Genomic DNA, 288,358 nt, shown 5'->3' with positions numbered 1-288,358 from the left:
GGGGTAAAAGCAATTGGTTTCAAACAGATCTATAAGAGGAAGAAGGGCCCCGATGGCAGGATTGAGACCTACAAAGCTCGTTTGGTGGCAAAAGGGTATACTCAGAAAGAATGTATCGACTATGAGGAAACCTTTTCGCCCGTGGCCATGCTTAAATCCATTAGGATCTTGCTAGCTGTAGCAGCATACCATGACTACGAGATTTGGAAAATGGATGTCAAAACCGTGTTCCTAAATGGAGATCTTAGTGAAGATATCTACAAGCAGCAGCCGCAAGGCTTCATTGCTGCGGGTCAGAAACACATGTTATGTAAAGTTAATAGATCCATATATGGACTTAAGTAGGCTTCTAGGAGTTGGAACATCCGTTTGGACTCTGCCGTCAAATCGTTTGACTTTGAGCAGAATCTGGATGAGCCCTGTGTTTACAGGAAGCCCAGTGGGGATAAGGTCACCTTTTTGGTGTTATATGTGGACGATATCCTACTCATTGGGAATGATGTAGGAATGTTGACTTTGGTTAAGGTGTGGCTTTCGCAGCAGTTCTCCATAAAAGATCTTAGAGATGCTTCCTATATACTGGGACTTCGACTCTATAGAGATAGATCGAAGCGGATAATTGGATTATCCCAGGCTGCTTACATTAACAAAATTGTCAAAAGGTACAACATGGAGAACTCCAAGAAAGGAAACGTTCCTTTCAAGCATGGAGTCACTCTCTCCAAGATGTCTCCCAAGACTTCTAAGGAGATTGAGGGCACGAAAGACGTTCCCTATTCCTCAGTCGTAGGGAGAATCATGTATACCATGTTGTGCACTCGTCCTGACAATGCTCAGGCGGTGAGTGTCGTAAGCAGGTCCCAGGCCAACCCAGGGCAGGAGCATTGGACAGCTGTGAAGAACATACTCAAATAACTTCGGAGCACAAAAGAGTTTTGTCTAGTATTCATTGGTAGTTCTCTGCAAATTTTGGGGTATACTGATGCCGATTACCAGTTGGATCCAGATGATAGAAAGTCTACATCTGGGTATGTTTTCACAATAGGATCGCGTGCTATCTGACAACAATGGAGCGATCGCCCAGGCTAAGGAGCCTCAGGCCCACTCGAATTCAAAACACATCGGGAGGAAGTACCATGTAGATCGTTGGTAGAGGGGACGTCTTGATTCAGAAGGTAGCATCAGCGGATAATGTGGCAGACCCATTAACTAATCCACTCACATAGAATGTGTTTGAGAAACACGTGGAAAGTATGGGACTCCAGCTTGTACCAGATTGGACCTAAGTGCAAGTGGGAGCTATTGGACAGTTTTTGTATGCCCTTAGCTTCAATCAGCTTTGATGTACTTTTGATATTTAATGTAAATAAATGAAGTACATGTTTGATTCATGTTGTGTGGTATACTTCTGTGTAAGATCCTAAAATTGGACACTTAATGAGACTTGTGTTGGTTTTAAATGTTCATAGCCGTTGAATAAGTTTGGGGAGATTTATCCTGCCAAGGCTGACACTGGTGTGCTGCCAACTATTGGGGTGGCTTGTCTCAACCGTCAGGGTGAGACCCATGGCACACGCAGTGTAAGATTACTTGAACCCTTGAACCGGACCAGATTTTCAGTATTGCCATGGACTTTGGAGATTGATGGGCAAAACTAGAAAGTTACACCTAACCCCTAGACTCGATTATGGTACTGTACTAGGTGTCGGATTGGGTTGTCTTTGATATGCCAATTAGTGAGATCCTTAGCGGGGGTCAAAACCTGGGTATGTTGGGACAGTTTGAGAATTCATCTGAGTGGGTGATCATAGTGACGGGATCAGTCCCTTTGTTGGACAAAGGTAATGATCGGGGATGCACTCTCTCTGATGGAAACCAAACTGCCGGCAGTTGATTTCAATCGTTGGAATTTTGTTTTGCAAAATTTATATATATGATATATATCTAAGTATGGTTTCAAAATATTTGCAAATGGTTTTAATTCCCGGGATCCATTTAAGTAGAGAGTGCAACACTGTTCCTTGCAGCAGAGGGAGAGGTCCTCTCTTGTCGGGCAGTGCTTGATCATTATGGGTTGAGAGGTTAAGTGTAAGTTCATTTGGGATGATACCTGATGGGCTAATCATGCACCTGCCCACAGTCCCTGGGTTTTTATAAGATGGCTTGGCCCTGGGACCACTTAGTGTAAGTGTTGGGCCCATAGGGTCCATGTGATGGGCTCAGGGGGTTCACTGGGCTCTCCAATGAATTCGGCTAGGCCTTGTAACAAAGGCTGGGTCAAACCCATGTGGCTAGTGTGTAGATCAATGCTTGGGTCCCACGCCATACAAAGAAGTCCAACTGGGCAGCAGTTTGGAAGACTTTTGAGCACTTGATTCTTATTGGGCCTAAAGCCCATTTCGAACTGGGCTGATTTGATCAGTCATTAACAGGGGGCGGATCTGATATTTGGATGAGCCCAAAAGCTTATCTAATCTACAGATAAGATTAAGAAGAGTCCTAATCCAAATACAAATTTGGATAAGGGCAACTCCTGATATGATCAGGAGATCAGTCTTAATCATTAAGCAACTAGAGGAAACCCTATTCGAATAACAAGAATTCAAACCCTAGGGGATTTTACACAGGACACACCCTGCAGTTTTGAGATAGGATCTCAGAAACCCTGGAGAAGAAAAGCAGTTTGCCACCTTCTTCTCTAGCTTCCTCCTATTGCATAGTGATTAAGAATGATCTCCTGATCATATCAGGAGTTGCCCTTATCCAAATCTAGAGAAGAAAAGCAGTTTGCCACCTTCTTCTCTAGCTTCCTCCTATTGCATAGTGATTAAGAATGATCTCCTGATCATATCAGGAGTTGCCCTTATCCAAATCTGTATTTGGATTAGGACTCTTCTTAATCTTACCTGCAGATTAGATAAGCTTTTGGGCTCATCCTAATCTCAGATCCGCCCCCTGTTAATGACTGATCAAATCAGCCCAATTCGAAATGGGCTTTAGGCCCAATAAGAATCAAGTGCTCAAAAGTCTTCCAAACTGCTGCCCAGTTGGGCTTCTTTATATGGCGTGGGACCCAAGCATTGATCTACACACCAGCCACATGGACTGTTCGCACCACCTGCAAAATAGAGATTAATCACTAGGGTTGCAATTTCATAAACTGCAAAACGCAGAATGCGATGCCTCCATCTGCAAATCTCCGGTGCCGCCGCCTTCTTCAATCAAGAAAATAAAATAAAACAGAAATAATATTTCTATTAATTAATTACATCCTTGATTGAATCCTATACATTCAGTCTAGAAAAATAAAAATAAAAAATATTTTACAGACCGAATTGAATAGAAATTACAAAAGGAGAATGCGCAAACAATCTGCGCCAAATCTACACTTCAATCTCGAGGTACGAACAGTCCATTAAATCAAGAACCATTCTAAATAAATTTCAAATTTAAACAAAATTAATTTCAGATCAATCGTCCTCAACAAGAAACAATTTCTTGAAATAAAACAACAAACTACGCAATACCCGGATAGAACAACTTCTACCAAATTGCGCAGGTACAGATCTGAATTCTTGGTTCAAGATTCAAACCTGTGGCTCTGATACCACTGAAAGGGATGGTAGAATCCATCGTATGGACGTCAAAATGGTTGCGGAATGGGTGGGCGAATTTCATGAAATTCATTGCAGATGTGTACTAAGTTAAGAACTCATTGCAGACATTCGTATAGCATTGGTTTAGCAACTTTTGTGCTCTCATGCTCTAGGTGACCATCATACACCTACAGGTGGGGTTACCCGCTTCTCAAGGCGGAAGGAATTGTTACACATGGTTGGGATCTCAGGACACCTATTAATGTGGCATGTTGATACACCTAACATACATGGCGCAGCTGCCCAGTTGGGCTTTAGGCCCAATAAGAATCAAGTGCTCAAAAGTCTTCCAAATTGCTGCCCAGTTGGGCTTCTTTGTATGGCGTGGGACCCAAGCATTGATCTACACACCCGCCACATGGGTTCGGCCCAGCCTTTGTTACAAGGCCTGGCCGAATTCACTGGAGAGCCCAGTGAACCCCCTGAGCCCATCACATGGACCCTATGGGCCCAACACTTTGGCCAAACCGTCTTATAAAAACCCAGGGACTGTGGGCAGGTGCAATATTAGCCCATCAGGTATCATCCCAAATGGCCTTAGACTTAACCTCTCAGCCTATAATGATCAAGCACTGCCCGACAATAGAGGACCTCTCCCTCGGCTGCAAGGAACAGTGTTGCACTCTCTACTTACATGGATCCCGAGAATTAAAACCATTTGCAAATATATTGCAACCATACTTAGATATATATCATATATATAAATTTTGCAAAACAAAATTCCAATGATTGAAATCAACTGCCGGCAGTTTGGTTTCCATCAGAGAGTGCATCCCCAATCATTACCTTTGTCCGACAAAGGTGCTGATCCCGTCACTATGATCACTCACTTAGATGAATTCTCAGACTGTCCCAACATACCCAGGTTTTGACTCCCGCTAAGGATCTCAGTGATTCGCATATCAAACACAGCCCAACACCTAGTGCAGTACCATAATCGGGTCTAGGGGTCAGGTGTAACTTTCCAGTTTTGCCCATCAATCTCCAAGGTCCAGGGCAATACTGGAAATCTAGTCCGGTTCAAGGGTTGATGTAATCCTACACTACGTGTGCCTTAGGTCTCACCCTGGCGGCTAAGACAAGCCACCCCAACAGTTGGCAGCACACCAGTGTCAGCCTTGGCAGGATAAATCTCCCCAGACTTATCCAACGGCTGTGAACATTTAAAACACTCATTAAGTGTCCAGTTTTAGGATCTTACACAAAAGTATACCACACAACATGAATCAAACATGTACTTCATTTATTTACATTAAATATCAAAAGTACATCAAAACTGATTGAAGCTAAGGGCATACAAAACCTGTCCAACATTTGGAACCTGCATAGATAAGCGATGAACTCATGACCCAAAATGAGTTGCGATGAGTTCAAGACCCGCACGAATTTGTTATGAGCTTAAATCCATCACATAACTGCAATGAGCTCGCAGGTCAGAAATGAGTAAAAGAAGCATGTGCATCACTAATAACACACGTGACAAGACGTCTAATAGGATTAGAAAGGACACAAGAGATAAACAATGACGTCACCTGCGTCATGTCAGTCTAAGAGGTTCGCGAAAGAAAGTAGCACGTGTATTATGAGAATCCTCAAACAAAAGGAAAGCTCGTCATTGAGATATCTCATAAGACACATGGCGGAATCCTAGTGGTGTTCCTTAACAACTGACACTAGACCTGTTCATGGGCTGGGTGGCCCGACGGGCCGGCCCGGCCCCCAGACGGGCTTGAACATGTTTATAGGCCCGCGGTCTTAAACTCGGGCCAAAAAGCCCGGCCCACAATAAATTCGAGCCGGGCTCATGTTTTGTCAAAATAGCCCGGCCCGACCTAAAATGAGACTAAAAATGGGTTATGTGATTATGTCCATTTGAATAAATTTTTTGATTTAAGAATGTAAAACTGTGTTTTAAAACGTAAAAGAAAAGGAAAAAAACCATCTTGTAGGCCCATTGTTCATTTAAATAGGAAAAAAACCATATAAATTTTTAATTCTAATTTGAATAGGGAAAATTGTAATTTTTTTTATTAGGTCGGGCTTCGAGCTCGAGCTCGGGTTTCGGGCTTTTTATCTGGGCCGAGCTCGTGCCCAAGTTATAGGCCTGTTGGTCGGGCCGGGCTCGGGCTCGGGCCTAGCGTATTTCCATTAATGATGAGTAAAAGCCCAGCCCGGCCCATGAACAGGAACCAAGATTCCCTTCCCTAATGAGAATCAAACACTTTTTACTCCTTCCTTTCAGGACCTTGGGATCTCTCCCTATAAATAGGGGTCTAAATTATAATGAAATCATCATTTTTTCACTTCATTCGCCCTAGCCTTTAATCTACCTCTTGTTCTCAGCTTTCCTTTGTCTTTCAAGGAGACCTTGCATGTAGATTTACCTCCCTACTCGCACTACCTATATAAAGATAACATTTACTTAGGATCTGTTTGGTTTGAGAGAATAGAACCCTAGAATTGGAATCGAAATGGGTCATTGCGTTTCTGAATGTTTGGTAGATCAGAATGGGAATGAGTAGGTGGAATGTCATTCCCGACCCCCTCCCCCGGAATGGGATTCACATTCCGTAGTTGATGGATGCTCAACGCTATTTTTGGGATAATCATATATTACATAATAGAGACTGTTGCTTATGTCATCAATGCATCAATGCCAAAATTGTTGCTTATGTCAATGTGGTTTGGTTTTTTTTTTTTGGTCCCCAAAAAAGTCTCTAACTCAAAATATATTTAAAAAAACATTTAATGTGCTTGCTCACCATCTAGAGGTGTAAATCGGGTCGTGTCGCCCGCGGCCCGGCATGACATCTACAGGCCGTGCCAAGCCCGACACAATCATGCGGGTTGTGCTAGGTCTGGGGTTTTAGGTCCACAGTTTGGCACGACACGGCATGACTGAGTGGGTCATGCCACCTGTGGCCTGCGGGCCAACATGGCCCAGCCCAGCATAGCTCGGGCACGACCCAACACGTCCCATATATATTATTTATATTATATATATTTATATAATATTATATAAATTATAATTATATAATAATATATAGTATATAATATATTAATAAAATAAATAATTATTTTAATTTTATTATACTAATTTATTTAATTATTGTATATAGAAGAAATTGTATACACAAAATTCATATAAAATTAAAATTTAAGTTTTTTGTCATTTTTTTTAAAATAAATATCTTTGGCCTGATGCACAACCCGACTTAGCCCACGGGCCCGCATGGGTCTAGGCTGTGGGTCAGGCCAGGCTGACCCCCAAATTTTTCACCGGAAAGGGCGGCATGGCCCGTGACGGCTCGGGGGCCAGCACGACACAACCTAGCATGACCCACTTTACACCTCTATCACCACCTAATGTGTTACACATTGTATTTGACACACAAACCGATTCCAACCTCTTAATGAACCAAATAGCAACAATCGGAATCCGATTCCAATTCCTGTCTGAACCAAACATATAGGAGAAATAGACCATTTCGATTCCGATTCCAAGAGATTCTCATTCTGATTCCAATCATAAACCAAACAGACCCTTAATTCATTCCTTGCATTTACCACAGTCAATCACCTCGAACAACTCAAATTTATTCTCTTTCACTCTACTAGCTTAACCATCGGAATCACCAACCCGAGTTATCACCCCGGGCCCTCTGTTGTTTATTTTATTAAAGACATCAATCGTGCCCATGGTGTGCAGCTGACGACCCTTATCTTCTTTGATGACTTTATGTCATCAATATTTATTTACTATATTGTTTGGTAATATTTAAAGTTTTACCGCCATTAAGATAAAATAGAACTTTTTTTAAGACTCTTGAAAAATACACATTATAAGAAAACGTTGGACATGTCTTTTATGTGTCCCACCTTTGAGAAAAATGTAAGAATTATGTACAAACTGATTTATTAGCATTTTTATTTTTATTTTTAAAAAGTTTTTAATTCAAGAAAATGTAGAAATTGGCGATTTGATGGGAACATTTAAATGACTTGGAAAGGCAAATATACTCCATGAGTGGCGAAGACAAATAAATTCTTTTTTCTTTAAGGTTGTGTTTCGTTTGATAAAAAATAGGAGTGAAATAGAAAGTAGAAGAAAAGTTCTTTGAAAAATTTGGGAAAATTATTAGTAGTAACTATCTCTCAATTTTTCTCTTATTTTCTATCAAACCAAACACAACCTAAAGATACGACGAAACCCATTCAAAGAGATATAGTTTGACATATTCTTCTTGATTCCCATGTTTTTAAGGTGGGAAAACAGTGCTGCATAAGCTCATTAATTGTTTAAGCCCCTCATCTGAAAGTGATTATTTTTAAGCACTTATTGGGAAAAGTTCTTGGATGTTTTTTCAAATGCTTTTTGAAAAAGCTTTATTGCATTTCTAACCTATCTTGGCCTATGATGTAATTTTTCAAATACTCGTACTCATACTACCCCATTTGAAAAAAGCACTTATTCACCAAATATTCATAAGCACTTATTTGGATAAACACTTAATAATAAGCACTCCCAAATGGGGGCTAAGAGTTCAGTTCATCTTTTTCCATTTTCTTTTAACAGTTTTCTTTATACCAAATGATTCTCAACAAAAAGTTTATGCAATTGTCCTAGTGAGACGAGCCGGGGTGGGTGCGTTTATGCTCGGCTTGTCTTTTTTTTTTTTTTTTTGTTCTTGTAAGATGTCTTTTTTTATTCTTTATGGGTGCCAGCATGCATGCTCTAGATGATCTACAAACATTTGTCAATCATACAACAAAGCAAATTAATTTGTATGTTTATCATCGCTGTTCTACGAATGAATGCTGTGTTCACAACTTAATGAAGGTGATGAAGAGAGGAAACTATTGGTGAGGTCATATAAAGGAAACTAGGAGAAAATGTTATAAAAGTCAACAAAAAAGGGACGATGTAAATTAAAAACAGTGAGCAGTGACGATGACTCGAAGAGGTTTTCCAACTACCAATCGAACACCGCCTGAATTGGCGGTACTCGCTGTTCCCTTCTTCTATCTGTCGTCCTCTTGTAATGAGGGTCCTGTAGTCCATTCATAAGGTGCATTAGACGGCGAACTCATTTGGCCATGTGTTTAATCTCACAATCGACATCAGTATGGCTGGTATATTCTTATCTGTAATTCACTTTTGTTATGACAATGTCTTTGTTTGAAAGGATGAAAGATCCATCATATGAATGGTCGAATCCTGCAGGAAGGTTGAGTGAAATTTCAAAAAATTTCTCTCTCCCATGTGAGAATCGCATTCCCTATTTTAGAAAACTGCATTTTCAAAAATCAATCTTGAAACTAAACCGGACCAAATCTGAAACCAAAAGGGAATAGAGGGATATACCTGATATGAAGTAATAGTAAACCCCCAATGAAGGTGTTCACGCCCAAAAAGAAAACCAAAGACTCCTTCCACCGAAGATGACACGGTGCGAGGTGAAGTAGAATCAGCAGGACAGTTCTTCAGCAAGAACCAAATTCTTCAACAAGAATATGATGGAGGGTTGGTAAGCACAACTTCAAATTGCCTTTTCTAGCAAAAGGCAATATCAAGAATCGTTCTTGATCACTCCCACTGGTGGAGATCAAACTGGGATGGGTGGCAAGAGCAAGAACAAGAGCAGAAGGCAGAAACAATCGAACTATATATTGTCATCTCTCTTAAATCAGTAGACTATCTATGGATTTGTTGTATCTCTGTAGGTTCAACCAGCTCTCCTATTTATAACCTTAAAAAGAGGTTTTCCTAATCCCATTAGGAGTTTCCTAATCCAAGTCTTATATTTGGATCTAAACTCTCTTTAAGAGATAAAGATAATCCCTTATCTTATCTACAGATAAAGATCAGGCTTCCTAATCAAATTAGGAGTTTCCTGATCCAAATCTTTATTTTGATCTGGACTCTTTAAGTGGATAGGGATAATCCCTTATCCTATCTATTGATCCAGTTCGAATTGGGCTTTAGGCCCATTAAGTCTATGTGCTTACTAGTCCTCTTAATTTGCTGCCTAGTTGGCTATCCTTGTATAGTGTGGGACCCAAACATTGATCTATACATCAGCCACATTGGTTCAGCCCAGCCTCTGTTACAAAGCCTGGCCGAATTCACTGTAAGAAACAGTGAACCCCTAAGTCCATCACCATGGGCTCTTAATGGGCCCAACATTTACACTAAAAGGTTATTGGGTCAAACACCTTATAAAAACCCAAGGACTGTGGGCAAATGCAAGATTAGCCCATCAGGTATTACCCTCAATGGTCTTACACTTAACCTCTCAGCCCATAATGATCAAACATTGCCCGACAAGAGAGGACCTCTCCCTCGGCTGCAAGGTACAATGCTACACTATCTACTCACATGGATCACGGGATTTAAAACATTTTGCAAACATTTTGAAACCATAATGTATTATATGTATATTTCTATATAAATATATTTTGCAAAACAAATTTCAACGGTTGAAATCAACTGCCGGCAGTTTTGGTTTCCATTAGAGAGAGTGCATCACCGATCATTCACTTTGTTCAACAAAGGGGCTAATCCTGTCACTATAATCACCCACTCAGATGAATTCTCGGTCTGTCCCAATATACCTAGGTTTTGACCCCCTCTAAGGATCTCACTGATTAGCATATCAAAGACAGCCCAATCCGACACCTAGTGTAGTATCATAATCGAGTCTAGGGGTCAGGTGTAACATTCCAGTTTTGCCCATCTATCTCCAAGGTACAAGGCAATACTGAAATTTTGGTCCGGTTTAGGGTTTCCAGAAAACCCACACTACATGTACCTCAGGTCTCACCCTGGCAACTGAGATAGGCCACCCCAACCAACTTGGCGGCACATCAGTGTCAGCCTTGGCAGGATAGTTCTCCCCAGATCTATCCAACAGTTGTGAAGATTCTAAACTAACACGAGTCTCATATGTGTCCAATTTAAGGGTATTACATAGAAACACACCATGATAACATGAATCAAATATGTACTTTATTCATTTACATTAAATGTCACAATGTATATCATTCTGATGGGAGTTAAGGGCATACACTGTCTAACAGCTCCCACTTGCACTTAGGTCCAATCGGGTATAAGCCAGAGTCCTATGCTTTCCATGTGTTTCTCAAACAGTTTCTGTGTTACTGTCTTAGTCAATAGGTCTACTACATTTTCCACTGATGCTACCTTCTGAATCAGGACGTCCCCTCTTCCAACTATCTCCCGCAGTATATGGTACTTCCTCTCGATGTGCTTCGACTTCGAGTGGGCTCGTGGCTCCTTAGCCTAAGCAATGGCTCTAATATTGTCACACAACAATGGAATGGGTGATGTGCTGGATGGAACTATTCCTAATTCCTGAATGAACTTCTTCATCCATACGGCTTTTTTGCGAGCTTCACTTGCAATAATGTATTCGACTTCGGTGGTGGAATCCATCATGAACCCCTGTTTGTTGTTTTTCCAACAAACAACACACGATTCTTTTGTGAAGATATAACTAGATGTAGACTTTCTATCATCTGGATCTGATTGGAAATCGACATCAATATACCCTTGGATTTGTAGTGAACTACCATTGAATACCAGACAAAACTCGTTTGTCCTTCGAAGGTATTTTAGTATGTTTTTCATAGCGGTCCAATGCTCCTACCCTGGGTTAGATTGGTATCTGCTTACCACACTCACTGCTTGAGAAATGTCAGGACAAGTGCACAATATGGCATACATGATGCTCCCTACGGCTGAGGCATAGGGAACCTGTTTCATGCCCTCAATCTCTTCAGGAGTCTTGGGAGACATACCTCTAAAGATAGTGACTCCATGCCTGAAAGGAATGTTTCTTGTCTTGGAGTTCTCCATCCTGTATCTCTTGACTATTTTGTCAATATAGGCAGACTGGGATAATTCTGTTATCCTCTTCGATCTATCTCTATAGAATCAAAGACCCAAAATGTAGGAGGATTCTCCAAGATCTTTCATGGAGAATTGTTGTGAAAGCCATACTTTCACCGTAGTTAACATTCCTACATCATTCCCAATGAGTAGAATGTTATCTACATACAGAACCAAAAGAGTAACTTTATCCCCACTGGTTTTCCTATAAACACAGGGCTCATCCGGATTTTTCTCAAAGTCAAACTGTTTGATGGTAGAGTCAAACCGGATGTTCCAACTCCTAAAAGCTTGCTTAAGTCCATATATAGATCGATTGAGTTTACATACCATGTGTTCCTGACCTATAGCTATGAAACATTGTGGTTGCTACATATAGATATCTTCAGTAAGATCTCCATTCAGAAACACGGTTTTGACATCCATTTGTCAAATCTCATAGTCATGGTATGCTGCTACATCTAGCAGGATCCTAATGGATTTAAGCATGGTCACAGGCGAAAAAGTTTCCCCATAATCGATTCCCTCTTTCTAGGTGTACCCTTTCGCCACAAGATGAGCCTTATAGGTCTCAACTTTACCATCGGGGCCCTTCTTCCTCTTATAGATCCATTTGCAACCAATTGCCTTTACCCCAGGAGGCGGATCTACTAGAGTCCAGACTACATTGGTCTCCATTGAGTTCATCTTTACTCTAATGGCATCTATACATTTCAAGGAATCTATGTCCAACATAGCTTCCATATAAGTCACGGGATCCTCCTCATTGGTTGTGGCTTCCACCAAGTAACCTTCTTGGTCATAGCCGTAACGTACTAGAGGCTTGGAATACTGGGTAGATCTCTTTGGTTGGTTAATAACTGGAGCTTGTGGGACATCTCCCACTACCCCTAAACTCTCCTCATCAAGAACAACTTCTTGATGATGATTGCTCAAGATGTAATCATCTTCCAAGAAATGGGCATTTCAACTACAGAACACCTTTTGTTCTCTTGGGTCATAGAACAAATACCCTACAGATTCTTTTGGGTAACATACAAATAGGCAACAGTTGGTCTTGGATTCCAATTTGTCAGCACTCATTCTTTTAACATGTGCCAGACAACCCCAAATCTTCAAGTGTCTCACACTTGGTTTCTTACTAGTCCAAAGCTCATAGGGAGTCTTCGGAACGGATTTGGTTAGAACCCAGTTCAGCACATATATTGCAGTCTCTAATATGTAACACCAAAAGGATGTGGGTAGTTCTGAGTGTACGAGAAGTTATCGGACCATATCCAATAAAGTCCGGTTCCTCCTTTCGGACACACCATTTAATTGTGGTGTAGCAAGATGAGCTAGTTGTGATACTATCTCATTGTTCTTTAAGTAGTCCATGAATTCGTTAGAGAGATACTCGCCACCTCGATCTGATCGGAGGGTCTTAATTTCTCTCCCTAACTGTTTCTTGACTTTTCAAAAGATTTAGACTTATGTCTCATTAGGTACACGTAACCATACCAAGAGTGATCATCGGTAAAGGTTATGAAATAAACATGCTGGTTGCGTGTCCTAACATTCATGGGACCACATACATCAGTATGTATAAGGTCATGTGTGCCTGTTGATCTTTCAGGCTTACCGTTAAATGGTCGTTTTGTCATCTTACCCTGGAGGCAAGGTTTACAAGTTGGGAGATCTTCTACAGTTAAAAAATCCAAAGGACCATCCTTTACCAACCTTGTGATGCGATCTATGTTAATGTGGCCAAGTCGGTAATGTCACAGGCACGTGGGATTAACTGTATCACGGGTTCTTTTCTTAGGGTTATTATCTAATGTAGTTTCGGTTATATTTATTTCAAGAGAATGATGGAGAACATAGAGACTATTCTCAAGTTCTCCGTATGCGAGGAATTTGTTATTTCTTTTGATAGTAATCATATTACTAAAGAGAATAGAATATCCATCAGCACACAGTTTTGAAACAGAAATCAAATTTCTTCTCAAATTGGGTACATAAAGACAATCTTTTAATGTAATTGATCCTTCTTTGAAATACAATTCTACAGTTCCTATGGCTGTAGCTGCAACACTTGCAGAAGTCCCCAAGTAAAGAATCACCTCTCCGTCACTCAGTCTTCTGCTTGTCCTGAACCCTTGCAATGTATTACATGCATGAGTAGAAGCCCTAGAGTCAATACACCAGGAAGCAGAAGTCACCAACGTATTGGTTTCTTTGACAAAGGATTCGAAATTACCTTGTTTCTTGGTCTCCAGGTACTGAGGACAGTTCCTCTTCCAGTGGTCGGCCTACTTGCAGAAGTGACAAGCATTTGATACTTTGTCCTTCCTCTGCCTTTTGGGCTTGCTAATTTTCTTCTGAGGCTTCTTCTTCACCCTCCTCTTCTTCTTGTCCGATTTTCCACCCTCAACAAGCATGGCAATGGGCTCATCCTTCTTTATCAGTTCCCCGGCCCTCTGCAACATATTGCTGAGTTCCTGGGTGCTTAGCTTGTTAGAGTTTAGGATGACATCAACCTTGGTGACATGATCTAGCCCAGATCCAAGAGCTTCCAATTCATTAATGTATCCCATCATCTTAAGACAATGGTCATGAACTAGTTGGTTCTTGGACATTTGTGCGGCCATGAACTGTTCCAAGACCTTTTGACGAGTAGAACGATTCTGCTCCTCATACATTGTCCTTAGACTATCCAAGATATCCTTGGACAATCGAATTGTCGCTGTATCTGATTATCTAAGGAGGCTATGATATAGCACCGGGCGAGAGAATTTTTTTCCTTCCAATCTTGATAGTCCCTCCTACGGGCCTCAGAAGCCCTATCATCCGGACGTTCCGGAGCAGGGTTCTTAGTTACCTTATCCAATTTCTTGGATGTTAGAACCAGCATAAGGTTACCAGTCAACGTAATTTGGGCCCTTAAGCTTGTTGTCGTCCAACAGTTTAGTGAATTGACCGTTTGCCATTTCTGATAAAGGGCAAAGCAAATATTAGTCCACAATCTTATTTGATTCATGTTATCTACATAGATATGGCTTTTAATCCTTGTTCCATTTCCATTTATTCATCTCTGAGATTTTCCTCCTATCTCAGTGACGGAGATTGTGAATTATGTCTCTGGAAATGTGGGAAATCACATAGGGTGCATGAAGCAAACTGTTTCAATTGCATAACCCCACCATCTTTTGCGAATGATCATATCCACTCATCTTATGAGCTTTCCCTTTGGCCTATGTCGGATAAGGTTCATTGCCATTTTAGGTTAAACATTTCTGTCCAGTGAGTACTCACCCATCATATTTGTGAACGCCAATGTACCGTGAGAGATTCTTCCATTTTAGGATAGGCTCCTCCCACATCAGTCTATGACGCCCCTATCATCTTATGAAACAATCCAATAGATCTAATAGCAAATGGATAGCCCAATTTTATGGTGCATTTCCTCATTACTGAAGGACCCATTTTCATGTTAATGATGGAAGGCCTTTAGAGAGTTCATCACATGAATCTCCGTATCACATGCACTCATATTTTAGTGGAGGGAACAAAAAGATTATGCCCTAATTTAATTTAGGTCAAACCAAAGTGGCTCCCATTGGCTTTTATAGAGCCAGATTTAGATGGGTTTTAAACGGCTAGGGTTCCGCACGATTCCTTTTGGGAAGGAAGCTGGGGTAGAGCCCACCATGAATGGAGATCATCCAATGATCTTAAGGACACCATGGCAATGATGTGCATTCAACCATGGTGTACGTAAGAGCCACTTATCAAATCAACATGGGCTAAGTACTTATGGCCCATAAGCGTAGCACATCACACATCCATACATCACATGCATGAAATCCATAATTGTTCCAATCAATTAAATAACTGTAAAACCCATAATTAAAGCCCATATATTTTCATAATATTACTAATTAATATTATCTAGGTATATGGGCTGAACTGCAAAGAGCAGTTCGGCCCAAATAGCTTTTATGCTGAATTGGGCTAAAGTAGTTTTAACAGATTAAAACTGGGTTTTACATATGTGGGTTGAATTGGATCTTGTAATTAATCATCAACTCCTGGACCCATATATGAAATTTTAGGGCTGAGAACAGCCCCCATCGAACCAAGTCCAACCAGTTTGGTCCAATCTGGTTCGATTGAGTCTAGGGTTTGATGTTTAATTCAAGATTTAATTCAAGAATGATGATCTGAAATTAAATAACTAATACAAGACAATCAAGAATCAGTAGGAGGGTTGTTCGTAGGGCTGCTACCCTACAAAACAAAATTAGATCGTAGTATACAGTTTCCAAAACTACAAATCGCATATGGCCGAACCCATATCTGCGAAAATTTCTCCTCTACGCAATCTGCTTCATCTTCGAATGAAATAAAATAGAAAACCTATTTTCTATTAATATTACATCAGAATTGAATTCCTATACATTCGGTCTAAAAATTAAAAAAAAAATTAATTACAGACAAAGAATGAATAGAACAGCAGGTGCGCAAATTTCTTGTGGCATTAAAGAATTTGATCTCTACCATACGAACAACCCAAAAATCAAGAAAAATATATAGAACAATTCCAAATATCAATAATATTAATAAAGATTTAATTTCAGATCAATTGCCCAAAAACTGGGAACAAATTTCCCAAAAAACGTTAACTGCACAAATCGGGTAGAACGCCTTCTTGCAATTTGCGCAGATCCAGATCTGGTTTAATTCGATTCAAGATTTGGACCTGGTTCTAATACCACTAAAGGGGTGAGAGATCCATCATATGGATGGGCGAACCCTGCAGGAAGGTTGGGCGAAATTTCAAAAAATTTCTCTCTCTCCCATGTGGGAATCACATTCCCTATTTTAGAAAACTGCATTTTCAATGATCAATCTTGAAACCTAACTGGACCAGATCTAAAACCAAAAGGGAGTAGAGGGATATACCTAATACGAAGTAATAGTAAACCCCAAAAGAAGGTGTTCACGCCCAAGGAGAAAACAAAAGACTGCTTCCACCTCATATGACATGGTGCGAGCTGAAGTAGAATCAGTACAACGATTCTTCAGCAAGAACCAAATTCTTCAACAAGAATATGATAGAGGGATGGTGAGCGCGACTTCATATTGCCTTTTCCAACAAAAGGCAATATCAAGAACCATTCTTGATCACTCCCACTGGTGGAGATCGAACTGGGATGGGCGGCAAGAGCAGAAGACAAAAACAATCAAACTGTATATTGTCTTCTCTCTTAAATCAGTAGACTATTTGTTGGATTTATTGTATCTCTGTAAGTTCGCCCTGCTCTCATATTTATAGCCTTAAAGAGAGGTTTTCCTAATCTCATTATGAGTTTCCTAATCCAAATCTTATATTTGGATCTGGACTATCTTTAAGAGATAAAGATAACCTCTTATCTTATCTACAGATAAAGATCAGGCTTCCTAATCAAATTAGGAGTTTCCTGATCCAAATCTTTATTTTGATCTGGACTCTTTAAGTGGATAGGGATAATCCCTTATCCTATCTACTGATCCAGTTCGAATTGGGCTTTAGGCCCATTAAGTCTATGTGCTTACTAGTCCTCTTAAATTGTTGCCTAGTTGGCTATCCTTGTATTGTGTGGGACTCAAACATTGATCTACACATCAGCCACATTGGTTCAGCCCAGCCTCTGTTACAAGGCTTGGCCGAATTCACTATAGGAAACAGTGAACCCCTGAGTCCATCACCATGGGCTCTTAATGGGCCCAACATTTACACTAAAAGGTTATTGGGTCAAACACCTTATAAAAACCCAAGGACTGTGGGCAAATGCAAGATTAGCCCATCAGGTATTACCGTCAATGGTCTTACACTTAACCTCTCAGTCCATAATGATCAAACATTGCCCGACAAGAGAGGACCTCTCCCTCGGCTGCAAGGTACAATGCTACACTATCTACTCACATGGATCACGGGATTTAAAACATTTTGCAAACATTTTGAAACCATAATGTATTATATGTATATTTCTATATAAATATATTTTGTAAAACAAATTTCAACGGTTGAAATCAACTACCGACAGTTTTGGTTTCCATCAAAGAGAGTGCATCCCCCCGATCAGTCACTTTGTCTGACAAAGGGGCTGATCCTATCACTATGATCACCCACTCAGATGGGATAATCCCTTATCCTATTTGCTGATCCAAATCTTAGAATTGCCCTTATTTAATTAATCTTATTAAGCCAATTCGAAATGAGCTTTAGGCCCATTAAGTCTATGTACTCACTAGCCCTCTTAATTTGCTGCCCAGTTGGCTATCCTTGTATAGTGTGAGACTCAAACATTGATTTACACATCAGCCACATGGGTTTAGCCCAACCTTTGTTACAAGGCATGGCCGAATTCACTATAGGAGACAATGAACCCCTGAGTCCATCACCATGGGCTCTTAATGGGCCCAACATTTATACTAAATGGTCATTGGGTCAATCCACCTTATAAAAACCCAAGGACTATGGCCAAATGCAAGATTAGCCCATCAAGTATTACCCTCAATGGTCTTACACTTAACCTCTCAACCATAATGATCAAACACTGCCTAACAAGAGAGGACCTCTTCCTTGGCTACAAGGTACAGTGCTGCACCCTCTACTCACATGGATCCCAGGAATTAAAACATTTTGCAAACATTTTGAAACCATAATATATATATGCATATCTCTATATAAATATATTTTGCAAAACAAATTTCAACGGTTGAAATCAACTACCGGCAGTTTTCGTTTCCATCAAAGAGAGTGCATCCCCCCGATCAGTCACTTTGTCTGACAAAGGGGCTGATCCTATCACTATGATCACCCACTCAGATGAATTCTCGGACTGTCCCAGCATACCCAGGTTTTGACCCCCTCTAAGGATCTCACTGATTAGCATATCAAAGATAGCCCAATCCGACACCTAGTGTAGTATCATAATCGAGTCTAGGGGTCAGGTGTAACATTCCAGTTTTGCCCTAAAGGGATTAGAGATCCATCATATGGATGGCTAAACCCTACAGGTAAGTTGGGCGAAATTTCAAAAATTTCCTTTCCCCTCATCTGGGAATCACATTCCCTGTTTTAAAAAATCTGCATTTTCAAGGATCAATCTTGAACCATAAACCAAACTAGATCTGAAACCAGAAGCAGGAGAGGGATATACCTGATACGGAAAAATAGTATCTCCCAATAGAGGTGTTTACGCCCAAGGAAGGAACCAAAAACTGCTCCCATTGAAGATGGCGCAGTGTAGGATGGAGCAGAATCAGCAATGTTCGTCCAACGAACTGAATCCTTCACAAGAATTCGCTGGAGGCTATGAGAACAACTTCAGATCAGCCTTTCTCCAAAGGCTGATATCAAGATCCAATCTTGATCGTTCCTGCTTGAAAGAGGAGATCGAACTGGCAGTTATGGCGACGGCTGGAAGGAGGCTGCAAGGAGAAAATAGCTCAGTCTTACTGGGTGCTAAGTTTTCTCCCTGAATTTGAATGTGATGATCTTCTAAAAGCTATCACCCCCTTCTCCTTTTATAACCTTAAAGGGATCAGCTCCTAATCCCATTAGGAGTTGCAGATCCAAATCATATTTGGATCTGAATTCCCTTTAAGAGATAAGGATAGACCCTTATCTTATCTGCAGATTAGATCAGCCCTCTCCTAATCTTATCAGGAGGTTTCCATATCTGAATCTGTATTCATATTTGGACTCTCTGAGTGGATAGGGTAAGACCCTATCCTATTTGCTAATCTAATCTCAGATTCGCCCCTTTATTTAACTGATCAAATCAGCCCAATTCGAAATGGGCTTTAGGCCCAATAAGAGTATGTGCTCACTTAGTCTTTCAAATTGTTGCCTAGTTGGGCTTTCTTGTATGGCGTGGGACCCAAGCATTGATCTACACATCAGCTACAAGGGTTCGGCCCAGCCGTTGTTACAAGGCCTAGCTGAATTCACTAGAAATCTCAGTGAACCCCTTGAGCCCATCACATGGACTCTATGGGCCCAACACTTACACTAAGTGGTCCCTGGGCCAAGCCACCTTGTAACACCTAGGGACTATGGGTAGTTGCAAGATTAGCCCATCAAGTATTACCCTCAATGGTCTTACACTTAACCTCTCAGCCCATAATGACCATACACTGCCCGACAAGAGAGGACCTCTCCCTCGACTGCAAGGAACAGTGCTACACTCTCTGCTCACATGGATCCCGAGAATTAAAACTCTTTTGCAAATGTTTTGAAACCATAATATATATATTTATATCTGTATATAAAATATATTTTGCAAAACAAATTTCAACGATTGAAATCGGTTGCCGGCAGTCTTGGTTTCCATCGGAGATAGTGCATCCCCAATCATTACCTTTGTCTGACAAAGGGGTTGATCCTGTCACTATGATCACCCACTCAAATGAATTCTCAGACTATCCCAACATACCCAGGTTTTGACCCCCTCTAAGGATCTCACTAATTGGCATATCAAAGGCAGCCCAATCCGATACCTAGTGTAGTATCATAATCGAGTCTAGGGGTCAGGTGTAACTTTCCAGTTTTGCCCACTAATCTCCAAGGTCCAAGGCAATACTGGAAATCTGGTCCGGTTCAAGGTTTCAAATAAACCTACACTGCATGTGCTTTGGGTCTCACCCTGGTAGCTGAGACAGGCCACCCCAACACTTGGCGGCACATCAGTGTCAGCCTTAGTAGGATAAATCTCCCCAGACTTATCCAATGACTGTGATCATTCTAAACTCACACGAGTCTCATTAAGTGTCCAGTTTAAGGGTATTACATAGAAACACACCACTATAACATGAATCAAATATGTACTTTATTCATTTACAATAAATCTCATAATGTACATCAATCTGATTGGAGTTAAGGGCATACACTGTCTAACATGCCCATCTATCTCCAAGGTCCAGGGCAATACTGGAATTTTGGTCCGGTTCAGGGTTTCAAGAAAACCTACACTGCATGTACCTCAGGTCTCACCCTCGCAATTGAGATAGGCCACCCCAACCAACTTGGCGGCACATCAGTGTCAGCCTTAGCAGGATAAATCTCCCCAGATTTATCCAATGGCTATGAAGATTCTAAATTAACACGAGTCTCATATGTGTCCAGTTTAAGGGTATTTCACAGAAACACATCGTGATAACATGAATCAAATATGTACTTTATTCATTTACATTAAATGTCATAATGTACATCATTCTGCTGGTGTATTCTTATTTGTAATTCACTTTTTCTATGACAATGTCTTTATCTATGGCTAAAACCGAGAATCATGGCCTGAGATAGTATTGCTGTTAGTTCTCTAAATAAGTTAGATTAAATCTTATTTGAATCCAAATTTGATCGGGTAATGGTCAGATTCAAATACCTCCCTTGATCCTAATAAATCGGATCGGAAAAGTCGATCTATTTAGTTAATGGGTCGAATTCAAATATATCTCGATCTGATTTACCACAAACTGATCTGATATGTTAGCTATGAAATATTATATATTTTATATTAATTAAATAATATAATATATTCTTTATATTATATCATCAATTTTTTTTATTACAATTCAAATTCGAATTCAAATCATACTCAAGAATCTTATTGATTCTTATTGGATTTAGATCAATCAGATTACTTAATGGGTCGAATCAGATATACCCTTTACCAAATCCGATCCAATCCATTTGTAGCCTTAATTGATGTGTCTCTACCAAGACGTAATTTCATCTAATTCAAGTTTGGGCCATATCAATTCATCAAAGGCTTTGATTTTTTAATACTCCACTTCTATTGAGAAAATCGGATGTCCACCTTAACATTCTATGTTGTCTATAGTGTTCATATAAAAAAGGGAAAATTATAGTCAGAGTCAGATGTACATTTAAAATTAGGTTGTAGGTTGGTCCAGAAACCAACAAAACTCTAACAACCAGCTCTACACTTCAAATTATAAAAACCCCCACCATGTCATCAGAGACTTATGTGGCTCTATTGCCAATATGGGATTCTTAATCTATGTTGGACAAAGCAAAAAGCTTATACCATAAATAGGTTTTTAATTTTTCTCCCACTCCCTTTGTCTCTTGATCTCTCTCTAATTCTCTCACTCTCGCAATCATCTCTTGATCTCCCACTCCCTCTGTCTCTCCCACTCTCTCAGCTTTAATCTATAGCCAAATCAAGACTTTCTATTTATCTCCCGTTCTCTTTGTTAATCCCTTTCTCTCTCTCTCTCTCTCTCTCTCTCTCACATTCTATCATTCTCCCTCAATCTCTCTCTCATTCTCTTTCTCAGTCGATATCTCCTTCTCCTACATTCTCTCTCTCAGTCGATATCCCCTTTCTCCTTTATTCTCTATCGTTCTCTCTCAATCTTTCTCCGCTTCCTTTCTAATCGCATTCTTTTTTTATTTTTTTTTGTACAAACTTATATGATATTAATTAGACCATATAAAAGAGCATAAGACCAACTTGATATAGTTCTAAAATCATTACAATCAATTTACAAATTTCTACCAAGTTGGGGCAAATTTTATAACGAAGAGCTTGGTATAGTGGTTTTAGAACCATACCAAGTTGGTCTCATATTCTTTTATACGGTTCGGTTAATACCGTATAAGTGTGTAAGAAAATAAAAAAAAGTGAAGAGAGGGAGCGGGAGAGAGATTAAGGAAGAATGATAGAGATTGGGGGAGAAGGAGAGATTGACTTAGAAGAGAATGAGGGAGGAGAGATCAATCAAGAAAGAGAATAAGAGAGATTGAAGGAGAACGATAGGTAGAGAAACATAGAAAGAGAATGAGGGACATTGATAGAGAGAACGTAAATATAGAAACTGAAAATCATTTTTTATTTATTTTCAAATGGCATTGTCGTTGAGCAGAGAGAAAATGGGAGAGAAATTGAAAACCCTTTTTTCTATTTAAAAATCACCTAGTATTAAAGGGCAATTTTGGTATAAACTTTTTGTTGTGTCCAACATGGATTAAGAGTCCCATGTTGGCAACAACCACATAAGCTTCTAATGACATGGCAGGGTTTTTATAATTTGAAATGTAGAGTCGCTTGTTAGAGCTTTGTTAGTTTCTAAACCAACCTGTAGCCTAAATTTAAACGTACAGTTGACTCTGACTATAAAAAAACCTATGTTGTTCATAGGCTATCTCAATGTGAAACAGCAATTCATAAATTCAAAATATCACACAAATTACTATTTGATTTTATTATTATCATTGTCGTACGTGTTTGTGTTGCACCAGTGGGGGTGGAGGGTACACAAGGGAGTGTTGTAATTAAGATTATGTTGTACTCATGTATGGAGTTGGAACCTGATCACAACAAAAATTGTTCCAACTTACTTCCAACATGATGTATGTTGCCATATCTTACCATAAGACTGGGACCCTCCATGTTTGAGATGTGTAGATATAGATCATGTTGAAATGGGTTGGAATGGTTTTTTATGGGAAGCAGATCTAGTCTCTTGTGTATGGACTAATGTAGCACATATTGCCCATTTGGGAGGGTTGAAGTGCAGTGGCTTCTGGCTTTTAGAGGTGGGTTCTATGCGCACAACATATAAGTAGGGGTGGATTCAAGCTGAGTCGAGCCGAATATCTTGCTATTCAAGCTTAGCTTGCCAAAATACTCTAAGGCTCAAGCTCAATCTGAGCTCGAGTACAAGCTCAATTTCCTATAAAAATAAAAATTATACATATAAAATTTATTTTTTATTTTACATGTAAAATTAAGAATTATAAAAACTATTATACATAAAAAATAAAAATATTATATGTATAATATTTTATTATATATACTATTTTATTTTTTATGTATTTGTATTATATATATTAATTTATATATATACAATATTTTTATTTATTATTTTTATATATATTATGTTTTGTTTATTAAATGTATGTATATATGTATGTATTAAAAGCTCAATTCATGTCCGCCCCCAACATATAAGTTATATTTGGCGAAAATCTAGAGAACTCAAAATCAACTGCCATTTAGTCATTTGATGGGTTGTTTGCTTCATCTTCTTTGAATATCTTATTTGAAACACTTCAAAGTAGTTGAACTAGATTACCTGAAAATTTCAGCTCAACCCAACTAAAAAGGCCCAAAGGGGAGCCCTATGGCAGTAAGGACTCTATCAATCATATACAATCCAAAATTTTCCAATTGTATTGGTGGTTTCTACAATTATTTATTCAAAATTGTAATTTTTTAGTATAGATTTTATTATCTAAGAGGGTTGTTATTTTAATAGTTGCATTAATTTCAACTTTCAAGCTATTGGGGAATCAAAATTTTAGAATTTCAAATGACATTAAAAAAAAAGAGTGAGATACATCCCCAAAGCATTTTTGTGTTTTTTTCCAATGTTTTAAAAACCAATCCAAAGGCTAAACCTTTTTTGCCTTTGGATCGTGGGGAACCGGTTTGACTGTCTAGGTCGAACAAGTTAGATCATACCACATTAGTTATAAGTATGAACACATATTTTATCAATATATAATGTATAAGTACATGTAATATATGTATTGTTTTATATTTAATTTATATTTTTAATCTTTTATTTGTACAAAATTCTAAAAATTGCACTTTAAGGCAAAAAAAAAGGTTTTGTGGTGAAAATAGCGGGTCAAGGCACCTTTGGTCCCTCGAGACACATACATCCCGAATAGTTATCTAAAATAAAAATCGTCCCAATTGGAAATTCGAGTGCCAAGTTATGACTTCTAAAAGTTTGCGCATATATTTAGTGTGCAACCCGTAACCTGATAACTAGGTCAAACAGGTCAACAATTCAACCACCCATGTCAGACAATTTTGACCAAGTCAATATATTTCAACCCAATCCCAAGTTTTAGCCAAACAAGACTTGGAATTGTTTAGGTTATGGTTGAGTTGGCCTCAGGTGCCACATCTCACCTCCGTGGCCACCTTATCACTTCGGCCACGTCGGCACCACGTCATAGGATAAGCATGACCATGATAGGAGAGTGCCATACGGATAAGGAGGACAACTCCGTTGGGAATCAAGTCTTATCTTGAAGACCTCGGCAGACAACCTCGTCTTGACAACCCTGAAAGCCTCATCCGACCAGGACACAGATCTTCGGCTATAAAAAGGTAACTCCTGCTCAAGGTAAGGGACTTTTCGACTTCCGACATCCATACTGTTACTCTGCTCAGACCAGCACTGTTCTCTCAACTGCCCGACCCGATCACCCGTTCTCTTCATTAACTTGAGCGTCGGAGTACCTACCTGAGGAATAACTCCTCGGGCCTCTGACCACTTTCTTGGTTTTAGATCTTGGAGTATGGCTTTGTCCTTCCACCTTGGCTCCATCTAGTTGGAATGACTATCTGACTGTGACCTCGGTTCAAGAAACACCTCGGATCGAATAGCATCAGATTGGCACCGTTTATGGGAAACCCACAAAAAGCCTTTCCAAATCCTTTTTCCACACAATCAAGAAAGATGCCAAGGAATGCATCCGATTGCTCTACAGGCCGAACCCCATCTCGGGGATCCTGCTCTCACCTTAGCCCTCCATGTCGTGAGCCTCAGCAACAACCTCAGCCGTAGACCACAATTGACCCTGCATAGTTTCAGACGATGCAATAGAAGGTCGACCAGATCCTGGCAATGATGTAGACGCTGGGATCCTCGGCACAACCTCCTCAGGTCGTCCCTCCTCCTACCCCAACACTTACTACAACTGATCCGCACCTTGAGGACCCCAAAATGCACTGACCAAACAAGGATAAGGCGCAGTCTGATCAAGAAAAGCAACAAGCATCGACAAGATCGGGCTCCTCAGCCCAGTCCCATGAACATGATGATCGCAATTGAACACATCAATCTGCCCAAATTCCGATAAAAGAAAGGCTCGACAAAAGAACTCAGCACTCGCTGATCTCCATCGCCGAATCTAGTTCAGTCAAGGATTGCCCAACACTACCCAAGAAAGAAAGGACCATGCATCTAGTACCAGACAACAAGGACACAGAGATCAGAAAACTCAGGCAGCGTCTAACCGAGTTGGAACAGAGCCATGCTGAAAGAAGTGTGGCCCCTCCCAAGGTCTAACCAGTAGAGCTCAGTAGCCAGTCCATTAGGGAGCCAACCTTCACACAAGATATTGTGGATGAACTCCCCCTATACGGCTGGCGAGCCCCACAATTTGAAAGGTGTGATGGATCCACAGACCCCAATGACCACGTCAAAGCCTTCAAAGCCCAGATGATGCTGCATGGCTCAGCCGAAGGCCAGATGTGCAAAGCGTTTGTGGCTCTCAAAGGAGTAGTTTTGACATGGTACTCTTCCCTTCCCCTGCTCTAGCTCCTCCTAGGAGCAACTAGAGAGCCAGTTCCTGGCATAGTTCACAGCCAGCCAAAAACACTGGAAGATTTCACAAGCCTCATGCAAGTGTGGTAGAGAAAGGGAGAATCCCTTAGAGAGTACTTGGCCAGATTCAATTTTGAAGTCCTACAAGTCCGGTTATTGAACCAGTTTGTGGCCGTCACAGCTATCCAGCATGGCCCGAGCCAAGGGGTGCATGCCAGGTTGGCCCGAGTTAACGATTTACACTATTTTGGGCTTGGGTTTCAGGTTGGGCCAATTGAAATTTTGACAAAATCCCAACCCTAACCCGGAAAAGTTACACTCCTACGCTGCGCCCTCTCCATTCAACTTCTCGATCTCGAAGAATCCTCCTCAGACAATAGTCGCACTAAAGGCCCACACCCAAAAGTACATCAAGGAGGAAGAAGCACAAGAATAGTTGAAAGATGAGTAAGAACGCCATGACAGGAAGAGAAGAGATCCTGGCGAATGCAAGATAGAGAGGGCAGACCGAGACAACAAGAGATAGGACCGCCGACTAGACTGAGGACTTCGCCTCTGACCTACAGAAATTCCACGTTGTTGAATGCACCACAATTTGAAATTTTGGTGAAAATTCATGACCGCGACTACGTCAGATGGCCCAAGAAGATGAAGCCCTAGAACAACAAGAGAAATCTGGATAAGTAGTGTGAGTTCCATCGGGACCACAGCTACGAGATAAACAACTGTCACGATCTAAAGCACCACCTCAAGGACTTGATCAGGCGGGATACCTTAGGGGATTCATCAACATCAAGGAGGACAAGATGAAGGAGGAACCACACCCTAGACCCCCAAGCCGAGCTCCCCTAGCTAGAGTCATCGTTGTGATCTCGAGAGGGATGGCCTCCGGAGTGGAGAGCAACTCAGGCCGAAAAGCATATATGTGGTTGCTCGAAATTGACGACATGGAGCAGAAAAGAAGACAAGAGGATTTGATCACTTTCACCGACGACGACCTCATGGGGGTCAAGACCCCGCATGATGACGCCCTAGTGACCACAGCTGAGATCACAAACTTCAAAGTCTGGCACATCCTAGTAGACACAAGATGCTTAGCCGACATCCTCTTCGAAGAAGCTCTTGAATAGCTCGACATTGGCAAAGACTGCCTCACTCCAGTTAACACCCCCCTTAAGGGTTTCTTCAGAGATTCTCTCATGCCTAAAGGGAAGATCACATTGCCCCTACTGATCGGAGATGGTGACATAACAACCACGGCGATGGTGGACTTCATTGTCGTTCGGTGCCTGTCGTCCTACAATGCCATCCTCAGTCGGCCAACCTTGAATGCTCTACAAATATCTATCTCCACATTCCACCTCACCTTGAAATTCCCTACCTCATTGGTGGGTCCTTGTAACACTAGCAAGTGCACTAGCCGCTCAAGTAATAAAGAGATGAGTAGAGTATCATTTCCAGCCAGCTCTTATCTAAACCAGCCAGTGCACTAGCCGCTCAAGTAATAAAGAGATGAGGATTTAGGTAGCAACTACTAATACTAAACCAGCCAGCTCTTATCTGATTAATCAAATTCTAAATCTTATTCAAATCTGAAAATCTAGCAAACAAACTATCTACTAGGAGTTGGCTCAAACACCTTACATTCAAGTTGAGAGAATAGGCTAAAATTACAAATTCATGATTCAACAATCAGCCCTCTTAGATCATTCAAATAGGGTATGATTCAGCCTTGGTTGGGTGATGCCCCAAGGCAATGAATAGCCTATTTCAAGTGCATATTCATCCTATGCATGAATGATGATTCTTATATCTCTATCAAGAATCTAATCATCCATGCATGCATTAGATCAAACAATTCAAGGGCATCAATTCATATTGAATTGATAACCGACTGAATTGTGCAAGTTATCTCTAACATAGCATTCAATTCAGTTCTTGAGTAGCACATCAGAATTTCTAGATTCTCTCTCAAGCACTCTAGAAATTTCAAGAGGTTAGAACAGATCGGCCAAGCTGAATAATGAACGTCTGAATTCCTTCTCAAGCAATTTAGACATTACAAATCTCATATCTGGATTTGTAAGAGAGCAATTCGGCCCATCAGTTCTACAATCAATTCTCTTAATCAAGAAACATCAAAGCTAGATCTAATCCATTTGAATGATTCAAGAAAACTTAATTAAATAATCTTACAACATTCAATCTCCATTACAACAAGAAAGAAAGAAAGGAAGAGAAACTACATGATCTCTCAATCAAGTTTCCTCTCCTTCGAAATCACCTTCTTCTCTCTTTGATACTTGGATCTCCTCAGCTCCTTCTTCTTCTTGCGCCTAGCTCTCTCTTCTCCACTTCTTGAATTTTGAACCCAAGGGACTACAGAGTCTTGAACTTAGGCAATTGAACACCTTCCCCCTTCAAGAAACCTCCTTAAATAGGCTTTCAAGGAGTCTAGAGGCCTCTCTTGAAGCTTCTAAATTGGTTTCCCTTCTCTCCTCTTGAACCTTCTAGAGTGCTGCCCCCCTTTCTTCTCTTGAAGCCTCTAGAAGTTGCCGCCCCTAGCTCCCTTTGGGCTGCATTTTGGGCTGCAACTTAGCTGAATTTTGAGTTGTTTTGGGCTGCAATCTCGGCTGATCTTGAACTAAAATGGGCCTCTTCTTTGCTGGGCCAAATTTAGCTTTCTTGCTAGGCTCTCTCTTTGGGTTCTCCCAAAGAGTGTAGCATGGGCTACATGGGCCGAGTGTTCCTCTATTGCTTTCTTGGCTAGGCTGGGCTAAATTAATTTATTTTTGGCTCTTTTTTTCTTGTTTTATGCCTTTTTTTCTTGAATTGGTTTCCCTGAAATATTTCCTGAAATTAAACTAAAAATGGGGTGAAACTCAAACAAACCATCATAAAATCATGCATGAAACTTCATAAGTTGTAGGTAAACCATGTACTCATCACTCATACAGAGTGGGAATAGCATGTGGGGACCAGAGGGCCACATAGAAGTTACTTGATGTCCTACCGAAGAAAGCGTTGAGCTGCCGAGACGCTAACCAGTAAGAGCATAGACCTGCAAGACGAGCTGAAGACTCAACGTGGCCAGCCTGTCAAAGACCTCATTCAGGTCCCGCTCTTCAAAGAAGACCCCGAGAAGATCGTCCAAGTCGGATCCCTCTTAGGAGATTAGCTTCGTGTAGACCTTGTACAAATGTTGAAGGACCATGTCGATGTGTTTACTTGGTAAGCGGCAGACATGTTGAGGGTCAACCCCAAGGTCATCACCAACCGCTTGAACGCTGACCCACGCTACCGACCTATTAGGAAGAAGAAGAGAAGCTTCACCACAGAACGGTGGTAAGTGATAAACGAAGAGGTCTAGAAGCTACTCGGCATCGGCTTTATCCAAGAAGTGAAGTACCCAGATTAGCCGGCGAACGTTGTGATGGTGAAGGTGGCCAATGGGAAGTGGAGGATCTGGGTCGACTTCACTGACCTGAACAAATCCTATCCCAAAGGCAACTTCCCCCTACCAAGGATCGACCTACTCGTCGATGCAATATGGGGGCACAAACTCCTAAGCTTCATGGATGCGTTCTTAGGTTACAACCAAATTCAAATGCATCCAGACGACTACAAGAAGACCACCATCATCACTGACCGTGGACTCTACTACTACAAGGCAATGCCCTTCAGCCTCAAGAACACTGGCGCTACCTATTAGCGGCTGGTGAACAAGGTGTTCAAAGACCAGCTCGGCCGCAACATTGAAGCGTATGTAGACAACATGCTGGTGAAGAGCAAGAAGGTCGAGCACCACCTAGCCAACCTCAAGGAAGTCTTCGGCCACCTCAGGAAATATAGAATGTAGCTGAACCCGACAAAATGTGCTTTCGGGGTTGGCTCTAGCAAATTCTTGTGATTTATGGTCATGCAAAGAGGAATTGAAGCCAATCTAGAGAAGATCCAGGCCATCCTTAACATGTAGTCACCCTAGACCTACAAAGAAGTGCAGCGCCTCACCGAACGAGTAGCTTCCCTCAGCATATTCATGTCAAAGTCCGCGGACCGATGCCTGCCCTTCTTAAAGGCCCTGAAGAAGGTAAAGGACTTCTAGTGGACTGAGGAGTGTGAGCGGTCCTTCTAGAAGCTGAAGAGGTATCTGAGTTTGCCACCTTTCCTCACAAAGCCAAGCCCTAGGGACAAGTTGTTGCTCTATCTCCTGGCTGGAGACAAGATGGTCAGCTCGATACTAGTCAAGGAGGAAGACTGGGTATAAAAGTCGATATACTACACCAACAAGGTCCTCAATGGCACAAAAACCTAGTACTTAAATCTAGAGAAGGTAGTCCTGGCCCTAGTCATCTCGACAAGAAAGCTCCGGCCATACTTCCAAGCCCACATCGTTCGTGTACTTACAGACCAGCCTCTCAAATAAGTCTTGTGATAGCTAAAAATATATAACTCTAGCAAGTGCACTAGTTATCAAGTAGTATAATAATATCGTTCCCACGAGGATTTAACAAAATAAGTATTAGAATCACAGTCTTCCCTAATTATTTGGACAGTCGAAATTTAGATTTAAGGAAACAAGAACTACTGAAAATAAAAACTGGAACAAAGAGAAAATGGAAACAAAGGTGATTACTAATCGAATATGCAATGATGAAATCGCTAGGACTTTTGGTCCACCTAACCAATGTAATGAATATTGATGGGTCCAATTATCCAAGACTAATTGTTATTCCCATAAGCTGAGATTTTCACAAATTTATTTAATATTCTCTCTCGAGATATACTAAACCTATGCCCATCAGGTAACCCTTCGATCTCTCGAGTAGAGCTCTCAAGATGGAAGTGCATTAAGTCCAAGAAAACCATTAAATTCAGATGAATCATGTATATATATATATATATATATATATATATATATCTATATACCATTCAATTCACACTATGAATTATTCTGTCAATTATGTGAATTCCTCTCTCAATTCATTCACATAACCCAAATCAATTAAGAGGTGGCCAAGCTCTTAATTGCATTAAGCACAATAATTCATAGACTATATGGAAATCACCATCTTGGATAAATCAAGAAGATAAAAATATATTCATTAACATGGTTAGGCTTTCCACAGCCCTAGCAAGAAACAAATCAGTTCATAATGGAAGAATTAAAACAAACAAAGGGAAGAAAGAACTCTTGAGTTCGCCCATGGTGTTGAGATCTCCTCTTCTTGAAGTTTCTTGAATTCTTGAACCTTTCTTGAACCCTTCTTGACTGATTGCTCCTTGCTCCTTGATTCAAATCAGAAGTTGAATGATTCAGTGATCAAGTGATACCTAAAGCTGGTCCGCCCCCTCCTTTATATAGAATAAAGGGGAGGGGGTGGTCTCCTACTTTCTCTTGAAGTTGATCTTTACAAGAAATAGAAAGTCCTATCCTAATTCTAATCCTATATTTTTATGTCTTGAACTCAATCCCTTTTTCATTCTAAGATTACATCAAGAATTTAGATCTAGAAGGATTCTTCGTAGTTTCTTGTTCTTGGATTCGTAATAGACCTCCTCTATGAATTGGGCTTCAGCCAGGCTTTTCAGCGAGTTGGGCTTCAGCTGCGGATTGGGCCTTCCTATGAATTTTCCGCGACTTCGGGCCCGGAATTGACTTCGATGCAGGTCGAATCTGCGAAAGCCCAAAACATGAAAGTTGTGGCTTTTTTCTCTTATCTTTCCAGTGGATCTTGAATCAACCCATTCAGAGTTCGGAGATGCGAGTTAGACCCAAATCACTGAATGATGTCGAAACTGTGAAAAATCATCCGATTTGTTTTTCTTTGCTCTTGATGCCTTCTTTCATACCCTGGACCAAAATACAAGAGATATGAGTCCAATTAGATGTTAATTTAGTATAAAAGACAAAATAATTGGGGATAAAAATATGATAAATTCTACTCTCATCATCTTGCAGAGATCGGAAGCATTCGGCCGCCTAGTTAAATGGAGCGTGGAGCTGAGCGAATTCAGCATCGACTAGTTCCTAGCCCAATGCACCCTCTCAATGCAAGACCCACTTGCCGCACCGCATATATGGACTCTCCATCTGGACGGTTCATCCAACAAGCAAGGTAGCGTATGCCCTCAGATTTGAGTTCAAGTCCTCCAATAACGAAGCTAAGTTTGAAGCTCTGCTCGCAGGACTTCGACTTGCCTTAGACCTCGATGCCTGGCGAGTTGAGGCCTTCAGCGATTCCCAACACGTGGTCAACCAGATCCATGAACAGTTTGAGACGAAGACTTCGACCATGGCGAGCTCCCTACAAAGGGTGCAAGAGATCATTCAACAACTCGAGCACTTCACAATCAAGCAGATTCCCTAAGCTGAGAACATACAAGCGGATGCACTCTCAAGGACCGCTAGCTCACTACAAACCGACCTCAACCAAACAGTCTAGATCGACACTTTTTCCCAGCCTAGCATCGTGCCAACCACCCTCCTTATCCTCCTAGTTCCGCATGGCCTGCCCTAGATGGATCCCATAGTACAGTACCTTTAGGACAACACACTACAAAAAAACCAAGCCGGGGCTAAAAGACTTGTACACGGGTGGGCCCGATACTACCTCATCCAGGGACAACTCTATCGCCGGTCATACACTCTTTCCTACCTAAGGTGTCTCCCCCCTCTGAGGCTGATTATGTACTCAGGGAGATACACGAAGGCATCTGTGGAGATCACCCCAACGCTCAAACTTTGGCTCACAAGGCACTCTGGCAAGGCTACTTTTGGCCGACCATGAAGCAGGATGTAGCCCAACTCGTGAGAAAGTGCAACTACTATCACAGGCACTCCAACCTCCATCACCAGAGACTGAAGATCTCAGCTACCCTAGACCTTGGCCAGGATAAGGCCGAGGCTTACAAGTAAGTTCAACAAAACAAAAGAAGAAAGATAATGGGACACACAGCTCATAACAAAAATTGTGTTTCATTAATAACAAAAATAATTACAAGTATTAAGGGTCGGCATACCGAGCCATGTAGATCATCATTAACAACAAAAGAAAAGAGTAAAAGGAAACAACATCAACAGGATGGGACAAGACAAAAGCAGCAGTAGTAGTGGCAGGCATACTTCACTCCTCGGCCTCCTCAGGCACCTCGGCAGCAGCAATGCCGCCCTCAGTAGGGGTAGTGGGATCGATCGTACGAGCCTAAACCCTACATGACCTCAGTGACGTAAGGGATCTGACGCACGACCTTGTCGCTGTAGAAGAAGAACCCCTCCTCCCAAGAGCACGAGGCATGGTTGTCCAGCACTTTTCGGTAGTCCTCCGAGCCCTTGATATTGTTTGCCACCCAAGAAAGATCTATAATAATATATAACTCATAATAAACTATAGTCATTTCTAACACTTATTTTTCTGAATTTTGTACCAAAAGAACAAAAAAAAAGCGTTAACAAACAAATACAAATGAAGCATAGGATTAATATATGTAGTGAAAGTTGAGTTAAGACCTAAAACCGAGAAATTCTACGAGATTTTAAGGGATGGGAAGAAGGTTTGGTTGGGCCCAACCCAACCTGAAATTGACTTCGGGTTAGGTTGGGTTACGTTAGGGTTAAAGGAATTTAGTTAGGGTCAGGGTTAGGGTTGGGTTGGTTGGGTTGATGGTTAGGTTGGGTTAGGGTTAGGGTTGGGCTAGGGTTGGCCTCAACCCGACCTAACCAAGCCCGACTTGCAGCTCTAGCTCCACTCCACAATGTCGTGCTTCAGCTAGGCATTCTTGGCCTCTAGCGCGGCCAACTGTGCACTCGTGGTCTTGAGCTTGGCTAACCAAGCCTTTGAGCATTCTACTTCGGCCTGCCCTGTCTCACAGAGGCGCCGCATCACTCGAAGGTGCTCGACCATGGCAATCGCTGAGCAAGCACTCTTTAAGAAAAAACCAACTATCAGCATAGTAGCAATGACCGCCCAACCCAAGAGAGACCAGAAGAAGCAAGAAGACATACCAATGCATCCTGGCGCAAGAGTGCGCTATCCATGGAACTACTGGTAGACTCAAAAAGATCACGTCGAATGGCTGGCGTTAGCAAGCCCCGAAGCAGCTGTTCCGAGATGCCCTCTGCCTTAAGCTCGTCCCCAGGCCGGACCTCCCACCGTGGCACATAGATATCAGGACTGCCGCCCTCCAGCACCTTATCCCACTGGGGAGGGGAGTGGGTGACCCGAGCACCCTCCTCTGGGTCAACTACCACCACCTCTTTGTCATTCGGCCTCGGCCTCTTCTATTGCCAACGAGTGCGCTCTACGGACCTCGGCTGCGCCTTTTCGCCGCTGCCCTCATTCAGCGGGACATCTCCTCCCAACTCACAATTTCAGCACCTGCACAAGACAAGAAGCGAGTTAGTACCAGGTCAAACAGTTCAGAAAAGAAAAGAGATCAATAAAGCCAATGTAACAAACAAACAGGCCACCTCACTCATCAAACTAGCATGGACCAACATCAAGAAGGACGTGTAACACATCACGTCAACATCCTTGATCGCTCTTATCAATGCCCTCTCTTCTTCGTTGAGCTTGGTCTCGCTAGATGCCTTCACTTTCGTCCTCATCTTTTGGAGCTCGGTCAGTAGTGGCGAGCCTCCGGGACAATGCATGAAGAAGAGTTTCTCCTTTCAATGCTTCACCGAAGACAGAGCCCTGACCAAAATCTTAATGAGTTGCCATGCTGAGAAATAATAGTATCCCTACTGGTGGTGCTTCAGTTGGAGAAAATAGGTAACCATCCCTAGGGTGATCTCAAGGTCATGGACAAAGCAGTAAGAAAGGAGGCCGACTAAGAACCTAAAGGAGTTAGACATCAATTGAACAGGCAGTACCTGGTACCACCTGAAAACCTCGACAAACCCCTCGTTCAAAGGAAACCTCAACCCAGCTAGCAGGCAATGCTAATACATACAAAGCTTACCTGACTGAGCATCTATGGGCCTCTCACCGGCTCTCGGGCACCAAAGATCGTGAAAGGGATGGTAGGATCCATCGTACGGATGCCAAAATTGTTGCGGAATGGGTGGAAAAATTTTAAAAATTTCCTACCTTCCTTCCGACTGAGAATCGTATTACCTGATTTTAGAATCAAATCCAAGGATCCTACTTGAACCAAACCAGACCAAATTTGAACCAAAAGAGAAGGGAGTGATAATACCTGATCCAGAGAAATAATATCTCCCAAAGTTGGTGTTCACGCCCAAAGAAGACACCAAGATCTGCTCTTGTTGAAGATGACACAACAACTGTGGAACAGAACCAGCAGAGTGTGTCCTATGCACTGAATCCTTCACAAGAATCCTTTGGAATCATTGAGCACCAAACTGAATCAGCCTTTCAGCAAAGACTGATATCAACAAATCTTTCTTGATCTTTCCCTCTCAGAGAAACCGAACTGGTGGTGGTTGGCGGCGGCTGATGGAGAAGAGAACTAGAGAAGAAAGTGGCGAACTGCTTTTTCTTCTCTAGGGTTTTTGAGATCCTATCTCCAGAATGCAGGTGTGTTCTCTACAAATACCCTTGGGCTCGAATTCTTGTAATTTGAATTAGGGTTTCCTCCACTTGCTTAATGATTAAGAAAACCTCCTAATCATATCGGGAGTTGCCCTTATCCAAATCTGTATTTGGATTAGGACTCTTCTTAATCTTATCTATAGATTAGATAAGCTTTTGGGCTCATCCTAATCTCAGATCCGCCCCCTTTTAGTGACTGATCAAATCAACCCAGATCGAAATGGTCTTTAGGTTCATTAAGTAATAACTGCTCAATAGTCTTCCAAACTGCTGCCCAGTTGGGCTTCTTTGTATGGCGTGGGACCCAAGCATTGATCTACACACTAGCCACATGGGTTCAGCCCAGCCTCTGTTACAAGGCCTATCTGAATTCACTGGAAAGCCTAGTGAACCCCTTGAGCCCATCATATGGACCCTATGGGCGCAACACTTACACTAAGTGGTCCCTAGACCAAGCCATCTTATAAAAACCCAGGGACTGTGGGCAGATGCAACATTAGCTTATCAGGTATTATCCTAAATGGCCTTACACTTGACCTTTCAACCCATAATGATCAAGCACTGCCCAATAAGAGAGGACCTCTCCCTCGGCTGCAAGGAACAGTGTTGCACTGTTCCCGAGAATTAAAACCATTTGCACACATTTTGAAACCACATATATCTATATATCATATATATAAATTTTGCAAAACGAAATTCCAATGATTGAAATCAACTGTAGGCAGTTTCGTTTCCATCAGAGAGAGTGCATCCCCGATCATTACCTTTGTCTGACAAAGGGGCTGATCCCGTCACTATGATCACCCACTCAGAAGAATTCTCAAACTATCCCAACATACCCAGGTTTTGACCCCCGCTAAGGATTTCACTGATTGACATATCAAAGACAGCCCAATCTGACACCTAGTGCAGTACCATAATCGGGTCTAGGGGTCAGGTGTAACTTTCTAGTTTTGCCCATCAATCTCCAAGGTCCAAGGCAATACTGGAAATCTGGTCCGGTTCAAGGGTTCAATTAATCCCACACTGCGTGTGCCTTGGGTCTCACCCTGGCAGCTGAGACAAGCCACCCCAACAGTTGGCAGCACACCGGTGTCAGCCTTGGCAGGACAACTCTCCCCAGACTTATCCAATGGCTGTGAACATTTAAAACCAACACAAGTCTCATTAAGTGTCTAGTTTTAGGGTCTTACACAGAAGTATACCACACAACATGAATCGAACATGAACTTTATTTATTTACATTAAATATCAAAAGTACATCAAAACTGATTGAAGCTAAGGGCATACAAAAACTATCCAACAGCTCCCACTTGCACTTAGGTCCAATCTGGTACAAGCCGGAGTCTCATACTTTCCACATGTTTCTGAAACACCTTCTATGTGAGTGGCTTAGTTAATGGGTCTGCCACATTATCCGCTAACGCTACCTTCTGAATCAGGGCGTCCCCTCTACCAACGATCCCCCACAGTACATGGTACTTCCTCTCGATGTGCTTTGACTTCAAGTGGGCCCAAGGCTCCTTAGCCTGGGCAATCGCCCCAATGTTTTCACACAACAACGGGATGGGTGATGTACTGGACGGAACCACTCCTAATTCGTGAATGAACTTCTTCATCCACACGGCTTCCTTGGCAGCTTCACTTGCGGCAATGTACTCGGCTTCGGTTGTGGAGTCTGTCGTGGACCCCTGTTTGCTGCTTTTCCAACAAATAGCACACGATCCTATCGTGAAAACATACCCAGATGTAGACTTTCTATCATCTGGATCCGACTGGAAATCAGCATCAGTATACCCCAGAATTTGTAGTGAACTACCATCGAATACCAGACAAAACTCTTTTGTCCTTCGAAGGTATTTGAGTATGTTCTTCACAGCAGTCCAATGCTCCTGCCCTAGGTTGGCCTGGAACCTGCTTACAACACTCACCGCCTGAGCAATATCAGGGCGAGTGCACAACATGGCATACATTATGCTCCCTACGACTGAGGCATAGGGAACGTTTCTCATGCCCTCAATCTCCGCAGAAGTCTTGGGAGACATCTTCTTGGAGAGAGTGACTCCATGCCTGAAAGGAATGTTTCCTTTCTTGGAGTTCTCCATGCTGTACCTTTTGACAATTTTGTCAATGTAAGCAAGCAGCCTGGGATAATCCAATTATCCACTTTGACCTATCTCTATAGAGTTGAAGACCTAGTATATAGGAAGTTTCTCCAAGATTTTTCATAGAGAACTGCTACAAAAGCCATACCTTGACCGAAGTTAACATTCCTACATCATTCCCAATGAGTAGGATATCGTCCACATACAATACCAAGAAGATGACCTTATCCCCACTGGATTTCCTATAAACACTAGGCTGATCCGGATTCTGCTCAAAGTCAAATGATTTGACAGCAGAGTCAAAACGGATGTTCCAACTCCTAGAAGCCTGCTTAAGTCCATATATGGATCTATTAAGTTTACATACCATGTGTTCTGTTAGACAGTTTTGTATGCCCTTAGCTTCAATCATTTTGATGTACTTTTGTTATTTAGTGGAAATAAATAAAGTGCATGTTTGATTCATGTTGTTTGGTTTAATTCTGTGTAAAACCCTAAAACTGGACATTTGTAGAGACTCATGTTAGTTTTAAATGTTCACAGCCGTTGGATAAGTCTGGGGAGATTTATCCTGTCAAGGCTGATACTGGTGTGCCACCAAGTGTTGGGATGGCCTGTCTCAGCCATCAGGGTAAGACCCGAGGCACATACAGCATGGGATTACTTGAATCCTTGAACCGGACCAGATTTCCAGTCTTGCCCTGGACCTTGGAGATAGATGGGCAAAACTGGAAAGTTACACCTGACCCCTAGACTCGATTATGACACTTCACTAGGTGCTGGATCAGGCTGCCTTTGATATGCCAATCAGTGAGATCCTTAGTGGGGATCAAAACCTGGGTATGTTGGGGCAGTTTGAGAATTCATCTGAGTGGGTGGTCATAGTGACAGAATCAGCCACTTTGTCGGACAAAGGGTAATGATCGGGAATGCACTCTCTCTGATGGAAACCAAACTGCCGGCAGTTGATTTCAATCGTTGGAATTTTGTTTTTGCAAAATTAATATATTTACATATATATGTACAGTTTCAAAATGTTTGCAAATGGTTTTAATTCCCGGGATCCATGTGAGAGGAGAGTGCGGCACTGTTCCTTGCAGCCGAGGGAGAGGTCCTCTCTTGTCGGGCAGTGCTTGATCATTAAGGGCTGAGAGGTTAAGTGTAAGACCATTTAGGATAATACCTGATGGGCTAATCTTGCACCTGCCCACAGTCCCTGGGTTTTTATAAGATGGCTTGGCCCAGGGACCACTTAATGTAAGTGTTGGGCCCAGAGGGTTCATACGATGGACTCAAGGGGTTTATTGAGATTTTCAGTGAATTTGGCTGGGCCTTGTATTAAAGGCTGGGCCGAACCCATGTGGCTGGTGTGTAGATCAATGCTTGGGTCCCACGCCATACAAAGAAGCCCAACTGGGCAGCAGATTGGAAACTAATTAAACACTGAATACTTAATGGGCCAAAAAGCCCATTTCGAAGTGGGCTGATATGATCACCCATCAATGGGGCGAATTTGAGATTGAAGTTAGCAAAAAGGATTGGGCTCTTAGCCTTATCCACTCTTAGAGACCAAATTCAAATCAGATTTGAATCTGGTAACCTCCTGATAAGATCAGGAGTAAGCTAACTCTATCTGGGAAAGGGATTAAGATTATCCCCTATCCAAATACTGATTTGGATTGGGATAACTCCTAATTAGGAGATTTCTTAATCAAGAAGAAAAGAGAGGAGATTTTCGAATGAACCAAGAGAGGGAAATCAGATTTCGATCCAAGAGGTTCTGGTAAGCAAGAAAGGTTCCTGCGAATTGAGATTAGATCTCATTCTCTCCAGAAAAGAAAACAGTTCAGCCTTTTCGTTTCTGGAAATCTCCTCCTGCCGCCGCCATCTGCATTGTTGCAAGATTTGATCTTTGCAGAAAAGAAAGTCAAGAAACCAGTTCTTGACATCAGTCTTGCAAGAAAGACTGAAAGAATTCAGTGTTTAGTACATCCAGGGGATTCTTGTGAAGGATCCAGTGTGTAGGACGCACCCTGCTGGTTCTGTTCCATCCACAGCTGTGTCATCTTCAGCAGGGACAGATCTTGGAGCATTCTTTGGGCGTGAACACCAACTTTGGGAGATACTGCTTCTCCGGATCAGGTATAATCCTCCCATTTATCTTTTGGTACAGATCTGGTTTGATTAGGGTTCAAGTAGATCCTTGAATATTGTATTCTAAATTCAGGGAATATGATTCCCAGTTGGGAGAAGGTAGGAAATTTTTGAAATTCGCCCCACCCATTCCGCAACCTTTATGGCGTCCATTAGATGGATCCTACCATTCTTTCATGTTCCTGACCAGCAGCAATGAAGCCTTGCAGCTACTGCACGTAGATATCTTCACTAAGATCTCCATTCAGGAACGCGGTTTTGACATCCATTTGCCAAATCTCGTAGTCATGGTATGTCGCTACAACTAGCAGGATCCTAATGGATTTAAGCATGGCCACAAGCGAAAAGGTTTCCTCATAATCGATGACTTCTTTCTGAGTATACCCTTTTGCCACCAAATGAGCTTTGTATGTCTCAATCTTGCCATCGGGGCCCTTCTTCCTCTTATAGATCCATTTGCAACCAATTGCTTTTACCCCGGAGGGTGGATCTACTAGAGTCCAAAATTCATTGGCCTCCATCGAGTCCACCTCAGCTCTCATGGCTTCCACCCACTTCTGGGAATCTATGTCCAACATAGCTTCCGCATAAGTCACGGGATCCTCCTCACTAGTCAAGGCTTCCACCAGGTAACTATCCTGGTCATAACCATAACGGACTGGTGGCCTAGATACCCGGGTGGATCTTCTAGGTTGGTCACTACCTGGAACCTACGGGACATCTCCCACTTGTCCTGAGCTCTCCTCATCAAGAACTATTTCCTGACGATGAGTGTCCATGATATAATCCGTCTCTAAGAACAAGGCATTTCGACTGCAGAATACTTTCTGATCACTTGGGTCATAGAAATGATAACCCACTAAAACCTTCGGGTAGCTTACAAATAGGCAACGACTAATCTTGGATTCCAACTTGTCTGCACTCATTCTGTTGACGTGCGCAGGACAACCCCAAATCTTCAAGTGTCTGACACTTGGTTTCTTTCCGGTCCATAGTTCATATGGAGTTTTTGGAACCGATTTGGTTGGAACCCGATTCAGTATGTAAATTGCGGTCTCTAACGCATATCCCCAAAATGATGTAGGTAATTCCGAAAGTGTGAGAAGTGACTGGACCATGTCTAACAATGTCCTATTCCTCCTCTCTGAAACATCGTTAAGCTGGGGTGTTGCAGGAGGAGCTAATTGTGAGATAATCCCATTGGCCTTTAAGTAGTCCATGAATTCATCAGAGAGATACTCGCCACCTTGATCTGATCGAAGGGCCTTAATTTCTCTCCCTAATTGTTTCTCGACCTCTTGTCTGAACTATTTGACCTTTTCAAATGATTCAGATTTATGCTTCATTAGGTACACGTAACCATATCATGAGAAATCATCGGTAAAGGTGATGAAATAAACGTGTTGGTTGCTGGTCCTAACACTCAGGGGACCACATACATCACTATGTATAAGGTCAAGTGTGTCTGTACATCTTTCAGGCTTACCGTTAAATGGCTGCTTTGTCATCTTGCCTCTAAGGCAAGGCTCACAAGTGGGATGGTTTTCTACGGTTAGAAAACCCAAAGGACCATCCTTTACCAATCTTGTGATTCGGTGAATACCGATGTGGCCAAGTTGGTAATGCCACAGGCACGTGGGACTAACTATGTCACGAGTCCTTTTTTGGGGGATTTCAACTGACGTAGTTTCGGTTAAGTTAGTTTCTATAGAAGGATGTAGAACATAGAGACCGTTCTCCAATTCCCCGTATAAGATGAATTTGTTGTTCCTTTTGATAGTAATCACATTACTAAAAGAGATAGTATATCCATCCACACACAATTTAGAAACAGAAATCAAATTTCTTCTTAGATTTTGTACATAAAGACAGTCTTTCAGTATAAGAATCCCTTCTCTAAAACTTAATTCTACGGTTCCTATCGTCGTAGCTGCAATACTTGCAGAAGTCCCCAAGTAAAGTGTCACCTCTTCTTCACTCAGCCTTCTGCTTACTTTGAACCCCTGCAGTGAGTTACACGCATGAGTTGAAACCCTGGAGTCAATACACCAAGACATAGAAGTTACTAATAAATTTGTTTCCATGACACAAGTTTCGAAAGTACCTTTCTTAGATTCCAGGTAGGCAAGATAGTTCCCCTTCCAGTGGTTGGCCTGCTTACAGAAGTGACAAGCATCGGATGCTTTGTCTTTCTTTTGTTTCTTAGATTTGGTGGCCTTCTTCTGGGGCTTTCTCTTTGCCTTCCTCTTCTTGCCAGATTTGCCAGCTTCAACAAGCATGGCTATCAGCTCATCCTTCCTTATTAATTCCTCAGCTCTTTGCAACATGTTGTTGAGCTCTTGGACGCTGGCATTCAGCTTGTTGATATTATAATTCATAATGAACAGATTGAAGGACGGAGGCAAGGAGTTTAGAATGGCATCTATCTATGTGACCAGATCTAGCCCGGACCCAAGGGCCTCCAGCTCGCTAATGTAACCCATCATCCGGAGACAATGGTCATGAACTTGCTGCCCCTTGGCCATCTGTGCGGTCATGAACTGCTTCAGGACCTTTTGTCGTGTAGAACGGTTCTGCTCTTCATACATAGTCTTCAGACTATCCAATATGTCCTTAGCGAGTTCGATCTGATCAAACTGCCTCTGTATTGGATTATCCAAAGAGGCTATGATATAGTAGCGGGCTAAGGAGCTTTTCTCCTCCCATTCTTGGAATTCCCTCCTGCGAGCTTCTGAAGCCCTGTCTCCTAGACGATCCAGTGTAGGATTCTTTGCCACCTTATCTAGTTTTTCTGAAGTCAGGACCAGCATAAGGTTTCTGTACCAGTCAGCTTAATTGGGTCCCTTAAGCTTGTTATCGTCAAGCAACTTAGCAAATTGTTCGTTTGCCATTTTCTGGTAAAACAGCAAAACGTTAGTCCACAACCTTAGTTTGATTCATGTTATCTACATAGATATGGCTTTTAATCTATGTTCCATTTCCATTTGTTCATCTCTAAGATTTCCCTTCTATCTCAGTGACGGAGATGGCGATATGTCTCTGGAAATGTGGGAAATCACATAGGGTGCGTGGAGCCAACTGTTTCAGTTGCATAACCCCACCACCTTTCTGTGACGGATCATATCCACTCATCATATGAGTTTCCCTTTGGCCTCTGTCAGACAAGGTTCAGAGCCATTTTTAGGAAAACATTTCTGTCTAGTGAGTGCTCACCCATCATATTCAGGTTACGCCAAGGTATCGTGAGAGAGTTCCCATTTTTTGGTGAAGCCCCTCCCACATCGGTCTAGGATGCCCCTATCATCTTATGAAACACTCTAACAGACCCAACAGCAAATGGATAGCCCAATTTTATGGTGTGTTTCCTCATTACTGAAGGACCCATCATCATGCTAATGATGGAAGGCCTTTAGAGAGTCCATCATACGGATCTCCCCATCATAGGCACTCATATTACTGGAGGGAACAAAATTACGCCCTAGTTCTAATTTAGGTCAAACCAAAGTGGCTCCCACTGACTTTCATAAAGTCAGATTTCTAGTGGGCCTAAATCGGCTAGGGGTTTCACACGCGACCCTTTTTAGGGTTGTGGGGCCCACCATTCAAGGAAGGGGTCATCCGATGACCTTAGGGGACACCATGGTAATGAAGTGCATTCAGCCATGGTGTGCGCAAGAGCCACTAACGTAACATCATGGGCCAAGTGCTTATGGCCCATGGTCGCAGCACATCAAACACCCACACAAAACATGGTATGGAAGAATTGATCCAATCAATCACTAGCTGTAAAGCCCATTAATCAGCCCAACAAAAACACAATATTAACAATTAATATCATCTAGGTATATGGGTTGAATAGCAGTTAGCATTTCGGCCCATGTAGCTTTTCTCACAAAAGTAGGCTTTTGCAGTTTTAACTATTTAAAACTGGCTTTACAGGTTGGACCGAATTAATCCCTGCAATTGAACATCAGATTTGGGCTTGAAAGTGTGAGAAATCTGGACTGAAAACAGTCCCCTTTCGAACCCTAGATTCGGTCCAAACAGATTTGGTCCAATCTGGTCTGAGATGGTTCGAAACTAATTTTCAATTCCAGAATTAATTCAGGAAAGATCTGAAATTAATATTTCTAATTTTAGACAATCATAAATCAGTCATGGACTATTCGCACCACCTACAAAACAGAGAGTCACTAGGGTTGTAGTTTCATAAACTGCAAAACACAGAATGCGATCCCTCCATCTGCAAATCTCCAGCGCCACCACCTTCTTCAATCAAGAAAATAAAATAAAATAGAAATCCTATTTCTATTAATTAATTACATCCTTGATTGAATCCTATACATTCGGTCTGGAACAAATAAAAAAAAAATATTTTACAGACCGAATTGAACAGAAATTACGCAAAAAGAATGTGTAGACAATCTGCGCCAAATCTGCACTTGGATCTCCAGGTATGAACAGTTCATTAAATCAAGAAATAAATAAAGAACAATTCTAAATAAATTTCAGATTTAACAAAAATTAATTTCAGATCAGTTGCCCTCAACAAGAAACAGTTTCTTGAAGTAAAACAGCAAACTACACAATACCCGGATATAACAGCTTCTACCGAATTGTGCAGGTTCAGATATGATCTTTTGGTTCAAGATTTGAACATGTAGCTCAATACAACGAAAAGGGACGGTAGGATCCATCGTATGGATGCCAAAACTGTTGTGGAATGGGTGGGAAAATTTCAAAAATTTCCTACCTTCCTTCCAACTGGGAATCGTATTCCCTGGTTTTAGAATCAAATTCAAGAATCCTACTTGAACCAAACTAGACCAAATTTGAACCAAAAGAGAAGGGAGTGATTATACCTGATCCAGAGAAATAATATCTCCCAAAGTTGGTGTTCATGCCCAAAGAAGACACCAAGATCTGCTCCTGTTGAAGATGACACAACAACTGTGGAACAGAACCAGCAGAGTGTGTCCTATGCACTGAATCCTTCACAAGAATCCTTTGGAATCATTAAGCACCGAACTGAATCAGCCTTTCAGCAAAGACTGATATCAACAAATCTTTCTTGATCTTTCCCTCTCAGAGAAATCGAACTGGTGGTGGTTGGCGGCGGCTGATGGAGAAGAGAACTAGAGAAGAAAGTGGCGAACTGATTTTTCTTCTCTAGGGTTTCTGAGATCCTATCTCCAGAATGCAAGTGTGTTCTCTACAAATTCCCTTGGGTTCGAATTCTTGTAATTCGAATTAGGGTTTCCTCCACTTGCTTAATGATTAAGAAAACCTCCTAATCATCAGGAGCTGCCCTTATCCAAATCTGTATTTGGATTAGGACTCTTCTTAATCTTATCTACAGATTAGATAAGCTTTTGGGCTCATCCTAATCTCAGACCCACCCCCTTTTAGTGACTGATCAGATCAGCCCAGTTCGAAATGGGTTTTAGGCCCATTAAGTAATAAGTGCTCAATAGTCTTCCAAACTGCTGACCAGTTGGGCTTCTTTGTATGGCGTGGGACCCAAGCATTGATCTACACACCAGCCACATGGGTTCGGCCCAGCCTCTATTACAAGGCCTATCCGAATTCACTGGAAAGCCTAGTGAACCCCTTGAGCCCATCATATGGACCCTGTGGGCGCAACACTTACACTAAGTGGTCCCTAGGCCAAGCCATCTTATAAAAACCCAGGGACTGTGGGCAGATGCAAGATTAGCCCATCAGGTATTATCCTAAATGGCCTTACACTTAACCTCTCAGCCCATAATGATCAAGCACTGCCCGACAAGAGAGGACCTCTCCCTCGGCTGCAAGGAACAGTGCTGCACTCTCTACTCATATGGATCCCAAGAATTAAAACCATTTGCAAACATTTTGAAACCATATATATCTATATATCATATATATAAATTTTGCAAAACGAAATTCTAACGATTGAAATCAACTGCCGGCGGTTTGGTTTCCATCAGAGAGAGTGCATCCCCGATCATTACCTTTGTCTAACAAAGGGGCTGATCCTGTCACTATGATCACTCACTCAAATGAATTCTCAAACACTCCCAACAGACCCAGGTTTTGATCCCCGCTAAGGATCTCACTGATTGGCATATCAAAGACAGCCCAATCTGATACCAAGTGTAGTACCATAATTGGGTCTAGGGGTCAGGTGTAACTTTCCAGTTTTGCCCATCAATCTCCAAGGTCCAGGGCAATATTGGAAATCTGGTCTGGTTAAAGGGTTCAATTAATCCCACACTACGTGTGCCTTGGGTCTCACCCTGGCGGCTGAGACAAGCCACCCCAACAGTTGGCAGCACACCAGTGTTAGCCTTGGCAGGACAAATCTCCCCAGACTTATCCAACGGATGTGAACATTTAAAACCAACACATGTCTCATTAAGTGTCCAGTTTTAGGGTCTTACATAGAAGTATACCACACAACATGAATCAAACATGTACTTTATTTATTTACAATAAATATGAAAAGTACATCAAAACTGATTGTAGCTGAGGGCATACAAAAACTGTCCAACAGATCGTACTCCTCAGGAATGTCGTACAGTGCTTTGATTCGAGCTACACCCCCGGGTGTCAAACAGCACGGAGTAGTCCCAAATCGACAACCAACCCGCGGAGGAAGTTCAACCTCCCTAGTTGACAGATAGGGTCGAAGACCTCAAACTCCTCAGCCTCGGCCCCCTAGCCACTAGCCTCGCGGGTATTGAGCGCAACCACCTCGACAAGAGACCCCGGCTCAGACCCATTACAAGAAAGGGAAGTAGAAGAAGATGAAGCAAAAGAACAGGAAGAACAGGAAGAATCAGAGGACGAGGAAGATATCTTACCGAACTTCGAAGGTTAGACCGCAGAACTAAAGCAAACACCGAGCCGAAGACTACCTCTTGCTGAGCTCCACAAACACTTCTTTCGCAAATGGAAAAGTAATGCTCTTCACCCCCCCCCCCTTTTATAAGTCTCTCGGTGATTCAGATTAATGGTGAAGATCAAACACTGCTCTCTGATAGCTTGGGAAGACAAAACGACGCCACACGCATGTCGCCTTGGGAAGGTGAAACAACTCTTCCATCAGCATAACACGAGCGTTAAGTTGGCCAGTTCACCCAAAAAACTGGTCCAATCAAGCCCCTCTACTCAAACAGTGCGCTCAACCAACTTCAGATTCAAGTTCCTTAGCCGAGAACTGAAGAGCTCTTCCACGTCACACCACGTGTCACCTCCATGGCTGCCTTATCACTTCAGCCACGTCGGCACCACGTCATCGGATAAGCATGACCAAAACATGAGAGCGTCGTATGGATAGAGAGGACAGCTCCACTGGGGATTAGGCCTTGGTAGACAACCTCATCCAATTAGGACATGGATCTTCGGCTATAAGGGACTTTTCGACTTTCGGCATCCATACTGTTACTCTACTTGGACCAGCACTGTTCTATCAACTGCTCGGCCCGACCACCTTCTCTCTTCACTAACTTGAACGTCGGAGTACCTACCCACGGAATAACTCCTAGGGCCTCTGACCACTTTTTTGGTTTCAAATCTTGGAGTACGGCTTCGTCCTTCCACCTCGGCTCTGCCTAGTTGGTAGAACTATCTAACTGCAACCTCGATTCAAGAAACACCTCGGATCGAGAAGCATTAGAAACCATGGCCGATGACAATTCAACCCAGACAATTCTTTCTAGATGAAATAGTTCGGTAATTATTTTCATCTCTTAATTCTCCTATTTCTTTTATATATAAACTTTGTTATTTTCCCCTTCTAATTTCCTTTGAGGTAAATGAAAGAAAATAAAGTATGCATTGTACAAGTTAACTCATATTAGCTGAAGGCAATGTTTCTGCAGTGGGCTGTGAAACCAATGACAACATCCTTCACCAATGATAAAATACATGGAGTCCACAGTGACAGATTTAATGGTTGTGGTCCTATATATTAAAAGAAGCTGGTGTTATGTCTGTATTAAGTTTCTAAATTAGAGCTCAAGTTCATACTTTCTTTCATTTTTCTACAGAGAAAGTCTAACACGTAATTTGTTCCCAAGTTAATTAAAATTTATATGACCGTTGATATCCTCTTCTGGATGCAATATCCCGTGGTAGAGCGGTGCACTTACCAATTAAGCATGAGAAATATTCTACTTTCGTTGGGACAAAGACAAGCTGCATGTGTTTCTTTATTTGAAGAACCAGTACATAAGATCGCTCGAGGACCCAAACTAGACCTGTATTTGACGTTTGTGTTTACAGCATGTATTTGAAGTTTGAACAGTTGAGAAAAATGATCAACGTGGTTCCTGAACTGATCCTGAATGAGAGCAAGAGATGAGGATCTCAAACTGTTGCTAAAAACTACTGGGACTTCTAGAAGTGATAACTTGAACAGGCTCAGCCGCGAAGTTTGAAGTTTGAACTAAGAGATAAAACTTGCTAAAAAATAAAAACTTATTCAGAGACGTCACTAAAATCTTAAACAGTTTTCATCTTCATCGTCTCCATTATAATTAATTAAATTTCAACATATCTTACGAGGGGGCGTGTTAATTAGAAAATAAAATCATATTCATCAGGTCGCGGTTCATTGAAAATTGAAAGGAATGAGCTGGCCGGTTTTGAAAGACCGAGAAAGACAAACCTTGATTTTGATCCTGAATAACCAATGACGTCAGACATATTTCAATCAAGTCTACAATGCCAACGGTCTACCTTACCCAGTTACCCATTTCCCCTTCTTTGGTTGGTCATGCAACCCGCTTCAGTCAAATGACGCTTTCGCTAGTTGTTGCCTGTATCACGAGTCCTTGCAAATATATCTATTATCTATACTATTTTATAAAACACCAATGGCTTTAAGAATATTACTGAAATTTTTTAAGGACAAAACTTATTCTTCTATATTTAAATTTATTGATAAAAAACGAGAGAAAATAGGGTAATCAGTTATTGATATTAAATGAGTTGAAAATAGGTAATTTTAAAATATTCAATCATTCAATTTCCTCTCATTAAATCCAACATTTAAGTTATTAACTTGCACATGTTCACTGAATCATATATTTAAGTAATTTTTGTTTTTTCTCATCATTAAGTTCAATTAATTAAATCCACACTTAATAAACTAATAATTCTAATAACATAAAAAAGAAAACTACCTACAAAAAATAGTGTTTTCATCTAGGTGGTGGTAAGAAATTAAACCATTTTGAGTCAAATGGGTCAATCCAGGTTGCCATGATTAAATAATAAAATGAAAAAATAGATTAAATGAAAACATTTAGAAATTAAAAAAATTGGGAATAGTTTCAACATACATATTAAATAAGAAATGTTTTTATTAATGATGGAAATGGAATGTAAAGTTTAAAACCAATTAGAAATAAAAATATTTTCCAATTCTCTCTCATTAAATCCTATATTTAAGATATTTTTTCTCATCATTAAATTCTTGTAATTAAATCCACAATATTAATTTTAATAGTATAAAAAATATTTTGAAAAGTAATTAGAAAACAAAAGCATTTTTCCCTTTCGGTGGTGGGCAAGCAATTCGACCATTTGGGGTCAAATGAATTAATAAATAATGCCATAATTAAATAATAAAAAATTAAAATAAATATGAAATGTAAGAAGTATTTTTATTAACGATGAAAATAGAATGTCAAATTTAAAATCTACCTAGAAATGAAATGATGTCATAATCAAATAATAAAATTTTTAAAAATAGAAAAATACAAAGAATCACAAAAATAAAAATAGGGAAAATTTTGGGTGCATATCTAATCTTATATATTTACAAAAAATAAAATATTGGATACATCTGCAATATTATGCATTCATTATATTGAACAAATATAAGTATTATACACAAGAAATAATTTTATTGATGATAAAAATGTAATACAAAATTTAATGTCTACCTAGAAATCAAACTATTTTTCTTTTTAGGTGGTGGTCAGTGGTTGGGGTCAAAAGATATCCTAGACAAACAAAAATTAAGTATAATAAGTAAAAATTATTTATATAATGTACATGAAATATATAGTTTAAAGGGAAAATAATAGTCAAAGCCAATTGTACATTTAAAATTAGGTTTTAAGATGACCCAAAAACCAACAAAACTCTGACAACCGGCTCTGCATTTCAAATTATCAAAACCCACACCATGTCATCAAAGGCATACATGGTTGTTGCCAACATGGAACTCTTAATCCATGCTGAACATAGCAAAAATCCTATACCAAAAATAGGTTTTCAGTTTTTCTCCCACTCCCTTTGTCTCTCGATTTTCGTCCCTTCTCTCTCACTCTCACAGTCATGTCTTGGTCTGTCACTTATTTTGTCTCTCCCACTCTGGTCTGTAGCCAAATCAAAACCTCTACTTTTCTCTCTCTCTCTCTCTCTCTCTCTCTCTCTCTCTCTCAATCTTTCTCATTCTTCTCCCTCACTCTTCCTCCTGATCAATATCTCCTTCTCCCTCAATCTCTATTGTTCTCCCTTAGTCTTTCTCCCGTTTCCTCTCTCATTCTTTTCTTTTTATTTTTCTTACAAACTTATATAATATTAATTAGACCATATAAAAGAACTAAAGGGACCAACCACTTGTACAATTAAGTTATAAATTTTTATCAAGTTGGTGTAAATTTTGCGGCCAAGAGTTTCTTGTGAATTTTTATCAAAATGGTGTAATGATACCAATTTGATAAAATATGGTATTAATCGTCCCTTTTTTATTTTTCTTGCACACTTATACCACTTGTACAATCAAGCTATTTTCTTATCTAGATGGTGGGTCAATAATCCAACTTTTTAAAGAAACCCATGATGTCATAATTGAATAATAAATATTTAAAAAAAGATAGAGGACCGAAAATGAAAATTGTAGTGATATAGTGGACCAAACATGATGTTTCTTGTTTATGTGGTCCCATAAGTTTAGTCTTATTTCTTAATTCTTGTCTTTATACTTACTTACTTGTACTATTATAGGTAGCAGGGCATTTTTGTCCTTTTACCTAATGTTATGTTGAACATATAAATAATACTGCCTTGGGCAGCAGTAATTGATTTTGCCCATCACTCTCTTGCTCTTCCTTTTTCTCTTCTTCCCTCTTCTTCTTCTTTGATTTCTGTTTTTATTTTGAACCCAGAAGTTCTGCTAACAATAGTAACTTCAAGTTGGTATCAGAGCAGGTTTAGGTCTACTTGTGAATCTCATGTAGGCTCTTCCCAGCCGGCTACATGAGAGTTTGATAGGGTTGGAGTTCTAGTTCTGTCCATGGCCTGATTCTTGGAGATTAGTGGAGTTCGAAGCCTTGCCCAGGATGTTTCTGTTCTTGGAGTTTTCCTAGCAGTCAGAAGAATCAGAGAAAATTTCTTGAGGTGAGATTTAGGGTTTAAATCTCAAGTTGAAGGTGCCGCCCAGAAATTTCTTGGTAGTTTTATTTCTCCTTAACCCTCCAAACGATTGTTACTGAAGGGTGTTCTTTTCGGAAATGTTTGAGAGGTGTGACTACCTTTTAGAGTTTACTGGACTGATTAGGGTTCTGAAGTTTCTCTTTTTTGAAACCTCTGAAAGGTGTGGCAATTTTTTTTGGGAGTTCACTAGACTAATTAGGGTTTCTATTTACTTTGAGTAGCTTACAGACTGATCAGGACTTCTGATTTCTCTTAGCAGTGTACGGACTGATTAGGGTTTTCTAATATCTCTGAGCAGTGTGCTCATTTTTTTGAAGTTTTTCGTGGACCGAATAGTTGTTGTTCTTCTATTCTGTCTATGTTTTGTCTCAGAAGGAGAGCCGAGTGTGGTTTTGTTCTTCTTTGTGTTGGTTTCAGCATGGAGTTCTTTGGGGGTGAATAGAAACCTACTGGAGAGGGTGCTGAAAGGGATGTTAGTATGACTAAAAACAACCCTTTCTAAGTTACCACAATCAGATTTGATGGTTCTAACTATTTGGAGTGGTCTCAATCTGCCAAGATAGCAATTGGAGGAAGAGGAAAGTTAGGCTTGTTAGACAGTGTATGCCCTTAGCTCCAATCAGTATGATGTACATTATGACATTTATTGTGAATGAATAAAGTACATGTTTGATTCATGTTATTGTGGTGTGTTTCTGTGTAACACCCTTAAACTGGACACATATGAGACTCGAGTTAGCTTAGAATCTTCACTGTCGTTGGATAGATCTGGGGAGATTTATCCTGCCAAGGCTGACACTAATGTGCCACCAAGTTGATTCGGGAGGTTTGTCTCAACTGCCAGGGTGAGACTTGAGGTACATACAACCAAATTCCAGTGTTAACCTGGACCTTTGAGACAGATCAGCAAAACTGGAATGTTACACTTGACCCCTAGACTCGATTATGGAACTGCACTAGGTGTCAGATTAGGTTGTCTTTGATATGTCAATTAGTGAGATCCTTAGTGGGGGTCAAAACCTATGTATGTTAGGACAATCCGAGAATTCATTTGAGTGAGTGATCATAGTGATAGGATCAACCCCATTGTCATACAAAGTGAATAATCGAGGAAATGCACTCTCGCTGATGGAAACTTAAACTTTTGGAAGTGGATTTCAAATGTATTTGAAATTTGGTTTTGCAAAATATACTTATATATTATGTTTTTACAAATTGTTTGCAAGAGGTTTTAATTCCTAGGATCCATGTGAGTAGAGAGTGCAGCACTATACCTTTCAGTCGAGGGAAAGGTCCTCTCTTGTCGGTCAGTGCTTTTGATCATTATGGGTTGAGAGGTTAAGTGTAAGACTATTGAGGGTTGTACTTGATGGCCCAATCTTGCATCTGCCCACAGTCCTTGGGCCTTCATAAGATGGCTGGACCCAATGACCATTTAGTGTAAATGTGGGGCCCGTTAAGAGCCCATGGTGATGGACTCAGGGGTTCACTATATTCAGTAGTGAATTTGGTCAAGTCTTGTAACAGAGGCTAGGCTAAACCCATGTGGCTGATGTGTAGATCAATGATAGGGTCCCATGCCATACAAATAGAGCCAAACTAGCTAGCATTAAAAGGAAGTGAGCCTAAATGCTTAATGGGCCTAAAGCCCATTTTGATCTAGGTTAATTGGATTAATTAAATAGGGGCAAATCTGGGTATGGATCAGCAGATAAGGATAAGAGGATAAATCTTATCCACTTAAAGAGTCCAGACCCAAATTTGATTAGGAAAGGCTGATCTTGACTTGCAAATGTGATAAGGGATTATCCTTATCACTTAAAGAGTTCAAATCCAAATAAAGATTTGGATCAAGAAACTCCTAATTAAATTAGGAGATCATCTCTTTGAGGCTATAAATAAAGAGCAGGGTGGATCTGAAGAATATACAACACAGAAGATAAATCAGTTTGACTATTTTTGCCTTCAGTTCCTTCTCTTCCTGCTCTTTCCACCCTACCCTATTCGATCTCCATTTCTACGAACTGATCAAGATTTGATCTTGATATTGTTTCTTGCTAGAAGGAAGAATTCTGAAACTATGCTCACTACCCCATTCGATTCTTGCAGAAGAATCAAAGGTTCTTGGTGAAGAACTACCTGTTGATCTTGCCTCATCCTAAGTTGTGTCATCTTTAGTGGAGAGAGGATTTGGTACACTATTTGGGCGTGAACACCAGCATTGGGAGGAGCTTTTTCCATGAATTCCATATCACATATACTTTTCTCTAATTTTGATTTCATATTTGATCCGGTTTGGTTACAATAATGAACCTTGAAAATGTAGTTTTCTAAATTGGGAATACGATTCTCGGATGGGAGAAAAGAAATTTTTGAAATTTTGCCCAATCTTCCTATAGGGTTCAGCCATCCATATGATGGATCTCCCATCCCCTTCAGTGGTATCAGAGTCAGGTTCAACTCTTGAACCAAATTAGATCAAATCTGGATCTTCGCAAATGGGCAGAAGGCATTCTACCCGATTTGCGTAGTTAGTGTTTTTTCTGGAAACTAGTTCCCAGATTTATGGGCGTATGATTTGAAAAATAAATCTTTATTATTCTATTATATTTAAGGAAATATTCTATGAATGTTTCTTGAATATTTGGGCTTCATGTGTGATGGAGATCGAATCTTTCATGGTACCAAGATTTGTGCACCCTGCTATTTATTTTCTATTCGATTTGGTCTGTAAATAATTTTTTTTAGACAAATTGTATAGGAATTCAATGTGATGTAATAATAGAAAAGTTAGGTTTTTCTATTTTATTTTCATCTGGAGATTGTTGGAGTGCGCGACAAAGGAGAAGAAGATTTTGCAAAATGAAGTTCTGTGATCTACGATTTTGCAGATATCGATTATGCAATCTGTTATTAATTTTTCTTTGCAGGTTTGCAGGATGTCCAAGAAAATCATAGTGCAACCCTCTGATTTTGTTTTCTTGATAATTTGATTATCTATATTTAATTTATTTTTCAGATCATTATTCTTGAATTAAATCTTGAACTGGACACCAAAACTTGGGCCAATTTGTACCAAATTTGGTCCAAACTGGTTGGACCGAATTCTTGGCTCGATGGGGTTGGTTTATCTTACCCAAATTTGATTTTGGCCAGAGGATTGATGGCCCACTTCAAGTTTTAATTCGGCCCACCTCTGTAAAACCCAGTTTTAATATATTAAAACTGCATCAGCCCTAATTCAGCTATATGGACCGAACTGCTCTTTGCAATTCAGCCCATATTCCTAGATAATGTTATTTGATAATATTATGGGCTCTATTGGGCTGATACTGATTTAACCTAATTAATTTAGGGTTTTATAGATATTTTAATTGATTGAATCAATTTGTTTAATGCATATGATGTATGGATGTGTGATGTGCTATGTACATGGGCCATAAGCACTTGGCCCATGATTATTCGATAGTGGCTCTTTTGCACACCATGGCTGAATGCACATCATTGCCATTGTATCCATAAGATGATTGGATGATCTCCCTGCTTGATGGGCCCCATATCAACTTCCTTCCAAAGAGGAATCATGCGGAACCCTAGCCGTTTAGGACCCATTTAAATCTGACTTTGAGAAAGTCAATAGGAGCCACTTTGGTTTGACCTAAATTAGAACTATGGCATAATTATTCGTTCCCCCCAGAGAAATATAAGTGCATGTGATAAGGAGATTCATATGATGAACTCTCTAAAGGCCTTCCATCATTAGCAAGAAGATGGGTCCTTTAGTAATAAGGAGATGCACCATAAAATTGGGTTATACATTTATTGTTGGATTTGTTAGATTGTTTCATAAGATGATAAGGGCACCATAGACCGATGTGGGAGGGGCTTATCCTAAAATGGATGACTCTCTCACGGTACCTTGGTGTTTATGAATATGATGGGTAAGCACTTACTGGACAGAAATGTTTAACCTAAAATGGCAATGAACCTTGTTTGACAGAAGTCAAAGGAAAAGCTCATAAGATGAGTGGATATGATCCTTCACAGAAGGTGGTGGATTATGCAGCTGAAACAATTAGTTTCATGTATTGTATGCGATTTCCAACATTTCCAGAGACATATTTCGCAATCTTCGCCATTGAAATAGGTGGGAAATCTCATAGATGAACAAATGGAAATTGAGCATAGATTAAAAGCCATTTCTATGTAGGTAACATGAATCAAATCAGGTTGTGGACTAATATTTGCTTTGCCTTTTATCAGAAATGGCAAACCGACAAATCGCAAAACTGTTAGACGATAATAAGCTTAAGGGCTCAAATTACGCTGACTGGTTTCATAACCTTATGCTGGTTCTAACGTCCGAGAAATTGGATAAAGTTGCCAAGAACCCTGCTCCGAATCCTCCAGGTGATAGGGCTTCTGAGGCCCACAGGAGGGAATATCAAGAATGGGAGGAGAAAAACTCTCTTGCCCGGTGCTACATCATACCCTCAGACAATCAGATACAACGACAGTTTGATCAGATCGAAGTGTTCAAAGATATCTTGGATAGTCTAAGGACCATGTATGAAGAGTAGAATGGTTCTACTGGTCAAAAGGTCTTAAAGCAATTTATGACCACTCAAATGTCCAAGAACCATCTAGTTCATGACCATTGTCTTAAGATGATGGGATACATTAATGAACTGGAGGCTCTTGGATCTGGGCTAGATCTTGTCACCAAAGTTGATGCCATCATGAACTCTTTGCCTCCTTCCTAAGATCAGTTCATCATGAACTATAATATGAACAAGCTAAATGTTAGCCTTCAGGAACTCAGCAATATGTTGCAAAGTGCCGAAAAACTGATAAAGAAAAATGAGTTCATGGCCATGCTTATTAAAGGTGGAAAATCGGGTAAGAAGAAGAGGAAGGCAAAGAAGAAACCTCAGAAGAAAACTAGCAAGCCTAAAAAGCAGAAGAGGGACAAGGCATCAGATGCCTATCACTTCTCTACAAGCAGATTGGCCACTGGGAGATGAATTGCCCTTAGTACCTGGAGACCAAGAAACAAGGAAATTTCGAATCATTTGTCATAGAGACCAATAAGTTGGTCATTTCTACTTCCTGGTGTATTGACTCCGGGGCTTCTACTCATGCATGTAATACATTGCAGGGGTTTAGGACAAGCAAAAGACTGAGTGACGGAGAAGTGATTCTTTACTTGGGGAGTTCTGCAAGTGTTGCAGCTACAACCATAGGAAATATAGAATTGTGATTCAGAGAAGGAATTATTACATTAAAAGATTGTTTTTATGTACCAAATTTGAGAAGAAATTTGATTTCTGTTTTAAAATTGTGTCGATGGTTATTCTGTTGTTTTTAGTAATGTGATTACTATCAAAAGGAATAACAAATTGTTCGCATATGAATAACTTGAGAATGGTCTCTATGTTCTCCATCCTTCTTTGGAAACAAACATAACTGAAATTATGTCAGATAATATCCCCAAGAAAAGAACTTGTGATATAGTTAATCCCACGTGTTTGTGGCATTACCGACTTAGCCACATTAACATAAATCGTATCACAAGGTTGGTAAATGATGGTTATTTGGATTTTGTAACTGTAGAAGATTTTCCAAACTGTGAACCTTGCCTTTAGGGTAAAATGACGAAACAACCGTTTACCGGTAAGATTGAAAGATCAACAGGCACGCTTGACCTTATACATATTGATGTATGTGGTCCCATGAATGTTAGGATACGTAACCAGCATGTTTATTTCATAACATTTACCGATAATCACTTAATATATGGTTACGTGTACCTAATGAGAAACAAGTCTGAATCCTTTGAAAAGTTCAAAGAGTTCAGACAAGATGTCGATAAACAGTTAGAAAGACACATTAAGGCCTTTTGATTAGATCAAGGAAGCGAGTATCTCTCTGACAAATTCAAGAACTACTAAAAGGAAAATGGGATAGTATCACAACTAGCTCATCCTGCTACACTATAGTTAAACGGTGTATCGAAGAGGAGGAACTAGACATTATTGGATATAGTCTGATCACTTCTCATCCACTTGGAATTACCTACATTCTTTTGGGGATATGCATTAGAGACTACGATATACATGTTGAATCGGGTTCCAACCAAATCCGTTCTGAAGACTCCCAATGAGCTTTGGACAGGTAAGAAACTAAGTGTGAGACACTTAAAGATTTGGGATTTTCCAGCACATGTTAAAAGAACAAGTGCCGACAAATTAGAATCTAAGATCAATCGTTGCCTATTTGTAGGTTACCCCAAAGGCTCTGTAATGTATTTATTTATGACCCAGGAGAGCAAAAAGTGTTTTGTAGTCGAAATGCTCATTTCTTGGAGGAAAATTACATCCTTAACAATCATCGTTAGGAAGTTGTTCTTAATGAGGAGAGCTCAAGGGTAGTGGGAGATGTCTCACAAGCTTTAGATAATAACCATCCTAAGAGATCTGCCCAAGTATCCAGGCTTCCAATTCGTTATGGCTATAACCAATAAAGTTACTTGGTGGAAGCCACGACAAGTAAGGAGGATCCCGTGACTTATACGGAAGCTATGTTGGACATAGATTCCTTAAAGTGGATATATGTCATGAGAGCTGACTCAATAGAAGCCAATGGAGTCTGGACTCTAATAGATCCACCCCTTGGGGTAAAAGCAATTGGTTGCAAATGGATCTATAAGAGGAAGAAGGGCCCCGATGGTAAGGTTAAGACCTATAAGGCTCGTCTTGTGGCAAAAGGGTACACCCAGAAAGAGTGAATCAATTATGAGGAAACTTTTGTTCCCGTGGCCATGCTTAAATCCATTAGGATCCTACTAGATGTAGCAGCATACCATGACTACGAGATTTGGCAAATGGATGTCAAAACCGTGTTTCTAAATGAAGATCTTACTAAAGATATCTATATGCAGTAACCGCAAGGTTTCATAGCTGCAGGTCAGGAACACACGGTATGCAAACTTAATCAATCCATATATGGACTTAAGTAAGCTTCTAGGAGCTTGAACATGTGGTTTGAATCTACCATCAAACAGTTTGATTTTGAGCAGAATCCAGATGAACCCTGTGTTTACAGGAAAACTAGTGAGGATAAGGTTACGTTCTTGGTTCTGTATGTAGACGACATTCTACTCATTGGGAATGATGTAGGAATGTTAACTACGGTGAAAGTATGGCTTTTACAGCAATTGTTCATGAAAGATCTTGGAGAAGCCTCTTATATCTTGGGACTTCGACTATATAGAGATAGATCAAAAAGGATAATAGGATTATCCTGGTCTACTTACATTGACAAAATAGTCAAGAGATACAGTATGGAGAACTCCAAGAAAGGAAATGTTCCTTTTAGGCATAGAGTCACTCTCTCCAAGCGTATGTCACCCAAGACACCTGAGGAGATTGAGGGCATGAAGGAAGCTCCCTATGCCACTGCCGTAGGGAGCATCATGTATGTCATGCTGTGCACTCGGCTAAACATTGCTCAGGCTATGAGTGTGGTAAGTAGATACCAATCTAACCCAGGACAAGAGCGTTGGAATGCTGGGAAAAACATACTAAAGTACCTTCAAAGGACAAAAGAGTTTTGTCTGCTATTCAATGGCAGTTCACTATAGATCATTGGGTATACTGATGTCGATTTCTAGTCAGACCCAGATGATAGAATGTCCAAATCTGGATACATCTTTATGATGGGGTCTTGCACAGTTAGCTAGAAAAGTAGCAAACTAGGGTCCACTATAGATTCCACAACCGAGGCCGAGTACATTATCGCAAGTGAAGCTACCAAGGAAGCCACCTAGATGAAAATTTTCATTCAAGAATTAGGAGTTGTCCCATCCATCACATCACCCATTTCACAGTTGTGTGACAACACTAGAGCCATTGCTCAAGCTAAAGAGCCACAAGCCCACTCGAAGTCAAAGCACATTAAGAGGAAGTATCACGTACTGTGGGAGATAGTTGGATGAGGGGACGCCTAGATTCAAAAGGTAGCGTCAGCGGAGAATGTGGTAGACCCATTGACTAAGCTACTGACACAGAAAGTGTTTGAGAAACACGTAGAAAGTATGAGACTCCGGCTTATACCCGATTGGACCTAAGTGCAAGTGGGAGCTATTAGACAGTATATGCGCTTAGCTCCAATCAGTATGATGTACATTATGACATTTACTGTAAGTGAACAAAGTACATGTTTGATTCATGTTATTTTGTTGTGTTTCTATGTAATACCCTCAAACTGGACACATATAAGACTTGTGTTAGTTTAGAATCTTCACAGCCGTTGGATAGACCTAGGGAGATTTATCCTGCCAAGGCTGACACTGATGTGCCACCAAGTTGGTTGGGGTGGCTTGTCTCAACTGCCAGGGTGATACCTGAGGTACATACAGTGTGGGTTTTCTTGAAACCCTAAACCAGACCAAGTTCCATTGTTGCCCTGGACCATAAGATTAGATGGGCAAAACTGGAATGTTACACCTCATCCCTAGACTCGATTATAGAACTGCACTAGGTCTTAGATTAGGTTCTCTTTGATATGCCAATCAGTGAGATCCTTAGTGGGGGTCAAAACCTGGGTATGTTGGGACAATCCGAGAATTCATCTGAGTGGGTAATCACAGTGACAGGATAAACCCCTTCATCAGACAAAGTGAATGATCAGGGAAATGCACTATCTCTGATGGAAACCTAAACTGTCAGCAGTGGATTTCAAATTGGTTTGAAATTTGGTTTTGCAAAATATATTTATATAGAGATATACTCATATATTATGTTTTCACAATTTTTTTGCAAAAGGTTTTAATTCCTAGGATCCATGTGAGTAGAGAGTGCAGCATTGTACCTTGCAGCCGAGGGAGAGGTCATCACTGATGGGTAATGTTTTTCATCATTATGGCTGAGAGGTTAAGTGTAAGACTATTGAGGGTTGTACCTGATGACCTAATCTTGCATCTGCCCACAGTCCTTGGGCCTTCATAAGATGTTGAACCCAAGGACCATTTAATGTAAATGTTGAACCCGCGAGCCCATGGTGATGAACTTAGGGGTTCACTGTATTCAATAGTGAATTCGGCAAGGCCTTGTAATAGAGGCTAGGCTAAACCCATGTGTCTGATGTGTAGATCAATGATAGGGTACCATGCCATACAAAGAGAGCCAACTTAGCCAACATTAAAAAGAAGTGAGCCTGAAAGCTTAATGGGTCTAAAGACCATTCCGAACTAGGTTAATTGGATTAATTAAATAGGGGTGAATCTAGGTATGGATCAGCAAATAAGGATAAGAGGATAAATCTTATCCACTTAAAGAGTCCAGATCCAAATAGAGATTTGGATCAGGGAACTCCTAATTTGATCAAGAATGGCTGATCTTGACCTGTAGATATGATAAGGGATTATCCTTATCACTTAAAGAGTTTAGGTCCAAATAAAGATTTGGATTAAGAAACTCCTAATCAGATTAGGAGATCATCTCTTTGAGGCTATAAATAAAGAGTAGGGTGGATCTGAAAAATATACAACACAAAAGAAAACTCAGTTTGACTGTTTCTGCCTTCAATTTCTTCTCTTTCTACTCTTGCCGCCCTACCCTTTTCAATCTTCATTTCTTGGAATTGACCAAGATTTGATCTTGATATTGTTTCTTGTTAGAAGAAACAATTTTGAATCTATGCTCTCTACCCTATTCAATTCTTGCTGAAGAATCAAAGGTTCTTGGTGAAGAACTACCTACTGATCCTGCCTCATCCTAAGTTGTGTCACATTTTGTGAAAGAAGGATTTGGTACACTCTTTGGGCATGAACACCTGCATTGGGAGGAGATTTTTGCGTGGATTCTGTATCATGTATACCTCTCCCTAATCTTGGTTTCATATTTGGTTTGGTTTGGTTACAAGAACGAACCTTGAAAATGCAATTTTCTAAATTGGGAATACGATTCCCGGATGGGAGAAAAGAAATTTTTGAAATTTTGCCCAACTTTCTTGTAGGGTTCGGCCATCCATATGATGGATCTTCCATCCCCTTCAAGGCTTTGTGACTGGAGATACTAAGGAACCAGCCAAGGATGACTCTTCCCATTCCAAATGGGTTCAAGAAAATTATCTTGTGATGGCATGGCTGTGCAATTCCCCATATTAGTAGAAATTATCTTTGGGCAAAGACTGCCAAGGATATTTGGGACAGTATGAAAGAAACTTACTCCCAGCCACTTGATGTGGCTACGGCTTTTGAGTTAAAAATGGAAGTTAACAATCTAAAGCAAGGGGAGAAACCCATATCAATTTATTACTCCACTCTGAAATCCCTACGGCATGAGATAGATCACCTTGAAACAATTGAGTGGAAGAGTAATAAAGATGCAGCAACCTATAACAAGTTGGTTGAAAGGAATAGAATTTTTGAATTTCTTGTGAGTCTGGATTCTGATTTTGACATTGTTAGGCAGCAGCTTTTCACTAGGGAAAATGTTACCTTTTCTCAAGCCTTAATCTCTGGTATATAGTGAAGAGAGTAGAAGGAAGGTTATGCTTCAAAATTCTCTGACGGAAGTGGCATTAGCAGCTGCAAGACACAAGTATAGTGGTGAGAGGGAGAAAGAGATGAAGAATGAAGGAAAGAAGGGTGTGTTTTGTGAGTATTGCAAGAAACCTAGGCACACAAAAGATACTTGTTGGAAGCTTCACCCAAATCTTGTGTCGGAAAGACTCAAGAATAAGAAAGAGAATGCAAATGCTACTGTTATATTAGATGGCTCTTCTCTTCAAGGACCTCGATCCACTTCTTTAGAGGCCATTGCTGCATTCAGGGCAGCATTGACTCAGTTGGAGAATGAAGTCAGGCTTGTAGGATCATCTCAATCTATCTCTACTACTACTGCACCTCCTTCCTCCACATCAGCATTTGCCCACTCAGGTACAAGAGCCACTACTTTTCATGCCACTACCCTAGGTAACACTAACCCTACATGGATTATTGACTCTGGTGCATCAAATCATATGACAAGTTTTTCTTCATTTTTTACTTCTTACAACTTGTCTTCCGGTAAGGATAAAGTATCCATAGCTGATGGCTCCCTTGTTCCCATTTCTGGCATGGGAAACATCAGAATCTCTGATGCCATTACTTTATCCTCAATTTTGCATGTACCCAAGCTTAGTACTAATTTACTGTCAGTTAGTAGCCTTACAAAAAACCAAAATTTCTCAACAACCTTCTTACTTGACCATTATATTTTCCAAGATCTGGTGACAAGGAAGGTGATTGGGACTGGCCATTAGATGAATGGAGTCTACCTACTCGAGCACCCCTCAGAAAGTGATAAAGGAGTTGCAGTCTTTTTTTTCTCAGTCTGTGAGTTAGATTATGCTTTGGAATAATTGTTTAGATCATTTGTCTTTTGGATCTTTGAAAAACGTGTTTCCTACTTTGTTTAAGTCAGTTCAGATGTCCTTTTTAAAGTGTGAGAGTTGTGAACTTGCAAAACATTGTCGATCTTCATATTTTTTGAGTAATAAAAGAAGCAATACTCCTTTTGAAATTGTGTATATTGATGTTGAAAGAATGGTAGGATCCATCTAATGGACGCCATAAAGGTTGTGGAATGGGTGGGCGAATTTCAAAAATTTCCTACCTTCTCCCAACTGGGAATCATATTCCCTAAATTTAGAATACAATACTCAAGGATCTACTTGAACCCTAATCAAACCAGATCTATACCAAAAGATAAATGGGAGGATTATACCTGATCCGGAGAAGCAGTATCTCCCAAAGTTGGTGTTCACGCCCAAAGAATGCTCCAAGATCTGTCCCTGCTGAAGATGACACAGCTGTGGATGGAACAGAACCAGCAGGGTGCGTCCTACACACTGGATCCTTCACAAGAATCCCCTGGATGTACTAAACACTGAATTCTTTCAGTCTTTCTTGCAAGACTGATGTCAAGAACTAGTTTCTTGACTTTCTTTTCTGCAAAGATCGTATCTTGCAATATTGCAGATGGCGGCGGCAGGAGGAGATCTCCAGAAAACGAAAAAGGCTGAACTGTTTTTCTTTTCTGGAGAGTGTGAGATCTAATCTCAAATCGCAGGAACCCTTCTTGCGATCTTGTTTGGTTCGAAATCTGATATTTCTCCCTCTTAATTGGTTCGAAATCTCCTCCTTTCTTCTTGATTAAGAAATCTCCTCCTTAGGAGTTATCCCAATCCAAATCAGTATTTGGATAGGGGATGATCTTAATCCCTTTCCTAGATAGAGTTAGCTTACTCCTGATCTTATCAGGAGATTACCATATTCAAATCTGATTTGAATTTGGTCTCTAAGAGTGTATAGAGCTAAGAGCCCAACCTTTTACTAACTTCAATCTAAAATTCGCCCCCTGGTTGGGTGATCATATCAGCCCACCTCGAAATGGGCTTTTGGCCCATTAAGTGTTCAGTGTTTAATTAGCTTCCAATCTGCTGCCCAGTTGGGCTTCTTTGTATGGCGTGGGACCCAAGCATTGATCTACACACCAGCCACATGGGTTCGGCCCAGCCTTTAATACAAGGCCCAGCCGAATTCATTGAAAAACTCAATGAACCCCTTGAGTCCATCGTATGGACCCTATGGGCCCAACACTTACATTAAGTGGTCCCTGGGCCAAGCCATCTTATAAAAACCCAGGGACTGTGGGCAGGTGCAAGATTAGCCCATCAGGTATTATCCTAAATGGTCTTACACTTAACCTCTCAGCCCTTAATGATCAAGCACTGCCCGACAAGAGAGGACCTCTCCCTCGGCTGCAAGGAACAGTGTCGCACTCTCCTCTCACATGGATCCCGGGAATTAAAACCATTTGCAAACATTTTGAAACCGTACATATATATGTAAATATATTAATTTTGCAAAACAAAATTCCAACGATTGAAATCAACTGCCGGCAGTTTGGTTTCCATCAGAGAGAGTGCATTCCCGATCATTACCCTTTGTCCGACAATGTGGCTGATTCTGTCACTATGACCACCCACTCAGATGAATTCTCAAACTGCCCCAACATACCCAGGTTTTGATCCCCACTAAGGATCTCACTGATTGGCATATCAAAGGCAGCCTGATCCAGCACCTAGTGAAGTGTCATAATCGAGTCTAGGGGTCAGGTGTAACTTTCCAGTTTTGCCCATCTATCTCCAAGGTCCAGGGCAAGACTGGAAATCTGGTCCGGTTCAAGGATTCAAGTAATCCCATACTGCATATGCCTCGGGTCTTACCCTGACGGCTGAGACAGGCCATCCCAACACTTGGTGGCACACCAGCATCAGCCTTGGCAGGATAAATCTCCCCAGACTTATCCAACGGCTGTGAACATTTAAAACTAACAGGAGTCTCTACAAATGTCCAGTTTTAGGGTTTTACACAGAATTAAACCAAACAACATGAATCAAACATGCACTTTATTTATTTCCACTAAATAACAAAAGTACATCAAATTAGATTGAAGCTAAGGGCATACATAAACTGTCTGACAGCTCCCACTTGCACTTAGGTCCAATCTGGTACAAGCCGGAGTCCCATACTTTCCACGCGTTTCTCAAACACCTTCTGTGTCAATGGCTTAGTCAATGGGTCTGCCACATTGTCCGCTGATGCTACTTTCTGAATTAGGACGTCCCCTCTACCAACGATCTCCCGTAGTACATGGTACTTCCTCTCGATGTGCTTTGACTTCGAGTGGGCCCGAGGCTCTTTAGCCTGGGCGATCACTCCATTGTTGTCACACAACAACGGGATGGGTGATGTGCTGGATGAAATCGCCCCCAATTCGTGTATGAACTTCTTCATCCACACGGCTTCCTTGGCAGCTTCACTTGCGGCAATGTACTTGGCCTCGGTTGTGGAGTCTGCAGTGGACCCTTGTTTGCTGCTTTTCCAACAAACAGCACACGATCCTATCGTGAAAACATACCCAGATGTAGACTTTCTATCATCTGGATCCGACTGGAAATCGGCATCGGTATACCCTAGAACTTCCAGTGAACTACCATCGAATACCAGACAAAACTCTTTCGTCCTTCGAAGGTATTTGAGTATGTTCTTCACAGCAGCCCAATGCTCCTGTCCTAGGTTTGCCTGGAATCTGCTTACCACACTCACCGCCTGAGCTATGTCCAGGCGAGTGCACAACATGGCATACATGATGCTCCCTACGGCTGAGGCATAGGGAACGTCTCTCATGCTCTCAATCTCCTCAGAAGTCTTGGGAGACATCTTCTTGGAGAGAGTGACTCTGTGCCTGAAAGGAACGTTTCCTTTCTTGGAGTTTTCCATGCTGTATCTTTTGACAATCTTGTCAATATAAGCAGCCTGGGATAATCCAATTATCCGCTTCGATCTATCTCTATAGAGTCGAAGACCCAGTATGTATGAAGCTTCTCCAAGATCTTTCATGGAGAACTGCTGTGATAGCCATACCTTGACCGAAGTCAACATTCCTACATCATTCCCAATGAGTAGGATATCGTCCACATACAAGACCAAAAAGGTGATCTTATCCCCACTGGATTTCCTGTAAACACAGGGCTCATCCGGATTCTGCTCAAAGTCAAACGTTCTGACTGCAGAATCAAAACGGATGTTCCAACTCCTACAAGCCTGCTTAAGTCCATATATGGATCTATTAAGTTTACATACCATGTGTTCCTGACCAGCAGCAATGAAGCCTTGCGGCTGCTGCATGTAGATATCTTCACTAAGATCTCCATTCAGGAACGCTGTTTTGACATCCATTTGCCAAATCTCGTAATCATGGTACGCTGCTACAGCTAGCAGGATCCTAATGGATTTAAGCATGGCCACCGGCGAAAAGGTTTCCTCATAGTCGATGCCTTCTTTCTGAGTATACCCTTTCGCCACCAAACGATCTTTAAAGGTCTCAATCCTGCCATCGGGGCCCTTCTTCCTCTTGTAGATCCATTTGCAACCAATTGCTTTTACCCCGGAGGGCGGATCCACCAGAGTCCAGACTCCATTGGTCTCCATTGAGTCCATTTCAGCTCTCATGGCCTCCACCCACTTCTGGGAGTCTATGTCTAACATAGCTTCCGCGTAAGTCACGGGATCCGCTTCACTAGTCAAGGCTTCCACCAAGTAACTATCCTGGTCATAACCATATCGGACTGGTGGTCTGGATACCCGGGTGGACCTTCTAGGTTGGTCATTACTTGGAACTTGTGGGACATCTCCCACTGCTCCTGAGCTCTCCTCATCAAGAACTATTTCCTGACGATGGGTGTCCTGAATGTAATCAGTTTCTAAGAATTGGGCGTTTCGACTGTAGAACACTTTCTGCTCATTTAGGTCATAGAATAGATAACCCACCGAATCCTTTGGGTAGCCTATAAACAGGCAACGGCTGGTTTTAGATTCCAACTTGTCCGCACTTGTTCTTTTAACATGTGTAGGACAACCCCAAATCTTCAAGTGTCTTACACTTAGCTTCCTTCCGGTCCAAAGCTCATATAGAGTTTTCGGAACTGATTTGGTTGGAACCCGATTCAGCACGTAGATAGCAGTCTCTAATGCGTATCCCCAAAAGGATGTGGGTAGTTCTGAGTGTACGAGAAGTGACCGAACCATGTCCAACAAGGTCCTATTCCTCCTCTCTGAAACACCGTTGAGTTGAGGTGTAGCAGGAGGAGCTAGTTGTGACACTATCCCATTGGCCTTTAAGTAGTCCCTGAATTCGTCAGAGAGATACTCGCCACCTCGATCTGATCGAAGGGCCTTAATTTCTCTCCCTAACTGTTTCTCGACTTCCTGTCTGAATTCTTTGAACTTTTCAAATGATTCAGACTTATGTCTCATTAGGTACACGTAACCATATCGTGAAAAATCATCTGTAAAGGTGATGAAGTACACGTGTTGATTCCGTGTCCTAACACTCAGGGGACCACATACATCAGTATGTATTAGGTCAAGTGTGCCTGCAAATCTTTCAGGCTTACCGTCAAATGGCCGCTTAGTCATCTTACCTTGGAGGCAAGGTTCACAAGTGGGAAGATTTTCTACAGTTAGAAAATCCAAAGGACCATCCTTTACCAGCCTTGTGATTCGGTCAATACCGATATGGCCAAGTCGGTAATGCCAGAGGCACGTGGGACTTACTATATTACGATTCCTTTTCTTGGGATTTTCGACCGACGTAGTTTCGGTTAAGTTAGTTTCCAAAGAAGGATGCAGAACATAGAGACCGTTCTCTAGTTCCCCGCATGCGATGAATTTATTATTCCGTTTAACAGTAATCATATTACTAAAGTAAACAGTATATCCATCAGCACACAATTTTGAAACAGAAATTAAATTCCTTCTCAAGTTCTGTACATAAAGACAATCTTTAAGTACAAGGACTCATTCTTTAAAAACTAATTCTACGGTTCCTATTGCCGCAGCTGCAACACTTGTAGTCGTTCCCAAGAAGAGTGTCACTTCACCTTCACTCAATCTTCTGCTAACTTTGAACCCCTGCAGTGAGTTACACGCATGAGTTGAAGCCCCGGAGTCAACACACCAGGACACAGAAGTAACTAACATATTAGTTTCTATGACACAAGTTTCGATATTACCTTTCTTAGATTCCAGGTAGGCAGGACAGTTCCTCTTCCAGTGGCCGGTCTGCTTGCAGAAGTGACAGACATCAGATGCCTTGTTCTTCTTCTGCTTCTTAGGTTTGGTAGCTTTCTTCTGAGGCTTCTTTGCCTTTCTCTTTTTCTTGCCTGATTTGTTAGCTTCAGCAAGCATAACCACAGGCTCATCCTTCTTGAGTAAATCCTCGGCCCTCTGCAACATATTGCTGAGTTCCTGGACGCTGACATTCAGCTTATTCATATTGTAGTTCATAGTGAACGCATTGAAGGAAGAGGGCAAAGAATTCAGGATGGCATCCACTTGCGTGCCAAGATCTAGCCTGGATCCAAGAGCTTCAAGTTCATTAATGTATCCCATCATCCGAAGACAATGGTCATGAACATTCTACCCTTTGGTCATCTGCGCGGTCATGAACAATTTCAGGACCTTCTGTCGAGTAGAACGGTTCTGCTCTTCATACATTGTCCTTAGACTGTCCAATATGTCCTTGGCTAGTTCGATATGATCGAACTGCCTCTGTATTGAGTTGTCTAATGAGGCAATGACAAAGCAGCGGGCTAGGGAGTTCTTATCCTCCCAATCTTGGTAGTCCCTCCTACGGGCCTCAGAAGCCCTATCACCCGGACGTTCCGGGGCAGGATTTTTCACCACCTTGTCTAACTTTTCGGAAGTTAGGACCAGCATAAGATTTCTGTACCAGTCAGCATAGTTTGGGCCCTTAAGCTTGTTATCGTCTAGAAGCTTTGCAAATTGACCGTTTGCCATTTTCTGATAAAACAGCAAAATCATTAGTCCACAACCTTAGTTTGATTCATGTTTACCTACATAGATATGGCTTTTAATCTATGTTCCATTCCCATTTGTTCATCTCTGAGATTTCCCTCCTATCTCAGTGACGGAGACGACGAAATGTCTCTAGAAATGTGGGAAATCACATGGGGTGCATGAAGCCAACTGTTTCAGCTGCATAACCCCACCACCTTTCTGTGACGGATCATATCCACTCATCAAATGAGTTTCCCTTTGGCCTCTGTCAGACAAGGTTCAGAGCCGTTTTCAGGTAAACCCTTCTGTCCAGTGAGTGCACACCCATCATATTCAGGTTATGCCAAGGTACCGTGAGAGAGTTCCCATTTTCTAGTGAAGCCCCTCCCACATCGGTCTATGACGCCCCTATCATCTTATGAAACACTCTAACAGATCCAACAGCAAATGGATAGCCCAATTTTATGGTGTGTTTCCTCATTACTGATGGACCCATCATTGTGCTAATGACGGAAGGCCTTTAGAGAGTCCATCATATGAATCTCCCTATCACTTGCATTCATATTTGCTGGAGGGAACAAATTACGCCCTAGTTCTAATTTAGGTCAAACCAAAGTGGCTCCCACTGAATTTCATAAAGTCAGATTTCTGGTGGGTCTTAATCGGCTAGGGGTTCCGTACGCATCCCTTTTTCAGGGTTGTGGGGCCCACCAAGCAAAGAGGGGGTCATCCAATGACCTTCAGGGACACCATGGCAATGATGTGCATTCAGCCATGGTGTGCGCAAGAGCCACTAACGAGTCATCACGGGCCAAGTACTTATGGCCCATGGTCGCAGCACATCAAACATCCAAACATCACATGTAAAGGGGGAATTGATCCAATCAATTAATTGCTGTAAAGCCCATTCAACGGCCCATTTAAAAAAAAAGTCATTAACGATTAATGTCCACTAGGTGTATGGGCTGAATCGCAGATAGCAGTTCGGCCCATACAGCTTATCTCACAATAATGGGCTTTTGTAGTTTTAACCCTTTAAAACTGGGCTTTACAGGTGGGCCGAATTAATCCCTGTAATTGAACATCAGATTTGGAACAATAGGTGTGAGACAATTGGACTGAAAACAGCCCCCTTCGAACCCCAGATTTGGTCCAAACAGTTTTGGTCCAATCTAGTCCGAAATGGTCCAAAACTGATTTTCAATTCAAGAATTAATTATTGAAAGATCTGAAATTAATAGTTTTGATTTCAAACAAACACAAAACAATTATGGACTGTTCGCACCACCTGCAAAACAGAGGTTAATCACAAGGGTTGCAGTTTCACAAACTGCAAATCGCAGAAAGCGATTTCTCCAACTGCAAATCTCCTGTCGCCACCTTCTTCTTTCTTCTTCTTTAATCAAGAAAAATAAAACAGAAAACCTATTTCTATTAATTACATCCTTGATCAAATCCTATACATTCAGTCTAAAATAAAAAAAATTATTTACAAACCGAATTAAATGAAATAAATAAAAAGAAAAGAAAAAGGGTGCGCAGACCATCTACGCTAAATCTGCACTGCGATCTCCAGGTTCGAACAGTCCATTAAATCAAAATATATAAAGAACAATTCTAAATAAATTTTGGATTTAATAAAAATTAATTTCAGATCAATCGCCCTAAACAAGAAACAGTTTCTTGAAAAAGAAAACAATCTGCGCAAATCTTGAAAGAACACCTTCTATCCATCTGCGCAGGGTCAGATCTGATTTTCTTTTGGTTCAAGATTCGAACCTGTGGCTCTGATACCACTGAAAGAATGGTAGGATCCATCTAATGGATGCCATAAAGGTTGCGGAATGGGTGGGCGAATTTCAAAAATTTCCTACCTTCTCCCAACTGGGAATCATATTCCCTAAATTTAGAATACAATATTCAATGATCTACTTGAACCCTAATCAAACCAGATCTATACCAAAAGATAAATGGGAGGATTATACCTGATCCGGAGAAGCAGTATCTCCCAAAGTTGGTGTTCACGCCCAAAGAATAGTGCACTTCATTTACTACTCATTGCATATCTCAGTTTATCACCTATGGTCATCTTTCACCATCCTATAGGTCCCTCTTAGCATCTATCTCTACTATACCTATTCCTAGATCTCTATAGGAATCTCTTGCAATACCTAAGTGGAAGAATGCAATGGAAGAAGAGATGGGTGCTCTCATAAATGTAAGACTAGGGAGCTAATTGACAAGCCAGAAGAGAAAAAAAAAAAACCAATTGGGTGCATATGGTGTTCACTATGAAGCATAGTGCAGATGGCTCGATTGAGAGGTATAAGGCTCGGCTGGTGGCAAAGGGGTATACTTAGACTTATGGCATTGACTACCTTGAAACCTTTGCACCTGTTGCCAAGACGAATACAATTAGAGTTTTATTATCCCTTGCAGCAAATTTCTCCTGGTTTTTATGAAGCTGCTATAGGAAAGAAAGTTTGCAAATTGCAAAAGGTTTTATATGGTTTAAAGCAATCTCCAAGAGCTTGGTTTGACAAATTTAGATTGGCTCTTGAAAGGTTTGGCTATGTACAGGCCCACTCCGATCATACTTTTTTCATTAAGAGAAATGGTGCTTCTCTCACCCTTCTTGCAATGCATGTTGGTGACATTGTTATGACCGGTTGTGATCCTGATGAGATTGATTCTCTCAAACTTCAGGAGGAATTTAAAGTGAAAGACCTTGGTGATCTATGCTATTTCTTGGGAATTGAAGTGGCCGCTCTAGACATGGTATCTTTATTTCCCAGAGGAAATATGTTCATGATCTTCTTGAGGACACTGGGAAACTAGGGGTTAAACCTACAAACACACCCATTGAGCTTAATCATAAGATAAGTGCTGAAGGGGGTGAGCCTCTTAAAGACAAAGCAATGTACCAACAACTAGTTGGAAAGCTCCTTTATCTATGTCTCACTCGCCTTGACATCTCTTATGCTTTTAGTGTGGTCTGTCAATACATGCATTCTCCTAGAACCACTCATCTATTGGTTGTGGAAGGAATCCTTGCTTATTTGAAGAAATGTCCAGGTCGGGGAATACTTTTTAAAAATAATGGTCATATGAAAAATGAGGTCTATACTGATGCTAACTAGGTCGGATGTGTTGATGATAGAAGATTGACTTCAGGATATTGTGCTTTTATTTGAGGTAACCTTGTGTCATGGTGTAGTAAGAAGCAAAATGTTATTGACCATTCAAGTGCTGAGGCAAAATATAGGTCTATGGCCCATGGTGTGGCTAAAGTGTTATGGCTCAGATCTCTTGTCGAGGTACTAGGGATGGAGTATGAGAAACCGTAGAGGTTGTATTGTGATAATCAAGTTTCCATCAATATTGATCATAATCCCATCCAGCATGACAGAACTAAACATATTGAGATTGACTGTCATTTCATCCGTGAGAAAGTTGCTTCTCAAGATGTTTGTTTGCCCTATGTCGCCTCTAATATGAAGCTTGTTGATCTCTTTACCAAAGCAGTCACTAAAGTCAAATTGGAATCAAATTTGTGCAAGTTGGGAATGATAAATACCTATTCTCAACTTAAGGGGCAGTGTAATGATACAATGGACCAGACATGATGTTTCTTGTTTATGTGGTCCCATAAGTTCAGTCTTATTTCATATTTCTTGTCTTTATACTTACTTGTACTATTATAGGTAGTAGGGAATTTTTGTCCTTTTACCTAATATTATGTTACTGCCTTGGGCGGTAGTAAGTGATTTTGCCCATCACTCTCTTGCTCTTCCTTTGCTCTCTCTTCTCCTTCTTTCTTCCTTTTCTCTTCTTCTTCTTTGATTTCTGTTTTTATTTTGAACCCAAAAGTTCTACTAACAGCAGTAACTTCAAGTGAAATGTACAAAATTTTGTCAAAAACATTTGAGAGCATAGGTCTTGTTCATCAACTTAGGATGAGGCCATCACTTACTTGGATTTCCATTCTTTGAAAGGAGTGAACTGAGAAACCCTATTCATCCACTCCAATGAGGACGTCTTTTATACCTGATAATCTATATTGATGACCCCAAATTACAAAACAATCACATGATGATTTGTCCATGATTAGAGGTGGATTCAAACCAAGCTGAATATCTGGCTATTTTAGCTTGGCTCGCCAAAAGAATGTGAGGCTCGAGTTAGAGACTTGAGCTTGAATTTGGCTTGACTCAAAAGCTAGTATTGATGTTGCACGATCTGGTGCTCCCTGCTGGCAAACAACTCAGATGTCAAGCTGAGTAAGTCACTTGGTTGAGTTGCAAGAGAGAAGTGATCAAAGTGTCCAGGTTCTGTTACCCGAGGTAGGCACTCCGATGCTTAATTCAGTGAACTAAATATCGCATACCTCTTCTGTGAAAGGGGATGCCTTTCTATAGGCCATCATCCATGAGCTCCACAAAGCACGTCCAAGATATCTGGCCCATCTAGTTTGGAGGTGGTTTCACGCCTAGAAACGAACTCCACGTAAGAGGGTAGTGCCTATCCAATTGCGCCCAAAGTGGGCAGGGTGATAACAAACTCTTCTGACATGGCATCATGATCCCGAGGAAGTCGAAGGGGACAACTCACTCGAAGAGGAGCACACCTATCATGTCACGTAAGCCACTAACTGAGTGGTTACTAGGTCGGCGGAGGCAGATCACCTCTTATGGCGACCTGGCATAGTCCGATATATTTGCAAGTCGTCCTACCGAGGTAAGGATGAGGAGTCCGCGATAGGGGCGAGGTGCTTGTTGTGCTTCTAAAGTTTGCTTGCATTGTGTTGACTTGCCATCTGATAGTTTTTGGAGCCATGTGTCATGATGCAAGTGGAGGGCCAAATCCGCCCTCATTAATTGCCCCCACTCCCAATCTAAGGTCAGCTCAGTAACGGGAGTGGCTCGTTGCTTGCTCTTGGCCCAGAGTGACGCTTTCGGGCAGTCTCTACAGGCTCAGTCTTGGCCATCCGCTTGGTCTAGGAGGATTGTCGCCTACATTTTGAATTCAGTTGGCGAGTTCAAATTTTGAATTTTGTCGCCAAGCATTGACATGGCTCGATTGAGCAGGCAAATTCAAAATTCAAATTCGTCACTAAGTGTTGAAAGGGCGTGCTCCTCCTACGGGTCGTTGGATGGGGCACATCTCCACCGTCGATTTCAGAACACTCTCGCTATAAATAGCCCCCCCCCCCCCCGACGGCGATGGGTCCCCACTACACTATTTTTTTGAGTCTTCCAAAGGATTGCCTGAACGAGATCTCGAGCAGTTCACAAACAAGTTCAGTTTTCTATACAAGGCTAGTCTTCTCTTAGTTCTTGGTCAGTTCTTATTTTTACAGTATGCCTAGTGGGTCAAAGAGGAAGTATCCCCAGGTCACCCGAGACAAGGTGGGGACCTTGGCTTGAGAGCAACAAGGGTCCCATAGAGGGGCCTCGACCTCTCAACAACCTAAGACCAGATCAGAGTTCAGACCTACCGAACCAAGTGGGGAGGAGTTAATTGCCTTGGTGGCGACCTTCAGATCCCTGAGTCCTATGGCTTCATCTTGCCCAAAGAGAATTAACGTCCTTGGAACCATGGACTAACTTAGGTATGCATCTTCAAAGAAGTAGTTATTATCGGGCTTCATTTCCCACTACACCCTTTTATTTGAGAGGAGCTTGCACATTACAACATCTTCTTAGGGGAGCTCCACCTAAACTCAATTAGGACCCGGTAGGGATGATATCCGTTTGTTTACACCTCGGCTTTGAGCTCAACTTTGATATCTTCTTCAGGCTCTGCCAAATAAAGAAAATGCACTAGGAGGCTTACTATTTTTATCTGAGCTACCGACTTGTTTACAAGCTTTTGAGCAGCTTCCCTTCAAAAGTGGTGAACTGAAAGTTAAGGTACTTCTTGTCCCAAGAAGACAACTGGCCCATGGATACCACTTGGAGGAGTGAGTTGAGGAAGATTCCTGACAATGAGTTCGACGGCGAGCTAGCAGACCAGGTTTTGTTCCTCATAGAGCGGCAGCCCTTGGCTAACGAGTTTTTGGCCAAATTGATGCTCGTTGGGGCTGGTCTAAGTCTTGTGTGTAGGTTTCCTACATTACTCTTTTGTTTTGATGATTTATTGTGATTTTCCGGTCTGACCAATCCCTTCTTTTGGCAGGTATGTTGAGTAAGACATTTGTTCTAGCCACAGCGAGGAGGGCGACCAATTCCACCTATGCTTCAGAGACGCGCAACATCGTACAGATGAAGGATGAGATCGAGTCCCTTTGGTCACAACTGGAAAGTGCTCGGTTGGAAGCCTAGGAATATCGTTGATGGTTCCTCGACGCGTCATCCAGCCTTACTCACCAACTAGATTAGGCGAAGGGCAGCATTACCAACCTGACCACCGAGGTAGGGGAGCAATCTCAACAGCTCGAGGATAGGCAAACTAAGTACACCAAGGATACCCAGTGGGTGAACTAGGTCAATGCCAAGGAGTTTCAGAAGGCGGTTGAGTTCAATCACGCAAAAGAGGAAGTTGTTGTGCCTATGTCGTCGCTACCTTTGAGAACTGCATCTGAACTACAATTTTGGCTATTCCTTGGTCAGGTTGGCTCTAAACAAGGTGAACAATTGGATGGACGTCATGCCGGACACTTCAGATGACCTGGTGGAGGATGGCAAGGACGAGGCCAAAGAGGGTGTTGGAGAGCATGATGTTGAGTATGAACCTTAAACTACCTCTTTTCTTGGACCCCCCCCCTTTATATATTCTACTCCGAGCCTCCGAGTTCATTTTCTATTGAATGAACTAATTTTCTCTTTTTTTTAGTAACGGTGTACTTCTTTTTCCTTTTTTTAATGAAGTTGACCTTTTACACATGCTATATCACCCTTTGCACCTTTTATTTTCTATTTTAGAAAATAGGCTATGTAAAATGCGAGCCGAGTTGACGAGGTGCACCAATGCCTAGGTGCCAAAGCGACTAGACTTACGATTTTGGCCAAGTCAAAACGCTATCAAACTATATATCTTATCGACAAAGTCGAATCATTGTCGAGTTGCTAATCTCTTCGGAGGTCGGCATAGGGGGCCTCAGAGCTTAAAGCGGTTTGGCAAGGTTTCGAGCTCGTACATGCCTTTGTCGATCACCCTTAAGACTCTCTAGAGGCCTTCATAGTTTGGACCCAGCTTTCTCATGCTAAGCTCAAGCACCATAACTTTCTTTAGTAGCAGGTCACTAACTTGAAATTAACATCTCTTAACTCGAACGCTATATTACCGAGCTACTCACTACTGGTACAGCACGGTGTGGATGTAGGCCAAGTCACAAACTTCTTCCACTAGGTTGAAGTTACTCTACAGCTCATCTTCGTTAGCCTCTTCGCCATACACCTCATACTGCAAGGTCAGCACATCGATCTCAGTTAGGATGATGGCCTCCATCCCGTATTTCAGGTTGAAGGGAGTCTCATCGGTCATTGTCTTGATGGTAATTCGGTAGGCCCATAGAACACTGGAAACTCATCCACTAAGAAACCCTTAGCTCGGGAGAGCCGAGCTTTGAGTCCACGGAGTATGCCTTGTTCATAAGTTTGTCTTGATCGTTCACTTGGGGGTGGGCTACCGCGATGAAATTCTGTTGGATTCCCATCTCAGTGCACCAATACTAGAACTTAATATCCTCGAACTGCTTCTCGTTGTCTTATATCAGCACCCTAAAGAGTCTAAACTTATAGACAATGTTCCTCTAAAAGAAGTTCTGGACATTATGAGTTGCTATCGATACTAGCGGCTCGGCTTGCACCCACTTCGTAAAGTAGTCCACTGTGACCACTGAAAACCTCCTCTACCCAGTCGCAGGTGGGAAGGGATCGAGGATATCTATCCCCCATTGTGTAAATGGCCATGGGGTAGTACGGTACCTCAGGTCAACGGCAGACTGATGTGGTATGTTAGCGTGCCGCTAACACTTTTCGCACTTCCGAACGAGTTCTGTTGCATCTGCCTTCATATTTGGCCAATAATAGCCTTGTCGTAGAGCTTTTTGGGCCAACACCCTGCCCCCTAAGAGTCCTACACAGAGACCTTCATGGATCTCATGTAACATCTGGTTCACTATGTTGGGTGCAAGCAACGCAAGTAAGGGAGCGTGAACAACCTGTGATATAGCTGCTCGTCAATGATTACATAGCGAGCTGACTACTAAATCTACCCTCCGAGTTGGACTGTGTTCTATTGGTAGGGTCTCATAGAGCAAATGGTCAATAACCTCCTCTACCACCCTTTCTATGCTAGGTTATGGCAAGTCTTCAATGTAAACCATCCTCTTTGTATTGTTTATAGCACCGACCAACTTTAAGAGCACGTCAACTTTGGTGTTTTCAAACCTCTGGACTTGCTGAATATACCAAGAGCAGAAGTTGGACAGGAGCTCTCTAACCTTGGCTAGGTAGGCCAACATGGTGGGCTTTCTGGGCCTCATACTACCCAATCACTTGGTTCACCACTAGTAGTGAATCACTACACACAACGAGATGTTTCACTCCAACCTCCTTTGCCAATAATAGTCTGACTATCAGTGCCTCATACTCAGATTCGTTGTTCACGGCTTAGAATGTAAATCAGATAGCGTACTCCAGTTTCACTTTGCTAGGCCCGTAGAGGATCAATCTTGCTCCACTTCCATGTTAGTTAGAAGAACCGTCCACATGGAGGATCCAAGGCTCCTCATCCCAAGTCGAGTCAGGTGTCGCACTAGTAGTAGCCTCCAAGGTGGTCATAGGCTCCACAACCTTAGGGGTCGGCATGGTAAACATGTACTCAGTGACGAAGTCTTCCAGGACCTACGTCTTGATTGCTAGGTGCGGCTCAAACCGAATGTCGTACTCATTGAGCTCGATTGCCCATTTTCTCAACCTTCCTAAGACCTTGGGCTTTTGAAGAACTTGCCTCAAAGGTTGATTGGTTAAGACAATCATGGTGTGGGCCTATAAGTAAGGGCATAGTTTGCGGGCTGCTAGCACCAGCGAAAAGGTCAACTTCTCGATATTGGGATACCTAGTCTTAGTAGCACGCAGGACCTTACCCACATAATAGACAGGTTGCTACACTCTGTCCACTTCGGGAATTAGTACCGAGCTGACTACCTCATCACTCATAGAGAGGTAGAGTTTTAGCTCATTTCTGGATTCTGACCTGATTAGCAATAGTGGTGAACTTAGATACCTTTTCAGCTCGTTAAACGCAAGTTAGAACTTTTGGGTCCACACAAAGTCCTAATTATTTTTTATGGATTTAAAGAACGGAAGGTACCATCCAACTAGCTTGGACATAAACCAGTTCTAGGTGGTTATCCAACTTGTTAGCCTTTGAACCTCTTTAATTGACCTAAGAGGTCTCATATTTAGGACGGCCTGGATTTTATCCAAGTTGGCTTCGATGCCATGTCAGTTCACTAGGTACCCAAGGAACTTGCCCGATGTGACTCAGAAGATACAATTATTCGGGTTGAGCTTCATGTTATATTTTCTTATAATGTTAAAAACAATATTCAGATCGAAAATTAGGGAGTTCAAAAATTGAGTTTTGACAACCATATTGTCAACATCAACTTCAATTTTATTGCCAATTAATTCAAAAAAAAAAATTGTTTACAAGATGTTGGTAGGTCACCCCAGAATTTTTCATGCCAAAGGGCATCACTTTATTACAACAAAGGCATGTTTCAATTACAAATATTGTCTTCTTCTAGTCAGCTGAATCCATCTAGATTTGGTTGCAAGTGGAATAGGCATCCATGAAGCTTAACAGCTCGAACCCTATGGTCACATCTACCAGGCGATCTACCTAGGGAATGGGAAGTTGTCCTTTGGACAGGCTCTGTTGAGGTCAATGTAGTCGACACACATGCATCACTTGCCATTGGCCTTCTTCACGAGCACTGGGTTTGCAATCTACCTCGGGTATTGGACCTCTCTAACAAAGTCTACTGGGAGGAGCTTCCCGACCTCCTCATCTACTATCCTCCACCACTCCTAGGCGAGGTTCCTCTTCCTCCATCAGACTAGTCTGACTAAATGGTCAACATTTAGCCTATGAGTTATGATAGAGGGGTCTATGTCGAGCATATATGCTACCGACCAAGAAAAAACATCTAAATTTTGAATTAAAAAACTTACCAGTTTAGATCATAGTGGCTCCTTGAGGCATGCTCCAATATGCACCACCTTCGTGGCGTTAGTATCTGAGACCAACAACAAGACGGTGTCTTCTATGTGGCAATCTCTTTCGTCGTCGTTCTTCAGGGGCGGCTCCAGGTCAACGTTGGCATTCTGTTTGCCTTTCCCTTTTAGTGCGGCCATGTAGAACTTCCAAGACTTGAGTTAATCACGCCGCACCACTCCAACTCCATAATCTGTTGGGAATTTCATTGATAGATGATAGGATGACACCATTGCTCTAAGGGCATGCAGGATTGGTCAACCTAGAATTGCGTTGTTGGGCGAGGGAATTGCAACCACTAGGAAGTCGTGGTTGAAGTGTACTTGGTTCGGTGTTGAGCCTGCTATCACTAGTACATTAATTTGGCCTAGGGGTCATACAACCTCTTCGCTGAAGCCGACCAGAGGGACGAGGGACGTTGGCTGAGAGCAGGTCCTTCCTTTCCAGCTCCATCCATTCGAACGCCTCCATGAAGATAATGTCCGCCAAGCTGTCAAAGTCAACCAGAATCCGCTTTACCTCAAAGTCATTTATCACTAACTTGACCGTGAGGGCATCATCATGCAGATACTGGATCCCATGAGCATTATCCTCGGTGAAGTAGATCACTTCCTCCACTTGAGGGCGCTTCGATGGTCTTTGTTCTGGTCTCTGCTCAACCGCGGAATTTCTCTTAGCTGGTCGGCATGTTGATTTCGGTCCTCTTGCTTGATGAACTTCTTAAGGTAACCTTGGCAGATCAGCTCCTTGATCTCGTCCTTGAGGTTACAACAATTTTCAGTGTCATGGCCAATGTCGCAGTGGAAGTGATAGTATTTGTTTGGATTCTGGTTGGTAGGGTCCCCCCTCATCCAAGGTGGCCATCTAATGTACTCGACAAACTCGATCTGCATGAGAATCTCCCCGCTATTCGCGTTCAGTGCGGTGTAGTTCCAGTTCTGAACGAGAGGGGTGCAAGAGCAGCGGCCTGAAGATCTGCTGCTTCTATAGGGAGACCTGCTTCTTCTACAAGGCAACCTATTGCGGGGGGACTTGTTGTGTCGTGGTGACCTACTCTTTTTCCTTTGCTTGCTACTCCCTGATTCATCCTTTGATTTCTTTGACTTTCCACTAAGCTCTAATCAAGACCCGATCGCTTTTTCAGCGTTTGTGAACTTGGTGGCCTAGTTGATGAACTCCTCCATAGAGGTTAGAGGATTCAACTCAACCTCCCAACACAAGTCAGGGTGCTAGACATCGTTGACTACTACAATGAGATGGACGATTGGGTTGGGGTTAGGGATATGTAGCCACTCCAAGTTGAATCACTTAATGTAATTCTAGAGCTTTTCGTTAAGTCGTTGGACGATGTTGAGTAGGCAGGTTGCTGACTTAGGATATTGTTTGCTCGTTGTGAAGTGAGTAGTGAAGAGGTCAGCGAATTGACTCCAACTCTTGATTGAGTCGGTAACTAGTCCCGAATACCACATCTGAGTTGTACCCCCTGAAAGTGGTCAGAAAGGCCATTATGAATGTCAAAAAACTACTAGTTGTTCACTAAATGGTCGATTAAATGGAGTCGCGACCCATCAAAAATAGATAACTGGGAGTGATGGGCCTCTTGGACTTAAGTTTTGTAAAATAATTAGAATAAATAGTGACTCCATGTTAATCAGCCAAGATGAGGTTAGCTTGGGTAAGCATAGAGGGAGAGAGGGAAGGGGTTAGGAACCCTCTCTCCGGTTGGTGCAAATATGGAATTTCCCCTTTTTCCTTGGATTCGATGTAAGAATTTGGGTTCACCCTAATTTGGGAGGATTTGGAAGCTTCTCTCCTCTCCTCTAGACCAACCCCATTTTGGATGTAGAGGTTTGAGCAAAAGGATGAATTCTCACCCCTTTTCTATCAGACCCCACCTTCGGACTTGGCTGGTTGGCTTGAAAAGCGTAAAGAAATTCTTCACCCTCTCAAGACACTAGAGGACATGCTAACTCTTACATCCAAACTTAAACTCAACACAAAAAATCTAACTAGCAGAAAGCACTATAAAAGCATATAAGAATGATCTATAGCTACGCTATTAGATAAAGCTCCATGTGGAAATAAAGGAGATGAAGTAGAACATTTTACCTCCTATAACCTGAAACAACTGAAATTCACTGATTTGGGAGCTTTTGTCGGCTTGGACGGTTGTCAAATGGATTTCTATAGGTGGTCTAAGAAGGCTGATGACACAATAGAACTGAAACGGTTGTAACAACAGGAAGAATAGTGTCTCGGCAACTAAGAATAGAGGAGGAAGGCTAAGTTTTGTTCCATGACATAGCCTCTCGATCGTTCACTCTCTTTTTTCCTCGAAGAGGCTTCAACCCAAATCTTCTTTTTCTCCTATTCGTTTTCCATCTCCCTCTCTCGCTCAGTCTCTCTCTTCGAATCGCTCTGCTCTAGCCCGAGCTCTCTCTCGGCTCTCTTTCTCTTCCTGAACCTGAGAGCCTCTCTCCGCTCTCAGCATGACGATCCCTCTCTGTTTGAAAACCGCTATTTCTACTCTTAGTTCGATAGCCTTTGAAAAGGGGAACCATCGACAGAGCCCCTCTTCGTTGTCCTCTCATTCAAGAGAGCCAAAATGATCCTTCTCCCTCTGAGAACTCCCCTCTCCCCCTTGGGAACAATGCTTCTCTTATTTATAAAGTGGGGGAGAAGCATAACACCCGACCGAGATGCCAAATCAAGGGATGGGGTTCTAATGCCGAAGGTGAAGGAAAGGTAATGGTAAATTGACATGGGGTTTTTTAGGGAGTTTAAGAAGGGGTCTAATTGTAAGAATTGGTTTTCTCTATGGGTCTTTTATGGATTCTTAGGGTGTGAGGGAGGAGAGATTAGGTTAAAGAAGGGGTATTTTGGGAATTTCGGTCAAAGGGTATTTTGGGACATTAATTTGAGGGTATTCTAGGAATTTGGGAGAAAGGGGCATTTTGGTAAATTGGAATGGTATAAAGGTAATGTGGAAGGAGGGGTACTTTGATAATTTGGTATGAAAGGAGTATTTCGGTAATTTTGATAAAAGGGGTATTTTGGAAATTTAGGGAGAAGGTATTTGGAATAAGGGTATTTTGGGTAGAGGGGTATTTTGGTAATTTGGCATGAGGGGGCATTTTAGGAATTTGAGGGGTATTTTGAAAGTTTTGAAGGAGTATTTTGGTAATTTGGTTAAGAGGTATTTTGGAGATATGGAATAAAGGTTATATTAGGTAATTGGGTAGAAGGGTATTTTGGTAATTTGACATGAGGGGGTATTTTAGGAATTTGAGGGGTATTTCAAAAGTTTTGAAGGAGGGATATTTTGGGGATTTGGAATAAGAGTTATTTTGGGTAATTTGTGTAAAGGGGTATTTTGGTAATTTCACATAATAGGGCATTTTAGGAATTTGAGGGGTATTTTGAAAGTTTTAAAGGAGGGGTGTTTTGGTAATTTGGTTAAGGGGTATTTTGGGGATTTGGAATAAGGGTTATTTTACGTAATTTATGTAAAGGGGTATTTTGGTAATTTGACATATAGAAGGGGTATTTTAGGAATTTGAGGGGTAGTCTAGAAGTAAATTTGTAATTTTGGGAAAGTTTGGTCAAACCTAGTCTAAAGGTGGTCGAATCGGGATTCTAGATGGATGGTTGGGATTTTGGGTCAAAATGAATGGTCGAGATGGGTTTGATAATTGAGAAGAGTTTTATGTGTAAGAACCAATGAGATTAGTTGAAATAGAATCTTTCTAGATGTATGAGTAATTGTGGGTATTTTTTACTGAGGATGAGGTGTTTTGGTGTGTTTGGGGGGTTTAATGATGATGTTTGATTGGTTTAAAGGGGTTGAGATCATAAAAATTTGGGTTAACGAGGAGATCTAGAATGAAATCTTGGTTTGATGGAGGGGCAAACAAAGGCAGTTTTGGGTGAAATTTCAATGTAAGGTTTTTGGACAGTCTAAGGTGATTGGCAGGGTTTAATAGGCCCAACTGGGCCTAGGTTGGGGCTGATTTAGAAAGATAGTGGTTCGATCGATCTAGGGCTTTAAAATGGAATCTTGGTGCGATAAAGGGGCAAATAAAGGTGTTTTGGGCTGAAATTTTATAGGTGGGTATTTGGAGATGTTCGGGATCTGACGATGATGTCTAAAATGGGAATTGAGGTGCAGGTGGGTGTTGATCCGGACTATCGAATTGGTATCGAGTAAATTTAACAATGGATTTAAGGGCTTTAGGGCTAAAAGTCGGGATTTTAGGGTATTTTGGAGAGGTTATATGGATTTGATTGGGTGTTTGGGGTAAATTGAAGGTTCTGGCGACAGACCGAGCAAAAATCGGGTGCTGACAGCCATGCATAGGCTCGCATCATTGGCCTTGTGAAGATGCATCAAGGCTTGGAAGTTGTTAAGGTGGTCAACCAATTCGGTTGTTCCATTGTAGAACTCCAAGCTGGGGGCCTTAAAATCCTTAGGCCATGGGGCCATGAGGTTCTCAGCAACCAATGGTAAAGTGCATGTCACTGATTGTGCTGACGAGGTAACGATCTAGCTCGCCTCTTTCTTTTCCTCTTCCTTCTTTGCCTCCTCATTATCATTTGGGGTAAGGCAGTCCTCCCTACGTTGCGGTGTGTACGTCTACGACACCTTCTCCTAAACCCCTCAATGGAGCTAGTAGCCTTAGACGTCGCGACTCGACTTGATTCCATAGTAGAACCTAGCTCAGATCGTTGTGATAGCGAGGTGGATCCGGTACCTGGTTTTGGTTCTGGTCACCGGGCTATTGGTTCTGGTTCACGTTTTAACTAGCAACTTGGTGTTGTTGGTGATGTTGATGTTGATGCTGTTGTTGTTGTTGTCGTTGTTGCATCTCAGCCATTGCTGCGAAATGACTCTTCCATGTTCTCATTTGTAGGTCTATCCTACGAATGAACTACACTAGCTAATAGAACTGGCGGCCATGAATTCCAACAGGAACTGGGGAGGGATCGACCACTAGAAGAGGCACATTTACAATGGGTAAAGGAAGGTTTAGATTATGCACGGTGGGGACACCTAGTAGGGTCAGGAGAATTGTGAACTGCCCAATCATGACAATTTGAATCTCCTAGTTTTGTGCAGGCTGGTCCTGACCCCCTATGATAGTGCCGTCAATGTGTATGTTGTTGTTGTAGGCGTTGTTGATGGGGTTGTTACTTCTGGATGCCATTAGGTTAAGATTTTAGTAGACATGTGAGAACTCGGCTTTTGTGTAACGTGTTTCCCACAAACAGTGCTAATTAATGTTGCACAATTTGGTGCTCCCTACTGGCAAATAGCTTGGATGTCGGACTAAGTAAGTCGCTTGGTCGAGTTGCAAGAGAGAAGTGATAAGAGTGTCTAGGTTCCTTTACCCGAGGTGGTCACTTTGATGCTTAAGTTAGCAAACTGATGTTTGATAGCAAGAAAGCTAGAGAGCTAAGCCATGACCTCCATGAAGTGCATTTGAGATCTCCAACCCGTCTAGTTCGGAGGTGGTTCCATGCTTGGAGACGAACTCCACATAAGCGGGTAGTGCCTATCTAGTTGCGCACGAAGCGGGCGGGGTGATAACTAGCTAGCTCTTTCGACGTGGCATTGTGATCCCGGGGAAATCAGAGGTGACAACTCACTCGAAGAGGAGCCCGCCTGTCGTATCACGCAAGCCACTGAGTGATTACTAGGTCGGTGGAGGCAGATCACTTGTTATGCCGACCTGGCGTAGTCTGATCTATCTACAGGTCGTCCTGCGGAGGTAAGGCTGAGGAGTCCACAATAGGGGTGAGGTGCTTGTTGTACTTCTGAAGTCTGCTTGCGTTGTGCTGAGTTGTCATCTGGCGGTTTTGTGGAGCCATGTGTCACGATGTCACTAGAGGGCCAAATCCGCCCTCATCAAGTATGTTCGAGCTTAGTTCGAATCGAGCTCAACTATGAGCCAAGTTTTTTGTAAAAAATAAAATTTATACATATAAAAATTAAAAATATTATACTATAATAAAAATTACGTATATGTATGTATGTATGTATGTATGTATGTATGTATGTATGTATGTATGTATGTATTAAGCTCAATAAGCTCGTGAGCCTCATGACTTGAGCTTCATTAGGCTCAAAGCTTGGCTGGATTAGCAAACAAGCCTATATATTGGGCTCGAGCTCGACTCAAAGCTTGGTCTAAACTAAGCCAAATTAAGCTTTTCATGAGCCAAGCTTTAATAGCTCGTGAAAAGCTCTATTCATTTCCACCCTATCCACAACCTTATTTGCTAACTTGAAAACATGTCTTATCTCCTCTTGCAAGGTGATTAATAGTCTTCTTCAATTTGTATAGATATTTAGGCTAAGTTTGCGTCTTGGTAAATGATTTACCAAGGTAAATGTATTTATCTGGACATTTGTTTCTTGGGAAAAACTTACTTGGTTAATAGCACTTATTAGTGTTCTTTTATTCCCCAGGTAAAGGTATAGAATGACTAATTTATCCAAAAAGTAACATAATTAAAGAGACAATATTGGCTCATGGTGTTCATGGGTAAGTAATTTACTCAAGTATGAGGAGAGTATTATTTTTTTAGGTAAATGAATCGTTCTATCCCATAGATCCATTAATATTAGGAAACAAACATGGATTTATTTATTTTGTGTGGGACCTGCCAACTTACTTAACCCTACTTTTCGAGAAACAAAAGAGACCTAAGTACCTACAATTCTACAATGAAAGATGCAATGTAAACCTTGATAGCTCTGAAAAGTTAAGCTTTTTACAAAGAGAACAAACAAAAGAAAGGGAAAGAACTCTGCAATCCTCTGATTCTATGGCCTCGTTTGCTTTTCACTTACTTACCTGGGTAAGTGTTTCCTAGGTAAGTGCATTTATACAAAAATCCATTATTAAAAGGGTGTTGTTGTCCCGTCCAATTGTTGGCAACTTTCCCCTATGTGGGAAAGTTATTTGCCCACCTGGGAAATGGGTATCACTTACGGTAAATAATTAGTGGTACCTAGGAAAATAAACTTTTCATGGTCTCCACATAAATCTGAAAAATAAAACATAGATTTCCGGATCGATGGGATTCACTTGACCAACTTTTCTCGCTCTTAAAATCTAAAACCCCTATGAGACAAATCTGCATGAAATAGTAGAAAACCACAAAAAACAGTAAAAACTTTGACTATTGGGGGCATTTTTGAAAATATCACATTACCATGAAAATGAGTAAATTACTAATTGCCTCCTAAATTATTTTGACCAGAAACAAAGACATGGGCGTGAATAGGTGAACTGCCCAATCCAAAAAACGCTCTCAACAGTATAGACCAACAGCCAAAGTTATCTCAAATGAACAGGGATTTCTAGTTCCTTCTTTTCTATGTATGAAAATCCAAGTGCAAGAAAGGCATCTTCATCTGAGTGGATGAATAGGGGTTTCTCAGATTGTTCATTTCTATGGAAATCCAGAAGACCAGATATGAACGAAGGCGTCTTTCATTTGAGTGGCTGAACAGGGTTTTTTCGTTTTGACTTGTCTCAAATTACGTGGATTCGAACGAAAAATCCCTTCGACTCCAAACGCACCGGATTTGGAGTGATTCGCACCGGATCAGAGTGTGTCCCAAATTCAAAAGCCAAAATTTGTGTACGCAAAGCAAAAAATGCCTTCGAGTCCAAAGAGGACCAGAGAGCAAAGAGCCAAAGAGGGGACACAAGGGGCAATCCGGATCCTCTGCGTTTGGACTCGAAGGCATTTTTGCTTCGCGTACACTAATTTTGGCTTTTGGGTTTGAGACACACTCCGGATCCGGTGCATTTGGACTCGAATCACTCCAAATCCGGTGCGTTTGGAGTCGAAGGGATTTTCTGTAACCGCCTCGCGCTTGTTTCGTCCTCTTGGACATGCCATTCTCAAGCCACCTTATTCTGAAGAAATATTCTCTTCATTTCTCTGTTCTTCACACCCGTCTGAAGTGCTATTCCCCAGCTAAAGCTTCAACACAGCATGAGGAGCAGAAAAAAGGAGAGTTTTATTAAAATGAGGATAGCCATGTTGGATCTCATCTGTTTTCCTTCGCATTAAATTAAGACTGATCGCAGAAAAGAAAGGTCTTTTCGGTTGCAGGGAATCGAGGAGAAACAATGGAGTGGACAACGGTCCAGCATCTGGATCTTCGCCGCGTCGGTCGAGGCCTCAAGCCCTTGCAGCCTCACGCGGCAGCATTTCATTCCACTCAGGCGCTCGTAGCTGCCGCCATCGGAAACTACATAATTGGTATGCCACTTCTGCTTCTGCTTCCAATGCATTGTTCTTTTCTTTTCTATTGTTATTTTTTGAATGGTATGTCACGCTTCCCGAAATGGAGAAATTTACATTGCGAGAATAAATTTGTTGTCTGACCTTATCATGTCATGGTATCCCAAACTTGAGATCGGATCATCTCATCCGTCAATATTTCGATTGCTACAACTCTCCCAAAATCGATCAAATAATTTTGAAATTACAGAGTTCGAAAGTTGTTCCTAAAAGAGATCTTGTTAATGATAGAGGGTGGATTTAAGATATCACCAATCTATTGAAAAGTACTTGAGATAGTCCAACCATGAATAAGGGAAGGACGACAAATCCAATTTCATTAGGTTGTTGGTGGTGGCAATGGTAAGCGGCATACTCTATAATAATTATGCTACAGCAACTTATTGCAATTAATACAAAATAGGATAAACATAACCCAATTTTCATGTGTTGTGGTGGCAATGCTTAGTGGAATTAATGTGGCTTGAACAAACTTCCAAACTATCGTATCTCATAAATGAGTCAGGATTCTTGTATTCTCACTGATACTGAACTAAAGGAACATAGAAAAAGATGATAGAGTCACATGACTATCATAAGAGAAATCTTGTTTCAAGAATTCCAAGAATTTGCAGAAAATTCAAGATGCAGATTACATGAGGTGCTTACAACCCTGAAAGACAACTCCAATTCTTATTGATTAGGAAAGAAATCCAGGCGTTCTAAAAAGGATAATCTCAGAAAGATTGCATAAAGAAAGAGGAAATAAAAATGGGCATAGATTTGCTCTTTGGGGCAACCAGTTATGAATTTTGTTTACAAAATATCTGTGTGCCATTTGATTTTGGCACTCCAAAATGTCACATAATATGGCTAAAAAATACTATGGCATTGTACAAGGGCTGCAATTTAATGGGGATTGTGAGGGAGAGAAATGTGAGAACCTTTGAAGGCAAAAAGCTTGGAGTTGGTTTGCTAAAGGACTGTCTAATAGAAAGAACAGTGATTGAGAATGTGTGCCTTAGGCATTTGTCTAGGTGCATGGATGAGGTACATTTCAAGGCTTGTGCTTCGCTGTTACGCTCCTGGACTGGTGTAACAGTGTTTGGTTGCTCACTGGTGGAATAACAGAGGGGAAGGGGAGTTTGGCAACAATAGAACCCCCTCTTCCATTTATTTATTAAGAGCTTTATATGACCAGCCTAACAGATTTTCCTGCCAATACAAGAATATGTAGTATAGCAACTAACTGACTCAAATCACTCTGCTAGCAAACTTATACAAGACGCTGATATTCTGACCTAGTGTCGTTACATTCCCCTCCCCTCAAAAGGACCCTTGCCCTCAAGGGTCAAAAGAAGGAAAATGGGACTGAATAAAGGACCAGTCTTCCAAGGTGACTGGAACATTATTTCATTTAACCAAACACCTCTTCAATAAAACAACAGGTTCCACCTTGAAATTTCCCTCAGGATCAACCAATGGCAGGGTAGAAGAGGGAACAATGTGAACACCAATCTTGTTCTTAAGTAGTGAGGCATGAAATATAGGGTGTACTTGAGCCTGGGAAGGTAAATCCAGCTTGTTAAGCAACTGAGCCAAATTGTTGGAGTACTTTGAAAGGCCCATAGTACATTGCGGTAAGCTTGAAAATCTTTCTTAAGGCAAAATAGCTTGTTTGAAGCTGCAACTTCAGATAGATCCAATCCCCAACCTCAAAGCTTCATTCTGACCTTCTTTCATTAGCTAATTGTTTCATTGGATTTTGAGCTTTGGCCAAACTTTCCTTGAGGATTTGAACCATCTTCTGTCATTGCAAGACTAAGACCTTTGCAACTGGTACAATACTACAATAGTCACCAAGTAAGGTTCCAGTGACAGTTATAGAGGAGGGTAGCCAAATAAGGCTTGGAAGGGAGGCATGCCAAAAGCACAATGGAAGTTAGAGTTGTACCACCACTGTGCTAATGGCACCTATTTAGTATCAAGGTCTTTTGCTTCTGGCCACACATACATCTTAAGTACATTTCCAAGCATCCGTTAAGCCTTTCAGTCTGCCCATCCGTTTGGGGATGATAGGCAGAACTCATCCTGAGTTGAACTCCCATGAGTTTGAATAATTCTTGTGAAAAAGTACTGATGAAGACTTTGTCTCTATCAGAAACAATGCTGCTTAGAACGCCATGCAACTTACAGATGCTATCAATGAATAACAAGGCCACGGAGTGGGTGGTATATGGGTAAGACAAAGGGAGAAAGTGGCCAAATTTGGTAAATCGATCAACAACAACCAAAATAGTATCTTTACCCTTTGACTTGGGAAGACCCTCAATGAGATCCATAGCTATATCAATCTAAGCTTGCTGGGGAATATACAAGGGTTGTAATAGTCCTGGGTAGGGGAATTCTCTGATTTAAATCATTGACAAATATCACAGGCTGAAACATACTCTTTGAAGTCCCTCTTCGTTCCAGGCCAGTAAAAGAGTGACTTGGCTCTCTGGTAGCTTTCATTAATGCCAGAATGACACAGCTGAAGCATGTAGTCTTTATAATTTGATTCTTGATAGTTCCTTGCTGTCCCACGTAAAGCTTACCCTTGCACCTCAGTACACCTTGGATGTAAGTCAGGCTTGGCTTGGGGATCAATAATCAATGCAGATATTAGTTCTTGAGCTTGCTCATCATCTTCCTAAGAGTCAATGAGCTTGGAAAGACAATGAGGTAGGAGGGTGGAAATGCTACAATAACCACTTGTCTCTTCCTCTAGCCTTCGTGATAGAGCATTGACAACTACATTTTCTGATCCTTTCTTATAGATGATTTCATAATCTAACTCCAATAGCTTTATTAACCACTTCTGTTGCAGGGGCTGTAGTGACCTTCTGCTCCAAAAGGTATTTTAAACTTTGGTGATCTGTCTTAATGACAAAATGATTTCCATATAAGTAATGCCTCCACTTGGTGAATGGTGACAATTATAACTAGAGCCAATTTTTTTTTTCATAAGTGGACAATCTAAGATGTCTCTTGCTCAGGGTCTTTCTTAGGTAAGCAACTGGGCTTCCATCCTGCATAAGGACTGCTACAATGCCATTGTAACTAGCATTAGTTTCTTGCACAAATGGCTTGGTAAAGTCAGGTCAAGGGCCTGCTGGTTTCTGCATAGTGTCATTATTCCTGTAGAGATGATAGGCCGAATGAGCCATAGGACATTATTGTTTTATTTATTTCTGTCCATCTTTTATTTCTTAGTTAGTGGGCTTGTTTTATTTCTTTTATTAGTGTTTTAGTGCTGGCTGCCCTACTAAGGGTATACTTGTAATTGTTACTCTTTTACAATGAAAGATATAAAAGATAATTGTGGGGGCTGGAGAGAAGTTCGACTTTTCTCTCTTCCCTCTTCCCTTTTTTCCACCTTCTTCCTCTATTGTTTTTCTCTCTCTCTCTCTCTCTCTCCCATCTTTTCAATTTTCTTCTTTTCTTCTATTTTCTATTTTATTTCAGATTATTGCAGATGGAATCTACAACTTGGTATTAGAGCGGTGGTCCTACCTTCTTCCTTTTTCTTCTCTTTAATCCCATACATAGGTTGTATCTAGAGTTGATTGGTTAATTGATTAGCAAGTATTCAGCCCAGTTAGAGGAGGTTTTTGGAGAAGAGTGTAGTGCTTGTTTGGTGCCCAAGGCAGGTTCTTGGAGTGTTTCCCGAAAAACCTAGCTAACTGGAGAGTTTTTAGACTAAGGGGTATATAGGGAGTGTGAAAGTGACACTTGGGGCTAGAATAGAAGCATTCTGATTATCTATGAGATCAATCTAAGTTGGAAGATTTTTGGAGCCTTTGGTAGGAGCGGCTAGACTTTCTCCCTTTCTTCCATTTTGCTAGGTCTAGTGAAATCCCTGTTTTGGCCATTTGAAGAGCAATTTTGTCCTTAGGGAAGTAAATCTTGACTAGTAACACCATATTTTGATTTTTGTTTGTCTCCGTTTGATCAATGGAGCAAATTGGAGGTGAGATGAAACACTCCATAGATTTCTGGTTTGGCCTAGAAGGGTCTATGGAGACTCTGTTGAGCACAGTAACCTCTGTGAAGTGGGATGGAACCAATTTTTTGGCATGGTATTAGTTTATAAAGATTCATGTATGTAGCAATGTTTTAAAATGTGGAGGCGTGACACGAGGCATTCCACTACCTAGAGGCATGCGGCGTAGTTTAGAACGTAAGAGGCGTAAGCCTCCTTAAGAGAAGGGGGGTTAAGAGGAAGAAGGGAGAGGAAGGGGAGGAGGAAGAAGAGGAAGGGGGGATCTCATTTTTCTTTTTTTTTTTATAATAAAAATCTTTTATATTAAGAAGAATAAAAATGCATAACACTAGTTAAAAGGGGGGGGGGGTCTTGTCGAAGCGGAGGTGGCTCCCCCAGCCAAAGCAGAGCAAGACCCCCCTAACACACACACACACACAAAAAAAATGGGCAGCATTGAAAAGGGGGGTGGGGTGTGAAGCCTCCCCAGCCGAAGGGGCTAGGGGCAGACCACTTTTTTTTCCCTTATATTTTCTTCCTTTCCCTTCCCTTTTCTCTCTCTTTTTTTTCCTTTTCTTTCTTTCTTTTTCTTTCCCTTTCCTTTCTTTTATTTTCCTTTCCTTTCCTTATTTTCTCTTTTCTTTTTTTTCCTGTCTTTTTATATGAGGTGTGCATAAGGCACATGAGGCGTATGCCTCTAGCACGCCTCATGAAAAAAGCACATGAGGCGTACGCCTTAGAGGTGTCAGCGCCTCTAGCATACGCTTCAGGGCGTTTTGTAAGCGCCTCACCTCCAAGCATACGCCTCCCACACTTTTTAAAACACTGGTATGTAGTAGAGGGGAATTGGGGTAAATCACTATGGCCAAGAAGAAACTTGCGGAGGATGATGCTACCTATGAGAGGTGGATGCAGAAGAACTACACAACAGTAGGTTGGTTAGTGAATTCCATGCAACCTCATATTAGTCATCATTATTTGTGGATGGAAGCTACAAAAGAGGTATGGGACAGTGTTACAGAGACCTATTCCTAGAAGTTGAATGTTGTTAGGGCCTACAAGTTGAAGAATGATGTAAAAATTTAAGACAGTGGGAGAAACCTTTGGTTGTTTACTTTTTCTATGCTGAAATCTCTTTGGTAGGAGATTGACTTGGAGATTGTTGTGTAGGGGTGTACTAAAGATGTTGAGACTCATAGGAAGTTATTGGAGAGGAATCAAGTGTTTGAGTTTTGCATTGGACTCAATCCCGAGTATGATACTGTCAGACAAAATATTATAGCAAAAGATAAAGTGACCTTATCCCAAGCTTATGCCATGGTTGGCAATGAGCAGAGTCGGGGATAGGTACAGGTTACAGAAGTCTCAACGGATCAATTTGCCAATACTAGGATGAAACTAAGGGTTGGTACTGAGAAGAAAGATGTAGTATGTGAGTATTGCAAGTAACCTAAGCACACGAAGGATACCCTGCTAGAAGCTACATCCAGAGCTTATACCTCCTTGATTTAAGAACAACAATAATGGTAAGAAGAGTGAAACTGGGAAGAGTGGCAATGCCAATGTATCCACCTCTCTTGAGGTTGAGAAAGCTTCCAATGATGAGAATTTAGTGGAAGAACAATTTGTAACTGCTAAAGTAGAGTATGAGAATATGGATGACTCATTAGCCATTTAGAGTCTGCTACTGCAACTAGTACATCTTCAAGAAATGGTTCCTCTTCTGCCTATGCCCATTCAGGTATTTGTGTTATTGCGAACCATGCTTCTATCTCAAGTAATTGTAGGATCTCTTGGATAATTGATTATGGTGCCTATGACAATATGACAAAATTCATGTTTGTAGTAAAGGCAAGTGGGTTATATCTCCGGGAGCAAGGAAGCTCCCTCAGAGATGATCCATCCTATGAAAAATTGATGCAAGAAAATTACACTATAATCAGATGGTTGGTAAATTCAATGCAACCTCAAATCAGTCAACTCTATTTGTGGATGAATTCAACAAAGGAAATGCTTTATTCTATTTATTGGTGACTTTTCTCCTTATACTTGGCTTCACCTTATGCGTTCTCATGCTGAAGTACCCAAACTTGTGAAGCAATTCCATGAATTTGTACTTACCCAATTTGATACTTGCATCAAGATATTCTGATCAAACAACACAAAGTGCTGAACTACATGGCCCTTCATCAGTTGTTGTTCCCTCAGCCCCCTTTATTTTCCATTCCCATGAGAGTTTTTGGTTTTCGTGCCTTTGTCCATGATATGTCTCCGTCTCGAGGTAAGTTAGACCCTCGGTCCATTCCTTGTATCTTTCTGGGGTATCCCTCCTCTCAAAAAGGGTATCGGTGCTTTGATCCCGTTAGTCATAAGTTTTTTGTGTCTATGGATGTGTCCTTCTTTGAGTTTGAATCATTCTTCCCTGCTTCTCCTCAGGGGGAGAGTAGTAGTGTGGAAGAGGAGAAGCAGGTTCAGGTCTACCAAGTCGCTCTTCCTTCTATTCCGGACCTTGCTCCCTTTTGTGTCTTCCAACGTACACGCCGTAGAGATCAGCAATGTGATAGAGATGTGGAGCAACCAAACATTGAGCAACCGACACTGTTAGACTCCCAGGAGGTAAGTCCAAATCCTATTGCACCTACTAATACTCCTACTCCCACTATGGATGACCTTGACATTCCTATTGCTCAAAGAAAGGGAGTCAGGTCATGCACTACCAAACACCCCATTACCCAATATGTCTCCTATGATCACATTTCCCCCTCATACCGAGCCTTTCTATCTGTAGTTCATTGCATCCCTATACCCAGAAATGTTGTAGAAGCCTTAAAATGCCCTGAATGGACAAATGCTATAAAGGAGGAGATTAATGCCCTTCATAAAAATCAAACTTGGGAATTGGTGGATCTTCCAAGGGGGAAAGACCCAGTGGGGTGTAAGTGGGTGTTTACAGTTAAACACAAGGTAGGTGGGACAGTTGAAAGGTACAAAGCAAGATTAGTAGCCAAAGGGTACACTCAAGTGTACGGGGTTGACTATGATGAGACTTTTGCTCCAGTAGCTAAGATGAACTCAATTAGGGTCCTCCTGTCATTAGTTGCTAACCTTGACTAGGAATTGCATCAACTGGACATAAAGAATGCTTTTTAAATGGTGACCTAGAGGAGGAAGTATACATGGTTCAACCCCTTGGATTCTGTGCCAAGGGAAGTGAAAATAAGGTGTGCAAGCTGAGAAAGTCTCTTTATGGTTTAAAACAATCTCCCAGAGCTTGGTTCAGTAAGTTTCACATGGCAATTCAGTAGGTAGGCGTCAAACAATGTCAGTTTGATCACACACTCTTTTTGAAGAGATGTCAGGAACAGGTTGCTATATTGATAGTGTATGTGGATGATATCATCATTATAGGAAATTGGAATTCAGAAATACAAAAATTGAAACAATTCCTTGCATCTAAATTTGAAGTAAAAGATTTAGGTCCCCTAAAGTATTTCCTAGGAATTGAAGTCGCTCGCTTAGAAAGAAGCATCTTCATTTCTCAAAGGAAATACACCCTTGATCTATTACAAGACACAAACAAATTAGGTGCAAGGCTAGCAGATACTCCCATGGATGTTGATCACAAGTTGGGTGACTGTAATGGTGAACCTCTGAAAGATGTGAAATAGTTCCAAAGGTTAGTAGGAAAGTTGATTTATTTGTCCATGACCCGTCCAGACATTGCTTATTTAGTTGGGGTTCTAAGCCAATTCATGCACTGTCCTAAGAAACCACACATGGAGGCAGTAGAGAGAGTTCTTAGATACTTAAAAAAGTATCCCGAAACAGGTCTACTATTCAGTAAACATAATCACCTAAAGGTGGAAGTCTTTACAGATGCTGACTGGGCAGGTGCCGTGGATGATAGAAAGTCCACAAGTGGGTATTGCACATTTTTGGGAGGAAATCTAGTGACCTGGAAAAGCAAGAAACAAAGTGTAGTAGCAAGGTCAAGTGCTGAATCTGAATATAGAGCTATGGCATATGGGGTGGCTGAAGTCCTTTGGCTAAAAAATCTTCTAGGGGAGCTTGGAGTTGTTGTTCATAATCCTATGTCTCTTTACTGTGACAACAAGGCAACCATAAACATCGCCAGCAACTCTGTCCTACATGAGAGGACCAAGCACATTGAGGTGGACAAACACTTCATAAGGGAAAAATTGGAAAAAAGAGAAATTTGCATCCCTTATGTCAACTCCAAGGAACAACTCGCTGATGTCCTCACAAAAGGACTTCCATACTCGCGGCACAATGAGTTATGTGACAAGCTGGGCATGATAGACATATTCAGCCCAACTTGAGGGTGAGTGTTGTGAGGATTATTTAATTGTTATTTTACAGTTGTTGTTAGTGTGTTGTCAGCCTACGATGCTGTCAGCCAGTTAGTTTCTTTCTTTTTTATTAGTTTGTTACTAGGGAGTGCCACCAGGGGCATACTTGTAATCTCCCATTCCTTTTATATTAAGTTAATATAAATAACTAAACTGGCGGCAGCCAGAATAGTTTTTTTTGTTCGTGTCTCTCAATCATATCTTCCTCTTCTCCTCTTTTCTCTCTTCTCTTCTCTTCTCTTTCTCTCTCTCGTCTCTCTCTCTCCATGAATGATTACAATTGATATCTATGCTCAGCTTGAGGGGGAGTGTAGAGATGATGGGCCGAATGGGCCATAGGACATTATTGTTTTATTTATTTCTGTCCATGTTTTATTTCTTAGTTAGTGGGCCTTAGTTATGGGCTTGTTTTATTTCTTTTATTAGTGTTTTTAGTGCTGGCTGGCCTACTAAGGGTATACTTGTAATTGTTACTCTTTTACAATGAAGGATATAAAACGTAATTGTGGGGGCTACAGAGAAGTTCGATTTTCTCTCTTCCCTCTTCCCTTTTCTTCCACCTTCTTCCTCTATTGTTTCTCTCTCTCTCTCTCTCTCTTTCTCTCTTCCATCTTTCCAATATTATTCTTTTCTTCTATTTTCTATTGTTAGAGTGAGCCGAATAGGGGTAGTTTAGTAATCTCATGTCAGTTAAGTACTTTGCTTATGTGGCTGTTTTATTAGAGTACTCTGCCTCACACTTAAGTGAGGGCAGTTTAGTCTTTGTAAGTGTAATTAGAACCTAATAAATATTAGGGGTCGACTGACTGGGTGACTAATCAGTTTCGACTAAACCCTCCAGTTCTCTCTTTCTCTTGTCTTCTTCCTCATCTTCTTCTTCCTTTCTTCATTGGTTCGGATTACTGTAGCTGCTCCAAAACATGGTCTCAGAGTGAGGTTTCTGACCTGCTTCCACTTGTAAAGCATCTCAGCTGTGTTCGTGACACCCTCTTCTTCGTTTCTGGTTAGTTAATGGAGAGAGCTGGTTCGCCCTAGGTCTGAGACATCACAGCTCGTTGCTCTCTGCTACGCACAGTTTTCTTCAACAAGGAAGGTGATTTCAGCAGTGAATGGTTGGCTGATACTCTCAAAGGAAGGTTGGTTATTTAGTCCTTTTGTGTTGCTGGTATTTCTGGGTAGGAACCCTTCAAGAATCAGTTAATACTGATTAGAACCTAGAGAACTAGGTTCATTGTTGCCCTAAGAAGGGCTGTGTCTGCAGTAGCCAAATGGTGTAGGGCTGCTGTGAGTTGTTGAGTGGTGTTAGGGCTGCTGTAGGTGGCCGAGTGGTGTAAGGTGGAATGCAGTGACCTTGCCAAGCTCCTTGTGGTCGTGTAATGCCCTCTTAAGTGTGTTAAACAAGTCTGAACTGGGTGTAGCAGTTTGACTGTGTTGTGGTGCTTGTGATGCACATTTTTTTATTGAGTGGTTGTAAGAGGGCCTACTGTTGTGTTGTGGTGCTTGTGATGCTTATGCGGGTCATAGGTGTGTGAAGTCAGCAGTAGTGTGAAGAAGAACAAGTGTGTGCTCCCACTGTTGTGTGTAGGGGCTGCTATAGGTGCTGAAGTATCAAACTGTGAACAACATCAATCAGCTTGTAGCTGTGAAGTAAGGTTAGAGGCAACTGTGAAAGAGTACAATGGCAGCAATAGGAGATGGCTACAATGATCAGAAACCTAGGGGTATAAATGACCTCAATTAAGCTGAATGGGGAGAACTATGTTCCATGGGCTAAATCAGTGGAAGTGTTTCTCAAGGCAAAGAAGAAAGTAAAGCATGTAAGAGATGAGAAGCCATCGGAGGACTTTCCAGGGTTTGATGATTGGGAACAAGAAGATGCTCAAATCATGACTTGGCTGTGGAATAGTATGGAACCCAAAATTAGTGCCAACTTCATGTTCCTTGATACGGCTAAGGATATATGGGAGCATGCTAAGAAGCTATATTCTGGACAAGATAACACAACAAGAGTGTATCAGCTTTATCAGGAGTATTTTGATTTACAACAAGGAACCAAAACACTAGAAGAGTACTATGCCTGCATGAAGAATATAAGGAATGAACTCAATGTCTATCGCCCCCTTACTCCAGATATTAAAGTTCAACAACAACAAAGGGAGCAACTAGATGTTACAAAATTTTTAGTGGGGCTGAAGTCGGAATATGAATCAGTTAGAGCCCAAATATTGGGGGGCTCTACTCTTCCTACCTACACTTGAGGAAGTATTCTCAAGGCTTCGTAGAATTTCTTTGGGACAGACAGAGAGCTCCACACAGTTTGATAGATCAGCACTTGTGACAGCTAGAGGCGATGGACATAGTACAAGAGGGGGAGGTCATTCTCCCCGAGGAGGCCGTGGCAGTTCCATGATTAGTCGGGGTGGTCGTGACTCAGGGGGAGGCCGTGGCAGAGGGAAGAATAACTCTACAAGGAAATGTACTCATTGTGGTAGAGAGGGACACACAGTGAATTTCTGTTATGATCTACATGGTCCTCCCTCTAAATGGGCTAATCATGCTGTAGCAGGTGAGGTTGATATCAGTGACAGTAAATCAGCAGACCGAACTCCTTCCACATCTACATCTACCTCTGGGAGGGAAATGGTGAGCATACCGCACGATGAGTATGAACGGTTCCTTCATACTACTTCACAGCATACCACTGCCACACTTGCCCAATCAGGTATTGCTTGCATGTCATCTAAAACCTCTCCCTGGATTATTGACTCTGGAGCCTCAGATCATATGACCGGGACTCCAGGTGTGTTCTCTTCTCTTTCTGAAACCTCCACATCACAAACTGTTACACTTGCCAATGGGTCCTCATCTCCCATATGTGGTGTTGGTAATGTTGACATGGCTTCTGTGCCCTTATCATCTGTTTTATATGTCCCTAAGTTTCCATTCAATCTTATGTCTGTTAGTAAAATAACCAAAGCTCTTAACTGTTCTGTTACCTTCTTTCCTTCCACTTGTGTTTTTCAATCTCAAGACGGGGAAGAAGATTGGTGGGGGGCATGAAGCTGGTGGACTGTATTATCTTAACAGTGGTGGATCTTCAATTGCTCTTCAGACTTCACTTACTCCTCTACAATGGCATTGCTGACTGGGATATCCATCTCTCAAGGCTCTCAAGATTTTGGTCCCGTCATTGAGTCATTTGTCAGTTTTGCAATGTGAGTCATGTCAGTTTGGGAAACATCGTTGTGTGTCCTTCAGTCCAAGAGTTGAGAGTCGTATGATGAGTCATTTTTCTTTGGTTCATTCAGATGTTTGGGGTCCAATCAAAATAAAGTCTTATAATGGGTACAAGTATTTTGTCTCCTTTATTGATGATTGTTCAAGAATGACATGGATTTACTTAATGAAAGAAAGAAGTGAATTGTTTTTTCAAAAATTCCATGCTGAAATACGCACACAATTTGACGTTCCAATCAAAATTCTCCGTTCAGATAATGGTCGTGAATACTTTCTTACTTCATTTCAACAGTATTTAGAACAGCATGGCATTATTCATCAGACATCATGTGCATACACCCCTCAACAAAATGGGGTAGCTGAATGGAAGAACCATCAGCTTCTTGAAACTGCTCGGTCTATTCTTCACCACATGAATGTTCCTAAACGGTTTTGGAGTGATGCTATACTCATTGCATGTTTTCTCATTAATCGGATGCCCTCCTTCATCCTTCATGGTCGGTCCCCCTTCTCTATCTTGTTTCCCACTTTATCTTCATTCCCATTAATTCCTCGTGTCTTTGGTTGTGTGTGCTTTGTCCACAATCTGAGCCCTGGAATAGACAAGCTAGATGCACGCTCAATTAAATGTGTCTTCCTTGGCTACTCACAGACTCAAAAAGAGTACAAGTGTTATAACCCCATTACCCGGAAGTGCTATGTCTGCCTTGATGTCACCTTCTCAAGTCCTGAAGCGCCTTCGTCTCCACCCGCACTTCCTCTTCCTCTCCCTGTCAGTGATCCAGTTCCAGATGCTGTTGTTGGAGTAGACTCATCACCTCATCCCATGCAGATCACCACCGAACGTCCACCAATCCGGCAAGTGTATACACGTCGAACTACACCGGCCCCTCCTTCAGCTTCTACCTCATCTGCGGATCCTCTCATGGCTCCTATTGTTGAATCTTCAAACCTTGACCTACCCATTGCCTTACGGAAAGGTAAACGCAGTTCTACCCTCCATCCCATTTCCAATTTTGTTTCATTATCTCGTCTTTCTACATCACATCTTCAGTTTGTTTCCCTTTTATCCTCTATTTCCATACCTAACAATGTTCAAGAAGCTCTTAGTTCACCTGATTGGCGGCGGGCAATGGAGGAGGAACTTTCTGCTCTTCAACATACTCAAACGTGGGAACTTACTACTCTCCCACCTGGTAAGCATGCTGTGGGATGTAAATGGGTGTATACTGTGAAATACTTGCCAAATGGTAGTGTGGAGCGTCTGAAGGCCAGACTTGTTGCTAAAGGTTACTCACAGTTGTATGGAGTGGACTACATGGAGACATTCTCTCCGGTGGCTAAGATTGGTTCTGTTCGTGTACTAATTTCCTTGGTAGTTATGTATGATTGGCTTCTGTTTCAGCTTGATATAAAGAATGCCTTCCTCCATGGTGATCTTGTGGAGGAGGTATATATGGAGCAACCACCTGGGTTTGTTGCTCAGGGGGAGGATGGTAAAGTATGCAAATTGAAGAAGGCAATTTATGGGTTGAAACAATCACCGCGTGCTTGGTTTGGGAAGTTCAGTGAAGTGGTGAAGAGTTTTGGAATGAAGCAGTGCCAGGTAGATCACTCAGTGTTCAGCTATGACTCAGAAGCTGGGAAGATTCTATTAGTGGTCTATGTGGATGATATTGTCATTACTGGTAATGATAAATTGGGGATTGGCAAATTAAAGGTATTTCTGCAAAATCATTTCCAAACAAAAGATCTTGGAACATTGAAGTATTTCTTAGGAATAGAGGTTGCCAGGTCAAAACAAGGTGTAAATCTGTGCCAAAGAAAATATGTTCTTGATCTATTGGAAGAAACAGGATTGTTAGGTGCAAAACCGGCTGAGATCCCTATGGAACCAAATGTTAAGTTGAGCAGTGATACAGGAGAAGTATTTGAAGATCCTAGAAGGTATAGACGACTAGTGGGGAAGCTGAACTATCTGACTATCACGAGACCCGACATATCCTTTGCAGTCAGTGTGGTGAGCCAATTCATGCAGAACCCTTGTATACCTCATTGGGATGCAATTCTTAGAAATGTGAGGTATCTGAAAGGAGCTCCAGGCCGTGGACTATTGTATAAACTAGGAGGAAAACTTGAAGTAGTGGGGTATACAGATGCAGACTAGGCAGGCTCAGTGAATGATAGAAGATCTACTACGGGCTATTGCACATTTCTTGGAGGAAATCTTGTGACATGGAAGAGCAAAAAGCAAACAGTTGTGGCTAGAAGTAGTGCTGAAGCTGAGTATAGGGCCATGGCACATACTACCTGTGAGCTAGTGTGGATGAGGAATCTTCTACAAGAAATTGGGTTTCACATGGATAAACCTATGAGACTGTATTGTGACAACCAAGCTGCACTCCATATCTCATCCAGTCCTGTATTTCATGAGAGAACAAAGCACATAGAGGTTGATTGCCACTTTGTGAGGGAGAAGGTCCTTGCTGGAGAGATAAACACAGAACATGTGGGCTCGAATGATCAATGGGCAGATTTGTTTACAAAAGCTCTAAACTCAGGGAAAGTGAACCATCTATGTAACAAGCTGGGATTATATGACATATATTCTCCAGCTTGAGGGGGAGCGTTAGAGTGAGCCGAATAGGGGTAGTTTAGTAATCTCATGTCAGTTAAGTACTTTGCTTATGTGGCTGTTTTATTAGAGTACTCTGCCCCACACTTAAGTGAGGGCAGTTTAGTCTTTGTAAGTGTAATTAGAACCTAATAAACATTAGGGGGTCGACTGACTGGGTGACTAATCAGTTTCAACTAAACCCTCCAGTTCTCTCTTTCTCTTGTCTTCTTCTTCATCTTCTTCTTCCTTCTTCACTGGTTCGGATTACTGTAGCTGCTCCAAAACATCTATTTTATTTCAGATTATTACAGGTGGGATCTACAACTATTCCTTAGCCACTCAGTTTCAAGATTTGTGTCCCCTTCAATGAGTAGTCTATTATCATTCAATTAATCTTTTTTTTCAAGGATATTTGATCTATTTATGGGGCTTGCCTTTCCAGAATTCTTTTTCCTAATTTCTTTTATAAACATTTAATGCTGCTTATATGGTTCATTTCTTGACTAATGCCCATTTTTCCAGATTTGATTTGCTATCTAATATCTCTCAATATTTGTACGTGCAGAATTTGATGCACTTACAGGAAGCAAGATCTCTTCTATTGATATTGGTGCTCCTGTTATACGTATGTCATACAGTCCCACTGGTGGGCATGCTGTGATTGCTGTTCTTGAGGTTGTTCTTCTTTACAGATTTTCATTTATCTTCTACTTGGTTTTCTATTATCTTATATTCCTAAATAAGTCAAGAGGGAATAAGAGTTTTTCCTTTCAAAACTCTGGTGTGGAAACTTGTTTGATCAAATGTTTTCTGGTTGAAATGCTGGAGGTTAAATCTGTATCCAGTCCAACCCTCCCAAGACCCTGGATATCTGGGATTAATATTGGGTTGTGGCCTCTTTTTTAATTAATGAAGTGCCTATTTTCTTTATTTCTATGCCTTGTTAGCACCAACTTTGAAAATTTGGATTTCAAATACGTGTATATAGAAGTATAGAGAGTGGGTTTGCTAGTCGGGTCATTTAATGAGCTTCTGTAAATGACCAACGACTCTAACATGTGGCAAGTTAGTTTGGGGTTCAAGAGGAGTCTCTGAGTTCCCCTCCCCATCTTCTGTTCATGGAAAAAATTTTTTGGTCCAAAACACCGCTATGTCTGGAAAATAAGTCCACTTGGATAAAGTAAATTTCAATTAAAAAATTAAAACTCTGAATAGTTAATAGTTGTATATAACCACCAATACAAGGTGGCTCCATGGTTGAGCTGAATTGGCCACAACATCCTTCATGGAATTACAGAAATAGGTTGGTTCATGTTTGGAAGCGCCCCACATGATCTACTGAATTTCTGCCATATGGAGGGAGGATGTGCTCAATGTCAATAATCCACCAAGTAGGTAACCATTTGGATTGGGCAATTGTCCAACCTATACCCCATATTGGATTATTGCTTTCCCCAAGTCATAATTTGTTGTAACTTTCAATTTTTTTTGATCAATAACAAACCTTTTCATTAAATGAAAGACTAGGGAATTACAGAGATGGGGAGAGGTAAACTGTCTTAACTCTCCCCAAAACAGAAAAACTAAAAAGTTACAACAAAGCCCAAAACAAATGATTTCTTCCCACCCCTTGTTTGGGCAGTGCATCTGCAAAGGAATTAGCACACCTTTTGACCCACTACAGTCTCACTTCCATCCCCTGAGTCAACCATTTGAACTATCTCTGTTCATTAATGTAAGACCACATGTTATTATCCTTCTTTTTAAGCCATCCTATCACCACTTTTGAGTCTCCTTCAATGACCAATCTACTAATATTTAGTTCCTTGTCCCCTTTTGTGCCTTCCAAGACTGCCAAGATTTCAGCTTGGAGTGAGTCCCCTTCTCATTCTTGTCCTGAAAACAAAGCAATGACTACACCATCCTCATTTCTGAAAACCCCTCCAATCCCTGAAGGCCCAGGGTTACCTTCACTACTGCCATCAAAGTTCAATTTAAGGAAACTTGAAATTGGAGTCCACAAAGGATGGGAAACAACTCTACTAGGAGCTGAGTCTGCAACTTCCTTCCAGCTATTTGTAACTTTCAATATTTTAATTTTATATTTACTAAAAGAAGGGTCTGTTCTGGCAATGTGGCAAGTGTTTTTGGCTCAAATTTGATCCACAATAGAGAATAGAGAGAGAGAGAGAGGAATCTGTAGGGTCATTTTGAGCTCCAAACGAATTTTCCATATAGAGAATAGGGAGCGGAATCTGTGTGTGCGTGTGTATGTTCAGGATGAGCTTTTATGCCTATCTGTAACTAAGTTCTCTTTATTTTATAGGATTGTACAATCCAGTCCTGTGACTTTGACACTGAGCAAACTTGTGTGTTGTATTCACCTGAAAAGAAGATGGAACAAGTTTCTTCTGATACCGAGGTCCATCTTGCATTAACACCTCTCCAACCGGTTGTATTTTTTGGTTTCCACAAACGGATGAGTGTAACAGGTTTCTTGTCTTCAGTTCCTTACTTATCAATTTTCTCTTTTGCGATTGATTATGGCCTATAATTGTTTATAAATCTTGAGCTTGCTGGGCTGCTTGAAGTTGTTGGAACTGTTGAAGGTGGAAAGGCACCGACAAAGATAAAGACAGATCTGAAAAAGCCTATCATCAATCTTGCTTGTCATCCTCGCCTACCTGTTCTGGTAAAATGCTTAGTCTGACTTGAATAATTTTAATTTTCTTCTATCGGGCAATAAATATGGACTGTGTGGTTCAATATGCTTGATCTTTTCCTTTGGGAGAGGTTTTAACAATTTTCCTTGTTGGTTTCAGTATGTAGGATATGCTGAAGGTTTGATTAGAGCTTACAACGTTTATACTTATGCTGTTCATTATACACTACAACGTATGATGGGCTTAACAATTTATTTTATATACTATCAAATTATTTTATTCTATTTTAAGGCTCTTTCTGTTGAATTTCTGTAGTTATCTCCAATAAATAAAATTCCTTTCATTCCCCTGATGCAGTTGATACTACTATTAAGCTCATTGGTGCTGGTGCATTTGCCTTTCATCCAACCTTGGAGTGGGTATTTGTTGGTGATAGACGGGGTACACTTTTGGCATGGGATGTATCGAATGAGAAACCAAGTATGATTGGAATGTAAGTTGCTTGTGGTTAGGTTTAATAGCTCTCTAGTTTTCTGCTTTTTTTTTGAGGATATTATGAGATTTTTTTTTTGTTTTTTCATTTATGTCCATGTTACCATCTTTTGCTTAGTCAATAATATTACTCTGCGTGTTTGTGCACATAAGCACTACCGTACATTTGCTCTACAGTAATTATAGAATGGCTGAGAAAGTTGTCCACATCTCAAAGGGAATTAAATTGGAGCTTAAAAACTTCAAAGATAGTATGTAATAATATGCTAGTGCTGGTCTATCATATTGATTAGCATAAGCAATGGCCTAGATAGACTCAATAAATGGTTAAACCAATCATTCGAAGCCAAGGATAGCATGCACTGCCAAATTGCTTGATAAACAAGTAGTCAAGATCAGTCTTAAAAAGCTGTTGATAAGATGTATTATGTAGGTGAGCAATTAGTAGTCTATTATGAGATAGATTGCTGTCTTGAAGGTGTCATCCCAGAATGTGGGTGGAGAAGATGCGTCAGATAATAGCACAAGACCAGTCTTGATCACATGCCAGTGGTGCTGTTCAGGTGCTCCATTTTGTTCATGTGTGTTGGATTGAAGTCTTTGTATGTATGAGTATTCGGCTGATAAGAGTTCTTATTAGCCTATACTTAAGTTTAAGTTGTCCTGTACTGGGCCTTTGTTAATGGGCCTAATCCTGTTTAATGTTTTAAGTTGTCTGGGTGTCCCATCACTAATCAGGGGCATTCTAGTAACTTCCTGTATCATTGTACTACACCATAATATAAATAATAGTACTGTCAACTGAGTAGAAGAGTTCGACATTCCTGCATCTCTTCTTCTTCTTCTTCTCTTTTCTGCTATTTCGGCTACAGTAATTTAGCTTTCATGGTATCAGAGCATTAGCTTCTTCCTGGTTTCAGCCGGCACACACTCTCTTCTCTTATTGTCTTTTCATCTTCTCTCTCCCTTTTCTGGGTTGCTGTAGTGAAGACCTAGGGGTGTAAGAGTAAAGCAAGTTCGAACCTAGGGTTTCTCTTGGTTGTAGGACTCAAGGGAAGTAAGACCCAGAAGTAGATGTCCTACTAGGTTATTTCCAGCAAATAGTAGCTATTTGGCTACTAAGAGAGGTCTGTGTAGGACAGACCTAGTTGAGGACTGATTTCAGCAGTCCTAGCACTAGCCGAAAGGGGCTTAGTTACTTCTACAGTTACAGCTTCGGTGTTCCAGCAAGACTCGCACAGACTTAGCTTCTTCTACAGAGCCCACTGTTCACTTGCTACTGTTGCAGCCTCGAACTGTTCACTCACTACTGTACCCGAACTGTTGCAGTTTTTGGTTCAGCCCAAGTGAAGTCTATCTAGTGTTCTATCAGCACTGTGAACACTTCTACCATCATAGCAATGTGGCAAACAGCTCCAAGTTCAGGGTGGTTATCAGTCCGAAACCCCTCACCACTGCTGTGAGATTACCTAGGGAGCTGCCAGCTCCAGATTGTTCAGCACTGTGAACCCTAGTTGAGGACTGATGTCAGCAGTCCTAGTATTGGCCGCAAGGAAGGGCACTCTCTTTACAGTTGCAGTACTCAAAGTTCAAGTGGAGTCTGCATAGCACAATAGTTGAGAACCCTTAGCTTCAGGTTGGTTACCAGCCCAGAACTCCTTGCTTGCTGTTGTAACTGAACTGTTTCAGAACTGTGACAGTCTCGGCAAGTCTGAAACTGTGTCGAGTGCTGTCAGAACCTGCTGTGATCATTTCAGCTAATCAGATCTGCTCCAGAACTGGTTCAGAACCTTCAGAACTGCTTCAGCTAGTCTCAATCAGTGTCACCTACACAGTGGCTGCAGTCAAGATGTCTTCAATACCCAGAGATGTTTCTTCTAGAGATAACAGGCCTGCGGCAAGTGGGAATTTCGTCGCCAGCAACAATGATGACAACTCACAAAATACACCAACAGTGTCTTCTTCTCCTATGGGACAGGTTGTTGATTCCTCTGGAACTGGTACATTGGGCTTCTCTGCTAGTGAGGTTGAGATCCTTAGTAGGGCATTAGCCCGTCTAAGAAATAATTCTTTTGCTTCTACATCTCTTGCTAGATCAGGTACAGCCTCTGCCTTCAGTGCCACTGGCTCTATTGACTATACTTCTTGGGCTATTGATTCCGGTGCTACTGACCATATGACACATGTCTTCCCTATTTTCTTCATATCATTTGTTGTCTGGTCAGGATAAGATGAGAGTTGCTGACGGGTCTTTCTCCACCATCTCTGGAAAGGGAATTGTTGACCTAAGCAAGGACCTCTCTCTTAAATCAGTTTTACATGTTCCCAGTCTTACCTCAAATCTCTTGTCTGTTTCAAAACTTACCAAAAATTTGAACTGTAGTATAACCTTTTTTCCTACTCATTGTGTCTTCCAGGACAGATTGACAAGGAGAACGATTGGGTGCGGTCATGAGTATGGAGGCCTCTACTACCTTGATGCAGACATCGGCTCAGCCTTACAAGCATCTGCTGCTAGTAATCCGGAAAGTGTGGAGTCAATAGCTAAGCTGCATCTTTGGCATGCTAGGCTAGGTCATGTGTCTTTCTCCTCATTAGAAATGTTGTTTCCCGAATTGTTTAAGGGCATTCCAAGTCAGAGTCTAACCTGTGAAGTATGTCAAATGTCAAAACAATGTAGAACTGTGTATCCAATTTCCAGCAATGAAATTTGTGCTCCTTTTGATTTGGTTCATTCTGATGTCTGGGGCCCTTCACCCATTGTTTCCTTTGATGGCTTCCGGTACTTTATCAGTTTTATTGACCACTACTCTCGTTGTACATGGATCTACCTGTTAAAAGGACGGGATGAAGTACCACGGATAACCATGGCATTTTGCAAGATGATTGAAACACAATTTAATAAGAAGATTAAGCAATTCAGGTCAGACAATGCTGCTGAATACTTTGAAAAATCCTTGAACTTATTCCTGGAAGATGCTGGCATACTACATCAGTCATCCTGTGCTTATACTCCTCAGCAGAATGGAGTTGCTGAGCGCAAGAATAGACATCTATTGGAGACAGCTCGAGCCTTACTATTCCAACACAAAGTCCCCAAGCAATACTGGTCTCAAGCTGTACTTTCTGCATCATATCTGATAAACCAGATGCCATCTAAGGTGTTGGGTATGAAAACCCCTTTCTCTGTTTTGTGCCCCACTCTTCCAGACTTTCCCCTTCCTCCTTGGGTCTTTGGCTGTATATGTTTCATACATGTGAAGGATCCAAAGAAGACTAAGCTAGATCCTAAGGCTACAAAGGGAATATTCTTGGGGTACTCTCCTACACAAAAGGGTTACAAGTGTTATGACCCTGTCTCCAAGAGAAAGTATGTCACCAGAGATGTGGTGTTCTTTGAGTCTCAACCCTATTTTCAGTCTTCTCAGAATCCTCTTCAGGGGGAGACTAGTGGGATGGAAGAGGATTCTCATTCTCCCTCCTTTTTTGTTCCCCTATCTACCTCGGGTCTTCCATCCTCTCCTCCTACTCCTTGTTGTGACATTCCGGGTCAACCCAGTGAGGCTCCCACTGTGCCGGTTACCTCTCCTGATGCTGCAGATGTTCTTGAAGGCTCCAGTAGGCAACAAAAAGAGATACTTACATACAATAGAAGGAAAAGGGGTCCTCAACCTCATGACAGTAACCAGTTGGACTCGGATCAATCTGTCTCTACAATCCAAGGTAATTTCAACTCTCATACTTCTGATTTGGATCTTCCTATTGCTCTCCGTAAGCCTATCCGCTCTTGCATCACCCAGCACCCCATTGCTGATTTTGTTTCTTACTCACATTTATCTCCTGCCTATCACTCCTTTGTGTCTGCTCTTTCCTCTGTGCGTGTTCCTTCTAGGTACTCAGAGGGTGTGTCTGATCCAAGGTGGAAAGAAGCTATGAATGAAGAGATGAAAGCCCTAATGAAAGAAAGAACTTGGGAATTAGTGGATCTGCCAGAGGGGAAGATCACTGTTGGGTGCAAGTGGGTGTTTACTGTAAAGCACAGGGAGGACGGGTCCATTGAAAGGTACAAGGCCAGACTTGTGGCAAAGGGGTTTACTCAGAAAGAAGGGATTGACTACAAAGAAACCTTTGCCCCGGTAGCAAAGCTCAACACAATTCGGGTTTTATTGTCACTAGCAGCAAATTTTTCATGGGAACTTTATCAGCTAGATGTGAAGAATGCCTTCTTAAATGGTGACCTTCATGAAGAGGTATTTATGGAACCTCCACCAGGCTATGACTTTAGTAGAAAGGTGTGCAAACTGAGGAAAGCATTATATGGGTTGAAGCAATCTCCCCGTGCATGGTTTGAGAGGCTCTGTGGGGCCATGAAGAAAGTGGGGTACACTCAGAGTGGTGCAGACCATACCTTGTTCATAAGGAGACAGGATAGCAAACTTACTGCACTCATTGTTTATGTGGATGATATGGTAATTACCGGGAATGACTTGGAAGAGATAAAAAGGCTGAAGGAGTTTCTAGCTTCTGAATTTGAGATCAAAGACTTGGGTCATTTGAGATATTTTCTTGGGATTGAAGTTGCCAGGTCAAGAGAGGGAATCTACATATGTCAACGGAAGTATGTTCTTGACCTCCTAGAGGAAACAGGCATGATGGGGTGTAGGCCAGCAGATACTCCAATGGAACGGAACCATGGCCTGCAGGAATCAGTAGGGGAGGACTACTATGATAAAGAGAGATACCAAAAATTGGTAGGGAAGCTGATATACTTATCCCTCACTCGGCCAGATATTGCTTATGCTGTGCATGTTGTCAGTCAATTTATGCACTCTCCAAAGATTCCTCATATGAAAGCAGTTGAAAGGATTCTCAGGTACTTGAAGACTTGCCCAGGGAAGGGAATTCTCTTCAGGAAAAACAATAGAATTGAAATTGAAGCCTACACTGATGTAGATTGGGTTGGGTCTGTTGGAGACAGGAAGTCAACCTCGGGTTACTGTACATTTGTGGGAGGAAACCTGGTCACATGGCGCAGTAAGAAGCAGAATGTAGTGGCTAGATCAAGTGCAGAAGCAGAGTATCGAGCTATGGCCCACGGGGTTGCTGAACTCTTATGGCTCAGAACTCTTCTTAATGAACTTGGCATTAAGGCTGAAGGTCCTCTCAGGCTGTATTGTGACAATAAAGCTGCCATCAACATTGCCAACAATCCCGTGCAGCATGACAGGACAAAACATATTGAGATTGATCGGCACTTTGTTAGAGAAAGAATTGTCTCGGGTGAACTCTGTGTGCCTTATACTCCATCTGAGATGCAAATTGCGGATGTACTGACTAAAGGGCTGGCAGCAGCAAAGTTTAGGGACATGCTTGGCAAGCTAAACATGATTGATATCCATGCTTAGCTTGAGGGGGAGTGTTGGATTGAAGTCTTTGTATGTATGAGTATTCGGCTGATAAGAGTTCTTATTAGCCTATACTTAAGTTTAAGTTGTCCTGTACTGGGCCTTTGTTAATGGGCCTAATCCTGTTTAATGTTTTAAGTTGTCTGGGTGTCCCATCACTAATCAGGGGCATTCTAGTAACTTCCTGTATCATTGTACTACACCATAATATAAATAATAGTACTGTCGACTGAGTAGAAGAGTTCGACATTCCTGCATCTCTTCTTCTTCTTCTTCTTCTTCTTCTCTTTTCTGCTATTTCGGCTACAGTAATTTAGCTTTCAATGTGTATAAGGATATGAGACCCTATGCATAGTGTCATGAGAATGAAGGATCTTAATAGAGCTTGGAATTCATCACCTCCATATGTTTGAAGTGATATAATATTCTTACTAAAGTAGGTTTCAACTGATTGATTAAAATCAAGAAAAACTGATGCAAGCTCAAATTTAAGACGGAGAGGAAAAGTCATATGTATTTGCTGAAATGATCAAGAAACAACACATAGTAATGAAAGCCATTCAAGGAGGAAAAAGGGGCTAGGCCTGACACATCAGCAAATATCAAATCAAGAGGACCATTACTAATAGAAGAAGAAGATGACAATGAAAGACAATGCATCTTTCCTTTCTGAAAAGCATTACAAACAGAAGAAATTGACTTATTTGTAGAAATCGAAAGATTAATGAAACATAATGTGATGAATCGGCTTCGTGTTAGGATGACATAATCTACTGTGCCATCCCAAGATAGTCATTCTTTCGCCAACGTAAGCTATCGACTTGAAGTTCATAAAGTCCATAATTACTCTGGCATCAAACAAGGCGACTTCCCATTGTTTGGTCTTTAATCACAAAGAAGTCAGTGCCTCAGTGGGAATTGGTGACTCTACAAGGACTGAGATACTAGCTGTGGTACGTGGAATACAAGTTGCTAGCCAGCTTGTAGTAGAGAACCTAAGCTGATAGTTGAAGGGGACTCCAAAGTGGTAGTGGGCTGGCTGTCAAACCCAGAAGTAGCACATTGGGGTTACAGGGATCTTCTGAAGAAAGTTCATTGGCTTACAAGGAACATGTCAATTCATTTTCAGTGGGTCAGCAGATTGGCAAATGCCATGGCTGACTCTTTGGCTAAACAAGGGTTATCGAGGGATGATCTGTTCTGGGCTACCATATAATTGTAATTCAGGATAGTGTGTGTGCTTAATTGCTTAGCTTTAAGGGGAAGTAACATCTCGTGCCTCCTTTTAGGATGACTGTACACCTTTTCTATTCTATGCTTAAAAATACCACTCATTTATCAAAAAAAAAAAATCACAAAGATGTCAAGAAGAATTCAATAGACATTATTGTCTCTAGTTAACTAATGTATAGAAAGCAAATTCTTGATGGCCAACAGACATAGGATATCATTCATATGAAGAATTATATTATAGAAACTGTTTTCTTGGTAAAAAACCAGTAGAAAGTCAGAACATAGAGAAGAGTGAAAAATATTTGGAGTCAAAACTTGGGCTGGCAGTACCAACTTCTATATTTATATTAGGGTGATCAAAATATAATAAAAAGAAAGGAAAAATTACATGTGTCCCTGCAACACTAAACTGCAGTTTTTTAATAGTTTTAACACTCCCCCTCAATCATGCCCAACTTGTCACATAAGTCATTGTGCTGCAAGTGATGTAGACCCTTTGTAAAATTGTTTACAAGTTGCTCCTTGGAATTAACATACAGAGTGCACACTTCCCCATTAACAAGTTTATCCCTGATAAAGTGTTCGTCCACCTCAATATGTTTAGTTCTATCATGAAGAATAGGGTTGGCTGCAATGTTAATGGCAGCCTTGTCACAATACAAGGACATGGATCTATCAACTAGAAAACCTAGCTCACTCAACAAATTCTTTATTCACATAACCTCAGCTACTCCATGGGACATTGCTCTATACTTGGCTTTAGCATTAGACCTAGCCACTACAGTTTGTTTCTTGCTTCTCCATGTAACTAGGTTGCCTCCCATAAAGGCACAATACCCACTTGTGGACTTTTTGACATTAACTGATCCAACCCAATCAACATCTATATACACTTCAACCTTCAATTGCCCATTCTTTTGGAATAGTAAATCAGCTCCCGGAAACTTCTTTAGGTACTTGAGTATTTTCTCGGTTACCTCTAAGTGTGTGGTCTTAGGGGCATGCATGAATTGACTAAGAACACCCATGGTGTAAGCAATGTTTGGCCGGGTCATGGACAACTATAGGAGCCTTCCTACAAGTCTCTGGAATTGTTTCACATCCTTGATAGTCTCACCACAACAATCACCTAATCTGTGGTTTGGATCAATGGGAGAGTCAACTGGATTAACCCCTAGTTTTCCTGAATCCTGTAATAGATCTAGGATGTATTTCCTTTAAGAAATGAAGATCCCCTTTTGTGAGCGGGCCACTTCAATTCCAAGGAAATACCGCAAGGGACCTAGATCCTTTACTTTAAACTGAGTGGCTAGAAACTCCTATAGCTTTTGGATTTCAACTTTCCAATCGCCTGCGATTACTATGTCATCAACATACACTATCAAGGCTGCAATCTTTCCTTCTCCTATTTTCACAAATAATTTATGATCAGTCTGACACTGTTTATAGCCAATCTGTTGCACTATTAGATGAAACTTGTTGAACCAAGCTCTTGCGATTGTTTTAGTCCATACAAAGATTTCTTTAGCCTGCATACTTTTTGTTCTTTGCCTTGGGCACCACTTAGATGAAAACACTATTTTTTCCAGATGGACTGGCCTATTTGACCCAAAATTGTTTAATTTCTTACCATCACCTAGATGAAAACACTATTTGTTCCTGGTGGATTTTAAAAGTATAAGTTTTTATCTTATTGGAATTATTAATTTATTATGTATGGATTTAGTTAATAGAATTTAATGATGAGAAGAAACAAAAATGCCTTAAATATATGATTCAAATATTCAATGACGGTGAATGCAAGTTAAGACCTTAAATGTTGGCTTTAATGAGAGGGAACTGAATGCATTAAATATCTTAAAATAACCTCTTTTCAACTCATTTAATATCAATAACTGATTGCCCTATTTGCTCTCATTTTTTATTAATAAATTTAAATATGGAGGGGTATATTTTGTCCTCAAAAAATTCCAGAAATATTCTTAAGGCTATTCGTGCTTGGAACTATTAATTTATTATGTATGAATTTAATGATGAGAAGAAACAAAAATGCCTCAAATATATAATTCAATGAAGGTGAATGCAAGTTAATACCTTAAATGTTGGATTTAATAAGAGGGAATTGAATGCATTAAATATCTTAAAATTAACTCTTTTTAACTCATTTAATATTAGTAACTGATAATCCTATTTGCCCTCACTTTTTATCAATAAATTTAAATATGCGTAAATTTTGTCCTTATAATTTTCCAGAAATATTCTTTAGGCTATTCGTGCTTTTTAAATTAGTATAGATATGAACAATTGCAAGACACACCATTCTTCTTCTTATCTTATCTTCTCTTCTCTTCTCTTCTCCTTTTTTGTATTGACTTATATGAAGTATTTATATACAATTACATGTATTTGAACTTTAATTTTAATATACAATAGAATAACAACATGATTGTTGGATAAGTATCTTTATATAGTAGTTGAAGTTGATGTGGAAGGCTTCTCTAGTTTTTGGCTTGAAGTGGGAGACCTCTCCCAAATACCCTCCATGTATACCATGGTGGGACTTGTTTCCTTTTCCATCCCATATCATTTGCGTGTACTAGTGGGCTATGTGGTGAATGCAGGCAATGGATAGGACTCATTAGGTTTGGTTTCTTACATTCTTAAATTTTAGGCCAAGATATGCTAGTGGACACTTACCTTTCTGAAGTTCTTTATCTGATGGCATTTACATTGTAATTAGGGTATGTTATTCTAATCTATTTACCACTCAGTTTATATAATGATTTGCTTTGAGTACCCTTTTCCTGTTTTTATTATTGGATTTGACATTTTATTTTTAAATTCAGAGTGCAGGTGGGTTCGCAGCCAATTACATCAATCGCATGGCTTCCTATGCTGCGGTTTCTTGTCATTGTTTCCAAAGATGGAACTCTGCAAGTGTGGAAAACACGAGCTATAGTTAATCCAAATAGACCTCCTATGCAAACAAATTTTTTTGAGACTGCTGGTTAGCTCACTTCATATCAAAATACTCTTACTTTTTATTTTTCTCAATAAAAATTCTTTCTATTTACTATATGAAAAGTTGAACACATACCATATATAGTGAGACTCTATTTTTCTTTTTCAGTTCTCAAGGAAACAGTAGTTCCAAGGTAGTGATTGTTATGATTCTTTTATTACTTTAGCAACCTTATTTAGTGTCTTTCTTCCTTTTATCAGCACCTTGAAAACTGAGTACATGTAGATTGGAAAAGTAGATGTAACCAAAGTTATACATTCTCTCAAAGACATGTAGTTCTTTTTCCATATCAAAAGCTTCTTAACATATCTATCAATCACTCTTTCCTCAGTTGCCCCTCAAAGTAGACCTACCTATGCAACTCCAAGAGAGGAGATCTTGCAACTGAAATTCAGTAAAGGCACCCAATTCCACATGAACCAAATTAATACCTTCCAATTGATTCTTCCCCAATTAGTCTTTAAACTTGAAATCCTCTAAAAAAGCTGAATTGGAGCCTTCAATATCTAGATACCTATAATACCTTCATAGAAAAAAAAAATACTCATAATCATCATCCAAGTCTTATCCCAACTATATGGAGCAAATTGAAGATTATATACTTAGATGCAATAACCTCATCTTCCCAGCCTAAGTCCTCTCAATAGACCCTTGCTAGCAGCCCTACAAACCAATCTTCTCAGAACATCAGCCAACAAAGTAAAAAAGAAAATCAGAAAGATGGTCTCCTTGCCACAAACCTCTTTTGTCAGGAAAAGAAGCATTAGTAGAACCATCATCTATATAAACATTTGATCAAGAGATGCCTTTCATTTCTACAGGAATTGAACCAATTGATGTTACACGAATACTTTCTCAACAGGATGGAGAGGCTGTTTATCCCTTGCCACGCATCAAAGATTTGGTAGTTCACTCAAAATTGAATTTAGCAGCGTTGCTGTTTGCAGTTAAGTTTTCTGTTATACAAATAATTTATTCAGAGATGATTTGGAATCTTATTTCTAAAGAATAAGGGTTGTATCTTTTTAACAGAAAGTGACAGCTGGAGGCCATTTGCAAAATAGGGCTGCATACACTAGGGAAGGAAGGAAACAGCTTTTTTCTGTTCTGCAAAGTGCAAGGGGATCCTCAGGTGATCATTTATTGATGCCTAGAAGAAAAAGTTGAGCACTATTTTAATAATGACTTGTAAAAGTCACTGGCCATCCGTTTTTTTTTTTTTTTTTCAACATTTAACTACGATGGTTTACCTCTTTGCTGCACTGGTTAGGTTGTGATACCATGATTCATTTTCTGTGATATCATGATTGATTTTCTGTTTTTTCATGTGAATATTGCAAAAGTGATGATGTACATTATAATGCTATATGCTTGATCATATCATAGGCATTTGCCCAAACAAGTTTGTTCTATGTGCTCTAGCAGGCAGGGAAAAGAATTGCAATATTATAGATTATGCCTGTTTCTCTGTTTATCCTATTGAAATGATTTGGTTAAACTCATGATTCCTTATGTAACGACATTCATAATTCTTGTCATAGGTAAAATTATTCTGGCAATGTTGCATAATCTGTCACAACAGGTTACCAAAGAAGAAACTTCCACAGGAAGCTCCTTGCCTGTTTTCATTTAAAATTTCACCAATTTGGTATTGGAGGTTTTCAAGACATACTCTCAAACCAAAAGTTGCAACTCTTATACCCTGTTTTAATGGTTCGGCTGGTTGCAGTCCTGGATTGGAAAGAAAAGACAAGAAAAAAAGAGGAAAAGAGGAGAAGAAAAGAGAAAGAGAAGGAGAAGAGGAGAGAAGAGAAACAATGGTCTCAACTGGAGAGAATTATCTCTCACCAGCCAACGTCAACTTTATATAGATTAGCCAAAGAATACAAAGATTATCATCTCCCTACTTATGTATGGGACATGTAACTTAAAGTGAAACAAAATGGAAAAATCACAAGTTAATAAATAAGAGGAGTGACTAAAATAAGTAAATAACCCTCCTTAGACGACTTTAACATACCCAAATGTTATGCCCATTGAACGGTTTTAAAATATTGCCTAGTTGATGATTTTTTAATCTGTCCTAAATATGTCAAAATCATATTTAGTGATCCATCCTTTCTTTGAAGACATGGTCATCTCATTCTTTTCCATGTTCTCTGTGAAATAGAATATCCATATCTTATACCTCTGTCCCTAAATTCTCAATTTCCCATCTTTTATTTTTTCTCAAACATTTATTCTAGAATTATCCATTCTAAATGAAAGGGAAATAATGATTATGATATTTATTATTTACTTCTGTTCAACAGATTTCCAAGAAAGGAAAAGACATTCTTGACCAAAGATCTAGAATGCTTACCCACCTTATGGATTTTTTTTTTTATCATTAACTGTTAAAGCTTTTGTTAATTATGAGGGAAGAATATGTGTAATTACAAAGTACATTGAAATGGATAACTAGCCTCAGCTAACTGCAGTAAGATTATCAATTACAAGTCCACCCTTGAGGTACTAAAGCCTAAAACATCTTCTCTCTTGCTATCTCCTTCTTTGCTAGTTCATCTGATAGGTTGTTAACAGATCAACTTGCCTACTTAACACTTGTTCTCAGGTCCGTCATCAGGTCTTTAACCTCAATATATGCCTATGTTTTCAAGAACTTTCTTAATCTCTTTGCAGCCACCTAGTTACAACCTGTTAATCCCACCACCTGGATTTTTCAAAATTCAAATGAACATCCCTTATGGATTTACACTGTTGCTAAATTCCTAGAATACCTCAAACAAAAATATGTTAGGCAGTGTTTTGTATGCTCAAAACTTTGTGCTGATAGGATGAGGAAGGAAGTGAGGAATGTTTCACTTTGCGGATCCATAGATTCTGCTCAAGCCAAAGTCAAAAAAGATGCTCCAGTTTTGTGGAAATGGCCTGGGTTTGGTCCATAGTTGTCAAGGCGTCGCCTAGGCGCCTCGCCCAAACGCTTTGACTTTTAGCAACTAGGCTCCGTTGTAGGCGACTAGGCGCCCGCCTAGGCGACAAAAATGACAAGGTGGGTGCTGTTTGTAATATCATTTATATTGTTGTATCTTATTATGTATGTGTTAATACATTTTATTATATGCTATATATATCAATAAACTTTGTTTTAATGTTTTACTATTGAAATTTAAAAGATCAAAGGGTTTTGAGGAGAGAAAAAGAAAGAAAGAAAGGAGAGGAAAGAAAGAATAGAATTATAAAGAGGTTCTGCTTTTTTCTATTCTCTCTCTAATTAAATAAAACAAAAACTCCATCCCTGTTTTTTTATTTTACTTTCTATCCTGAATATTTATCATATAAAGTTAACCTTCTTTAGCTGCTAATTTGCCGCATTTTTAGAGGAAATTTAATGTTCTTAATAAAGAGAATTGCTATTTTTTCAATTAATATACATGCTGAATGGTATATGCAACTAGGGAACTAGCCAAAAGTTAGATTTTTATATTATAAACTTTTTATCACCTAGGCGCCCCAATGTCACCCAGAATCGCCTAGATGGCTTGAAAACTATGGTCTGGTCTAGTAAAATCAAATGTGCATGGTAGTTTCATAAAGGGTGTGGGTGGTTGCAGTCTTCATTTGGCATCTGTGTTTTATGTTGCTAAGTTTCCTTTCAGTCTTTTGTCTATTAGTAAGATGACTCAAACACTTAATTGTTCTATAACCTTTTTCCTCCCTCATCATGTTTTCTATGATATTATGGCGAAGATGATTTGTGGAGGTTGTGAAGTTGGAGGGCTGTACTACCTGGATGACAATGGTTTACAAAGAGATCTTCACTCTCACTCCCCATTAGTGGCATTATCGTTTGGTCATCCCTCCATTCATGTTTTGAAGTAATTGGTCCCTAGTTGAGAGTCAGTTACTCAGTTAGAATATGAGTCATGTGAGCTTAGTAAACATCAAAGAGTGCATGTTGTTCCTATAAAAGATAATAGAGTTATGAATACTTTTGCACTTGTTCATTATGATATTTGGGGTCCCAGTCGTGTGTCATTGTATAATGGTTTCAGATATTTTGTAACTTTCATTGATGACTGTTCAAGAATGACATGGATCTATTTAATGAAAGATCATTCAAAGTTGTATTCTATTTTTCTCTTTCCATGCTAAGGTAAGAAATTAATTTGGCACATGCATTAAAGTTTTTCGTTCTAATAATTATAAAGAATATTTCCATGGTAGCTTTTAGTTGTATTTTGATTCTTGTGGTATCATTCAGTAGTCTTAATGTACTTATACATCTCAGAAAAATGGTGTAGTTGAACGAATGCAATAGAGACTACTTGAGCCTTATTGCTTTAGATGTCTATTCCCAAAATCTATTAGAGAGTGATTCTGTTCTCACTTCCTATTTTCATATAAACTGAATGCCTTCTACGATTCTTGGTGGCCAGACCCCTTTCTTTGTATCATTCCGTTCTAGACACCATTCACTCTTATGTTTTTGGTTGTGTATTCTTTGTTTAAAATTGGGTCCAAGCCATGACAAACTTGATTTTCGAGCAGTTTGGTGTGTGTTTCTTGGTTATTCCCATACTCTAAAGGGTCATAAATGCTATGACCCTATTCTTCATATGGTCTTCATAGTTCTAGATGTTACCTTCTTTAAGAGCCTACCCTACTTTCATGGATGGGAACCCTCTCCTTCTGTTTATCTTCCTTCTGATTCAGGTGATATTTTTGTTCCTCTTCCCACTATCAATGAGCCTTTATGATCGTCGATTAACAAATTGTATTGCAAATGAGATTGACTGCCTACACTAGTATTAGGACTGGCTCCCACTTTGGCTTCCAACCCACCACTAATGTCTCAATAATTGCCAGATCCTCCTCAGGCAGGCCTTGATCTTCCCATTGCTCTTTGTAAGGGTAATCGTGCTTGTACTGATTATCCTATTTAACGATATGTTTCATTGGCTCACTTATCTCTTGTCCAACAAAAATTTATTTTTCTTGTCTTTTGTTTCCATTTTGTGTCATGTCTAGGAAGCCCTTGCTTCACCCGATTGGGAAAATGCAATGGATGAGGAATTTCATGCTCTTCTGTCCGACCATACTTGTGACCTCACCTCCTTGCCTCCTGGAAAACAAGCAGTGGTTACCGGTAAGTTTATACCTTCAAGCATTGATGGGATGGTAGTATTGAGAGGTTCAATTCAAAGCTTGAATGGTGGACAAAGGCTATACACAAACGTATGGTGTTGACTACTCTAAGACCTCCCTAATCATTTTGATTGGCCCCGTTTTCAGCTTAATGTCAAGAATGCCTTCCTAAATGGTGATTTGTAGGAGGTGTACATGGAGCAACCTCCTGGGTATGTTGCTCAAGGGGAGGTAGGAAATGTGTATAGATTTTGGAAGGCTATCTATGGCCTGAAACAATTCCCATGGGCTTGGTTTGCCTATTTTAGTAGTGTTGTGCAGGAATTTGCCCTAAAACAGTGTAGTGTTGACCATTCTATGTTTAGCTAGAATACCTTGTCTAGGAAGATTGCCTTGGCTATGTATGTTGGTAATATAGTTCTCATAGGTAGTGATGCACAAGGAATTATTGAATTGAAGAATTTCTTGCAACAACATTTTCAAATTATGGATCTACGTTCCCTGGAAATATTTCTTGGGCATTAAAGTTGCCTGTTCTAAGTGGGGAATCTCCTTGTCATAGAGGAAGTATGGTTAGCTAGAATACCTCATCTATGAAGATTGCCTTGGCTGTGTATGTTGATAATATAGTTCTCATAGGTAGTGGTGCCAAAGGAATTATTGTATTGAAGAATTTCTTGCAACAACATTTTCAAATTAAGGATCTAGGTTGAAATGTTTCTTGGGCATTGAAGTTGCATGTTCTAAGTGGGGAATCTCCTTGTCATAGAGGAAGTATGGTTTGGATCCATTAGATGATACTGGGCTATTACGTGCTAAGCTAGTTAAGACACCTATGGATCCCAATGTGAAGATTGATGGTCAAGGGGAGAGTTTGAATGATACTAGAAGGTATAGGAGACTAGTTGGCAAGTTGATCTACCTTACTATCACCCTCCTGATATTTCTTTCAGTGTAGGTGTGTTGAGCCGGTTTATGCAGAATCCTATAACTACTCATTAGAAAGGTGTTAGAGTGTTGAGGTACTTGAAGGGTGCTCTAGGTCATGGTCTATTATATAAGAAAGGGGGGAATTTTCCCTTGAAGGGTATTTAGATGTAGATTGGGTAGGGTCCTCGATGGATAGAAAATCTTAGTATACTATACCTTCCTATGTGGGAACCTAGTCACTTGGAAAAGTAAGAAGTAGAATGTAGTTGTTAGAAGTAGTACTGAAGCTAAGTACATGCCAATGACACACAACACTTTTAAATTGATTTGGTTAAAGCATCTCCTCAGAGATTGACATTTTTGTTAGCAGGATAGTTAAGCTCTTTTGTGATAATCAAGATACCACACACATTGCTTCCAACTAGTTTTTTATAAGAAAATCACACACTTCACACACATAGGAGTTGATTGTCACTTTGTAAGGGAAAAGGTGACAAGTGGTGGTGTTGTCACATCATATGTAAGATAAGAAGATCAGTAGCTGGTTTATTCATCAAAAGCTTAAGTTGTTCTAAGATGGGTTACATTTGTAACAAGTTGGAGCTTTATGATATATATGCTCCACCTTGAGGGGGAGTGTTAAAGTTTAAGTTGTAGGTGCAATAGTGTCTTTTCCCTTTGTTTCTTTCTCTTGTGTTATATGTAACTCTTAGAGGGTCTTTTTGTAATTTTGTCTTTATTAAAAGCATAATAAAACAAAAGTTGATAGGAGGGAGAAAGTAGTTCAAATCTCTCTCTCTCTCTCTCTCACCTGGACTTCATTTCTTCTTCTTCCTTTTACTTTCCTTTTGGAGCTTCTCTTGTTTGAATCTCTTCCCCATTTCTTTTCTTCTTTATTTATACTTTTATTCTCTTATCATTTCCTTTTATCACAAGAATAAAAAGAAGGATAAGAAGGATATATTTTGTCATCACTGCAAGTAGTCCAAGCATTACCTGGGATACTGGTTGGAAGCTTCATCCTCATCTTATTCTATCCCAACTCAAAAATAAGAAGGGAAATGTAAATATTGTAGTGAAAGATGAGTGTCTAGGGCAAAATTTTACTATTTCATTGGAATCTATTGTGGAAACTATAGTTAGAGCCGAGTTGGAGAAATATGGGAGCTATCTTAGTTAGTGAGATATAACCAGTGCTAGTGCTTCATCAAGAGGCTAGCAAAATGGTGGAATTTCCGGAGTAGGACATTCTATTTCTCTTGCACATACAAGTACTACATATGCCACTACCAATCAGGTTTCCACTTTAGGTAACAGGGAACCTCCCAAGGTTATAGATTTAGGAGCCTTGGAACAAATGGCTAGTGTATTCACTATTTTTTCTTCTTACCAGCTATGTTCTAGTAAAGATAGAGTCTCCATTGCTAATCTTCCATACCCCCATAGCAGAAAAAATGCCTTATACCATTACTTTACCATTTTTTTTGCATGTTCCAAAGTTGCATACTAATTTTTTATCTATTAGTAGTTTTACCAAGTCCTTGAATTGCTTAATATCCTTTTTTTTCCTAATCATTGTGTTTTCCAAGATATGGAATCAAAGAGGACGATTGGGAGTGGTCCTGAGGTGAATGAAATCTACCTTCTAAATGCACATCCTAGTCATCAAGGTCATCGTGTGAGTAGCAATATTGTTGAGTCAAAGTTTATGGGTCAAATTTTATTATGGTATAATTAGTTAGGGCATGTCTCTTTTGGTTCATTGTGTTGCTTGTTTCCCTTGCTATTTAAGTCTATGAAGGTGTCTAGTTTGGAGTGTGAGAGCTGTCATCTAATAAAACATTGTAGACATTCTTTTTCTCCAAGTAAAAAAGAAATTCTTCACCTTTCGTTATTGTTTATACTGATGTGGGGACCTTATTCTATTCCTTGCATGGGTGGTTATCATTATTTTCTTCTATTTGTGGATGGTTATTCTCGTTATTCTTGGATTTGTTTGATGCATTCTCATGATGAGGTGCATTCTTTGGTTCAATGTTATCATCAGATGGTTCTCACACAATTTCAAGTGAAAATTAAAGTTTTAGGTCATATAATGCTAGGGAATATTTTGAAAAGTAACTAGCATCTTGTTTGTTGGAGCATTGGGTTTTTATCAGAGTAGTTGTACCTATACACCATAACAAAATAGTGTAGCCGAGACTCGAGAGAAAGAATAAACATATTGTTGAGTAGCACAAAGTCTTATGATCTATGCTTTAGTTCTTATTTGTTTTTGGGCGGGATATTGTTTCCACTGCTATTTTCTTTATCTACTTGATGCCATTGTATGTTGTTGAGTTCATGACCCCATATAGTCTTCTTTTTTCTAAGGGGGAGATCTTTCATATTCCCTTGTGGGTGTTTAGGTGCAAGGTTCCAAATATCAATATAGGCCAATACACCGGGCGTATTGGCCTGTATCGGTGGTTTTTTTATGTTTTATTTATTATTTTTGAAAACCGGTTTAGAGGGGTCGGTTGAAGTCCCGGCTACCCTCTAAACCATGGCTTGACCCGATACACCCCCTGTAGGGGCATATCAAGAAGGTCCCGATATGATACGTATCGGCCGATATGGGCCGATGTAACGATATTTTGAACCTTGTTTAGGTGTACCTATTTTGTCCATATCCTTGGTCCTTATTGTATTGAGTATGATCCCAAAGCCAATAAATGTTTTTCCTTAAGTTTTCTCAAAACAAAAGGGGTAGTGTTGTAATGATTCAGTGTGAGGGAGTCGATATGTCACTATGGATGTTACCATCTTTGAGTTCACTCCTTTCTTTTCTCGCGTTTCTTCCTAGGGGGAGTGTTTTGGGGGTGAAGCTATGAGAGTGAGCATCCTATTTACTCCACTTCCTATTCCTGCTATGTTACCTACACCTACACCTGTTTCCTTGCCTCAACTACTATATGTTGCATCATAGTTTTTCAGGCTGTGTAGGAGGGTTGATTCTGATGCTCCTAGAGACATTATTCATGCACCTGCAGGAGAACCCACATCACTTTATTGCTCCAATTGAGATCTCAGATTCTCTAGACATTGACACCAGTATGCCTCTTGTTTCACCTCCTACAGCTAATACTGGTGATGATACAACACCTCTTGCACCTGCTACCATTGATCCAACTTCTGCACATAGTACCGTTGATGATTTTCCCATTCCACTCCGTATGGAGAAGAGAAAGTGTACCACTTCTATAGAGATGTGATTCAGTCCAATAAAAAACTGTAAAATATTTCAGATTATAACAAAATAGAAAGAAAAGAAGGAGTTCGATGGTCTCCTCTTCCACCTCTCTATTCTTTTATTAATCTTGCTAAGATTGAATAAATTATAAGTCTGCCCTTAAGTGGGTGTCCAGCTCATCAACATACTTAAAGGAAGCATAAAAAGAATTGATGGCCCATAGTGAAAAGGCTCATTAAGAAACAAATCAACAAGGAAGAACTGACAATAAGATAGTAATGGGCTAGGGCCCATTCAGCCTAGTCTCTCTACACTCCCCCTCAAGCTGAGTATAGATATCAATCATCCCCAACTTGCTTATATAGTCAATCAGCTTTCATTTAGGAACACCTTTTGTCAAAACATCAACCAACTGTTCTTTAGAAGCAATAAATGGCAAGAAGACTCTCCTGAAGCAACTCTCTCCTGTATAAAGTGCTTGTTAACCTCTATGTGCTTAGTTCTATCATGCTGAACAGGAGATTATGTGCAATGTTGATGGCGGCTTGGTTGTCACAATATAACATCATTGGATTCTCACAATCAATGCCCAATTCTTCTAAAAGTGGTCTCAACTACAAAAGTTCTGAAATTCCATGTGTCATTTCTCTGTACTCTACTTTAGCCAAGGATCTAGCCACTACTGAATGCTTCTTACTTATCCATGACACAATGTTCTTTGCCACTATAGCACAATAACTTGAAATGGATTTCCCATCATCAATACATCCAACCCAGTCAGCATTAGTGTATGCTTCCAACTTCATATGTCCATTCTTAGCAAACAAGATACTTTTCCCTAGAGTCACTTTCTGGTAACACAGAACCCTCTCAACAGCTGCTAAATGTGTATCTCTGGAAGAGTGCATGAACTGACTAATGACACTAACTTGATAGGAAATATCTGGTCAAGTCATGCAAAGATATAGCAACTTCCCAAGCAATCTCTAGAACACTTCCCTATTAGTCAACAGTTCACCATCAGTAGCTGAAAGCTTGTGATTGAGGGTTATAGGAATGGATGTTGGTTTAGCACTCAGTTTGCCAGTTCATGGAAACTTCAATTCCCAAGAAATATCTGAGTTCACCCAAGTCTTTAATCTTAAACTCAGTGTTAAGAAACCTTTTGAGATGAATCACTTCTTGAGTAGTGTTACTAGTAACCATAATATCATCAACATAGACAATCAGAAGGGTCACAAAGGAATTTCTCCTCTTAACAAATAGGGTATGATCAGGCTGAGTTTGTGTGTAACCAAAAGTAAAAAGGGAAGCCCGAAATCTCTCAAACCAGGCTCTAGGAGACTGTTTGAGGCCATAAAGAAACTTTCTCAATTTACACTTTCCCTTATATCTCTTTTGCATACACCCCTAGAGGTAATAACATATAGACCTCTTCATGTAGGTCTCCATTTAAGAAAGCATTTTTAACATCAAATTGATGAAGTGGCCAATCAAAAGTAGCAGCCAAAGATAGCAAAATCGAACTAAAGTCATTTTGGCCACTAGGGCAAAAGTCTCCAGGTAATCAATACCATACATTTGAGTGTATCCTTTAGCAACCAAACGGGCCTTAAACCTCTCAATAGTACCATTTGAATGATACTTGATAGTGAACACCCATTTACAACCAACTGGTTCCTTCCCCTCAGGAAAATCCACAATTTCATAGGTATTGTTCTTATTGCAAAACATCTAGTTTAGTCATCATATCATCCCTCCATTTTGGTTTGGATAAAGCTTCTAGGATAGACCCGGGAATCACATGTTTAGAAACAGAGGCAAGAAAGGAATAATAGGTGGGGGAAAGAAGGCTGTAGGATAGGTGTTTGGAAATGCAATGGGCTGTACACTTCCGTTTGCCTTTGCGAAGGGCAATAAGGAGATCAAGGTCTGGTAAGGTATCAAAAGTGGTAGAGGGTTGTTGACCCGTTACCTCAGTAGTGATGGGAGGTGCAAGAGGCTCAATAGAAGGTGTGGAAACAACTTTCTCATACCTGAGTCTTTGTCTTTGGTACCACTTTTGGACAATGGGATGGGAAGTAAATGTGAGAGGATGAGCTAGAGGAGGAGGGGGAGTAGGAATACGTGAAGCCGACCCAATAAAAGACTTAATGAGAGGAGACTCAATAGAAGACTTAAGAGGAACCAAAAGAGGAATAGTTGGTAACACCGTAAACAACTCCTTTGAATGCTCCCCCTTAGGAAGTACCAAAGAAAGGAATAGACTTAGCAAATGTGACATCCCTGGAAACAAAGTGAATGCCACAAACTGGACCAAAACAATACCCCTTTTGTGTGAAGGCATATCCTTGGAGGACACACGTGTGCTTTAGGCTCAAACTTATGTCTTTGATGGCTGTGAACATGAACATAGCAAGTGCACCCAAAAGTTGAAACAATTCCTTGCATCTAAATTTGAAGTGAAAGATCTAGGTCCTCTAAAGTATTTTCTTGGAATTGAAGTTGCCCGCTCAAAAATGGGCATCTTCATTTCTCAAACGAAGTACACCCTTGATCTGTTACAAGACACAAGCAAGTTAGGTGCAAGGCCAGCAAATACTCCTATGGATGTTGATCATAAATTGGGTGATTGTGATGGTGAACCTCTGAAAGATGTGAAATAGTTCCAAAGGTTAGTGGGAAAATTGATTTATTTGTCCATGACTCGTCCAAACATTGCCTATTCAGTTGGGGTCCTGAGCCAATTCATGCACTCTCCTAAGAAACCACACATGGAGGCAGTAGAGAGAGTTCTTAGATACTTAAAAAAGTATATAAGAACAGGTCTACTATTCAGTAAACATAATCACCTAAAGGTAGAAGTCTTTACAGATGCTGATTGGGCAGGTGTTGTGGATGACAGAAAGTTCACGTGGGTATTGCACATTTGTGGGAGGAAACCTAGTGACTTGGAAAAGCAAGAAACAAAGTGTGATAGCAAGGTTAAGTGCTGAAGCGGAATATAGAGCTATGCACATGGGGTGGCTGAAGTTCTTTGTCTAAAAAGCCTTCTAGGGGAGCTTGGAGTTGCTTTTCATAATCCTATGTCTCTTTACGGTGACAATAAGGCAGCCATAAACATCGCCAGCAATCTTGTCCTACATGGGAGGACCAAGCACATTGAAGTGGACAAATACTTCATAAGGGAAAAATTGGAAAAAAGTGAAATTTGCATCCCTTATGTCAACTCCAAGGAATAACTTGCTGATGTCCTCACAAAAGGACTACTCATGGCATAATGAGTTATGTGACAAGCTGGGCATGATAGACATATTCAGCCCAACTTGAGGGGGAGTGTTGTGAGGGTTATTAATTTTGTTATTTTACAGTTGTTGGTAGTATGCTGTCAGCCTAAGATGTTGTCAGCCAATTTTTTTTTTCTTTCTTTCTTGTTTGTTAGCAGGGAGTGCTGCTAAGGGCATACTTATATTTTCTTATTCTTTATATTAAGTTAATATAAATAATAAGTTGGGTGCCACTAGCTAAAGTTTTTTGACTCCCAATCTTTCTCTCTCTCTCTCTCTCTCTCCCTTCTCTTCTCCTCTCTCTTATTTTCTCCTCTCTCTTATCTTCTTTCTCGTCTCTCTCTATCTAGGAAAGATAACAATTATTCGAGGATGAAATGGCTTTACCTTATGAAAGAAATGAGTGAATTGTTTTCTATCTCCAAAAATTTAACGTTGCTATTTGCAATCAATTTGGTGTATACATTAAAATTCTTCATTCTAATAATGGCCACGAGTATTTTTACACACCATTTCAGGAATATTTGGAACAACATGGTATTATCCATCAAACCTCGTGTTCCTATTATCCATCAAACTCCAAGAACTGGGCAATCTATAGCAGCAGATTGATCAGCCCTTTACTACTTCATGCAGTCGGCTGATTTAGGGCTGCATGAGAATGCTTCAAGAAACCCTAGCCCAAGTAGAAATCTGCTGATTTAAAAAATATGAAAGAAAGTAGTTTCTTGAAGAGAGAAGGAAGAGAGAAGGAGAAGAAGAGAAGAAGAGAAGTTGAAAGAAAAGAGAGCAATAATCTGGCCGCCCCTTCACTTATTATTTATACTAAAATAATAGAACAGTACAAAGACAACTATGCCCTTATAGGGCAGCAAAACATAAAACAGCATATATTACACTCAAAAAACATAATAAAATTTGGACTCACATAACTACTGTGGTCCCCACCTCCTATCTAACAACTAACATAAAACATCTACTCAGAAAAACATCATAAAACTAATTAATCTTCAACATTACTAATTCCACTCTTAAATTCCAATTATAATGATTCTATTCATAGAATAAGCAACATGAATATTTGAACCATCATAGAATAAACAACAAAAAACAATTTTTTTTTGTCATTTTCCTAGTTGAAGTTGGAATCTGAAAAATTGATATCTGAGCCATCATATTGTTTATTTATTAATTTTTCTTATTCATCACAAAAAAAAAAACATGATGGTTCAGATATCCTTTTTCAGATTCCAACTTCAACTAGGAAAATGACAAAAAAAATTTACAACTTTAAAACCAAGGCAACCCAATAATAGTGACATCCAAATAAGAGCTTTAACTCCTAAAATACCTTCATTAACATTTTCTGTCCTACTAAACTAAATTATTGTAAATAAACAGAAATTAGTAAACATAGAAAATAATGATTTTACTATGAATAGTAATTATGGAAATCACTATAAATAGTAAATGTGATGGTTACAATACATGATAATTTCACTTTCTCAGAATAATAAATTTCTTGAAGACTTAAAAGCTATATTCCTAAGAGACCAACAAACTAGAAAGCAATTTGGAGAGAGAAATAATCACACTTGAGAATAATTACACTGATATATAGATAAGATAAAATGAAATCTCAAGGGATACTATGTTCTTGGTTAGGACTTAGGTGTACAAAAAGCGAGGGAGTCCATCTTAGCACTTATTTTGGGGGTTGTACCTTTTTTTGTTTGACGCTATATATGCTTTTCTCTTTTTGTATGTTTTCCCAATGTACAGTTTGTCAATGTACATGGGCTTTTATAAATTCTATTTTTGGCATATTAACACAATTCAATACTTTAACTTCTTGAAGAAAAAAACAAATTTAAAAACTCAACAATACAAAAATCCAAAACTCTAAATAAAATTACAAAATTGCCATTGGTTGAGAAATTGGGAGAAAACTGGATTCTTTCTTTTACAAGTTTCTTTTTCTACCTATCTTGTTGACTAAATAAGGGTTATATAACTTTTTCATTTCCCAAAATTATCCTTGATGTCTTATTAGTAGTTCTTCTATTGCTTGGCACATGATAATCTTTTACTGAATATACTAATTGCTGGATATTCTTTGCAGCTTCTGTTTTGAAGGAAAAGGTTTCGTCTTTAGGTTCATCTGGAATTTTAGCTGACCATCAACTTCAAATGCAATTGCAGGAACATCAGTTGAAGGGGTAGGTTAGGACTTATATTTTCCATTTCCGTTGTTTCTTTTTTTTTTCTTCTTTTGTTGAAGGCGGTAAACGTATCCGTTGAGCAAGAGCAAGTGAAGAGAGGAGAGGAGAAGAGAGAAGAGAGGTGAGTCGAGTGACTGAAAGTCCTCTAGAACATTGGGGGCGAAAGAATGATTTTATTATTTATACTAGTACAGTCGAACAATATAAACAGAGGAGAAATTACAACAGTACCCTTATGGTACTAAACCTGAATACATAAACAACTGACAACATTCCCCCTCAAGTTGGAGCATAGATATCAATCATGCCCAACTTGTCACAAAGATCATAACGTCTGGAAAGGTTTAAACCCTTTGTAAAGATGTCTACAAGCTGGTTCTCAGAAGTGACATAGGGGGTACACACTTCGCCTGCGATAACTTTCTCTTTGATAAAATGCTTGTCAACTTTGATGTGCTTTGTTCTATCATGTAGCACTGGATTGGAAGCAATGCTTATAGCTGCTTTGTTATCACAAAATAGAGTTATAGGTTTGGTCACTGGGAAACCCAACTCCCCCAACAAATTCTTTATCCACATGCCTTCAGCAACCCCGTGGGCCATAGCACGATATTCAGTTTCAGCACTGGATCTAGCTACCACATTTTGCTTTTTACTCCTCCATGTAACAAGGTTCCCTCCTATAAAGGTGTAGTAGCCACTGGTAGACTTTCTGTCACTTTGGGATCCAGCCCAATCTGCATCTGTATAAACTTCAACTTTCAAATGTCCGTGCTTTTGAAACAACAAACCAGTACCCGGATACTTCTTTAGATATCGGAGGATTCTCTCTGCTGCTTTAAGATGAGAAGACCTAGGAGCATGCATGAACTAACTGAGGACACCAACAACATATGCAATGTCTGGGCGAATCATAGAAAGGTATAACAATCTCCTTACAAGCCTCTAAAACTGTTTCACATCCTTGAGCGATTCACCACAGTTGTCACCTATTTTATGGTTGGGGTCAATGGGAGAGTCAACTGGCTTCACCCCCATCTTTCCAGTGTCCTGAAGTAAATCTAGGACATATTTCCTTTGAGAAATGAAGATACCCTTCTTTGATCGGGCAACTTCAATTCCAAGGAAGTATCTGGCAGGTCCTAGATCCTTCACTTAAAACTGAGTGGCAAGAAAAAGTTTCAATTTCTGAATTTCATCCTCCCAATCACCAGTAACAATTATGTCATCCACATATACAATTAGCAACAATTTTACCTTCTCATTTTTTCACAAACAGAGTGTGATCTGATTGACATTGCCTGTATCCTTTCTGCTGAACCAAGCTCTTGGTGATTGTTTCAGCCCGTATAAGGACTTCTTTAACTTGCACACTTTCTGTTCATTGCCTTGGGCTAGAAAACCGGGAGGTTGAATCATGTACACTTCCTCTTCAAGGTCACCATTCAAGAATGCATTCTTGATGTCCAGTTGGTGTAAAACCCAATCCAGATTAGCCGCAAGATAGAAAATGACTCTAATGGAATTCATCTTGGCAACGGGGGCAAAAGTTTCTGCATAATCAACTCCATACACTTGAGTAAATCCCTTTGCCACTAAGCGAGCTTTATACCTTTCCACTGTTCCATCAACCTTATGCTTGACTGTGAACACCCATTTACATCCAACTGGAACCTTTCCCTTAGGAAGATCAACAAGTTCCCATGTGCCATTTTTGTGAAGGGCATTAATTTCTTCCCTCATGGCATTTGTCCATTCAGGAACTGAAAGAGCTTCTGCCACATTCTTAGGGATAGGGACACTGTCAATAGAGGTAAGTAAGGCACGGAATGAGGATGAAATGTTCTCATAGGAGACAAAGTTGGAAATGGGATGTTTAGTGGTGCACAATCTAACACCCTTCCTGTGAGCAATAGGACAGTCAAGATCATTAGCAGTAGAGGAATCATTTTCAATAGATTCAAGGACATCATTGGGAGCCAAAATACCTGAGTGAGTACGATCCTCCCCCGAGGAGTCTGGTGGCACTGGAGGTACAGCTTCCGGATTCTCTACAGCTCTTGAATTTGGTTGGCCTTTGCGACGACGAGAAAAAACACGAAAAGGTGGAGGGTCAGGGAGAGAGGGAAGCTGAACCAGTTTCTCCTCATGCCTACACTCCCCCTGAGGAGAAACAGGATAGAAAGGCTCATCTTTAAAGAAAGAAACATCCATGGAGACAGATTTTGGACAAAACACCAGCAACCAAAGACACGAGGAGGAATAGAAAGAAGGGGAGCCTTAGGAAAGAGAAGTTGATGTGGGGCTTTGTACTCTAACCGACGAGAGGGCATACGGTTTATAAGGTAAGTGGAACAAGGAACAACTTCAAGCCAAAACCGTTTGGGAACATTCATATGAAGTAGTAAACCTCAAGCCACTTCAAGGAGATGTCGGTTCTTCCGTTCGGCCACACCATTTTGTTGTGGTGTGCGGGCACAAGAGCTACGGTGAAGGGAACCATGCGAAGCAAAAAATTTCGTGAGGTCACTATGAAAAAATTCTTTTGCATTGTCTGATTGGAAAATTTGGATTTCAGTTTGAAATTGAGTGAAGACCATCCGCTGGAAATCTTGAATGATTTTTGGTACTTCTTCCCTGGTTCGCATCGGGTATACCCAAGTATATCTAGAATAATAATCAATAAGGGTAATGAAATACTTGTAGCCACTCTCAAATGATAAAGTAACAGGGCCCCACACATCATAATGAATAATGTGAAACGGAGATTCAGATTTACTATTTCTTTGAAGAAAATGAGTTCTACAATGCTTACTCAACTGACACGTTTGACAAGAAAAATCAGAAACAGACATTGACTTAAACAATTTTGGGAATACAACTTTCAAAGACTCAAAAGACAAATGACCAAGACGACAATGCCATAAGTAGACTATTTTCTTACAGGACTGACTCATAGACTGACTCATAGACTCTGTAACATGAAAACCAGCCTTATTCTTCAGCATGTAAAGTCCATCAGCCATACGACCCCTACCAATCGTCCTCCCCGAGGCCAGATCCTGAATCACACAATGAGAAGGGAAAAAAGTCACTGAGCAATTCAAGGAATTAGTAACACTACTAACAAAGAACAAATTAATTGGAAAATTTGGAACATGAAGAACATCAGAAAGGGTAAGGCTAAGAGGAAGAGAGAGAGTTCCTTGACCAGCTATGGAAGAGTATGATCCATCGGCTAGTCTCACCTTGTCTCTTCCAGAAAGAGGGTGATAGGTTTGAAAGTAAGAGGACGTACTAGTCATATGTTTTGATGCTCCAAAATCAATGATCCATGGAGAGTCAGGGGTGTGAGAAGCAACATGGAAAACAGTGGCAGGGTTACCTGACGTAAATGCAAATGAGGTTGAGGGAGGAGTATCCATCTGACGAATTGCTCTACCATAGAGCTCTAAATGGTCACGGAAGGAATTCATAATGTCCTCCCTCGGGTCAGGTCCAGTGAGATGTGTCTGAGTCACAGTAGAAATGGGGGGCTGATTCTCCCGAGTAGCCATGCTGGCCATGTGATGTTTCTTTGTACTTTGTTGTCCGTACTTCTTATTCACCTCTGAACCTTGCTTCTTAGTCAGATCTTGAGCCCATTTTGGTTTCCCCTGAAGATCCCAACAGGTATCTTTGGTGTGTCGGGGTTTCTGGCAATGAGTGCACCACAATTTTTCCTTATCTTCTGTTTTTTTCTGGAGATCTCCTTTCCGGGAAGAAGATCCCACACCAGTAGATACACCTCCTTTTGCAACTAACACAACAACATCCCCACCAGGGCTGTTCATCAAATTTCTCCTACTTTCTTCAGATTGTACAAGAGCATAGACTTCCTGAACAGAAGGGAGATCCTTAGAGCTGAGAATCTGAACCCTGATAGATTCATACATAGGATTCAGACCATGTAAGAATGCAAACACCCTTTGATGGGAGACAAGCTGTTTGTACTTCTTAGCATCCTCATCACACTTCCAATCCACACTCTGGTAGTGATCCAACTCCTTCCAGACAGATGTTAAGTCAAAGTAATAGACCGATAAACACCTCTCCCCCTGTCTACAAGTAGAAGATGCTGCCTGCAGTTGATAAATTTTGGCATAGTGTCGCAATTCTGAATATGTAGACTTTGCTTGTTCCCAGATTTCATTCGCTGTTTCAGCCCACATGAAATTCTTCCTGATTTGAGGTTGCATGGAAACCAAGAGCCAGGACATAACAATACTGTTCTCCTGATTCCATCTATCATATTCAGCACTCCCGGAGGATGGTTCTTTTATCATCCCATTAATATAGCCTATCTTCCCCCTTGCAGTGATGTATAATTTGATCCCTCTTGACCACTCCAAGTAATTTAAACCATCAAGAGGGACAACAGCCATGGGAAAGGATAGGTCACCCCCACCCATTCCATTCAGCATTGAGGAAACTCCAGATGTGGCTGAATCTTCACTGCCCATGATATCTGAATAAAAAGTTGAAACAGCAACCAAAAAAGGTACAGCCGTACAAGACTATTTCAGAGATAGGTCCTTTTGACCACCGGTTTCACTAAGAACAAAAGAAAGAGCACTGCTGTTGCAGTACAAGAACAGGTCCTTCTGACCTACAATTTCACTGAGAACAAATAACAAACTGAACACTGCTGTTGCAATACTGAAACAGGTCCTTCTGACCTACGGTTTCACTGAAACAAGTTTGCACACTGCTGTTGCAGTACAAGAACAGGTCTGAATGACCTACTTGGTAGGGCTGATAGCTAACCAGTCAAGGAGATCAATAGGGTAGCCGAACAGTCAATTAATAAGATTAATGTTGAGCAGACAATTAGTCGGCCAAAAACAGATCATCAACAGTCCACAATACCAACAATAAAAAGGTTCGAATACAGTTACTGTGTTAAGGAATACAGTCGCTTAACAGTAGGGAAGCCGAACAGTTCATCAGTCGAACAGACAACAGTAGGGTAGCTGAATAGTCATCAAACAGTTCAGCAAACAATAGGCATCCGAACAGACAAGGATGATAGTCCACAAACAATAGGCACCAAACAGTAGGCATCAAAACAGTTCATCAGTTCATCAGTCGAACAGACAACAGTAGGGTAGCCGAACAGTCATCAAGCAGTTCAGCAAACAATAGGCATCCGAACAGACAAGGATGATAGTACCTCTTTTAGTTTCAGATGATAGTCTCCCTTATGGTAAACCAGAACTCCTTAACTATAAACCAGAGCTCCTTCTACGAATCCTCAAACAATAGGCAGCCAAACAGAAGATGAGCAATTTCTGAAGACAGAACACCCTCTACGAACTGCAAACAATAGTCTCTCTACAGTCGAGCAGATGTAGGAGCAATTTCTGGGCTGGAAGACGAAAAGACTCTGTAACTTCTGGGTCGAACTGACTTCACCAGATCAGGAGTTCGATTGGAGACAGCACTGGATGCAACAGTAGTTATCTTGACACCACCCTTCAGGCCTGGACGACTTGCTCTGATACCATGTTGAGCAAGAGCAAGTGAAGAGAGGAGAGGAGAAGAGAGAAGAGAGGTGAGTTGAGTGACTGAAAGCCCTCTAGAACATTGGGGGCGAAAGAATGATTTTATTATTTATACTAGTACAGTCGAACAATATAAACAGAGGAGAAATTACAACAGTACCCTTATGGTACTAAACCTGAATACATAAGCAACTGACAACAGTATCTATTTGTATGAATGTCTAAGAAAAGAAAATGTACAAAGCCTCAAGGCTCAACAAAAAAAGGATAGCAAAGCTGCTCATTGAGCAATGAGGGTTCTCTATACAATGTGTACAGTAAATGCCCTAGTTGTTTAAGGTGAAGCCTAAAAACAAAGGAAGAAGAAGAGAAAGGAGGGGAAGAAGAGAAGAAGAAGAAATGTTACGAAGGTGTGTCTCGAGTTACTGTTCACACCAAGACTAAAAATTTATAATGTTGCTGAAAGTACAAGTTTGCCCTTGAGCACCTAAAACAAAGAGGAAATAAAAAAGTACCCAAAAAAAACCCTTTCATCATATTGCATATTCTCAACACTCCCCCTCAAGATAAGTATAGATATTTATCATGATTAGCTTGCCTAGGTTATTATCGAACTTTTGGCTTGTGAACTCCTTTAGTAAAGCAATCAGCAAGTTGATCCTCAGATCTATTACTTGCAAAATATGTGATTCTACATTGTTTTGACAAATGATAAACTTCACAATCAGGACTCAAGTTTAATACTGACTCAAACAACTTTGGAAACAAAAGTTTAATAGAACCAAAAGATAACATGACCAAGACGACAATGCCATAGTTGTAAAAGACTAAATTTTTGACTTGTAGAGGACTCAGCCTGACACAACATTCCTTGTTCCAAAGCTTTATAAAAATGGTAGACTCTTTCAACTTCAAGTCCACTTTCAATCGTCCTCCCCGTGCTCAAGTCTTGAAAAACATAGTGGATAGGAAAGAAAGTCACAAAGCAATTATGAGATTTAGTAAGAGAACTAATAGATAATAGATTTTTATGCAATTGGGGAACATGAAGGACAAATTTTAAGGAAAGGTTGTGGGAAAGCTTAAATTCATCCAAACCAGAGATCGGAGCTGGGGATCCATCAACAACTGTAACTTTACCTTTCCCAGTGGTCAATGTGTAGGAAGAAAAAGAAGAAGACATACTAGTCATGTGGGCCCTGGCTCTACAGTCCACAATCCATGGGTTACTAGTGGAGAGGCAAGCAAGTGCAGTACCTGACTTAGCATATGCATTGGAAGGATTACTAGAACCAGAGGATGTCCCATTCTTCCATTAGATTAGAAGATTCCTAAGAGGAAGTCATAGGAACCTACCCTGAATCCAAATGAGCTTTGATACCATGTTGTTTAAGGTGATGCCTAAAAACAAAGGAAGAAGAAGAGAAAGGAGGAGAAGAAGGGAGAAGAAGAGAAGAAGAAATGTTACGAAGGTGTGTCTCGAGTTACTGCTCACACCAGAGACTAAAAATTTATAATGTTGCTGAAAGTACAAGCTTTCCCTTACTTGGGAGCCCAAAACAAAGAGGAAATAAAAAAAAAAACCCAAAAAAACCCTTTCATCATATTGCATATTCTCAATAGCGCTCAACCTGGTAGTGAGATCCCCCTATAAAGTTCATTTCTTGAAATTCTCTCACTCAAGACTATCAGCTACCCAGTTGGTAAATGTAGGATCCAAGTGGAATGAGGGCACTTTGGAATTGCAGCGGATATCTTGCCTATTTAAGTAGTATTGCCTCTAATGATCCATTGGACCTATCCCTATTTCTGTTCCATTCTATCTCTATCAAGCAGTCACCTCAATAATGATCCTTAGATGCTCTGTTGGGAATGATCCTTCTGTACTATTACTTTTTCCTCTGGAAGAGCATGCACTCAATTAACTTTTTATATCAAAAACTTCCACTGGGATGATATTGCTCTTAACTTTCTTGGCTTTCTCTTTCCCCATACTCTTCCATGAATATGCATCTATTTTTTTGTTAGTGCAGTTTGTACAAGAATGAACACAGCAGATTTGGGGTGTGTCTAATGTGTCGTCCACACCAAGAAGAGGCTATTTATATTAAAATATGTAAAATGACACTTCTGTCCTTGTAACACAATAAGTAATGTACAAGGTAAAAGAATAGAAAAGACCTAACCTCTGTTCGGAAGCCTCTCTCGGGAAATTAAGCACACTGGAAACCTTGCAAAAGAAAAGATGTCAACCAAGTAGGTTTGTACAAGAGAGAAGAAGACAGATTTCTGGGGTTAAAGAATTGAATAGTTCAGCCCAACCCCAAGAGCCTCAACATAAAGATTAGTAAAATAATAATATTTACAAAAAAGGCCCTTGAAGGGCTAAAGAGAAAATAACAAGAAAATACAAGATACAATACAGCAAGGACTACACTAATATGGTACATTAGTGAGACTCTTCACACTCCCCCTCAAACTGATGCAAAGGCATGAGCAACAGTTTGCTTACAAGGAATAAGTGTCTGGATCTCGTCATGGCCTTCATAAAGATGTCTGCAACTTGCATATTGGAGGCAATATGAGGGAGAGAGATAGAGCCCCCACGAAGTAGGTCACAAATAAAGTGACAGTCCACCTCAATATTTTTTGTCCTTTGATGAAAGACAGGATTAGAGGCAATCTTAATAGCACGTGTTGTCTGCATACAGACGTTTGGGTGTAGGAGAGGTGTGACCCAATTCTTGAAATAAAGATTGAAGCCAAACAACTTCGCTACAAATAGATGACATTGCCCTATTCTTTGTTTATGTAGAGGACTTGGAAACAATCTGTTGTTTCTTGCATTTCCATGAGATTACATAGTCATCCATGAAGACATACCACCTAGTAGTGGAACGGCGTGTGTCGGGGCATCCAACCCAATCTGCATCAGCATAGGCCCTTAGATGTATAGAGGAAGATGAAGAGAAGAAGGGACCTTGTGATAAAGTGCCCTGAATGTAAAGAATGATCCAATGTACTGCAGTCAAATGGAGTTGATGTGGGGTAGAGACAAATTGACTGACAACTTGAACTGCATGCGAGATGTCAGGATGAGTCATGGTGAAATAGATGAGAGATCCCACAAGTTGCCTATAGAGGGAGGCATCAGGAAGCAAGGGATCGTCTGACTTGGACAATTTGACATTCAGTTCTAAGGGAGTTTCTACCCGTTTGTCGTCAGTAATACCGGCCAACTAGACAAGATCAGAGGCATACTTGTGTTGGCAAATGAAGTATCCCCGGGAACTCCTTTGAATATCAAGTCCCAAGAAATAGGTAGAGGGCCTAAATCCTTCATGTGAAAGGAGTTGTGAAGAAAAGACTTGAGCTCCAGAATTCCTTCAATATCATCTCCAGTCAACAACATGTCATCTATATACAGGAGGAGAACCATAAGACCTTGGGGTCTTTTCCACATAGAGAGAGTAATCAAAAGCACTTTGGTTATACTTGGCTTGCACAACATCTCTGAATTTTTCAAACCAAGCTCGAGGAGCTTGCTTTAGCCCATGGAGAGATTTCTTCAATCGACAGATGAGGAAGGAATCACTACAGTACCCCAGAGGAGGCTTCATATAAACAGTCTCTTTTAGGTGCCCATGAAGAAAGGCATTTTTCACATCTAGTTGAAAGATAGTCCAAGATTTTGCAGTAGAGAGGGCTAAGAGAACATGGAATGTAGTGATCTTGGATATTGGGGAAAATGTCTCCTCACAATCGATGCCATACTCCCGTATATAGCCCTGAGCCACAAGCCGATCTTTATAGCGGTCTAGAGACCCATCAGATTTCAACTTGATGGAGTAGACCCATTTGCTTCCAATAACAGTTCCATTTGAAGGTGCAAGAACTAGATTCCAAGTGCCGTTCTCATGCAAAACTTGAATCTCTGCATCCATGGCATCTCTCCATTGAGGACTGCTAATGGCCTGTTGGTATGATCGGGGAATATATGTGGAAGACAAGACATCAAAAAAGGAGCTATGGTCTGAAGGAAAACCATAGCGGTCAGGTTGTTTAGATATACGGGTAGAACGACATAAAGGAACTAGAGAAACATCCGAGGGGTCTGAAATAGGAATGTCACTTACATGGTTATGTAAGACGAGCAAAGGATCTGGACCGGGAAGAAGAGGGGTCATAGACGTAGGTACTGGACCACGAACTCGCCTGCGAGAGAAGACAAGAAGATCTTTCCTAGCAGTTGATGATGGAACATCCTGTGAGTCAAAGTCATACAAAACAGAAATAGAGGGTGCTGATAACTTGGCAACTCTTGAGAAGAGAGATATGCTCAAGAAAAATCACATTCTGAGAAATACAAATATGACATGCAAAGGGATCATAACAAAGAAATCCCTTATGGTTAGGACTATATCCAACAAAGGTACACATGACAGATTGAGCTGAAAGGTTTGAACATTGACGAGGTGGAGGATGAACAAAACATAGACACCCAAAAACACGTAAATGGGAAAGATCTGGGGGGGATCCAAACATCTTTTGATGAGGAGACATGTTGTGAAGGTGGGAGGCAAATGTGACTTGTAGAAGAGTCCTCACAACACTAAGAATGTGACCATTCTTTTGTTTTGCCACACAATTTTGCTAAGGAGTGTTTGGACAGAACTGTTGGACTTGTATGCCGTGATTTTTCAAATAAATCAGAAATTCTCCATCACTGTATTCTCCCCCTGAGTCAGAGTGTAAGGTTTGCACACTTGCTTGAAACCAGACTTGAACTATGGTATGAAGTATGAAACAACCAAAAAGTTGGGAAAACTTTTGATTTGTGTTTGAGAAAGTAGATCCAAGTGTACCTAGTACAATCATCAATGAAGAGTACAAAATACTTGTATCTCAATCGAGAAACAATAGATGAAGTCCAAACATCACTATGTATAATTTCAAAAGGTGAAGTAGCATATTCAGCTTTGTGAGTAAATGGGAAAATATGACTCTTACTCAAGCAACAAGAAACACAAGATGTATCAAACAATTTCATAGAAGGAATTTTAGTTCTAATAAAACTAGACTCCGACTAATATTTATGTTTCTCAGAGTTTAGGTGACCCAAATGTTTATGCCACAAATCCCAGTCATAGTTTCTCTGACCCAAAACATGATTCAATGTAGAGGAGGTCAAATAGGCAGATGATGGTGCTGATTGTGATTTCTCAAACTGCAATGTAAACAAGCGACCCAGCTGACGCCCCTTCCCTTTCACCTTCCTAGTGCACTGATCCTTAATCAAACAACCATTAGAGGAAAAAGTTAGTATGTGACATTCATTAACTAGTTGACCAACTGAAATAAGATTAGCAGTAAGTTCAGGGACAAGGAAAGTCTTGGCTAGGGACAAGGAGTTTGAGGGTGAGAGTTTGAGACATAAATCATCACTATTAGCAATGACAATGTGTTTATGGTTGACCTTAGAAGATCTGTTTGTTGGTTCAAGGTAGGCCCCAGTCATATGATTTGTAGCACCAGAATCAATTATCCAAACTTGAGAGGGAGAAGAACAAAAACTAGAGAACTCACCAGATAGGCTAATAGTAGAAAAGGCAGATGAGATAGCAGAGGATACCAATTGTTGTATCTCTTCCTTATTCATTGATGCAGAGGATTCTCCCTTGGCAGTAGAGGCATCAATCATTTGTCCCTTAGACACCTGATAAGCCCGTGGCTGATTCTTCTTCATAGTGCCCTTAGATGGACGAATTGCGCAGTCTGGAATGATATGGCCATGCTGTTTGCAATAAGTGCAGGCATTTTTCTTCTTGCAGTGTGAAGCTATATGTCCAAATCCCTTACACTCATAACACTGAGTTTTAGAGGGATCCTTCCCACCAGATTTCTTACTCCCACGTGCAATAAAAACTGTATCAGTCCCTGAATCAAGTTGTTTTTCCTCTATGTTGCAGCAGTCACGAGTCTAGTCTCCTCCCTTAACAACTTTCCCATCACAGAGTCTAAATCTGGAAGAGTCCCTCTACTCAAAATGTTTGACCTGATTATTTCATATTCAGGTCTCAGCCTCATAAGGAATTGATTCACCTTTCTACTCTCTAAGTGCTTTTGCAAATACTTGACAAACTCTGGGGGATCCGATGGTTCAGTGTGAACCAGTTCATACTCTGCCCATAGATCAATGAAGCCTGCATAGTATTCCTGGATCTTTTTGTCTCCTTGGCAATAGGCAAAGATTTCAGATTCAATCTGATATTGCTGAGACATATTGGGCTGATGCTAAAACTTTCTTTAAATAGGAATACATCTCATGGGCTGTTCTGAGTCTTCTCATAGGAACAGAAATATGAGGCGTAATGGAACTTAGAATCCAGGAAATTAATCTTCCATTATCCAACTTCCATTGTGCAAAGGCTTTGCTGTCCGCTTCATTGGGTTTACAGACAGTGCCATTCAAGTAGCCTTCAAACCCCTTGCCATCAACAAAGAAATCGAAATGGAATTTCCACATACTGTAGTTGGTTCCATCAAATTTCATAGGGATAATATCTACTTTGTCAGCCATCAAGAATAAATAAAGGCAACCCAGGAAGAAAAGTAGCAGCACTGATATTTGTAGTTCAGGGCTGTTAACCACTTCACTTAATTCAATAGCAGTTTAAGTCGAACAGTTCAGTCAAGGTTGCAGCAAGCAGTTCAGACAAACAGCAATTTAATATCTGCAGCAGTTTAATATCAAGGTTGCAGCAAGCAGTTTAGTCAAACAGTAATAAATCTAGTCTAGAAGAGAAATATAGTCAAATATCTTCAATACAGATTTACCACTCTGTAGAGGAATCAAAATCCTCCAAGAAATTTATCCAGAACAACCCCAACCAGATTGAGTGTTCTGTTGACAGTCCAACCTGAGTGTTCCAGGACTGTTGAACTGAGGAGAGGACTGAATTCTCTCCAGTACTGAACACAGCTTCTACCAAGTAACCCCAGGACAGCACAAATAAAACTAGGGTTCCAAGAGAGATTCACCAACCTGATGTGTGCAGTTTAAATCAGCCACCAATAGAATTCGGATAAGCAGCTTGAAAAGGAATGAAGTAGGTCTGTTGAAACCCTTCAATCTGAAGCACCAGTAGCCAAGAACTAAATGTTTGAAGTTTGGAGAAGGCCAGAGAATACACCAGTCCAAGGGAAAACTGCTGCTGCCCAGAGAACACCAGAAGAAGAAGAAAACTGCTGCCGCCCTATAGAGAAGCTCAGAACTCCTCCAAAGCTTGACCAATCCCAAAGAAAGTTCCTGAGTTAGAAGAACAGACCAGGGCGACACAACCAATCAGGTTTCTTTGCAAACAGAGGCTTTCCAAGAGAGTTCCAGGAAGACCTCTCTTGCTGAAATCTCAGAACAGAGAGCAACAGCCCTATCTTCAGACAAAGCACCCAGAAATCAGCAGCCTTTGAGATATCAGAGAGAGAGAGCATGAAGCAAGTGATGATTACAGAGCAGCCTGCTCTGATACCATGTCAACCAAGTAGGTTCGTACAAGAGAGAAGAAGACAGATTTCTGGGGTTAAAGAACTGAATAGTTTGGCCCAACCCCAAGAGCTTCAATATAAAGATTAGTAAAATAATAATATTTACAGAAAAGCCCTTGAAGGGCTAAAGAAAAAATAACAAGACAATACAAGATACAATACAGCAAGGACTACACTAATATGTTTCATCAATGAGACTCTTCACAAAAGACCTAACCTCTGCATCTCCCCAAGCTGGGTTTCCTTTGCAAAGCAAATGGAGAGAGCTGTTACCATCTTTTAATTTCTTACCCATTTGTTGTAAATCTTTGGGAAAAATTTTTTGATCTTTTTGGGGGTAGGTGGGTGATGCCTCTACAAACCGGGGGGCTTTTCAACCCTACAACTTTTAGGTGGCCTAAGAGAAGAGGTAAAATTTTATGAAGATGTCTTAGGGCTGCTTTAGTATGGACCGTTTGGGAGGAAAGAAATAACAGAATTTTTAATGATAAAGAAAGGGATATAGATACTGTTTGGGAATGTCTGCTAATGAGGGCTATAAGCTGGGCCAAATCTTTAGATTTATTCTCACTTTACTTCTTTGATTACTGTTAAGTCTTTAAGTTCGTTGGACTGTTAGCAGGTTATTAAAATACTCCCAGACACAGCTTAAAAAAATAATAATAAAGAAGAAAAAGGGCTTTCTTATAAGCCCAGTTAGTCCTATTGGTGGACTGAAACATTTTAGTAAAGAAAGGGGCCTGTAGTCTAGTTTAGTGAACAACAGTCCCCAAGTTAACTGGGCTTGTTTGTAATGCAATAAGCATTTAATGGGCCTGCAGTAGAGCCCATTTAATGGGACAACAGGCCCTAAAAGAATTCAATCTATATTAATTAATTTTCTTGTGAGGTGTCCCACTTATTTATTAGGGGATGCCACATATCCTATTTCTAAGAAGAGGGTTGTTTTCCCTTCTTTAACCACTCGAAGTGGGGGAGACACATGTCACCCTAGGGGAGAGAGTTATTTTCCCTCCTCTAACCACTTTAAGTGGGGGGACACATGTCACCCTAGGGGAGAGAGTTTTATTTTCCCTCCTTAACAACTTTAAGTGGTGGGACACTTGTCACCTTAGGAAGGAAGAGTTTTTTTTCCCTCTTTAACCCATTTTAAGTGGAGTGACACTTGGCACCCTAAGAAGAGTGGAGTGGGGAGTTAGTTAACCACCTCCCTCCTCTATATAAACCCCTCTCCTACAAGGAGAAGGGGCTAATGCCACTTTGTTGGCTAATATTAATTTATGTGCCGGATTTCTAGCACTAAGAAACAAGTGGGAATAGAAAAGATAAGAAGATTGGTGTGGAGAGCATAAAAAAAAGGAAGAGGAAGGTAGGGAATGCCACTTTCTTTCTACACCCCTTCAATATGATACTCCTTGTGCTTCCCACATGAGATGGAAGACCATATTCTTTCTATTCCTCTCATATCTTTCTTTCTTCCTTTTTTTTTATCCTTTTTTCCTTGTTTCATATTGAAATACATGTAAGGAGAACAACCATCTATAGTCTTATCTATGAAACTTGGCTAATTATGGTTCCTTACTTCATTTTGACTTTGAAAATCATTACTTTATGTGAGGGAGACTACCATCTATAGCCTTGTTCATGAAACTTGGCTGATTATGGTTCCTCACAGCATGACAATGCACATAACCACAATTTAAAGGCCATTTGCAGTGTTATTTATGAAACATGACTATTTATTATACCTAGTTGTTATGTATAAAAAGTTTGTTTATTTATTTGCTGGTTTTCTCTCAAACAAAGAGGGAATAAATACCAGAATTTTCAAAGGAAAATTCTGTAGAAAAATGATACTTAGTTTAGTCTCTTCATTTGTACTTCTAAATCAAAATCAAAAGGTTTTCTCTGCCCCTAGCAGATATGTAATTAAGGGAATATCTATGTGATTTCCTGAATGGGGCTTACCCCAAATAACAAAAAAACCTAGTTATTAGTTTAATTGGGTGAATTATGTTATGTGAAAAATTACACTAAAAAAATTTCCACTAACAATGACATACGGAGAAACTAGGTATTTGTTACAAATTCTTCTTCGGTTAAGGATAAACCTGTTGTAGATTGGAAGCCATCAGAAGAAGGTTTCATAAAGTTCAATTTTGATGGCAGCAACATTGGCAGTCCTGGACCCTCTGGCATTGGGGGAGTCTTTAGGAATGAAGAGGGACAGGTTGTGGCCATATTCTCGGGCCCAATTGGTGTGGGGGATGCAGTTAGTGCAAAGGTGCAAGTTACTCTACAGGGAGCACAGATTGCTAAAGAACTGAGCTTTAGGAGGTTGATCATTGAAGGTGACTCTAGAGTGGTAACTGGGTGGCTGAAAGAACCAGAGACAGTAGCATGGTCTTTGAGGGGAGAAATGAAAAGATTCAAATGTCTTACCTCTAATCTAATGGTTAGAGTTCAATGGGAGAGGAGGTTGGCAAACAGGATGACTGACCTACTAGCTAAGGAAGGGGTGAACAGGGATCAATTATTCTGGGCTCATTTGTAATTTTACTTTGTTTTTGAGGCAGCAACTCATGCCTCTTGAGAGAGATCAGCTTTGTATGAATTTGTCTGCTTACTTTTATAAAATAAAGGAACACATTAAAATAAAAAAGAGTAGAAGAAATGAAAGGAGTGGACACAAATTCCCTTCCATCTATTCCATTTTAGTCAACAATGACAGCCTAGCCTCTCATTGTGTCTTCTTGTTTTCAGATGAGTTGAATTGAAACCTAGGGTTATGAAGGGCGCTAAAAGATTGTGAGACACCAGATGTCTTGGCAATTCTTGGGCCATTAAATCCCATACCAGAATTTGGACTCTAACTTCTCAAAATATTCCTTAGTGTTGTCTGATCGGAATATCTTGACGTGGGTATCAAATTTGGTAAGCAAAAATTCATGGAATCGCTTCACAAGTTTGGGTACTTCAGCATGAGAACGCATAAGGTAAAGCCATGTATAATGAGAAAAGTCATCAATAAACAGAATAAAGTAATTATAACCACCCATGCAAGGTCAATGGTATGGCCTCTACACATCAGAGTGCACAATATGAAAAGGAACTATAGATCTTTTATTACTTGTAAGATAACAGTTTCTACAATGCTTTGAAAATTCACATGATTCACAATGTAGACTTAACAACTTAGCTTCCTTAACCACCCAAGCGCCACTTCCACACTCCCTCTATACCCCTTAATCTAAAAACTCTCCAGTTAGCTAGGGTTTTTGTGAAACTCTCCAAGAACCTATCTTGTGCCCCAAACAAGCACTGCAATCTTCTCCAAAAATCTCCTCTAACTGGGCTGGATACTTGCTAATCAATTAACCAATCAACTCTCCATACAACCTATGTATGGGATTAAAAGAGAAGAAAAAGGAAGAAGGTAGGACCGTCGCTTTGATACCAAGTTGTAGATCACACATGCAATAATCTAAAATAAAATGGAAAATACAAGAGAAGAAGAAGATTGAAGAAGATGAGAGAAAAACAATGGAGGAAGAAGATGAAGAAAAGGGAAACAAATGTTTAGGAAGACATCATCTCTACAATGCGTAAGAGCAAAGGTGATGTTGTATGTCTATGAAGATAGAAATGCAAGGATATTGGGAGATTAGGCTAGGGGTGTGGAAGACATCATTGAAAACATCCCCATCAAGGTAGCGCATTAGGTGAAGGGCTTGGAGGAGTTTAAGCAACTTGCAATTTGAGACATTCTTAGAAATTGGAAAGTGGTGGCTGACTTGTGAGTTGTGACCTGCTAATTGAGTCAAAAGAAAATGGAAAAAATATAATCAAATATCTGGCTTGTGACCTGCTAATTGAGTCGCAAGGTTTGATGGCTGGTTTATGGGTCAGTAAAGAATGTTAACCAATTGAACCAATTGTCTCAAATTGTTATCTGCATTGGTTCAGGCCAACTTGACAGGGCGCTAAGATCATGGTAGAGGTGGCCAGTGTGGAATTACCGGTTCATCCAACTGGTTGAACCAGACCATTGGCAAGGCCAACTGGTTCAGTCAACTGGTAAAACTATCCCATTGACAAGGCCAACCAGTTCAGTCAACTGGTAAAATCAACCCATTGGCAAGGCCAAACGGTTCAGCCAACTGGTTGAGCCAACCACTTCAACATATGACCATCATTTGACTGATCCAACCAAATTGATGACTATGGTGATGGAGTTGGCCGGTCTCAACTGGCTAGTTCTCTGAAGCATTAGCAAGGTCAATTGGTCCTACTGACTGGTCAAACCATCCAGTAAAACATGTAATCGTCATTAGACTGCTCCAACTGGATGAATTGCTAATGGAGTTGACCACTCTAGACCATCTGGTTTTCTGAGCCATTGGCTAGGTCAGTTGCCATGGCCACAAGTTGAAAACACACCTCTACTAGTGTAAAAACTAATGTACAACATGACTTGATCACAGAACACCTAAATGAAAGACAATCACTTTTACCATTAGTCTATACCCTTTTTTAAGAAAAGGTACAGTATATATTAAAATAGAGAAAACGTATGCATCCATAGCAGTCAAACACAGCCAGGAGCTGTGTCAACAGACATCCTATACTTCATCCTACTCTTTGGTAATTACGAAAAAGAGTATCATAATCAAAAACAAACCCATTAGGCTATATCTTGATAAGTTGATAAGCATAAGTTAGCTTTTACTTTTAAGCCATCCCTTTTATGAAAATAAAATTGTTAAATGTTAATGAATTGGGTCGGTTGGATTGGGCCAAGGTGGTTTTGGTTGAACCCAATCCATTTAATTTCATTTAAACGTTCACTAATGGGTTGGTGGGTTAGATGGTTTGGGTTGAAGCTTTGACCCAAACCCAACCTGCCTAATTGTTACCCCTAATCTTAACTAGGCCACAGTTTTTTTTTCTTGATAAGTAAAGGAAATTTTCATTGAAAGGATAGGCCAGAGTTGGTGGTGTTAGAACTTAGAAGGTCTCAAGGAACCATTCAACCTAAAATCTGTCCCTGAATAGGTTTTTATTCTCTAACACAATCCCTCATGGGAAAACTCACTAGGCTTGAAGTGTGGACAAGCACGGGCCTACCCATACCTTGTGCTGAAATTTAAATAATTAAAATGCAGGCAATGAGGATCGATTTGTCTAGTGTTCAACCTAAAAGCTTAAGCTTTTAGGCGTGGTCATTGAATAGGTTTTTCTTCTCTAACAGAAGGAATAAGAAGGGAAAAGGCTCTGAACTTAGAAATCTCATTATTGTAGGAGATTTGTGTGTTGTAGTTGGATGGTTGAAGGAAAATGTGGAGGGTCCTCATCTCCTCGGAGGTATAGACACAAATTTAGAGAGAGATGAGAAATATTATGGAGTTAAGTACAACTGCTATATCAGTACCACATTCTGCAATGCATTGCAGATAGACAAAAGAAGGGGCATTGAGAAATCAGATCTTTTGAGGACAGATCCCCCAAGGTGGGGTGGGACTGTAATGTATTTAGAAGAGGTGATAACCAAGGCTAGCTACCTTGGTGAGAATGTAGATGTGCACATTGTACTCTTTAATCAGAGAGAGGATTCAAGAGAGCACTCACTGAAGCCCACCCTTGAATAACAAACAAAACCTCCTTGCTTTAACAAAAGGGAATATCAAAATACAAACAAAATAAATAGCCACATCTTCAAGCTCTGAAGTTTCCAAAATCCCAACAAGACCAAAAGATTTTGGACCACAAAAATTATTACTAACAGCACATTTCTGAAGTTAACCAAACAAAAAGAAAAGTGAACATGGCATAAAAGAAAATCAAGACCTCCCCAGTCATTTCTCTTTTTTCCTTTGTCAATCTCTTTATCCCTTCACCTCAATATGTGCCCGTTTTCTATTCTCCTTCCAGAAGCCCCCACATCCACTTCACTCACATTACCTTCAACTTCCAAGACAACTTTTCTAATAGGCTCAACTCCCATCCTTCTGATACTCTATCTCCTTCAACTTTGGATACAAATTAGAGGAATCAGCAACCATTTCTTGATCTGTGACTGCTCTTTGTGATGCTTCCAACTTGCATAGTCTAATGCTTTCTTCCAACTCCCAGTGTTGCATGGACATGGCCATGAGAATCAGAACATGATTTATGTTTAGGAATTGTAATCAGAAGGCTGGACAAATTGGGGGCAATGTCAAAATAAAAACTATTAAAATATTCTTTTTTTATTTCTAACATTTTATTCTTAGAAAAAAGTCGGAATATTTATATTGTTGATAATGTTTTGTGGAGAAAATGGCATTCATTGTGTATGTTAGCTGTTCATTTATGTCAAATAGGCATGGAGAAAAGGAAAATCATACACAGAAATGTTCCTCAAGAATCCATTGCGTCAGAATCCATAACATACCTGACATGGATGGTTCATCCATTTAGGAGAGTCCATGTAATAATGCCAACTCCAAGGATACTTTTTTTACAAATTCCTCTTTGCACGAAAGGAAACATCCCAATGTTTTGCAACACATTCATCAGATCAATCTTCCTATTTAATCAAATAATTTAATCCAATGGAACATCACTATAACCATTTTCTTGGACCTCAATTCCCACACTCAATGGTCTTCTTTCCTTGTCATTATCAACTTTCACCTCTCTAGGATTTGAGGCAACTTGTTAGTTCAGTTATTCCTCAGAAGAATCAGCCCTTAAGCAACACACCAAATGTCCACCAAACTAGACATTTCAGCACATCCATTAACTACATCCAACAACTCATTCCCAATCCTAGAGAAATCTACCCTCTTCAACTGACCATAACCATGAATCTTCCCAACATCAGCACTTGAAACACATGCTTAAGACTGAACTACATGAGCCCCTAACAGCTAGACTAACTCTCATCAATTAGCCATAATGTCTGATCAATCTCATTCAGCAAACAAGAATCATCAGAAATCCAAACAGAAGAAGAAACTCCAAACATCAGTGTGAAGAATACTGAACGATTAAGTAGTCCTCAAACTTCTTGGAAGATAAGCATGTCAAATGTGGGAAAAAGAACCTCAAAAGAAAATGTTGGTATCTCTAATAAGCATATCAAATGCAAATTTTGGCTTAAGAAAGATGATTTAAAATGAGGATGGTATCCCCAAGAATGCCAGGTTCAGCAAGTAGAGGATTCTCAATTAACATGCATAGCTAATCTTTCCACGAAGATTATGCTAGTAGGTTAATGGGACATTACTTCCAAATCAGCTAGTTGTTACAAAATAGACCATCCTAGTGCGGCTTAAGCTCTTGGTGAACAAATCAGTTAGTTGGTCTTTTGACTTCACATATGGAGTCACAATATCACCACTTATTACTTTTTCTCTCACAAAATGGTTGTCAACTCCTGTATATTTCACTTCAGAACTACTTTTAGCAACTACAATTTGTTGCTTACTCTCCAAGTGATGAGGTTTTCACACAATAGGGTATAGTAACTTGTAGTAGATTTCCTATCCATTGGTGACCCTGTTCAATCAGCATATATGTACCCTTTAAATTAGAAGAATAAAAACATTAGAGTTCCCTATCAGGCAATTTAAATGGTTGGACCATTGTTACATAGACGTCTTTAAAGTGAGTGTTCATATTCTTTGAGAGTCAACATGGTTAACATTTTGGTAAATCTCCCTGATTCAAACCATAGTTGAGTCTGTCGTGTATTTTGGAGAGTTGGAAATGAGTTGACGTGTATACAAACATTTACTTCCAAGTCCCTTCCAAAGGTGGGGATTCCATGCAACACCCAAATTGATATAAAAAAATATTTCCATACCTTTGTAGAGAAGTTGCACTACAAAAAGAGATGATTTAACTTCACTTCTTAGGAAAATGATACACAAATGTAGAGATAAGAACCCTCAACTTTCATCTTTGAAGTATATCATTGGTGCTAATTATCCCCGTAAGAGTTTGCCGTAAAAAATTCCTAACCTTTGTAGGCACTAGACAAGCCTAGAGTGACCTACCTAGAAATGGTCATCGGAGGAAACACTTCAAGGGCCTTGAGAAAATAAGAGCAAGAGAAATGAATTCATCAAGATCAGTGCTTTAAAAGCAAAAGGCGCAAGGGCCATTTTGCGCCTGAGGCGCAAGGTGAGGCGTGCGCCTTTTTGAGGCAAGCTGCACAATTTTTTAAAAAAAAGCTAAAAAATAAAAAAATTCTAAAGAAAGCCAAAAAATTAAAAAAAATGCAAAAAAATAAAAAAAATTATAAAACATAATATGTAAAGAATATTCAAATGAGAATTTAAAAATGAAATTAAACATATAAAACATTTTCAAGCATATATAACCCACAATCTCTTTTTTTCTCAATTACATAAAGTAGCTAATGTGACATATTACATTCCTAATTCTACGAGCCGCCTTTGTGCCAAGCCCCTCTTGAATGGGTTGCGCCTAGGACTTGGGCAAGGCACCTACCCTAAAATGAGCCTAGAGGCGTGCCTTTTAAATCACTGATCAAGATCCCACACATTGATCAGGACCACTAGAAGATAAGAAAATATGTTACAATGTTTCTGAAAGGAGATTGACCTCAGCACATTCTTTCAAACCTCTCCCATAACAAATTGGTGAGGGTTGAGATGAGTGTTTTTATTCAAGGAAATAAAGTACAATCTGGGGAAAGGGGAGAACAAGAGCTTAACCTGCACCGTAGTATCCTCCCAGCCTCTATTGCCAGAATGCGTCTTTTAAATCACTGATCAAGATCCCACACATTGATCAGGACCACTAGAAGATAAGAAAATATGTTACAATGTTTCTGAAAGGAGATTGACCTCAGCACATTCTTTCAAACCTCTCCCAGAACAAATTGGTGAGGGTTGAGATGAGTGTTTTTATTCAAGGAAATAAAGTACAATCTGGGGAAAGGGGAGAACAGGAGCTTAACCTGCACCTAGTATCCTCCCAGCCTCTATTGCCAGAATGCGTGTGATAACTGATATATCTCAGAATGGAAGGGTTAATGGCCTCTATAGCTTTCCATGGACACCTATGAATAACTCTATTAGCAGAGTTAGAGTCCCGGCCATTCTGGTTGCAATGCATGCTCCAAGTAACTGAATTCCATAAGGAATTAGTCTCAATTGGTGATGAGCTCAAAAATAAGGAAAAAAGGACAGAAATGTGATTGTATTCTGTATTTGTATGTTTTTTGTAGTAGGATCCCAAATTGTTGTTTTTGAGTAGCTTTGTTGACAGTTTGTGTCCAGGGGTATTTTCATCATTTTTATAATTCAAATTCTGCTCAGGGGAAGTTGCATGCACATCTGTTGGGCATAGTTTCGAGGCGCCAAGGCGAGGGTAGGCAACAGGGGCGCCTTGTCACCTAGTTGGCTAGGCGTCATGCTTAGGCGATGGATTTTTTTAAGTATAAAACATATATCCTAGGGTAGTTCCCTAGGTTCTATATATTTCCTTAATAATATCCATAATCTTCATAAGAAAAGTATAAACTTCATGTTAAAGTAAAGAAAATCAACATATTCCAACATATTCATGAGAAGAAAAATAAGAAAGAAAAGAAAAGTAAAAAAATATAGGTTTTGAACCCCTATTTCTGTTATAGGAAAAGAAGAATGTTTGTGTTGATTAGACAACATTGTAAGTTCTTCCTTACTTATCAATTCATGTTATGAAGTCTTTGATGGTTCAATACAGCATTTAGCAATGTTTGTGTTGATTAAGCCCTTACAAATAAGAAAATAATAAAAAGAAATTAGTATATAAACACATGAAATGATATATTTTAGTTTAATAATGTCTATTTTATAATTATAACCTCAAAAAATTAATAATATATAAGTTTTTTATAACACACTACAAAACTGCTTGGCGATTAGGCGAAGCGAGCCCCCAAGGGCGCCTTGTTGCCTAAATGCCCGCCTTGACAACTATACTGTTGGGTTTTGGTCGCTTGGGTCTTTTTGTAACAAACATTATCTTTTGGGGGTTTGTTTGAAGTTATGTTTAAATATTTTAATTGGCTTCTCCAGCAAACCATGGAGTCTTTATAAAAGAGAAGGGAGCTGTTTTTGTAGGGATTTTTTTTGGTTCTTTCTCTCTTGTTTGAGCTGTAGCTGAGCCCCAACTAGGGTTTTCAAGTATTGGGAGCTTGGGTTTTGAGGAGTCAACCTATTTTGGCACCTTCCAATCCCTCTATCGCTGCATGTTTGTGCGAGAGGCCAGCTTGATGCCATTGTTACTGTAGCAGGACTATTTTAGGAGGAATTCTACTTTAGGTTAAAGTCTGAAATCCCTAAAACTCCAACTTATTTTTTGGTTTACAGCTTGGTATTTTTGTGCTTATTGATGTACACTTGAAGTGCTGCATGTTACTTGTTTTTCTGCCAATATCAATTGGAAATCTCCAAAGCCACTTTCCCTATAGGGCAATGTTTTGTCCTTCACTCTCCATATCTCAAACCCCCACCTGAATTCCTATGGGACACACCCTTGTTGCATTGTCATATTTAAGTCTGTCTTTGTCAATGCAATATACATGCTACACAAAAACTTAACTACTATCCTCATTTGTAATAATGGAGTAGACTTGATGAAGGAAGCTCATCTGTATTAAGGATCTAAAATTTTAAAGTTTGTACTCAGGATTTACCTCAAATAGAATTTCTAATATTCTATTTTGTTCCATTAGTTTCCAATTCTTCTCATCTGTGTCATTGGTACCCAAACTCACCAACTGGTATTAATCCATCTCTTCCTACTCTGTAAAGAATCGTGTAAAACTTGGATAGCCTCATATCCCTTTGGCACAGTTGTGAAGTAAAGATGGAGATGAGACCCTTTCTATGTTTTTATGTTGACAATAGGTTTCAGCAGTAGTCTCCATATTTGTTTAGCAGTCTCAAAACAATAACCCTTTACTAATCTTAGGTTGCATGAAGTGAAGAAAACAATACATAATAATAAAGTTCTTAAACTCCTACTTTTCAAAATGCATTTGTGGGATCAAGTATCTGTGTGAGGTATCCCATTTTCCTATACCACATACATTTTCATAGCCCGGATCATTTCAAAAATTACTACCACCCAACTTCATTCTATGATCTTCTGACTAAGATTTTGTCTGAAGCCCCCAATTAATGTTATTTTGGAAGAGATCACATCGGGACCTAACATGATGGATACATTTTTAACCAGTTCTTCAGAACCTTTGCAAATAAGATGTCAAATAAATGGTACCTATGAACAACACTTGGACAGGTGCTGAATGGCCAACTGGAAAAGTACCTCCACTTGAAGCACGATCAGAGTGTTAGAACTAATAGTCTTAGTTGGAAGTTGATGCTGTTAGTGCCCAATGATTTCCATGGTTAGAAAGATAGATCTCTCAAAAATTCTCTTATCCCCATTTGGCTTGATTGTGATTTGATAAATTCTCAAGAGCCATTAAAATCTTTAAGGATATTAATAATAGAACCTCAATATAAACCTCTCAATAGGCTGACTTTGACCTTAGGCAATACTCTGTAACTTGAAATTCAATTGTTTGACTGTCAATTACGAAACTATTCTCTTTTGATGATTTTGGGACTATATGACTGACATTAAGATGGCTGATTGGACCTCGATATTGGATAGCTTCAGGAAGGGATAAGGTTCTATCTTCTATCATTTCTATGCTTTGTTGCAATCAGTGACTCGAATGGTTAGTTTCCCTAACCTTGAAGCAAGTGTAGTGTGCCTACCAGCTTTTACTTTTATTTACACATATATGTATATTTTGATCTGTTGCTAATTGGAAAAAATTCTGTACCCTGAAAGTTCATATCATGTTATGGTTCATTTCAGTTATAAAATGTAGGGCAAATTGTGGATTGCTGTTTGTCTGTCTTTGTTCACCATACTATGTTTTCCTTATGATTTTTTATTTGGATGAAATTTTTTACCATTAATTATATATAATTCTCTTATTAAGCATGGTGATAGTGTATTCTTTATACCAGTTACAGTCAGCTTAATATATCAGATATCGCACGGAAGGCATTTCTTCAAAGTGTATGTTCTTTATTCAAGTGCTATCCTTTTCAAATGTGGTTTTTGTTTTAGTAGCTCAACTGCCCATCTGTTCTATATGTACTAAAACAACATTGTTCATGCTTTCAGTGTTCTTTTTTGTGTTTTGTTTTTTTTGGTTTTCCTTTTTTTCTCTAAAAATATTGAGTAAACCTATTAAACAGTATCAACATCAGTACCCTACAGAACTGTCTTCAGATGTTTTGTTCTCCCATGCATAGCTCTCTTTCTCATTCTTGACTCTCTTTTCTATGGTATTCGTTGGTGTCTCTTCAATTTCTTTGACACATCCAACAAGACACAAAAGAGAGGCAGAATACATAAAAAGGTCATGATGATGTCCTCTTTGTGAGTGTTGTTGACGTTCTCATTCTTTTGATACAAAAATATAAATAGCAGTTAAATTGATTGGCTTGGTAATGGTCTCATAGAATACACCAGTTATGTCAATTGTACACCACCTTTGTTAACTAACAAAATTTAGTTAATAAAATAGGGGTCATTTTCTTAAACACCCAGTGTGATTTAACGTATTTAGTATTAACTAAAACCTACCTTTCTATTTGCATATTACTGAAACACCCCTACAAGTTGAACAAACTTTAATTAATTGACCTTTTCTATAAGGAACTGTTTCTATTTTCATTTGGGAATGGTTACTTGCCCTCTTAAAATGAGTATAAAATGTGAAAGGACATAGGCCTAGGGTTTTTTATTTTGAAAATACCCCTGGCCTCTCTCATATCAACCTTATAGAAACAAAACCTAGGGGGTAAAATCAACATTTTGCTTTTTAGTTTCTTTTGATTAAATTTGGTCATGCGGACATTAAAATGTCATCTTCTACTTCTGTCTTCAAATAACAGTAACAAGTAAAATGGTTGGAAACTATGGGGGAATGTCTTAATAATGTGCATACTTATAACGGTGGAAATTGGGCGATTTGGGTTGAGCTTCAACCCATCCCATCTAACCCGCCAACCCATTAATGACCTAGTTATATAAAATTAAATGGGTTGGTTTCAACCCAAACCCGCTTTAACCCAATCCAACCCGCCCAAACCCATTTATCTTATATTTATGGATTTAAAAACAAACTAACTCTTTCTGAACAAATAAGTTGGTCATAGCTTGGTGGTAATAGTAGTTACCATTTACAAGGGTAGAGCTATTAGCTGCTGTAAAAGGGGTGCAATTTGCTAACCAGCTGGGGGTACAACACCTAATAATCGAGGGGGATTCCAAAGTGGTGGTGGGTTGGTTGAAAAATCCTGAAGAGGCTATGTGGCGTTACAAGAATGAAATGAAGAAATTCAGTTGGTTGACAAGGAATATGTTGGTCACTGTACAGTGGGTGGGGAGATTAGCAAATATGTTGTCAAATGTGTTAGCCAAGCAAGGGGTAAATAAGGAAGAATTGTTTTGGCTCAGCTGTGATTCCTATTTTTCTTTCCTAGTTTACTTGTAAGATTCGAGGAGGGGCTGCAGCTCGCGCCTCTCCCTGTGATGTTGTATAAATTCACTCTAAAACAACTTCTGAACTAAGAAATTTATTATCATTCATCAAAAAATAGTAGTTACTATTTACACAAGTGGTGAAGGTTCAAATCATATTACGTGCATGTTATTTTTACACAAGCGGCAAAGCCATTTGACTATGTTCGGATTTCGGGTTTGATCGAACCACTTAGGTTCAAACCGGTCAGACCAACTTGAACTATCTAATTGGATTTTCTTCAAGCTAATCACATCAAGTGTGGTTGAACTGTTTAGATCTGGATCAGTCCGGTCGGACTAGACCGGACCGGTTCAGTCAATGGTGGATTGACTTGGACAGGCCAATATCGGGTTTGTGTACGGGTTTGGGACTGAACTGACTAGCCCAAATCGGGTCACCGTAATTAAATCGGGTCGGTCCGGATTCGGGTCAAGTTGTGTGGATATTGGTCTGAGCGGACGGTCTAGACCGGGCAAAGCACACGGACATCAAACCATCCCGGCCCCCGTTTCAGAATCGGGTTGACCAGGCGACCCAAACCGGGCAAAGCAAGCGGTACCGAACCATTCCGCCTGGGGTCTATTTTGGATTCGGGTCAACCCGGATCGGTATATGCTAGATCGGGTCAGACCGCATTGAAATGATCCAGACTCGGTTCAAATTGATTTGGATTTATGTTGGGTGAAGTGTGTTGATTCAAGACAAAACTAAATTTAGTCAATAATTAATAGAAAATTAATGCATTAATTATAAATTATTTAATTCAAATGAAGAAAATTAAAAGAAAGGATGAGGAATTAATACTTATGTCTGTAATGGTTAACCCAATGGTTATCCACAACTCAACCCATTTAAATGGGTGGGTTGGGTGATGGGTTGATCACACAACCCGCCAAGTTAATGGGCAGGTTGGGTGGGTTCAGTAGGTTGGGTGAAAAATTGCCACCCCTACATACTTATATTAAAATAGGGGTCCGTAAATACATTATATTAAATAAATTCAGGGGGCTCTATATAAATGACCCATAAAATAATTATATTAAAATAGGGGTCATCAAGGCCTGAGTTGGGGTTGGCACATATGATAGGGGCTATTCCCTAACCTGGACCCCAAGCCTAGGCTGTGCTTTGGGCCTATGTTCCTAAATACATTATATTTAATGAATATAATGTATATTATATAACATACACTATATGTATAAAATTTATGTATAATTTATATCTGTAGTACTATTAAAAGTATCAATGAGAATTGGAACTTTTGTTTGACCAAAATACGCCTATTTTTGAATTTGGTCCCTCTTTAATTGTGAGGGCAGAAAATGTAATTTGAACTACTATTTTTCACCTTATTTAATTCCCTCTCATTAAGTATTATATTTAAGATATTAACTCCCATCATCTTTCATTGAATACTATTCTTGACTAAAATGCCCTTATGTTTTTATTGGGTCCCTCTCTAATTGTGAGGGCAAAAAATGTAATTTAAACTACTTTTTACCTCATTCAATTACCTCTCATTAAGTCTTATATATAAGGTATTAATTCTCATTCTCTTTCATTAAATCCTATAGTTGATCTATTCTTTTCTCACTAATAAATTCTATCATTTTTTTCTTCAAATAAGTTTTTTCAATTAGATCTATATCCGATACTTTTAACAATATAAAAGCCCATGTTTACAACCAACCCAAAAATGACACCATTCTTCCATCCTGGTGATGGGTAAGTAATTCAACCATCCAAGTCAAATGGGTTAACTCATGAAGTCAGAATTAAATTATAAAAATTTAAAAAAATAAAAATACAAAAATAAAAAAAATACAAAAACTCACTAATATTTTATATTAATCATATTAAATAAAGATAAGTGTGATAAACAAGAATTGTTTCTATTGATGATGGAAATGAAATACAAAATATAAAGCTGACCCAAAAGTTAAATGGTTTTACTATTTGGTGGTAGGTCAATAGTACAACCTTTTAGGTTAAATATGTTATTGTTAACCCTTGATGTCATAATTAAATAATAAAAATTAAAAAAAACACAAAAAAGAATAAATTTTGTACAAGTCATTTGGGCACATCTCTAATATCATATATTTATTATTTAAATAAAAATAAGTGTGATAAATAAGAATTATTTTTATACACAGACATAAATAATTGTTGAAAATTTTGGAAACATATCATCATCGTCATCATCAGTTGTCTAAAATTTCCATGTGCAAAGCACATGTGCACTTACTAGTAAATATAAAATACTATATAGTATATTTATGTGTGATTTTCGAGGATGGGCTTGAAGTGTTAGGCCTAGGCCTGGTCCAAAAATTCATGGTCTAGGTTGGACTAGAAATGATCAACCTAATTAAAAAACTCACTTAATAATTTTATATTATAACTAATATTATAATAATTGTAGTTAACTTTAAGTTGGGTGAGTTTAAATTCTTTTCAATTATTCAAAATAAATTTTATTTAAAATAATTAATTTAATAATTTTAAAATTAATTAATAAAAAATTGTAATTATTTATTGAAGAAAAATAACTATAAGAAAAGAAAATAGTAATATTTAAAAATTAATTGATAAAAATGGAAGTATTAAATGGAATCAATTCAAATGATTTTAAATTAATTTAGGTAAGTGTAATTTCTTGACTTCTTTTTAACTTCTTTAAGAATGTTTTCAGTTCTTTTAGACTTGGCACTTGCCAATTAAGGTTAACTGGCTTTAGCATTGTTGAGAGATATATTGTATTTGGTTGTATTTGTAATATTGATAAGTTATGGACCTATATGTATTTATGTTAGAAAAAGGGGCTTATGTGTAATTCTAATGTATTTCGGTCTTTTGCTTATTTAAGCAAGTAGTTATGTGAGATTAGGGAGTGAGGAAGAGTGAGTGAAGAGGAGAGTAAAAGTGTGTGTAAGCAAGAGAGCGAGAGAGAGAGAGAGAGAGAGTTGTATCTCTTGTTCTCATAGTAGATATGTTTCTTCTCCTCCCGTGGATGTAAGCTACCAAGCCGAACCATGTTAAACCTTGGTGTTTCTCTATTTCTTCTTTTTTTGAGTTGCTATTTTATTTTATTTTATTTTATTTTGGTTGACATGGTATCAAAGCTTTTTTATGTTGTTTAACAAATAACAAGCATTAATGTACATATGGAGACAAAGTTATGTATATATACTTACATACTACAAACATACAAAGTCAAATCTTTTTCAAGTTAGATTGGATCACTTGAGGCTTCAATGAAACCTAGTTCAAAATAAACTCAAATTCACATTTTTCATCTATGTCACTAACCTAACTTTCAACTCAACCCATCTTTTCCAAATTGAATCCAAGCTAATCCAGTCCAATTTGCACTCCTATTTGGTAAGGTTTTGTAAGAAATGGGTGATTCAGACACAAGTTTTTGGCGAAAATGCCATCAACAATAACAAGAAATCCCACAAAATAGCCATAAAAAGCCAATAAGACAAATTAAGCAGTTATGACACTTCAAATTGTGTTTGTTATTGAAGTTTTGTCTATCCATGAATCCATACTACTTATGTACAAGAGTCCAAACTGGCTTAAGGTCAAGGCACAAGAAAAGATATTCACAAACTAGAAAAGTGTTTTTATTTGGAATCCATGAAAATATATTAATAAAAATTAATAATTAATAAAAGCTTACATCTTAGCAACTAGGGAGAAGGGTTCATCAAAATCAACACCTAAATCCCTTTGCTACCAGTTGAGCTTTAAGCCTTTCAACTATACCATTAGGTTGGAATTTCATTGTATACACACACCAACATCTAACAAGCTTCTTACCAAAAGGAAGAGGATCTAAGTCCCAAGTACCATTTTGATGTAATGCAAATGTTTCTTCTTCCATAGCTATTCTCCACCTCGGATTAGATAAGGCTTCCTGTAAGGACTTAGGTACAGAATTAGCACAAAGAGAGGTAACAAATGCATAGGCTAAGGGAGACGAACTTACAAGAGAAAAATGGCTAATAGGGTGTGAAGTACATGAATGTTTATCCTTGAGGAGAGGAATGGGAAGATCCAGATCCAAAGGTGGCTTAGTAATGGAGGACTTTGTAGTAACGGATGTTATAGGATATGACCACCAGACTTAAAGATGGCAAGGAAGGTTTGAGCCAGAGGCCTCTTCACGTAAACCTATTCAATAGGCGGCTTGGGATAAGCAAACTAAGAAACCTATGGAGAAGAATTACAAAGAGGAATAGGAAGAGGAATATCACCAGTAGAAGATTGAGAATTATTATTACTGGTAGGGAAATATGGAGTGGATTCATGAAAAATTACATCTGCACTAATAAAATGACGACAAAGAGATGGACTGTAGCATTTATACCCGTTTTGAGTTTTGGAATATCTCAAGAAACACACTTAACTGCATAGGGTTCAAGCTTATTTCACTGATGGTCAAAAAGATGAACAAAGGAAACATATCCAAATATTTAGAGGAATATTCCAATGCTGATTGGGCTGTGTCCATGATAGATATGAAATCTATTGAGTTATTGTACTTTTCTTGGAGGAAATCTTTTCATCTAGAAATTAAGTGAAGTGTAGTTACAAGAAGCAATGCAAAAATTGAGTATAGGGCTATGGCCCACACCATTTGTGAACTACTTTGGTTGAAACACTTGCTTCAAGAGATTGGAGTGGTCATCCCTAAGCCTATCAGATTATATGTGGCAATCAGGGAGTAGGCCATATAGCTTCAAATCTAGTATTTCATGACAGAACCAAGCATATTGAGGTGCATTGTCATTTTGTGAGGAGAAAAGGTCACAAGTGGGGAGGGGGACATTGTTTCTCCATTTGTACGGTTTGAAGAATAGTTGGCTAATCTCTATACCAAAGCTATAACTCGTACAAGGATGGATTATATCTCTAACAAGACGGAGCAATATGACATTTATGCTCCAGCTTGAGGGGCAGTGTTAGAAATTATATACATCAGGGCAGAATAGGTGTTACACCTTTTATGTTATTAAGTAGGGGTAAAATTGTAATTTCAAATTATTTTATGTTCTTAATAAAACAAGGGCAGCAGAATGGAGAGATTAGGAAACCGATCTCCTTCTGTACAAACCCTATTTTCTTTTCTCTTTCTCTCTTCATCTTTTCTCTATTCTGCCTTTAATTCTCTTGAATTCAGATAAGTTTTTCTCTTATTTTCTTCACTTATAAACTCTGTTTCATGCTGATTGCAATTGACAATTCAATAACATTCTGAAATCCTTTACCAAGTTTTATCATATCCAATCCTTCAAACTGCTTGAGACTTTAAATCAAATGCTAGAGGTGGGGAACAGGAAAACTAATATTGGCATAGTATTATGGTGGGGAAGACCATTTTGTCAATAACTTTCTGTTCTACTTACGAACCCCTAAAAAAAAACTGCAAAGAGAATCTCTCTTCAACAAATCTTTTCTCTGTTACCACCAACATTCCTTGCCAATTTCAACTAGTTGATTAGCACTGTTAGGTTGAAGAACCAATAAGGCCCATAGCTTTTGATACTATAAAGTATAAAATGCATCTGAAGTAAACATATGTGTTATCTAATCAGAACAAGAAAATCATGTGGTTTAAATACCATATAACTTGAAGTGGTATGACACTTTAGTATTTGTAAGTTTGTTATTCTCCTTTGTCTTTGGTTGTCGTTAACTTATTGTTGTTCATGTACTTTCTTTATAGCACTTCATGGAAGGTCATGCCAAAGATGCCCCAATATCTCGGTTGCCTATTATCACTATTTCAGATACCAATTATCTTCTGAAGGACATGCCTGTTTGTCAGGTATCCTAGGGAATGACAATTCTATGATTCTGTTATATTGCTGCTTTGCCCTTATCTTTTTCCTGAGTTTTGCTATTAATTGTACTTGCAGCCCTTCCATTTGGAGCTGAACTTCTTCAATAAAGAGAACCGGGTGCTTCACTATCCTGTGAGGGCATTTTATGTGGATGGCATTAACCTTATGGCTTACAATCTTTGTTCTGATTCAGATAATTTATACAAAAGGCTTTATTCTGCGGTAATATAAATTTTACTTCATGCAATATTTTTGTATGAAGGAATAAAGACAATTAGATTTTACGTTTGGTGTTCAATGTTTTATGATTAGACACCATGAGTATAATAACTTGTATATGTGACGACTGTGCATTGTCTATTTTCAGGTGCCTGGATATTTAGAATACTATTCAAAAAAGCTGCTTCACAGTACCAAGCAGCACCTGTTTCTTGTTGTTTTTGTGTTCAGTGGTGCTGCAAGTGAGGTTGTTCTTTATTGGGAAAATACTAATTTTCAATCATCTAACAGTAAAGGAAGCTCACTTAAAGGTCTGCCTATGTTTCTAAGTTTTGCATATTCTCTCTCTCTCTCTCTTCCTCTGTGTGTGTGTGTGTGTGCATTTTCACATGTGTATTTTCTCTATGTGCTCCTACCTCCGCTTATTTGTGTTGCGTAGGTTGTGATGCAGCATTCATTGGCCCTAGTGAAAATCAATTTGTGATTCTTGATGATGATAAGGCCCGCCTGGCTTTGTATATTCTTCCAGGGACGACTTCACAAGAAGTTGGTGAAAATAATGGAACACTTGAATCAAACTCAACTTATGATACAGATGTTAGTTCAGTTCGTGGTCCAATTCAGTTCATGTTTGAAAGTGAAGTTGATCAGATATTTTCTACACCACTAGGTGGCATGAGCAAAAGCTCCTTTATGTTTTATGGCTTTGCAGTTGATATTAAGTTCATGCTGATGATAGTTTTATTTTGTTATAGAATCAACTGTCATGTATGCCTCTAGTAGCAGTCATATTGGTTTAGCAATGTTGACCCAAGTATATCATTCAACTGATGGTGTTCAATATATATCAACAAAAACTGAAGGGAAAAAGTCAATCAAGTTGAAAGCAAATGAGACTGCCCTCCAGGTAACTAGTTCTCCAATTCATAGTATTCACTTGGCATGTTTTGGATGGGTCAGATTGGTTAAAACGAAATGAAATAGGAAGAGAACCATTTATAAAAGTACACCTACTTTAAATTGTTCTGCTCCTTAGGCAGCAGGATGTATAGATCCTCTTATTTGTTTCTTTCTTGTGCTTTTTGTGACTTTTACTTAAGTGGGGGTATATCTGTAATTTGTCCTTTTATTTATAATAAAAGAGTGGGGCGGCTGTTAGAGAAGGAACACAGAAAACCTCTAACAGCTGAACCCCTTTTTTCTTCTCCTTTTCTCTCTTCTCTTCTCCTCTTGCGTGTCTTTCTCCTATTCCATCCCTTTTTCTCTCAGTTTCTCATTGTTTTCTTGTGGTCAATCACATGGTATCAGAGCTGTGATCAATCTGGGTTGTTTCTAGTGGTGAACGATCAGTTTGATTGAAGGGTTTCTGGAGCACCAGTTGGAGGATCGACAGGGGGCTGAAAGGAAGTGGTCGCCCATTAGTCTAGGAGGCAATCATGACTCCAGTTGTGGTTTGTGTGTTGTGCTGGCAGTTTTCTGAGAAGCCCTCTACTTGGCAGTCCAAAGAGGTATAATTGTTTTTGATCTGTTTCAATGTAGAAACAAGTTGTTTGCATAAGAAAGTGATTTGTAACTGATTCCTGGGTGTGTGATATCAGCTTTTTTTTTTTTTCACTTTTGGTGGTTGTTTTGAACCTTTTTGGCTGGTTTGGTGGCAGTGAGACTGAAAGTGTGGTGACAGCCGGGTGTGACAATATTAGTTGGTGGCTGTTTGAGGTTTGTCTTCTAGAGCTTAAGTGAAGGTGTTGCAATCCTATGGCTTCAACTAGTGGTGAAATAAAATCTGCTGTAGGGTTACTGCATGATTACATAACAGTACAGATGACCTTTGTCAAGCTGAATGGTCAACACTATGTTTCGTGGTTAAAGTTTGTAGATGTATTTCTTATTGCTAAAGGAAAGCTGAAATATGTGAAGAAGGATAAAGCCCAAAAGTGGTACTGATGGGTATAACGAATGGCTGCATGAGAATGCATTGATTATGACCTGGTTGGAATAACATGGAGAACCACATTAGCGTAAAACTTATGTTTTTAGACGCTGCAAAAGAATTAAGGGATCATGCCAAACAACTATATGCAGGCCAGGATAATGTTACAAGGATGTATCAACTGTATCAAGAGTACTTCACACTTCAGCAAGGTGACAAAAATGTTGAGGAGTATTATGCTACTCCTAAAAATTTGAAGAATGAGGTGAATGTGTATCAAGCTCTATCTACAGACCTGAAGGTGCAGCAACAACAAAGGGAACACCTTGATGTAGTTCATTTTTTGTCTGGTTTGAGGGATGAGTTTGAACCAGTCTACACTCAAATTTTGGGAAGTAGTGATCTCCCATCCCTTTTAGAAGTCTTTTCCCATATTAGAAGAGCTTCCAATTCACATGGTGAGAACAGTCTTATGTCTGAGAGGTCTGCCCTGGTTGTGAGTAGAGGTGGTTGTACTAGTAGAGGAGTATGTGGTAGAGGTACAGTGAGGGGTGGGAGCTGTGGAGTTCAAGGTGGTTGTGGTGGTGGATGAGGTGGAGTATGTGAGTGCAGCCACTGTGGACTTGAGGGACTCGCAGTGAATTTTTGCTATGGTTTACATGGTCCACATCTACTTGGGCCAATCATGCTTCGGCTAGAGAGGATCATGGGGTTGGTGATCAATCTGGATCTCCTACCCACAGGACACTACATCCGTACATCGGGAACCTCACCCATGAATACATGTAAATATGGAAGATGTTCCCAATGTACAGCTGTAGTGTCCTGTGGATAGGTATGGGTAGGAGATCCAAGCTCATTGGTGATGATATCATTACTGCCCTTTCTTCTAGGAAGGAAAAGGAGCTGATATCCTTCATATGAGAAGAGCATGAAAAACTTCTTTTGTTTTCTTCCTGTAACATTGCCACCCTTGCCAAAACAGGTATGGCTTGTCTTGCTTCTTCCAAATCATGGGTCATAGATTCTGGAGCCTCTATCTCTCAGTCTATTACATTGGTTGATGGTATCAGTGTATCACCTTCTATTTTGAATGTTGCCAAGTTTCTCTTTAGTCTTATGTCTGTTAGTAAATTAACTAAGACTCTCAATTGCCCGATCTCATTCTTTCATTCTTATTGTGCCTTTTAGGATCTCAAGATGGGGAAGACGATTGGTGGCAGGCATGAACTCGGAGGACTGTACTATCTAGATGGTGGAGGTTTGCAGAAAGCTCTTCTGACTACCCTTATACCACTTAAATGGTATATTTTAGATTGGGCCATCCTTCACTTCTTGCCCCTCAGAAACTTGTTCCGAGTTTGGCATCTATTTCAACACTATGGTGTGAATCATGTCAATTTAGTAAACTCCATTGAGTGTCCTTTGTTCCACAAAGTAATAAGAGTCTCAAGTCCTTTTTCTCTTGTTCGTGTAGATGTATGGGGTCGTAGTCATGTTAAGTCTTATAATGGTTTTTGCTATTTTGTTATAATTGTTAATGATTACTCCAAGATGACCTGGATTTATTTAATGAAAAAGTGTTCAAAATTGTTTAATTATCTTTGGCTCTTTTATGCTGAAATTCATAATCTATTTGGCACTTCTATTAAGGTGTTTAGGTCTGATTATGCAAAAGAATATTTTTCTGGACTCTTTCAATCTTCTTGTTCACACACACCCCAACAAAACAGTGTGGCTAAATGGAAGATTAGACACTTAATTGATATGACCGAAGCGCTTTTGTTTCAGATAATCATTCCTAATGTCTATTGGACTAATGAATGCTTACATTGCGTTTTCTTATAAATCACATGCCCATATCTATTCTCAATTGTGTGTCCCCATTCTCCCTTTTGTTTTAATCCACACCTCCATTTCCTTTTACTCGTATTTTTGGTTGTATTTGCTTTGTTCATTGCCTCGATCATAGGTAGGATAAGTTGGCATAGTTTTCAAGGCACCAAGGCGAGGCTAGGTGACAGGGGGCACCTTGTTGCCTAGTCGCCTAGGCGATGAATTTTTTTAAGTAAAAATCACATATCCTAGGGTAGTTCCCTAGGTTCCATAACCAACTTTCTTTAATAACTATCCATAATTTTCATAAGAAAATTATAAACTTCATGTTTAAGTCTAGAAAATCAACATATTTATGAGAAGAACAAGAAGAAAGGAAAGAAAATTCAAAAAATATAGGGGCTGAACCCCTATTTTTGTTATAGGAAAGAAGAAAAGAAAAGGTGGAAGAAAAAGAAGAAGAAGAAGAAGAAATGTGTTGATTAGACAAAATTTTAAGTTCTTCCCTTACTTATTGGTTCAGATTTTGAAGTCATTGAGGGTTCAATACAGCAGTTATCAATGTTTGTGTTGATTAAACCCTAACAAATAAGAAAATAATAAAAATAATTAGTTTATAAACACAAAAAATGAATATTTTTCTTTAATAATGTCTATTTTATAATTATAATCTCAAAAAAATAACAATATAAAAGTATTTTATTACACAGTATGCAAAGCTGCTTGGTGGCTGAGCAAAGCGAGCCTCCAAGGGCGCCTTTTCGCCTAGGTGTCGCCTTGACAACTATGTAAGTTGGATCTCCATGCTAGTAAGTGTGTCTTTTTGGGTTTTATTCTCAAAGTCAGAAGGATTATAAGTGTTATAGTCCATCTCTTTGTCAGTCATTTATTCTTCCTGTTGTCTCTTTGAAAATGTACCATTTGTTCTCCCCTATTGAGCCATCAGAATCCCTTCCACTTCCTTTACTTCTTCCTCCTACGAAAGAGACTTCACTTGTTACCGTTCTCACTGACCTACCACCCCTTACAACTACCACCATTACGCCTCCTCCCCTTAGATGTAAACCAATCCTTAAAATAGGTGTAAACTTGAAAAATTAGAGAGAAAAAGGAGGAAGAAAAGTAAGAGCAGCAGTACAAGAGAAGAAGATGGAGAAAAGAGGAGGAAGAAGAAGAAGGTTCGAATAATCCTTCCCTTTCTTCTCTAATCCTTTTTACTAAAAAAATGTTAAAATAATTACAAGTATGCCCTTAAGTGGGTGGCCAGCTAGGCAGTGACATAAAGAGAACAAACAAAAAGAAATAACAGGCCCATTAGCTAACAGGGAAATAGAAAAAATATTACAAGGGAAGATATAGGACCCATTCGGCCCAGTCTCTTTACACTCCCCCTTAAGCTGAGCATAGATGTCAATCATGCCCAGCATGCTTATATAGTGTGTCATTTTCCCTCTCGGAACTCCTTTGGTCAAGATATCAGCCAATTGTTCGTCTGATGTGATGAATGGAAAACAAACTTCTCCTGAGGAAACTCTTTCCCTTATAAAATGTCTATCAACCTCAATGTGTTTAGTTGTCATGTTGAATAGGATTATGTGCAATATTGATAGTTGCTTGGTTGTCACAGTAGAGCATCATTAGCTTCTCATAGTTAACCCCCGATTCTTCTAAAATGGATCATAACCACAGTAGTTCTGACACACCATGTGCCATTGCCCTGTATTCTGCTTCAGCTGAGGATCTAGCAACTACAAACTGTTTCTTACTCCTCCATGACACAATGTTCCCAGCGACCAAAGCACAATAACCTGAGGTGGATCTCCTATCATCAATACATCTTGCCCAATCAGCATCAGTGAAAGCTTCCAGCTTCATGTGTCCATGTTTGGCAAATAGAATACCTTTCCCTGTAGTACCTTTCGAATAATACAGAACCCTTTCTGCAGCAACTAAATGAGTATCTCTGGGAGAATGCATAAATTGACTAATAACACTTACTGCATAGGAAATGTCCGGCCGAGTCATGCAAAGATATAGCAACTTCCCAAGCAGTCTCTGAAACACTCCCTTATCAGATAAAATGTCACCATCTGTAGCAGAAAGCTTATGATTGGGATTAATATGAGTGGAGATTGGTTTAGCTCCAAGTTTACCAGTCTCAGCAAGGAGGTCAAGGACATATTTACGTTGAGAAATGAAGATACCATCCTTAGATCTAGTAACTTCAATGCCCAAAAAATACCGAAGATCTCCCAAATCCTTGATCTCAAATTCAGAGTTAAGAAATCTTTTGAGTTTACTGACCTCTTGAGTGTCATTACCCATGATCACAATATCATCAACATAAACTATCAAAAAGGTCACTAAAAAGCCATTTCTCTTCAAGAACAGGGTATGATTAGATTGAGTTTGTGTGTAACCAAAGGAGACAAGAGCAGCCCTGAACCTCTCAAACCAAGCCTGAGGAGACTGTTTGAGACCGTAAATAGATTTTTGCAGTTTACACACCTTGCCTTGCATTTCCTTCCCATACACCCCTGGAGGCAAAGACATATAGACCTCTTCATGTAGGTCTCCACTCAAGAAGGCATTTTTAACATCAAACTGGTGTAGGGGCCAATCAAAAAAGTAGCGGCTAGAGATAACAAAACCCGGACTAAGGTCATCTTAGCTACAGGAGCAAATATCTCAAGATAGTCAATACCATACATCTAAGTGTAGCCTTTAGCAACCAACCTAGCCTTAAACCTCTCAATAGATCCATCAGAGTGATATTTAATGGTAAACACCCATTTATAACCCACTGGTTCCTTCCCTTCAGGCAAGTTAACAATATCCCAGGTATGGTTCTTATGCAAAGCATCCAATTCAGCCATCATAGCATCCCTCCATTCAGGTTTAGATAAGGCTTCTGGTACGGACCTGGGTATCACATGGGAAGAAACAAAAGCAAGAAAAGAGTAGTAGGAAGGAGAGAGAAGGCTGTAAGACAGGTGTTTGGAGATACAATGGGTTGTACACTTCAACTTGCCCTTGCGGAGAGCAATAGTAAGGTCAAGGTCTGGGAAAGATATAGATGGGTCAGAGGAAGGCTGACCTGTTACCTCAGTAATGATGGGAGGAGCAAGAGTCTCTTCTATAGGAGTGGAAACAACTTGCCCATGTCTGAATCTGTGCCTTTAGTACCACCTTTGGAGAACAGTATGAGGAGGAATTATAAGAGAATGAGGTGGAGGAGGAGGAACAGGAATATTGGAGGTAGGTTCAATGGGAGAAGTGGACACCTCAAAAGAGGACTCATGAGGAATGGGAAGAGGAACAGCTGGAGACATAGCAAAGGGTTCTTCAGATTTCTCCCCCTCAGGAGAAATACTAAAGAAAGGAGTTAACTCAGCAAATGTGACATCCCGAGATACAAAGCGGGTGCCACTAACTGGATCAAAACAGCAATATCCCTTCTGTGTGAAGGCATATCCCAGAAAAACACATTTACGAGCCTTAGGTTCAAATTTGTGCCTTTGATGGTTGTGAACATGCACATAGCAAGTGCACCTAAAAACACGGAGAGGAAGAGAAAAAAGATCCTCATCCGGGAAGAGAAGGCTAAAGGGAGTTTTGAAGTTAAGAACCCGGGAGGGCATACGGTTGATCAAAAAGGTAGCAGTAAGAACATCATCTCCCCAAAGTTTTATAGGAACATGGGATGCAAACAGGAGGGATCTAGCAACTTCAACCATATGTCGGTTCTTTCTTTCCGCCACTCCGTTCTGTTATGGAGTGTAGGAACAAGAACTTTGATGAATAACCCCAAAAGTTTCAAGATAAGCGGAGAAGGTTTTCTCAAAATACTCCTTAGCATTATCAGAACGGAATACTTTGATCCGAGTGTTAAACTGGGTGAGGATGAGTTCATGAAATTTTTGCACAATAGCTGGTACTTCATCCCTGGATTTCATGAGATAAATCCAAGTGTAACGAGAGTTTCATCAATAAAAAGGATAAAGTACCTATAACCCCCCATAGTTGGCAAATGATATGGCCCCCACACATCAGATTGAACAATATGAAAAGGAGAAAGAGATCTTTTATTGCTTACTGAATAAGAATATCTACAATGCTTTGCCATTTCACATGACTCACAATGAAGACTCGATAAAGACACTCCCTTAAACATATCTGGAAACAAATGACTCAAAGCAGAAAAAGACAAATGACCAAAGCGAAAGTTACATAACAAGACTTTGTCAATAGACTCTGACAAGACTGACTCTAAGGCAACTCCATGAGGTGGTCCAAAAGCTCTATCTGGTGTATCCAGCAAGTATATTCCGTTTGCCTCATGGCCACTCCCAATCATCCTCTAAGATTGCAGGTCCTGAAAAACACAATGAGTGGGAAAAAAGGTTATGCTACAATTCATGGATTTAGTTAAGTTGTTAATAGATAAAAGGTTTGTATTAAGTTTAGGGACATAAAGGATAGAGGATAAATAAAAGGTGTCAAAGGTCTTTACTAGAAATGGGGCAAGAGTCCCATTAGCAAGGGATATTTTCTCTTTACCAGAGAGGTGGTATGAGCAGAAGAGATTAGACAGGCTGGTCATATGGTCTGATGCACCGGAATTAATAATCCAAGGGATTTTATGATTACCTGAAACTGAAGCATGATTTGCAGAAGCACGAATACCTGAGTGAACAAATGCAGATGATGATGATGTGTTGCTGGAAGAGTGAGATGAAGAAATAGTAGCTTCCACGTGATTTAGCAGCCTCCCATACTTTTCAAAATCCGCCTTCATTGCTGCCAACTGCTCAATGGTTGATTTTTCTTCACTCTCCTTATTTCCTCCTTCAGGTACTGTAGCAACATTAGTTGTCTTAGGCTTTCCTACCTGACTACCCTTCTTAGAACTGTTGTTATTGTTAAACCTATCAGGAAGAAGCTCAGGGTGAAGCTTCCAGCAAGTGTCCTTTGTATGCCTCGATTTCTTGCAATATTCACATATCTGCTCCTTTTTCTCAGTAGGACCCTTTGGCTTTATTCTAGCATGTGCAAAGTATTCTGTAGGTGGACTCTATAACTGAACCTGTCGCCTACTCTCCTCATTGCTAATCATAGCGTATGCTTGGGAAAGAGTAACCTCATCTTTGGCCAGGATATTTTGCCTAATGATGTCAAACTTAGTGTTGAGTCCAGTAAGAAATTCAAACACCCTATTTCTCTCCACCAACTTCCTATACATTTTAGCATCATTCTTACTCTCCCATACAACTGTCTCCATAACATCAATTTCTTGCCATAGGGATTTCAGTATAGAATAGTAGATTGCTACACTCTTCTCCCCCTGTCTTAGGTTCTTCACGTCACTTTTCAACTTGTAGACTCTGGCTACATTCAACTTCTGTGAATAGGTCTCAGTAACATTGTCCCATATCTCCTTAGCCAAAGACATCCAGAGATAATGCTGACTTATATGAGGTTGCATAGAGTTGACCAACCATCCAATGACTGTATAGTTCTCCTGCATCCATTTCTCAAATTCAAGGTCTGTCTCTTCGGGTTTCACTTTACTACCTGTGAGATACCTAAGTTTTCCTCTACTACAGACATAAATTCTTATAGATTGTGCCCAAGCAAGATAATTTGTCCCATCTAGCTTAATTGTGGTCACACCAGTCAAAACGGAATCTACCGAACCAAGGCCGAAAACCGGCACTTGCTTGAACTCACTTCTGTATGGCTCCATTAATCAAACGAAAATCAAAAAACCAGAAATTTGGTCTATGTAAACTTACTTGAAGTCAAACTAGAACTCAGATGCTTGAAAACTAGGGTTTTACTCCGTCCAACTGTTGGGGAAGAAGAGAGAAGATGCAGCTGCTCCTACCAGAGCTTCCCAATCTCTTCCAAACCTGAACCGCCCTCCTTTAGGAGTCAAAAGACACCTCCCAAGCACAGAGCGCCACACACAAAGCTTCACCTTTACCTGTACCTTCGAAAATCTCTAGTCGACTAGGGTTTTGGGCAGCAACAGAACAACACCACTTGGCAATATCTAGCCAGATTTGAACTCTCCAAACCCTCTACCAACTAGGCCAAAGATCCTCTGAGCTATAGAGAACCTATCTCTCCATACACTCTCTTAATCTAAGGGTGTATGGGAAAAGAGGAAGAAGAAAATAAGGAAGAAAGAAACCTACTCTGATACCAAGATGTAAACCAGTCCTCAAAAATAGGTGTAAACTTAAAAAATTAGAGACAAAAAGGAGGAAGAAAAGTAAGAGCAGCAGTACAAGAGAAGAAGATGGAGAAAAGAGGAGGAAGAAGAAGAAGGCTCGAATAATCCTTCCCTTTCTTCTCTAATCTTTTTTACTAAAAATTAATGTTAAAATAATTACAAGTATGCCCTTAAGTGGGCGACCAGATAGGCAGTAACATAAAGAGATCAAACAAAAAGAAATATAAGGCCCATTAGCTAACAGGAAAATAGAAAAAATATTACAAGAGAAGATACTAGGACCCATTCGGCCCAGTCTCTTTACACCCTTTATAGTTTGTATATTAAAAAATCATGTTCACAAATGATCCATGCTCTAGCTTTCACTCTACTGTTATCTGATCCTTTGTTTGTAGATCCAACTATTCTAGGGCTGTCCATTGCTCTTCGAAAAGGTAAACATTCATGTACTAACAATCCTCTTTCTCATTATCTGTTGTTTGCTCATTTGTCCCCTTCCATTAGCACTTGTAGTTCTTGTTTCTTATGTTTCTCTTCCTTGTTGTGTCTAGGATGCTCTAGAGTCTCCTGCTTAGAAGGAGGCGATGGATGAGGAATTTCATGCTTATTATAATCTAATCTGCTTTTGAATTCTGTTAGAATAAGGATTGGAGAAGTAATAGAAAGATGAGAAAAAGAGAGATTAATCACCTCGCTAGTCGGCTAGGTTTAATTTATATGTTTCTATTTAAATACAAAATGACTCCTTTGCCCCTACTTAAGTAAGGGACACAACTACTAATAAAACATTACACATCAGCAACTTAAACATAAACATAATGACCAAAATACCCCTACACAGTCGATATTAACACTCCCCCTCAAGCTGGTGAGTATATATCATATAGTCCCAGCTTGTTACATATGTAGTCCACTCTCCCCCGACTCAACCCTTTGGTGAATAGGTCTCTGCCCATTGGTTTCCTGTGTTAACATATGCAGTATCCGTCACTCCACTCAGCACCTTCTCTCTCACAAAGTGACAGTCAACTTCTATATGCTTGGTTCTCTCATGAAACACTAGATTAGAAGAGATATGGACTGCGGCCTGATTGTCACAATAGAGCTTCATTGGAGTGTCAATAGAATATCCTATCTCCTGTAGAAGATTTCTCAGCCACCCTTTGGTGAATAGGTCTTTGCACTGCTTCTTGCCACAACTGTCTGTTTCTTACTTTTCCATGTCACCAGATTACCTCTAAATACAATAGCCTGTAATTGATCTTTTGTCAGATATAGAGCCAGTCCAATCAGCATCAGTATATCCCTCTATTTCAAGTTTTCCTCCACTTCTATATATTAGGCCACAACCAGGAGCCCCCTTTAAATACCTTACAATCCTTAGAGCTGCATCACAATGTGGAACCCGAGGTTTTTGCATGAACTGACTTACCACACTAACTGCAAATGAAATATCTTGCTGAGTAATGGTTAGGTAATCTAGTTTACCCACCAACCGCCTGTACCTTCCAGGATCTTCAAACTCTTCACCCATATCACTACTCAACTTAGTATTTGATTCCATAGGTGTTTCAGCTGGTTTGGTGCCTAATAATCCTATTTCTTCCAACAAGTCAAGAACATATTTTCTCTGACACAAATTAATACCATGCTTAGACCTTACTACTTCTATCCCTAAGAAATACTTTAGTTTACCAAGGTCCTTTTCAGATTACAACCGTAAGATTTGATGGATCAAACTATTTGAAATGGGCCCAATCAGCCATGGTGGCTATTGGGGGAAGGGGTAAATTAGGGTATCTCTTGGGAGATGTGAAAGAACCTTCCAAGGGAGACCCCATGTATACCAAGTGGGTCCAAGAAAACTACTTGGTTATGATAGGCCTCAATTAATGCCAGGAAGAGGAAAGGTCAACAATCAGCTAAGGGGGGGAAATAATTGAACAATTAATCACATGAGGGCAATTATAGCTGGAGGGAATAAGGAGAGTCTTGGGGCATTTATAGCTATGTCAATTATGAATAAGAAGAGTTTTGGGGCATTTATAACTAGGCCAGCTGGGCATTTATAGAGGGAGTCAGTTATGCTATCAGTAGAGTATAAGAAGGGGCTTTGGGGGATGGGGGTGGTATGTTTTCTTTGAGTAAAGAATATTGTGAGTGTTTTGGAGAGCCGGCGGTCTCTCGAAGAACCGACCAACTGTTAATGTTTTCTGCTGAATGAATACTAGTTTCTTTTGTTGATGTTCGAGTGTGTGAACACTGCTGTAAGTCTGTGAACTGCGTGTCAAATTTCTGTGTCATATCAGATGGCTATTGGGGGAAGGGGTAAATTAGGGTATCTCTTGGGAGATGTGAAAGAACCTTCCAAGGGAGACCCCATGTATACCAAGTGGGTCCAAGAAAACTACTTGGTTATGACATGGCTGTGTAATTCTATGCAGCCTCATATAAGCCGAAATTACTTGTGGGCAAAGACAGCCAAGGAGATATGGGATGTTATGAAAGAAACTTATTCCCAACCCCTTAATGTTGCCAGAGCTTATGAATTGAAATGTGAAGTGAACACTCTTAAACAAGGAGAGAAACCGGTTTCGGTCTACTTCTCTACCTTGAAGTCCCTGTGGCATGGGATTGATCACTTAGAGACTCTTGAGTGGGAGAGTCCCAAAGATGCACAGACCCATATAAAGCAAGTCGAGACAAATAGGGTGTTTGAGTTTCTGGCAGGTCTGAATTCAGAGTATGATATTGTGCGGCAACAGATATTGACCAGAGATAGTGTGATTCTCTCCTAGGCATACTCCTTAGTGCATAGTGAAGAGACCAGGAGGAAAGTCATGATGCAACCTCAGCCTCTTACACCAGCCCTTGTAGCTGTTAAACCCAAATCAGGAGGCGATTCAGAAAGGGACAGGAAGAAGGAAGATAAAAGAGATGTGGTATGTGAGCATTGTAAGAAACCCAAACACACAAAAGAAACATGTTGGAAACTGCATCCTCATTTGGTCCCGAAAAAGTTGAGAAGCAAGAAGGGTAATGCTCATGTGGTCGTGAACACTGATTCAGCATCCTCGTCTGGCACAAGAGGCACACCTTTAGAGACCTTAGCTGCAGTTCAGGCTGCTTTAATACAGTTGGAAAAGGAAGTTGGGAACTCAACTCAGCCACCGCAGTCACCATCAGCCCCTGCCACATTTTCTTTCGCTCATTCAGGTACTTGAGCCTCAGCCTACCATGCCTCTGCTCCAGGTACTATTGAACCCTGTTGGGTAATAGATTCAGGTGCATCCGACCATATGACTAACTTGCCTTCATTTTTTACCACTTATCATTTGTCTTCTGGTAGGGATAAAGTATCTATTGCTAATGGTTCTCTTGTCCCCATTTCCGGCAAGGGTGACATCAAGCTATTGGATACTATCTCCTTGTCTTCTGTCTTGCATGTTCCTAAGCTTGATACTAACCTTCTTTCAGTTAGTAGTATTACCAAACATATGAACTGCTCAGTAACTTTCTTCCCTGACCGATGTGTTTTTCAAGACTTGGAGACGAAGAAGGTGATTGGGACTGGCCATGAGACGAATGGGATCTATCTGCTCGGGGAGAGTTCTCATCGGGAAGAGTCAGTGGATAAGAAGTCACTTGTTTCTCAGATTGTGAGTCTAGTTATGCTTTGGCATAACCGATTGGGTCATTTGTCTTTTCGATCCTTAAAGAGTCAGTTTCCTACTTTGTTTGAGTCTGTTGAGTTGTCCTAGTTGAAATGTGAAAGTTGTGAGTTTGCTAAACATTGTAGCAAATCTTATTCATTGAGTAATAAAAGGAGTAATATTTCTTTTGATATTGTGCATACTAATGTTTGGGGGCCATATCACATCCCTTCTATGGGTGGGTACAGATATTTTTTGTTATTTGTTGATGACCATACTCGTTTTTCACGAGATGAGGTTCCCGCCCTGACCCAAAACTTCCACCAAATGATCCTAATCCAGTTTGATGCCAAGATCAAAGTTCTTAGATTTGATAATGCAAAGGAATACTTTGCTAAGCCATTGGCATCTTACCTTCTTAATCATGGGGTTATCCACCAGAGCACTTGCCCTCATACACCTCAGCAGAATGGGGTTGCAAAAAGGAAGAATAGGCACATCTTGGAGGTGGCTAGAAGTATTATGTTTACCTCCAATGTCCCTATTCGCTTCTGGGGTGATGCTATCCTCACGGCGGTATATCTTATTAATCGGGTTCCTCCCTGGGTTCTTGATATGAAATCTCCTTTTTCCCTTCTATACCTAATGGTGCGCAATCCGGCCGGTCCTAGCTGTCAACGTCCTTGCCGCTGAACGGAGCTACAGGGAACCTGAAACGGAGGAGATGAGGAAGCTCCGGGGGCAACCCGGTGTGATTGCTCCGAAGCTCAAGTTAGAATTCTCTCAAAGGCAAGATAAAACCAGATGGCGCAAAGTTCACATACCTTGTTCTTGGGGGGTAGGGAGCCTTTTATAACCACCTCGTGCACTCACTTCTAAGCTTCTGTCAGGTCGGGTATGATTATCTCTGAGCTCCTGCCAGTTCGGGTGTCATCCCCTCTACTGGACAGAACCGCCACTGCTCTCTTTGTCAAAGCCGTCTCTGCGACTGGCGATGACGGTGGCAGGTGGCCATTGAAGTGCGGCTATCAAGCGTCAGATCCCAAGTCAGTCAGGTGCGCCGCCCTTGGATACGGACCTCCTCGGTGTCAGGTACGTTTGTTCAGTTCGGCGTCTTGGAGGCGAAGTGCTGGAGTGGTGAGCGTCAGATCCCAAGTCAGTCAGGTGCGCCGCCCTTGGATACGGACCTCCTCGGTGTCAGGTACGTTTGTTCAGTTCGGCGTCTTGGAGGCGAAGTGCTGGAGTGGTGAGCGAGGTGAAGTCTTGAGTTCGGATAGGGGAGTGTCCCGAACTGCCATGGGGCGGGCCAGTTCGGGTCATTGCCTTATGTGAGGCTTGGGGCCTAAGGGAGAGTTCGGGCTCCTTGTAGGGAGTTCAGGCTCTTAGTAGGGAGTTTGGACTGCTGGTAGGGAGTTCAGACTGATGGTTCCTCCCTTCGGTGCTCGCGCCTTGGGCGCGCTGTTGTGCCGAGTTGTTGCCTTTGCCACGTGTTGAGTGATTACGAAGTCGGGCCAAATCTTCCTTCATCAATTGCCCCCCACTCCTCATGCTAAGGGTCTTGCCCTAGCGCGGGGAGTTCGTGAGGTGGCAGGTGGATTTGTCTCGTACTTCGAATTTCGGTTGACTGATAGCGCGAGGTGCATTGTCAGGGTTCTTTGGGTTTCTCGAGCGCCCAAAAGGCGGGAAACGCGCCGACCTGCCTACAAATGCTGACAGACGTGACAGCGCGCCTTATTTCAAAAAAGCGCGCCGCTGGGAGACGTGACAGCAGGCGTCTTTTCAAATTTGAAAAAGTGTCGCTGCCGCCTTTAATGTGAGGAGACGTGCACTGGCGTTCTGTCAGTTTCAGAAAGACGTGCGTCGGCGCTCTGTCAGTTTCAGAAAGACGTGCGCCAATAACGTCTCGGTCTCAGGGGACGTGCGGTCACTGCGACTGCGGGCCGTCGGATTGGCTTTGATCTGCGCTGTTGCTTCTCGGTCATTGTGGGTATAAATAGTGGGGGACCCTAGTCGCTTTGTCACTTCTGTGCTTTGCTTCTTGAGCTCGCGTCCAAGTTTCAGCTCGCATCCAGGCTTTTAGTTTGCATTCAAGGTTTTTGCTCGTTCAAGTTCCCATAGTCCGTTCAAGCCTTTTTCCGGGTGAGTACCTTCCTGGAATCCATCTTCTCTCCTCGATGTCTAGCTCGGATAGCTCAGATGGTTCTTCAAGTGGGTCAGATGCAGGTTCTACGAACCGAGTTGCATCCCCTGATGGTTCTAGCGAGCTGCAGGTAGAGCTCGAGGAAGAGTTCGAACCCGTAGGCCGAGTCGCCTCGGGTAGTTTAGCGTCCACCTCTCGTCGGGGTCAGACGTTAGACAAGTTTGGCCCCTCGACCATGATGCCTGAGGGGCTCCAATCCCTTATTACCTATTACAACTTGCCTGGGGAATACACCTATTTCATACCTTCGGGTAGCTTTCCTTGGGAACACGGTCCTGAAGAGATCGTGATATTCCGGGAGCAGCTCGCTGCGGGGCTGCGACTGCCTTTCCACCCCCTCCTTGTCGAGGTCTTGAACCACTTCGGCGTTACGGTCGGCCAGCTTCACCCGAACTCCATTCGTAACTTGGTGGGGACAATCTCCCTATTTTGCAAACAGGGCTTTCCTTTAGACTTGGAGATCTTCTCTTCCATTTTAATGCTTAAGAAGCAAGCGGGTCCCCTTCCCAGGCGTAGGCGGGCGTATTACCTGTCTCCTCGCCCGGGTTTTAAGCTTTTACATGAACTTTCCAACAAAGTCTCGGCGTGGAAGCGGGACTACTTCGGGGTGCAAAGTGTATTGGGGTGGCCATTTCAGACCGGGTGGGGAATGGCCGCCCCTGACTCCGGTGTTACGCTTGATAAAGAGACGGTGAAGGGCCTCCGGCAATGGGCGTGGCTTGGGCTAAAATGCCATCAGTATCTGACAGAGGCCAAGCTCATTGCGGCCGGCCTGAGTTCGGGTAGGTTCCTTACTCAGAGGTTTTTTGTTTTTGCTGTTCTTTTGTTTTTTCTGATGCCGAACTCTTTTTGCAGGTGTGATGGACTCAGAAGGGACTCGTGGTGGGCGCCTGTTTCACGGCATGAAGAGGAAGAAGCGAGTTGCCAAGCGAACTCGTGCCGAGCTGCCCCGAGATGCGGAGCCTGAGGTACCAGACTACCCATCAGAGGATCCGCCCAGGGAGCCCGAGATGGCTCCTCCAATGCAAGAAGTGGCAGGGGCCCCTTATGCCGAGACTACTTACACGGGGGCTCCCGCTTACTCTGGGTCTGCTTATACGTGAGCTGGGCCCTCAGGCTCGGGAGCCCAAGGGGAATTTAGGAGCGTGTTGTCGCCGAACCACGCTCTTCAGAAGTGTAGGGAGGCCATTTTCCCCGAGGAGGTCGCGGCGTGGACTGATCTTCCTCTGAACCAGGTGGCTTGTCGCGCTGTCACTCATGCCATGATGGTAAGTTAGATTTCTCGTCGGGCTCTTTGTTTTTATCCCTCTTGCTGTCGGTTCTTTTGATCACTTCTTCCCTTTTGGTAGGTGAATTCTTCTATCCATGCCTTGGCGGCCCAGGTGGAAAGGAGCTCGAGGCAGGCGCGAGCTGCCGAAGAGGCTCTCCGTGCTATCGAGACGACATCTCAAGCTGCTGAGGCGGCTGCTCGCGTTGCACAGACCAGGCAGGCAAGGTCTCAGAGAGATGCCGAGGCCATGGGAGTCGTAGTGAAGCACATGGCAGACTTGAGGCTGGATTTGCATCATCAGGTCGAGTACCTTCAGGAGGACATTAGGGAGAGGACGTAGATCTTTTCTCAAGGCATTGAAGATGCCACGTAGAAGGCCGTCGATGAGTACATCGCCTCGCCGAGCTTTGACGACCTGATGGTGGACTCGTACAGAAGGGGTTTTAAACTAAGCCGGTGGATGATCTGGAATACGTACCCCGAGCTCGATATCAGTGCCATATCCACTTCGCGCATAACTCAGGAGATGGCTAATGCTGTTGATGGTGAGCCAGATTCGGGTATCGTTGAAGTGCCTTCTGATAATGAAGAAGTAGCTCCGGGCCTGTGAATTTTTTTTTTTTTGTTCGAAATGTACTCTTATTTTGAAATGGAATGAGTTTTCTTTTGGTTAAGTGTTGGTTGTCCTTTCTCCCGAACTGACCATATTTGCCGAACTGACCATATGCCCGATCTGTTTCTTGACCGGGTTACTGCACTCGCACGGCCTGTTTTGGTGTTAATACTTACTCTCTGAGATTCCGATGTCCCTATTAGTTCGTTGTCTCCGCTTCGCCTTTGGCTGACACTTTTCTTCGCTTGCCTATGCCGAGGTTCCTTCGTTAGCTCGGCACCCTAGCCCTGGGCTTTGGTAGCGATTTTGTCCATTTCGCTTGGTGGTCTATAGGTAGTATCGCCTTAAGTTGACGATGTTCCACGCTCGGGGTACTTGTTTGCCCTCTATGGTTTCGAGCTCGTATGCCCCCCCGAGCGCTTTCTTTACTCTGTAAGGCCCTTCCCAATTTGGTCCAAGTTTGCCCACGCCGGGTTCGGGTACCATGATCTTACGGAGAACCAGGTCGCCGACGTGGAAGCTCCGCTTCTTTACTCTGGCATTGTAGTACCGAGCTACTTTTTGCTGGTAGGCCGCTGTCCGGATGTGCGCGAGGTCTCTTACCTCATCCAGTAGGTCGAGGTTGGTACGTAACTCGTCTTCGTTTGTCTGATCGTCATATGCTTCTAGTCGTAGTGTAGGTATTTCGATTTCCGCCGAGATTACCGCTTCGGTGCCGTAGGTGAGGTTAAAGGGGGTCTCTCCCGTGGCGGTTTTTTCCGTAGTTCGGTGAGCCCATAGAACACTTGGTAGCTCGTCCACCCACAACCCTTTAGCTCGGTCTAGTCGCACTTTCAATCCGCAGAGGATGGCTCTGTTCATTACTTTTGTCTGACCGTTTGCCTGTGGGTGTGTAACCGATGTGAAGTTCTGACGAATTCCCATATTTTGGCACCATTCTTGGAACTTGATATCCTCGAACTGCTTGCCGTTGTCGGAGATCAGTACCCGAGGTAGCCCGAAGCGACATACTATGTTCTTCCAAAAGAAGTTCTGTATGTTTCAGGTTGTAACTGTTGCTAGAGGTTCAGCTTCTATCCACTTTGTGAAGTAAGCTACTGCCACCACTAGGAACTTTCTCCCACCTGTTGCTGGCGGGAATGGCCCCAGGAGGTCGATGCCCCATTGTGCAAAGGGCCATGGACTGGTGAGGTACTTGAGGTCGGTAGCAGGCTGATGGTGGATATTGGCATGCTTCTGACACTTGTCGCATTTTCTGACGAGCTCGACAGCTTCTGCCTTCATCGTTGGCCAGTAGTATCCTTGTCGAAGTGCCTTTTGGGCAAGGTCTCTGCCCCCCAGGTGTCTGCTGCACAGACCTTCATGAGTGTCGCGGAGTATGAGCTCGGCTTTGGTAGGTCGCAAGCAACGCAGGTAGGGGAGCGTGTAGGACCATCGGTACAACCGTTCGTCTATTATGACGTATTTGGCTGCCTGGCGCTGCACCCTCTTGGCTGCATTGCGGTCCGCAGGGAGGGTTCCATCTAGCAAGAAGCTCGCGAGTGGGTCGATCCAGCTCGGCTCTGCTTCAAGGACGGGAGCGACCTCGTCTGACCCACCGAGAATGCTAGGCCGAGGTAAGTCCTCTATGTACACGGTTCTCACGGTGTTGTGACTCGTGTTGGCTAACCGGGACAGGGCATCGGCCTCTGTGTTCTCTGACCTCGGGATTTGCCTGATGAAGTGCGACTGGAAGTTGAGCAGAGCCTCCTTTACTTTTGCCAAGTATGCAATCATAGTGAGCTCGCGTGCTTCGTATTCGCCCGTAACCTAGTTGACCACGAGCTAGGAATCACTGCAGATAACTATGCGCTTTGCTCTTACCTTTTGCGCTAGGTTCAGCCTGGCTATCAGTGCCTCGTACTCCGCCTCGTTGTTGGATGCCGCGAACTCAAAGCGTAGTGTGTATTCCAATTTCGTGCCACCCGGGCCGTGTAGGAATATTCCAGCCCCGCTGCCCTGCTGGTTCGAGGAGCCATCTACGTGAAGGATCCAGGGCTCCTCATCCCAGTTCGCGTTTGGCCTAACCAGGAGAGATGCCACACTGGCTGCTACTTCACGGGGTTCAGACTCTATTGGCTTGGGAGCTCCGAGCTCACCCGAACTGGAGACCTTGGGCTCAACCGGCCCAGGGGCTTCGAGGCTGAACGTGCACTCGGCGATAAAATCTGCTAAGGCTTGGGCCTTAATAGCAGTTCGTGGCTTATACCTGAGGTCGTACTCGCTGAGCTCGATGGCCCACTTCGTCAGCCGACCGGAAACCTCGGGCTTGAGTAAGACTTGCCTCAGAGGTTTGTCAGTCAAGATGATGACGGTGTGAGCCTGGAAATATGGGCGGAGTTTCCGAGCTGCAATTACCAGTGCGTATGCTAGCTTTTCTATCTGCGGGTATCTCGTCTCTGCTCCCTGCAGAATTTTGCTAACATAATAGACGGGCCGCTGGACCCGATCTACTTCTTTTATTAGTACCAAACTGACCACCTCGTCGCTTGCCGAGAGGTACAGTTCTAAGACCTCGCCCTCCTCGGGCCTGGCTAAGGTTAGCACAGTAGCGAGGAAGCTCTTTAGCTCGTCGAATGCGAGCTGGCAGTCTCGGGTCCATTCGAACCCTTTGCCTTTTGCCTTAAAGAAAGGCAGACAGCGGTCTGCCGATTTGGACATGAAGCGGCTCAGAGCGGCTATGCGGCCGTTTAGCCTCTGAACTTCTTTTACTTTTCGGGGTTGTCTCATATCTAGGATGGCCTTTATCTTGTCCGGGTTGGCCTCAATACCGTGCCGGTTGACAATGTACCCTAGGAACTTACCCGAGGTGACACCGAAGACACATTTGTTGGGGTTCGGTTTCATGCTAAATTGGCGCAGAATTTGGAAGACAGAATCTAAGTCTTGTATTAATTCCTGTGAGAACTGCGTCTTGACAACCATGTCTACATAACATTCTATTTTTGTGCCAATTAAGGGCCGAAACAGCTTATTTACAAGTCTTTGGAAGGTCGCCCCAGCATTCTTCAGTCCGAAGGGCATGACCTTGTAGCAGTACAGGCCGAACTCGATTATGAAGCTGGATTTTTCCTCATCGGACTGGTCCATCCTGATTTGGTTGTAGCCTGAGTAGGCGTCCAAGAAGCTTAGCAACTCATGTCCCGAGGTCGCATCCACTAGGCGATCAATTATGGGGAGGGGGAAGCAGTCTTTTGGGCAAGCTCGGTTCAGGTCGGTGTAGTCGACGCACATGCGCCACTTGCCGTTTGCCTTTTTTACCAGCACTGGGTTGGCTACCCAGCTCGGGTAATGAACTTCCCTTATGAAGTCCGCTGCGAGGAGCTTTTCGACCTCCTCGTCGACCGCCCTCCAGCACTCCGAGGCTAAGTTGCGATTCTTCTGTCTAATGGGTCTGACAGTTCGGTTCGTAGAGGCTCCTTGACAGAAGCACCGATCTGTAGCGTCCGAGCCGGATCCGTAGCCGAGGTCGGGATTGCAACCGTTTCCTCTGTGGGCAAAGCTCGTTCCTCGCCCTGCTCCGTAGGCCGCTCCAACTCGAGGTCGTCGGTCGCCTTGGTTTTTCCCTTCAGGGCGGCAACATAACACTTGCGGGACTCAAGCTGGTCGCCCCGCGCTACCCCCACACCGAAGTTTGTAGGGAACTTCATTGCCAGATAGTAGGTGGAGACCACTGCCCACAGAATATGCGTAATTGGCCGCCCTATTATGGCATTGTATGGGGAAGGGGTCGTGACCACCAGGAAATCGTGGTTGAGTCTGACCGCACAAGGCCATGTGCCGACTTCCATAGGTACTGTTATCTTCCCGAGGGGCCTGACTTCCTATCCGCTAAAGCCCACAAGAGGAGTGTTTGCGGGCTTCAGCTCGCTTCTCCGCAACTATAGCTGGTCAAATGCCGACTTGAAGAGGATGTTCGTCGAGCTACCTGAATCCACAAGTACGCGCCTGACTTCGAAGTCGCTGATCCTTAGTTTTATGACGAGCGCGTCATCGTGGGGGTAGTGGACACCTCGCGCATCGTCTTCCGTGAAGATCGGATCTTCTGTCTTCGGCCTCTTTGGAGGGTTCTGTTCTTCTTGGGCTGCCTCGCGAACCGACGTCTGGGCTGCTGCCGAAGTACACCCTGCTACCACCGAACCTCCCACTATCACATGGATGGTTCCCCGAACTGGCCTCTCTTCCGGAGGCTGTCATTGCAACGCTTCGGCTGGTCTGCTGCTGGATTCGGGGGCGTCCTTTCCGTGCTCCCCTTGCCGACCTGCCTTATTGTTATTATTATTATTATTATGTTGTACAAAATTTCTCAAGTATCCGCAACGGATGAGTCCCTCTATCTCGTCCCGGAGATTATTACACTGTTCGGTACTATGACCGTGATCTCTATGAAAACTACAGTACAGATTTTTATTTCTCTCGTTTGGATTCCCCTTTAGGCGAGGTGGCCACTTTACGTATGGGGCGTCTTTGATCGTCATCAAGATCTCGGTCCGCCTCGTGTTTAACGGCGTGTAATCCGTCCGGACTGCTAAGGGAGCTCGGCTTCGCCTCCCGGGCCGGGTTCCTTCTGTCACTTGGGTTGGAGGGCTCACCTTCTCTTTTCCTTTTCTCAACCCCGCCTTCGGTCCTTTGGTTGATCTCTTCCTCTGTTCTTATGAACTTGTCCGCGAGCTTGAGGAATTCGGCCACGGTCGCGGGCTGGCTGGCTACCATGTGCCATTTAAACTCCTTGTGCGTTACTCCTCTCTTGTCCGCCGCGAGCTGTACCGTGGGGTCTAATCGTGGTATCTGCAAGCACGCTTCATTGAACCGCTTGATGTAGCCTCGGATGGATTCTCCTTCTCTCTGGACTACTCCGAAGATGCTTTCCTCAGTTCTGGGGCACCGCTTGCTGGTAACGAAGTGTGCAGTGAAGACCTACACGAACTGGGTCCAGCTTCTTATTGACCCTGGGGCTAGGTTCCTGTACCAGGTGCGGGCCACCCCCCTGAAGGTGGTGGTGAAGGCCACGCACATGCATGATTCACTGGCCCTAGCGAGGTGCATTTGGGACTGGAAAGCATCAACGTGGTCGTTGGGGTCAAAGGACCCATCATACTTGTCCAAAGGTGGGAGCTTGAAGTCTCTGGGCATGGGGACTGCCAGGAGTTCTGATGCGAGGGGGCAAGGAACTAAGAGAATTGGGGCAGCTTTTACCTCGTCCGAGCTCGTCTCTTTCTTACCTCTGAGCTCGAGCAGGACACGGGTGGCAATTCGGCGACTTCGCCGGCGCCTTCGTTGTTGAGTGGGCCTGGTACTGGCGCTGCTGGCCTCTGTGTTGCCGAGCTCGATGGGGCCGGAATGTTGGTAGTCTGCTGCTAGGGCGCTGAATCGGTTCTCTGTGAGCGGGAACTCAGGCTTGGAGCGCCGAGGTGCTGACTTTGCAGGCGAGGTTCTCAATCCGCCTGCGAGCTGCGAGGCGGGGGTGATTTTCCTTTCCCTTCGGCCTGGGGATGAGGCCTGGCTGTTAGGGCGGTTCTGGAGTTGGGAGGCTTCTCCTCGGTGAGGGCGTCCACCCTGAGGGGAGGCCTTAACCGGCTTCGGAGCAAGGTGCCGAGGCGGAAGCAGTGACTGGTTCAGGGGTAGTTGGGGGAACTGCTGCTAATAGTGATGTTGAGAGAGGTGGTGTAGTACTTGGTGCTGCTGGAGTTGATGCTGCTGGAATTGTTGCATTTGGACTTGCATTGCCCGCATGCGTTGCATCAGGTCGTCAAACTGGCTCTGGCTAGTCGCTAGGGGGACAGCAGTTGGTTCAGCAAAAGTTGTTTCGATAGGGAGTGGAAGAGGGATGTTCATGGCAGGAAGGTTTACGGGCGCCATTGTTTGTGGCGCATTCAAGCTGGGGATCCCATCCACCGGAAGGGGAATGGTGAACTGTCCGATGCACACCACGGGGACTTGGAGTTGTTCCCCGGTGTTGTTCGTCTCTGTGCCACGTCCGGCATTACTGGAAGAAGCCATGAGTGTTAGGGTTTTTTGGAGAAAAAAAGAGGTTATGAGAGTTTTAGAGGGAGGCTTTTAGAAGCTTTCCCACAAACGGCGCCAATTGATGGTGCACAATCCGGCCGGTCCTAGCTGTCAACATCCTTACCTCTGAACGGAGCTACAGGGAACCTGAAACGGAGGAGATGAGGAAGCTCCGGGGGGAACCCGGTGTGATTGCTCCGAAGCTCAAGTTAGAATTCTCTCAAAGGCAAGATAAAACTAGATGGCGCAAAGTTCACATACCTTATTCTTGGGGGGTAGGGAGCCTTTTATAACCACCTCGTGCACTCACTTCTAAGCTTCTGTCAGGTCGGGTATGATTATCTCTAAGCTCCTGCTAGTTCGGGTGTCATCCCCTCTGTTGGACAGAACCGCCACTGCTCTCTTTGTCGAAGCCGTCTCTGCGACTGGCGATGACGGTGGCAGGTGGCGGTGGCAGGTGGCCGTTGAAGTGCGGCTGTCAAGCGTCAGATCCCAAGTCAGTCAGGTGCGCCGCCCTTGGATACGGACCTTGTCGGTGTCAGGTACGTTTGTTCAGTTCGACATCCTAGAGGCGAAGTGCTGGAGTGGTGAGTGAGGTGAAATCTTGAGTTCGGATAGGGGAGTGTCCCGAACTGCCATGGGGCGGGCTAGTTCGGGTCATTGCCTTGTGTGAGGCTCGGGGCCTAAGGGAGAGTTCGGTCTCCTTGTAGGGAGTTCGGGCTCTTAGTAGGGAGTTCGGACTACTGGTAGGGAGTTCGGACTACTGGTTCCTCCCTTCGGTGCTCGCGCCTTGGGTGCGCTGTTGTGCCGAGCTATTGCCTTTGCCACGTGTTGAGTGATTACGAGGTCGGGCCAAATCTTCCTTCATCAATACCCAAATGAGGAGTTGTTTACTGTTCCCCTTAAAACATTTGGTTGTACCTGTTTTGTTCAGCTTCTCGGACCCATCACTCCAAATTCGAACCAAAGGCCTCAAAATGCATCTTTCTTGGTTATGCACAAACTCAAAAGGGTTATTGCTGCTATGATCCTATCTCAGGGAAGAAGTTTGTCTCCATGGATGTCACTTTCTTTGAGGAGACACCCTATTATTCTTGGGTTTCTCCTCAGGGGGAGAGCAGTGAGAGTGGGGATTTGGGTCCTTTTCTTCAGGGGGAGCGCAGTGAGGGTAGGGTTAATACTTTTGGGGCTGTTCCCTTACCTATTCCATTGGGTGATGAGGGCTGCAATACTAAGGGTGGTCAGAGAGATCAGGAGTTGAGAGTCTATCACAGGCGATGCAGGCAGGTTGATCCCGGTCATCAGCAGTCCAAGCCAGCTCCAACCTCTTCTGTGGCTCCAAGTCCAGGTATTACAGTCTCAGGGCCCACAGAGACTCCTTCCACTATTGCCACTTCACCTCCTGCAGACGACCTTGACCTTCCCATTGTCGTCCGTAAAGGGAAACGACATTGTACCACATCTACAGCCCACTGGCCTTTGTACCACGTCCGTAAAGGGAAACGACATGGCTCCATTGAGACCTATGGTATAGATTACTTGGAGACCTTTGCCCCAATAGCCAAGATGACCACCATTCGAGTTCTATTATCTCTTGCAGCAAGCCACACTTGGCCTTTGTACCAAATGGACATTAAAAATGCTTTTCTGAATGGAGACCTGCAGGAAGAGGTTTACATGCGGTTGCCTCCTGGATTCTATGATACAGAGACAAGTAAGAAGGTCTGCCAGCTCAATAAGGCATTGTATGGTTTGAAGCAATCACCTAGAGCTTGGTTTGATAGATTCAGACTAGCCCTTGGGAAGTTCGGTTATGTACAGCCCCAGTTAGATCATACACTGTTCATCAAGAGGGTGGAGTTCTCTCTGACACTACTTGCAGTATATGTTGATGATATTGTGGTGACAGGAAATGATAGCCATGGGATTGAGTCCCTCAAACAGCTGCTTCATCAAGAGTTTGAGGTGAAAGATCTTGGTGCACTACGGTATTTTTTGGGTATTGAGGTTGCTAGATCTAAACAAGGGATCTTTGTCTCTCAGAGAAAATATGTTCTAGATCTGTTGGCAGAAACTGGAAAGTTAGGTGTCAAGCCTGCGGACACATCCATTGAACAGAACCACAGGATTAGCGCAGAGTGGGGAGCCTCTTGAAGACAAAGTTATGTTCCAGTGATTAGTGGGAAAGCTCCTATTATCTCTGCCTCACTCGGCCAGATATCAGTTATGCAATTAGTGTTGTCAGCCAGTACATGCATTCTCCTAGAACCACACATCTTCTTGCCGCAAAAAGAATATTAGCATACTTGAAGAGATGCCCGGGTAGAGGTATACTGTTCAAGAACAATGACCACATGAAGGTGGAGGTCTATACGGATGCTGATTGGGCTGGGGGTGTTGATGACAGACAGAGTGTTGTCTCCCGATCTAGTGCTGAAGCTGAATACAGGTCAATGGCTAACGGAGTGGCTGAAATTCTATGGCTGAGATCACTACTTGAGGAGTTGGGTATTGAGTATGAGAAGCCCCTGATGCTGTATTGTGATAATCAAGCGACTATTAATATAGCACACAATCCGGTGCAGCACGACAGGACTAAACATATTGAAGTTGATCGACATTTTGTACGAGAGGTCTCATCACAAAAAGTGTGTCTCCCGTACATCACATCCAACATGCAGCTAGCAGATATCCTCACCAAAGTTGTACCAAGGAAGAAGCTAGAGGCGGATTTATCTGGTGGTCAATCGGTTATTTCAGTTGTTATTTATTTCAGTTTTATTTTGTTCTATTTGTTATGTAAATACTAAGGGTAGATCTGTCCTTTCCATGTAATGAGCTTAACCTATAAATACTAAATAGAAGTGGCGGCGGCAGAACATTCAGATTCTGTCCCTCCTTTCAACCCTTTTGTTCTACAGTTCTCTCTTCTCTTCTCTACATTTTCCTTCTCTTTCGAACCTGAAATCTATTAGGGTTCAAGGCTGATAGCAGTCTTGAACGTCTACATAATAAAAGAGTGGGGCAGCTGTTAGAGAAGGAACGCAAAGAAAACCTTTAATGACCAAACCCCTTTTTTCTTCTCCTTTTCTCTCTCCTCTTCTCTACTCTTCTCCTCTTGCTTCTCTTATCCTATTCCATCCTTTTTTCTCTCAGTTTTTCATTGTTTTTGTTTTTTTGTGGTCGATCACAACAAGTTACCAAACCTTTTGTATTTTGGTGAGTTGAACTGACATTCTATACACATTTTTGTGTGTGAATGTTTGATTAGTATAATTCTCTTGTGATCAATCTCAGTAATATTGATGATAATGATAGTTATCATCTCTAAGGAGTTGTGATGCAAAAATTTAAAGGCCTTAAGTTTTCTTGATTGGCAATGAAATTTTTTATTATTTCAGTATGGAAATGCATCATCTATTTGTTTGACTATTCATTGGGACCTGTCAAAAGCAAGTTAATCTCTACTGTGTAGCTTGAGGTCAATATTCCTTCTATTGCATTAAAAATTACATGCAAGACTAGTGGAGTTTTCTGATTGGAAATATTGTACCTTCTGTCTTTAATAGGTACACTGGCAAGAAACTCTTAGAGGCCAGGTTGCGGGAATACTGACTAGCCATAGGGTGCTAATTGTGTCGGCCGATCTTGATGTTTTGGCAACCAGTTCAACAAATTCTGATAAAGGACTCCCTTCAATATCCTCAAACATTGAAATATTTCTGACTAAATTTATTTCTTCTGTGTAGTCATATTTTGTCTGCATGATCAAGGTGTCATGTCATAGTTTAAATGCTTAACTTATCTGTACTTTAGATCCCTTTTATGGGTTGGTCCCACACTTCTTTTTTCTACTGCAACTGCAGTTAGTGCCCTTGGATGGGATAGCAAAGTCCGGACCATTCTTTCAACTAGTATGCCCTATTCAGGTAAATTTTCTTCTCCATTCTCCCTTCACCATTATTCTATAGTTGATTGGGTCCTTTTTGAATTTTGGGGTTTTGCAGCCTGGTATTTTCTAGGCACACATGTATTGTAAGTTGAGATGCTCTGTTTACCTCTTTCTTTTCCCTTTTTTCTTCTGGATTTTGAAGGTAAACTTGTTCCATGGATGCAGTTATGGTTGGTGCTTTGAATGATAGACTATTGCTTGCAAATCCAACAGACATTAATCCTAGACAAAAGAAAGGGGTTGAGATAAGGAGCTGTCTTTTTGGCCTTCTTGAACCTCTTCTTATTGGTTTTGCTACAATGCAGAAAAGCTTTGAACAGAAGCTTGACTTATCAGAAATACTATACCAAATAACATCAAGGTTTTCTCCTCTTCTTACTTACAGAGACATTATAACTAACTATTTTACCATTTATAGCTTGTTTTTATAATTTTTTTTCACAATTTTGAGTTTCTTTCTGTTTAGGTTTCGTCTTTACTTCTTCCCTTTTGATTAAGTAGGATAGCTTCATTCTTTATAGTTAGAATATGTCTGCCTTATATTTTGTTTAGATTCTACTCATGACCTCTGGCATTTTTGTGTACTATCTAAATGAAGGTTTGATAGTTTGCGCATTACACCAAGATCTCTTGATATTCTTTCCAGTGGTTCTCCTGTTTGTGGAGATCTTGCTGTATCACTATCCCAAGCAGGACCACAATTTACTCAGGTCAGTAGCAAATATGAGGTATTCCCTTCATTCTTGAATACCTTTTCTTTTTAACTTTCCCCTTCTCCTGAATGTGTATAGATGCTGCGGTGCATATATGCAATCAAAGCCCTTCGTTTCTCTACAGCTTTGTCAGTTTTAAAGGACGACTTCTTGCGTTCAAGAGATTATCCACAATGTCCTACTACTTCTCATTTGTTTCATCAGTTTCAGCAATTGGGATATGCCTGTATCAAGTAAGCAAGAAAGCCAAAACTAAGGGGGGAAAGTCTGATCTCTTCGTCATATACAACTACAAAACCTAATAATGAAACTGGACTAGATATCTTGTTTTCTGCTACACATGTGAAGTTGATGTTGAAAGTGCATAGTTTATATGGTATATTGTTCTGTTTTTTTTTTTTTCTTTTTGCTATCCAGAGGATTCCTTACCCAATGGATGGTTGGGAGTGACCACAGAATTATCCCAAATTTCCTCCTTGAAAGGTTTTTTCCTAGATCCACTATCCTTTTGATAGATAACTGAAAAAGATTCCATTAATATACAAAAATTACAAAGATTACAAAACTAAGCTAGCAACATGTCAAGCCCCCGAAGCTTGTATAGGTGAAGGAGTTGTTGGCTAGGAGGTTTAGAGGTGGTTATAGAGCTTTCTAGCCAAGTAAGAGTCATTCTAGAGGCATCCGGGGCACTCTGGAAAGTTGTAGAGTCTTGTCTAAGGGTCAGGAGTGCTCTGGAGCAATCTAGGGCAGTCTAGAGGTGTCTAGAAGGAGAGTTGTATGTTCTTGTATATTTTAGAGTTTTGTGAGAATGTTCTTGAGCATGAGATTTTCTTCTAGAAGTCTCCACTAAAGAGGTGAAACATGTGGTTGTCATGAGGAGGTACAAATGTGGTGGAGATTAGGAGGTGCCATCCAATGGCTGTGGCAAGGAGGTGATGAGTGGATGGTCAGGATTACACTCCCTAGAGCGGTTGTGAGACCTATAAGTAAGGGACTCCTCCCTCATTTGCACACAAGCTCAAACACTTACGTGCTCGAGAGTACATGGAATCATCTAAGTGTTGTAGCCTTTGTACTAAGTACATAGTGAATGCCATATCATTTTCCTAAGCCATTGTGTGTGTATGTTTCTTAGTGTGTGTGAATTGAGTGTGCTAAGAAATACACAAAGGATGTAGGACCAACTCATGGAGAAAAGGGGCTTTTGTGTAATTCTGATATATTTCGGTCTATTGCTTCTTTAAGCTAGTGGTTGTGTGAGATTAGGGTTTGAGGAAGAGTGTAGTAGAAATTACTGATTGCAGATTTAGATGAATTCCTTGTGAAGAGAAAGAAGAAGAGATGGAAGAGTTTCAGCAGTAGAGAAGAAAAGAGTAGTAATTCAACAAGAATTGAATTAGTTCTGGCCGCCAACCCCTCATTATAATTTATACTTAACTTAAAGAATGAGATATTACAAGAACACCCTTAGTAGGGTGGCTACTAAAGTAGCTGAACAGTCACAACTTAAAAACATAAACTAATGGGCCTAAAGCCCAACAACTTCCTAACTTAATAACTTAAAACAAGAATAAAAACAAATGGGCCCAATAACTAGAATCTGGCCCAACTCAACAAGTGTGATGCCTCAAGTTGTGGTTGTTTGTTGGTGGTGATTTTGTGAGTTGGAAAAGGGTCTTTGATGTCTCATGCTGTGGTTGTTTGTTGGTGGTGGTTATGTGACTTGGAAAAGGGGCTGCGATGCCTCAAGTTGTGGATGTTTGTAAGTTGGTAATGGTTTGTGGTATGGTGATAACTTTATTGGTGAACGTGTGAAGCTCCCTTGGTGTATCAATGAACTATTGCTTCAGAGGTCCCTTCAACATCTCAAGGTTTATGGTTGCTGCTGCTTCAACAGTAAACCTATTTCCATGAAGGTTGCTTCAACATCCTTACTTGCAAACTCAAGTTGGTTTTCCCACCTTGAGTTTGAGGGGACGTGTTGAGAGAAATATTGTATTTGGTTGTATTTGGGTATATTTGTAATAATAAATTAATGGGAACCTATATGTATTTATGGGAGAAAAAGGGGCTTTTGTGTAATTCTTATATATTTCGGTTTGTTGCTTATTTAAGCTAGTAGTTGTGTGAGATTAGGGTTTGAGTGAGAGAGAGAAAGAGTGAGTTATCTCTCTTATTCTCATAGTGGATATTTTTCCTCTCCTCCTATGGATGTAGGCTACCAAGCCGAACCACGTTAAATCCAAGGTTTAAAATTTCAATCATCAGGCGTATCGTATCGTATCATATCTTTTACAAACAGATACGGGATACGCATGGAAATCGTGTGTATTGTATTTTTTCATGCGTATCGGACCCGTATCGGGGGCGTATCGGGGCGTATCGGAGGTGTATTGAAGGTGTATTGGGGTGTATCGGTAACGTATCAACAAAAAAGATACGGCCAGAAACCAAAAAAAATGATGGGGAAAAGTAAGATTCTTTCACCCCCCAAATGACTCTAAAACTCCAAACCTTATTCCTAGAGTGCTTGATTTGCAAAATTTTGCAAGAAACAAGTGTGAATCATTATTTTTTTTTGAAGATTTTTCAAATTTTGAAAAAATATGGAAAAAGTAGGTAATTTTTTCAAGTTTTTATAATATCTTATGATTTCTTTTTTCTTGAATGTATAAATATATGTTAATCTACATTTCTTACATTCAAAATCACATTTTTTTGTGTTATCTGTAGATTTATGGAAATTTCATGAGATATTTGGGGAAAATATAAATTAACAAAAAATTTGAAAATATATTTTTTTCTTTGCGTATAAAGACCAATTATGTTTTAGATCTATAGATTTATCTATCATATCCATAGAGCAATTGAAATTTCTTCTTTAATAAATATTTTTTGAATATATTATGTAATGTTTATTTATTTTTTAATATTTTTTGAAAATAAATAATAAATAATTATTAAGTATATTTTCACTTAGAAGTTGTGTTAATGCATATTTTATGGTTGGATAAGAGAGTTGGTTTTTTCCCATCCCATTAAACATTAAAACTTAAGAATTATAAATTATAAATTATAGTCAAGTATAGGATTTTTAATGAAATTATAGTAGGAATCTACTGAATTAAAAAATATGAAAGAAAGTAGTTTCTTGAAGAGAGAAGAGAGAAGGAGAAGAAGAGAAGTTGAAAAGAAAAGAGAGCCAACAATCTGACTGAACAGTACAAAGACAACTATGCCCTTATAGGGTGGCAAAACATAAAACAGCATATATAATACTCAAAAACATAATAGAATTTGGACTCACATAACTACTGTGGTCCCTACCTCCGATCTAACAACTAACATAAAACATCTACTCAGAAAAACATCATAAAACTAATTAATCTTCAACACTCCCCCTCAAGTTGGGAGTAAATGTCACACATTCCCAACTTGCGTAGATCATGTTCAAACTTGTTCTTTGCCACCCCTTTAGTGAGAACATCAGCCAGCTGCAACTCTAAAGAGACATAAGGTAAACAAACTTCTCCAGTTGTTACCCTTTCTCTTATAAAGTGTCTATCAACTTCAATGTGTTTTGTCGTATCATGCTGAATTGGATTGTGTGCAATATTGATTGCAGCCTGATTGTCACAGTATAACATCATACGTTCCTCTACTTTCACCCCAATCTCACTCAAAAGAGATCTAACCCAAAGAAGTTCTGAGACTCCATGAGCCATGGATCTATACTCAGCCTTTGCACTTGACCTTGCCACAACTGCTTGCTTCTTACTCTTCTAGGAGATCAAGTTTCCACCTACAAAGGTACACACTCCTGATGTAGACCTCCTGTCATCTAAGCATCTTGCCCAATCTGTATCTGTATAGGATTCTAGCTTTAGATTCTCATGATTTGAGAAAAGAATGCCTCTACCAGGGTGCTATTTCAGATATGCAAGTATTCTCTCAATAGCTTCCTAATGTTGAACCCGAGGTGCATGCATGTACTGACTCACAACACTGACAGCATAAGAAATATCTAGTCATGTCATACACAAATATAGCAGTTGGCCCACCATTCTTTGATATCTCCCCACATCCTTTACCAATTCACCATCCACACCATTAATTATGTGATTTGGATCAATAGGAGTGTCTGCTGGTTTGGTTCCCAGTTTCCCAATCTCTCGCAGTAGGTCAAGTACATACTTTCTCTGTGAAATGAAGATCCCATGCTTGGATCTTGCAACTTCAATCCCTAGGAAATATTTGAGCTCACCAAGATCTTTGATCTCAAATTCTTGTTGCAATGATTTTTTGAGATCATCAATCTCCTCTAGATAATTTCTTGTCACCACTATATCATCCACATACACAATCAGAATTGACACCAGAGCATCTCTCCTCTTCACAAAGAGGGTGTGACCAGACTGTGTCTGTGTGTATCCAAAACCGATGAGTGCCCCTCTAAACCTGTCAAACCAACCCCTAGGTGACTGTTTTAGACCATACAGAGATTTTCTGAGTCTGCACACCTTTCCTTTACCAACATTTTCAAAAAAACCTGCTGGAATGTCCATATATACCTCCTCTTGTAAGTCACCATTGAGGAAAGCATTTTTGACATCAAGCTGGAACAAGGGCCATGAGTAGGTGGCTGCTAGAGATAAAAGGATATGAACTGAATTCATCTTATCTACTGGTGCAAAGGTTTCCAGATAATCAACACCATAGATCTGAATATACCCTTTTGCTACCAACCTTGCATTGTACCTCTCTATCTTGCCATTGGTTTTATATTTCACTGTGAATACCCATTAGCATCCGACTGTCTCCTTGTCTAGGGGGAGATCAACTATTTCCCAAGTTTGGTTTTTGACCAAAGCATCCATCTCATCCTGCATGGCTGTTTTCCACTCAGGTTTGGAGAGAGCCTCAGTAACATTCCTGGGTATAGACACAGAATCCAAGGAAGAAAGAAAAGCACGGTAGGCGGGTGATAAGGCACTATAGGAAAGATGGTGTGAAATGCAGTGGGATGTACACTTTCTCTTCCCCTTACGAAATGCAATGTGAAGATCAATGGTGTTAAGGACAAAAACATTATCATCAGAAAACATAACAAGCTCAGGCTCAAGAGGAATACCTGGAACTGTATCTGCCGAATCTAGAGTTTCAGAAGGACTGACAGAGAGTGGTGTGGGTTGAGGATGTGTGGAGTCAACCATCATCTGCCGGCGCTGATATTGTTGTGAGGCTGCCCGTAGTGGCTCAGGTAATGAAACTGGAGGTGCAGGTGCTGGCTGAACTGATGTAGATGTTGGCTGAACTAATGGTGCAGGTGTTGGCTGAACTGATGGTGCAGGTGCTAGCTGAACTGATGGAGGCACCACAGAAACAGGAAGAGGAACAGATTGTGAGTTCTTCTCCCCAAAACTCTCCCCCTGAGGAGACTCGAGAAGAAGAATGTGGATTCAAAAAAGGTAACATCCATAGTAACAAATCTGCTCCTCGACACTGAGTCATAACAGCAATACCCCTTTTGGTTCTGAGCATACCCAAGAAAAACACATTTCTTGGCCTTAGGATCCAATTTCTTGCGATGAGGGCCAAGAATGTGAACAAAAGAAACACAACCAAAAACCCTCAGAGGTATATGAAATATCTCTCCATCTAGAAAAGAAAGCTAAATGGCACCTTAAACCCCAAAGTTCGTGAAGGAACACAGTTAATCAAATGCACGGCTGTAAGAACTGCACAAGAACTGAAGCACACACCATAAGACTCCTTGCCACCTCCACAATGTGTTTGTTTTTCCTCTCAGCAACTCCATTCTATTGCAGTGTATATGCACAATTGCTTTGATGAACTACACCATGTTCTAAGAGATACGTGGCCAGGTCCTTCTCAAAGTACTCTCTGGCATTATCTGATCTAAAAGCCTTAGTTCTCACTCCAAATTGTGTGAGAACCATCTGGTGGAATTGTCGTACTAAGTTAGAAACCTCATCACGTGATCTCATCAAATATATCCAAGAATATCGTGTATAATATTCACAAACAAGAGAAAGTAATGGAATCCTCCCATGGAAGGGATTTGATATGGCCCCCATACATCAGTGTAAACAATATTAAAAGCAGAAGTACTTTTATTACTTGGTTTAAAAGAATGTCTACAATGCTTTCCCAGTTGACAACTCTCACACTCCAAAGTAGATAATTGAACAAACTCAAACAACTTTGGGAATAGACATTTCAAAGAACTAAAAGAAAGATGTCCCAAGCAATTGTGCCAAAGCATAATCTGGTTCACTGACTCTGACCAACTACTACTACTGTTGCTAACATGATGGCCCTGATGTCTCGGAATCTCATCCAGAAGGTAGACTCCATTCACCTCACGACCACTCCCAATCATCTTCTTTGACTACAGATCCTGCAAAAACACAATTACTAGGAAGAAAGGTCACTGAACAATTCATATTTTTTGTCAAAGAACTAACAGGCAGTAGGTTGGTATGAAGTCTAGGGACATGTAAAATAGAAGACAGAGTTATATCATTGGTCACTCTAACTGTCCCCTTCCCAACAATGGGCATATGTGAACCATTTGCTGTAGAGACTCTGTCTCTACCAGAGCACAACTGATAGGAACTGAAAATGGTAGGGGCATTAGTCATATGCTCAGATTCTCTTGAGTCTATAATCCAGGGAGGTCCCTCCTTACCTGAAGTGGATGCAAGTTTTGCAGTTGCATATGAACTACCTATATGTGCAAAGGAAGTGGTGTAGTTGTCTCCTACATTTTGTTGTCCATCTAGAAGGCTAAAGCTAGGTGAATCTTTCTTACTCATAAGCTGCCCAAACCTCTCCAATTTTGTTCTCACTACTGCTACTGCAATGGATTCCCAATCAGTTTGGGAGAGAGGGGCTGAAGAGTCTCCTGTAGTGGCTACATTTGCATTTCCCTTCTTGTTTCTTATCCCAGTAGGCATAAGATTTGGATGAAGCTTCCAACAAGTGTCCCTGGTATGATTAGGCTACTTGCAATAATCACACACCAAGTCCTTCTTATCTTCCCTTATAGTCTCACTACTCCCCCAGTCTCCATTCAGCTTAGGTTTTGTTGTACCAACCATAGCCGACTGGTCAATCCCAGGCTGTCTCAGCATTACATTCCTCCTACTCTCCTCTCTAGAGACAAAAGCATAGGCCTGAGAAAGTGTCACACCCTCCCTAGAAAGTATATGTTGCCTAGCAATGTCAAATTCAGGGTTCAGCCCTACCAAGAACTCAAAAACCCTATTCCTCTCTACCAGTCTGTGATAAGTTGTTGCATCATTTACACTTTCCCATACCACAGTTTCTAAGTGATCTATTTCCTGCCATAGTTTTTCAGCATGGAGAAACACACAGCAAGAGGTTTTTCTCCCTATTTCATACTTGTCACCTAATTTCTCAACTGACAGGCTCTGGCTTCATTTTGCTTCTGAGAGTAGGTTTCAGTCACTCCATCCCAAATCTCCGTAGCAGTATTAACCCATAGGAAATTTTTTGCAATATGAGGTAACATAGAATTACACAGCCAGGACATTACCATGTAATTCTCTTGCACCCATCGGGAAGAGTCTGTATCAAGTTTCTCCTCCTCCCCAGTGAGATACCCTAATTTTCCACGGGCACCAACAGCCATCTTAGCTGATTGTGCCCACTCCAAATAATTTGTACCATCAAGTTTTACTGTAGTAATGATCCTAGACCCAAAAATATCACTACTACCTCCAACACCCAGTCCCACAATACCGGTAGATTTCATCTCGGTATTCCAACTTTCCATTTTACTTCAAACAGTTCAACAAGAAGAAAAAAATAAATTGGAGACCTTCAAAAAATAATTTGATATCACACACACAGAAACCAACCCTTCTGGAAGAAGAAAACCCTAGCTGGAGGGAAATCTCTCTCCTCCCCACGCCTCCCAACAAAGAGAAAAGTAATCGATCACTCCGGGAGGCCTAGAAAATCCCAAAAACCAAACCACCCTCTTCAGAAAATTAAAAGAAAACTAACAATACCTGGGCGCCCAAGATCAGATAAAAAACAAAGAGTCCAACTTTTCTGGGACTCTTCCCCGTACTCTAGTTCTTCCTGATTTTGATGTCGAACAGTAGATCACCTTCCTGATGTCTAGATCCCACCAAAAACTCCAAGAACTGGGCAATCTTTAGTAGATCGATCAGCCCTTTACTACTTCATGCAGTCGGCTGATCTGGGGCTGCATGAGAATGCTTCAAGAAACCCTAGCCGATGCTCTAATACCAAGTAGGAATCTGCTGAATTAAAAAATACGAAAGAAAGTAGTTTTTTGAAGAGAGAAAGAAGAGAGAAGGAAGAGAGGAGAAGAAGAGAAGAAGATAAGTTGAAAAGAAAAGAGCACCAACAATCTGGCTGCCCCCTTCACTTATTATTTATACTAAAATAATAGAACAGTACAAAGACAACTATGCCCTTATAGGGCATCCAAACATAAAACGGCATATATAACACTCAAAAACATAATAGAATTTGGACTCACATAACTACTGTGGTCCCCACCTCCTATCTAACAACTAACATGAAACATCTACTCAGAAAAACATCATAAAACTAATTAATCTTCAACAATTATAATTAACTACAATATATTTCTTCATAAAACCATTAAAATATATATACACCTCACTTAGGTCTTATATTTAGTGTTGTTATGTATTTTTATGATTTATTAAAGTATTTATAGTGTTTCAAAGTGTATCTATGTGTATCTTAGTTTTTCTCTGATACGCATGCGTATCCAAGGCGTATCTCGATACTTCTCTTAAAATTGCCTTTCCGATACTTTATAAACCTTGGTTAAATCTTGGTCTTCTCTCTATTTCTTCTTAATTTCTCCTTGTTTTGCTATTCTATTTTATGTTAGTTGACATGGTATCAGATCTATTTTATGTTGTTTAACAATACAAAACAAAAAAAAGAGAGTATAGACAACTCTAGCCCCCCCCCGCAGAAAAAAAAAAAATCATTCCTTTACAACTGAACCCAAAACAACTAATACCTATAGTTGTTTGATCAAAGCATCAGCCATGTTATTTTCCAATCCCGGAAACCATTGAACCTTAACTTTTATGCTTCTAGTCACCATTTAAACTTCTTGAACTTGTTTCTATATGTCCATAGGACCCTCTCCTTGCTCTATAGCCAATTGATTACCACCTTAGCATCATCTACCTCTATAAAAAACGGCATCCCTGTGCACGAGACTCCTGCCAATGCAAGGTTTGGGGAGGGGAGGATGTACCTAGCCTTAGCACTGTAAATACATACAGAAGTTGTTTCCAAGATTTGAACCCTGGTCACCTAGGTCTCAATAGAGAAACGAACCATTGCGCCAAGCCCACTCTCAAAATCCTTATAGTTAGTCTATTTAACTGCATTTCATTTTCCTTTTATACATCCTGTAATACCGCCAACAGCTCAGCTCTTATTGAGTCACCTTCTCCAATTGGTCTACAAATCTTATTTTTATTGATTGGTATTGCAAACACTTCTCCCAACTTTCAGATGATATATTCAATTGAGAAAAGTGAGTGTTTGCTGATTTGCTAGAAAGGAAGAGCAAGAAGAGAAGGAAGAGAAAAAAAGAGAGGAGAAGAATGAATTGGTGGCAAAAGTATTCTCAGCTGGTCCTAGAACTTGCATAATTGAAATTTCAAAATCTACTTTTGTACTTGAAACCATGAACTCTTATTTTCACAAATTGCTTAATTACCACTAATCCACCTCTTTTCTTTTGTTAATTAATGACTATTGTACATATTACTTTGTTATGCACTATTTTAAAGAAAATATAAATTAAAAGACATGCCCTAGTCATTTGCTTTAAAAGTTAAGAAACTTGCCATCCATCCACCATATTTAAGTATATTAAAAATTGTAAAATATGTTATATATAGTATTTATATGATCCATAGTATATATATGTATATGCCACGTCATCATGGTTCGACCTCCGATTCAACCCTGGTTGAACCTCTAACTTGTGAACCTCTCCCTTCTCTGGTTCTATACCCTGCCCAGTTCTTTGAGCATTGGTTATTAAAGTTGTAGATTATATAAAGTTCATATGTTTTTAATATATATTTGAATTTCTATGGTGTATCAAAGCATATCCAGAATCCAAATATGTTTCTTTTAATTGCCTCTTCAATATCTTTATATTTTTCAATGACAATATTCATAAGGTAATAATAAAATACTAAGATACTAATTATTAGATACTAATAAAATAATAATAACAATAAAGTACTAATAAAATATTATTGTAACATTATTAATGTAATAGTAAAAGTAATAACACAATATTAATAATATAATAATAAATAATAAATTATTAATAAAGTTGTAAAAATATTAGTAAGATAATGACAAAATAATAAAATATTAATAAATTAATAATATAACAAAAACAATAAAGTAAAAATAAAATAATAAAAACAATAATAATAAAATATTAATAAACTAATACAAAACTGAAAATTTTCAATTGATTCTGGTTCTAGGTCCAAATGAATCAAATAACAATGATTGGAATCTGCTCCAATTCCCGTGTAAAACAAACAGGCATTGAGAATGGGTGAATCTAATTCTGATTCCAAGAGATTTTGATTCTGATCCTAACCATGAACCAAACGGACCCTTAGATTATTGATAAAGAGAACTAAAATAGAAGTGGGGTAGTTTCCAATGTTCTTGATCATTGCTAAGCCTACAAATGGTCTTGATGCATAATTCCCATTTAAATGATATAATGATTTTTAATAGCTTTGTACTCTGCCTCTGCACTAAATCGAGCCACAACTGATTGCTTCTTACTTTTCCAAGATACAACATTATCACCCACCAAAGTACAATAGCCAGAAGTAGACCGCGTATCATCAATAGAACCTGCCCAGTTAGCATCAGAATAGGCCTCTACCTTCTGATGCTCATTATTAGAATACAATATCACCTTTCCTGCACATCCCTTCAAATAGGCAAGTACTCTATTCACTGCTTACATATGAGATGATCTAGGCTTGTGCGTGTATTGGCTGACCACACTCACAGCATATGATATATCTGGTCTAGTCAAACACAAGTAGAGAAGGCAACCAACAAGTCTCTGATACACACCTTTGTCAAGAAGAACATCTCCATCATCAACTCCCAACTTATGATTGGGATCAATTGGAGTTTCAGTCGGTTTACAATCCAATTTTCCTACCTCTTGAAGCAAATCAAGGACATATTTCCTTTGAGAAATATAAATGCCCCTCTTTGACCTTGATACCTCAATCCCTAGGAAAAACTGGAGATTTTCGAGATCCTTAATTTCGAATTCAGTAGCAAGGAAAGACTTCAGTTCAGCAATCCCAGAGATATCATCACTTGTGATAACAATATCATCAACATATACTATCAACATAGTTAATTTTCCATTTGCTCTCCTAATAAATAGGGTATGGTCAACTTTGTGATTGTGAGAAGCCAATTTTTAAGACAGCTTTCCTAAATCTTTCTAACCAAGCTTGAGGGGACCGTTTAAGGCCATAAAGGGATTTCTTCAAATGATAAACCTTTCCTTCACTCCCAGGGATGTTCATTCCTGGAGGAAGTTCCATGTAAACTTCTTCTTGAAGGTCTCCTTAAGGAAGGTGTTCTTAACATCAATTTGATACAAGGACCAAGAATAGTGGGCAGCAAGAGACATGATAACTCGGATTGAATTCATCTTGGCTACTGGCACAAATGTTTCCTGGTAATCAATGCCATAAGATTGGGTGTACCTTTTTGCCATGAGTCGAGCTTTGTACCTTTTAATTGAGCCATCATCTTTATGCTTCACTATGTAAACCCACTTGCATCCTACAGGAATTTTACCTTCTGGAAGAGAAACAATTTCCCATGTCTAGTTTTTTTTGAGTGCCTCCATTTCCTGGTTCATAGCATCCTTCCAATGAGGGAACTGCACTGCCTCAGTAACATTGTGAGGGATAAAAACTGAAGCAATAGAAGAGATATAGGCACAATAAGAGGGTGACAAAGTATCATAAGAGACATAGTTTGAGATAGGATACTTAGCACATGTCCGTCTTGCTTTACAAATTGCAATAGGAAGGTTGAGATCAGAATTTACAAGAAGAGGCTCAACAATAGATTCAACACAGGCATCGGAAACAGGAAGAGGTTTAGAGTCCAAATTACCTGAGTCTGAGAGCTCAAATTGTAATGGACATTCAATCTCTAGAGTCATCCTCTTTCTTTGTCTGACGAACCACTGATGCCAAGACCGGGGAATAGGAGGAGGCAAAGGAGGAGGCACGGGAGGACTACTACGACCACAGGGAGGAGGAGGAGAAGAAGATTGACAGCATCAGTTGCAGGAATCGGCATACAAAAGGGAGTCCGATCTTCACTAACATCTTCCCCTTGAAGAGAAGAACAAGAGACAGAGAAGAAGGGAGTAGACTCAAAGAATGTGACATCTTTGGACACATACCTTTTTCCAAAACAAGGGTCATAACAACGATACCCCTTTTGGACTGAAGAATATCCCAAGAATACTCACTTGATTGACTTTGGATCAAATTTCAGCCTAGAAGGACTCATGTCATGGATGAAGCAAACACACCCAAAAACCTTGGGAGGAAGATGGAATGTATCCTCATCAGGAAAAAGAAGTTGACGAGGAGACTAGAGATGCAAGGTCCGTGAGGGAAGTCTATTAATAAGATATATAGTTGTTTGAGCAGCATCCCCCCAAAACCGAGTTGGAACATGCATCTAGAATAACAAGCCTCTGCCAACTTCAAACACATATCTGTTTTTCCTCTCCGATACCCCATTTTGTTGGGGAGTATGAGGGCGAGAACTCTGGTGAATCACTCATTTTTCTTCAAGGTTTGTAAGTGCTTCTCAAAGTACTCCTTGGCATTGTCAAATCTAATAATCTTAATCTTCTTCTCAAGCTGTCTCCACCATACTAAAAAATCCTTTCACAATTGAAGGAACTTCATCTCGGCTCTTCATCAAATACAACCAAGTATATTGCGACTAGTCATCAACAAAGAGAATGAAATATTTGTAGCCACCCATACATGGAATAGAATAAGGTCCCCGAGCATCAGTATGTATTAAATGAAAAGCAACATTACTTCTTTTGTTACTGCAAAAAAGGTTTTTCTACATTGCTTTGATAGTTGACAGACTTCACATTGCAGACCAGAACTAGACAAGGACTCAAACAAACTAGGAAACAAAAACTTCAAGGAACCAAAAGACACATGCCCAAGACGATGATGCCACAATTTCAGTTGACTTAGTTTCTCATCATGATAAGACACAGACCGACACATCAACCCTAACATTGGAGACTGATCAAGAAGATAAACTCCATCAGCTTCATGTCCACTACCAATTGTCTTCCCCATACTCAGGTCCTGAAAGACACAATGAGATGGAAAGAAGGTTACATAGCAATTATGAGACTTTGTAATAGAACTAACAGATAAGAGATTTCTATGCAATTGTGGAACATGGAGTGTAGAGTACAAAGAAAGGCTATTGGTAAGTTTAACTTCACTCAAACCCGATATTGGGGTCTGGGATCCATCGGCAACGGTAATTGTACCTTTCCCTGAAAGGCATACCAGTCATATGATCACTGGCTCCTGTGTCAATTATCCAAGAGCTAGAGGATGGGACATGACACATAAATGTAGTACTTGATTTTGCAAAGGCACTAGAAGAAGCATTTGAACCAGTAGATGTAGGCAACCCGCTCTTTTCAAGATGGAGTAAGATGTCTCTCAATTTTTCCATCACATCAGAGGTGTCATGAGTATATGCCGGAGCAAGAGGATTTCCCTTAAGCATGTGAGTCTAAGAATCATGACTTGCAGTAGCAACATGAGCATTTACTTTCTTTCCACTTTTAAACTTCTCAGGTTTCAAGTGTGGATTTAGTTCCCAGCATCTATCCTTGGTATGCTTTGGCTTCTTATAGTATTCACAAAATACCTCTTCATGTTTACGAAAACTCTGCTTAGGCTTTGTGGATACAAGAGCAGTGTGCTCACCTACAGACACTTGCATCATAGCATTCCTCCTACTCTCTTCATTCTGTGCAAGGAATATGCTGTGAAGAGTGACAAAATATCAGCACTAAGGATGTGTTGCCTAATGAAGTCATAATCAGCATTCAGCCTAGCAAGAAAATCGAAAACTCGAGTTTTTTCAATGTACTTCTTGTATTGTTAAGCATCAACAGGATCTTTCCACTCCAAAACCTCAAGATGATCAATTTCTTCCCAAATTGATTCTAAGGAGGAAAAATACATGGCCGCTGATTTCTCCCCCTGTCGCATATTACATGCTTCTCTTCGCAACTGATAGATTCTAGTAGTGTTTTTCACTTGAGAATAAGTTGCAGTTAGTCTATCCCAAATATCTTTAGCTGTTGGAAGGAACATATTAGTTACGGGCGATGTGTGGCTGCATAGAGCATACGAGCCATGACATAACCAGCAAATTATCCTACTCCCGTTTGGAATAGTGTGGATCTTCAGGCTTCAGCTTAGCTTCCTTACCGGTAATAAATCCTCCAAAAACAAATTTCTCACCAGCACCACAGTCTTCCAACAACAGCTGAACTCCCAAACACCTTTTCCACAAGGTTAGACACGAGTTACAGCAAAAAACCTAGGAAAAATAGGTACTGGTAGCAAAATATAGGAAGAAAAAAATTCCCAAAAAAAGTTTTAGGGCTCTAAAAAACTCAAGACTACTTCCTACAGTCCCAGGGGTTTACCACGACTCAAACACGAGGTTTCAGCAGCAACCAATCCACCATACGAGCATGCAAGCCCTAAATTCCAGATCTGGATTTTTTGCCAATTTTCATTCGAAAAATCCAAAAAAACTTCAAACCACCATGAAACTTACACTAAAATTCCCCTAAGACGGCGTGCTGACGTCAACCGATGGCGTGCTGATGTCAGCAGATCTGTCTATGAGTCACGACCAGCAGCAGAGAGTTTTCTTGATCATGCGTAGCTTTGATACCAAGTTGTAAAGTTTAGAGATGTTGAGAATGCTTGTCGAGAATGCTTGGTTTGGCACTGTTCACACCAAGAGACTTTTCATTTCTTCTTCATAAGAAAAATTACAAAGGTGCCCTTGAATAGGCGCCCAAATAAAAAAAAAACACAAAAGGACAGAAATGCCCTCACACTCTTAACAGTTCTTTTAGTCTTTGATAGTTGGCACTGAATGTTCTCAACTCAACAAAACCTTATCCCAACTATAATTTGGCATTTAACATGCATGGATGATATATAATAGTCACAATTTCTCCCTACAAATTGTCTCCAACATATTTAATGTATAAGCTGTGTGGTTCTGTAATAATGTATTCATTTTAAGCATCTGTTGACATTTTAACTTTCTTTTTCATGAAAATGTAATGTAATATATTGTAATATTGTTGACATTCTGACTCCATATTTGTTTCATCATCACCAAGATAATATAAGCCTTGTGCAAACTATATGCCACTACTTAAATCATTTTACTTCAACCCATGTCCTTTTTGGTCTACTTCTAGCCCCTTTGACTTGCAACAGATCACTTTTTGTTTACATTCTTGTGATAGTAATACCAAGGTAAATGTTATTTGGCCTCTTTCGATTTTGTCTTTTCCATATATAAGCATTATTATATATTCCTAGAGGTGCAGTAAGTTGAAAATTTTATGAATTATTTCTAGGTGGTTGAGAAAACTTAGCTGATTGGAAGTTTCATTTTCTTCTTAATGCCTATGTGCTTTTTAAGTTATAATTGACTCAATAAATTGCAGGTATGGTCAGTTTGATAGTGCAAAAGAAACTTTTGAGGTTATTGCAGATTTTTTGAGCATGCTTGATCTATTTATATGTCACTTGAACCCCAGTGCTATGCGGCGTCTTGCACATAAATTGGAAGATGCTAGTACTGATTCAGAATTGAGGCGATATTGTGAAAGGATTTTAAGAGTCCGCTCAACAGGATGGACACAAGGTATTTTTGCCAACTTTTCGGCTGAGAGTATGGTTCCTAAAGGACCAGAATGGGGTGGTGGAAACTGGGAAATAAAGACCCCCACTAACATGAAAAATATACCTCAATGGGAGCTGGCTGGAGAGGTAACACCATATATGAAGACCAATGATGGTGGCATCCCATCCATCATTCCAGAACATATTGGTGTTTACTTGGGTGCAATTAAAGGAAGGGGCAATGTAGTAGAAGTAAGGGAAGAGAATTTAGTCAAGGTTTTTACAACTGCAGCTGGTGAGAACAAAGCCAATGGGTTTCAAGCTTCTGTTGCTAAGCCTATATCTGCCAAGCCCAACAGCATGGCTGGTGGAGATGCTAAGGTGCATTCTTTTAATGATTTGGAATCTCTCACCAAGAAATTAGCAAGCACAACAGCTGCAGATGAGCAGGCAAAAGCTGCTGAAGAATTTAAGAAATCATTATATGGTGCCTCTGCTGATGATAGCAGCAGTGATGAGGAGGGTGGAGTGACCAAGACCAGAAAGTTTCGCATACAGATACGTGAGAAGCCAATTGCATCGAGTCCAGTGGATGTCAATAAGATTAAAGAAGCCACCAAGCAATTTAAACTTGGTGATGGTTTAGGTCCACCCATTGGTAGGAACAGATCATCATTTGGGGGATCCCAAGATCTTGCATTGATTCTATCTCAACCAGGTTCTGCAACTGTAACTGCTCCTGTTTCTTCTCCTAATTTATTTGGAATTGATTCATTGGTACAACCTGCAACAGTGAAACAAGCAACCCCAACAGCTATGGGTGTGGGAATTAATTCTGGTCCCATCCCTGAGGATTTTTTCCAGAATACAATTACATCCTTTCAGGTTGTAGCTTCTTTGCCTCCTTCAGGGGCACATATCACAAAATCAATTCCGAAATCTCAAGAAGTTGACAAAAACAAGGTAACCACTAACCAGGTTAATGCAGCGGCTGATATAGGTCTTCCTGATGGAGGAGTACCCCCTCAGGCAACTCAAAAGCCAGTTATCCCACTTGAATCCATTGGGCTTGCAGATGGTGGTGTGCCACCACAGTCCATGGGTCAGCCTGATATCCAACCACAATCCCAGGTTCCAGTTGCTCAGATCCCAATATCTTCGCAGCCTCTTGATCTGAGTGTACTTGGTGTGCCAGGATCTGTCAGTTCCGGAAAGCCTCTTGTTCGCCCCACTTCCCCACTTTCTGCTGTGCACCCTGGACAAGTAAGTGCTTCCTCTTCCTCTGTTTTCTGATATAAGACTATCAGTATACATGCCCTCAATCAACTACAGCTGGCCCATAAAGGCCCTGCTTAGTCCATTGCTAGAAGCCCATTTCTGTCAATGTCTGGCTGACTGCGGGCAGGAAATGGCTTGAATGGTGTTTGGCTGGTCCTGTAGTTTATTTCTGTCCAAGATTGGAGAAGAAATGATTCTTTGCAGGAATTATAATATAAATATACTTGACATAATATAATAATATGATATAGTTATAATATATATACATTTTATAGCAAATAAAAAATATTTTTCTAATTGTATAAAGACATTCATGTATGCATAAAATATTACAATAATTAAAAAGGGCCATTACCCAATGTTTATCCCAGCTCTCTGGGTCTTGGGAAGGGTAGACTGGGTATGGTCCTAACATTCGGTATTTTCTCATATAAAGTGGCCCCTATAAAATATTACAATACTTACAATTTAATACGATGTAATTATTATATATTCTATATAATATAAAATAATATAATAAATTATAGTATTATAAATAATAGGGTTATTATCTGAAACAACCCTCAACTTTTCACAACTTACCCTGACTTTTTATACCTTCAAAGACCCCCCCTGTCAGACATTTGCCATTAAAAAGCTAACAGTATTTGCAAGATCACAATGATACCCCTCTATTCAACTCCATTCTTTGATCCAAATTTCCAAAAATAGGCTCACCTATTCACACTTACCCTGACTTTTCCATACAATAAGTTTGACTTTATGATGTTATTTTCAATAAACAAAGTAAAGATTGTTGAGTCTCTCAGAAGTTGATATTTAATACATTTAAGTTACCAGTGTATTCTATTTGAAATCCTTCTAATTATCTTGTGGTATTTTGTTTTAAATCCATTTGTTAATGGTTTCTGGACTAATTGAAGATACTTTGGATCATACAAAATATATTTTCACTTTTGAATAAAAATTTATTTATGATATTTTAAAACTTCAGGTAAGGTGAGAAATACATGGGAAGTACTACAAATTTATACCTTTAGGCATGCTGCAGGCTAGGTGGCTACAGAGAATTGGGATATGAGAATTTTATTTTACTCATTTTAGCATTTACTAAGCTACTGCAAGGTGTCCTACCATTTAATAGAATTCTATTAATTTTCTAAAGTGGGAGAGGAGCATCAATCTTCCAATTATGTTTCCAGTGTTTATTGAGATTTACCATGTTCCAAGGAACACGGGCATAGTTTTCTCTTAATGTTATAAATCTAGGACTGTAAATGGTATCCATTTGTTTTATAATTTGAATTTGATATGTCCACTCTGTTTATCCACTCTATCTAATCCAATATGATGTAATCAAATTGACTTAAGACCCCACATTGGTAGAGAGAGAGAGAGTAAAATTTACAATTCATTTATAAATATTAAAGTTTCTTTAGTTCATTTTTATAATAATATGTAATTTTTTATCTTTTTGAGTTTAATTTATTAATTCTATTAAATTTCCAGTTGTAATGCAAATGCGGTTCGAATATGATATAAATCCAAAAGATAAGATTCAATTCAAATCCGAATATAAATGAATCAAATATGGGTCTACTTGATTTGGTTTGATCCATTTACAGCCCTATCTAAATCTTGGTAGTTCCCAATTGCTCTTTAACTATTCTCCTGTTCTCTTCATGGAAGTGTTCCTATATGTATAAAGCTTAGGTTGAAACCGTTCTCTACCAGAGAGCATCATTCAACATGGCCATGATAGACAATTATAAAACCATCTACCTTTGAGATTATTTGAAGATGTATGGAGAAAATGGAAGCAACAATGAGAATAAACTTTTGCTAGGTAAAACTATTCTGGAGTAGTGAGGAATTCCAGGATCTATTCACCCTGTGAAAGCCACTCTTGGATAAATGAACCTTTCTATGTTCTATTTCTTCCCCCTTCATTTGTTGTGCTTTGCAGGACTCTTGGTTTTAGTCTAGCTTCTTTCTTTCACAGGTTCCTCATGGGGCTGCTGCTTCAGTATGCTTCAAAACTGGACTCGCACACCTTGAGCAGAATCAACTTCCAGATGCACTGTCCTGTTTCAATGAAGCTTTTCTTGCACTAGCCAAGGATCAATCTCGTGGAGCTGACATTAAAGCTCAAGCCACCATTTGTGCTCAGTACAAGATTGCAGTTGCTCTACTTCAGGTATCATCATCTAAGATTTTTAAGTAAATTGATAATAAGCCATTTAATCCTCAAAGACAAACTTGTGAGAAACATTAAAGCAATCTCCGTTTTACATCTTTTCCTCCTATCTTTTCAAACAAAAGTTTATGGTGAATGATCCTAGAAAGAAACCTAGACTGGACGAACACCATCCAGTAAAAGCAATCTCTTTTTTACATTTTTTACTGTGCATAAGCTTCAAGTGGGATCTGGTGAATTATGGGTCCTTGTACCATTATGTGCCATGCACAAAGCCTGGGTAGCAGCACAATGGAGGTCAAATATGCAGAATACCTGATTGGAAAGAGGCTTACAGCCACAGTATTGGTCTTCCATTAGTAACATCCACAGACTGCTACAAGATCTATATCGGGATATTAGTTCCCTTTCAATCCATGATCATAAGAGTTTGGCAAAAGTTTTAGTGCCGACTGCCAACCTGATGCAACTCTCCTCCTTTATCCGAGCTTAGGACCAGTGGTGTAAGACAAGCTCACACTGGCGGTTTAAGACAAGCCTCCTTTCACAATGGATATGGCATTAAACAGAATGGAATGGCAAGACAAGATTCATGTAGCCGACCCCTTACAGTTGAGATAAGGCTTGGATGATGATGATGATGAGTTTCCTTTCAATCTTGGAAAGTCATTTTTTAGTCTTAAAGTTTTGTTATGCCTCTTTATTGTTGACAAGATAATACATCTTATTTTATTATGACAAGCTAATATATCTAATTTACTGTAAAATTCATGCATCCTATATAGGAAATTGGACGGCTGCAGAAGGTACAAGGACCTAGTCTAATTAGTGCAAAAGATGAGATGGCAAGACTCTCCCGACACCTGGCTTCCTTACCACTTCAAACAAAGCATAGAGTAAACTGCATCAGAACTGCAATAAAAAGAAACATGGAGGTGCAGAACTATGCTTATGCAAAGCAGATGCTTGATCTCCTCCTGTGCAAAGCACCACCAAGTAAGCAAGATGAATTGAGAAGCTTGATTGACATGTGTATTCAGAGGGGGTTGTCCAACAACTCTATTGATCCATTAGAAGATCCTTCCCAGTTCTGTGCCGCTACACTCAGCCGCTTGTCAACAATTGGACATGATGTTTGTGATCTTTGTGGGGCCAAATTTTCGGCCCTTAGAACACCTGGGTGCATCATCTGTGGTATGGGGAGCATTAAAAGATCAGATGCACTCACAGGGCCTCTTCCTTCACCATTCAGTTGATTTATGCCTTGCCATACTATTTTCGGGACCAGATCCCTCTTGCTGGATGTTTTTCTTGAACCAATAAAGGCATTTTCCAGAACGAAGCCACCATAATGTATCATCCGTTCTGGGGAACTGATCTTTTTTAGGGGGTTGGAGGTGTAGAAGTGGGGGCTTCTGCCCTATTAGTTGCTCATAGTTAGAATTTTCATTTTTATTTTTCTCTTTCCTATACTCATCTTTCCTTTATTTAATTTATCCGTAAATTGGTTATTTTGGATCAACAAAAATTTTGAAGCCTTTGGAGAAACTAGGAGTCTGAATTCAGTCCTCACAATATTTGTACTCACACCGTGCTCACAACATTTATCGCCATGCAATTCGAAGTGTTGTGAGCAGTGTGATTACAAATTTTGTGAGGACTGAATCCGGTCTCAGAGACTAGACATTTAAAAATCATTATATCATTTGCATCCTGTTAGTAACCTACTTTGACGAGTGGACGTGTGGGTTTTACATGTGCAATGAGGTGGTTTTATGTTTGTGCCTTTGTGGTTTCCATATCCAGGTTCTCTTATAGACTAAACTTGTCTAGAAAACATGTCAGCCTTTGGAAAGGAAATATAGGATTAGGATGGAGTATAACAAATTAACAACGCTATATTCCGATTTTCAAATGCCACCTACAAAGATCCTCAGCAAATTGAAAAAAGGGACACCCATAAAGATAGACATGATTAAACATGGGTCTTACCATGTTTTAGAGCTTTTTTTTTTGGCAAATATCGACTTGCCAGTTCAACAAGTCTGTTAACCATGGAGGACAAAAGGAGATTAGTTCTTCTAAAAGGCCCCCTGCAGGCTATGCTATATATGTGCAACAGAATTTGTTCTGCGACACAAGAAAACTTAACAGATAAGTCTTTAGACGGGGAGGCACCTTAAATATGAAAAACTTTGGTTGTGACATTTTGTCCTCAGTTTTTATGAAATCAAGATGGTGTTCATCATTTATTCCTCCTGTGAGAGAGATTTTCAATATAAACTGAGATCAAGATTAGGTGGACGAAAATCTGAAATGCATCCAACGTAGTGTTGCCTCGCGCCGGTTCAAAGGATATGAAAGAAAATAAGGAACTCAGTGGGACACTATATAGAAAAGTAGAAAACAGCACTGGCATATATGAAGGTAATGAAACAATCATTTTGATGAATCTCTTTAATTTTTTCTTTTTGGTATTACAGTTGGGCATTGGAGTACGGAGTGTAAGCAATCTATTTTTCTATTTTCCCCAAGTAGCTCTGGTGTAGATTAATCATTAACTCCTCCAAAAGGAAATCCAGTTTTTATTCATCTGGTGGTGGAAGGCCAATGCCTGAAGCCTGATTGCCTTCATTTATCAAAATTCTGAAGGCATCTAGGTTCTACAAGTATACATCATAGATTTCCCATCTGAAGAAGAGTTAGCTTGGAATTATAACACTTTTTCGTTCCTCAGCTCACATCGTTTCATTGTCATTAGACTAAGACGAAGAAAGCACCTAAGAAATCAAACGACATGTTCAAAGCCTTTAAACTTCTACTTCCAAACGAATAAAACCATGGATAAATGCTGGTTGCTTTGCCTTCTAGGAAAAATTTCAAAGTAGCATCAATTAGAATCCTTAGGTCTGTCATCTATTCTCACCGGAAAATGAGGCTTGCAAATCTCTGTTTAGGGGCAATTCGTCTACACAATCAGCTTAACCTTTGCAAATCTCTGTTTAGGGGCTTCTTCCTTAATACCGGCGAAGAATAGGTATGGATTCGGTTCACTTATAAGAATCTCACAAGATTCTGTGCCTATTGCGGTTTGGTTCGCCATCAATGGAAGAAGTGCAGACAAATCCGCCCAGGTACCGGTCATGAAGAAGTACTCTTAGAAACGGGGAAACGAAAAATAGATGAGCCAGGAGACTGGCTACGGGTCGAGTCCAAACCAGAACAACCTCTCTGCTATGTATTGCATAACTCCATCTGCATGCAACCAGCTGCAAATCACCTAAAGAAAAGAGAATATAGCTTCGACAAAGACTTCGAAAATGATTTAGCTACAATAATCTCTCTCCTCCTTCTCTTGTTTTTTGTCTTTTCCTCTTCCCACCCTTAAATGATTCGTTGTCCCACATTGCTTGGAAAAGGAGTGGAAGTGGAGTATATTTGTAGTCTTGCTCTCTTTATGGGTAGGGACCCATAGGAGGAGAGGACTATAGATATTCCATGCATGTGAGGGGGGTTGGGGGTATTTTTCACACGCGTGCGCCGAGCCGGGCCAGGGCGTGGGCGCGGGTGCACGTACCATATTTATGGAACCTATCACTGCTAACTCTTTCATGAGAAACAGGATATTGTCAACCTGAACATTACAAGAAGGGCTGTCGGTACCAAAAGAATGACTCTAGGAAACCAAAAGTCAATTTGACTAAGGTTGTTATCGCAACCATGGTAACTAAGGTGAACTTAGTTGATAAGTCGAAGGAGTGGGTACTAGACACTGGTGCTACCAAGCACATCTGTGGGGACCGCAGTTCCTTCTATGAGTATACAACTCAGACTGAAGGAGAGCAAGTCTTCATGGGAAACTCACAAACTTCGAAGGTCATCGGCAAAGGAAAGGTGCTCCTGAAACTGACTTCAGGAAAAATTATAATGCTGAATGATGTGCTACATGTGTCGGAGATCTGACGGAACTTGGTATCAGGAGCACTCCTCAACAAAGTAGGACTAAAACTCACATTTTAAGCAAAAAATGCCGTGTTGACTAAAAATAATGTATTTATTGGAAAAGGATACAATTTAGGAGGACTATTTGTATTGAATGTTTCTGAAATTATTATGAACAAAACTGCTTCTTCTTCTACTTATATTGTTGAATCTTTTGATATTTGGCATGCTAGACTAAGGCATTGTAGTGCTCCTTATTTAAAATGTTTATGTAAGTTAGAAGTTTTGAATGTTCCTATTAATTTTACAAATGAAAAATGCCAAGCTTTACAGGTGACTTCTCTAGATATGCAAAAGTAGTTCTACTTAGATCAAAAGATGAGGTTGATCAAACTTTCATAAACTACAAAACTGAAGTAGAAAATCAGTTAGGAAAGAAAATAAAAAGACTTATAATAGATAGAGGAACTAAGTATAATGGACAAACCATTAGAAAATTCTTTGAAGAAAATGGAATCATATATGAAACCACAACTCCCTATCAACCTGAATCTAATGGAGTTGCATAAAGACTGAACAAAACATTAAAGGAAATGATGAATGCAAGGTTAATTAGTTCAGGTGTACCTCTGAATTTGTGGAGGGAAGCAATCCTAACGGCTTGCCACCTATATAATAGAATACCACCCAAGAAGAAAGGACAAATACCCTTTGAACTCTAGCATAACAGAAAACCTAGTTTGAACTATCTAAAAGTTTAGGGCTGCCTAGCAAAGGTTGGAATACCTGAACCTAAAAAAAAGAAATTATGACCGAAAACCTGTGACTGTGTGTTCATTGGCTATGCACAGAACAGTGCGACTTATCAGTTCCTTGTAATTAAAACAATTAAAAATATTGTTGAAAATAACACAATAATAGAGTCCCGAGATGCAAGGTTCTTTGAGCACATCTTCCCTTGGAGAAAAGAAACATTAAATAGGGAACCTTCCCAAAACTAAGTTAGAAACCAAGAACAAGTGAGTGCTCAAGGAATCAGTACTTCACTTAGGCAAGACTTAGACTTAAGGAGAAGTAAAAGACAAATAAGAGAAACAAACTTGGGTGATGAAATGTTCACATTTCTGGTAGACAAAAACCCAGTAACCTATCAGGAAGGTATAACTTCACCTGATGCAGTATTTTGGAAAGAAGCCATAAAAAGTGAAATACTCTTTAGTCACTAATCACACTTGGGAACTTGTAGATCTCCCACCTAGAACTAAGGCACTAGATTGTAAATGGATCTTTAAGAAAAAACTAAAACTTAATGGCACAATAGACAAATTCAAAGCCAGATTAGTTGCTAAGGGGTTTAGACAAAAGAAAGATGTAAACTTCTTTGGCACCTACTCCTCAGTTGCAAGATTAACAACAATTAGGGTTTTGTTTCCTATAATATCCATTTACAAGCTAATAGTTCATCAAATGGATGTCAAAATAGCTTTCTTAAATGGGGAATTAGAAGAAGAAATTTACATTAGGAAACCTGAAGGCTTCATAATGCCAGGACAAGAAAATAAAGTATGTAAATTAATTAAGTCACTGTATGGCTTTAAACAAGCTCCCAAACAATGGCATAAAAAATTGATAGTGTGTTAGTAACTAATAGATATAGCAGAAATGGTTCTGATAGATGTGTCTATAGCGAATTTGAAAATAATATAGGAGTCATGATCTGTCTATATGTTGATGATATGCTAATAATGGGAATTAGTCTAAAGGTTGTAAAAGAAATAAAACAATTTCTAATGTCCAAATTTGATACCAAGGACTTGGGTGAGGCTGATGTAATCTTAGGGATCAAAATCCATAAAGAACAAGAAAGCTTTATTCTCTCCCAATGTAGAGAGTATTCTTAGGAAATTTGGACACTATGATTGTAAACCAGTTAAAACACATCTTGATTGTAGTATTCACTTAAAGAAACATGTAAGAGAACTTGTTTCACAAAATGAGTATGCAAGTATAATTGGATCTATATCTTATTTAATGAACTATATAAGATTAGACATAGCTATATCTATGGGATAATTAAGTCAACATACTCATAATCCCGGAAATGAACATTGGGAAGCTTTAGTAAGATTATTAAAATATTTAAAAGGAACCATAAACTTTGGTTTACATTACTCAGGTTTTCCTCTTGTTCTAGAAGGCTTTATTGATGCGCAGATTCAACTAGTAGTACTTCCACCAATGGATATGTGTTTACTCTAGGTGGAGGAGCAGTATCATGGAAATCGATAAAGCAATCATGCAATACAAGTTCAACAATGGAGACCGAGTTCATTGCACTAGAATTGGCAGGGTCCGAGGCAGAGTGGCTAAGGAACTTGCTAGCAAACATACCACTTTGGTAGTGCCCGGTTTCATCCATATCTCTCCATTGTGATAGCCAAGCAGCAATAGCTAGAGCCAAGAACTAGACGTACAACGGTAAAAGAAGACACATCCACTTAAGGCATAACCTGGTAAGACAATACCTCAGCGAAGGTACAATCGCTCTAGATTTTGTAAGGTCTAAAAAGAACCTTGCAGATTCGTTAACCAAACCACAAACTTCTAAGGTGGTTTATGAGGCATCGGTAGGAATGGGTAAAAACGAGTGATGGACACCCAACCTATGTGAAAGGAAATCCCTGGAATTAGGTTGAATGGGTAAAAACAAGTCACTAGATGACTTGGGAAAGCACTATCATTTGTGTCCCATTTCAGATGCCAAGGTAAGATAGTGCTCACTACAGATTGAGGAGGTTGAGCATGAGGCTCTTAATCAGTTAGGAATAGTGTGAGCAGTGCACACTAATAACTGACCTAAGTGAGTGTGAAGTGTGGTCGCTTCTAAGAGAGATCTAGGGATGACTCTCTAAAGCACTCATGATTCCAAGAGGGGAACAAGGCCGAAATGTTCCAAAAAAAAAAAAAGAACCACTAAAAAACTGGTGAGTTGAGTTGGATGGACAGTTAGCTAGTTACGACAAAGAAGAAAGGTTGAAGGAGTCTGACTCCACCCATACTCGGTAACATAGTCTGTCATACCTAAGTGTTGATTGAAATCCAAAAGGCATTACCATGAATACTTTTCTCGCTGTGATGCTTAGACTGTTCGATTTTCTTGTAATTTTGAATCTTGTGGGGGATTGTTAGAGGGAGATCCAAATTTACAAGAATCTCTCTCCTCCCTCTCTTGTTTTTAGTTCTTTCCTCTTCCCACCCTTAAATGACTCATTGTTCCACATTGCTTGGGAAATGAGTGGAAGTGGAGTATATTTGTAATCTTGCTCCCTCTATGGGTAGGGACCCATAGGAGGAGAGGACTATAGATATTTCATGCATGTGAGGAGGGTTAGGGGTGCTTTTCACACGCACGTGCCGAGCCGGGCCGGGTTGGGGCGCAGGTGCGTGTGCGCGTGCACATACGATGCACCGAATTATATCTTTTCTTTCTTAAATTAAGTATTTTCAATTTTGAATTTAATTTCAAATTAAAACATTTTCTTTTTGTGTCTTTTCTTCCTCCTTGTGTCTTTTCGAACAGGTGCACTATTTTGAAGAGTCTCTTGTCTGAAAGGACACATCTGTGTCCATTTGGGTCTGAGAGCACTCTATAAGAAGAATGCTAGCCGACCCAGTACACACATCATTTTTTCGACATTCTTGTTTTCTTTGAGAAATATGAGCATCAATCTTCTGTGGTTCACGGAGGTCTAGTAAGCGAGTGCACGCCTACCAGTGGCTTATGGGTTGTTTTATCTCGGCGACCAGTTTGCGATCACCCGGTTGCACCATAGGGGAAAATACGGTTTTAAGGAGAATGACCAAGTGGCATGACTCAGCCCTCCATCTTCCTACAATTCCCAGTTTCGAGTTCTTGCAACAACTTCACATCATTGCAACTTTGGTTTGGAAAGATATTACCGATAAGTTCCACTTGCTCTCTTTACTATTATTGCAATAGGCAGTGTACGTTGGAAGGAGTTATCCAAGTTGCTCTAGGACCCTGTAAGAACAGCCAAATTCCCCCATCAAAGCCCTCGAAACAGGAAGTTAGTGAGTCTTCGAAATGGAAACGAGTTGAATCGGACACCAGGTCAACTCAAAAGCGGAAAGCGAAGGGCACCAAGACTCTTACTCATTATTTCTGAACCCACCATGTCAACGGAAATCCAGGGGCTAAACCTACAACAAGGATTGTTAGAGGGAGTAGTATATGTGGTGCAACCACCTCTCAAACCAACTGAGTGCCAAGAGCAACCTATTTCTCCACAAGATTGGCTATCCTTTTTAAATATATCTAACTTTGAGAATAACCTATAGGGAATTAATTGGGATCACTGAAACGTAGAGGAGAAGCTCTAAGGTGTGTCTGAAGACACTATCTTTAGAACGTTATTTGCCCCACTGAGTTTGTTGTTGGGTTACAAGAAAATCCATTCCCAAAATACAATAAAGCCTTGGACAAGAATCTGCAACCAGCAAAGGTGAATAGTCTCCAAAGAAACCTTCTATGAAACAATAGTAGATCGGATTGAGAAAGGCAAGAGTGATTTTCGAAACTTGTGTGTGTAATTGCTTGATTCATGTTCCTTAAATAATTTCTGAAGAGTCATGGAGCAAAGGAAGGTGCTAGTTTAGAAAAGGCCTCTAAAGTTCCTCATTGCACCGCACACGCGTGCATGCATGTTGTGCGGTAGCAAGCTTCCATTCTCTCATCTTTATATCTAAGGAGTGTAAATAAGCTCCTATTTAAAATCCCAAAACAAGTCTTGTAATTTTTCAATGTGGGATAAGTTAAAAATTGATTTTAATAAGAGAAAGTTATTTTTCAAGACATGTGTGCAAGTATGTTTTCCATGTAATTAATCAATCAAACCCCATTGGATTTAATCTCATGGCATCCAAGAAGAGGCAAGCCTAGACTCCCTTGAATCTTTTTTTAGCTTTGAGGAAGCGGAATGGTGAAAATATTGGGAATCACTACCGAGTTAGCAGCAACAGATTGTCGCCCTTGCGTCCAATATAATTCAGGTATTCTAAACCTTCTATATTTGTTTACTCTCACTTGTAGAAACAATATCTCAATTTTTTTTCTTATACATCTTGTTAAGTTTATTTGTCTTTATCTTAAGAATGCGTATTTTTGCTTGGAACATAGGGGAGGGGGGGGGAGTTAGAGAGATGCAACGTACTTTGACCCATTGGTGTAAAACATAGAACCCCGATTTTCTATTTATCTTTTAGACAAAATTAAATGAAGCCAATGCTCTGAAACTTAGTAGAAAATTGAGTTACTTTAATGTAAGAACTCTTGAAGCATTCGGTAATAGAGGAGGTTTAGTGGGTTGTTGGAAAGACAATATCCTAGTTAAGGTGGTGGACTATTCACAACATTTCATCGAGCTAGATATTGTCTTACAAGAATGTGTCTTAAGCATATGTGCCTTCTCTTACCATTGTATGTTTTGTTCTTTGCTCTAGTTTAAGCACCCAATATTTGCTTGGTCCCCTTTCTAACCCACTTCTCATATTCCAAATGCCCAATCACACCTTGCTAACATCTTTAGAATATGCCAAAACCCTAGGAAATGAAATTTTAACTCAAGCACCCTCAAATCCACCGTTAAAACTACAATGTTCCCTTTCGATGGTTCTGATTATGCCACACCACCACATCTATTATCCAATCAGACCCCATCACATGAAACCAAACCTTCAAACAACCAATCACACCAAATTTCAGCCATAAATTCTTTGATATCGCCCTTCATTCATCAAATATTCTATTTTGACATATCTTACATCATGATACTTCTCAAACAAAAAACCCATGATCCACACATCCTTGACATGATAAAACTCTTTCTACAACCTTGCAAATTCAAATCCAAGCCACTCTACCAAGCTTAAACCTAAAATCCCCTCATTTATCCTTCCATTGAGCTAAGATTCCAATTTGAACCCTTCATTGGCCAAAATACTCATAACTTAGATCTTCACAATTCCCACACCTCTAAAGCCATCAAACATTTCCATTAGACTCCAAGGACTCAGGACCCACCTCCCAAATTTCAGATCCAAAAATCCCAATTTTGCCCTTCATACACAAAGATTCCAAATCGATCACTCTCGTTGCTCGTTACTCTTGAAATCTTAGATCTCGATCACAACACCACTCCCAATGCACCCAAACCTCGCCAAAACTTTCATCAACTACCTGATTGACCATCTGACAAATTTTACACCCAAAAATACCCATTTTACTCTTCATTCAAGAATATTCCAAATAGACGATCCTCATTAGCCACCACTCTCCAAATCTAAGATCTTCATTACGATACTCCATCCAAGACCCCAAAACCTCCATAATCTTCCCGATTAACCATCCATCAAATTTCAGACCTCAGAACACCCATTTTGACCTTCATCCAAAATTATTCCAAATCGACGATCCTCGTTGGTCGTCACTCTCCAAATCCAAGATCTTCATTGAGGCACATCATCTAGGACCTTCAAAACCTACCAAACCTCATCAAAACCTCCCAATTGATGATCCATCACATTTTAGACCCTAGAATGACCATTTTACCTTTCGTTTAAAAAGATTCCAAATGGATCATCCTTGACATCTAATACTCTCTAAATTCAAGATATCAATCGTTACACATCACCCAACACCTCTAAACCCCATCATAACCTTCCGATCGATGATCCATCACATTCCATACCCTAAAATGACCATTTTACCCATCGCTTAAAGAGATTCCGAATAAGCCATTTTCATCATCCGATACTCTCTAAATTTAAGATATCAATCGTTACACATAATCTGACACCTCTAAACCCCATCTAAACCTCCCGATCGATGATCCATCACATTCCATACCCTAAAATGACCATTATACCTTTCGCTTAAAAAGATTCCAAATGAGCCATCATCATCGTCCGATACTCTCCAAATTCAAGATATCCATCGCCACACATCATATAACATCCCCAAACCCCATCAAAATCTCCTGATCGTCGATCCATCAAACTTTAGGCCTTAAAATGACCATTTTACCCCTCATCTATAAAGATTCTAAATTGAGGGTTCTTATTGGTCGCTACTCTCCTATTTCAAGATCTACACCCTTCAATACACCTAGACCACGTCATCACCTTCCTAAACACTTGGATAAACCCTCCTCCATTTTTTACACCCAAAATGACCATTTTAACCTTTCATCAGGAAAAATCCCAATTCGACGACCTACATTGCTCGATACATTCCAAATCACGATTTCTCACTTTGACACACCCCTTGAGGCCATCAAACCCCATCATTATCCTTTTTGGATACCTTAGAACCCCCTTTGGAAAATCTTGTTACAAAATTCCCCATTTTACCCCTCTATCTATAAAGATTCCAATTCATGCGATCTCATTATTTGTAATAAAGCCTAACATCTTTAGTTTTAATTTCAGCCCTTGAATCCTGCACATACACCCCTTTAGACTTTCCCTTTCATTGCAAGAAACCCCCTCTATTTTTCAATTAAGTCCCTATACATTCCTGGAAATCATTTAGTCTCCTTGACAACCCTAGATTAATCATAGCCCTAGATTTGAGCCCCCTTTGCTTCTCCATCCTAGGATTGGCCTAACCTTCATTTCCACACTCCAAAAAACCATAAATCTCAAAACCCTAATCGCCTCCTCCATATTTACCTCTCAAATTCGATTTTCAAATTTCACATTTTAAGTTTAAATTTTAAATTTAGATCTCCCACATTTTAGCCATAAATAAGGGAGACAAGGGGGAGCCTTTCAAGGTATGTTGTTGTCCCCTATTCTTAAATTCGATCAACGAGGGAGGGAGAGCCCATGAGAGAAAAAGAAAAATAAAGAAAATATATGTGGCAATCCTCCTAACCATTAGATGGGAACTGAATCATCTTAGCATCCATCATTTTGAGAGTATTACCCAAAATCCTAAAACCCTAACCATTCTTTCTCAAACCAAACTAAACCCTAAACCCTTTCCAATTCAGTTCCAAGCCTAACCAAACTAAGTCTAGTTCGGTTTTAATGAGACTAAACCGGTCCCTAACCGAACCAACCTAGCAAACCCCCCTCTCCAAATTCAGTTTTAGATAAAAAAGAAAGAACCATCTTTTTTGAAGGGGGGATTCTCTCACATTCAGTCTTCTCTCCTCAAAGGCTAGAACCATCGCACTCAAGCTCCCATCTCTCTCCCTCTCGCCCAACGACCGAACCTATCCATTTTCTTCCTCCTCTTCTCTCCAACCTCCGGGAACCCTAGAAAAAACCATCCCTCTCACTACTACCTTCCCCAAAATCCAACAAAACTCTCCTCCCTCTTCTCCAATGCCATTGAACCACCATTAACCTTCAACCATTTTCCTTCCATCCTATCCCTCAACAAAAAAAGAGAGAAAATGAACAAAAAAATCTGCACACATCTCAGTTCAGCTATGTGATGGAGGAGGAGAAGACACAAGAAGAAGGAAGAGAGAAGAAGGATAAAGTGAAGAAAAAGAAGAGAGCCTCCATCCTCTCGGCCAGGTAAGAGGTTAGACCTCAACACCCAAGCAGCTCCATTTTCTTCCTCTCTCAATCTCACCTTCCCCAGAAACGTGAAACCCTAGCCTCCATTCCTACAGCCGAGTCGTTACCTTCACCACTTCCTTCCTTTCCCCTCCACTCCAAGAAAGACCGAAAACCTAAGCCCCCATACCCTCTTCTCCTTCCTCCATTAGAGACCTGCCTAAACCCTAACCTCACTTTTCCATTCAGTTGGAGAGATCTCGAACCTCACCCAAAAAAAAAACTAAAATCCAAGCCACTCTTCATTCGGCTTGTAAAGGAGAAGGAAAAGGGGAAGAAGCAAGAAGAGTTCAAAGGAAGCTCAAGTCAAACTACCCATTTGCAGTTCAAACAAGGCACAACCCGAGGAAGGATTGTTAACATTTCAATATCCTCCACTCTACAAGGTGTTTGATCAAAGGCTACATAGAGGTGAATTTTCCACCTCATTTTCTTTTTTTTTTTATTGTTAGTATTATATCTTTGTCTTTAACTTTCAGGATTGAACTACTCCATTATTAGATGGTGTTGTGCATTTTTTTTTTCTTGAGTTCATTTCTTGATGATTAGATGTAGGAATTATTAGAAAAGCATATTAGTAAATTTGAATGATCATTCCATGTTCCGTTAGTGTTTATTGGGCATGTTTTGAACCAAAAAAATGCTGAAAACAACTTATGTTCATAGTGATTTAGTGTTAGAAGTACTAGAATAGTTTATTAGTTAATTTTCATGATTACCTTATGTCTTTTAGTATTTATTTAATTTGATTCGAATCAATTTCATCACTAAAATCCATTCAAGTTAATAGTTTTTCAACTCATCCTAGTCTAGGATAAATGAACATGCTCATTGGGATTATTTACTTGTTTGTTTGTATGTTTATTCTCTTAAATTTTATTAATTCTCTAAGTAGTTTCTTATTTCAACATGGTTTATTTTGTTGATTGGATGATGTTTAGCATTTTTTGTCAATCTCTTGGTAATTAGGTATAGAAATCATTAGAGATATTTGTTGATTGTTTCGGACAATATCCTATGTTCTTTTAGTATTTCTTCAAGTAGGATTGGTATCATTGCTGAAATCATTCCATTCATAATATTCCAATTCGATTTTGTATAGTTAAATGAATTGTGCATATTTGAATTAAGTGTGGAATGTTAGAACCCAATTTTTTTAACTTCCTATTTTATGTTAAATTTGATTTTTTTTTGTATTCTTGCTTCTTTATTCTATTTTAATCTTATGTTGGGGTTGCATTAGATGAGGTTTCTTGTTGGGGATTACCTCCCTTGTGGTTTGTCCCATTCCATTTGCTTAGTAGGAATAGGAGGGACCTTGAATAAAGAGCAAGCATGACATGTAGTTGTCAACTCCTTTGCTCCTTTAAGGGGTTCTTTTATCCAAACGGGGAATGAGAAGGTTAAATCACTTGGGAAGTAACCCCACAATGATTATCATCTTGGTAGGCAAACTCACTATTCATTCTTGTTGGCTTAATCCCTTCTATTTTTTTTTTACTTAATTACGGGAGTGGTACTACATGTTGAATATGGGAGGGGTGCCAAACACCTTTTCTCTCTCCCCTAAAAGGTACCTAGAATAGCTTTAATTTGGGTACATGAGAGCCTTGTTTTGCTTCTTGAACTTGGGAGGCCCATCACTCCCATGTCCCTTGCATTGATGGGTGGCGACTCTGTACTTCAGCCATGAACTGAACACCAAACTCAATTTGGGCATTTACATCTGGCTATCGCTACTTAGCTATCGCAATGGAGAGATATAGATGGAACCAAGCATGGCCAAAGTGATATATCTTAGGAATGGCAATGGGGTAGGTTCGGGGCAGGGATCATATTCCCCATCCCCGACCCCGATTTTCAAATTAACCTCATCCCCAATGAGAATAAAATTTGTCCTCCATCCCTGATCCCCAATGGGGATGGATTCCCCGCGGGGACCCGAATCCCCAAAATGTTTTTAGATAACAGTATTTTTTTTTGAAAAATAAATTTACTTAAAATAAATATAAATTATAAATTATAAATAATATTTTAAATATGTTTTGATATATATAAAATATTATAATATAAATAATATAATAGTATATTTAATATAAATAACATATATATATATATAATCGGGGTCGGGGCTGGGCGAGGACCTCGATCCCCATCCCTATCTCCACCCAGTCAAAACAATCCACATCCCCGACCCGATGAGGTCGGGGAAGTCAGGTCCCCATCAGGATGGGGAAAATTGTCATCCTAGTATATCTACTAGTAAGTTCCTTAGCCACTCTACTTCAGACCCTGCCAATTCTAATGCAATGAATTTGACCTCCATTGTCAAACTTGTATTACAGTGGGTTGTTCATGGGTCGGGTTAGGTTAGTTTACTGGCATTTTTCCAACCAACCCGACCTGGTCGATTTACTTAGAAATGAAATCGAAACCGACCTTGTACTAAGTAAAACCGACCTCGCCGGTTTGAGTCAGTTTGGGTTGGTTTTGTGAATGATTCTCTCGGTGCGAACGATAAAGGATTCAAGTCTAAGAAGCGAAGGCTGGATGCTTGGAAATTAAAAATGATTTGATGGATTAAAGTTGAAATTTTATATATAATATGTATATTTCCAAAATAAAGCTGAAATATATATATTTCCACAAATATATATATATATATATATATCTAAAATATATAATAAAATTGAAATATATCAGATATATATATAATATCTAAAATATATTATATATATAATATATATCTAAGTCGGTTCAGGTCAGTTTGGTTTCAATTTTCACACATGAAAACCGAAATCAAAACCAAACCATCGGTTTATGTTTTTTTGTAACCTGAAACCAACCGGTGTTGAAGAAAAACCAGTCGACTCGGGTTGGATCAGACCAAGTTGGTCGGTTTGATCGGTTTGGGTTTTGTTATGAACAACCCTAACTGCTTTACTAATTTCTAAGAAACTGCTCCACCTCCTAGGGTAAAGACATACCCACTAGTGGAAATACTATCTGAAATCCAATTTGCATCAATAAAGCCTTCTAAAAAAGAAGAAAACCTAAATAATGCAAACCATAGTTTATGGTTCCCTTTAAATATTTCAACAGTCTTACTAAATCTTCGCAGTGTTCATTCCTGTGATTATGAGTATGTTGACTTAGTTTTCCAACCATTATTGCTATATCTAGTCTTGTGTAGTTCATTAAGTATGACATAGATTCAATTATGCTTGCATACTCCTTTTGTGAAAAAATGTTCTCCTACATGTTTTCTTAAGTAGATACTGCAATCAAGAGGTATCTTAACAAGCTTACAGTCATAGTGTCCAAATTTTGTAAGTATATTTTCCACATAGTGTGATTGAGAGAGGATATAGTTTCCTTATTGTTTATGGATTTTAATCCCTAAGGTTACATCAGCCCCACCCATGTCTTTAGTATCAAATTTAAACATTAAGAACTATTTTGTTTCTTTTACGACATTCATACTTATACCCATTATCAACATATCATCAACATATAGGCATATCATGACTCTTTTATCATCTAGAAACTTGTTGTAGACGCATCTGTCATAATCATTTCTGCTATATCCATTTGTCATTAATGCACCATCAAACTTTTTATCAAATTTAGACATTAAGAATTGTTTTGTTTCTTTTACTACGTCCACATTTGTACCCATTATCAGTATATCATCAACATATAGGCATATTATAACTCTTTTATCATCTACAAACTTGCTATATACGCATTTGTCAAAATCATTTCTGCTATATCCATTTGTCATTAACACATTACCAAACTTTTCATACTATTGTTTGGAAGCTTAATTTAAGACATACAAAAACTTAATTAGTTTATATACTTTGTTCTCCTGTCCTAGCACTATAAAGCATTCAGGTTGCCTAATGTAAACTTCTTCTTCTAATTCTCCATTTAAGAAAGTTGTTTTTATGTCCATTTGATGAACCACAAGTTTTTATATGGATGCTATAGCAAACAAGACCTATTGTGCAAGTGACAAGCTGTTAGGATTGCTTCCCCTCCCCCCACCCCACAAATTCAGAAGTGCACCTAAACTAATTAACATAGTACTCATCATTTATTTTAATGTTTTGTTAAGTCTTTCTGCTACTCCATTAGATCCAGGTTAATAAGGGGTTGTAGTTTCATGTATAAATCCATTATCTTCAACAAATTTTCTGATTATTTCTCCATCATATTCAATCCCTGATTTTCTACTTTAGTTGTATATGTTATAAAATCTTGTTTAGCTTCATCCTTTGATATAAGTAAGACTACTTTTGCATATCTAGAGAGAAGTCATCTATGAAGATTATATAATACATTTTCCTCCTCTAGCTTCGTGAAATTTAAGATCTCTTAAATCACTATGTATAAGATGCAGTAATTCAGTTTCTCTTTCTACTCTTTTACGAGGTTTTTAGTGAATTTTGCTTCTACACACTTGACATTTTAAACTTGTAAAATCAATAGGAGCATTCAAAATTTATAACTTGCATAATCATTTTAAATAATGAGCACTACGATGTCCAAGTCTAGCATGCCAAATATCAAAAGATTTAACAATATAAGCAAAAGAATAATCATTCTTATTCATAATAATATCAGAAATATTCAATACAAATAATCTACTAGCATTACATCTGTTTCCAATAAATACATTATTGTTAGTTAACACAGTTTTGTCTGCTTCAAATGTGAGTTTCAGTCCTATTTTGTTGAGGAATACACCTGATACCAAGTTTCTCATGATTTCTAACACATGTAGCACATCATTCAGTATTAGGATCTTTCCCGAAGTCAGTTTCAGGAGCACCTTTCTTTTGCCAATGACCTTCGAAGTCCGTGAGTTTCCCATGAAGACTTGCTCTCCTTCAGTCTGAGTTGTATACTCATAGAATGAGCTACAATCTCCACATATGTGCTTGGTAGCACTATGTCCAATACCCACTCCTTTGGTTTATCAACCATGTTTTCCTCGATTACCATTGCTGCAATGACATCTTCAGTTAAGTTGACTTTGGGTTTCCCAAAGTCTTTCTTCTTTCAGTAATGACAATCCTTCTTGAATTTCTAGTCATTTTTCACATTCAAATTCTTTTTGAATTTTATAGTCATTTCCTCCACTAGATTGGTTTTGAAAATCTGATTTTTCTCATCATCTTTCTTTCTATTCTTTTCTTTTATTTTGATTTGGACCACTACTTGGTCCAAAGTAGTGTCATTTCTCTTGTGCTTCATACTTGTTTTGAAATCATTCCATATATGTGGCAATTTCTCTATGAAAGAACTAACAATAAATTTGTCTAATAATGTCATGCTTTCCTTTGTGCAAGAAATTGGTAATGACATAATTTTTATTTTCCACATTTTCCAGAGCATATATATTGTCTAAAGAAATCCAGATTTCATAGGCAAATTTGTAGGAGCATTAAACATTGTAAAATTTATTGGATAGGCAATTCGGGATATGGTTCTTGGAGAGGTGGTCAGTAATGATCCAATGTTCTACAACAACAAAATGGGTTGGTTTTTCCATATTCAATGGGTTTGGTTCAATCAAAGTAGAGGCTACCCCTAATTGTTCTAAGGCAAAAAGAATGTGTTGTCTCCAACGCTTATAGTTAGTTCCATTGAAATGTCCAATCTTAGAGAAATCAAGAACTATTGACTACTTATAATGGGGTTAGTAGAGATAAGTTTCATAAATGCGGTTTTAAGATTTTTGTCTGGTAGGCGAGCACTCGCTTACTAGGCCTTTGCGAACCACCAAAGAGAATGCTCAAGAAAATAAGACAGGCAGAGAATTGTGATTGTTTTTGTTGGATGTCACTAGGTTGACTACCACTCCATTTATAGTGTTCTCAGTCACCCGAATGGACACATCTATGTCCTTTCAAAGAGAAGTGTCTCTCTAGAACAATGCATACACTTACACATACACACGCGCTCGCACCCCGACCCGGCCAGATCATTGTGCGCGTGTGTGAAAAGCACCCCTAACCCCCCTCACATGCATGTAAAAGATATATTTATTGCTCTCTTCCTATGGGTCCTTACCCATAGGGAGAGCAATCTTAGTAATATACTCCAAGCCAAGTCTTTTCCCAAGCAATGTAGTACAAGATTTTTTTACGTACATGTAAGAGGAGTGAAAGAGAGAAAAGACAACTAAAGCAAAAAAAAAGGGAGGGAGGGAGGGAGAGAGAGAGAGAGAGAGAGAGGGGGGGAGAGAGAGAGAGGGGGAGAGAGAGAGAGGAGATTCTTAAAAATTTTGAATCTCCCTCCAACAGTAGGCGAAGCAGAACTCTGGGCGATCATTAGAGGCCTGAGATGCTTGATCTCGAAGGCCTCACCTCAGCCATTCTCTTTTCTTATGCAAAAGCTATCCTAGAATGCATTCAATAAGCCAATAGAAACATCAGTTAGAGAATCTTACCCCTCATTGAACATATCAAGCACCTCATCACATTTTTTGATAACATATCTCTAGTTTATGTAAATAAAATGAATGTGCATGCTGCTCATGTTATAAGGAGGGTGCATAATGTATCATTGATGTTTTTAATGGATCCTTATTTTGTTAAACAAAAGATAATAGGAAATCCAAGTCAATGGTTTGTAGAGCAACTTATATTAAATAAAAGATCAAGGCCATGTTAGGGAGTGCTTATGTTAAAAATAAGTGCTTAAAAACATGTGCTTATTCAAATAAGCACTTATTTGCATTTGGCACCCAACTTTTTCAAGTGCTTATTTTAAAAAAATATGCACTTATTTTATATTGGGTGTTTGGTGGTCTTTTTCTCTAATGAGCACTTAAATAAGCAATTGTGACTCTTTTGTCCTTTATTTTCTTTCAAAATTTCAAAATATCCAATCCAAAGTGAATGAATAAAAGTACTTTGATAGAAGTGCTTTTATAAAAGTACTTCCATAAAAGTATTTTTATAAAAGTGATTTCGTAAAAGCGATTTCATAAAAGTTCTTTCATAAAAGTACTTTCATAATTATAAAAGTGCTTCGTAAAAATACTTTTATAAAAGTAATTTAATAAAAGTGCTTTCATAAAAGTACTTTTGTAAAAGTGCATTCATAAAACTACTTTAATAAGTGTTTTTGTAAAAAATACTTTACTTTTGGAAAATTACTTTTATAAAAGTGTCTTTGTAAAAGGGTATAATTGGTATTCTAAAAATCCACCGAGGACAATTATGGGAGAAAAAAATTTTAATAAGTGTTTTTTGTATGGACACATAAAAAGGGGCAATTAGTAGACTAGGAGGGGGCTGTAATTTCAGATTTCTGAGGTAGATTGCAGTCTACTTATCCCTTAAAAAAAGCTAGAAATTTGGGCTTAAAAAATAAGCCCTTATTTTTAAAAATAACCACTTATTTCAGGCTTATTTTTAAGCACTCTCAAACATGGCCTAAAAGTCTTCTGGCAATATCTAACTGTAAGAAAAATATATCTCAAAACTTTAAATTTTTTTACCCAACCAAACAAAATACTGAAAAAAAAAACTCTTGTATAATGTTTTCCTGCAAAGCAAACAAATATATGGAACCAAAGTGATATCGATCATACAAAACTTTTAACCCAGGAAATTTATTTTCTCTTTCAAGTCGAAAGTTCCAAGAAAAAAAAAGGTTAGGTTGCTAAAAGGTCCCAACCATGCTGCTAGTGCAAGATTTTGTTTAGATATGGCAATCAAACTAGTCCCCTATCTATATGTCTACTTAACTATGTCAACTTATTAATGTAATCAATTCTGTTAAATCATCAATACGCATATTAAAACACTTTGGTTTATAGAATGGTTATGCACGAGCATCATATCATGGGTTCATATTAAATTTAAATAACTTAAGAAAAACGTACAATTAAATTTCCCCTAAATTTCAAAGCAATTTTTTTTTTTTATTATAAAACAATTTTTTAGTACAATCATCCTAGCTGTGTTTTTAGTATGTATATCATACCCCCACCAAATAGCGATCTCTACTTGGAAAGCACTTGCTCTTTACTTCATATAGCTTTTACGGATGGTGCTAGTGCGTGAGAGGGCCACTCTGCTTGCCTTAACCCCCCAGAGCTTCTCGAGAATGCGACAAAGCCAGATTTTTGAGTATTAGGATTTGCTTGAATTTGGTCTGGCGGATTGGACCTTTGCAAAGCTGTCATGTTTTTCATTCCAATAATTCACTTCTTTTGGCCTTTCTCGGTCTCGTGTACAATGAGGTTATTTCATGTCAAGGTAAGTTTCAGAACTTCGCCATGAGAAAGAAAGTCTGTCCCATTTGGATTTCATTTGTTTCGAAATCTTATCCACGAAGCACTGTCCTTGAATGGGATTGAATCCAAATATGGATTTCTTGTAGGAATAGGATTTATATTTCCCCTTCCAATCGTAGTCTGTTTGGGATGGGTTGGAGTAACCCGCCTAACCAAATGCATACAGGCATGTACATAAGAATGCATTTCATCAACTTCTGTTGAGTCTTATTCCTACTATTCGAGGCTGAGACAAAAGAAACCATTTTCACTTTTCACTGTCCAGGACTTGTTTTCTTGCTTTCAGTTAAAGCATTAGACTTTGGGTCATCTGTCGCCATCTCAACTCGATAAGGTTTTGCACTCTACATATTTGCATTTATACTCCTTCCAAACTCGGCCTTATTTTCCAAATCAACTATAAAGTTCGTGGTCAGAATCAAAATTAGAATCGGAATCCCATGTAATCAGAATTAGAATTGCCTATTCCCCGACTGTTTGGTTGATTCAAGAATCAGGATCGAATTCAATAAAATATACATGATTCCCAAAGCGGGTGGTGTCGGGTAAAGAGAAATAGGGTTGGGGATTAGTCACTTTTTTTTTGGCCGGCTGGAATGAAATTCTCATTCTCAAGGGGGATGCCGGAATGGTTATTACCTCAAATAATGAGGGAATGTCATTCTGCCAAGAACGAGAATTGAAATCCCATTCCACCCAATCAAACGGTTGGAATTGTTGTCCCAGAAAAAAAAAAAAAACAGTTGGAATTGAAATGGTTCATTCCAATTCTGATTCCAAACCCCTCTTTCCGCTAACCAAACAAACCCTAAATCATTATGTTCTTTTGAATGCTTAATGTTCTGTTGAATTGTCTTCTCAATTTGATTTATAAGCAATATTTCCTTTGTTCTCTAACTAAAACCACAATCTCAAACGCGGTTGCTTTGTAGCATGTCTTATGATCTATCAACTCAAGTATTAACAAAAAAAGACTTCTTTCTTTTATGCTAAAATGCTGATATAGCAATTTATTTAAATGCAATGGTAGAAAAACGCATCAATGACAAACATGAAACACCCTCTGACATTCTTTTTTTTTTTTTTGTAAACATTTTTTCTTGTTCTTTTTGGATCTTTGGAGTTTAGAGACTATTTATAGGTGCTCTATCATTAGATGTTACTACACTGATGACTGTTCATTTATTTCCTGGTATACTGTTAGCAGTTGGATCATGGATGGTGTAGATTTGATGTCCTCGTCCATTGGCGGCCTTTTTGTTTGCACTGCAATGAAGAAAGGCACCCATTACCAACATTCAAGAGTAGAGGACCAAGAGAATTGCAGTTGGTCCCAACCACCAAGCAAGGAAAGCCTTTTGATTTCATTTTGATAAGGGGCCATCAAACAAAACAGCTATACAAAGGGCTTAACAATGGGTATTATGCTATGTAATTCAAACCAATGCAGATTGCATATTAGTGTTTTCTTATGCTTATGACCTGGAAGTGAACAATTAACTTGCATCGACACCATCCTAAAGAGGGACAAACCGAACTGCATTGGCTATCAATTTCTTGTTTGCTTGTCAGCTTGTCAGCTTCAATTCCTCTTCTTTATATTCTTAGACCCTTTTCTTGTTTGTTTAAATGAACCTTCCAGTCCATGTAAGACTCAACCACCATTTATTATTTTCTTCAGTCAATCCTAATACATAATTAAGAGAGTAGACAGTTGAAAATCCATGGGTAATACCAAGAATGAACTCAATGAAATGGCCTTTTTTCATGTAAAGCTCTTTTCCAGAAACAAATACAATAAAGGGATCCCCACACCCAAAACAATTACATACAGATGGATAAATTATATATTTGCTTTTTTTCTATATTCAGTGTAACTGTGTACAGACTCTTCATCCCAACGCCCTTAAAAAATGTTTAGACTGAATATTACATGAGGAAGAAAAAATCTTTTATTGGTGTAGTAGGTACCTGAAACTGAACTCATATGGAATCACTTGTACTACCTGTGAAATAGGCTCTCTTCTCCCTCTTTCCAGGCACTTAACTGCTTCCTGCCTGAGTTCAGTAGGTAGCTGGAGGCACAACCAATCCAGCAATGACTCCAAGTCCTTTGCAAAGTCGAGTAGATACCAGTCCAACAGTTTGGGGATAGCCAATTTGTTTGATGTTGAAATACCGACTGCTGCTTGTAAGTAATCCCTCTTAGCTGCTTCTAGCTCATTCTCAACCTGTGATGCTGTGTACACTCTCACCTTCATTTGACAACATTTACTTCTGTATTAGAAGTAGCAGAGAGATCATCTTAACCAAAAACAACACACCAGTGAACTCTCTCCCTCTCTCTCTCTCATTATTGGGAAGGAAACATAGGCAAAGTATGGTAAAGTGAACAAACTTACCGCAGGAGATGACCAGCTTCCACAGGAAAGTGCAAATGTAACCAAGGGTTCAGACCACTCCAGGCCAAAGATATTACGTGTAGTCATCTCATCATTTTTTGTACCTTTCGTATAGGTCTGATCAGAAATCACAAGAAAAATGATAGTTGATCAGCACCAGAAATACTCTTAATCTGGAGAACAATCCCCATCCCACCAAAACAAAATGAAACTAAGAAAGATCACTTTTCTACTCTGCTACAGAACAGACACAAAAGAAATTGAAACTGAGTAGAACTTACATGTTTTGAGTGGTAAGGCAGTCTCAGGATGAAATGCTCAATTGTCAGCGCATTCAGCAAGTGACCACCTACATTTATTGTTGCCTGATAGATACAAAAAGATTGATGCATCATTGTATGCTTTTGCTGAGACTGGTATAGAAATCTAAGGTTTGAGCATCTTGAACAAGAAGAAATCTAAGGTCCAAGTCTTTTACACCACACATCTTCATTTGGAAACTCCAAATGATATATCCTAGCAGTAGCATTTGGTTAAAAATGCAGATGACCATAGTCATTTATTCCTTTGTGCTTTCTTATTTATTTGGGATAGGCAACAGTTCAAGAATCCATTGAGCAAGTAAAAGGGAAGTGAACTTCATATATCATGTATCTTTGCATCCCTCTAGAGTGTCAATGTCAATGTCAATGAAGATATATGTCATAAGAGTCCAGGAAATTGTCTACAGGCTGGATAAGTGTAACCATTATAGATGATAAACAATCAAATTGTAGGAAGAATCAGAGGCTTTGGATAATTAGTTTTCCATTTTTTGCCTCCCAATCCACTTTTTGTTTTTTCCTATTTTCATGATTGGTGATCAATAATCATGAAACCCCTTTCTCAACAGAATAAAAGAGAAATATTCCCAAGTAAACCTCCATGAGCAACTCATGCTGGAGGTCATATTCTCATATCTAGTCTATGCATGTTCAGTTATGGTGGTGTACTGAAGATAAATCTCATAGATTTGCATTCATTGATCTCAACAATGCAAAAGATACAAGGATTTTAGATTGTGATCAGAATTTGAGTTACAGCAGTAATTTAAATAGAAACAATGAAGTATATATAATAAATGAAAATGAGGAAGCATACAATATGGAAAGAAAAAAGGAGTCCTGAATAACTCTTACCTTCTGCATCAATGCAACAACCTTCTGAGGACTCTCAGGTATCCCATACTCGAGGAAAGCCTGAACCAATACGGAGCAGTAAATAGCCTTTTCTTGTCTCCACTTAATATGGGTAAGAGTAAAATGGACGTCACAGAACAATGCAACATGCAGAAAAGAACATAACAAAGAAAGCATTTATGAAAATTGTACAGTTTTACTTAACACAAAGAAGTCAATTCTGATTTATAGTCATTTTTGCTCGTACATTCATCATGCAGGAATTATATATGTTGATCCAGAATGCAAGCTTCTGCTGATGGGTAAGACCCTGCAAGTTGACAGACACAAGTCTTCCAAGGAGCAGCCTGAAAATTAACAAAATATCTTTACTGATCACTTTTTTATGGCATGAGTAAAAGAAACCAATCTAATTTAGAGTTCAAAAACTTACTTCAGTCTCCGGATTAGAAACAAAGAGTTTGTTGTTCGATTTGGATCGATTGAACTAACTTCAATCACACATAGGTGTTTATATGGACCAATATCTCTCTTTCCAAATTCCAAGCAAATATCATAAGGATCTATGAACTCTATTTCTTCAGAACTTCTATTAGATGTTAATCCCGAAAAGGCAGGCAAAATATCAAATTCCATTCCCTTATTCTTGAGCCTGCTCATCCTTAAGAAAATGCTTGACAGGCACTTCAGAATGTCCTCAGAAATTTTGTTAGCACTGCTACTTCCGCCTCCTGGTATTGTTTCTTCGGGAATAACTGAATTGCTCTCTTCAGCACTCTCTTGGTCATTGACTCCACATTCTCTCTGGACATTCAGAAACCCATATTCAAATTCATTGTAGTAGTAGTAGTAGTAGTAGGGGAAGACATCCAGGGCTTCTCTGTATTGAAAATAGGTAAAACGTACCTGAAGCTTCAGAGGATCCAAACGCTTATCTACTGATCTATGCTCAATGGAGGGTGGCCTCCTTACTTGAGTTTTGACTTTAGCATCTGTGTCTTTTGGAGATTGCTTATTATTCTTTGTTGAATTAGTGCAGGACTGATTCTCTTTTCCACGCCCATCTTCCAGAAAAGCTGAAAATGAATGAGTTCTCCTCGAGAGTTGTTTCTCAATTGTGGAACGAATAGCACAATGCCCTGTTCGATTGGGAATGGGCTCAGAAGCCAATTGAGTTGAAGCCGAAGAATTGACAAGGACAGAGGGTAAAATCCTTGCAATGGAGGTCGCCAAACTGCATTCAGCTTGAGAGGAAGCCTTGACTTGTTCCTGTTTGGAATTGCGACATGGGTATGGCTCACAGAGTTCCTTCAGACTCTCAGTATTCTTCTTGGAGGATGATATGTAGACAGCTTCCTGATAGAGGCCTTGTCTGAAATTCAAAACCTGCTCTTCAAGCCGAACAACCTCCTCTTCCAAAACAGCCACCTCGGCAAGAAGCTCCAATGTCTGCAATAGAGAAAACCAAAAGGCCATGTAGAGACACACAGATAATAAATATTGGGTTATTCTCATGTTGGTTCATGAAGTTATCTGTGCACCTCGAATTTTTCTGTTCCGGCATGTTTTCCACTAATGCCATTCGCCCTTCTTCATTTAGTTCTATAAGTATTATTTCTTATTCTGGCTTATAGGAGGGAGGAGAGGAGATCAAGTGCAAACGAAAAAGATATTTAATTTAATAAAGAGTACTAACATATGGAGGAAGGTAAGGAGGAAGACGAGGTAAAGCTCCTAAAGGTCTTGTGAAAGCTCTCTCCAGAGCTCTGTGAACATTCTCTTCATGCCTAAGCTTCTTTTTTAGTTTATCAACCTGCAAATTTGAAATTTGAACAGTGACCCAAATCAGAAATCAAAAGAGAATAAAGGATTATATGAAATCTAAACAATCTTTGGTTTATAGAGGGAAGCATATATACATCTTGTAGTAACACCATTTTCCTTTCTCTGCTTGAGTGACGTCTACTTGTAGTTGCTTTCTGGGAATCCATTAATCTGTTCTCCTGAAATTCCATCTTCTCCTTCTTCAAAAATCAAATAAAAAGAAAAGAGAAACGATTGATCACTCTCCCATTGCTTCTGGGAAGAAAAAAAAAATGGTGAAACCATCCTATTTTGATTATTTGATTACAGGTCAAAGTAGATTTTACAATCAGCATGAACAAGAACAAGGTAAAGAAAAAACTCAGCTTTTACTTTTTAAAGGAAAAAATACATATAGGAAGTGAAGACTGAAGAGAACATTTCCATCAAGAAGAAAAGGATAGTTTAAGAAAGGAGCCAAATTTCCAAAAATTTGGAAACCAATGTGGTATTTTCTTCATAGATGCATACTTTTCATTTTTTCTCTGAGGTTTAACCTTATGAAATCTCTCCACCAAAGATGAATCAATATTCATAGAAAAATCAGAAACCCAAAACGGAATTTCCCCGGTGCTAGCTACTTATCAATTCTGAGAAGAGATTTTACGGTCTAGAGATTCCCCAGTACAAAAGCGACCATGTATTTCAATAAGAAACAGAGGCTCAGTTCGGATATTCATCAATGGAGCTTACTTTTTCATGTTTCATTGGAGCTTTCATGGTCTGCGACGTCGTCCGGACTCTGGTATTCATTTTTACTTTCTGATGAACGAGATAGCACTGAGAGGAAGTAAAAGCAACAATAGCAGCAATAAGTCAATAACTGAAAAATAGCTGTTTAAGAAAAAAGAATCCAGAGATAGAACGAAAAAAAAAAAAAGTGGTAGGAAAGGCATGGAAATTGGAAACAAAGACGGAGAAGAGAAGAGAGACCTTGAGAAAATTTTCATTATTTTTTCGAGAGCGGGAAAGTTGAATGCAACATCCCAAATACTAATCCCTGCATCCCTCGATCGAGGTGAAACAAAACGACAAAAACCACAGGAGAAGACGACGAGATTTCGAGCTAAACGTCATGGAAGGAAGCCAGACAGAAGTAGAAGAAGAAGGTTAAAGAAATGAAAATTAGAAGCTTAAAAAGCGTTTTGAGAGAGACCGAGGACAGAGCCAGAGATTGTGTGTGTCTTCTCCGTAAATTGTAAACCGGAAGCGTTTAAAAAAGCGTTTAGAGAGAGAGAGAGAGAGAGAGGTGGGTGACGAGTTCAGTCAAAAACTCAAAGCATGGGATGTGGGTTGGGGCCGAGTTGTGGAGGTTTGGAGCCAATAATAAGCTTGAAGTCTGTAATGGGAAAATGGGAATAATGGGATGATAAATTGATAATCAATACTACTCACAAAAAGATAAAAAAATAAACACAAAAAGCTGCCCCCAGTCACATGGCTTCCAACTAAGCTTTTGTAAATGGAGGGAAGAAGGGATGATCATATTACCATACTAATTACATGGTAGGACTTAGGACTTTAGTAGAAAGGGAGGGGTATTTTAGGAATGGGGTCATGTTGTTGGTTGTTGGCACGAGCAATGCTTGCACGTGGAGTCGCATAAAGCAGAGCATACATCTGTCTCTAGGTTGGCGTGGAGCCAACTGTGGACCGTGTGTACCAATCACAGTCAGGCGCCATTCCTCACTACTCACTCAGCCTCAGCACTCAACACTCAGGTGGTGGTGGATGGTTGATCATGAAATGAATCTTCTTCTTCTTCTTATGGTCCACTGTTAAATGTGAATGTGCTTGTCCATTTGCCCTCTCTCCTCCCAATACACAGGTAGTGTATTGTGGGTAGGGGTGTCAATTGGATCAGTTTTGGTCCAATTCAATCCGGTCCAATATGAATACATTATAAATGGATTACGTCCAAATTAATCTAATGAATATTTTGGATTATTTTGGACCGTTCAATATGTTTAAAGGGAAATTGTCTCAAACAAGTTTTCAGCATTTCTTTAAACTCACGACAATTTTTTAAAATGTCCATGGAACCCATGTCAGTGAGTTTTATTTTTCAAAATTCACTTTCCGTTTGTGCACTGTTAATGTTTCTTAACAAAATGATCATGTCAGCATAAGTAACAATTTTCATGACCAAATTACCCTTGAATGGGGAATTAGGGGAAAAGGGTCATTCTCTCTCTCTCTCTCTCTCTCTCTCGTTTTTGTTTGAAGGTCGCTGCCGCACAAAACTGTTTGAAGATTTGAAAGAAGACAATCAGAAATTTCAAAGATTTTTGATGTTTTGAAGCATTTGCAATGTATTCTTTTGAATCTGGAACGTAAATCGCCATCGAGGGTTCTACAAATTTATGCAAAAGAAATATTTTTGTAAATTTTTATCCTATTGTCTGAATTTTTTTTTTTTTTGAAATTTTGTTGCAATAATCTTTGGATTCAATTTTGTTTATTTTTTGAAAAATTTTATCATTTTATTAGTTTGTTTGTAATTTTTTATTTTTTCTAAAATATATAATTTTAAAAAATATCATTTTTTTAATTTTTTCTTTTTTTAGTTGATATTTTTAAATTTTCATCATTTTATGTATTTTTGTGTAGGTCCTTATTATCTTTTTGAAAATTTTATCACTTTCTTGTGTTTTTTACTTTTTCTATAATATATAATTTTTGAACCTTTATCATTATATGTATATTTGCAATTCTTTTTTTATCCAATCTTTATATTTTTTGAGTTTTTTGTCTTTTTCAGTTTTCAATTTTCTTGTTTTTTTTTGAATTTTTAGTGTTTTGTTATAATTTCCAATGTTTTTTTATAATTTCTGTTTTTTTACATTTTTCCATTTTCTACATTAATCTATAAATTTTTCTGTATCTTTTTGTTATTTATTTACAATTTTTATGTTTTTCTATAATTTTAGGTGTTTTTTCTACAATTTTTATTTTCTGATTTTGTTTTTCAATTTGTATAGTTTTTTTTTTGTAATTTCTATGTTTTTATGTATTTTATATTTGAAAATATTTTTTGAATATTTTCCCTTTTTTTCATGTTTTTGTAGTTAAAATATTAAAATATATAGGTATGTATTTTATATTTTTCTATGAAGGGTAAAATGGTAATATATTAACTCTCGTTAGTCTGTTTAACATCAAGTTAGTGACATGGTGAGTTTTAGACATTTCAAAAAGTTATGGTGAATTTAGGCTCAGTTTGGAAGGAGTACAAATGCAAATATGTACAGTAAAAGTACTGTACATATTTGCATTTGTACTCCTTCCGAACTGAGCCTCAAGAGAAATGGTGAAAACTCATGATGAGCTTTAGACAATTTCCCATGTTTAAATTGATTATAATTTAGATTTGTTCTAATCTAAACCTTATCAATGGACTCGATATTTATTCAACCTGATCCAATCCAATATCAATAGAAATCCAACACCAATAGACCAAGTCCAATCCAATCTAATAAATGCTTTAGACCATTAAGTCTGAATTGGTCCACTTCAATATATCTTATTGGTCTGTTTAATTCATCCAAATTGATTTCAATTTGGACTGGTACAAGAGATTTGGAATAAGTTGAAGCCGTAAATTCTTATCCACTTCTCTTTCTAAACTCACAAGAGTGAGGCACAACAAGCATGAAGTATGTATGCATTGGAAATGTCTCTGATGTTATTCATTGGGAGATGTTCCCAATATATGGCAATAGGGTCTTGTGGGCAGGGATGTAAGGATGGGGCCGCGGAATTGCCCAATGAATGCAGAGCCTGAACAGGGTCCAACTCATCATGAAAGGGATTAGGGATGTAAGCAAAATGAAGCCTTGTAATTGTAGAAATAGAGCTTTTGGATTGAACTCCTAAGTCCAAACGGATGGATCTACACTCTACCATACGATTTGTATTTCGTACAAGCAAGGAGGAGTGAAAAAGAGTGGAGGGAGTATTGGAGGAGCACGCATTATGAATTTATGGACCGGGGGGGACATGAGAATTTGAGATGAAATGCTTCTATTTCTGTACATCGCTTTTGGATTGAGCACGCATTATTATAAATTACGATCCCTCTTTTTCCTTTGCCGTTTGGGTGGGGAGCTCGCCTAGCTGTTAAGCCCCTTCGAATCCTGGCTTTTAGTGTAATTTTCCCTTCCTCGTTAATTGCGGTGGGACGTATTTTGACAGTACAGGAGAAAATTTAATTAGTACTAATTCTTCGTACAATTATTTATCTTCAACTAAAAGAAATTAAAGGTGAGGGGACCCTCATCGTATTATGAGGACCAACAAAAATTCAGATAAAATGAAGAAGAAGAAGAAAAAGAATGAAAAAAAAAAAATCTTCTTTAACTGTTAACGGAAGAGAAGAGTTGGAAAGTGTTGGATATGCCTTTAAAGATGTGGCCTCGCCTCGCAGAGTCAGAACTGAGACTTCGTCTGCGGTTGCCGGTCCACTGAATTCAATTCATTGGTTATTACATTCTTTTGGATTATAGAGGAAAAGAGGAAAGAGTCAACATTGAAAGGAGCGCTTCCTTTTTAAGTCAACTAATTAAACGTTTGGTGCAATTTTAGGGACCCTTTAATCTTGGGATCTGTCCTCGTTTACTAATTAAACATCATCCCTTCACGCAAACCAGCTTTATTAAGCTTTAATATTAGTAAGTGCTTTAAGTTTTAAGGTATTATCACCTTGCTATAATTCCAGGTTCATTGGAAGTAAGATTTATTGAAGAGAGCAATGCATCAAGTTAGACATAGTCTACATCTTTCCATAAATTTAATATAAGTACAGAAGATATTCTCAATGTGCCGTCAGATACTATGCTCTCATGCTTCACTTTACCATCAAACTGTTTGTCAGAAAAAAAAAACATTAATTCATGTTTTTTATATTTTATGTAATTTTGATATTTTTATTATATTATTATGAGTTATGACATTAGAAATTGATTGTTTGACCAATATGATTAAACTAGTGACTTATCACGCAGGACGTAAAACTATTTCTGTTTCCAACATGCCAATTTTAAAAAGGACTGTCAGTTATTTCCGATTGTCCAAGTTCAAGTTCAAAATCAGATACATTAATCCACATTTGAATTTCAAAATTAGATCCATTTATAATCGAATCCGATATAGATTCATCCCAATCCCACCTGATTATGATTTGTCCAATAATATTAGTATGTATATACATATATTTATATAATATTAATATTAATTTATTGACGAAGTTATTTAATTTCATATACATTCAAGTCACATCAAAGTTATTTTAATTCATTTTATTAATATTATACAATATTAATTGTTTAACTCAATCCTGATGCCTTTTATTAATAAAATATAATATTTTGGTTATTTTTAATTAATTTATGGATAAACATGAGCAGAGTTTTATTATGGGCAGAAGATCCAAAGTCCACTAATAGGATGTAACTTGGGCCAATTTAATTCTAGATGGGGTCTGGTCCCAACAACCGGTCCGAGCAGTCATTGCAGCCATGGCATAGAATAGGGAATATCTCCCTTGTCTTCCCTGACAAGATGTTCCCATGCCTGTTGGGACGCTATGCTGAGCCCAGATCCAAATTCGGTTAATTTGGGTGGAGGTCAATCTTAACCAAATTAATTACATTAAAACCTCAACCCTAACCCTAATTCTAATTCAACCTAACACCCAATATTCTCAATCTTAACCCAACCGAATGAATGCTTGGGGTGGGTTTAGCTTTACCTATTATCTACTATATCTATAGTACTATTAAAAGTAAGAATGAGGTCTGAATTGTAGAATTTGTATTGACTGAAATATCCTTATTTTTTACTTTGGTCCTTTTTCATTGTAACGGAAAAGAAATGTAATTTTTTTATACTACTTTTAAATCCACTCCATTCCCTATCATTAAGTCCAATATTCAAGGTATTAACTATCATTCCCCCTTATTGAATCTTGTTATATTAAATAAATGAGCTTTCCGATTTTTTTTATTAAAATGCCATGTGAATTTTCTCTAACTATGAGGGCATAAAATATAATTAGAACTACTAGTTCTCATTTCATTCAATTCTCTCTCATTAAGTCCTATATGTAAGGTTAGGAGTGGTAATTTTTCACCCAATCCGTTGAACCCGCCCAACTCACCCTGAATCTAACCCACCCAATCTGCCCATTTACTTGGCGAGTTGTGTGATCAACCCATCACCCAACCCACCCATTTAAATGGGTTGGGTTGGGTTGGGTTGTGGACAACTGTTGGGTTAACCATTACAAACATAAGTATTAATTCCTTAGCATTTTTTTTTCCATTTGAATTAAATAATTTATAATTAATACATTAATTTTCTATTAATTGTTGACTAAATTTAGTTGTCTTGAATCAACACACTTCACTCAACATAAATCCAAATCAATTTCACCCAAGTCCGGTTCAGTTAAAATGCAGTTTGACCCAATCCAACATATACCAATCCGGGTCAACTCGAATTTGAAATAGACCTCAAACGGGATAGCTTGGTATCGCTTGCTTTACCCGGTTTGGGATGTCCGGTCCAAACATTATTCACACAACCTGGCCCGACTCGACACAAGCTGATCTAGGTCGACCCAAATTCGAAGTGGGTCGGACCGGGTAAAGTACCCCACTTGCTTTACCCGGTTCGGGTCTTACCCATACAACCCAACCCGAACCAGTCACGGGTCAACAATGCTAGCTGACCTAGATCCTTTGGAGCCTCTGGCCTGGGACTAACCCGAATCCGACTCGGTCCGGTCTGAACCAGTTTAGTCAGGACCTGGTCCGGCTAGACTGGTCCAGATCTAAACAGTTCAACCACTCTTGATGTGATTAGCTCAAAGACAATCCAATTAGATAGTTCAAGTTGATATGACCGGTTTGAATCTAAGTGGTTTGTTAAATCCGAAGCCCGAACATAGTTAAATGGCTTTGTTGCTTGTGTAAAAATAATGCATGTAATGTGATTTAAACTTTCACCACCTATGTAAATAACAACTACTATTACCACTAAGCTATAACCAACTTATTTATTTGGATGGAGTTAGTTTTTTGTTTTAAGTACATAAATATAAGATTAATGGGTTTGGGCGGGTTGGATTGGGTTAAAACAGGTTTGGGCTAAACCCAACCCATTTAATTTTACATAATTGGGTCATTAACGGGTTGGCGGGTTAAATGGGCTAGGTTGAAACTCAACCCAAACCAAACCCAACCCAACCCGCCCAATTGCCACCACTATGTAAGGTATTAACTCGGCTTCCTTATCACTATATCCAATATTTTAAGTATTTTGTTTATCACCAATAAATTTTACTAATTAAATCTATATCCAATGATTTTGCAACAAAAAAAAAACTATATCCAATAATTTTGAAAATAAAAAACCTATTCATTTAAAACTAACTTAAAAATGGAACTATTTTTTCTATGCAGGAGGGGGTAAATAGTTCAACCATTCATGTCAAAATGGGTAACCAATGAAGTTATAGTTAAATAATAAAAGTTTGGATACATCTCTCTCTCTCTCTCTATATATATATATAACAAAAATCAGTGTGATAAAAAAGAAGTATCACTAATGATGAAAATAAACTACAAAATTTAAAATCAACCCATAAATGAAACCATTTTTTTTCTACTCTGGTGGTAGGTCAATGGTTAAACCTTTTAGGTCAAACAAGTCAACCCATGATTTCAGAATTAAACAATAAAAATTTTAAAAAGATAAAAACATAAAAAATACAATAAAAAATTATTGAAAATATTTGGGTATGCCTTTCATGTTATGCATTTATTTTGTTAAACAAAAATAAGTGTAATAAATAAGAATTATTTTTGTTAATGATATAAGTAGAATAAAAAATTAAAATTAACTCAAAAAGAAAACTATTTTTCCATCTAAGTGGTCGGTCGATGATCTAATTGTTTAAGTAAAATGGGTCAACAAAAGATGTCATAATTAAATAATAAGAATAATAATAATAATTAAAATTATATAGAAATACAAAAAACTACAAAAATATAGAAAGTTTATAAACAAATTTGACACATCTTAAATATTATACATTTATCATATTAAACAAGGATAAATGTGATAAATAAGAATTATTTTTATAATTAATTATGGAAATGTAAATGAGAATTTAAGACACTCAAAAATAAAAAAAAAATGTAAATGAAAATTTAATTGTGAGTCAACCAAAGATGTCATAAAATAAAAACTTAAAAAGTATATAGAAATAAGAAAATATAGAAAATAAAATAAAAATTGTAGAAAATCTGTACACATATTTGGCATTACATATTTATCATATTAAAAAAATAAATATGATAAATAAGAACTTTATTAACAATGGAAATATCATCATCATCCATGCCTTATCTCACAACTATATAGGGTCGATAACATGAATCCTGTTTTGCTAATCCGTTTCATTCAATGCCATATCACTGTTAAATTATTAGTGCTTAAATCATTTCTTACTACTTTTACCCATGTTCTTTTTGTTCTACCATGAGCTCTTTTAGCCCCTTCAATGTGTAACAAGTCACTTCTTTTAATTAGCATAATTAGTGGTCTTCTATGCACATGTCCAAAAAAGAAATTATAATAAAAGAATTAAATCCACCAACACATTCTATTTGTTTATTTTTGTTTCATGGGTATAAACCGGATAATAAGGATATTAAAATTATTATTATTGTTTAAAATTGTGTTGCATCTACACATTCACATTTACTAGTATATATATAAATATGTGCACACATTATACTTCAAAATGATATACTTAGAGATATCATATAACAATAAGATCCCATTTGGTTCACGGTAATAGGGGTTTGAATCAAACGGTTCCAACTATTTAGTTGGACGGAATTAGAATCCCATCCCATTCCTAGTGAAATGGCATTCCCCCATTTGAGGAAATAGCCATTTCCTCCTCCTCTCTTAGAAAATGAAATCTCATTCCAATTATAAATTTCTATTTCAATTCCTATCTGAATCAAACAAACTATAGAAATAGACCATATAACAATTTTGATTCTGAAGAATTTTGATTCCAATTTCGACCACAAACTAATTAGATCCTAATGCTTTGGCCTCGATTCCTGGAATCTGCCGGACGTCATAGTTGGTAGTTGGTCGTCTGTCAAACTATAAAATAAAGAAAAAAGAAGATCTATGAACATCCAGAAGATTCTACACGTATTCTTGTCTCTTGTTTTTGGGGCTTGGACAGTGGTACCTAATTCGTACTAAATAATGGTGAATGGGGAGATTGAGATATAAGAATTTGAGATACACATATAGATACAGCTGAGGTGAGAGACATGAGGCACTTTGTTTTATTATCTTTTTTATATATCAAAATATATGTATAGTGGCTACTGACTACTACTATATAATATTATAATATGGGGCAAGCCGGCAAGCAGTTATATGTGTATTTTATTTGGTATTACTTATCTGAAAAGTCTTGGATGGCTTCTGCCTTCTCAGTTAGTTTCTTTTATTTGATTTAAAAAAAAATTAAATTGGATCTTATTAATTATCTCTCCAATTTGAATTGAGAAACGATGCGTTTTGGATATGTAATGGGACCCAAATTGCCTGGTTAGGCTTAAAAAATAAAAGAAAATGCACCCCAATCACTCAAATAGTTTTATTTTAAATTGAAATGTCTGTTTTTCTTTTTTTGATTTTTGATTTTATATCATTTTTACAAACAAGCAATAAATATTTCAATTTCCCTCTATTCTCTCCTCCAATTATATCTCAAAAATAAAAGAACTCATTATTCTGTCATAAAGTATCTCTAATTCTTATTCATCCTCTCCCTTTAGGGTCCCACCTATTTACATATTTTATTTATAAGAACTTTTAAATTATCTCCAATTCCCTTATAATCTCTCCACTTTCTCATAAGGCCATAATAGTGTCCTACTGAGTAAGATTTGGTTTTCCAAATCAAATCCTTAGACATTCTTTTTACGAATCCGTGATTTTCCTTTTTTGTTAATTTTTATTATTTTTTAGAAAAAAATTACTAAAACCGGTATAAAGGCATTTTGTATTGTTGTATACTATGATGTTATTTTCAACATTTTTCCATTTGTTTCACTCATGGTTTTTAAAATTGACCCCGAGACCGAACCGGTCAGGGGTTCAGTTATCAGGTCGAACGATCTGACGGTTCGAACCGAACGCTCGGTCCATTCTGAGAAAAAAAAATTAAAAATTTTAAAAAATAAAAACGGTCAAAACCATTCAAACAATTAACTGCCTGATTTAGCGGTTTACTGACCAAAATCAATGTTTTAGGAGAAAATCCGATTTTTGAGGAAAACAGAACGATCACCTGACCGATTTCCAATTTTTCCAGTCCGATCATCCGATCCGGTCTGGCTTTAAAAACCATGGTTTGACTCTATCACCAGATTCCAATGTCCTTACTAGCACACATTTGGTTGTCAATCATATTAGACCTTTCTCTAATCGTATAGGATTTATATCACAATTTTACTTTGGTAAAAAAAAATTCTACTAAATATATTGTTTTTAAATATACGGGTGAAGGAGATGAATATTTTGGATCCATTTGACCTGTTTAGCAACTAACACGAGGTCAACCCAACTCAGTAACACAACTATCTATATCACATATATTGTTTCCATTCTAGGTTAATATTTACCTGTTTAAAGACAAATGAGGGTCAAGCCAATGACCCATACAATTGATCTTTTCACTATTTTTCAAATACTAAACTGCTTAGTTAATTAATGACAACATAATTACATAATTTTAAAAATAAATAAGTTTTAATTCAATTTATTTCATTTACTTACTTAAAGTCCTAACTTTATTAATTAACTCTATTATCTTAATTAAATCATATAATAAAAATAACATGATACTACAAAATTTGTTGATAAAATTAAAAAGTTAACAAAATTATTAGTTTTAAACTTAATTATTATTAATTTAAATTCCCCTAATCCATTTAAAAATAACAAAAATTAATACTAAGTAAAAAGTTAGTAAAAGTTATAACAATTTAATAAAAAATAAAAATTAATACAATTAAGAATGTCATAATGACCCTTCTTGGGGAGCAAGTTGGGTGGGTTGGGTTGAGTAGAGGTCAACCCATGCCTAACCATAAGTCACCCAACCTGAGCTTAACCCAACATCTCAAGCTGGCTTGGGCTTAGGCGTAGCCCAATTTCCAAGTAGAATTGTAGAATAGATTGATAACATGTATATATATATATATACATATCATAAAATGTTGGAAGGGCTCAAATTGGATTAGATCTGGATTGAGTTACCCAAAGCCTCCACCCAAGCCCAACCTAGCTTAGGTTGAAGTTCAAAAACTCAAACCCAACTTGTCAAAAGCTTTAGTTAAGACATATTGGGCCCACCCAAGTTGCATCCCTAGCTTTTTTTGTCTTAAATTCTTTTAACAAAGACTAATAGCCTATGCATCACATGAGTCCCCACTAGTTATTATTAGAGAAATGCCAATTGTGTGTTTGGAGGACAAAATTATGCAAATATATGTACATATATAGTTGGAGATCAAAATCAATCAACAACTGATGAACAAAATATTTGACCAAAAATGATTGGTGTAATCATATGATTTGTACCAATGGGAAAATGCCACGTGTCCCACCTCAGAAGGTAATATGATCAATTTGTATCACCTTGGAGGGAAATTTGATAACTTTGCTAGATGACATAGAGGGTGTTTGGTACCGTTTACGTTTATTCAATAAACGTTTATTGATGGTGCCACATAGGCGCCATCTCAGCATTTTCTCTCTCTTGCTCTTCTGCATACATCAAAAATGTAAAAAGTGAACTTTGGTTTATATGTATGCCAACCGTTTGTAGAAGTTATTTTTTGAAGCTTCCACAAACGGCCGGACGTTTATTCACTGTTACGCTGAAGTGGTGCCTAGTAGTGCCTAATGGCGCCTAGTTGTCATAAACAGTTGCAATTATTGCATTTCTCGGTTTTACCAACAAATAAAGCACAAACATTTATTCAATAAACATAAACAGAATCAAACACATACATAGACACAACGTTTGAAGGTGTAACAACTGACAATTACACACACACGTCGACTCTCTAAACACTCTTACTTCTCTTGTCCACCTCGACACACCTTGTACCTTATGTATCTTTGCCGAGCTTTTCAACTTGTCCTCATCTACAGCCCTTTGCTAGCCATAGATCTTTTGCCAACAAAACCTGTTCCAACCCTTTACCAACTTGATTTACCACCACACATCTCACTATGAGATTAGAAAGTGGGACCTACCATGTATGAAATGTGTGGTGTGAGATTATGTTGGTAGGAGGTTGTAACATGTTTCATTGACAGGTGATCCGTACTCTAAAGTCTCCACCTCCGAGAAGTTACCCCGGGCCTCTAATGATTGTTTGTAACCACAAGTGATATACCACTTTTGGAAGCTTTGCTGTCTAGTTTCATCCATGTTGTAATATCATGCAACAATAATATACATTCATTTTGGCACATCACTTGGGATTAAAATATTGATATGATATGCCTGCCCTTTATCAAGCATATTTTATCCATATCTGTAGAGATGTCAATGGGTCGGGTTAAATGACCCAATCCTATAGGGTTGGTTAGGGTTAGGTGTATTCGGATTTAGGGTCTGGTTAGGGTTTTGATTCTTTGACTTTAGTTAGGTTTATGTTTTGGCTGACCCGCCCCACTGGGTTATGATACCCTATACATATACCAAGTATTCTTGCAATCTTTTGACTTTTAACTTTATAGGCTTAGAGTTTATGATTTATTTATATGTTAATTTTGATTTCTTCTTTTTTTAAATGGAAAAAGTAACACCTTAGAATCTATAAAACAATTTCCTAACTTAAATTAATGTATTTTAGGTCTTCAAAATGTGTTAAAAAATATGTTTGGAATTCTCTGTGTCAAATTGGGTTGGAATCAGGTTAAACCTTATAGGGTCGGGTCAGGCTCAAGAATCATATATTTTTAAGCTAGATTAGGTCAAGTTCGGATTGGGGTGCTAGAGGGTCAGGTTAGGGTTGAGGCAAACTCGTACCAAATTTGACTTGTTAACATCCCTACAGGCACGCATAGATACATCAATACAAAGGTTTTTTAATCCTCATATGTTAATTGAAGCAACCTAGATTAATAGATAGGGTATCTCACAACTAAATTTCTTATGTTTTTTCTTCGAGAGCCATTATGGGTGTTCATGGGTCAGTTTCAATGATTTTTTTTTTTAACCGACTTGACCTTATCGGGTTGCTTATTCACCAAACCGAATCTGATCCACACTGAAGTAAAACTGACCCAAACATGAAGGGTCAGTTTGGGTCGGTTTGTCAGTTTAGCCAGTTGGTTTGGGCAATGGACAAAAACAAGAGGCCATATAGTGTTTAGTGTGTGCAATAGAAATTTTAAATTTCTCCCCAAATTTGACAAGTTCAAAACCTTAGAGATCTTTCTTGCAGGGCTTGCCGATCCCAAAAAGGTAATAAAGTAAAAAAGAGTGTAAGAAATATTAAAAAAAAAAGAAAATAACAATCCCAAGACAAAAGCAATTTTCCATTTAGCTAATGTTACTTAAAGCTAATGAGGATAGGAAAGAACTAGGACTAAGAAAATAAGAAACAATAGAACAATAGCAAGGATTGAAAACACTCTACATTAGTGAATTAATGTTTCAGTTACGGTTTGATCACTTGAAAACCGATACTAACCCAATCCATCAATTTAATTTCTTACAAGAACCTTAACCAACCGATGATTACAAAAAACCAACCAAATCGAATTGAATCAGTCCAATTTGGTCGGTTTGGTGGGGTTGGCTCACAATCTGAACACCCCTAAGAGCCGTCTAATAATCTGATAGTTTTCGGAACGAGAAAATTTTGACTGATGACATGTCCCTCTCGGGGAAATAAATTACTATGAATATTTTATAAAAAAAAAAGGGTGGTACTCCGACAAGAGTATTAAGATGATAAGATCCAGACTGTTAGTAGCTGTTAGAAAATACCAAAAAAAAGCAAAAGACAAGAACCTAATGTAATATTTCTACAAGCCACGTACACAACCAACTTATATGATTTCATAATTTGATCGATCGCATCGTACGTGCGAAAAGTACTTTAATTAATTAAGTAGTTTAATTAAATAGGTGCATAACACAATATCCATCCACGTATATAAATTATAATAATCTCCACTGTGGTCTATAGTATATAGTAAATGCATGCAACGATGAATCTATGAATTGATAATTAAATGATGGCAATCTGTCTTAATTAATTCCCCTGAGCTGTTATATAAAGTGTTACCCATCAAAATTAATATCTATTGTCTCCCCAAACAGAATAAATTAAATCTACATAGATGTGTATATGGATCATCTCTGAGTTGCATATATATATAGTTAGGTCTCTTCTGTAAAGCACCAGATTTCTAAAATCCAGCAGGAGACGCTCCTCCAGTCTTCCACAATTAATGAACACAAAACAACTGTTTGTCATGTTAGCTAATTCTTCTGTATAATTCTTATTAATTGACTGGAAATTAAAAGGAGAGAGAGAGATGAATATATAGTAGGGAGAGAAGAAAATACATAAATAATATAGGTAGCAGTGGTTTCGTTTATTAATTAAATTAGTAGGTTTTGAACCCAGCCGGTGCATGCTTTCAAAGAAGCAAAACCCAACATTGCCACCATGACAAGACACTAAATATGCACTTCATGCAGGTTAACACCATGTTAACCTCCAACAAAGGTTTATTAGTTTGTGATTGCAAGGTTTAAAGGGCGTATCTGCCTATATCAGTGCTTTTTCTTTTTTTTTTTAATCTAGTTTAGAGAATTGGTTTAAGGCCCGTCTATCCTCTGAATCACTACCTGACCCAAAATACTTTCTAAGGACATATCAGGAAAACCCCCCGATACAGCCGATATGTATCGAAATTAATTTTGAACCTTATGTAATCAACTGATTGCTAGTATACAAGTGGTAATCGGATTAGATTGTCTTAAAAAGCTATAGAGCACACCTCACACTAATCTCACATACATCATGGCCGTGCATTGAAAATATCTTCTCATGAATGACAGCATCAAAATACCGGAGATGTTCTTAATAATGCCCAACTGAAAGCAATATGAGGCTGGTGTGAGGAGCAAATCTAGATTCATTCTTATATCAGGAAGATTCAAGCATGTCCGCCCTATACCCAACAAAACCAATTTGCCACGAGATAGATTAATTCCTTGGTCATTCTGCCCTTCAGTAAGGGCCAGTTTGATCATAATAGCTGAATAATTTAATATTACTTATGGATAAAAAATCAAATAATAAAATGTTCGAAGGTATAATAATCAACCCAACTTCAGATTAGGAGCTTGCAACTTCCTAACAACTTCAACAACTCCAATTCAGCCACTTCAGCTATTATTGAACGGCTCCTAAGCTGACTTGACCCGCTCTAATAATCAAATGTATAATATGCATAAAACCATATAAAGCAAACTTAAGTGCTAAACATGGTTTTCAAAATTAGATTGAATCAGATGATTGGACCAGAAAAACCAGAAATTAGTCAGGTGATTGGTTCTGTTTTATCTCAAAATCATTATTTTGTCAAAAACATTGATTTGGTCAGTAAATCGCTGACCCAAGCGGTTGAACCGTTCGAATCATTCAACGATTTTGGCCATTTTTTATTTTTGTCAGAACAAACTATCCATTCAATTTGAACGATCAGACTGTTCCACCCACAAAACAGACCCCCAACCAGTTCATTATCGGGTTTGGTTTTAAAAACCTTGGTACTAAACACTACCTGATGGCATTAAAAAAATACTAAGAAAAAAGAAATAGCAATCTTTTGTTTTCGTTGATTACCATAAAAAATTAAAAGTTATTCTTTTACCATCTGGTAGGGTTAATTTGTTAGCTGTAATCTTTTCCACTAACAAAAATTTGGCTGTTGGGGTTCAACACTGTTGAGAGCAATTTTAGAAATGTCACATTATCATGATGGATAAATTAATAATTGTGCCCTATTTTATTTTGATTTTAAAGATAGACATGCCCAACCTAAAAACGCTCTCAACAACAAATGAATTAACTTTGAACAACAGGTCACTGCAGTGAAACCCACTGGCCATATATATCATACCATACCACAACCACAGAGAGCCTACAGTTCCACGGATTTGATTCTAAGTTTCTTGTAACCCATATTTATGTATTCATTGGACAACCTCTCATGTTCTTCTCTCCTGCTTAACTTACGGAAAACTTTTAGACTAAAACACTTTGCCACGTGTTCAAAACAATCTGATCAAAATGATGGTCACCCCGATCAATCTCCTAAACCTAACACTTAATAGCTTAATGCCAAGTCATAACCATTCTCTCAAGGTCTCTCATTGGAAGAAAATATATGGACAATCTAGAGGGCACTCTAATAGTTTGACAAAAATCCTTCCAGTATAATACAAACATTCTCACGTTATCGTTTGAGAGTAGAGATTTGCTTAAACCCACCAGCTTTGGCCTTCGGCAAAGTGATAGAAACATGTAGCGAATCATGACTCTCCACCAGAAAACCCCCACCCAAAGAGGCCGGGAGTGGGTCCAGCATTCATTTTTTTGGGTGGTTTAATTTTGGAGTGTTAGATAAATCTTGATGTGATCGATGATAGTTAGGGTTCCTTTTGAGTTTTGATGATCTCCCATAGAATAGAATAGAAGCTTGAGTAAGGAGGGGGCATGTAATGACGTGCACACATGAGTACTATTTTATAAAAGAATAAAGAGAACACTTTGGAGAGCTTTTTTGCTTTTTCAGAAGTATGGCCACCTCGCAATGAATGGAGAGTCATGGCTCATGTGCCATTGCCTCTAAAATGATTATACCCTATTAAGGCTAATGTTCCCCCCTCCGTTATTTATTTATTTTTTGCTTTAATTTTTCATATAATAACTTCCTAGTTGTAAAAAAAAAAAAAAAAAATTCATAAAGAATAGAAAAGGGAAAAGAAAAGAAATTAATGCTATTGCAATCAATTCACCTCATATTTTTTAACAAAAAGAAAACAATTACTCAAATGAATATTTGGGAAACTACATGATATTTTGCAATATCATCATCATCATCTAAGTCTTATCCCAAATATAAAGGATTGGCTTCATCAACTGTTCCCCATTTCATTTTTTTTAATGTTACATTCATTGTTAAATTATGAACTATTAAGTCATTTCTTAATATTTCAATTCCAGTTATTTTTTGGTCTATCCCTAACTCTTTTGGCTCATTCAAAGACTACTTTCTCTCATTTTATCACCTATTAGAACTATTCCCAATTTCCTCTCAAAGACTACCTACTATGTATAAAAAAAGAGTTCCTTTGGAGGATTCTATTTCTCATCCTACCCTTTATAGCTTTCTACTATATTCATTTTTTGAATTTGTTAATTCTTGACCATCCAAGGATATATAATTTTTTAATCAAACTTAACATAATATGGAAAAACAATGATAATGGAAAGCCATGGTTGCCTGTGAGTCCGACCCATATAATAACCAAAATCATGAAATAAAACCACATCTAGGGATGCAAATGGATCGGACCGATCTGATCTGAAGTCCGATCCTATTTTGTTGGATTTGGATATCCCATTTTGAATCTTTGGATTGGATCAGGTTTGGATCACCCCTATCTGATTCGAGACATATATATGTTATTTATTTATTTATAAATATATTATTTATATTGCATTTTTTATAAATTTATTATATTATTTACTTTTTATAAAAAACATATATATATATATATATATATGATAAAAATAGTTGAAAATATACTTGTATTTTTTGTTTTTCTTTATTTAAATTGTTATATTTCATTTTTCTTTTAATAATTTATTAATTTTTTAAAAAATATTAAATTGATTCAAATCAAATCTAAATATCTGACTTTCTCATCATATTCGAATTCAAATTCATGGATCAAATTTGCTCTTAATAGTATGGGATCGGATTCGAATATAATGAGAAAGTCAGATATTTGGATCAGTTTGTATCCCTAACCACGTGTACCCTTGGAGAAGAAACGAAATTAAAATCGTTGGTGGCAACCCTGAACATCTACAAATCAAATCAGTGTAGGTTTCATTCATTTGGGTAGGTTGCTACGGCCAATGGCCAGCTTAGATATGTAGCTGCCTACATCGTAGCCAAGCCCAGATTCAGGGTACCTTTGTAACTTTTGTTTATAAGTTTTCTAGGTTTCGTAGGTTGGTTGGAGAAAAATTTGGTTCCGTAGGTTGGTCAGTTCTAATTGTATGGCTCAGATCGAAGGGATCTGTTTGGATATGTCAAAGGGTCATGTTTCTCGTTTCATTATGTGAGCACGAGTCCAAAAATAAAATGTAAAAACACCATAAAGTTGTGGAAATCATGAAAAGGATAAAAAGCAGCCAAATGCCATGCAAAAAGGCCTTTCAGGGCGTGTAGTGAACCAATCTAGCGGGTTTCCTTCCATATTCCTACAGTAAAGCTTTTAGCCTTTTCTGCAACTGTGAGCATGTGAGCTATTTGCTACCCTATGCCCCCTCACAGTGAATTCACCAAATAGATTAGGCCGAGTTTGGGAGTGCTTATTCAATAAATATGTGATTATTATTGTCTTTGTAATTTTTTGGGAGCACTACCCCAGTTTGTGTAGTTTTTTATATTTTCCTTTCTACCCCCAAAAAAAGTGTTTATTGGACAAGTGCTTAAAAATAAGTATTTATCCTAGTAAGCGTTCGTGAGTATTTGGTGAAAAAATACTTTTTCAAACAAGCGTGGTATATGTATTTTAAAATGATGTGGTGGGTTAAGATGAGATAGAAAGTAAATAACCATTTATTGAACAAGCAATTAAAAATAAGCTCCAAATTTGACCTTCTTCAATAAGTGCCCATGAATGAACATTTATTTGGACTTATTTTCCAAATGCAAAGAAGTGCTTATTAATGTAGCCCTGACCTAAAATATGTGCTTATTTAAATAAGCACTCCCAAATATGGGCTAATACTATTAAAAAAAAAAACCCTACCCTAAGATCTGGGTGGTGTTTGGTTTTGATGACATTTTTTAGAGCAACAACGCTAGTTTAGTGCCAAATAGGCATTTAATAAAAAAAAAATGCCCCATTTATTGTTTGGTTAAGCAGTTTAGTTTGTATTATGTGAAAATTGTTTATCAATAAACCACCAAAAATGACATTTTTCAGTTCTATGGTGATTTTTTTTACTGTTTGGTGCATGTAGCACCTAATGGCGATGAATTGTAAGAAAACATTTAAATTACTTTTTTTCTCATTTTTTAAGACATATTCAGAGAAAACATTTATCAATTAAATGCTTCTTACTCAATAGATTTGATTTGTGCTTGTTTGCATTACTTGTTTTTACCAAATCCAACGGGACACGACTTGTCTCTTAAACCAGGTACCAGGATAAACCCCCCGTGGCACCTCTTTATGTGCCAGCGACCATTAAACGACTGAGATCGGCTTTGGTCAGTAAAAGCCTGTGTTCACGCTCTTCAAACACCCTCTTACAATTTTGTATTGGGAATATCTTTTCATAAAAATAAAGCATATAAGTACAAAAAATTCTATAAAACAGGTATTGCACTTACCAAAGCTGAACACTAAATGACTCACATTGGTTGTGTTTGCTTTCGTGGGCGTTTATTGAAGAAACGTCACCATATCAGTGTCACATAGGTGTTGCATTTATTATAGATGAAGCAAAATAAAACAACTGTTTAAAATGGTAGAAAACTGAAACAATTTGATTTTGTGCATTTGGGAAATGTCAAATTCATGTTTCCCCAATACCCCAATATTTTTGAAACCAAATGCTGATGTAGTATATTTTAATAATTATTAATCTGAAGTAAAGAGTAAAAAAAACGTTTAAATAAAAAAATACAAATAAACAACCTATTCATAAACACTCATAGAATCAAATACAACACAAATCGCCTGAGTGGGGATTATCTCATCATCTGCCTGGATGGAAAAAATTAAACGAGGGCTACCTCTTCTATCTCATTAATAGTGCAAAGGGCTTGAGCTTCTTCCTTATTAATTAATTAATGGCAGAAGGCTCAACATATACATAGTCCAGCATTAAAAGGAACAACTTTTGAGGAGGTTCTGAATCTCCATTCTCCAGCACGACGTTACCTTACCTCCAGGAATCACGATCAATCCAACCAGAGTTGGGTTGTATCTAGTAACGGCGCGTAACAAACCCAGTGAATTGAATGAGCTAGTCTTTTCTTTTTCACCACATTAGATTTTATCACAGAGAAATAAAGGGCCCAAATTTAATAAATAATATTAGTTTTTTCAAGGCTTTAAAAATCAGACTGGAATCGTTTTTGCCACCGGTTCCAAAGTCAAAAGGTTCGACTGTTTGGTTCAAATGGATGGCTCATTTTGATTTAGAAAAAATTAAAAATTAAAATAATTAAAATAAAAACGGTCAAAATAATTATCCAGATCAATGGATCAACAGTTTTAATCGCTTGAATCAACAGATCGCTGACTAATGGTTTTTGGACCCAAGAACAATTTTAAGATAAAACGGAACCAGTTGCCTGACCCGATCCCAGATCACCCGGACCGACCCTCAGGTCTGGTTTTCAAAACCATGAGTCTTTAATTACTATTCGCCAACTAGAAAATTGCTTCGAATTTTGGTCATCGATTTATTGGTAGAAATAGACGAATAAAAAGTAGAAGTGGAATTGAATCTGTAGGGGTGCAACTTAGGCAGGCCCAACCCGAGTCTGTGTTGATCCCGGTCCATAATTTTATATGGCTGAGATTAAATTTTTGGGTTGGGTCTACGCCCAAAAGTTTGATTTTTAAATTATATGGGTTGGGCTTGGGCCTAGTCCTTAAAAAGCCCAAATCTAGCCCAACCTTATCCCAGTTCGATTATATACATGTACATGTACATATGTAGAGATATTTGCATACATATGTATATATATATATATATATATATATATATATTTAATTAACTATACATATATGCATTCATACAGAAGCCCAATTATTAATGGACTACCTTAACCATTTAATGCCACAAGCCAGCCCGGACTAATGTCAGGGGTTGATTCAGTTCGATTTCGGTTAAAGGATTTTCAAAAACTGGTAATACCACCAGTTCAGTTTCAGAAAATAGCCCATAGTTCAATTAAACAAACCATGAACACCCCTATGGGACTACCTTAGCTATTTAATGTGATGAATTCAGATCTCCTGCAAACAAAAATGTTGTACACATAACATTCGATCATACATTAGAAATATCTTCCATACATGTATGATAAATTCATAGGGGATGTTGCCATTGTGAAACTGATTCCCATGCTTTCAAAATGTATGCAGAGTTTTTGGTTGAAGGAGAAGTAGAAGAAGTGGCGTAAGAATATATTTACGTACGTGTGCAAATTCAACCATTCATGTCAAATAAATAAAAGAAAAGAATCATTAATGTTTATTAATATATATATATATATATATATATATATATATATATATATATAGTGTAATTAATTCTATCATCACCCAAGGACCAAGGTTGCTTTCGACACTCAACCAATTTCACAAACACATTAATTAATATATAACAAAGGCTGCTGCACACCTATTGCCTAACCCCACATGATTATTGTTGAAAGAACATGAAGGGTTCCTCCGAGCCATGAGCCAGACCCGAAGGACTGGTTGCCATCCTTATTTGCTGTACATCATGTGGTCCACGGGATGGTCGATGGGGTGTTATTTAATCACTACCACTCCATGCCCGAATCCACACACCTTAACTCCTTCAAGGAGTATCAAATACAAGGACCTTATCATGAATCCTGGATCAGTTGGCCAAAACTTTCTCAACCATGCGTCAATGTCTACATGTATTTTATATTACTTTCACTTTTAAGCTGTGTTTAATTTACTTAATCCATCTATGACATTATGATTGCAGCCGGTTGCCTATATTATATTTATAACAACACTCTTTTAAGATCAGTTTGGAAGGAGTACAAATGCAAATTTGTAGAGAGTGTAAAACCTTGTATTTTTTATGTATTTGAACTGTACATATTTATATTTGTACTCCTTCCAAACTGAGCCTTAATTTTTTGAGAATGAAACTTTGATTATACATGTTTAGCATCAGAATAGAACCTATGGCGGAATGAGTTTTTCACCATAATATAATGTCCGTGAGCAAATTAACATTAATAATATATTACGTCACTTATTCAGGTGTCTCACTAACAGCTCAAGCTGAGTTTTTAGGTTAAAACTATTTCTTGATAATCAAAGTATGTTTGGCTAAGTGATTTAGTGTTTGATCCCCATCACTTCCATTATGTGATTAATTAATTAAATTTCAGCACAAAGTATGAATGAACTTATCCACATTTCAAGCCTGATAATCTTCGCATGAGGAAGCTTATTGGAGAATATAAATCTATTTAAGGACCTCACCTAACAGCTCATGCTTTTGGGTTAAATGATTTCACGGCATAGTATGAATGCATATTTGACTAAGTGGTCTAGTCTAATATTTGATCCTCTTGCCAGTCTCATTAATTATAATTAATTAAATTTCAGTACAAGTAGTATGGGTGGGCATATATTTATCCATGCTCAAAGCCCAATAAGTTTTCACATGAGGAGATGTATTAGAGAATAAGGACCTCACCTTACAGATTAAGCTTTTAGTTGAACCATTCCTTGACACATCATAATTAATAATAACAGGTAGCACTCAATGAATGGCATGGTATTCACTCTACATATAGGGAGGACAGGAGGCTTGGTATAAATACATAAAGGGATGACAACCCAGACAAAAAAAATGCAAACAGGGTTTGGTTTTGCCTTGATTATTCACTCTACAGCGACCACTTGTTTGTTGCTTTGTTTTGTCAGGTATGATGCAAGAGAGATGGTCCCGAACCCATACATAACAAAGCTTTATATATATTAGTAAGCATACAGTTTTCTACTTCAAAGCGTTGTGGCTCATTGGTCTGTCCTCAAACACCTACATTCTATCGTCAACATCAGTGAACTGGATGGAAAGTCCTTTACTCCACTTCTCACTTAATTACTTTTGTTTCAATCTTCCATACGGGCTTACTAGCATTATCATGTGACGCCCCTTCATACTCCATTGCCTGCACCAAGTCTGGGTTAACAGTGCAAAGCTGTTTCTACAGGTGCACGTGACCCATCCAAACTTTTTACTTCTTAAATTATTTAGAGAGAGAGAGAGAGAGAGTGAGAGAGTGAGGGGCGAAGTAGGGTACACCATTGCAAGTTCACGATACAAAAAACCTTGTCCCTCCATAATTTCCCATCACTATTTCTATTATACAGCTGCAACGATAATTTACATCTGCTTTATCTCTTTTGTCCTTGAGATTGTGTTTGGTTGTAATATAAATAAATTTGCACTGACGCAAAATTATGACAGTGCAAATGATTTGAGTGTAAATTTTAACTTATTTTTTTATTTCAAATTTTAGCTTATTTTATTTGATTGCAGTACAAATAAAGTAAATTAAGACATGAAGGAGAATAAACTATAAAGTAAAACCCAAAATAAAATTAAACGAGAATTTGCATTTTTTTCATTTGAACTCTCATGCATTTGACCATTTGTACTAGTGCAAATAAAATAGCACTAAAACCAAACACAATCTAAGCTTCTATTTGGAAGGAGTACAAGAACAAATACAAATTTGTAGAGTAAACAAAACCTTGTATTTTGTATTATACTCTTTTCAAACTGAACCTAACTTTTTGCCATATAGAGACAGCAGCATCATTTGGCAGCAATGATGCCAAATGAAGTTTGGTAATTGCTGAAACCTCTGAAATTTATGACTGTTGCTGAAACCTCTCCTGAAATTTGGTAATTACAATTACCTCTCCTGAGCTTTCTAACATAGTTGCAAGTAAACCCCCTATTATAGTTCTCTAAAAGGAGGCATGAAAATGTCTAAAATACCCATACAGTTACTTTTAACCAAAACATTTATTTTTCAAACTTTCTCTTAATAATAATGCTAGCCCAATGCGGCAAAGCCTTCCAATCTCTTTTCTAAAATTGATTTTTCCAAATTTTCCCTCCATATCTATCAAAGGTAAAGTTGCAGCTTTTGCTTATAAAGTTTGTATTGTTCTTTTTTTTTTTTTTTTTTGTAGAAACCAGCCTCAATATAAATTGCATAGGTATTTTGAACATTTTTGTGCCTCTTGTTAAAGGATTCTAATAAAGGGGATCTATTTACAACAGTGTTAGAAAGTTCAGAGTAGATTATTGCAATTACCAAACTTCAGAAAAGGTTTTTGTAACAGTCAGAAACTTAAGGGGAAGTTTCAGCAATTTACCAAATTGTAAATGAAAACACATTTACAAATTTAGCAATTAATGATCTCTAGTTATAAGGTAACCCAAGAGAAAGATGGTTCAATTGTAAAGCGGTTAGAGTAGAACAAAGGAAACAACATAATAAAAAGAGCCAACTTTGGAAGTACACATTAATAGCATAATCTTTAACAATGTAAAGTCCTACCCGTTAAAAGTAATTGATACAGCTTATGAGATGGTGAAAGAGTACGACGGCACTATAAGATAGGAAGAACAGAAAATGAAGAAAATTAAAAATGGCGTATTGGATAGTCAAAAGATGCTGAAATGAAGACAAATTTGATAAATCTGTTAGAGAGTTAAAGAGACAAATTTGATAAATCTGTTAGACAGTGGAAACAATGGCAAGAAATTTCTGGTCACATCATGATGGCAGATTCAAGAGCCCGGGACTAACAATGATTGACATGGAAGAGGCAAAAGCTGCAAGAGAAGCACTACTCATAACAGAAGAAAATGGACTCCACAAAAAGTGAGAAAGTTTAATTCTAAGCATGTAGAACATACTTGGAGGTGAGCACTCAATGGAGGGAAGGAAACCAAATTGACTTGCTCAGTTGCTTGTAACAAGAGAAGCACTACTCAATTGACATGCAGCTAGATAATGAGTTGTAAAATATTTTAATATCTACCTAGAATTGTGTACAAAATCTATATTTGCCTTGGTTTTGTTACAGATCATAAAAGTTAAATTTGACTATACAATAGAAACTTATATCTTTACCCTTTGCTTGCATACAAGCATCACATACCTATCTTTAATAAAAATACAGTGATCATATGAAACAAACTATATCAAGATCTTGCATCTTCTGCAACTGTGGTCGCAGCACTTTCTTGTGACCCCAATAAAAGACGACAATTACATTTTGTTTTAAGTTTAAAAATATCAAAACATCTACTCTTTTTTTTCGATTGCTACCATGTCCTTGTAACCTTGTTTTATTGGTGATCATAGAAAATGCTGCAACCGCGATATCTGCATATATGAACTCAGAAACGAACATCATGTATTTTAAATTCAAAATACCCCCTGGTTTGCTTTTACGTGGATGGGCTCAGATTGGGGTTTTGTTAAAATTTGAATTAGCTCTTCGAACCCAAAGCAATGTAAAATGATAGCTAAGTGGGCCAAACAGAGTTGCATCCCTAACGGATATTCTGTGACCGTAGTAGCAGCTGATGCAAATGACGAGACCCATGAATCGCAATGGGAAATCGAGTCAAAGGAGAATGACCATATTTCTCGTGACTGATCTTGGCGCCTTGGCAGGCAATCAAAGAATGTAAGGATTGTCTAACACCTTGCTGCCTTTTGAGATTTTGAAAACCAGTGAATCAATAGGATCATAGGATGGGGTGTTGATGTTATGATAAATCCAGGGGATCTCTCAGCTAAGACGCTAAAGAGAGACCAAGAAAACAAAGCCCAGCCTCATCCAGTTATCAACGGCCCTAGATAAAAATTAAAATACGAGTCCTTTTTATTTTGGAGATCAGGAAGCAGTCTGCCTCATGTCTAGGCCTCTAGGGTACCATTCCAAGCGCAACCAAAATCAACGCTGCAGCAAAATTTGGAAACCCCTCGTCATCACAGAAACATCACCTTTATGCATTGAATTTGCTCGCGTTCCATGCTGGCAAGTTCCTCGAAATAAAGTACGAAATCAAGCTTGTCTCTTCACTTCAACGTCTCCACAGGAACAAACCACCTGGAGTCTACATTCATGGGGTCAAGTTCGTATTGTGCCTGGGGTCCATAGCATATGCTATAGGATGTAAAATGGGTTTGACTATGATATGAAAAAGATATGATATCTGAAAAACTTGTTACCAGTCAACTGGAACCATAAATGGGGTAGCCAATTAGGTGTCATTTACCAAAATTCATGGGTGGGTTTTGATTGGTCAAAACTATTCCCATACCAAATCTTTTCCGCATCATAGATTTTCCCATGTAAAATTGGTGATCGTGGGGAAACAAAAGGTGTTACACAGGACGGGAGTAACATGCCCCACAAAATCACCAAAACAAATAGAAGCTAAATCACCAAGGGTACAAAAATATCTGCTAGTCACTAGAGAAAAAATTGGTGCACGTGGGGAGTATCCCCACGCAATTGTGAACTTTTTATTTTTTATTTTATTTTTCGAAAGCACTGGTCACGAGCCTCTTTTAATGATTTCAACAAAAACATAGGAATTAGGAAGTATACGACCAAGCAACAGGAGAAAAGCAATTTGTTGCAAGACTAATCCCTCGGTACATTTGCACCGAGAGAATTACATAAATTACATAACATTAAAAAAGGTTAAGACAACAGGCAATTTGTCACTACTACTCCCAGAAACCCCAACACTATAACCAAATTCAATTGAAGCTACCACACTTCATACAGTCCTATCAATAAATGTGATCCCAAGCAGGCCCAGCAGTCGCAGCCCAGGAGGTCCCCATTCCGCCAGCCCAAGCCCAGACAGCTCAAGAAGGAACCTCGGCCCAGGAGCATCCCACGAGACCTCCCACTCGATTTGTCTACATTCAGAGGTCACGTGAAGATTAGACAGAGGGAGCACGAATCCTGTAGACCCTTCGGTTCACAGGAAGCGTGCATCTGCCAATGAAAAAATGAATACGTCGTCTTAGTATCTTAACAGGAGCTTAACGAGGCTGCTCAGTTAATAATGGTCTAACTGGTTGAACCAGCCACTAAAAGACAAAACAACAATAAAATCCAATAATACTTCTGTTATGTTTGTGCCTTGAATTCTTTGTGGTGATCCACTTCATGAATCTGCTCCGAATTAATTTGAGAAAAACCCAAAGACAATTTCATAATGGTTTGCAGTGGATGCGTAGGCCCATAGCCACCACAAACCACCATTGGGGGTGTGCAGCATGGACCTGATCCATATTCATCTTATAGGTCCGAACCGAATACAAAGAATTGTGTATTTCGGGGGTTTTCCTCTCTTGTAAAGAGTCTTTGTCTTGTGAGAGATGTGTGAGACATTGGGTGTATTTGGGGCTTAGGGTTTTTATGTGAGGGCACAAACTCTGTATTTCTTCTCCATTGACATCTTCATAGTGGATTTCTATTCCTCCTTCGCCCATGGACATAGGCTATAAGCTGAACCACGTAAATCTATGTGTTTTTGTGCTTCTCTTTATCTCTACTTTTACATTTAGTTTAGGTGCCATTCGAATCTGTTTTCTTGGGTTTTTCTGCAACAACTTCCATCTCTCATTCGAACTCCCCTTCCACTGTCTCTTAACTCTTAAGCCTCAACATACTGTAACTAGACCACCAGCCACCACAACAATCGATGTTCAACGTGAGGCATCAACCGATGACCAGAGACTAACGATAAATTCTTCTTCTCTTTCTCCTCCACCTTATTCTTTTTCTCATTTTTATCGACAACAATCCTCTAAAATCTTAAGGCCGTATCCCAGAACCCCAACACCCTCTGTCTGATCCTACGACAAGAAATCAAACGCTACCAGCTGCTGTTGGAGTAAAGCCTAACCTTCAAAATTAAGATCATTAAAGTAGGCTAAGCTCTGACATTTGAGGGGGAGAAAAGGAAAGCATGAATAAAGCCGAATTGCTACTTGAAGTATTAGGAGAGAAAATCCATCCAGGGACAGTTAAAAAAATCAGTTGTTCGTCATTACCTTCAGTTTCTTGCTTTCTCCTATTCCTTGAATAGCAAAAAAAAAAGGGCAATCAAAACTACACACTTAAACCTCATTTCTAGTAGCTCTAAAAAATTCCCTAATCCTCGCTAAGTACATGTAGATTTTCCAAGAGCATTTAAACACTTGAAATTATGGACTGAATAATCCAAGAAGCAACCGGCTGTAGCACAATTACATGAGGTTTGGATTACAGTCAATTTGATCCCAACACACAAAAGTTAGTAGCAAAAGATTACCTGAAATTCTGAATACTAGAGCAGAAAACATTGATCTCACAATGCATGAAATCAGCTAATATGTCGGTAGCAATGCAAGAGTGAGTGTTCTGATTGATTTTGGCCTTCTTCTTTGTTGTTTTTTGACTTTTCTTTTTCTACCTACATATCCTGCACTTCCGTTCTGTCTGTGACAGGAAGAGAAGAAGAAGATGATTTTACCGCCGGTCACCGATCATCGGTCTCCCAACTTGGTTGTTGTGGTTTGATGCTGAAAGACAATGAGGGGAATTCGAATGGAGGTTGTCATTTTTCACCTTTTTGTCTTTTAGTGGCTGATTGGACCAACCTTAAAAGAGCAATTCCATTAAATTCCTATTAATTTAATAAGATGACATGCCCATTTTTCATTCGCAGGTGCACGCTTCTCGTGAACCTGAGGGTTCACAGAATTTGAGCTCACTCAAAGAGAGGGAGAGAGCCATGTGTGTAATGATTGTAATCAGGCCATTACTATATAAGGCCTATTTAGTTATTAGTATGAGAGTTATTTTCCAATTTTCTTCCTTCTTCTACCTTGTTCAGAAGGCAGAGCTTCCTCGAAGAAGCCCCCCCCACCCCCAGGATAACGAGTACCAGGGCAAGCACCACGGAAGATCAAGTAGACTGAATTGAGGTTCAGATGTAGAAGTTTGATGGCAACTTGAAGAAGATCAAAGAAGCACTGTCGGTTCTAGTAGCCCAAGTAGACAGGATGTCAGCAACCACTAGAAGGGATGGAGACTTGGAAGGATCTAGCAGCGGCAACCAGAGAACAGCAGAGTTTGTCACTAGGCGGTCAGTGAATATCAATTTTCCAGTCTACTCAGGTGAGGATCCTGCCCCTTGGATAAACAGGGTTCAGCAATACTTCGAGTTCCATGGGGTACCAACGAACCAGAGGCTTTCCATTGCCACAATACACTTGGATGGAGAAACCAATCACTAGTATCATTGGCTCCAGAGATCCCATCCACAACTAACTTGGATGGACTTTACAGAGGGGATGAATGTCAAGTTCGACCCCTCTAGGTATCAAAACTTTGATGAGGCCCTAACCAGATTAAAGCAGACCACCATCATAAGGGACTACCAAAAGGAGTTTGAAATCCTATCTTCCAAGGTCAAAGGATGGCCGGAATCTGCCCTCACTGGCTGTTTCATTGGTAACCTCAGGGAGGGTATTTGCCTGGAGGTGAAATCCATGCAGCCCTCCAATGTCATGGCTGCAGTTGGGTTGGCAAGACTGCATGAGGAAAAATTCGAACACACCAAGAAGCTTTCGGGTCACAGGTGAGAATGACCCCTAGTCAACCACCCAGGTCCGATGAAGGAGATGGGGAAACTAGGCAGGAAGAGACCATTACAGACAAACCAAAGGAACCCCCACCCCATGAATATTGTGAAATATCCATATAAGCCTTGACTAGGGTTCGGTCTAACTGGACCATGAGGGTCTACGGGATTTTGGCGGGCCAACCAGTAATGGTGTTAATAAATGGTGGAAGTTCCCTAAACTTCGTGACTCATAACCTATCCAAGCAGTTGGACTTTACAATTCGACCGGTTAACATGTTCTCGATCCACGTGGCAAGCAGCCCCCCCCCCCCAGTGCAATGGGCTATGCAAATCCATGGGCCTGAAGTTGTAGGGCCATCCCTTTTCCGTGGATCTCTATGTGCTAGACTTATGGGCTTAGGTGTAGTTCTGGGAATACTCTGGCTTGAGCAGTGTTGGGCTCAGTGTTGTGCAATTGGGTCAGTTTCACTATGGAGTTCAAGGTAAATGGAAACCACATCCACCTCCAAGGGAAGGGGACACTTTCCCCAACCACAGGACCCCCAAGGTGATTCTCAAACTCATGCTTCATGCGTGGGCCCCTATTCTCATGCACATGGGCCCTCTTACTGTTGGACCTAACCTAACCTGCTTTGAAACTTCCCTTGAATGAGTACAACAGACAGACGACCTCCAACAGCTACTATCAGAATTTGGTGACATTTTGTGAGCCTACTAGGTTGCCCCCTCCTCGATCCCAAGACCACCGTATCCCCATCAAGCCTGAGTCACAACCCACTAATGTCACCCGTACCATTACCCCCTTTTTCCAAAGAATCAAGATTGAGAGAATGGCCCAAGAACTGTTGGGGAAACAACAGATCCAATCCAGCCACAACCCTTACTCTTCTTTCGCTCTCTTGGTCAGAAAGAAAGATGGGTCATGGCACTTTTGTGTCAATTACCAGGCTCTCAATAATATAACTATCAAGGACTGGTTTCCCATCCCTCTCATTGAAGAATTGCTGCTTAAATTGCAGCAGACCATCTATTTCTCTAAACTAGACCTTAGAGCCTGATACTATCAAATCCGGATCCACACGGATGATATCCACAAAACCACTTTCCATACCTATGATGGGCACTACGAGAGTTTCTGGTGATGCCCTACAGAAATCCGTGCTAGTATTCTTTGATGATATACTGGTTTACAGTCCAACCTGGGCCTCCCACTTGGCCCACCTGAGAAGCACTCTAACAGATTTGAGACAGCACCAGTTGTTTGCCAAACAATCTAAATGCAACTTCGGGAAGCGGAGAATACACTACCTCGGTCATATCATAGAAGGGGGACAAGTGACCACTGACCCACAGAAGGTCGTAACAATGAAGGAATGGGCTAGGCCCACCACTGTACACAGTTTGAGAGGTTTCTTGAGCCTGACCAGGTATTGCTGTAGGTTTATAAAAGGATATGCTAACTTGGCCGCTCCCCTTACCAGTTATTGAATAAAGACTCATTCCAATGGAACGCAGAAGCTGAATTAGCCTCTGAATCCATTAAATTGTTGTTTCTTCCCCACCCACATTGGCCTCTACTGGTGCATCGGGCATATCAATATTTTGAACCTTGGGTATAGGGGTTGTACTCATGCAAGGAAGACAACCCGTAACCTTTTATAGTAAAGTTCTATCACCACAGGCCCAGCTGAGATCCACTTATGAAAAGGAGTTAATGGTTGTTGTGCTCTCAAGCAGAAGTGGAGACATTTACTAGGCTGCAAATTTACCATCTGTACTGACCAACGAAGTTTGACGTTTTTGTGTGACCAGCGAATATTGACTCTGGAATAACAGAAATAGCCCTCTAAACTCCTAGGCTACGACTTCACCCTAGAGTACAAGCTCAGCCCATCTAATTGTTGTTTCTTCCCCACCCACATTGACCTCTACTGGTGCATCGGGCATATCAATATTTTGAACCTTGGGTATAGGGGTTGTACTCGTGCAAGGAAGACAACCCGTAGCCTTTTATAGAAAAGTTCTATCACCACAGGCCCAGCTGAGATCCACTTATGAAAAGGAGTTAATGGTTGTTGTGCTCTCAAGCAGAAGTGGAGACATTTACTAGGCTGCAAATTTACCATCTGTACTGACCAACGAAGTTTGACGTTTTTGTGTGACCGGCGAATATTGATTCTGGAATAACAGAAATAGCCCTCTAAACTCCTAGGCTATGACTTCACCCTAGAGTACAAGCCCAGCCCATCTAATGCGGTAGCTGATGCTCTATCCAGGAATGAGGAACTGACCCAAATAGCCATTGCCAACAACACAAATACTCCACCCAAACCCCTATAAGGCTTCTACAGCTGCTACCAATTCCAAGGCAGGTGTGAGATGATGTAACCATGGACTTTATAACTGGCTTACCTAAATCTCTGGAAAAGTCAGTAATTCTGGTGGTTGTAGATCTGCTCAACAAATATGCTCACTTCATAGGTCTAGCCCACCCCTATATTGCGACCCAGGTGGTTCAATCTTATGTCTGACAAGTGACCAAACATCATGGTACCCCAGTCTCTATTGTAATTGACCGTGATCCAGCCTTCATGAGCAGGTTTTGGGAAGAGTACTTCAAGGCCCAAGGGGTCAATATCAACCACTCAACCAGTTACCACAAGCAGTCCAATGGGCAGACTGAGATGGTCAACCGTTGTCTTGAAACGTATCTTCGATGCTTCGTCAATGAGAAGCCGACCCAATGGATGAAATGGTTAGCCAGGGCTGAACAAGGTTCAAAATATCGACACGTATCGGCCCATATCGGCCGATACGTATCGTTCCGGGACCCCTCCGATACGCCCCTACAGTGGGTGTATCGGAGGTCTGACCAGTTCAGGGGGTAGAGGAGACCTAAACCGCCCCCCTGAACCAGTTGCGAAAAAAAATAAAAAAAGGGCCTGAAACACTATCGATTCGCCCAATATGCCCATACCGGCATATCAGGCATATCGATATTTTGAACCTTGGGGCTGAATATTGGTACAACACATCATATCATGTAGTAATTGGAACCACACCCAATCCTATATGTGCAGGAACCCCCATCGGGCTCCACTCCAGTAGCAAAGGTAGAGACACAGCTCAACAGCAAATGAAAACATATTACAACAGGCATCAACAAGAGGTTGCTTATCAAGTAGGAGATTGGGTGTTCTTGAAACAACAGGCCTACCAGTAAACTACCATTGCCAAAAGGACCTGGTAGAAGCCATCTCCCAGATACTATGGCCCTTTTCAGATAATAGAGAGGGTAGGGGAGGTTGCTTACAAGCAAGATTCAAAGTATCGACATGTATCAGCTCATATCAGCCAATACATATCGTATTGAGAGCACCCCAATACGCCCCTACAGAGGGTGTATCGGGGTTCTGACCGGCTCAGGGGGTGGAGGAGCCTTAAACCAGCCCCCTGAACTGGTTTTGAAAAAAAAAAAAGGTAAAAAAAAGGACCGATACTGCCGATACGCCTACCGGCGTATCGGGCGTATCGATATTTAGAACCTTGCTTACAAGCTTAGCTTATCACCATCCTCGAAACTCCACCGGTGTTTCATGTACCCCTACTGAAGCCTTGCCGCAACAGTGTGAGAGCAAGTCCAATCCTTCCCCCTACAATGTTGATGGAGAGCTCTTGAAATGGATCCTCACCAAATAACAGATTTCAGGTGAGTAAGAGTCGATCGTAAAATCATGAAACAAACACAGGTTCATCGAAGGGGCTTTCCATTAGAGGATGCCACGTGGGAAGATTATTCCAAGTTACAGCAGCAGTACAGTCATCTAAACCTTGGAGGACAAGGTTCATTTTCAGGGGGAGGAGCTGATAGAACCCAAACAGGCCCAGCATTCATAGCCCAGGAGGTCCCCATTCCACCAGCCCAAGCCCAGACAGCTCAAGAAGGAACCTCAGCCTAGGAGCAGCCCACGAGACCTCCCACTTGATTTGTCTACATTAGGAGGCCACATGAAGGTTGTTAGAGAGAGGGAGAGAGCCATGTGCGTAATGTGATTGTAATCAGGCCATTACTATATAAGGCCTATAGAGTTAGTTATCAGTATGAGAGATATTTTCCAGTTTTCTTTCTTCTTCTACCTTGTTCAGGAGGCAGAGCTCCCTCGAAGTTGCTCTGAGTAAACCTATCAAATTCAATTCAAGCTACCACACTGCATATAGTCCTATCAATAAATGCCTGCTTATAAACATTACCCATTTCTCAAAAAAAAAATAAAATAAATGTCTGCTTATTAGGATTTAAGATAATGAAATTGAGTTATCATAAACCTAAGTAAACAGCATACAATAGCTTCTTCAGTTATTAATATTAGTGTGTGAACTGCATTTCAAAAAAGTGTGAATTTATTCAAATGTAAGCACTGGAAATTGTATGCACAATTTCATCACACTACCAGATGCAGGTATATTTCATCTACTATTGCAAAATAAAGAAGGAACTGATACAGATGTAGACATTTGAGCATATTTAATCATACCATAGGTGCAGGCACAACTTGAGCAAAGCAGAACTAAATAGAAAAATAATGACCCACTGGCTTACCCACCAAGAAGGAACAAGAAAATAATTCACTGGCTGAGCCATGCAGTGTCTGAACTATAGTCAAGTACATATCACCCCTCTGGTACATTAGGTAAGTGGCAATTCAATCAACTCAAGAAAGACATGTCCTTAAGTTCCGGTTATACCAGTGGTTAAAATAAACAAAAGCAAAAGGCAAAAAGCAAAAAGCAAAAAGCAAAAAACCTTGATGTACCAGAAAGTATATGAACTTAAGGGTCTTTCTACCTCTCCCTCTCGTCCCACCCCCCTCTCTCTTCTCTGTTATCCTTGCCCCAACCACCTCTCTTTGCTCTTTATACTACAGCATAGCACTCTTCCTCTTTTTGTGTGAATGTGAAAATCTGGTCCCTTGTGTGTGTGTGTGAGAGAGAGAGAGAGAGAACTGATCTGGACAAGTATTAACAAAATTAAATATCATAAGACATTTAAATTTGAAAATTATTTTTATCTAAGAGATAAGGACAACACCCTGTGTTCGTTCCACCAATGCCAGGGTCTGAGGAGGGACAGATATATGCAGCATTAACCTGCAGATACACAGAGAAGTTGTTTCCAAGATTTGAACACCAGTCACCCAGGTTGGGGTTCAAATTTTGGAAACAGCCTCTGTGTAAATTGTAAAAAAGGAATATCCTGCATGCCTAAATTGTTAAAAAGGAGGACAAGCACCTTAGCAGCAACTAGATTGCAAAGGGTAAAACATATTTGAAAAGCTTTGTGGATCAATCAAAAGAAGCATTCAAATGGTTTGGAGTAAACCAAAACAAAACAAAATGTTTTAGGGTGGAAAGCAAGTTAATGAATCCAAGCTTCCTTGTTTGTCACCAAACATAAGAAGCTGCTGCTTTCTGTTTTTGTTTTTGTTTTCACCTTTTTTTCTCCTTTTGTTATCTTTTATGGTGTCTACGAATTAAAAAATGCAAACTGAAAAGATTATGAAGCTGACTGTAAAAGCTAATAATTACGTAACATTTTATAACTAACCCTTTTGATGATGACAACTTGCAGCATACTTAGACAATTTAGGATCAGGAGATTCAGATCTCATTTGAGACTTTCTCGTGAGGATCAGGGGGCCCCTTACAAAAAAGCTATCAGAGTTGCCTTCAGAAGCAGTGGAAATCATTGTTGCAATATCCTTTGTTCTACTCGTTAGATGAAATCCAGAAAAATGGTTGCCCCATATATCATATGTGAACTCGTCCCCAAGTCCACCCTTTTCTTCTGCTCTAATGCTCTTATCCATCACAGGTTTGGATCCGGGAGCACGAGCATCTGGGGAAATTGCTGAAGTTGAAGTTAGAAATGGAGGGCTTGTGACATAAGGTGCAAGCCGACCAGCAGATGGAAAAGTAGCAGATGGCAGTAGTACAGGTTTGCTGCTTGCCTTTCTTAGCACAGATGGCTGCTCCTTAGCAGAAAGTAAACAATTGTTATTGCAGGATATAGGAGAAATCTCAGGTTCCAACAACCTATCATCTCTAGTGACTTCAGGAATCTGTCCTTTCTCATGGTAATGGGTTTGGCCTGCCACTGTCGCAAATGGACTCCTACTCTCAATGCCATTGTCAATATCAGGAGAAGGAGATAGAGACCACATTTGTTTAGGTGTAAAAGAAATGACTGGAGACAATGGAGAAGAAGGTGTAGAATTCCCACTCTGGCTACTTGAAACCTCAATAGTTCCTGTTAATCCTGCAATTCCACCAACAGGCCTCCTCTTCCTTCGTCTTCTTCCCTTTTCTTTCTCAATCCTAACTTTAAGGCTACCAGTATGTGATGATTCCACCAAACCAGAGTTCTCAATTAATGCCACAGACTTCAATACTGAAGATGATGACAACAGAGGCTCTTCTTTTTGAGGCTCCAACATATCAATAGTCTCTTCTTGGTTATTCTGCATCAATTTCGTATGTGGAGAAATTATTCCCTGATCCCCACTTGAGCAATCAGAACATCTACCAAAAAACCCCAGTTCTGAGGTCTCATCTTCTCCAACTCGGTTAAATGGGGGGCTATTCTTGTTTTCATACATGGAAAACCTACTGTTTCTTTGGTTACGATGAACACGAGATTTTCCAGCCCTGCCAATAGTGATAATAGAAGTCTTTTCGTTCTTGAACAAGTAATCAAAAGCAACCAAAGACATCGGTTGGGGAAGGATGCAGAAGAATACAAGAAACAATAAAGCAGCAGCAAGAAATATCAAGGAGAATTTTATCACCAGGATCCATAAAAATGACTTCTTACAGATATTGAGCATGTCCACCGGAAGGCTTGCCTTCATGGGGATCACAAATATACCAGTGGCCAGGGCCAACTCAAGGTCTCTATGAACCACTGCAGCAGAAAAGTCTGTTTGGTATGAGATTAGAAGCCTTACTGATTCCCCTGGTTCAAGAGCAAACCCTTTACAAGTATGAACCATAAACCCATCTAACTGACAATCAGATCCCGAAACTTCAATTCGTTTCACCACAAGAGGCAGGTCTCCTGTGTTTTTAGCATATAGCTCTTTCAGCAAAGGCTGGAAACAAATGGAATTAGTGTCTTCTTTGTGAAATAAAAATTCTGGATGTGAAACATTTAGAGGAATTGGCATGTGTAGCTTAAATTCTAGTCTCTGAACAGGCTCAGAACCCTCAAGCAGGGCCAGGGAAAATGACCCTCCAAATCCCTGTAGTGGCAACCACTCTACACCTGAAAGGTTGTTTCTTATCAGCACTGAACTTCTCCACCCACATCTGTGTGAAGGGTGAAAAATAATTGGCCCAAAAAGAGCTCTGCCATAAGGATGGACATAGGCCTCCGTCACTGCATTATCTGCTATGGAGAACCCATACCTAGGTGTAATAGAGTCATTCAGAAGCAAACTACATGAGAATGAGGGCTGTAAGGACTCATCAGGAGTCTTACATTGATCGATGACAATTGCTGAGTTTAGAAGAAGCTGCATTATTACAGGCTTTTGACTTGGGTTTTTGACAGTGATCCATTTGGAACAGTGAGTCCCCACCTGAACAATTGGGAAGAGTATCTCATGATCGTCAAGCACAGACATGCCACTTGTACCCTGAGACCTCCAATTTTTTAACACCAATTCATCTGTTCCTGCAGTCTTCATCGCCTTCAACTGCAAGTTGGCAGGAATACCCGCAATTGCTATTAGGAACATAGAAATGAAGTTAAACATAAATACATAAAATTTCTGTCAGAAACAGAAAATATTTTTTCCCTTTAAAAAACATAAAGATGAAAGACAGTTATCCCATACATAGTAAATCTTCAATCATGACCTTGGATGCTTATAATGGATATTAATAGAAATAAAGCACTAAAACCAAAAACAAGAGTGAAAGCTTTTTTACTTCAAGAAAGAAAGAAAGAAAGAAGAAAATTGTAGAAAACTGCAATTCATCTTGAATGAACGGCCTTAAAAACCTGTAGTATGAAGGAACTCGGTACTATTTACAAAGGATGACAGGAAGCATGAAAAGGGATCCTCAAGCTCTTATCTTCTGGGAGAGGAGCAAAAGGGGAAGGAAGAAAGATGGGAACGGGTGACTTTCAGGTATGACAGAAGCAAGAAGGTAAAAGGTTCTGAGAAGGTTAAAGCAAAGAGTGTTGAACGTGATGCTGATCGAAGAGATATCTCTATCGATTGTGCCCCAGTCTTCTGCGATCGTGACAAAGATTTTCCTGGTTTGATTTCTGGAGCGGTGAGTCAGGAGGTGGTTGATGCCACAAATGGCTTGGACTGATTTCTCTCCTGCTGAGGTAGCAAATGACATTTTGGGGGAGAAAACGAAGGAAGCTGGAATAGGGGGAGATGACGCTGAACTTGAAAAGATTGCAGGTGATAGTGAAGGCGGGTTTGAAGACAACGGCGGGGTTGGTTGAGTTTCTTCCCAGGTGGAGTGCTCTGTTGTTAATAACAGTACTTTTAAGGAAGTGGTGGTAGGAAAGTTAGGTGTTAGGCATGGATATAGGACAGAGGGTGGCAGATGTTGATAGAGACACTTCTGTTGAAGTGACTCCCAAGAAATCTTGTGGAGCTAGGAATATGCACATTGTTCACATAACCAAGGTGTTATCTCAGCTGAAACTTGATTTGGTCAGGGCAATAGTGTCAACAATCAAAGAGGCTAGGGACGTGGACTCTCGGGTTCCTAACAGTTTGGATTCTCGGGTGGGGATTTGTCAGCATGAAAAACACAATGGAACTGACGTCAACTCTGAAGTGAGAGATCCTGATAGAAATCTTGAAGATCAGTAGAGGCCTGGAAGAGTTCCTATTGAGAAAACTGTGGAGAAAGAAGTTGAGATTGGAAAAAATCTTGGCTTGTTTTTTTGGGGAGGTGAGGAGTTTGCTAAGAAGGCTTTTGAGGAGTTTGAGAGGAAAAGGAAGGAAGAGAGGTTGAAGAAAGTTGCAGTTGGGAAAGGAACAGAGGCGTGGGATGAAGATGATAATAGGCAGAAGGAAATGTTTGAGGGGGAGGATTAGGGAGTTGGATGTCTAGGTCCTGAGTAGTCTCGGAGTGCATGGAGGTGGGTGAAGGTGTCCGGAGTCGGTGCTTTTGTCTCTTTGTTTGAATGTTTTGTATTCTGGTATCGCTGGGTGTAAGTTGTATTAGTGTCCGTCTTTTTTCTCTTGGGTGATTTCTTGTTACTTTTCCTTTTGTAATCTCTTTTTTCTTTTAATGATTTTTCTCTTTATTCTTCAAAAAAAAAAAAAGGAATGAGCAAACTCTAAGAGCATGAATGCACTTCATTTTGTCTTCTGGTAGTTTAAGATTCACTTTAAGCAGATGTTCAACACATTCATGCATCTGGATGTATGCAATATCCAGCACCAACATAGTTTTGAAACTCTGAATTGTATCAATGCAGATATACTAAGCATCATGATCTATCTTTTTGATAGTAAGGAAAAGAAAATTTTATTAATAGAAAAAGGAACAACAGAGATTTCACCAAATACAATAAAACAGACATTAACTGCAACTCAACAACTCATAAACAATGGACTGAAAACAGATATATGTCAAGGACCTCAGTCACCCATTTCCCCAATGAGACTCTAATACTGCTAACCAATCTGTTTGAAGATCCCTTTATGTCTTTCAACTCCAAATGGAGCAACACCAATCTGTTAATGTCTTCTATCCCTTTCCTTCCATTCCCTCAGCATACCGTAAAAAGAATAACACTCCATAATATCTTCAGTCTTCTATTCCTTTACATTATCCAATACCTTTTAGAAACAATGTTGTGTTTGTTTTATATCATTTCTAAGTTAAAGAGCCATTGAATGTGGATTATTTGGCTTTCACGTCAAACTTTACTATATCATCTTAATCTCTTGTTTTAAGCATAAAGATGGTAGATATGATTTATTGGTAGGGTAAATCATCTTTCTGTATATATTTAAATTTCAATATAAATTTTAAAATTTTTAACTAGTTTGTTAAAAATTAAAGGATCTTACATATTATGATAGATTCACAATTTGACTTTATTCGACTTTCTCTACAATTTTAATTTTCATCTTGGGTTTGCATCTCAAAGGAGTTTCAGGGTTTCAGGAACAGATATTTTGATAGTCTTTTGGAGGTAGATCATCATCATCTAAACCTTGTTCCAACTATGTGGGGTTCACTACATGAATCCTGTTTTGCCATTCCATTCTGTTCAGTGTGACCCAATGTTCAAGGATGCATCTTTATTTGAAACCCTTTCTAGCTATTTCTTTTGAAATGGCTTGACTCCATGTACTTTTTATTTTCTGAGGGTAATCAAACTTATAAAAACAAGTGTTGTAAGGACATCGGATGCCTGTAATATTCTTGGGTGATATCTTATCCCCTAACCATGGACCTTCTTTCTACTTTAACAAATTTTCCTTTTATTATAAAAAACATAGAAATAACATGATGACAATTTTAAAACGTTAAGACCTCTTATTAAAAGTTAGTAGAACATACACTTTGATATTCACTTCACTGACATTGTAGAAAAAATTACTAACAAGGTGTTAGGATGGAAAGGGAAGCTGTTATCTAGTGGAGGTGAGTTGGTGTTTATAAGACAGGTTCTAAGCAGTAACCCAATATATGTCTCACCACTATGCATACTCCTCATGGTGTACTTAGAAAGTTAGAAGGATTGAACAAATCTTAGCAAATTTCCTGTGGTCAGGTGTTAACTAGGACCAGAAACATAATTGGGTGGTCAGGGATAAAATATCATCTCCTTTTGAAGGAGGCCTTCAAATCAAAAAGTTGGTTGATGTTAACCAAGGATTCAAACCAATACAGGATACGCTACAACTTACAATGTATTCACTGAGTTGTGCATATCAGCATGATATGCATTGGTATTGAGCCGTATCTGTTGTACTGTCTAATACGCACCAATATGACTGACTCTGGTGAGTGCCTCTCAAAAAATTTGTAACTTGCGTGATTTGAACCCATCCCTTAAATGCAACCTTAAGCCACTAAGCCACCTTTTAACTTGTGATAATAAATGAAATAAAATAACTTTTTTATTAACTTTTATATCCACATGCAATCCAAACAAATACCATATGTTTATGTTCAACAATTCCAACCAAAAATTAAAAAGAATAATATTCAAAATTAGTATTTTATAAACTTTAAGGGAATAATGGAATAAATACCTATCAAATCCACATTTATATCAACAAATGATTTTTACTCTCAAGATATTTATACAAATAAAAATACTAAAAATAGAATATTTATTTTAGTACTTAAAATTTATAAATTTGCAAATGATATGCATCTTGAAACTTATATATATTTTTATAAATTATTAATTAATATTTTAATTTTACACTAAATAACAATTTATTATTTACAAAAATAAAAATTTTGTTTACAAAACATCCAAGAATATAATATTAAATTGAACCTATCAAATCCACTAATCTACATTTATAACAAAACTGATTTTTTATTTCAGAAAATTTATAGAAATTAAAATGTTAATAATGGAATAATTATTTTAGTAATTAAAAATATCTTTCTTCAATAACTTCCCTTCTATCCTCACATGTTCCTTCGATTCTACTTCATTAGACTTTGGGCTTTGGCTGGGCTTAACTAGATCCTGACGGGATGGCAGACAATCTGCACGAGCAACAGCACCACTGTTAGCAGCAGAAACAGAAATGACAGGGATAACAGGGTTACCTGAGGAGGATAACAATTGGTACCAAACTTGCAGGGACACCTAGATGGGTTCCTTAACTTGTTCAGACTCCCGGCCCCTTTCCCCCATGCAAACAGTCTCAGTATCTTGGAAAGGAACCATAAAAGAATCCCAAATTTAAGCTTGCCTCCATAATCAAAGTATCTATGCAAATGTTCTGGTTCAAGTGCTTGTCCACCGTCCAGAAACCCTATCCTTGCTGCAGATTTCTTAAAGCTTCTCCTCCTTGATCCACATGCACCCCCTGCTTTGTTTGTGGTCAATACTCTCGCCTTCATCTACTCAAAGTTGCAACTCTACAGTGTCATCTGAGTCTGTAGCCTTTCCTTTCTCTCCATCCACCTCTCCCACGTTCTGGCTTACCCCATGTACATCTTTCTCCTCTGAAAGTCATGTACAGCGAACTCGGTCTGCTTCAAAAAGCTCTAATAAGTAAAAATATTCATCTTGCTCCAGCAGCACTTGGACTGTACCTTCCATACTGCCAATACTAGCTTCATCATCAAAGCAGCAATCTTCCTCCCCAAGTTCCTCACAATTAATCCAGCCATATCTTTGTCCTCATCTTTCTGGTCATCTTTGGATCTAGAATATCTAGGATTGGACCTATCAATGGGAGTTTGAATCTTAACCCATTGTAGCGAGCAAGACGTTGAGGCCTTTGTCCTGTTAATCTTTGATGTGGACAATGATTGATGAGCCTTATCGTCCCCCATCGAGTTAATAAAACCCCCCTGCCACGTGACATTTAATTTATCACATGCACCCAATCCACCCACTAGACCACCCTACTGGATTCAGCTTGGTCTTTCACCTTTTATACCCAGCCCACCCATACTTTTAAGTGCCTCTACATAGGATTCCCTTCTAATACCTAGAGGATCAAGTTCAAAATTTGTTGAGTTTTTCCTGTTATTAGAAATTTGGGTGGACACTCTCACCCATTCGACTTTTCCTCTTCCATATTTAAAACGCCCAACAGTTCCCATTTGCAGGCCACTTCTCCGCCATGTGGCAGCCAACCTGCCACATCACCTTCTTCTTCAACCTTCATTTCTGCTCCTCAAAGAAACACTTCAGCTTCCAAAGCGATCCAAAGTTTTCTCCATCTGCCTCCAGTAAAAAACTCAAATGCCCATGGAATCAAATCCAGTTTTGCCCCCACAATCTTCAACCTCACAGTACAGAGGTCAGAGATATAAAAGGCTTCTAAAATGCCTCCACAAATTGCTGCAATTTTATTCAGAACTTGGATAACTGGTTGAAGAGGAGCTCAAAGATTCTGATCTCAGATCTTCCACCTTCCAGCTCCTTTTCATTACAGGACCGATTCCATCTTTCGATCAACATCCAGCTCTCTCTGGTCAAAATCTTCATTGTTTCAGTAATGGCTCCACCGAAGTTGATAATATCTCTCTTCTCGTCAAACGGCATTAGCCAGGGTGAGTCCTCACATAAGATTACTGTTAAGAGGTCCACCAAAATTCCTTTCCAATCCACTATTTTCTTCATTGCAATAACAACCCACCTCTTCATTCTTCCATCATAGTATACCCTCCACCATTATTCTCAGTAATGTCAAGATACTACACGCTATTTCCACCTTGGTATCTTCTGTTTTTTTCCCTTCATCTTGCCCCTCATCTGGCTTGGATATTTGCTCAATTGAAGCCTCAAGACCTACCTTGTCTCCAATACCTCTGCAATCTTGACCCAGCTTTGTTTTCCCCTTCCCTCTAGAAAGCAAATGAGTTGTCTTTGGTTTTTTCCAAAAGTTTCTGTCAACATGATGAAAGAACCCATGTCGTTGCATTACACCATTACAGAGTATCTTCTCCCTTATTGATCTGATCATCTCGCCCACCCAACCTGGTGAACTATTAACACCACCCCATCAATAAAGCCTTTAAACCAATCCAGAGATTCCTTTATCAGAATCACCATAGATTTCATGTCCTCTCTAATTTTTACCATTGAGCCTCAATTCATTTCCTCGAACAGAAAATTTTTTTCCACCATTACCTCCTTCCTCCACTTTGTTGCCGGAGTAAAGCCTGTGGCTGCTTCTAAGTGCTTCATTCTTCTCCCTTCCTCACAGACTTCCCCCAGCCCTGGTTTAAATCAAAATCTTCGGTGCCATGAAGCCATAGAGGGTGTGACCGTGCAATAAAGGTTGCCGTATGGCGAGTTTTCTACTAAACTAGCGTGGAACACCACTAATGCTCATTGTGCTTGGTACAAGGTATTGTGAAATCAAGACACTCCTACAAACTTTTTTTTTTTGATAAGTACACTCCTACAAACTTTCTTCAATTGGAAGATTTTGAGGTTGCCGTATGGCGAGTTTTCTACTAAACTGGCGTGGAACACCACTAATGCTCATTGTGCTTGGTACAAGGTATTGTGAAATCAAGACACTCCTACAAACTTTCTTCAATTGGAAGATTTTGAGGAGCAGGATTGGGGTTGACTCTCACATTAAACAATTGGGAATTCCCTTGGTGTCAAAATGTGTCTATTGTAAGAACCCTGCAGTGGAGAATGTTGATCATTTGTTGGCCCAAGGCTAGCTAAGAAGATTTGGAAGTGGTTCAGCAATGTTATGGGTGTGGACTTGGCACGCAGGAGCATGGTTTAAGACGTCCATAAATTTCCTAATATTTTCACAACATATTTTCATTTACATGGGTACATATTCCCCAGTGACAATATTGTAAATATGTGGAGGCTAGTCATATGTATGTGTGTGTGTGTGTGTGTGGAGTAGCAATGTTACTGTCCGCCTAATGGTACATGATTACCACTTTGAGCCATCTCGATATCCATTTCAAACATGAAGTTGAATATTAGTTTATGTTTGTGTAATAGATTGTTTGGTTGATCTATTAGAACCATTTGTATTTTCCATGAGTTCAAATTTTGCTCAAACTCATTCTATTATGTAGTTTTGAATCTTAAGGCTTATAGGACAACTTCACACAAATTATTTTGTCTATAACCTTAGTCTCTTAGCTTTGTTTAATGACTTGGAACAAGATAATAATTTAAAAAGGTATGTCTATCATTCTTTTATCATTTCATAAAACATCATTCTATATTTTTTCATATTTTACAATGGTTCCACCATGTCTATAACTTTAAACTTTGTTATTTCGTTGGTTTACTGTTGCAAGGAATTCTAATAATCAATGGGCTATGTTGGTAGGACGGTTGGCATGTTGCATAACATGGGAAATTTGGAAAGAAAGAAATCAAAGAAAGATGGAGGGTGTCTATCAGTAACCTCAATCGATTATCTTCAGAATTGCACAATGGGTGCATCAAACGTTTGTTTGGAAGAGCAACACCACTCCCCTTAGGCTCTTAATTTATCCCAATGTATTTCAGTTCTTAGTTTGTGTGTTCCTGTTCTGCCCATCAAGAAGAAGAAAGTCAAAGTAATCCACTTTAGTCCCATTGAAGATGGTCTCATGAAGCTTAGTGTGGATGGAACCTCTCAAGGCAATCCTGGTTCATGTGGAGGAGGTGGTATTGTGAGAGATTCTAAGGATGCATTTGTGGCAGTATTCTATAATTAATATGGGGAAGATATTAAAACTATGGGCAAAGACAATGGCTTTTCAAGATGACTTGGATCTGATTAGATCTTTGGGGATTACAAAGGTGATGGTTGAAACTGATTCAGAGATTCTTCATAATATTCTCAAAAGAGATTGTGGTACCCCTTGGAAGTTATTGTATTGGAAATCAAAGATCTCGAATGTTAAGTTAGATAATGGAAATTGATATCTCTCATAACTTTAGGGAAGCTAACTAAGTGGCAGACACTCTCTCCAAATTTGGCTGCGAGAGGAGAGTTATATGGGTGAATTACAGGCTCATATAAGAAGACTTGTTAATCAAGAGGGCATAGGCTTTCCCTTCCTCCGTGTAAATTAGCTTTTCTATTGGGTGCGTCAGATATTTCTATATAAGCTGATGGCCTGATGTATAGATTCTTTCGAGGGTAAGGCTTCTATGCCTTCCCCCCCCCCCCAGGATTTATTTATTTTACCATAAATAAAATTTATGGTGGCCTCCCCTCCAAGTTTGGGATTTTTTAAAAAAAAATGTATTTTGATATTCAAAAAGATGTAGCATGTACAATTAGTGGGGTTATACTGCACTGCAAAATCAAAAGGTCAAGGTGCCTACTGCCTAGGTTAACCATTTGCATAAACAACGGGTCCAAGAAGTTGGAAAGTTAGTTGAATATGCAACAATAAGTTTTTCAATTCTCTTTGTTTAATTTTAGTTCTTTAGTTTACATATAAGTACAAACAAATATTATGGTTTCAAAAATGATAATTCCTGCAGCTGCATCTTCCAAGTGTTAGTTAGTAAAAGTAATTCTGTAAAATTCAGGGCATTCTTACAGTATATAGTGCCAGACCATTACTCAAGTAGGAACAGACAAAGGATGAAAGTGAAGGAAGCAACTTCAAGTTCTACTTTTCACTATATGGCTTGCCGGACCAAGGTTGCATCCAACCAGAAACATTTGATAGGGGAAACTAGTGACGAGCTCAAATTATGGTGAGCAGAACTTGTCTATTCTTAGAATTGTTTGCTTTACATAGGTAAAAAACAGAATTTTCAGCAGTCATTCCATACAAGGTTCAAAATATCGACAAAGCTTTTTTTAGTTTTTTTTAAATCCGGTTCAGAGGGGCCGGTTTAAGGTCCGTCCACCCCCTGAACCAGTCAAAACTTCAATACACCCTCTGTAGGGGTGTATCGGGAAGCTCCCAATACGATACGTATCGGCCGATACGGGCCAATACATATCTATACTTTGAACATTGATTCCATATGTAAAAGGTTTTGGACTTTGGAGTACCATTGTTTATCTACAACATATTTTTTTGATAAGTTGTTTACCTACAACATATAACAGTTACAGAAGTTTATCATGATAGCTACCGTGTAATCTTGAAATTAAGTAGATTAATGAAATGCCTACCACTCTTAGCTTAACAACTACCATGGACCTATAATGGCCGCAAAAGTAGAATCACACCCCAATACTCTACCTGTGATGGTGATGGAATGCTGCTTCTCAAAGCTCCTGTCTTTTCATGTCTAGATTGCTCCTCCTCAGGATGAAGTTTGTACTCGATGTATGAATCTGGCATACGTCTCGAACATGCGTATGCTATATCTTGGCAAGGAATCTCAATCTGTGGACTAACAGAACCATTTGTCAATATGAGTAATTTACAATTCAAATATATACTGGATTTTTCAGGTAGAGGATCAACAGGTGGAGTGTAAGTAATCATCGCAATTTGTGTAACAGTGCCAGGGAAAAGTATTAATCCTTCCAAGTATTCAATATTGAAAAGATTAGTACTTTCTGCAACTTCACTAATCTTGACAATACTTAACAGATCTGGGGCCCCATTTCTTACAGAGAGAGCAACATTTACTATTTCAGAGACATCACATGGCAAAAGAACCTCGAGAAATATTGAAACTAAACCCATAAGTCCACTATATGCTTCTTTTCCATGCACTTCTGCTTCAAGAGGAACTATTAGTGTATCAATTCTATCCAGTGAAGAATTCTGCAGATGTAAACAAAAGGCACCAAAAACTTTTCCTTCTGTAGAAGATGAAAAATCTATTTCCATGATGGTTTCAGCGCCATGAGGATCAATCTCCCATTTGTTAAGAGGCCTAATTCCCACCTGTGGAAAACCATCTTGACCACTTTTGATATCTAACCATTCTTTACCATTCAGGAAAGAATTAAATTTATCAGAATCACCAGAAGTGTCCATTTTACAAGAAGTTTCTTCAGAGTGGGAAATATTCCCGGATGAGAAAGATATCCATGCAATGACTTCCTCAACAATGAGGGTACCATCAAAAGGGTTGTACAAGGTCAAGTTCTGCCTATATCTTCCACTGGAAGAAATGTTTAGACCAAGCAGAGGCTGGATTCTATAAGGAGACTCCATAGCAAAACCTTTAGCATGAATTAGGAAACCCCCAGAACTTGTCTGTAATACTACGTGAGCAGAGGACAAGCCCGGCCATCTTGGCAAGAAAACAAAACAAATTGTAGCAACTTCACCAGGTCCAAGCACCAATTCATCAGAATCACAAGGATAGAATTGTGTGTCAGTACTAAATGGTTCATAGATATGTAAAATGCTATCATTGTGAGTATTTGCCACTGTCAAGAAAGATAATGAAGGAAAATATAAATATTTCTGTCCCCAATCAAGTGAAGGAGGGTTTATTTCCACTTCAGGTATTGAAGAGCCATGAAGAGCACCAGATCTTTTATTTGCCTCCAAATTCTTGCCTATGCTAGATCTTAACCCATATCCTCTGCAGGAGGCAAGATGCCTCCAATCAATGCCATTATACTGAAGGTATGATACATCATGCAGTCCCTTTCTGGAGTTAAGAGAACATGAAACTATTCTGCCATTTAATAACTTAAATTGTCCATGATCCAATAACTGGCTTGAGGAAACATCCAACATACTACGTGAAAACCATTTGCCAGGTAATGTAACATCACCACCAATCATGGTAACTTCCAAATGAGATTCCTTTGTGTTGTCTTCTTCAGACAAATGACCAGACAGTGTAGAAGGAAAGCAAAAGAACTCAGAGTTGGCACAAACAACTTTAAGACTCATGCAGGATGGAGAGCTTCTCCAAACATAACTTGAGCTAACATCACTAGCAAAGTTATCTTGAAAACAGGCATCATAATTACCTCCATAAGATTCATATGCATCATACTCCAAAGGGTTCTGCATTCCATTCTCTGGCTGCAACACTAAATTGTTCCTTGTGGAACATGGCTCACAAGTGGCCAGGCGAAAAAGGATGCATGAAAGAACCAGAACATGATGGAATCCTCTGGATGGATGAAGAAACCTCCTGCGTAATAATGTTGGGGTAAAAAGGACAAATATAGAAAGTTAGTGAAACTACAAGTAAATGAAGCAGGTAAGTTTCCAAAAACTCGTTCATCTGACCAAGGAACTGAGGGGGAAAAAGGATGAATGAAAAGAAAAGAAAATTGATGCTAATCACTTAAAAAGCCTCCATCAAACGACAAAAAGCATCCTAAAAAGGTGTAGGTGATCCCTGGAAGCTTAAGCCATTAATGCATCTATATGCATGCATTAGACTAGCATTAGAATCTAAAAAATAAGAAAGTCAACAGATTACACAAAAAATTAATAAGTGATTGTTGAAACTTTGCTTTAAAACAAAAAACAATAGGTTATCGAATCTGCACTGGAAAATATGTAAACCTTTTTCAACTTCTGCAAAATTTGTTGTTTGATTATCTCAGAAAAGAGAAACACGAACTTTTATACGTTTCCTACACTTAACTTAAAACTTTTTATTTTGCAAGTAATCATCTCAAACTTACTTTCAGCGCGTACACAATAATCTCAATTTTTAATACTTCAAAACTAGTTTAAAACTTTAAGTTGCATTAACTAATATCCTCGGTCCAAATTCCGGTTCATAATTTAAGTGAATAAATATGGGAACTTAAGAAAATAAATTAGATAATGTCCATCTGTCCTAAAAACGACGATATGCATTCACTATTAATTAGTAATGTTCAGTCTAAGTTACAAAACCAGGATAAGGAACAAAGTTCCCCGAATAATAACAAAAAAAAGCAATAAAATTGTCATATATACATCACCAAGGGAGACGTATAGAACTATCAAAACATAAAATTTCCCAAAACGGAATATATATCTCCTCCAATCCATAGGTAATCTCATTTGCAGCTACTCATAAATGCACATTTGTAACCAAAAGAAAACCATGTTCAATCCAAGCTTAAGATACAGCAATCAAAACTACAAAGCAGAAAAGGAGTTTAAAAAATAAGGCCAATTAAAATAGCATATACAGTAACAGAAATGAATGAAACATAGAAAAAGAGAGCATTGACATTCAGGAAATATAAGCAGAAGAGATAACCAGGAAGAGTGGCACGCAGCTAAAATCAACAAGGACTAAGCTGGAATGGGGGAGGAAAGTATAAAAGGATAGGAGAAAACAAAAAGAGAGAATTTCAAAGAAAAAATAAAAGGATGGTTGGAGGATTACCGATAGAACATCGACAGCTGCTCTTCAGCTGTGGTGGTCGTTAGGGTTTCATTCTCCATCCCCCTCCGCTCCAAAACCAACCATCTGGTTTCGTCGATTAGGGTTTTCTTCGTTTTCAAAGCCAAGCAGAAAAAAACAATTTCTCAGAGGTTACACCAAGCACCCGGAAAAACGGAAGGCTGTGGAGAGCATCGGAGGTGGACGAGAGACAGGAGGCTCTTTTATGTTTTTGTCGCTGCCATTTAACTTCTACATTGACCAAATTGCCCACTCCAACTCCCTGACTGCGTCGTTTACTTCAATCATAAGCTGATAAATGCAAGGCCAAAAACGTAATTTTGTCCAGCGTTGGTCACTGGTCAGGCTTTCTTTTCCTGAAAATAGAATTAGTTAGGTTTAAAATGGTTCGAACCTTGAAGGGAAGGTGCCTTTCTTATGTCAGGCAAAGAGTGCACGGAATGGTCCTTACACGGGGAGAATCGAAGATATCCCCGATGTGCGGCTGCAATGTATTGCAGGTGGGTTTAATAATCCAAGTTTCGGAGATATTTCCACTTTTAGTTAATATATAAAATCCCGAGCTTTGGTGCTTTTAAGAAGCTTTATTTATTCATTTATTTGTTAATGGCCTTATCTTATATAAATACAATATTAATATTTAATGTATATGGACCGGTAAAAGTTTAATTTGCTGTCGTGAGTCGAGACATATTAAACCGGGTACGTACATGAATAATGATGTCCTTAAACGTGGCGGACCATTGCCCATGAACCGCTCCACTTGTTACTTCTGTGACTCGAGCCCCGAAGCCACATGGCTCAGCCATTCAGGACATGTCACTCTGGTCTCAAAGAGATCTGAGAATAGTCAACCGTTGAATTAGAATATCCAGTGAGGCACGTCATTTGCTGGTTGAAAACTATTTCTTTAAGCCGATCGGAAGGAGAACTGGCATAGTGGTATGTCGGACTGGCTTTACAAAGGTTCCAATCTGACGACAGAAAAAAAGAAACTACTACAATCAATCACCGTTATTGTCTTACGTATCTAGCTCGTTAGTTCCACCAGACTCTGAAGTCTGATCAGCCCCACCCTACGTGATCCCAACAACACTAATATCTCAATAAAATTTGTCGTTAATTAAGTTCACAATATAGGAGATAAGTTAATAGGGTAGACCAGAGAGTACTGGATAAATGTTTTTGTCCGGAGCCACGTACGTAGGGTAAGGATTCAACAGAAGCGACAAGAGGAAAATTAGAAGACGCGGGTCCAGGCCACGTGTGCGCTAATGGAGAATCTGCAGGAACGCGTGTTTTAACGGAAAACGTCAAGTAACGGCCAACGTCTTGGCGGCACTAGTAATCCCCTGATTTTTCTGATTTTCTCGATTTCGTTGTATTGTCTGATTAGAATGACAGGTAACTAAAAACCGTCACATTACCGTTGGTTTGCAAGATGGGGCTCTAAGCAACGTGGCCCATTACAATAATCAGTTTCTATTTGGCGGGAACGAAACGCGTGGACCCCAGTCCCAAATTAGCCATACAGGTGCTCTTTTGTCATTTTCCGTTGCTCGTGATCGAAAGAATTTGGTTTGATTGACGGACGTGCTCCGTCAGAATGGCACCCGGGCATCAAAGGTTGTGAGTGGGTCCATAACTTGACCACTTTCAAGGTAAATAGTCATCTGATTACGTACAAAACTCACTATAACTTTTTCGTATTTTCTATTAAAACTCACTATGATTTTTTTCATTTTCTCTTAGGTTTGAAAAGGAAAAATATATGATGCGGGAAAGACATAGTATAGAAAGAGTTTTGACCAATCAAAACTCATCTATGAATTTTGATAAATAACAGATTGAGTACCACGTTTATGATTCTAATTGACTACTCAAAAGTTATTCAGATATCATATTTTATCCATATTATAGTCGAATCCTTACCTTCGGGGCCATGTCATTAAGTTTTTTAAATTTATAAAATATTTTTATGACAAAATTATTCCTAATCTAAGTTCAAGCCCACACCAAGTGGGCCCAACCCAACTTAATAAATAAATAATTAATTAATTATTTAATTATTAATAATATTGAAATAACACGAATCAAAATAATAAAATAAATAATAATTGATAATAATTAATAATTATAAATAGCACAATAAAAAATAATAAAATTAAATAACCACTGATAAGAAATATTAATATGATTGAAATTTAATAAAATTAAAATAATTAAGAAAATTAATAATTATTTAATATTAAAATTTATGTCTGACATTGTTAATTGGGGTCTT

At 39.5% G+C, this 288,358-nt stretch overlaps 3 protein-coding genes and 1 long non-coding RNA gene across 11 annotated transcripts; 2 read left to right on the top strand and 2 right to left on the bottom strand.

Moving 5' to 3' along the window:
• Positions 1-86,552: 86,552 nt before the first annotated feature.
• On the top strand, positions 86,553-211,312 carry LOC104605594 (uncharacterized). Of its 5 annotated transcripts, none has more exons than XM_088889408.1 (24): positions 86,553-87,140; positions 101,975-102,084; positions 103,736-103,901; positions 104,001-104,101; positions 104,232-104,304; positions 104,430-104,565; positions 114,049-114,209; positions 115,046-115,170; positions 115,257-115,356; positions 128,944-129,040; positions 154,185-154,230; positions 161,484-161,585; positions 161,677-161,823; positions 161,969-162,131; positions 162,260-162,490; positions 162,576-162,727; positions 189,175-189,303; positions 189,417-189,534; positions 189,723-189,918; positions 190,156-190,267; positions 190,349-190,503; positions 206,190-207,630; positions 209,648-209,842; positions 210,628-211,312. In XM_088889408.1, exons 1-24 carry the CDS (start codon positions 87,008-87,010, stop codon positions 211,096-211,098), a joined length of 4,860 nt encoding a protein of 1,619 aa, XP_088745534.1. In that variant the 5' UTR covers positions 86,553-87,007; the 3' UTR covers positions 211,099-211,312. The 5 variants fall into 5 exon arrangements, with proteins under 5 accessions (XP_088745534.1, XP_019054696.1, XP_019054695.1 ...); XM_019199150.2 differs by having other exon boundaries at positions 86,554-87,140; positions 104,019-104,101; positions 154,179-154,230; XM_019199149.2 differs by having other exon boundaries at positions 86,554-87,140; positions 154,179-154,230.
• A 10,460-nt stretch (positions 211,313-221,772) lies between these two features.
• LOC104605591 (uncharacterized) lies at positions 221,773-236,230 on the top strand. Its single transcript, XR_736652.3, has 3 exons — positions 221,773-222,844; positions 231,958-232,169; positions 235,370-236,230. It is a non-coding gene; the product is annotated as an uncharacterized LOC104605591 (long non-coding RNA).
• LOC104605592 (uncharacterized) lies at positions 232,492-237,531 on the bottom strand. The gene is made up of 11 exons (XM_010270422.3): positions 237,127-237,531; positions 236,887-236,973; positions 236,250-236,354; positions 236,027-236,143; positions 235,237-235,779; positions 234,764-235,134; positions 234,578-234,677; positions 234,331-234,390; positions 233,434-233,517; positions 233,153-233,269; positions 232,492-233,005 (listed from the first exon to the last, which is right to left on the bottom strand). The coding sequence occupies exons 2-11, from the start codon at positions 236,944-236,946 to the stop codon at positions 232,703-232,705; spliced, it is 1,860 nt and encodes a 619-aa protein (XP_010268724.1). The 5' UTR covers positions 236,947-236,973; positions 237,127-237,531; the 3' UTR covers positions 232,492-232,702.
• A 23,878-nt stretch (positions 237,532-261,409) lies between these two features.
• On the bottom strand, positions 261,410-286,331 carry LOC104605590 (uncharacterized). Of its 4 annotated transcripts, none has more exons than XM_010270418.3 (4): positions 286,057-286,330; positions 282,987-284,856; positions 271,663-273,811; positions 261,410-262,520 (listed from the first exon to the last, which is right to left on the bottom strand). In XM_010270418.3, exons 1-4 carry the CDS (start codon positions 286,113-286,115, stop codon positions 262,483-262,485), a joined length of 4,116 nt encoding a protein of 1,371 aa, XP_010268720.1. In that variant the 5' UTR covers positions 286,116-286,330; the 3' UTR covers positions 261,410-262,482. The 4 variants fall into 4 exon arrangements, with proteins under 4 accessions (XP_010268720.1, XP_010268721.1, XP_010268722.1 ...); XM_010270419.3 differs by having other exon boundaries at positions 261,410-262,513; XM_010270420.3 differs by lacking the exon at positions 261,410-262,520 and adding an exon at positions 262,542-263,416 and having other exon boundaries at positions 286,057-286,329.
• Positions 286,332-288,358: the final 2,027 nt, after the last annotated feature.

This window comes from Nelumbo nucifera, chromosome 1, assembly GCF_055504915.1.
Source record: "Nelumbo nucifera cultivar China Antique chromosome 1, China Antique-T2T, whole genome shotgun sequence".
Lineage (NCBI taxonomy): Eukaryota > Viridiplantae > Streptophyta > Magnoliopsida > Proteales > Nelumbonaceae > Nelumbo > Nelumbo nucifera.
This window is presented reverse-complemented; position numbering and strand designations above follow the sequence as displayed.

Coding starts and splice junctions, on each gene's coding strand:
- LOC104605594 (XM_019199149.2), top strand. CDS start 87,008: ATGGAGTGGACAACGGTCCAGCATCTGGATCTTCGCCGCGTCGGTCGA. Junction 115,357..128,943: donor AAGTGCAAGGGGATCCTCAG/GTGATCATTTAT, acceptor TATTCTTTGCAG/CTTCTGTTTTGAAGGAAAAG. Junction 154,231..161,483: donor GGAAGGCATTTCTTCAAAGT/GTATGTTCTTTA, acceptor CTTTCTTTATAG/CACTTCATGGAAGGTCATGC.
- LOC104605592 (XM_010270422.3), bottom strand. CDS start 236,946: ATGAATACCAGAGTCCGGACGACGTCGCAGACCATGAAAGCTCCAATG. Junction 234,391..234,577: donor ATAATTCCTGCATGATGAAT/GTACGAGCAAAA, acceptor GTATTGGTTCAG/GCTTTCCTCGAGTATGGGAT. Junction 233,270..233,433: donor TGCCTTACCACTCAAAACAT/GTAAGTTCTACT, acceptor ATTTCTGATCAG/ACCTATACGAAAGGTACAAA.
- LOC104605590 (XM_088889387.1), bottom strand. CDS start 286,115: ATGGAGAATGAAACCCTAACGACCACCACAGCTGAAGAGCAGCTGTCG. Junction 284,857..286,056: donor CAGCTGTCGATGTTCTATCG/GTAATCCTCCAA, acceptor ATTATTACGCAG/GAGGTTTCTTCATCCATCCA. Junction 273,812..282,986: donor GCATTCCATCACCATCACAG/GTAGAGTATTGG, acceptor GCCAACTTGCAG/TTGAAGGCGATGAAGACTGC.